The sequence below is a fragment of the Hemicordylus capensis genome, chromosome 1 (assembly GCF_027244095.1).
Source record: "Hemicordylus capensis ecotype Gifberg chromosome 1, rHemCap1.1.pri, whole genome shotgun sequence".
Classification (NCBI taxonomy): Eukaryota; Metazoa; Chordata; class Lepidosauria; order Squamata; family Cordylidae; genus Hemicordylus; species Hemicordylus capensis.
In genome coordinates, this window is record NC_069657.1 from 417,476,484 (window position 1) to 417,723,746 (window position 247,263).

At 43.5% G+C, this 247,263-nt stretch overlaps 1 protein-coding gene across 10 annotated transcripts; it reads right to left on the reverse strand.

Annotated features, from left to right (window-relative positions):
* Positions 1–2,585: 2,585 nt before the first annotated feature.
* Positions 2,586–237,617, reverse strand: KCNK2 (potassium two pore domain channel subfamily K member 2). Of its 10 annotated transcripts, XM_053309224.1 has the most exons (8): positions 150,414–150,435; positions 149,602–149,861; positions 147,628–147,938; positions 126,119–126,236; positions 57,018–57,199; positions 51,512–51,698; positions 38,206–38,345; positions 2,586–4,876 (listed from the first exon to the last, which is right to left on the reverse strand). In XM_053309224.1, exons 2-8 carry the CDS (start codon positions 149,708–149,710, stop codon positions 4,559–4,561), a joined length of 1,365 nt encoding a protein of 454 aa, XP_053165199.1. In that variant the 5' UTR covers positions 149,711–149,861; positions 150,414–150,435; the 3' UTR covers positions 2,586–4,558. The 10 variants fall into 10 exon arrangements, with proteins under 10 accessions (XP_053165199.1, XP_053165239.1, XP_053165250.1 ...); XM_053309264.1 differs by lacking the exons at positions 149,602–149,861; positions 150,414–150,435 and adding an exon at positions 237,543–237,617; XM_053309275.1 differs by lacking the exons at positions 149,602–149,861; positions 150,414–150,435 and adding an exon at positions 151,037–151,534.
* Positions 237,618–247,263: the final 9,646 nt, after the last annotated feature.

Here is a 247,263-nt window from a genome sequence, read left to right on the forward strand (position 1 = left end):
TCATACACCGGAGAACTCCCCATAAACTCTGTGCTTGAGAGTGAAAGTTCTAGTAATATGTGCACAAATCCCCAAACAAGGAGGAGAGAGCCAGGGGGATATTTAAAAGTGGTGACAGAAGATTGGCAACAGAGAACATTTTTTTCGTATCTTATGTGTCTCTCCATCTATTCTTCAGTCAGAAGACAATATAGAAAGAGAACCCTTATCCATCCAAAGTTCTGGTTATCATATTTTGGATGACGCAGGGATTCTCAGCCTTGGGTCCCCAGATGTTGTTGGACTTCAATTCCCATAATCCCCAACCAAAGGGCTCTGGGGCTGGAGATTAGGAGAGTTGAAGTCCAATAACATCTGGGGACCCAACATTGAGAAACCCTGTTCTAAAGGAAAGGTCATGCTCTAATCCATGAAATAAGATCTTGGCCAGGATTCCTTGACTGATGAAGAGCAATAGGTGATGTCCCAGTTTCTGTAGCAACACAGCAGCTGGGAAATCAGAGGGCAGCCAGTTCAGACTGTCTGCTGCAGTGGAAGTGGCCAACTGATATTGCAGACCTTGACTTTTCTTTCAGTGGCAAATGGGAATTGCTTTTCTAATGATGTGACACAGAACAGCAAATCTTCCTCTCCAGAGAAACTCCTGGGATTTAAAATATGCTACCCTCACCAGTATAGCTCAACTGAAGGCAACATAGGATGTATCTGGTGTGTATGTCACTTTGGATAAGTAGTAAATGTGATCAATAGGTCCTACAAATAAATACAACCTGGAAACTAATCAATACTCTCAGAATGCACAGGCCATTTCAATACTATTTTAAATACAAAACTGTTATTTTAGAATACTCACCAGGCTGAATGCAGTCAACCAGCTGTGTGTTGCGGCCTGCCAGGTTTGTGTGTGTGTTTTTAAACAAGTCCACTGTTTCTGGACTTGTAGGCAGCATTCAGAAGCAGGCTTATGGCTCAAAATTAATTTTAAACTTTAATTGTTTTTATCCTGTGAAATTATTTTAATGGTTTCAGTTTGTGAATTATTTTGAATTGTTTTTTATTCTGTGAAAGTGTTTTAATTGTTTGTTTTTGTTTTTATATTGTAATTTGTGTTATATACACCACCTAGAGATGTATATATCAGGCAGTTTATAAATATGATAAACAAATAAAATAACTTTAATTACTATAATATACTAACATAAATAAAATAAAATAAAAATAATTTATATATTGCTGAAAGCACTTCATATACATTATCTTTCTAGAAGTCTTATATGTCAGAATTATTATCCCTATATATCAGGTGGATAATAAGAACCCTTCCAACAGAAAGGATACAACTTCTGTTCTGCATAAATGCTGTCCTAGGTCCTGAAGAATTATCCTGAAGGAGGTCACATTCATATGCTCCTAACATGTAAGGAGACTATGGTCTAGTTCTTACAATGTTACTCCTGTCTCTGGGGTGTACTCTGGACTGCAGCCTCCCCCCACCCACACACACCTGCTCATTTCCCATGGCCATGGAAGCACTATATGGAAGATCATTCAGACATGTAAGCTCCCACTTGTAGTGATACACCCCAGAAACAGGTTTACCTTCTAAGCCTCTATTGCACACTACAATCCAGTTGTCAGTTTTGAGTGCAGATGCTCAAATTTATGCATAAAGCTCCCTTGAGCAGAATAGTTTTCTTTTTCATTAATTTCAGTGACAGGAGCCAATTCAGTGTGCACATTTCTTGCATACGCAGATTTGTTCTCTCACTCGAAATTAATAGGGATTTGTGCACATATGCTATGCACAAAATCCGAGTACACATGGACTTCTGGATTGGACTACAACAAAAATAACAGCCAAATCTCAAATGACTGGGATATATTCTCTTTTACTTCTGTAGAATCTGTGTCCACCACAGTATAACCCCAGTTCAGAAAATGGGAACACATTTAGCTATATGTTTAAAGTGTTTTCCAAAGATCAGCATCCCGCACTGCATTGCAATATGTTATTAAACTCTCTCCAAGTGTAAAAAAAAAAAGCAGCTTGTGATGCCACTGTGGGACTGATGTTCACCAACAGGAAAATAAAGCCCTGTTGTCTGTGCACAAAGGGGTTCCCTGGATCAGGGCCAAATTCCCAAAGGTGCTTTGCATGGAAAGGCCAGTTTTCTCTTCCTGCTGAACCCCCTGTGTACTCAAGGTCCCTTCTCCACCATTCTGAAAGGTCCCCCAAACTTCAAGAGTTGATTTGGAGGGGGGCACAGAGACTACAGTGGGGAAGAGGGGTGAGAAAACCACATTGCATGAAGAGAATTCCACTCACATTATTTTGGAGACAATCCAATGTGATTAAGACAATATGCAAGTAGAGAAGAACAACAACAATAAGTATCCTTGTTTAGTTTGAGAAGAAACAAGCTGATGCTGAAAGGACATATATTACTTAGTGTCTGCCAAAATCACTTTATTTGCTAAAATTATGTAGGCTGCAATTTTGGTACAAAATCATCCTAATTCCAGAACTCCACTGTGCAGGTCTTACAAAAGCATTATAATGGCAACAAGTAGGACACTTGGTAAGGCACGTTTTAATTAAAAACTTTATTAATTTTATTTTCATTACAATTCACAGTTTATACATGGCAAGAGGACCTTTCTTACCATGCCAACATTCGGAACACTGTGCTGGGGGAAATGGTGGGGTGGGGGTCCTTTGAAGAGCTGGCCTGATAATACCGGATGGAGCTTTGTTGTTTTGAGATGTACACTCTCTCGTTAACTCTTCATTGATTGCTATTTACACTGATAACTTAGATTTGTTAAAAAATAAGATGAAGCATCCATAAATTTAACATTCATAGTTTATAATGTTCTTTAATAGTCAGACAATATGGATTTGTTATTTGAATTGTGTCCAATCCAAGTCCTATGTTGCTTTGATATACTCAGAGCCGAGTGTGCGAGCTTCAGCCAGCTCTGCAGGTGCAAAACCCTGACATTTCAATGGCGTCTGCACCATAGTTATGCTTTGAGGATAAAACCACCTATTACTCTCTTAAGGGGTATTATATTATTTGATATACAGTCAAGTTGCAATAGAATAAATTGATAAAAAAATTAAAGACAATCCATTCCATTATTTTTAATCCTGCATTCCTTCTGAACGTTGCACACACTTAGAAACAAAAGACACAAGAGGCTATAAATCAGTCATTATGATTTTTTCTTTAAAACAACCAAAGAAATCCCAAGGATTGGTTTCAGATCTGTATATCATCAGCCTATTCTATCCAAATATTCAATGATATTCAGATTGTGCTATTGGTCAACTGTTTTTCACGTCTGCATTTTTGTTCAGATACCATCTATATTCTCGATGTAGAAGGTCACAGTGATGCCAGTTTCAACTGTATTCCCTGTTTTAATCCCAGCTTCAGAGTGGGCAAAGAACATTTGTGGGGTGTAACATTCAGGAAAACAATCCAGCAGGCAAGATCCCTGTGCTAAATTAGCATATGGCATGACGTGGCTAAAACGAAACAATTTTAGACTCCTTTTCTGCCAGCAGCATTGCATTTACGAAAAAACTGTTCTGCTGCTGATTCAAGATAGATCTGCATTGTTGGTATGTTAATGAGTCTTTCGGATGCACCAAGTTAATATCAGTACCTGTTATCGCCTATCAGATAATTTAGTAACACAAAACTAAGATTTTTGGTATGTGATGCATGGAGCTGAACTACTGACCACAGCTTAAATAATCAGACCTGATATGGATCCATAAATTTTACAGGTCTACAGAGTGTACATGTATCATCTGCACCTGAGTTTAAAAAAAAACTTGTAGGGGGACACCTTTTGCAACCCTTGTAATTGCAGTGCCTTTAAAGCTAGACTTAGGAGTGCTGCCTTGATGTCCTTTGATTTGGCATCTGTTTCTTAACGCTGGTATCCTCAGCTTAAAACATGTTTGTTTTGGGCAAGATGAAAGATCAAATGAGAAATGTTACTCATGCAAGAACCAACCAACAAACAAATAAAAACTCATGTGAGAGTTATAGAGGTTCTGTTTCTTTAAAAGATAAGGCACTGACAAAAATTTCTTAGGTAAAAGGCTGCATAAGATTTTCTTGCCATTTACATATAGTTTGTAGTCCATACATGGTCCATTTCAAGGCTCGTTAAGGTAGACCCTGAAAAGTTTAAGGACTGATCCCTCAAAGCTACATTGTTAACCTCAACCAGCATTATTCATTCTTAACGCCTTATGGCACATTAGGAGAGATGAGAAAAACAGTCTGGGCACAAAAAAGGCACCGGACATTGCTTGTTCCAGCATTTGTCAATGACAGAGGTGCCATTCATTTTGTGTCTTTCAAGAAATACGATGGTGACTCTGAATCCTTATTGTGGGTGGGTTTCTGTTGGAACTCATGCACGTGATAAAAAATGCTATTAGCATCAGTTATGGACAGGAAAAAAAAATCAGGAACTACAAGGTAAGTCTAAACCATAGGCTTCTTCTTATTAAAAGATCAGGATTCAAAAGTCAGTGCTACTTAATGTTTTCAATAACAGCAATTTCTTCCGCTGCACAGTGAGGAGTCAAGCCGTTCATATAAATGCTATCTGTCTTTGTTATGGCGGGCAAGATGTCTTTCTCACTGGTGAGGTGGTTGACGGACAAGGTTCTCTTGCAGGGAGTCAGGTCTTGGCTGTGGTTCACTGCCATTTCTGCAGAGAGCTTCCTTTTGATGGAGGTAGCCCGCTGGAACTTGTCATAAATTTCCACACTGAGGCGCCTACGTGTTTCTTTGAACTCTGCGGTGACGTTGGCTGTCCATTCGGCAGCATGAGCTCTGAACTCTCCCACCTAAGGAACAGAAGAATAGAGGGAAGAAGAGAGAAAGAGGAGGATAACATTGCTATGCACTACAAAAGCAGCTTGTGTGCATAAAGGTGGCTAAGGGACAAAGGTCCCTTCTGCCCAAAGATTGACAAAGAGCAGCTGCCCATTGGCACAGCTCTTTTGTGCCCTAAATATTCCCTTTGATCGCTACTCAGTCTTTAATTATTTTGTTCCAGCGGAAGAATTCAGCTGCCATCTTATGAATATAATAAAAAGAACACACACGGCAACGGCTAAGATCTCTACAGCTAAAACATTTCACAGCTCTTTTTATAATTTTATCTAGGCCAGCAAGGTGAAATTGCCTTTAAAAATTAAGCCCTGACAGCTGAGAGGATCCCAGCTGGAGAGGGAACGCTGAATTCCCAGCATCCAGACTGTGTGTTATGTGTTGTTACCAGGGGAGATGTCGTGGTTATTTATGGACTCTCTGGCTCGATGTGTAACGATCCCTGTGAGACTCGACACAGGCGTTTCTAAATTTAGATGGAAAGGGCTTTTAAAAGAAAAATGTCAGCTGTCGCAGTTCTATTTTTAGTGCACGTTCAAACTGAGGATTAATGCGAGTGACAGTTTTAGTCAAGTCAGCAGAATGATTGCCATTTTTCTCCCTCCACTGCCATTAATAAGATTACAATGCTAAACTTGCAAGGTTGCTAGAATAGGATGGTCTCTGCCGCTAATGTTTGCTAATCTGATATCAGTGTGTGTTCCAGGACACACATATTGTGATAAATGGGGAAAGTCTTTACTCTAATTGAAGCAAGCTAAATAAGATTTCTGTTTTTACAATTTAAGACTGATTTACGTGACCCCTGTGCATGTGGCTGCCTAATTGGTCAAATTGTTTTTATCTGTATTTAACTATTGAATTGTATTCACAAGGTTTACAGCATATTTAAAAACAATACAACCTTACTAAAAGCCAAGGAAAACATCAGAGGTTTTACTTTGCATCCAAAATCCATAAGAATTAGCCTAAGTGTCAAATGATTGGTGATGGGAATGGGTTTCACCAACAAGACCACCACAGAGAAGGCTCTGTACATTGTAGCCACTCATTTCACTAGGATAGCAATAGCAATAGCACTTACATTTATATACCGCTCTATAGCCGGAGCTCTCTAAGCGGTTTACAATGACTTAGCATATTGCCGCCAACATTCTGGGTACTCATTTTACCGACCTCGGAAGGATGGAAGGCTGAGTCAACCTTGAGCCCCTGGTCAGGATTGAACTTGTAACCTTCTGGTTACAGGGCGGCAGTTTTACCACTGTGCCACCAGGGGCTCTTAGCACTTAACAGGATCTTAACAGGATCCCATTGCACTGCTTCTGGCGGGACTCGAGAGGCCCATGTAGTCAGTTGGGAGGAGGGAGGGCAGCTGGAAGGAGCTCACACCCAGCCTCTGAGTCCCATCCTGGTTAAAGGGGAACTCTCTGTTCCTCACCCCCACTCCCTGCATCCTCCGCCACCAGCAATGTCTCCCATTTCACCTTCCCTCCCTGGGAAAAAAGGGAGATAGTTGGTTAAGGGGAGCTCTCACCTCCTTGCCCCCACCTTTCCCACAGCTACTGCCACCACCACTCAGCGGCGTTTAAAAAACATGCCATGGGTGGGCTTTCCCCTTGACCCCCACTGCAGCCGCTGCTGCATCTGGGACAAAGAGGGACTTTCCCCTCAACCTTGATTTAAGAGATCAAGTCATGCAATTAAGAATCATGTGAAATGAATATTATTCATTGCACAAAGGTGGACCCGTGATAATTCAACTCTTGAAGAGGGTCATAAAGAAGGAAAGAGATGTTTCCTAAATTCTTCATTCTCTTGCCCTCCAAGGAGCCTGTTCACATCCTCAGGAGTCACATATTAAAACTGACTCATTCTGATTAAACCAGAGGAGTTACTGGACACCTCTACAACTGACCTCACCATAAATGTGGAGTCCAAATCAGCTTGAATGCAAGAAATTTTATCCACAAAAAAAGTTGTTAAAAGCATCACAGTGGGGTGATGAAAAATCCAAATCTAAATTCAGAGAAGAGGAAATCTGAGTCAATACCCTCACAACTCTGGACAACTCTGCTGGACGCGAACTTGAGGACGCAATACGCGCAGAATAGAATGGCTTCTTTGCTGCACGTATTGCCATGGAATAAGCCTTCAAATTGGCTGTGTGTTGTGTCTTATCGGATTCAAGTCAAGTCTTCCTCCACTTATGCTCTAGTCGTCTCCCTTGACATTTCAGCTCTCATAGCTGTTCAGTATACCATGGGGCCAGTTTCGAAGCAGAACAGAGAGGACGCTTAGGGGCAATAATGCCTACTGCCCTGGTAAGCTCCGTATTTCAGGTCTCCACCAGAGCATCAACAGAATCACCAACAGAACCAACTCTAAAACCTTCCAAGCCCTCTTGGGATCCAATAGGATTCAGTAGCCTTCTTGAGCAGATCACCCTAACAGGTCCTAATAAGGAGGTGGTTTGTGGCTATGAAACCAACCTTAACCAGATGGTGGTCCGTTGATGACAACGGAGACACTCTAGGAGTCTAGGAGTCTTCACCCATGGAACACTACCCTGATCTGAGTAAAAGACCAAATCGAGAGTGTTATCAGCAGTGTGTGTTGGCCCTGTGACCAATTGGGATAGGCCCATAGATGTCATGGCTGCTGTGAACTCCTGAGCTGCACCAGACAAGCCAGCCTTGAAGTGAACATTGAAGTCACCCAACACCAAAATCCTGGGTGACTCCAACACAAGCTCCATGACCAGCTCCTTCAGCTCAGTTAGGAACTTCACTGGGCAACAGGGCACGCTGCACACCAATAGAATCCCCACTCTATCCTGAGTCCCCAGGCCAAGATACACACACTCAATAAGGTCTAATTGTCTCACAGGATTCTGGAAAGGGAGATGTTATCCCTATGGGTCACAGCCACTCCACCCCCACCTCCTTACCCTAACCTGCTCCACCACAGAGTACCCAGGAGGGAGGAGCTGAGCCCATCCAGGGCCACTAGCCTCCCCCAACCAGGTCTTGTTTATACAAGTCAAGTTGGCTTCCTCATCCATGATCAAATCATTGATTTTGGTCTTATTTTGAACTGACCTGTTGTTGCAAAGGAGCAAGGTCAGGTTCTGAGGGTGGTTTGAACTACTCACTAAGGCACGAGAGCTGACAGGATACCCAGAAGGAAACAGCTATTAATTTCTGGTCTCCCTTCCCCTGTAACAGCCTGCTGACCTGCCAATGCTAAATCTTCTATTCCCCACAACTGTAATAGCCACTCCAGAACCCCCAGAAATGCCCCCTACTCCCACACCTATATCAGAGTGCTGACAAACTGCTGTAAATAGCCAGAAAATAACAGAAAACATAGCACTGTAGGGAAGGAGTCCAAAACAATAAATTGGCCCCAGCTCTCAGTCCCACCCCTGAAGGCCACCACCAAAGGCTGGTCCCCTTTGGTGGCTGGCTTTGGTGGCCACCTATAGGCAGCCTACACCAGTGCCTGTGCTACAGCACTCCCTAATAAGGGCCAGGAATTCAAAAGCCCAACTGGTGTGCCTCTCTCACACACCAATCAGGCAGCACAGCCTAGGTGCAGGATACCACAACACAATAAGGGTGGAGCTGAGCCCAAGATAGCAAGCAGCATGAAAACAGAGGGGAGGAGAGCACAAAAGCCACAGCCTGATCTGAAGCTGGCAGCCAAAGTCTCTCTCCCTGTCCAGAAGGAAAGTGGGGGGTTGAAGCCAGACGAAAACAAACTCCTTAACCCACAGTGTCCTCCAGTAGTCTTCTATGTATCTATATTTATATCTAAATTTTATATCTATAGCTATCTGCTGGGCTTCTCCATTGGCCCTGTTGGGGTGAGGCACTTACCTGGCTGGATGGCGGAGGAAGCAACAGCCGGGACAAGCCTGACCCCATGTGGGGCTGGAGGTGGCCGTTTGTGGATGCCGCGGAGGGCAAGGAAACCAGGAGGCCAGCTGCACATGACTGGACTGGTCCACCACGCTATTGCTGGACTGCAGCCAGGAGATGTCAGGCCCTGTCCCTTTGCACAGGCCCTGTATGATGACACGGGGAAAGTTGAAGGGGCCCTGGACAGCAGCCTGTTCAGAGACTGTAAGGGGGGATGACGGAAGGCTACTACGGAGGCAGCAGCTGATTGTGTGAGTTGTGAGGAGCTATATAAAGGGCTTTGGGCCAGTGATGAGGAGGCCAGTGGAGATGGAGGGTGACAGCCTGTATGGACTCCTGGTGAGGAGCAGGGCATTCCCTCTCCCTGGCAGGTGTGGGAGGACCTGGGTGTTTGAAACCCCCTCTCCACCCTTCTGAGACCTGTGAGCCTCTGGTGTAAGCAGCCCACTAGGGGTGTGGACAAAACTTGAAAACCCAGTTCAGTTCAAGTAGAACAGGACTCAAACTGAACTGGGTCTAGTCAAGTTCTGGGCACACTAGCATCCATTATGGGCCTCTCTGCGCTGGCTGTGGCCATTTTGGAGGCCGCCATGCACACAAACTGGCCATCTGCTTGGCTAGGCCTGCAGCCAGGAGATGTCAGACTCTGTCCATTTGCACAGGTCCTGCACGAAGACACATGGAGAGGAGGTGGGGCCTGGAGAGAAGCCTGTTCAGAAGCTGAAAAGGGGAATGATGGAAGGTTACAACAGAGGGTTGGGGAGGGGCCAGGAAGGGCAGCAGCTTAGTGTGTGAGTTGCAAGGACCTATATAAAAGACCAGGGGAGATAAAGGGATCTTCAGCCACACAGATGACCAGTGTGCATGCATGGCAGCCTCCAAAATGGCCACTGCCAGTATAGAGAGGCCCGCAACGGGCCGAAAATGGCCCCAAAGGCCCAAAAACAACTGAGGAGAGGCCGACGGGGGAAGGGGGGACACCAGGAGACCCCTTGCAGCAGCACCCCCCGAGGCCCCGCAGTGGCATTAAGTCCACCATTTTGTTTTTTAAAAAAATCAAAAAATCCCTGAACTGGGCCTGGCCTGGTGGTTTCGGCTCGACATCAAGCTGAGCCAGGCCAACCACCAGTTCAAGTGGAGCCAGCTAGACCTCGAGCCGGCTTGCACATTCCTACGGCCCGCCAAGGAGAAGCGCCACACTATGTATAATCTATATACAGATATAGAAAATCTTTACAGTAGAGGAGATTGCTCATATGATATAGATTTTATGGTTGGTCTGTTAAAGCTGGGAGCAGATAATACTTGAACATTTTTACTTAAAATTCATTTCAAAATATTTTCACGATTCATTAACTTCAAAGAGAAGATGATAGACTGATAATTAAATAATTCCAAAGTAAACTTCTCGACAAGTACTGAAGCATTTAAATAAACTAACCTAATTGTAGAATTTTTAGTCATTGGCAAGGAAGCTGAGATGAAGAAGTGCAGAGCTTCTTCTTTAAAAAAAAAAAAAAAAGCAACCCAAATGAAATGAATTATGAAGCATTTGCTATAAAATGATTGCACCTCTTGAGTTATATTTCTTTTTCAAAACTGAATTAGAATATTAACTGCAATCAATTTATTGCGAAGATGTTCTGCAAAGGATTGTTTTCTGTTCTGGTTTCCTCATAAATATCTCTTCCTAGCAGGAACAGCAACAACCAACTGTCCTGTTCTGTAAGGGGATTCTTTCTGAGCATGTGGTGAGACTGCCCTTCTCGGACAGCTGTTAAGTAGGCACACAACGTCCTGGAAGTGGGGGTTGTTACCCTGCCCAGCACCCACTGGTGCCCCTATTCTAGCAGATCTGCACATAAGAACATGTAACAATGTAAACAGATCCCTATCTCTGTATTTCAGCAATTACACTTAACTGATAAATTTTTTAAAAACCCTAAAATTTTCAAGTTCCAAATACAAAAACATTATGTTTTATCAAAAGTAGTCACATTTCAGCCATTCTCCAAGGAGTTTAGTATTGAAATGTGAACAAGATTACTCCGTTTATCCTCACATCAACTCTTTGAGGTGATAGAGGCTGACATGACCACTGTCACATGACCACTGCCCAGGAAAATGTTGGGGAAATGATAGGAACTCGGAGCATGAACTCCTGGCAGGCATGTCATGCAAATCTGCCCAAGTCTGGTTCTCAAACGATCCCCCAGACATTCTACCAGCTGTCTCTGCACAACATTAAATCTTGGTTCCAAGTGGGTGTAAGATGTTGGGCAAAGGTCAGCAGAACATTGGGTAGATGGCTCAATGGAAACCAGTCTTGGGTGGGTTTACATGACAACCCTCCCAGTTTCCAACATTTCCCTGGGCACTGGACTTGCCAGCAGTTGTGTGACTGGCCCAAGGTCACCCAAGCTGCCATACGACCCAAATGAGACTTTGAACTAGTGCTGTGCCAAACTCTTTCAGACGCAGCACTTGTGTATGTTTTGAAGTGGAAGGGCACTCAGTGGAAAATACAATTTTCATGGGGGTGCCAATGAAAGTTGCAAAATAGTTTCGAGGGCGGGAAGCTTACGAGCAGCTGTACGATGGTGGTTAATGGACAGAACAAAAAACACTCAGAAGACAACCTCCCCCACCACCCAAAGTAGGGACAGGGCCTTGTCAATGACAGCACCATTGTTGTGGAACTCTTTTCCTGTGGATAACCATCAGCTCCTAGCCCTGCTGGGAGTGAACCAGAATGGCTTCCACAAAGGTAAATCTTGCCTCACCAACCTTTTAGAGTTCTTTGAGAGTGTCAACAAGTGTGTGGATCAAGGTGATCCAGTTGACATAGTAGACCTGGACTTCCAAAAAGCTTCTGACAAAGTTCCTCATCAAAGATTCCTGAGGAAACCTAGCAGTCATGAGATAAGGGGACAAGTACATGTGTGGATTTCTAACTGGTTGAAAGACAGGAAACAGAGGGTAGGGATAAATGGAGAGTTTTCACAATGGAGGGAAGTAAGAAGTGGGTTCCCCCAGGAATCTGTACTGGGACCAGTGCATTTTAATTTATTCATAAATGATCTAGAAGTAGGGGTAAGCAGCGAGGTGGCCAAATATGCATTTGATACCAAACTCTTTTGGTTAGTGAAATTCCAAACGGATTGTGAGGAGCTCCAAAAGGATCGTTCCAAACTGGGGGAGTGGGCAACAAAGTGGCAAATGCAGTTCAGTGTTGGCAAGTGAAAGGTGATGCACATTGGGACGAAAAACCCCAACTTCAAGTATACGCTGATGGGATCTGAGCTGTCGGTGACTGACCAGGAGAGGGAACTTGGGGTCGTGGTGGACAGCTCGTTGAACGTGTCGACTCAATGTGCGGCAGCTGTGAAAAAAGGCCATTCCATGCTAGAGATCATTAGGAAGGGGCTTCAAAATAAAACGGCTAATATTATAATGTCCTTATAGAAAACTATGGTGCGGCCACACCTGGAGTACTACATACAATTCTGGTCACCACATCTAAAAAAGGACATTGTGGAACTGGAAAAGGTTCAGAAGAGGGAAACCAAGATGATCAGGGGCCTAGAGCACCTTTCTTATGAGGCAAGGCTACAACACCCAGGGCTTTTTAGTTGAGAAAAAAGACGACTGCGGGGAGACATGATAGAGGTCTATAAAATCATGCATGGTGTGGAGAAAGTGGAGAGAGAAAAATTCTTCTCCCTCTCCCATAACACTAGAACCAGGGGTCATCCCATGAAATTGATTGCCAGGAAATTTAGGACCAACGAACAGAAGTACTTTTTCACACAATGCCTAATCAACTTGTGGAATTCTCTGCCATGAGATGTGACAGCCAACAACCTGGATGGCTTTAAGAGGCGTTTGGATAACTTCATGGAGAGGTCTATCATCTGCTGCTAGTCAGAGGGCTACAGACCACCTCCAGCATCAAAGGCAGGCTGCCTCTGAGTACCAGTTATGGGGGAGTAACAGCAGGAGAGAAGACATGCCCTCAACTCCTGTCTGTGGCTTCCAGTGGCATCTGGTGGGCCACTGTGCAAAACAGGATGCTGGACTAGATGGGCCTTGGGCCTGATCCAGCAGGGCTGTTCTTATGTTCCTCCCCATTTGCCTACTTTCAAGAAATGAGTGAAGACTCTCCTGTTTCACATAACCTTTGATGATGATTATTAATCTCTGCTGGCTTAGTATTTTATGGTAATGTTATGCTCTTTTGTTTCATGTGTGATTGTGTTTTTATTATTGTTGATTTTAATGGTTTTTGTTAGGCTTTGGACCGGGTCTCATGATCCATGAGACCCGGTTTGGGGCGGTGAGCGGGAAGGGAGCCCTGGGCGGCCGGATTGGCCACCCACATGATGGCCAGCTCCGAGCTGGTGGGGGCTGGGGAGCTCAGGGGCTGTGCAGCCCCCGGAAGCCCCAGTATGCCTTGCGTAAGCACGCAGGGCATACTGGGGAGACCCCCGGAGCTGGGAGGTGGCTTTTTGCTTCCCCTCTGGGGGTCTACTCGTGAGTAGACACAGTGCGAAGCTGTGCCTACTCATGATTAAAAAAACCAGGTTTGCAGAGCGCTCGCTCCTCAAACCTGGTTTTGGGGAAGGGGTTCTTGAGCAGGTTACCCGCTCCAGAACCACCGGGCTCGCAGCCGAGCTCAGTGGTTCTGATGATCGGGAGAAATTGCGCTAGGCTTTCCTAGCCCGATTTTTCCCAATCGTGGGAATAGCCCCTTTGTCTAATGCAGGATAGGTATACCTAAGATGCTTCCCCCCACCTCATCATCATCCAGCAGCTGACAGCTGCGTATTTTCAGTATTCCATCAGACCTTAACAGATACTACAATATTTGGGTATAGGTTTTTTTCATCATGAAGAAATAACAGAGCTGTACATCCTTCTGGAGTCCAGAATACTGACTGTGGCCTTTTTGAACATTCAGTTCTTGTTTTTAGTTAAAGATATATATACAGTGAGAATAAACTGAGTAGACTATGGTAAGAGCAACTTAAAATCCGAGGAAGGAGAACACAAAGCTGGAATAGTCAAGACGTAAACATCACCCCCTCCCCCACCCCTATTTTATAGCTTCTGATGGATGTTAATTATAAGCCAATTTGGAAGCCAATCTTAGTATATAAAAAACAGAACAGAATTGAAAAACATATAGAATAGAATAGAATAGAATAGAATAGAATAGAATAGAATAGAATAGAATAGAATAGAATGCTGTCACTGACAATTTGGAATCTGGATGTCCTGTTTCAAGACAAAGTGTAAAACCTCCTGGATTTAAAAAGAGATGTTATTGGACTTGCTTTGCTTTGGTTACCATGCTTCTTCTCTTCCACATTTGAGTCCATGCCAGCTATTCAAAGTGCAAACTTCCTGAACTGACCTATTTGTTTGCTTCTGCCAACCTTCAAGCAAAGAACCAGCTGGCTAGGCACCAGGAGCTGTTCATAATGGGGGCAAACTAGCTAGTCTTTGCTCTTCATGCAAAAGAAAATGGAGGAGAAAAGTCTCCCCACAAATCACTGTATGATGGCGGGGGGAGTAATCTTAATTCATCCTGTAAATCTGAGAGGGTCTTTGGGTGTGAGAATCCTATGAAGACAGCCACATAATAAGCAGTTACTTCCTTATTTGGCTAGAAGCAGAGGATCAAAGTACTTCATGTAAGGGAATGTTCTTTACAACTTCTTTTTCAGATGTGAAAGTCTGGTGCTGCCAACCAGATAGGCATTGAATGTGCATTGGGTTGGCTGTGTGAGATTGTCTTATCTGAAGCTACTTTAAAGTTGTATTATTAGGGACTGGTAAACAGAGTAACTGGCCCGATCCACCCCAGCACAGTACCTCCAGAGACTGTTGCTGGTGTCTATCTTATGGTTTCTTTCCATAGCCCTTTGAGTCCTTAAGGGACAGGGATCTACCTCCCCACCCCCTTTGTAAACTGCTTTGGAAACTTTTGTTGAAAAGTGGTATATAAATTTTATTGTTGTTAACAATCTTGCAGCTCATCTTTTGATAAATAATTATGTTTAGGGATGTGTGAACTGGCTCAGCCAGGGACACACAGATGGCCAGTGCACATGCACAGCGGTCTCCAGATAGCTAGTGCACATGCGCAGCACATGCGCAGCGGTCTCCAAAATGGCTGCCATCAGCACAGAGAGGCCCAAAATGGGCTGAAAACGGCCCAGAATAAGCCAAAAATGGTCCGAACTGGGCCATTTTGAGACCAGGAGAGGGGGGACAGCCAGAGACAGCCTTCGGTGGTAGTGCCACCCCCACTGAGGCAGTGAGTGATTTTTTGGTGTTAAAACCCCTGGAGCAGTTCAGCCAAGCTGGGGAGTTTGTTCAGCAGGGCAAAATCTAACATGCGTGGTTCTGTTCGAGTCTAATTCAGACTCGAACCAAACTGGGCAAAACGGTTTTGTGCACATCCCTAATTACATGCAGAGGGTGGATAATCTCATTTATGGTTCAGTTGCACTGGCTTCCTCTTTCCTACTGACCCCAATTCAAGATTCTATCAATGGCATGGCAAAAGGCCACCTCCAGCCTCAGAGACAAGATGCCTCTTAATACCAGTTGCAGGGGAGCAGCAGCAGGAGAGCAGGCATATCCTCACCTCTTGTCTGTGGGCTTCGCAGAGGCATCTGGTGGGCCACTGTGGGAAACAGGATGCTGGACTAGATCAGCCTTGGGCCTGATCCAGAAGGGCTATTCTTATGCCAAGATCTTTGTACTTACCTTTAGACTTCTGAACAGTTTGGGCACAATGTTCTGGAGAGAATATTTTGCCCCTCATGTCCCCACTCCCGACAATCTGCAGGGGAGGCCCTGACCCATCATTTGCATATTATAAGGCTCTCCAAACAAGCAGTGTGGAGAGCCTATGAGAGTTTTGCGGGAGATTGGCTGCCCACATGATTACTGGATCTGTCATGGAGCCAGTTGGGGCAGCGGGGATCAGGGGCTACCTGGCCCCCAGAAGTCTCAGAATGCCCCGCACTAGTGCATGGGGCGTTCTGGGGAGGCCCCCGATGCCAGGAGGCCTCCCACTTTGAAATTTTGAGAACAGGTGTAGTAGCAGCATGTGCACTTAATTTCAAGAAATTTTGTTATTAAATTGATTTTTAATTATTTTCTCCAACTGTAGTAATTAATTAATTAATTAATTAACATATTTGTATACTGCCCAAAATGCAAGTCTCTGGGCGGTTTACAACAAAACAATAAAAACAACAAATAAAAAGGTTAAGACATTGCAACAATGTACAATTTAAAACGTTAAAACTATTAAAAATCATCAGACAATTAAAACATTATTTAATTAAAAGCCTGGGTGAACAAATATGTCTTGACTGCCTTTTTAAAAGTTATAAGAGATTGGGAGGCTCTATGTCATGATGGGCTCCAGCGAGCATCACCTCTTTGCCATGAGGTCTCAGAGTTTAGGAGGGAAGGGGCTTCACTATCACCTGACTCCTCCTCCTCCTCCTCCTCTTCCTCCAGCCTTTGTGGGGTCACGGTGGCTGACTCTCTCTTCGCCAAAGAATCCCCCACTCTCTCTCCTCGCCCCCCTCATCCCAGGCAGCTCACATCTTAAAGAGCTGTTGGCATGTTGAGCAGCCCCCGCTCTTCCCTTCCAGCCCCCACCTTGCTTTATTAGCGCCTTCTCCTCCTGGTTGCAATCAGCAGTCTCCATCCCTCCCTCCTTCCCTCTTGCTTGGCCCCACCCTTCTCCCTACAGTGCCTCTCTGATGTCATTGAGAAGTGCCTTCTCTGTTCCTTTATCCGGTAGCTGTCTGGCGGAGGCTGCCTGCCTGCCAAGTTCTCTTGCCAGCCGTCCCCCATTGTGGGTTCTCCCCCAGCCACCTCATCTCATCACGGCCTCGTCCCATCACGCCTCAGACCTGGTAAGGCCAGCAATGCCTCCCGCAAGGTTGCCCACGGGACACTCTTATAAAGCCTCCCCAGTAAAGTTGCTAGAGAAAGTTACCTCTAGCCATAAAGTACTTCACACCTAGTGAGAGTGGAACTGGTTATTACATCCAAATAAACAAACAGTAATATTTGCCCCCGCCCAAGTCCTGCTATTCTGCCTCATCATGGCAGGGGGGAGGTGTTCCTGGGAGGGATGAGCGAAGTACACCAGGAGGTATACTCCCAGTAGAGTCACCCAAAGTGCGAAGGTCATCCCAGCAGCCCAGCTAAAGCAAGCAGGCACCTATATTGGGCAGCAACGATATAGGAAGGTGCTGGAGGCAGATGGTCACTTCAGAGAGACGACGACAAAGGCATCATTTCATACTGCGTGGGAGAAGGCAATGGTAAACCACTCTTGTATTTTACCAAGAAAACTACATGGATAGACAAAATAGAATGATTGTCAATATAGTGCCAAATGATGGCCCCCTCAGGTCGGATGGTACTCAACATGCTACTGAGGAAGAGCCGAGGATCTCTCTGAGTACCAATGGCGATTATGACGCGGTTAGATTAAAGCCTTTTGGACATCTAGCGGCTGATGTTGCCATGTAGGAAAAGAAAATCCCTTGCAGGGCAGGGAGGAGTGCCTTTTAAAGAAACAGGTAAATAACTCATTACCTTCTCACCCACTCCCTGCTGCTTTCCCCTCACTGGCGCTCAGTTTAGAAATAGCTGCTTGGGGCTGCAGCATTCCTTCCTGCAACTCTGATTGGCATTGGCATGCACATGGCCGGGGTGTATGCATGCTGGCCATGTGCATGCCTACGCTGATTGGGGCTGTGGGGTTCTAAACTGAGCACCGGCGGGGGGAATGCAGAGGGGGAGCAGGTAAGGAGCTCCTTACCTGTTTTTTTTAAAGGTGCCCCCCGCTGCCTATTGAAGCCACTCAAACACCAGCGTTCAAAACAGGATCAGTGCTCCAGAAAGGGAGCAATGAACCTGTTCGTGTTCATCCCTACAGCACACTATAAAAGATCTTCTTTTATTCTTTTGATGCTAGGATTCAATTCTTGTGTTATATCAAGTTCCTCTTCTTCACTGCAGTTGCTTGAAGTAACAATGGCCCAGACTATTGCTCTGGACTCCCAACTTTTATATGCCCTCAAATGCACTCAAAGAAAATGTTACCTTTTCATAATACAACTCCCTTTGTCATGTATTGCTAAAGACATAAGCTCAAAAGGTTACTGATGGAGGGCTGTGTAATTTTGAGACTGCCAGAGCACATAAGCAACAAGCTTCTGTAATTTAATTCTCCTTTCTCTTTATAACAACATTTTGGTGAGTGTTCAGTTTCCTTCTGTCCCTGAGGTATGACATTTTCTCATGCTACACTCAATTTTAGCTTAATTTGAAGCTTGGTAGTCACTCAATAACTGATGCTAAGTGATTGAAATGCCAGTTGTTTAGGGTACGGAAACCTACAAATATCAGTACGCACATATTACTAGAGTTTCATTTTTAACCTCTTTTTGCTTCTCAAATAATAGATTATATCTAAGAAAGATGTGAAATCATTTGTATCCAGACACCCAAGTTCTAAAAGGGATATTTAAGTAAAGTTTTCTTAGAGTAGCCTTTCTGAAAACTTAGTAGCCAGTTCAAATGCCCATTCAGCCATGATACTTGCCAGTCACTTGTCTCTCAGCCTAACCTACTTCACAGGGTTGTTGTGAAGAGAAACGTAAGTATGTAGTACACCACTCTGGGCTCCTTGGAGGAAGAGCGGGATATAAAATGTAAAAATTAAAATAAAATAATAATAATAATAATAATCAATCAATCATCATCATCTACATCATGGCCAGATGGCTTATGGTGAAATGGATTGCCAAGCTTCTTTTTCTTTTTCAAAAAGCAGTCATGCAGGAGACAATCTGGATCGGGGCCAACTGGAGCACTCAGTCCCTTCCCCCATGCTACAGCCCTGATCCAAATCACCCCTGAAGCTGCTGTTAAAGGGGAAATTTCACACATTTTTTCTCTGCCACAGCCAAAAGCAGCGTTGGGGGGGGTGTTTAAAGTTGGGGAATCAGCATAGAGGTGAAATAATTAGGAAAGGGTTAAACCTCCCCCCACCCATCATGCGGCACTTCCAGTCCAAGCTGGGACCCCCGTGGCTGCGTTTTGAAAGAGAAAAAGATGGCCAACATCCTGACTCACGCAGCGCACATACAACAGTCTAAAGCAGCAGGGGTGCTTGCAGGGGCCAAATTTTGACAGTCTTTGCTTCCCTCTGAAGTGCTCAGTGCCACCTGAAAATATGTCCCTGAGGGCCCTCAGTGCCCTCACTGCTTTAGTTGGGAACACAGCCGCTGCAAGCTTGATGTCTTGCTGCACATGTTGACTGTATTCAGGAGTCCCAGTCACAGAATTCCCACATCATGAATAGTTAGGTCTGGATAGTCATTTTATATAAATGACATGGGCAAATATGGGAAGCACAAATTCCTGCTCCAAGTTTCCAATCATCTGAAATGTAATTTTGATAACATTGGTAGAGCACCTGCTTTCCATGCAGAAGGTCCCAGATTTAATCCTTGGCCTCTTCAGGTAGGACTGGGAAAGATTCCTGTCTAAAATCTTGGAGAGTCATTATGAGTCAGTGCAGACAATGCTGAGTTAGATGGACCAATGGCCTGACTTGGTAAAAGGAAACTTCCTACGTTCCTAACAAAGGGTGGATGATTCTCTATTGTTGCACCTTTGTACTCTGCTTTTTAAGGCCTGTATGGTTCATGGACCATATTCCACATGTGTTTAGGAAGGCTGTAAAGAAAGACTCAACTATTTCAGAAGTCATTTTTATTGGTTGACTGAGATTTTTAGGATTTGGATGACAATTTGTTTTTGTGTTGAATGTAAACATCTTTACTGATTATTTCAATCCGTTCAGTCTTTTGACATTTAATTTATTTTGTTTTGAATATTTTAAACTGCTGTGTGACCCACCTTGGGGTCTTAGCCTAGAAAGGATCGATGCACTCAAATATCACTCTGACATTTAATGCTTTTTTCACAGTTTCACTTTGTTCACTTATATCAATGGAACATTTTAGGCTGCAATCCAAAAGAAAGTAAGAAACTCACTTCCAAGGTTGTTTGCATTAGCATATACTCCCAAGGAAGTCTATTCAGGGTTGTGGTGGGAAAGTTAAAGAATTAAGGGTCAGAAGGCAGAATAGTTTAACATGTGCTTGCCCTCTTGCAATTCAATGAAGAATTCATTCTTTTGGTTTTGTTTTCCTATAAATTTTTCTATTGGCCTCTTTTATACAATTAAACATATTAACCTCATGGCTACCTGATGGGAGTGAAAATATGACTAAGGGCTGAAGTTGCATTGTTATGACAGGAACAGATGTACTGACAGATATGGAATGAGTTATATTGCTCTAATTCAGATGTAATGACAACTCATCATGGCTTGTTACAAAAGCAAGTCTACATATAGAGCCTCGGGCTGACCTTTCCCCTACCTTTTCCTCCATTATTATTATTATTATTATTATTATTAATTTGATTTCTATACCGCCCTTCCAAAAATGGCTCAGAGCAGTTTACACCGAGAAACAACAAACAAATAAATAAGATGGAACCCTGTCTCCAAAGGGCTCACATTCTAAAAAGAAACATAAGATAGACCCCAGCAACAGTCACTGGAAGTACTGTGCTGGGGGTGGATAGGGCCAGTTACTCTCCCCCTGCTAAATAAAGAGAATCACCATGGTAAAAGGTGCCTCTCTGCCCAGTTAGCAGAGAGGTCAAAAATACATACATGCAGAGAGATCAAAAATGTCTGCTTTTGTTTCTGAATTAACCACAATTCCTCATTACATCTGAACTCAGGGATCTGTGTTTGTTGTGGTTTCATATTCTGGTTATACTAACCACAGTTCAAACACACCACTAGGGAGATACAGTCATTCTGGAACAAATGAAAAAGTAAACCATATTGGGCTCATGCAATTCCTTTTCCATGTGTTATTAAATAAACAGTGGTGTAGCTAGGGGAGAGGGGGCCCATGTTCGCCCCTCTCCAAGGCAGCCCCTCGGAATGAGAGAGATAATGAGGAAAATAAGGATGGGTGGACCTGGGGGTCCCTCAGGAGCTGGGGGGCTCCAGGTTCTTTGAACCCATCCACTCAACCCTGTAAATAAATGATAGATAGATCTGAATGCACTGAATTCAAATTTACAATTTGGAGCTCGGGTTCATTTTTGAAACAAAGAGATCATTCACACAATCAAAAACTGTGTTCTACCTGGGTTTGGGAGCTGTGCATGCTCCCAAATTTTGATGGTGTGGGAGAAAGGTAGGAGGAAAACCTGGGTAGAAGTGATTGTGTGGAAGCAAGGTAGGAAGAGAAGCTACCCAGGTTTTCCTCTTACCTTGCTTCCACACAATCACTTCTACCCAGGTTTTTCTCTTACCTTATTTATTTATTATTATTTATTCATTTGATTTATATACTGCCCTTCCAAAATGGCTCAGGGCGGTTTACAACAGAACCTTGCTTCCATACAACTGAAAACTGGGAGCACACAACTCCCAAATGCAGGCAGAACACAGTTTTTTACTGTGTGATGACCTCTGGGTCTTACCTATAGTCTGGCTGCAGCAGCAGGCTTATTTTTTCTTTTTAATCCATATCAAGTTCAAAAAGAGTGAGAAAGCTTCTTTTGAAAATGCTCGTTGGAATCTGCCATTTTGTTTCCCCATAATTCCCATTTCCCATAATGCCCTGAATGTTGCATCTCTCTGGGACATGGGTGGGCGGGGGTGGGGGGTAGAATGGTGGCTTCCAGTGAGGGCCAAATCATTTTGTGTCAGCCACCATTTTCCCCACAATGCCCTAGCAATGCGGTATCTGAGGCTTTGTGAGGGGAAACATGTCTGCTAGCCAGTGAAAAGCATTCTATTTTCATCTGGAATGAGCTTAAAACAAACATTAAAAAAGGCCACTGTGGGTGGCATTTTCCCCATCCCCTATCACATCACAAAAACAAGGTAGTGTAATTGGCTCATATTCAGTATGAACCAAATGTGAGTATAACCAAAACAATGAAACAACCCAGGCTTTAAATCACAAAAAAATGAATAGAAAAATGAAACAAAAATACCTTGTATACCCCTGCAAACCACAGCTCCTTGGATTTGGACATACCAGGAACATGTGGTTTATTCAAAAGCAAAAACTTTTTATTTCCTTTCATGCACCAAAGAGGAGTGGAGCGGGTAGAGTGTGGAAGCCCAAAACATGTGCAGGCTTCTTCTTTTAACAACAAACCATGGTGTCATGACTGATAAAAACATGATAAATCATGGTGTTTTGTTACATCTGAAATGGGCCACTATGTGCCATAGAAGCATTTAGGAAACAAAGATTGTTGGGCGAGGTTTTTTGTAAATATATCCGACCCCTTCTTTTTAAACCAACTTTCTTCACCCTGCAATAGTGTGCACACTCATTCCTCTAAAAACTGTCCTAAGTGAATGATGGAATTAAAATAACAAACAGGTAGGCAGAAGACATCCTTCTTATAAAATGTATTTGATGAACAATGTAGAGCCTGATATGCTTTCAATGTCCCGTGATCCCTCTTCTATAATTTCTAACAATTGTGACTAATGCATTGTCTGAAGCTCTGAAATCATTTTCCCTGATGTAGTTGTCAGTTACTTAAAAATAAAACTTCCCATTAACCTCCTGAGGATACAGCAGTCTAACTAGAAAGAATAAATGTGTCACATTATCCATGCAGAAGACGAGAGGACAGAATGTTTTGTCTTTGCTCTCAAAAAACCACTTGCTTCAGTTTCTCAGGAGCGGCTAAGTTTGCCTCGGTTTCTGAAAGCACATGGGCTCAGATGGAGTCACTAGAAAGCAGGGTGATTGCTGGGCTATTTGTGCCAAGTTGTTGCTTGGCTAGGAAAGCTGTTCTGGTTTTAGTTCATTCTTCTATCTGAAGACTGCCAGTGTCAGGCATTTCTTAACAACCTAAAATAATAGGACTCTCAGGTCTTTTTAAAGGTTTCCAGTTCTTTTGGCTGCAGGCAGAAGCATAGCAGAAGCATAACATTATTATTACAATAAGGCCTAATGGCTCAGAAACCAGATAGTGTGGCCTTCTCTCAAGCAGTTGGCTGGGAGGGTGAGTTTTGCACTGGGATACTAAGACACATAGATGGATGCAGCCGGGTTTCTGCTTGGCTACAGCAATATCTCAGGAGAGAGGGCAAGACGCAATAAACCAGGATCTATATATGAGGGACCATTTTGTGCTTCCTCCTGTTGGAGTTAGGGTGGGGTCTCAAACATGTGTGGAGCTTTGTGTATGGGCCTTGGGCTGCTTTAGGAGCTTGTATGGTGGGCCTTTGTGCAGAGAGTTTGCATGCATTTCAGGCAAATAGACGGTGCAATAGATACCAAACTTAAAGGGTGAGTTGAAGGGCTGTAGAGGTGGAGCAACAGATTCAAGTAATGCTGTCAGCTCTTTGTGAATGGATGTGCCACTATGGTTTGTGAGTGAATGTCCCACACAGTGGTTGGGACAGCTGTCTGAGTGAGATTTTATGCAAAGTGAAAATGTCTTGGCAAAAAGTGATCTCTTTTTCTACTTTTTTGGTGATTTGGAGTTCCACTTTTTTCAACATCTGGACTTGTCCACTCTAATCCTCAGGTAAGTGAGAGTGGTAGAGCCAGCACTTCCCATGCCGACAGTATGCCCAGGGAGGTGTACAGTGGGCAGATGTTAGGCCACATCAAGATTTGGAGCAGCAATAGGGAGCATTTGAAAGGTTGCTTGTGGTGGGCCCACCCAGGGTGACCTTATTGGTCCAACTAAGTGGTGGGCCCATTGGGCCAGAACATGCATGGGCCCAGGGACCTTGGATAAAGTATCCATATAGTACTGGCATCACTGCTAGCAATGGTGGCAGGTGCTATAGTTACTGTCTGGACCAGTTTGTTCTTTCCATCTCTAAGAAGACAGGGTTGTCTTGGCAGGCATCTGATACAACATTGGGAATCTGGGGCCTATTCTCTTTGTTATTTAAGCCCCCTAAACCAAGCAGCTTGGTAATGATGGGATTCTTACTACTCTACTGAGGGAAGCTGAGAAGTATAGATGGCCCAAGGCAGTGAGGAACTGGGAAGAATGGTTGCCAAGGTCCACCATTTACATGTCTGAGCTCAGGAAGGATAGTGAGCTGTGGTGGGAAAATACATCCCAGGAAAGGCAGTGGGCAGAAAATGGGTTAAAAAGGCCACTTACCAGCTGCAAGGGTGCAAAGAAAAAGAGAAACCTTTTAAGGATGGGGCACAGAGAGCCTGCTGGGCAGATTTGCTGGGTATTTAACATAGCAGGAGGCCCAGTGGTTCAGAAACCAAATAAAGGACCCTGCCATTAATTTAAAATCCTCCTGGGTTGCAATGACTTTTCAGTATACAGGGTAACCATCTATTTCTTCAGTGCCGGGGTCATGCCTCTTTCTTCTGCACCACAGATGTGAACAATTAGAATCCCTGGCTACACTCAAGAACACCCCTGTTCCTCTGATGTAGTTAAAATGAAGAGAGGCTGTGGGGCTTTTTTCAATTCTCATATTATAGAAAGGTTCTTTTAAGGCCAGGGATCTTGCTTGCTCAAGCATTTAGTCTCCATTATTCTAACCTGTCTCAGACTTATTTTTGATTTTACTTTCTTTTGTTTCCAGTCTCAGCAATAACTCTTCCTCTGTGAGCCGCTTAGCCTTGCCATCTCATGGTAAGCTTGTCCACACCAAGTGTGGACAATTATCTCAAATGAGGATATTGTTTAGATTTAAATTGCTTACAGTGCATCTGCATTCTCTGCTTCTACTTATGATTCCATCTACATTTTACATTCTCTTTTTTTTCTGGGTCTTTATCCATGGAATAGAAAGGGTATCAGAAAGAAAGAGAACAAGAGCACAATCACCCACATCCACAGGTCACTCCCAACTATGGTATTGGATAAGTGTAAAGTGTGCCATCAAGTCAATTTCAACTCCTGGAGTCCACAGAGCTCTGTGGTTTTCTTTGGTAGAATACAGGAGGAGTTTACATTGCCTCCTCGGTCTCACAGAATGAGATGATCCTTTCAGCATCTTCCTATATCGCTGCTGCCTGATACAGTACCAGCGGAGATTTGAACCGGCAACCTTCTGCTTGCTAGTCAAGCATTTCCCCACTGCGCCACTTAAGGTGGTACATGATATTTGATACATGTATTTAAAATATGGTTATGCTGAAGAAGGGAGAAGCAACCCTCTTCAAACTGGCAAAACTTTAATTCTTCTTCGGCATGCAAAGGAACCCTCACTATGCAGATTATCACACATTTATATTCTGAATAATTCATTGGTAATAACGTTTTAATGTGTAACGTGCTCTGCAGTCTGTTGCAGGATAAGTGTAGCTGAACGTTTGAGGGGAAGGCAGAGCCAAGGGGCATAACCTGGGCATAACCTGAATATAGGAAGAGCCACCACTACCCACCTGGCAGGTGACCATGATCTTTATCTCCGATAAAGTGCAGGCTCTCGTTTATCAGAAGAAAAATAAAGGAGGGGCATGGGTGATTCATCACAAGCAGTGGTCCCAGTGGAGAGATTAAAACAACAACAACAAATATTTATAAAGTTTGGAGTTTAAACACACGTGCATCAAAAGTTTCCCAAGTGGTTTACATAGAGACATAATAAATAAATAAGATGGATCCCTGTCCCCAAAGGGCTCACAATCCAAAAAGAAACATAAAATAGACAGCAGAAGCAACCACTGGAGGGATGCTGTGCTGTGGCTGGATAGGGCCAGTTGCTCTTCCCCTGCTAAATATAAGAGAATCACCACGTCAAAAAGATGCCTCTTTGCCCAGTTAGCAGGGCCAAGATGACCCTAGCTTCTTAAATGGCCTCTTGAACACAGAAACATAGGAAGCTGCCTTATACCCATTCAGACCTTTGGTTCATCTAGTTCAGTATTGTCAGAATTGACTGGCACTGGATCTCCAAGGTTTCAGGCAAGAGTCTCTCCCAGATGCACCTCCCAGATGAAGGACCACCCGAGTGTCCTTCAAGAACACAAACGTGAAATTGCTGACCTCCCTGCAAAATATATAACTTATCCCTACAATCAGGCTCTGTACTGGAGGACTGGAAAATAGCTCATGTAACACAGATTTTCAAAAAGGAATCCAGGGGAGGGATCTGGGAAATTACAGGCCGGTTAGCTTAATGTCTGTTCCAGACAAATTGATGGAATAAACAAACAAAACAAAACAATTAAATTACAGTATCTTACTTAGACAATGAGGCTATTCTCCCGACTCACAGAAACCGGGCTAAGGGAAACCAGCCTGGTTTCTACGGGTCGTGTGCTGCAATGGGAGCTGCGGGGCTCCCAGCAGCAAGACCGCGTAATTGTTCCCACCTAAACAAGGTTAGTGGAGCGCACACTCCACTAACCCCATTTAGAAGTGATTATATGGAAATAAGGTAGGAGGAAAACCTGGTTAGCACAAGGTTAGACATTCCAGCTATAATGAAGCGAGCTGGCCTTGTGGTAGCAAGCATGACTTGTCCCCGTAGCTAAGCAGGGTCTACCCTGGTTGCATCTGAATGGGAGGCTTGATGTGTGAGCACTGCAAGATATTCCCCTCAGGGGATGAAGCTGCTCTGGGAAGAGAAGAAGGTTTCAAGTCCCTCCACGCCCGGCTTCTCCAAGATAGGGCTGAGAGAGATTCCTGCCTGCAACCTTGGAGAAGCCGCTGCCAGTCTGTGAAGACAATACTGAGCTAGATAGACCAATGGTCTGTCTGACTCAGTATATGGCAGTTTCCTGTGTTCCTGTGAAGTATTTTTCTGTTAAAGTACCAAAAGGAAGAGTCTATCAGACCTTCAACAAGCTTCTGTTGCTTTCCATAAACCATAACTTGTCAACATTCAGGAAGTGTATGGATTATTAAACTGACAGGGTTTCCTCCTTTACCTAAAAACATGAACTGTTAAAATTAATTAATCCACACTTAGGTTGTCTGAATCAGATTTGTATGAAATGCAATAAGACCACTGAGGCAAATGGAACGCCTCTCTGGCAACTCTCCACCAGGGAGCCCAAATAAATGTGTGAGCCTTATCTGATATGGCATGGCCTTTCAGAACCTCCTACTTGCCCCTAGCTGGACCTTACAGTTGTATCTCACTATGGAGAAACAATAGTTTGCATTACAGAATCTCTACACTGCCTATTTAAAAGACCTAGCCCAATACCACCCAGGTCAATTAAAAACAACCTACTTGTCTGAACTAAAGCTGCATCTGGTTTTGTGGTTGGTATTTTCAGTGCAGCCCAAAGGTCCAATCTTTGTGCTACTTCACAGTTTTGCAAAATGAGTACATGAGGCCACTGGAGTACATGGACTAAGAACAGTGTATTAAGGAAACGAGGCTCTCAGCTGCCACTGGAACTGAACTCCATTAGAAATCTCATCTTAAATAATTAAGCACCTAGCAATATTTGAAAGACAACTGATGTGGTATGGAACTTGACTGTAAAGCAACAGATGTTATGGGGACACTTCATGCTAAAATTATCCCAAAGGGTTACAATATTGTTATTTATTTATTATTCAGCAACCGATTAGGAAAATAATAAAGAACAAGAAATATCTGAGATCAGAGCTTGTATTGCTGAAAATTAATGGTAGGATCACTTAAAACAGTCCTGAAACATGGACTATATTACAGGCAAACCTTGTTAATCACAGACCCATCATCCGTGATTTCGCATAACCGCTATCGGGTAATTGCCACCCGACCCCGGTATACATGAGAAAAATTGGCAACTAAAAGGATAAGAATCATGTATCTATGAGTTAGGGGTGAGCAGAAATGACCTCCGAGGTCATTTCCACCTGACATTTTAAGTAAGAGAGCCATTTTATGGCTCGTTTTTGTAAAAAAACAAAACAAAAACAAAATAAAAATAAAAACCCCAAACCCATGGGTTTTGTGTGGAAAAATTAAAAAAAAACAGTGTTTGGGGGGCATTTCTGGACAGCTGGGGACACATAGAGCATGGTGGGCCACTTCCCCCCACCCCAATTTCCCCCATGTTCTGGCTCTTTTTGCTTGTCTTCTGCTGGCTAGGGAACCTAATTCCCCAATTCCCATTGGCCTAATGTCCCTTTATCCATGGTTTTGCTATCCCCCTGCCCCGCGGAACAGAAACCGCATGGATAATAGGGTTATCCTGTATACTTTATGAAACATTGTTATTAAAACACCTACACATCAGAAACATCAAGGCTATTCACATAAGCAGCCCAACCAAGACTGGCAGCCCAGGCTGGGTTGGGCTGTTCATGTGGAATGCCAAGATCACTTCTGATCCTGGAGCTTCCATCCCTGCTAGCCGAACTTTTTGACCTGGTTGTTTACCGAGGTTAAACGTACCTGTGGTTCATTTGACCTCAGCAGGCAATTGTGTGAACGATCGCCGCTGGTTCAAAAGGACTCCCCCCCACCCGGCCCACCACCATTTCTGGCAGTGAGCCAGGGGGGATGAGCAGCCACACCGAGTGTGGCGGCTACTCTAATGCAAGCAGTTGCTGTTGAATGTGGGAGGGGTATGTCCTCCTGCTCCCAGCACTGGCTTTCACCATGCCGCCGTGCATGCATGTGTGCGGTGCAGCGGAGACAAAGATGGCTGCCGATCATCTGCTGCGGAAGGCAGGCACGATCCTGCCTTCCCCACAGCCCTCCCGAGCAGCAGCCGGAGGTCATGTGCATGACCTCATCCTCTTTTATATCAAATGGCCGATACCAACACAATGCATTTAAATTGTTAGATCAGCATTTCCCAAAGTTCTCAAACATGAAGCATCTAGTAATCATCACCAAGAGGTTCTCTCTGTCATATTCTCGTCTTCTTCTTTCCCCACACCCATCCAACCACCTTTTGCTTCTAGCCACCTCAAGCTAAAACCCAAAAGAGAAGAATGATGACTGCTAGCTATTTGGGCATTGGATACCCAGCCGTTGGTACCAGGAATGTTTGACTGCACCAGAGGATAATGAGTGGGCTTCCTCAACCTTCCCAACGAGAATCACTATCAGATGTAACTTCCAAATAGGGATGTGCGAAACGTTTCGGATACAAAATGTTTTGTACCCAAAACAGCCTGTTTTGGGTGTTTTGTAGACAAAACAAAACACCCATTTTCCAGATCCAAAAGTTTTGTATACAAAACAAAACATCCCTGTTTCGGCTACAAAACGTTTTGTGGTTTCGGACCTCCATTTTGTGGTGATCTCTGAGTCAGTCTCCATTTTGTGTTTGACAGCTCTTTGAATTTCCCACCCTTCCAGCCTTCTGATCAGTGACCTAAATCATGGGCTGACCTGCTGACAATTCCCTCCTTGTTCCCCATAGGCTCTTTTGCTTCTTCCCACTCTTTACTGACCCCACATTGGCCAGGGGAAGGGTTGCTAACCCATGGGATGCTGGGTTCTGCTGTTTCTGTGGTGTTCTGAGTGTAGATTCTCTGGTAGCATATGAGAGTGGATTCTTGTTTTTCACTGAAAATCTCATATGCTACCAGAGTGAACACCTCAGAAACAACAAAACCCAGCACCCCACAGGCTTGTGGGTATGGGGGTAGTTGGCACCCTATGTGCACTACACAACCCCTCACTCTGGGCAACCCCAGTGCCACCCAAGTGGAATTATGGGGCTGCTGAAACCTCCATTATTCCCTATGGGAGAAATCTTAAAGACACGTAAACTTCAACAAACCACAAAAGATCAGCCCTTTGCCCAATTCCTTTGAAAAAATTCTGGAAGTTTCTTTGCCCCCATTGGGCACTACCACCCACCACACTCTGCTTTGGGTCATCCCTTTCCCCTTGATTTGAAGCGATACATTTGCTGGAATCCCCATTATTCCCTACGTGAAAATTCTTAAAGATGTGTAAACTTTAAAAAAAATCACCAAAAAAAATCAGCCCTTTGCCTAAAAATCAGCCCTTTGAAATGTGGGTGGTAGCTTCCACCCATTGGACACTACCACCACCACCCACTCTTTTTGCCCTGGGACCCTTTTTAAAAATCCAAATCGATTCGGATTTGGAAAATTAGGCTACAAAACAAAACAGGGCTGATTCGGATTCAGAAAATTTGGGTACAAAACAAAACAGGGGTGTTTTGATTTGGATACAAATCGAAACAAGAAAATTCCAAAATGCACACCCCTACTTCCAAATGCAAAATTGTCCACACACACACACACACACACACACACACACACACACGTGCACACACACACACACACACACACACAAATAGTGGCCAGGGCACATGAAAAATGTACTGAGGAGAGCTCGTAATGTGTACTATTTGTGAAAAGAAAACACAAGAAAAGAAAATGCCATTTTTCAACAAAACATTTCCATGTAACTTCCTTCTTTAAAATGTCTTGGAGCATGTGAGTGCAATGCAACAACATTTCTGGTCAACATAAACATTGATATAATTCACTCTGTACCTTCTGCCAAAGATCTAAAATCGATTGTGAGTACAGCTTCTTTTTATTGTGAGTACTTGTACCTTGGATTAAAAGGATGCCATATGGGTATAGCCATATCAATAAGAAACTGATTTAATTAGGAGCAGAAATGTGCAGTGGTTCTTTGGTGACATTTGATCAGAATAAAAATGGGAGGGGAAAGCCCACAATGAAAGTTATGAAGGGTATTCACATGAACACACCAGTGGGAAGGTAGGGAAGGGGAGGCAGTTTGGAACCTTACCTTCCTCTCCAGATGATGGTCTCTGTTATCTTCAGTGTGCCACTGAGCACCCCATGATACGTGTTGCGTCCAGCAGCACGGATCAGTGGAGGCCAGGAAAATGAGTGTCGGCCTCCAGGAATCCCTAAATGCACTGCACAAGCAGCGTGGTGCATTTAGGGATTCCCCCTTGAGTCGGACGCTCTAGGCGCCCAACTCTCTATGCACCCAACTCTGCACCCAGCCCAAGCATACACATGACCCCGGTGCTGGGTTAAAAGTCGGGCTATGAGGGCAGCGCTAGCATAGGGCTCGATCCTGGTGGTGCACACAAGCAGCCAAACCCAGGCTGGGCTGCCCTATGTATGTAAGGGTATCTTACATATCTTATGAAAGGGTATCTTGCTTTCTTTAAAGGAACATCCACAGTTGACCATAAGGCTGTTCTTATGAGGCTAGGCTGCTCGTGTGGAGTACCCAGCCAAACTCAACTTCTAAGCCTGGCCTTTGGCTGAGGTTAAGGGCACAAGCACACCCTTAACCTGGCTGCTGGGATTGTGTACGAGCTCAGGCTGCTTGCAGCCCTAGAGTGCCCATCTCATGAGGGTATCACCTTGTGATTGTTACAAGGTGCATGGTAGGATACCCAGAGGCCGGGACACAGTGTAAAGGAAAAGGAGGCAAGCATTCGGACCCTGCGGGTTGTGTGAATACCCTTAATGTGTTTTTTATTTCTGAAGTAACAATGAATACATCTGTTTAGGCTACAGAATTAAGAAAGATAATGAACAGAACATTCATTTCAGTTGCTTGAGAAAACTAGGTTCAATATTGTTTTGTGCTACAATTCCTGTCAAGTAATAGTGCATTGGGTATGCAGCAGAAGATTAATTGAAACACTTAAGGTGTGCTTCAGTTCTTTTTTAAGAGCCAGAGCACACATAAAACTTGCCAAGGAAACAACACATGGTAAAAGCCAGTGTGGTTTAATGGTTAGAGTGTTGGACTAGGACCGGGGAGACCCGAGTTCAAATCCCTGTTCAGCCATGAAACTCAATGGGTGACTCTGAGTCACTCACTTTTCTCTCAGCCTAACTTACTGGTTGTGAGAAGTGGTGGGATCCTCGTGGATCCCTCTGCTCCCCACCCGACTAACCCTCTAACAAAACCCGGCTGTTAGCTGAGGGTGCACTTGCACCCCTAACATGTCTGACGGGTATTGTGTGTCTTCTCGGGCTCCTCGAGACACAGAGACAGGCGCATAGAGTGCCCATCTGACAGGGGAATCTCCCAATGCAATGCGTATGTTGCACATTGCATTGTGGGATGCCTGGAGGCTGGAACAACAGGTTCCAACCTTGGATCCCTCCACCCTGCTCCATGTTTCACAGAGCTGCACAGAGCAGGGCTGAGCACGTGGGAGCATGGAACACGCTCCCACCCCCTTAAGATCACTCGTCTGTGGGGAAGGGAAGGTTTACACTGCCTTCCCCACCCCCACCCATCTGCACACAATGGCAATAGTGAGAATTGCCTCAGAGAGTATCCATGTCCTTGACAGACGTTGCCAAGTAGGGATGTGCACAAAACCGGCTTGGCTGTTTGGTTTGAATGGGGATTTGAGGATGCCCCATTCCCCACCTTTGGGAGGTTCAAGGGCACTCCAAAGTGGGTCTGGAGGCATGGCAGGTATAGCCTCAACCGCCCCCCCCGCCCCCCGGCAGCCCCGAGTTTGTAGGGTTTATTATTTTTTTAAAAAATATATATTTTTAAAGAATTTATCCTTACAATGCAATGAATAGAAGTCTCTCTTATGAATAGGAGTCTCTCTCCATTGATAAGTAGAGCTGTGTGTGACCTTAATTGCTGTGTACTCTGAGTTCAGAGTTCACAGCAATTAAGGTCACTGTCACTGTGCTACTTATATGAATGCGGAGAGACTCCTATGCATTGCAATGAAAGGAAAAAAATCTTTTAAAAATTATTTTAAAAGAACAATAAACCCTACAAATTTGGGGATGCCTGCGGGGAGTTGCATCAAAACCCACTTTGGGGTGCCCTGGCACCCACCCCCCCAAATGGGGGGAATGCGGTATCCTCAAATCCCCATTATTCCCTATGGGAGAAAAGCAAAAATTGAAAACATCTTAAGAAAATTATTAATAATCACAGGAGTGTCCAATTGCTTTGGGGTTCGGTGAGTGGTAGGCATCCCTGGTAGGCACCCCTAACCATAACCCCTGGGTGCCCACCACCCACCCTTGGTTTGTGGCCCTAGGTACTCTGCATAGGGAATAATGGGCCAGTTTGAGTCCCCATTATACCCTATGAGAAAAATTTAAAAAAAATCATTAAAAATCATAGGAGTGTCTGATTGCCTTGGGGTTTGGGTGGTAGTTGGCACCCATGAGTGCCTACCGCCCAACTCATTTCTGGAGGCTTGAACCAGTTTGAACTGGTTCAAAGCAGTTCAAACAGAACCAGGCTCTGTTGGGTTCAAACTTGGACTGGCATTGCCAATTCGTTTGGTTCGAACTTGCCAAATTGAACCCTGTTTGGTTCGAGTTCAAACTGAACCGGTTCAAATTCAAACTGAATTCGAATTTGAACCTGTTTGCACTACTGCCAGGAAAACAAAGTTGGGACATGGTTACTCGTATATTGACTGGTGCAATTCACATAATATATGGGTTAGGGTTTTTATAGGGTTTTTTCTTTTTACATATTTATACATATATGTATTTTTCTTTTTACAGTTATCTATCTATCTATCTATCTATCTATCTATCTATCTATCTATCTATCTATTATTTGATTTGTATACCACCCTTCCAAAATGGCTCAGGGCGGTTATACATATACTGTATATGTTCGTTATCCTTGATTATGATTAGGGGAGAGGAGAGCTGGTCTTGTGGTAGCAAGCATGAGTTGTCCCCTTAGCTAAGCAGGGTTCACACTGGTGCATATGAATGGGAGACCTGATGTGTGAGCACTGTAGGATGTTCCCCTTGGGGGTGGGGTGGGGGTGGAAACGGTCTGGGAAGAGCAGAAGGTTTCAAAGTTCCCTCCCTGGCTTCTCCAAGATAGGGCTGAGAGAGATTCCTGCCTGCAACCTTGGAGAAGCCTGTGAAGACAATACTGAGCTAGATAGACCAATGGTCTTACTCAGTATATGGCAGCTTCCTATGTTCCTATTACAGGGATGAAGAGCACTCACCATGGGAACCCATTTTCAGCAGCTCTCCATGGCAAGCTTAACTTCTGCTTCAGCCATAATTCATGTCAAATTAATAGTGTCTTATGACTCTGAATCCAGGACCCACATCATGATCCAAGGACACAGCAAGGTGGAGGACAAGGTGGAAAGTTCAAGGGATGAGACATGGTGGGAACAACCTAAAATTCAGACCCCAGAAGACCTGTGCCACTGGGACCTCCTACATGAGCAGAACCAGGAGAATCCAAGCCAGCACCCCCACCATGGACACTTAGTCCTCCTGTCTCTATCCCCTGAGGAACTAGTCTCAGCAAATCCCGCCACCCCACCAGCCTTGCTTAAGAAATCAGGCAAAGCCTCTGATTGAGAAGTAGAGCATTTCCTAGGAAAGGGGCAGGGCTAATTTATCCTACCTAGGCAGCAGCTATAAAAACAACAACAGTGCAAGATATTGCTGGAGCAAGATTCTGCTGTGTTGCTTTGCCAAATACGGCTATGCTATGTATATTCTTTCCTGAAAGAAAATAATATTGGACACAATCACTTGCATTTAAGAAAATGAAAGAGAGATATATTTACCTTTAACAAGTAAAGGTAAAGTGTGCCATCGAGTTGATGTCGACTCCTGGTGACCACAGAGCCCTGTAATTTTCTTTGGTAGAATACAGGAGGAGGGGTTTACCATTGCCATCTCCTGCACAGTTGAGATGATGCCTTTCAGCACCTTCCTATATCACTGCTGCCCGATATAGGTGTCCCCCATAATATGGGAACCATAACAGCGGGGATTCGAACCGGCAACCTCTGGCTTGCTAGTGAAGTCATTTCTCTGCTGCACCATTAGGTGGCTTGCTCACCTCATATTTTCTTCTTTACTGAGAGTTAATACCATCCAAATGGTACAGTCCACTAAGAATGGACTGTACCATTTCCCATGTAGGCCTTTGACTGACAACATCTAACCTCTTAAGCAACTCCCAATCATTTACTGCAGCCCTGTGTATATGAAGAGAACAACGGTACTCTAGAACAGGTGTAGGAAGATTTGTCCCATTATTGCAGCGGGGGGGGGGGGGAGGGGGGCGGTGACTAACAGAATTTAGCAGCCTGGAAGCATATGTCTGATCAGATCCCAGATTAACAGCAATTTTTCCTAAGCTCTTCAGTTATTATAAACTACCTACCAAAAAAAAAATCACCTCAGATCAATCTGCTATTATTAACTGGATGCAGGTTTTACTAGGAATAAATGAATATGAAACACTGAAGTATACTCATACCAGAACGTCTTGACCAGTTAATACTACTGGACATGGAAAGCACGTACACAATAACAGAAGCCAGTGTCTCTTCCAAAACATGATTTCTTGCATTTTGTTTGGAAAATGCAAATAAGTCTAAGTTTAGAGAGAAACTGATCTGAGCTGGGGACATTTAATGAATACATGTTCCCCTGTTTTTAGAGCAAAAGCTGTTCATATAGTCCATAAATCACAAAAGTATTTCCTTGTCCCACTCCCAAGAAAACAAGCTGTTTGTTAAAACCCAATGACATTTTAATTAAAATAATTTATAGCCACTGTCACCAATAGATGCATATTATGTTAAAAACCACATCCGGTGAAACCAATACATCTGTCAGCAAAGGAATATGCATGCATCAGAATGAGACTAGCTGAAGATACTTCTCAAGATATATTAATGGCCTATAAATGTGGGCCATGACATTTTTGTTTTTAGATTGTGAGCCCCTTTGAATAGGGGACCTTGTTGCTTCCTTTTCTCTGCCATACATGTTCTATACAGAGCTATCAATGGCTCTGTAAACCTTTTTGTTGAAAAGCAGGATATATATCTAAATAAATAAATAAACTACAAAAATCACTATTTTTGCTAATCATGACATTGGTCTCACGATCAGTGAGACCCGGTTTTGTCTGGTGAGCGGGAAGAGCGGGCTAAGGCCACTCTCCCCACTCACGAGTGGGCAGGGAGCCCTGGGCGGCTGGATCAGCCATCCACACGATGGCCGGCTCTGAGACGGAGCCGGCGGGGGGTGGGGGGAGCGGGGGACACATGGCCCTCGCAAGCCCCAGTATGCCCTGCGCGAGTGTGCAGGGCATACTGGGGAGACCCCCGAGCCGGGAAGCTGCTTTTAAGCCTCCCGGCCGGGGGTCTACTCATGAGTAGGTGCGCCGTGAAGGCACGCCACGGCTACTCACGATCGCAAAAAGCAGGTTTGCAGGAGCGCTCGCTCCACAAACCTGCTTTTTGCCAGGGGTTCTCGAGAGGGTTAGCCACTCCAGAACCACCGGGCTCGGCTGCGAGCCCGGTGGTTCTGACGACCAACAAAAATCGTGCTAGCCTCTGCTAGCCCGATTTTTGTTGGTCGTGAGAATGGCCCCATGGTCTATAGATATCTTAATGGTTGGTAAAACCTCTCAGTGGTTGACAGGCTACTTCCCTTTTAGATTTACATAGCTCTTTTTCAAACTACAGTTAGATTACTTGTCTCTCTATTAACGGCTTTTGCTAAACTCAATCCGAACTATTTCCAGACCAGAGCACTGAGAAGATTGTGCCACATGCCTATAAATTGTCTCTGTAAAATAGCTCCTTTCTGTAAGTCACATTGAATTTTAAGGCAACACCTCACATACAATGAGAATTGATTCATCGTTAATATTAGTACTGGCAGAATTTAGACATTTATTTTTATTTTATTTTACACATCCTTTCTAACGTTTTAAGGCTAAGATGATATATCTTGATCATCTGTTGATGTTTCTGGATTGTAAGCAACTTCCAAATGCCACATATTCACTGGTGAGATACCACAATAAAGAAGCAAGTTTGAGCCAGGTATAGTTTGAAGGTTGGACAACATTTTTTCTGCTTGTGGTGCAGGGGGATAAATCTCCTTACTCTCAGGGTTGTGAAACTAAAAAACAAAACAAAACTGAGTTTGGTGGGAGTCCCAAGGAACAATTACTACACCCCTTTGCAAAGTACATAGGAGCAGCACATGGGCTTATACCAAGTCAGGCCATTGGTCTACCTAGTTCAGTATTGTCTGCTCTGACTGGCAGTGGCTTTCCAATGTTTTAGGCAGGAGTCTCTCCCAGCCCTACCTGGAGATGTCAGGGATTGAAGCTGGGGCTTTCTGCAGGCGAGCAGATGCTCCACCACTGAAAATATCTTACAGCAGACAGTGCCCCCATGTAGTTGCCCATCCAAATGCCAAGATGAACCTTGCTTAGCAAAGCAGACAGTTCATGCTCATCATTACTGCAATACCAGCTCTCTACCATACTTCAAGGAACCTTATTGTGCTTCTTCCTATTTTTCTTCTGTATTTCTCTAGCTGCTGTTTATGCTATTAATTATCATATAAAAAAATTAAAGTGGCTTCATTCAAAGCTGAGATAACTAAAAGCAGTAATAGTAATTGAAGAGTTATGCCTGTAGCTCCATCTGCTGATATTACTTTATTTAGTTCTGTGGTAAAGAACACCCTGGTTAAAGGAACAGAAAAATTGTGTGTGTGTGTCCATGTTCTGAAATGAGAAAATCTTTTACAAATTTTCACATGTACATCAGATCCTGATTATATTGTTAAGTACTTTTTTTTAAAAGTAGCTATTATTTTCCCAGTGACTGACTCCCCAAAAGGCCAAAATCCCTTGCTGTTTGCATTGCTGCAGAGGAATGTCTGTTTTATGAATAAGAACATAAGAACAGCCTGCTGGATCAGGCCCAAGGCCCATCTAGTCCAATATCCTGTTTCACACAGTGGCTCACCAGATCCCACTGGAAGTCTACAGGCAGGAGTTGAGGGCATGCCCTCTCTCCTGCTGTTACTTTGGAATGAAACTCCAAAGGGAGAATTTAATAAAGGGAGAGCTACTATCACTTTCAATTTTATATGACAGGTGTGATTATGAACTTTGGGTAAGACCAAAAGACACCCCAAGATCAATAACCCTATTAAGTGAAAATCAAAACTCCTCTAGAACTGCTAGAATCCAACATGAATCTGTGTGCAATGTTAACATAATATAAATAGTTATTCTGGTTCATCTAAAGCAACTTGTTACTATACTAACAGTGATAGCATTGTCGTGCATTAAGCAGTTATTTAAAAAGTATGCTTTGCCGTGAAGTATTCTTTTACAGCATTGACTGATAACAAATGTCTTAAAATGAACGTGCTTAAACAACAATTCTGCTTGTGAATGACTTGGACAAATAGTTTTTAGCAAAAGGTGTGAGTGCTAATCCCAACTCTCCTTTCAACTTCCTTACCTCTTCCTTGGTCTTTTTGGATATAACTCTTAGCCAGTCTCCAATCATGCTCAGGACAGCAGCAAAATAAGCAAGGCCCACCAGGATCCAGAACCAAACCACTGGTTTGTAGAAATCAAAATATTCAATATCTGATCCCCCTGAAAAATAAAGGGTTGTTTTTTAAAAAAAATTAAGCCAAGTTGCCAGAAATATAGATTTTTCTTTATCTGTGTCATGCTTCATCATTTACATTTCATTAAAGCTAAAGTGTGCTGTCGAGTCGGTTTCGACTCTTGGTGACCACAGAGCCCTGTGGTTGTCTTTGGCAGAATAGAGGAGGAGTTTACCATTGCCTCCTCCCATGCAGTTTGAGATGATGCCTTTCAGCATCTTCCTATATCACTGCTGCCCGATATAGGTGTTTCAGCAGGGATTCGAACCGGAAACCTCTGGCTTGATAATCAAGTCATTCCCCAATGGCGCCATTTCATTACTGTTCATGAAAAAAAATTGACTGTTCCTTTTCTGCTGAATTGGAATGAAGCTGCAGAACAGCAACTTTTCCCCAAGTCAACGAATGTAAGAAAGAACATCAAAGGTAAACAAGAAAGGGCACAATTCAGGTAAAGCTAAAAAGGTATAAGTCCCATGAATTATGATGAGAACATTAGGCATTATCTTAAATCTTTCTTTCCCATTGAACTCAATGACACCTCAAAGTGCTTAACTTTTCCTAGATTGTGCCCAGAGTTTCTTTCCTCCTTTTGTAAAGCACATCACACAATCATAGGTGAGCTATGCAAACTGGACACCGATTATTTAGGCAGCATTTCTGCATCCTGGGAAGCAGGTGTTTCTCTTTGTGGGTCCAATGGTAGGTACACTTGCAAGTTTAAGTGAACTATGAGGAATTCTTCTAGTAATCATACTCTTCTATATTCAGATTCAGGTTCCTAATAGAGTATCACTTAATCATAATAATTAGCCAATTAATCAAATGAGTTTTAATTGATTTATCAACTAATTGATTTAATCTACTTAAATTTGCAACTGATGAACAAAATAATTCTGAAGAAAATGGCATATTTTATTTGGTGGTATGGCACCATTTTAGAAGAAGCATTCAATCATGTGTGAGACAAGAGAGGGAAGGCCTCTTCTAAGATGGTGGCTGCCATCTACAGTTTTTACAAATACTTATATTAAAATAATTAGCTTTTTGTTTTAAAAATTGCCCAATTGATCAAATTTGCCTTTTCAGTTTATTAAGGGGATTTTAATTGATTTCATGTAAGATGTTGTTCCTACACGTTAATCCACTGCCACATAGCCCTGAAACCAATGGATCATATCATTAATAAATTAACTCCTCTATCTAAAAGGATGCCAGCTTATATGTACTTTCACCTTGATGCAGACATGAGTCTAGCCAGATTACTCAAACATACCCCTCTATCTAAAAGGATGCCAGCTTATATGTACTTTCACCTTGATGTAGACATGAGTCTAGCCAGATTACTCAAACATACCCCACAAATATCTTGATTTAAGTCTGGGCTGCTAAACTTTGGCCCTCCTGCTGTTGCTGGACTACAATCCAATCATCTCTGACTATTGGCCACTGTGGTTGGGGATGGTGGGAATTGTAGGTCAACAACAGCTGGAGGGCCAATGCTGTGCAGACCTGATAGAAGTAATTAGTTTTATCCTTTGTCACAACAATCTTTAGCAATCTGTAGAGAGCAATCTTTAAAATAATTTACCGCACAATCCTAAGCATATTTACCCAGAAATACATCTCACTGAGTTTGACAGGATTTACTTCCGCATAGGTGAATATAGGATTGCAGTCTTAATAGCTTAGAATAAGCTATGTATGTGGCTTAGGTCAAAGCTCTTCCTGTTCTATAGAGCATATTTCAAAAGTATAGTATGCTAGGATAACAGTAATGTTTATTTTGAAACTTAGCACATTATGAGCAGTAGAAATGCCAGCAAAACTCACTATATCCAGGTTCAGACCCGTGCTTCAGGGTTTGTAATGTTCTCCTTAAAGATCAGGAGAGCACTATGAACTCTGGATTCTTCTCCATATTGGATTAAAAACTGAGCCAGAGAAGAATTCCTAGTTTACTCCCTTCGGTGCCCTAATCTTCAAAACAGCCACTTCCCCACTCCCTAAACTCACATGCCTTTAAAACCCATTGACCATCTGGGCCAGCGAAAGCTGCAATATTAGTGATGCCAGGACTCCAGCTGTGGACAGAAAGAAGGAGGGTGGTCTGTTTCATCCTTCTGTCTAGGTTGCCTGGCTAGATTTCCCAAGGATCATTGGGGCCTTTTGTTTTCTCAAGGGCTACAGCAGGAGGAAGTGGGAGGGAGGCGTTGGGGGAATTCAGTTTTCTATTGGAAAGATGTTGAGCTATTTCCCAGTTTGGGGAGAAGTAGCTAGCATGAGCCAGGATGAAGTTGCCCATTTCGAAAAAGCAGACGTCTAATTCTACCTGAAAGTGAAACAGCTGCCACTCTGGGGCCATTTTACTGCACTGTCTTCAAGTTCACTACTCATCTGCTTTTCTCAAGTGGGGTTATATACTGTCTGATGCATTACCGCAATAGCCTGGAACTGAATGTGTTTTACCACTTTGAAACTCTAGGAGGCGGCACTTTTGCTTAATCACAGGTAGAGTGAGTTCCGCAAGGGTAGCAGAAAGGAAAGAGAGGATTCAAGGGCTGACTGAATAAGGTAGGATAGGAATGCAGGGCTAGATAATAGGCTTCAAGCAGTGATGGGAGGTAGTGATGGTGAGCTCAGAAGGATGAAAGTGGAGTATATATGGGTGAGTACCAGCAGGCACTGGATTCTGAGGGCAAGGACTTATTGAAGGGTTGGGAAAGGCAACGCAAGGCCACCAGAAGGGCTGGAGGAGAGGGAGAAAGGAGGCCTCATTCGGATTTCATAAAGGTCCAGTACTGAGAAAATGGTGGACACCAGTTGACTCTGGGTGCTAAAGTACCCAAGGTCAACCTATATATCAAGCCCTGATTATTATAAACACACTAAAAAGATACATCCCATGTTTTGCACTTGTAATTGATGCCTATTTGTGCACACTTCCGCATTCTCTAAGTTAAGCAATGTCACCTAGTGGTAGACCAAGCTGATTGCAATGACTAAAGCACTTCATGTTCCAGGATCTTTGAGGTTATGCAAGGCTAAACCTGCCATGAGTATTTAACACTGCTTTCAATTACAGACTAAGCAATTCCATTGACTCCAGTACATTAGTGAAATTGTTTAAGTCTTCCTCTTAACATTCTTGGGTGACTGCTGTGGTCTGCAGCCAGCTGGCAGAGCTACCATCAACACCAGAACATAAGCAGTGCAAAGGAACTTTAAAGAGGGCAATTTGTAGTAAGTTTGTGAAAGATGAATAAAACACATTCCCATAAAAAATCCTGCCCTCTGTTAAAAGGACTGGTTACTAGTGCTATGGAAACAATCTTAACAATGTCATGACAATGTGATTCCAAAGCTTGGGGTGATTGCCCCACATTACAATCAGTAGCATTCAGCCGTCCTTACTGCTTTGTTCTAAACCAAATCCAGGTCTAAAAACCCTCTGAGATTAAAAAAAAATAGCACCTCTGTCACACTGCTAACTTCCAGGGAACACCCACATGGCCACTTGCAAATACCTTAGGAATGTCGGGACTCTAGGCTCTGTAATTTCACTTATTGTTCTGGAGTCAGAGGGCATGGAATTCCAGGAGCCAAGCCTGAATTAAGGTGTCTGGAGTCATTCTTAGCAAAATCCTAGTCATGTATGTTTCAAGCCAAGTAGGCACACAAGCAATCAAGTAACAAATCTTTGCCTCTGGTTGGCATAACCAGCAATTAATCAGAGACAGAAGTGTTTAAGAAAGGAAGAAATAGCTTCCCACTGATGAAGGAACAAAAGGGGTGGTGTATTTCCAGTGGTCTGGTGAGCTGTGGCTCCACTTTGGGACTGGAGCCAGTATCTTCATATGCCCCCATTAATTTTGATTGACCTGTAGATAAAAACTACATTTTTGACTTCAAGTGATCCTAACCTATTATGACAACATGCATTCTTCTCCACCCTGCTTTAGTCCTTCTTCAATGTCCTCCCATTCATTTCTCATGAGGGCTGCAACCCATCTGTTCATCCCCTTAAGCTCTATAACTTGATCGATAACACTGGTTTTTATTAATCATCAATGTCACTTTTCATAGGATCAAGTGCTTTAACATTTATTCCTTGCAATTGCCCAATGAAGTAGATAATAAGGCTGTTCATGCAGTCTTTCCAGGGTAGGGCTGCTCATGTGAAGCACCAGCATTGCGCCAATCCCGGCACTGCCTTGCAGGAGAGCCTGACTCTCCCCCCGCCCCAGGCTTTTACCCAGCTAGAAGGGCATGAGCGCACCCTTCTCCCTGGGTTCCCAAGTAGTGTGTGTGCTTGGGCTGCAGGCACCCTGCGCAGACACACAGCTGGGCAGCAAGAGTGCCCAGCTGAGGGGGAATCTCTCAAGGCACCCGGCACAGTGCATTGTGGGACACCAGAGGACTTCCCCCCGCAGCTCTTCCTCTCACTGTGGCTTCTGATCATGTGCTGCAAGAAGTGAGTGGCAGAGCCCTGAGAGGTAAGGAGATCGTGTGTGAGGAGGCAGGTAGGACCCTGCCTCCCCACAAGCCCTCCCGGCTCCAAGTATTAAGATTGTGTGAACAATCTTAACAACTTGCGAAAAGCCACCAACTGGGCTTCACAGCTTAGCAAGGATATGAATTTTGGTCTTCTCCATCTCAACCCAGCTGCGCCACATTTTGTCTGCTTGTTGCCATATCAAGATAATAAGCCTCCAAAAGCAATGGGCTATACTATTTTGTCCTTTCTGTGTTTTCCTCTTTCTGCGTGGTTTTTAGTCTGCTCTTAGATTACTCTCATGTTAAAAAAAAAAAGAAGCTTTGTTGCTATATTTAGCAGTGGCCTCAATCTTTGTGCTGAAAATTGAAGAACCTGTATAAAAAGCTCTCTAACTTTTTACCTTCACAGAGCAATCTATTTTTTTGAAAATGTTAAAGGCAATGGCTTCCTTTCAAACCAGTAGAAGAGAATTTACACCTACTGTATCCTAATTCTTCAAGAAAGGCTGCAAGCTGGTTTTCAGGCTGCTGCTTTCATCCCATTTGTCAAGTGATAATTGTGACAGTAAGGTTTTAAACCTTCAAAAAGTAGCTTCTTCCTCAGTGATGTGGCCTATTAATTTGGATGTCTACTACAACTATGGACATTTTAAGTCATCAGAAGGCCACTTATTCATCACTGAAGGTCACTGTGGAAACAGAACAAATGCCAGATGACTGGACTGGGACAATAATTTTCAAAACAGGTAGTAAAAAACATGTTTTGCTGACTGAACTGCAAACTCTGTTTTGTGATGGCTACACAGATGTTCAAATATAACAGTCCTCCAAATATATGTATGGATTGCTTGTTAACTTCTGTGAATGAATTATATTATCTCCCAGCTTCTCTCTCTAGAACTGTCCTAGGCAAAGTACGCACAGATATTCAGGGACGAGAGCTGATCTTGTATGAATTGTTTCCTATGAATTGTCCCCTTTGCTAAGCAAGGTCCACTTTGGTTTGCATTTGGATGGGTGACTACATATTGCACTTAGGGAATGGGGCGATAGCTCAGTGGAAGAACATGCTTGCGTGCAGAAGTTTCAATCCCTGGCAACTCCAGGTAGTGCTGGGAGAGACTCTTGCCTGCCAGTCAGTGTAGACAATACAGTGTAGATGAACCAACTATGTTCCTATTCCATGTATGCAAATAGATCAACACCTTGAACAAGTTTTTCCATTCACTTAAGTGGAGAGAACCAATTTGCACAAACATGTTTTCATTCACATAAAACAGGCTCCCTCTAATGAAATGAATGAGACATTCATCACACACAAGAGACCTATGTGCTCATTGTAGTACATATGGGTTTCTGGACTGAGCATCATCTACAGATAGTCATATACATAACTGCAGATGTGTTTTCTACATATTTGACCTCAAAAAAGTTTTATCATTGGGCTGCAATTCAGCATTGGGTACATGCCATACCAGGGCATGCACTGTAGCTTATCTAACTATTTTTCTTCCAGCATTAATCCTTGTCAACCACACATCCAAAACTATGTTTATATTCTGCAAGATTAAAGGGCAGATTGCCATCTGATGGCAGGAGTTGCTGAAAGAAAATATATACAGCAAATATATACAGCACCTTGCTGAACTGAAGCTGTAGAGCACAAATACTTTAAATAAGTGGGAACATTTTCCATTATAAACTGTATATTGTGTGACATCTGTCAACAATAAAATGAGTAGAGCAGAAATAAAAACATTCCTTTAAAAATCTGTGAATGAAATATATGTATACAAGTGAAAAACCTTTTGTCAAATCCATCCTTATTCCTTCTCTTCCCACTCCACTGTTATTTAAAAAAATATTAGTAGTACTTCTAATATAGGTACAAGCCTCTCTATTACTATTTCATGTCTCTTTCTATGTGTAAATTCTTCTGACACTTTTATCTCAGTAAGGATTCTTCAAGTCTCCTACTCAATTCTTCCAGGCATTTAATTTTTGCAAAGCACATTTTTTAATAGTAGATAAAATGTTTTTAATGTTGGAAGAAATCTGACTGGTGACTTTATTATTATTATTATTATTATTATTATTAATGACTTCATTTTTTTCTGTTTGTGAGCTATCAATTAAAGCCAACACAGAGAATGTAGGAAGGGCATTAGCATCTACAAGAGGAAAGAGAATAATTCATGACCACAATAATGTTGGTCCTGCAATTTTGGCCAGACAAATGCCAGACAGCACCAACTCAATTCTTGAAATGCCAATACTTGAACTGGAGGCAGTCCCATTCAGCCTACTGCATGACTCATCACCATCAGAAATTTTTAGACTTGCTTTCCCTCAAACAGCAGATCCTCATGAAGTCTGGCAAACTGCTAGGTTTTATCAAAAGTGTTTGTATTACAACATGGGACTCAGCTGTTCAAAGAAAAGAATCCAAAATTCCACTGGACTACTGCAGTCTTGTATGAATCAGTGCAGCAATCTGAGTCAGAGCCTATTCCTACACTGAAATAATCCCTGTGTAGGAAACAGGTGCTGGCATCTGGACTAGCATTGCATGGGTGCAGCAGTGCTGAGTTCCAGAATACCGCTATGCTGTCATGTGAGTAGGGGAAGGAATGGTTTCTGAATGTCTCCCCTTTGCTCTGAAGATGACTGCGCATCATGAAAATATGTCCCTGAGGCTTAAATGGCCAGTCTGGATGTCAACAAGTGTATACATTGTCATGTGCAAGAGTTGATTTTGCCATGAAACATTCCATCTACAGCACATTCCCATACAAGAAACAAGACGTGTATGAAATAGCCTTACCAGTTTAGATGCTATCTCCATACTGATGACAAGCTTTATAACACAGCTGAAATTTTCATAGGTTTGCTCTACAAGCAGAAGTGTTTCAGCCTTAAGCTGAAGAATTGTTTGGAAGGTTGTTTTGCTTTCTACTGCAGTGTGTGTGCTTCCTTGAGTTATGGGGCTCTAGTGATGATTTGAAATGGGCTGAACATTAAATAGGTTTAATTAAATTAGAGTGACTTTTAGCTATTCTTCTTTGAAAAGCCATCTGAATCATCTCCCCCACACCCCCTGGGCGGGTTCAGACTACACAGCGGCATGTCTGCTTGCACCAACTGCTGGTTCCCAATGAGCACATGCTTGTAGTGCAAGACACTAGATCACCACCTTCCATATTGATATTGTCCAAACCCAGCAATATTGGGTTGCCAATGAACGCTTCCTTCTGCCACCCAGCTTCAAATCTTGTTCACAGATGTTGGGTGGTGGAGGGAAGTACTGCTTGGCAATCCAACTTTGGTGAGTTTGAATGACACAGAAGGTGAGAACTAGTGGCTTGCACTGGGATTTAGTGCCATGCGCACGTGCTCTCTCTCTCTCTTATAAATCAGGGCTGAGAAATCCCAACCAGCCGAGCATGGGTGTAGCAAGGTTCCTGGTGGCCGGGGGACAAAGTTAGGCAGGGGATCTCCATTGCCCCAGACCATGCCTCCTGCATCTGATGCCACACACAAGAGGGTGGGGCAATCTTATCCCTCCAAATCTTCCCCTCCCCATCTCTTGCACTGTTCGGTGAGTCTTTCGGGAGGGTGGCCACAGCAGCGCTGGCTTGATGGCATGGATTAGGGCTAGGCATGGGGCCGCTGTGGCCACCGCCCTCTGTCCAGGGGCGGTGGTGGATTAGGGCCAGGAAGCCCCTCCTCCGGCGACTCCTGTATGGCAGCCAGGCCAGGGGGTGGAGCAAGGGGTTGGGACAAGGAAGCACGGGGTGAAGCCAGGGGGGAAGAGCCATCTACCCTAGCAGTGCCTGGCGGCAGCCTTGTAAACCCCTTGTGGACACCCTGACACTCTGGGCTGGGGGACATTTGTCCCCCCTTGTCCAATGGATGCCACACCCATGCAACGTAGTATCTTGTGCATAGATACTGATACTGGAATCTATATACTTTTTTCCTTTTTTGCAAAGGATGGAGCCTAAATATTTATTTTTGGTTCCTAAGCATTTTATTCTGGCACCTAGCAATCTGAATTACTGTGTTCTAGTTATTACTTTGAGTCCTCCTCCCCAGCTAGATTGTTTCTTCTCATTAGACACCCACATACATACTGCATATCATGGTACACTTAGTGGCAGCAAAATCTGTCACAGCCACACGTCAGGATATTCTGCAGAATTATAACCCTTCTGCTGATTATAGCAAAAAGTTTAATGAGACTGGGTGCTGTGGTTAGATTGAACAATGTAGTTAGATCTAACAATGGTTAGATCAAGTGGTCCATGAAGAGGAAAGTGTGCAAAAAATTATACCGAGAGGAATTACCAGTATACTCAGTGGCTGACATCCAGACTAACTGGATGCATCAGTGCTACAAGAGAAGCATTGATGTAGCACCACTGCTTCTGAAGAAGACTAATGTTACACTAGTGCTTTCATGGGTGGGGGGATTTCAACAACCTCCCCTTCCCATGGAAGTACTCTGTGCCACCCGAAAATACATCATACAACTCTCATGTTTTTGAGTGGCACAGAGTGCTTCCGGGGGGAGCTGAGGTTGTGGAAATTACACACCATGAGCAGTTTGAAACTCTTCAGATACACGAGTACATCCTTAGTCTGGATGTCAGCCATTGTTTCAATTACATCTATGTGGGCCTTTGCACACAAGGATCCTACTATAAATAAAACGAAGGCATGAATCTGGAATCACTAAACGCATAAAAACAAGATAAAAATACTGATGATCTGTCTTCGAAGCAGCACACTAGTTTTAATCCTCACCAACTACAGGCCCATCAGCTTGCTCAACACAATCAGTAAGCTCTACATGAGAATCTGCATTGGAAACTCAGGGACTGAATCAGAAAAATCTCCTTGCCGAGGTACAGGTTGGCTTCAGAGGAGGTTGATCTATGATCAACCAGTGCTTAGTTCTTCAGCACCTCATTGAAACATGCTCTTCTGCAACACAAGCTCCCTCTATGCAGCCTTTATAGATCTCAAAGCAGCATTCAACTACATCTCCCAAGTCAAACTGTGGGAGAAGCTGGAAGCCTCCTCAATTGACTGGTGCCTGCTATAGTTAATATGCATCCTACATGCAGACACATCACTGACAGTAAGGTGCAAGCCCCAAGGCCATCTGTCAGGTGCCATCCCAACCCAGAAGGGCATCAAGCAAGGTTGCATTCTGACTCCATTTTTATTCAACTTCTACATTAACACCATGGTGTGCCAGGTCAACAACCCAACACCCACACACACACAACCCAACACAGATTTCCAACATGCACTCCGCAAGCTTGCTGGGAGACACATCTCTACCCTGCTATATGCAGATGATGCAGCGATTCTCTCAAGGACCCCCATAGCCTCCGAAGAGCCTCGAGGGCCCTAGCACAGTACTGCAAGGAAGATCTGCTGGAAATCAACTACCATAAAACCAAAACCATGGCCTTTGCTAAAAGGCCCAAGACACACTCTTGGTGTATAGTGTTGGAGCTAGGACCCTGGCAGCATCAGCTCTCAGCTGCAATGTCTCATAGTGACCACTGGGAGGGGGGTTTAGGGGCATGGATAGAAGTGCTGGACTCCTCCTCTCTTTGTTCTTCCAGAGTTAGTCTCCATTTTGTCTCTCCAGAGATGGCTGTTTGTTCTTGTCTCTCTCTTCAGCCATGAGCTACAGCTGAAATTAAACTGTAGGCTTTTCCACATTTGTTTGTAACCTTTTCTTTAAATAAACCCTTATTCAGTACTAAAGAATTGTCTCCAGACCTCTTGCTTTGCAGCTTTCTCACCAAACTGGTTTTGTTTTGCTATTTGGGGACTAAACTGCCATTCTTCCCCTACATATAGAAGGACACAGGATTGAACAGGTTGCATGCTTCAAATACCTGGAATAGTCCTTCACACTGCTGGCACTAGAAAAGCTCATGGGGAATATGTCATCAGTTTTATAATTATTAATTTTTACAGTTTTTACAATTTTATATTTTCATAACTTCCAGAATAGTATAGATCATCAGTTATGCCTGTTATGCCTTTAGTGCCTTTCATGCCTTTTACAGCCTGAAATTCATCTCTTGCCTTGTACTTTATGTTGGTCTATGACTGTAATAAAGATGATTTGATTTGATTTGATTTGAAACTAGCTTTAATAGAGTACCAAGAGGTGCTTTGTGGGAAATAATTTAGGCCTCCTACTTATGATATGTATTGGTATACAATTGTTCACACTTGTGTATCAGGATGAGTGTACTTGGTAACATGGGACCAACAATGCCAAAGTTATTTTTAAAGGAACAAATTAAGGGATCAGCTTCCATATCCATGAGTCAGTCTTAGGAAATGACATTGCTGGGGCCAATTTCATGTGACAACACATAAATCTTTATACTAAAGTGTGGACCTGCATATGAAAACACAAAACTGTAGCTTTCTGCACAGAAAGCACAAAGAAGAATCATCCTCTCCCTTGAACTTTGAAAAGCAGTTAACAGATCTATGATCCCCAGCAAAGTGTGCTGGTAACACAAAAGCAGATCTACAGTAGTGAGGGAATTTGCCACTATGAGAGTGAGGGAATTTGCCACCATCTGGTGAGTATACATCAACATTAGGAGAAGTATGTAAGTAGGAAGGTTGGGCCTAGAATACCTATAGTAGGAACACGACTCTTGTTTGAAGCACCTACACACATTATTTCATCACGTGCAACATGGATGGAAACTGGCTCTTTGCTATGTATAGGTAACTGTTTCAAACACGGTGGTGTACTCATAAAATAGACAATATACTTTAAAGCCATAATGTGTGACATAAATCTGTGCTCCTTATTTATTTATTGTTTGTTTGTTTGTTTGTTTGATATACTCCCCTTCCAAAAATGGCTCAGGGCAGTTTACAACAGAATGAAAACTATTAAAACCAGTTAACAATTAAAATAAAAACTATAAAAACAGAATAAAACCAATTAAACATTCAAACAGTTAAAAACCCTGGAAAACCAGGGCATAATATTTACTTGAATATTAGACAGAGATACATGAACAATTCTACGGTGTCAGAAGTAATGCCCAACATATGAGCATGCAATGTATTGAATGCAGGAAACGTTTTTGCAAAGAAGAAAGGAGCAAATGTTTGGCTGTCCCCTCTGACTCTTTGAGACTGCTTCCCAAAAATATATCTCTGAGAATCCTGCAACCCTCAAGGACATATTTTCAGAAGGCACAGAAAGCTGCAGAGGGAAGGGGGGATTGCTGAAAAGCATCCTTCTTTTCCATGCACACATGGGAATAGTATATCATCTTACTCAGTATGATGGGCATTATATTTTCCCAAAACATAGCAATTTGATTGGGTATTCATTCTTGTTGGGATTTCCTACCCTCCTCCATGAGACAGGGTTGTTTACCCAGTCAAACGGCAGTGTGCTGAGAGAAGCGGAGGGCTCCAGTTAGCAATAGCAATAGCACTTACATTTATATACCGCTCTATAGCCGGAGCTCTCTAAGCGGTTTACAATGATTTTAGCATATTGCCCCCCAACATTCTGGGTACTCATTTTACCGACCTCGGAAGGATGGAAGGCTGAGTCAACCTTGAGCCCCTGGTCAGGATTGAACTTCTAACCTTCTGGTTACAGGGCGGCAGTTTTACCACTGCGCCACCAGGGGCTCTTGCCAGTTGCCAGGACAACCCCAGTAATTACCTTTCAGAAGCCAGGAAGGGCTCAGAGAGGCGGGCAACAGCTGCTGAGCAACAGCCCAAGAGGCAGCAGAATGGTGGAGATGGAATAGCGATGATATCAGCTGCAGCCTTGTGTGAAAATGCTACTGAAGGGGGTGGAGTTGGAGAAAAAGGCCCCTTGAGAGGCCAGGGATTGAGTGGCCAATCCACTTGCCTGGCCAGGGAAGAAAGAGCAGGCTGGAGCGGGGTGTGTGTGTCCTAAATGTAGGGCTTTATTTAAGGCGGGGCTACCAAAGATGAGAGGATCAGCAGGGATGGGGTTTGTTGATCTGGTGGACTCCCGGAGAGGAGCTCAGACCTTTGCTCCCGCTGATAGGCGAAGGAGTGGATTGAATATACTTCCCCTCTCCCCCAACTCTAAAGCAATGCCTGTGCCTGTAATTTAGTGCGAGAGGGTGGGAAGGTTAATTAGAGAATTCCTCCCCTACTAAACACGAACAGAAGTAATAGGAGATTTTGAATACTCATATGGCACGCTGGTGACATTTTCTGGATTTAATCTTAATTAATTTATTACATTTTTAATCCTTCCTTTCTTCCAAGAGATGCAAGGTACATAGTCCCCACATTTCTTCCTCAACCATCATGTAAAGTAAGTAAGGCTGAGAGAAAATGACCAGTCCAAGGTCACCAATTAGAGTTTCATAGTTGAATGCAGAATTGAACCTGGGTGTCCCAAGTCCTAGTCTGATGCCCTAACCACTACATCAATAAATCATTGAGTATGCACAGTAATGATACCCAGAAGTAATCTCACTGAATTCAATTGGACTTACTCCCTGATAAATGTGTTTAGGATTGCATAATAATGTAAAATTATTGTGTATTCACCTCTACTAATAAAACAACCCAATAGCAGACCATGGTTAAAAATCTTACCTGCAACGTAATCACCAAATCCAATCGTTGTTAAGGTGATAACTACAAAATAAATTGCATCTAATGTATCCCAGCCTTCTATGTGCTTAAATATGACTGCAGGGAGAGCAACAAATAGGACGCAGCCAAACAGTATGAATATTATTGTTGATATGATGCGAATCTTTGTTTGACTCACATTCCATTTCTAGAAAGAAAGAACAAAGGCGAAGTTGTAAGAAAAAAAAGAGGAAATTGTATGTATTGAGAATATCTGTAAGTCTCTCTGCCATTTAAAAAGTTCCAAAGTAGTACACATAAACATAAATACATTACAATGTACAAGATAAAACAGCAGCAGGATAAAAGCATTTCATATAGCAAAGGCCAGCAACATCAGTAACAAGTTGTTCTAGTAAGAACTAATCAACCTACTTTCCTTTCACTGGAAAGGAAACTGAGGTCCACGAGTTAGATCTTTTGAGCCTCAAATGTTCATGCATCCACCATCTTGGATTGGGGTGGATGACATCATCACAAACTACACCATTGAGGTGTCCCTATGTGTCCCTACAGCTGCAGCAAATTTGGTTCAAATCGGTTAAGTGGTTCACATGTTAGCCCACTTGCGCCTCCAAAGTTTACATGTCCGCCATCTTGAATCAGGGTGGATGACATCATCACAGGCTGTGCCATTGAGGTGTCCCTGTGTGTCACTCATTGCAATTGCACCTAATTTGGTTTAAATTGGTTAGACAGTCCACAGATTAGCCCGCTTGTGCCTCAGATGTTCACACGGCCACCATCTTGAATTGAATGACATCATCATACACTATGCCATTTGGGCGTCCCTATATGTCCCTATAGCTGTAGCCAATTTGGTTAAGCAGTTCACAAGTTAGCCCACTTGCACCTCAAATGTTTACGCATCTGTCATCTTGGATCGGGGTGGATGACATCATCAAAAACTACACCGTTGAGGTGCCCCTACAACTGTACTCGATTTGGTTCATATTGGTGCAGGTGTTGCAAAGTTGATAGTGGGGGGACACATGGAAACATGCACAGAAAGCTGGGTGATCTCATAAGCCTACTGGAAAGTAGGCTAAAAATGGTCTGTGATGTTAAAAACCAGCTAGATAATACTCTGAAAGGGCTGGACAAATAAAGTCTTCATCAGACACCGAAAAGACATGGACTGACATCCACACCAGTAAAGTACAGATGCAACAGGAGCTGACATCCAGACTACCATGTGAGGGCTGATTTTCATCCATCTCCTCTTCCCTCTGAAGCCCATTGTGCATCACAAAAATATGTTCTGAGGGTTGTGCAACTCTCAGGTAAATATTTTTGTGGTGCACAGTGGGCTTCAGAGGGAAAGGAAGATTGATGAAAATTGCCCTTTTCCTCACTCAGGCAGCAATCTGAGGTAGTCTGGAATAGGGATGTGCAAGCCAGCTCACTTTGAGTTGGGCTCAAGATTGAGCTGGCCTGGTTTGGGCGGTCCGAGTTCAAACCGAACTGCCCCTGGTCCTAAGAACCGGCTTGTGGGCAATGCTTGTAAAGAGCATTGGGGGGGATGTCTAATGGGGGGGGGGCAATCTTTACCATTAGTTTTGTGCCAGCAGGGATGGCAGAGGTGGCTTTGGCTACACTGGAGACTGAAGCGAGTGCTCCTCCAGTCCCCCTCTGCTGGCCTCTCAAGTGACAGGCTGGGCCAGCTGCAGCCTGGTCTGGGCATCCACACGTGCTCAGAGTCCTGAACCAGGCCTCAGCCTGCCTGGCCTGTCATTTGGAAGGCCTGCAGGGGAATTTGAGGAGCCCCCACCACCACCTCCAATGTTGCCACCACTGCCACCACCGGTGGGAAACTAACAGTAAAGATTCCCTTTTCACACACCCTGCCATTAAGCTAGAGAATCCCCCTTTACTTGTCCCTTTACTAGGGAATCCCCCCACTAGCCGGATTCTCTTTTACAAGTATTACCCCTGAGCCGGCGCACGAGCCAGCTCGGCCCGGCTTGATGGCTAAACCAGATCAGACCCTGAGCACACCCCTAGTCTGGAACTTAACACACTGGAGTGCTAATCTGGATGTCAACCATTAAATTTGTTTTTAGGTGGTGCATTTGTGCACCATAGCAGGTGTTATCTTAGAAGAGATATAACTATTTAAATTATACTCTCTTAAAAGAAATATAGCCATTGTAGAAGGGGCAATGCCTCTTTTAAGATGGTACCTAATCTCTGCAGTTTTGATTGTTTAAAAAAGTATCTGCTGGCTGAGTAATCAGGGCACCTTTTTTTGTTAAACCCTTTTTCATTGATTAATCTAACCAATCAATTGATTAAGCACTGCAGCCCAAATGCTGTAGATTACAGCAATAATAGTTAGGGGGGGTGTAAATCAATTTGCTGTCAAATCGATTCGGGTTGAATCAGGGGTGATTCACAGATTTGACCTCGAACTGAATCGTCCTCAAAATAGAGGGCCCAATCAGGGCTGAGGAAAATCACCTCTGATTTTACCCAAATTGATTTGGGCAATTCAAATGCCATTTTGAGGCCTGTTTTGCTGGGGAAACGGGCTTCAATCATGATGGGTGATTCGGGGTTGATTCATCAAGGCAGCTGGCCAAGCTGGCTTTTTTCAATGAATCAATTCAGTGTGTGTGTGTGGCGGGGGGGGGGCGTGTTCCTGCAATTTGATTCAACTTTGAATTGAATCATAGATTTTGAATCGTGAATATCCCTAGTAATCGTTTGTTGGGGCCTTTCAACAGTTTGCTTCCCTTTGCTTCCTTCCTGCACGTCTGCCTAGACAGGTGTTTCATGATAAGCTTGTCCATCTGTGATAACTGAGCAAGAATAGACATCAGCAAGAATTGCAATTGTCATATGATAAACATAGTGGCTGGTGTGATGAGCAATGTTAAAGGTGATGGTAGGAACTGCAGTGACATTCCTGAAGACCTGGAAGCAGTGCCGTCACTGTTGCAGTTGCAGCTGATGACTGCAGCTTCAGAGGAGAGAGCAGTGAGGGCTAGGAAATATCACTTTAACCGGCAGCAAAATTACCTGATGCCGGTATCTGAAATACTGTGCAGGGTGAAGGCTTGTGCCGAGCTAACTAAATACAAATACAATGAATATTTATAAACCACTTCTCAACAAAATTTCCCAAAGATGTTTAGTAGGTAGGTAGGTAGGTAGGTAGACAGATATAAAATGGTTCCCTGTCCCCAAAGGGGTCACAATCTAAAAAAGATACACAAGACAGACACCAGTAACAGCCACTGGAGGGATGCTGTGCTGGAGATGGATAGGGCCAGTTGCTCTCCCCCGCTAAATAAAGAGAATCACAACTTTTTAAAAGGTGCCTCTTTGCTCGGTTAGCAGGGGATAACTCCTCAAATGGCCTCTGCGCATACTCTGCTCTGCGCCTTGAATGTCAAATCAATTTGAATCGAATCTGGGGATATTAAATTCAAATTCTATTTTGGCCTGTGGTACCAGGGCAGATTCGTTTCGAAGTCAAACCACTCGAATCAACCAGATTTGAGTCAAATCGATTTGACCTTGAAACAATTTGCACGTCCCTAGCTGATTCTCTACAGGGGTTCTGCTGTTTCCAGGCCTGCAGCAGTGGCACCACAAGTGTCACCGTCACTGTTAGGACTGTGCATCTTCTCAGCCACTAGTCTGAATCAGCAATGAGTTTGCTTGTAGAACAGACCATTTCCTTAAGAACAAACCATGGTTCAACAACAGAAATTCCACGATTCAAAAAAAGTTTTAAAAATGTAAAATTTGTACTCCTTATTTCATTATATCTCACACTGGTTTGGCTTAGGGAGGTGACAAAACCCTCTGAAAGGTTCCACTGAATTTCATTTTTGTTTCCAACTCTGGAATTCTCTTCAGATTTCCCTTTGTGTGAAATTCTCTTCCAACCTGGTCTGGATATGTGGAGAAAATAGTGGCTTGGTTATGTAAATTTGGTTTACTTAATTGGTTTCCCAGGACAATGCAAAGCATGTGATACCAGTAGTAAAACTCCCACCAAAGTTATTACATGCATCATGTTTTATAGAGTTCTTAATATCATTTTTGGGGAAAAGTCATTGCTTTGAAATGAAATAGAATGCAAAATAATGGCTCTAAATTAGCCCTGGGTTCTCCTTTGCCTTAGAGTTGCTCCATACATTACAACTGCCATGTGGGAAGAATATGAGGCCTCTTATTCTTCACTGTGCATGATCTCTACACTTTAATGTTTTTGCTCCAAGAATTGTTGGTATAATTCTAGTGTGTCCCTCTGCAGTTGTAATCTGCAGAGTTGCCCTCACTTTGGTTTTCCAAATACATTATTCAGAGTCCCACTCCCACCCCAGTGTCTTCTTTTCCTATTTTTTCCTATAGTTATGACATATAAAAACCATAGGGGCAATGTAACTGAACTCTTATATACTTCACTTTAGGCTTGCCCTTATGATTAAAGTGAGTGCAATAATTCTCCTCCATTGCTTCAAGTTGCCCTCTCATTTAGATCCTTTTTCCTCTTGCTTTCTTGTTCAGTATAGCGTCAAAGCTTTTGAAGTAAAAATGGTTTTTAGCAGAGACATCACAGAAGTATCAGTGTATTACAAGTATCTGAGGGCCAATCTATGAGCTACATGTGAATGTGCATACTGCCTCTCTGATGATCTTTTGGTTCTTGAAAATTGGCTTTGAGAGGGTCAGGGACAGTGGGAGGCCAGCAGCGGCCCGGGCCATCCCACTGCCACACACCCCTAGCCCTGCCCCCTGTGTCTGATGTCAGATGCAAGAGGCATAGCTTTGCTTGCAAATGGGGCCACACAGCCCTGTTTGCAAGCAAAATTCCTGGCCAGTGTTGCATTTGCATTGCAGCCCGAGTGGCCATGCAGCAAATGCGGTGCTGTTTTAGATTGCAAACGGGGCTGAGCGGATCCATTTGCACGCAAAGCTACGCCCCCTGCGTCTGATGTCAGATGCAGGGTGTGTGGCTGGAGCGCAAGGCATAGACTCTGAAGGGCGATGGCCCAGGTTCTTTGAACCTGTTCACTCAATGGTGGCTCTGCTCCTGTAGGGTACCCGAAGCAGAGAAGCAGCAGAGGTTCTTTACACTTTCCCCTACCTCTACTCCTCTGCTCCAAAGGAGCCACCCAAGATCCCAAAGGTGTGTTTATGACAAATACGGGTCTGCAGTTCTGTGGAGGGAAAACAGCTTGGAAGATGATTTGTTATCTATGAAGAAGCAAGCAGTGAAAGGGTTAAATACTGCCTCTGTAGTTCTTAAATGGAAGGACAACATATCAGCTCTAACCCATCATTACTGTATGAGCCAAAAAATGAGTGAGCAACATTTTGCCTCACACAATTTACTCTTGACAACTTTTAAAGCACCGCTGGTGGGCTATTAACTGTTGTTTAGTTGTGTTTGCATTTAAAAATGTATTTTCTAAATTATTTCCTTTCAGGATAACATGCTTGGCATACTCACAACAAAGGTGTCTTCTACTTTGGCAATTCCTTTCCCAAATATGGTCCCTAGTTGATCTCCAACTCCAGCCAACAGAAAACCAAAGAGAGGAATTCCCAGTAAGGCATAGATGATGCAGAATATCTTTCCACCTTCTGTACGTGGTGAGATGTTCCCAAATCCTAAATTACAAACAACTTGAGCTGTTGATAAATCAGTTAAAGGCATTAAATTACACACCTAATTAGTAGTACTGCAGATAAGGACACTTTTTAAATGTTCCTTAGGAGTAGTTATCACATCAACAGGGCAAAATTTGTATGCAAGTATCACCCTAATTTGATTGCTAAACTCACCTCAAACGGAACTGCATGTGGGCTGCTATACAATGCATCAATCTGCCTTTCTGACACAGTTATAATTGACATTAAAGGAGCCTCTTATTCCTCACAAAATGATACCACTACAGAGGTTTACTCAGACAGAATTCTAATTTGTTTCAAAGGGAGTCCCCCACCCCAGTATTTTAAGAACAGGATCAAAGACCCTAACAGAGACTCACTACAGAGTTTCTGTTACAAAGACCCTAACGGAGACTCACTCCACAAACTGAAGTACATGACTCATTCTGTTTCACAATATGTAATGTTTACAATCAATCATAATACGACCTGCAACTCCAACACCAACTTGTGCTCAGTATTACTCTGGTATTTGGAGAAAGACAACAAGAACTGGGTTATGCTTGTTACTTAATATAAGTCTAGGGATCCTCCCCAGATCTTCAGAATTACATATCACAACAACAACAAATATTTTATATACCACTTTTCAACCAAAGTTTCTAAAGGAGAAATAATACAACTATAAAATAGTTGTCAGTGCTGGAAAGTAAAACATGACTGAGCATCAGCTCTTGGCTTTTGAAAGATCACCTCAAAAACATGATGGGGTGTGATAGAGCAGTAGTTCAATAGTGGGGCTGTACACACAATCCTGCGTACAGGCAGGGGGGAAGGCAGGGTTCAACTTGCCTTCCCCCTGATGACCACTCACAGACCTGAAGGCACACAAGCCGCATGCCCACATGGCCAACGCTGCTAGGAGCAGCGTGGATGAATCTCCACACTGCTCCTGATAACACGGGTAAACAGAGGCCGGGACTTCTTGTCCCAGCCTCCGGAGATCCAGCAATGCACCACGCAACACGTGGGATGCATTGGAGGATTCCCCACAAGAGACCAGTGTTTTAGGTGCCCGTCTCTATATGCGGCCGGGCTGGAAGGAGCCCAGCTTGCACACAAACAGCAGGTAGGGTTAAGGGAGTTCACATGCCCTTAACCCAAGCTAAAAAGCTGGGCTAGGTGGCACTAGTCAGCCATGATTGGGCCTGATCCCAGCGCTTCTCAAATGCAGCCTAACCCAGGCCCTAAAAGCCATCACCTTTTCCCCTCCTAAGTTTCTAAGCCTAAAATACATTGGGTTTTTTTAAAAAAAATATCCAGGCTTGCTGATTTGACAAATTTCTTAGGCATTCAAAATAGATTATGGCAAAGCGGTAGATAATGTCTGTTCCTTTCTCTTGCCAGGTTCCAAACAGAAATCGTTTTCTCAGTTTCCTCTATATTCTTGCATATTAACTGGTTTAAGTCAATAATTTATATGAATAATTAAATGTTGGGAATCCTTTCTCCACCTTGCCTGCCAATACTGAAGAAAGGCCCAAAAATCCAGATTCCCTGAGGCTGAAGGTTCAGTAGACTCACATTATGTTTGGTACGGTCCCCAATTCCAAAAGGTGATTTGTTTCTTGCTGGTTTGACATTAGTGATTTTAAAAAAAAATTCTATATCTAGATCACAGCTTTCCTCCTTAATGGAATTCAAAGCAGCGCACACACCAATCCAACAGGCAGTCTCCCATCTAGTCACAGACCAGACAAAAACCTGCTCACCTTGAGCAAGATACAAATGAAAAATGGGCCACACATGTAATAAAGAACCAAAAACAACCAACAAACTTTATGAATACAAAAAATATCTGCCTTCAGGCTATCCCCAGAGACTGATAGTTGTATTCCAGTTCTTGCTCTGGCTACATTTGAATTACTGCTGAAAACTAATCTTCGAATCACATCAGTATAGATCAGGCCTGCTCAACTTAGCCCCCCCCCCCCAGCTGTTTTTGGACTACAACTCCAATAATTCCCAGCCACAGTGGCCAATAGCCAGAGATTATGGGAGTTGTAGGCCAACATCTGCAGGAGGGCCGAAGTTGAGCAGGCCTGGTATAGACAGACAGAAAGACAGACAGTTTATACACACACACTTAGCATATTTTGTTCTTTTCTTTTAAAGACTAATATTATGATTTCCTGAATATTCAACAGTAAATATTCCTTCCAAGTTGAGCAATGCTTAATTTCTGCTCTGCTCTGATTCTGCTCTGCTGTGAGGAGAAAGGAAAGAAAGGAGAAAGGTAGCAAGCATGACTTAGCTAAGCAGGGTCCGCCCTAGTTACATATGAATGGGAGACTACATGTGAGCACTGTGAGATATATTCCCCTTAGGGTATGGAGCTGCTCTGGGAAGAGCATCTAGGTTCCAAGTTCCCTCCCTGGCATCTCCAAGATAGGGCTGAGAGAGTTCCCTGCAACCTTGGAGAAGCCACTGCCAGTCTGTGTAGACAATACTGAGCGAGATGGAACCAATGGTCTGACTCAGTATATGGCAGCCTCCTATGTTCCTAAGCAAAAGCTCAATCTCCTCCACATTTGGGCCTCTTCTTTTTTAGTTAGCCTATTGGGAGAAGTGCTATTGTTCACTTAAGATGAGTGGGGATCAACTGAGAAAGACCCAAGATATAACTCAGTAACAAAAATCAACAGTTCCAAGTAGTGTAATTGCTCCCAACCCTAAGCCCCAGTAAGTACTCCTGGTGGGCATTATTAGAGTTCAACCAGTCCAAGATTTTAAAATGTATCAACAGGTCATATCTGCAAAAGCTTGAAGGTGTGTGTCACTCCAGTGATAAAGTTAGCATAATGAATTGTCATTCTACTGCGAAATACCAGGGGTGCCAAAACTGGGGTAAAAATGAGTCAATATTTCTCAGAAACACCCTCACCCCGGCCATGCTCTAATTTAAACTCCTTCTACTGTCTTTCTTTCTTTCATTTAATGTTTTTTGACATTTTGTATTTTTACAAAACCTTTCCCAGTTCTCCGCCACCTACCCCGCCCTTTCTCAACTCATTTTAGATAGGCCAGAGAAGGTTTGACTTCTTGCATTTCTTTGCAGAGCCCATGTGACAGATTAAAATTGAATGCTAATATTTTTTTAAAGCACAACTTAATCCTTATGACTAGAAAGCCTGATTTGGGCCCCTTGGTATTCAGCCCCCACACCTGCCCCACAGAAGGCTCTACAACATATCCAAAGATAGGAGATATACTTTTTAATTAAGTGATTCCTCACAGAAATCTTTGTTTTGCTTGGAATGCCACATTAATTATGATGAATGTGTGGGATCTACAGCGCTATGCACCCATTATGTTCAGCATGTATACAATCTGTGTACAGTGTCTGTATGTACAGATCTGTAGGCATGTAAAGTTATTCACATGTTGTGTTCAGTGCAGGTACAATAGCACAGTTCCTACGAGCCAGCATAGCGTAGTGGTTAGAGTGTTGGACCGGGAAGACCCGAATTCAAATCCCCATTCAACTATGAAACTCACTGGGTGACTCTAGGCCATACATGTCTCTCTCAGCCTAACCTACCTCACAGGGTTGTTGTGAGGATAAAAAATAACCATGTACACCGCTCTGAGCTCCTTTATATAAATGTTAATAAATAAATAAATATCTGTATTCGGCATTTCAAGGGTCCTCTAGCCAAATTCACATTCAAAACCAAACATATGTAGGGTCACACAAAAACGTGTTCATGTGTACATACACCTGTACACAGAGATGCTCTTACCCCTGGACTTCGGGGCCAAAGTCCAGGGCCTCAACATCCCCTGGGGCCCCCAAATCCTCTTCAGTCTGTCCTGGGTTGTGTGGTTTGTGCCCTCAAGAACCTATGTGTTAAAAAAATGGGTGGGTGGGTGGGGGGTCTCCAAAGGCCTTTAGGTCCAGGCTCTAAAATTACCTAGGTGCACGTCTGCCTGTACACACATACAGCATAATGTCTGAATAGGGCTTATGAGTCAGGCATTTTTCCTGTAGGCCACATGATAATGATGATGATGACCATTACCCTGCACAATTGGTCATTTTTTCATTTTCAAAATTTGTATTCTGTCCTTCTTCTAAAGAATTCATGGGAGTATGTGGGTGTCAGGCCTTGGCTCCAAATTTTGTTTATCAAATTAAACATCTACGTATCCCTCTGGAGTATTTTCTCTCCTTGAATCACCTGGCCACAAAACAAAACAAAATTCAAATGTATCCATGCAACTTGATTAATGTGCTGAGTCTTGTAACAAAATTGCTTCTTGGTATGCAAAGATATAAATTTGATTCTGAACATTATTTTAAACTTATCTTAGTCTGACCCTTAGAAATGTGCTGACCAGATTGAATGCAACTGATGCCACCTGCAGTTTTTGATAGAGATTTTAGGAAAGAACCTTATGATTGCTGTTGCTGTCCTTGTGTACATGGCTTTGTGGGGACTGTTCCTCATTATCTGTTTTAATTGTCCCATTTTATTGGCATCTCATTTAAAAAAATTAGATTCTCTTTTGAAGAGGAAAGTCTCCGGTTCAAAGTGAAGAAGATACTTTTTTTTTTTACCAGCTTCTGATAACAAGGTGACTCTTTTGACAGTGGTGGTTTTGCCAAAAGTCCAGGCTACATACATACATACAGGTTTAGGCAAATTTATCCCATTTAGTGTCAGCTGAATGTAATGGCTGAGTGAACCTTTTTTATTAATGTGGAATTTATTTTGTATGTGGAATGTATTTTGTATGTATTGTGAATATTCATTTTAAAGGTGTTTAATGGTTGTTTACTTTTCTGTAGCCTTGCTTGTTATGATTAGTGCTAAGAAAATACACTAGTCTACTTGCCTGTGATGAGTAAAAAATGATGTCTGGTGAGCAAAACACAATCCTGATCAGTACTGTACAAACATAGCTCGACAAATAAAAAGATTTACTGGCTGCTGAACAGAGACAACATTTCTTGATACCTGGTTATGATCTGTGCTTAAAATAATAAACACATCTATCATTTAGCTTAATCTAGTTTTCATTAAACCATGAGACATTTGTATTATATAAAAATAAACACTTGGTCCATATTATTCCATGTTATTTTATTACATTAATGGCTATATATACTTGCAGTTCTTAGTCATTTCCTTTGCGAGCAGATGTATCATCTTTGCAGCTTGAAAGTGCAGGGAAATGCTTCTGTATAAAGCAGTGCATGTTCAAGAGTTTTCAGTTCAGATACTGCATTGTAATGTGTCTTCCATAATCATGGCCTTTGAAATGGGTATGGAGGTCAAGTTGGGGTTTGGACTTGAAATGCTGATGAGTGTTCTAAACATGCATGCCAATTGCCATTCTAGTATCTCAGTATTCGAGAGAAACGTTGCACAGCATTGTGCTTTACATCTTTTCTGGCTGTCTTAAACAGGTGCAGAGAATGAACTGGGGTTCATACTTGAAATGCGTGCTGTTGTCCTGAATATACAAAACAACTTTAAGAACATAAAAACATAAGAAAAGCCCTGCTGGATTGCCAATCTAGTCCAGCATCCTGTTTCACACAATGGCCCACCAGATTTCTCTGGGAAGCCCACAGGCAAGAATTGAGGGCATGCCATCTCTCCTGCTGTTGCTCCCCTGCAACTAGTATGTAGAGGCATCTTGCCTCTGAGGCTGGAGGTGGCCTATAGCTTTCAGACAAATAGCGACTAATTGTCCTCAATACATTTATCTAAACTCCTCTTAAAACCATCTAGGCTGTTGGCTGTCACCACATCTTGTGGCAGAGAATTCCACAAGTTGATTGTGCATTGTGTGGAAAGGTATTTCCTTTTGTCAGTCCCAAATTTATTGGCAATCAGTTTCATGGGATGACCCCTTGATTCTAGTATTAGAAGAGGAGAAAAATTTCTATCAACTTTCTCCACACCATGCTTGATTTTATAGACCTCTATCATGTCTCCCCTCAGTCCTCTTTTTTCTAAACTAAAAAGCCCCAGGGGGTGTAGCTTGCCTCATAAGGAAGGTGCTCTAGGCTAGGGATGCGCATGGAACTGGCGGGGTTTGATTTGAAGGTGGGGGGGACGTTAAGAGTAGGGGAGGGTGCACTTACCCTCACCACCACCACCTCCACCGTGTTTCCCACACTGGCCCTCACTTAAAAACTGGTCCAGCGGGGCGGCAGCATACCTCCCTGCTGCCCTGTGCTCTCCTCAGACTAGGGATGTGCGGAACTGGTCCGGCCATTTTGGCGGCCGCTCACTTTTACGGAGACCCAAAAGGGCCAAAAAGGCTACGGTTACCCAGCCGCGGTGGTGATGAAGAAGGCCAGTGGGGGAAGAGGGAACCCGCACGGACCCTCCCCCCAGCAATTACACCAAGCCCCCCGAAAGGGCTATAAGCACATACTTTTACTTTTTAGAATTTTTTTTTAAAGTTTGCAGACTGGTCTGGGACCAGACCAGACCAGACCAGACCGGGGGGGGGGAGTGTTTGATGGGGGCCGGACTGAACTGGCCTGGTTCCGTTCAAGGCCAATCTGGCCTTGAACCGAACCAGGCCAGACGGTTCCGTGCACACCCCTACCTCAGACCGGAAGTAGCACATTCAGGATTCTGGGATCCCCATAAGTCACAGGATGCCCCACACAAGTGCGCGGGGCATCCTGGGGAGACCTCTGAGGCCGGGAGGCTTGTTATAGCCTCCCGGTCAGGGATCTACTCATGTGTTGCTGCAGCGCAGAGCTGCACTGTGGCAGCACATGATCAGCTAAACAGGATTAGCAGAGCGCTCACTCCACTAACCTAATTTAAGGGGAGGGGTATGTGTGAGGATTTCTGCTGGGAGCTGTGCAGCTCCCCTGGCAGCACACGACCAGGAGGAATTGGACTAGGCTCTCCTTTAGCCTGGTTCCTCCTGGTCATGAGAATAGCCTCCCTGTCTTGACGACTGCCACAAAGAAGCTGTCAAAGCTGTTAAAGCCCCACCCAAGCGGGTGCCCCTTTGTTGGTTTAGCTCAACTCAAGAGGGCACAGTCTGATGGAAGACTGAAGGTTTTGGCAGGCCTAATGTCTTCCACAGTAGACTGCCCTCTCATGAGAGTGGCAAACCACCACAGTGGCAGGAGTGTGGTTTGGTCTCCGTGGATGTCTTTGCCAGAGGATCTTTGCCGGAGGCCTTGCAAGAGCATCTTTGGTCACAGCAGGCCAGACCCCAGAATCCTTTGCCCTCCCTCATATACATATCTCCTCCTAGGAAGTCAACATATTCCCTTAGCTTAGTAACAGAAAAATAGTGTCCCCAAGATCCCCGCTCCTGCCAGAAATTGTGCTTGTGTGAGACAGTTATGTTGCAGGGCTCTTATCTGCCTTTGTTGCAAGGTAGCAGAGCAATCACTGTTAGAAGAAGGGCTTGAGTTGCATGTCAGGCACAACTGCACTTGGCACGCCCCCTTTAATATCTTGGCCAATGACTGCCACCCTGGAGACATGCTAATGCCTTGCCCACAGTTTGGTGAGGTGAGCACTATGGCGCTTGCTGGGATGAGGCCTCAGCAGACCAGGAAGAGAGAAGAGCTCCCCTGCCCTGAAAACAGAGGTTGCCAGAACACAGCTGGATGAACGTCTGCAATGCAATTAACTGTTTAAAAAATTAATCGCGAGTCCAGCCACTCCAGTTCCACATTATGTGTGGATGCGGCCATACTTTTAGGCACTGCCATCAATTGTCTTTGCTTCTGCATTGCTTTGACTTACTGTCTCCCCAAACTTGAGCAGCAGCTGGATGTGGCAGGAAGCATACTTACATATGCACCAGCATTTTCTATTCTGCAGACTGAGATTCTCCTCTCTCATAAAAGGTAATGATATTTATGACTTTCCCCCACACTATGTTAATACGCACATGCTAAACAAAGAAAGGAGAAAATAGGAATTTTTAAAAAATTGCAGAATGAAGTATAAGTTGAAAGAATATGGAAATGAGAATAACGAGAGTTGAGCAGGGCAGGCACTAATTACAAAATAAACACCACACTGGATCCTAAATTCTGCCAGTAGACAAGACTTCCGGGGCTCCCACTTCCCTCTGCAGTCCCTGACACATACCCCAAAATCCATTCCTGAGCATTGAAGGACACTTCAGAGTGGGGTGGCATGCAGAACAGGGAACCAGCAAAGGCCACTCCCTTTTGTACGAACAGAAGTGCCTTCCATTCATACAGGAGCAACTTGGATTCCAACCCATTATTTAGGCACGATGATACATGTAACTGACAAAGGACAAAGCAATCAATGCTAATGTACAATACGTTACATTTTGGATCAGAGTACTGGACAGCTTGAGAACACCTGTCACACATCGTCTAAACATCTCTTCCATATTAGCTGCAGCATTTAGTAGCAAATTCCATGAGGATTTTTAGTTGAGAGAGAACATCATCACATAATTACCTCCTTTTAATTCAGTTCATTGCTCGGCTCTGTTTTGCTTCTATCATGATTTGCACCCTCTTACAGTGCTGACTATATTCCTCATCTCACACGTAACATCTCTCGGGTTAGAACAATTTTAGTATGCTATATTAGGATGCTGCTGTGCTTTGTCATAGGCTTGAAGGATCACTGTATGAAAAATTATCTTGCAGATATAAAAATAAAGGGATATATATATATATATTTGTGTGTGTGTGTGCGCACACACACACACACACACACACTATAAATAGGAAACATGATTTTCACACCTTGGTTATGAGAAACGTTAGGGGTAGTGACCTTGTATGACAAATAGAAGTGGTATGAGTGAATCATGTTTCTTCCCATGTGCTTCCAAGTCTTGTGTGAAGGGGTAAAGCACATGTGTATTTATTGTAGCAAGATGAACATTCTTTTCATACAAGGGAGAACACGCATGTTGCCATGGGTATAGAATGCATCTCCCCTCCACTTGTGCGTGGAATGCATCCCCCTGCACAAGACGCGGAAGTGTGAGTCATTCATAAATCCAATTCTTGCGGTTTCACATGAAGGCACCCTATGTGCCTTCACATGGAACAACAATATTGTCCACATAGAAGCAGAAACATGAGAAAATATTTGTTGATGTACTTATGTTATGTACTTATGTCATATGCACTTATGTTATGTAATTTGTGGTTCGATTCCATGTCTTATGCCCTTGCCCCCAAATGCCTCAATGAGGGTCTGGAGAGGATTTCACATCACCTTTTTCCTTCTCCAGATTTGGTTCATTGGGCTGGATTCCTTTCAATTAGCTACAGCTATCACTACCGGCCTTTCCTGTCACCTCCTCTGCAGAGGTGCACCTAGGTAATTTTGGAGCCTGGACCTAGAGGCCTTTGGCAGCCCCCCTCCCTCTGCTGAAGGTTAAGCATTATCCCCCTACACACACACACCATGACACATGCAATATTTTTAACACATGGCTTCTTGGGGTCACTAACAGCAAGTGAACTCACAAGAATATGACTATAAAACAGGTATATTTATGCAACTATGCATTAGCAGAAACATTTCAACACACAACGTAACATATTTCCATCCCACATAATTCCTTCCCCACTTCCCACTCTGTCTCTAAAGCAGAGGTCACACTCGGTGCCCGGCACAGGTCACAGTCAAGCTTGGCTGCCCAGGACAGTGCAGACTGGTGACACAGGATTTGGGAGCTCCTAGGGGTTGTGGAGACCCTGTCCAGAGGTAACAGTGCCTCTGCTCCTCAGTACTGCCCTGTCTGGCTTGGCACTCTTGCAAGAGTGTCCTGATCTCTTTGTAAGAAGCTGAGACTCACAGGGTTTCCTCAAACCCTTCAATTTGCCCTCACCCCATTGTCCTTTTTGCAGTAGCATTTGTTGCTCCCGGCCAGGTCTCAGTTGCAATCTTGCATGCCCCTTCCTAGTACATGAGCCGGACAGGGTAGTTGGTATCATCTATGAAGACAAATGCTCATTGCAATTTTTGACAAGATCAGAGTCAGGGTCAAAAATTTCCCTAGAGATGGAAAATAGGTGATAGCATTACAATACTTTCAGTTTTCAGTGGGCTATCATGCTTTTATTGCCCTATCTAGGGGCTTATAGACAAATATCAGCAGTAGGTGGTCACTTTCCGGTCTAACCACCACTTCAAAATGCATAAGCAAGGAGATCAAATTATGGGAAATCAGCAAATAGTCAATGGTAGGCAATTTATAGCTGGACCAGAACATAAACTGGCCTGGGTAGTCATTCAATACTGCACCATTCAGGAAAAACAAGTCCTGCGCATTAGCCAGATGGGCTAAACATAAACCAGCCACATTACTTATTACATCCCTGGATGCCCATTCATGGTAGGCTGAGAATAAGGCGGTATTCTTAGTACCCATTCTGGCATTAAAATTTCCCCCTAAAATGATATATGCGGAGGGGTACTTATCTACATATTACTCAAGATACTGTTCCACTTGCTTCCAAAAATGTCTAACCTGAGCATAGCCATTGTGAAGGTATAAACTGATGGATAAATAACATTGGAAAGCTATCAAATTACAAAAGCGCTGTGACCCACTCTGCAAAGAAAAGGTAATTTAGTAATCAGAGTTTGTAGATCTAAAAAAATAACATGTTGTTATAGTAAGAGCTAATCTGCCTACTTTCACTATGCCTACAACTGAACTAAATGTCATCCAAATCATCGGTTAGGCAATTCACAAGTTAGCCCACTTGTGCCTCAAATGTTCATTCGTCCTCCATCTTGAATTGTGGTGGATTAGATGTGTCCCTACAACTGTACCAAATCTGGTCCAAATCAGATCCCACTTGCACCTCAAATGTTCTCATGTCTGCCATCTTGAATCAGGGTGGATGACATCATTACAAACTACACCCTTGAGCTATCCCTATGTATCCCTACACCTGTAGCAAATTTGGTTCAAATTGGTTAGGCAGTTCACAAGTTGGCCGAATTGTGCTTCAAATATTCATGTGCCTGCCATCTTGAATTGGGTGGATTATATAAACACAAACCATTCTGTTGAGATGTCCCTGTGTGTCACTCACTAAAACTATACCAAATTTGATTCAGATTGGTTAGGCGGTTCACAAGTTAGCTCTCCTGAGCCTCAAACATTCATGCGTCCACCATCTTGGATTGGAGTGGATGACATTAATACAAATGACGCCACTGAGGTATCCCTGTGTGTCACTCACTACCACTGTACCAAATTTGGTTTAAACCAGTTAGAAGGTCCACAAGTTAGCCCACTTGTACCTCAGACATTTACATGTTTGCCATCTCGAATTTGGGTGGATGACATCATCACAAACTATGCCACTGAGGCATCCCTATGTGTCCCTACAGCTGTAGCAAATTTGGTTCAAATTGATTAGGTGGTTCACAAGTTAGCCCACTTGCACCTCAAATGTTCACACATCCACCATTATGAACTGGGGTGGATGACATCATCATAAACTATGCTACTGAGGTGTCCTTATGTGTCCTTACTACTGTACCTGATTTGTTCATATTGGTCCAGGCACTGTGAAGTTGATAGGGGAGGGGGAACACATGAACACAGTCACGGAATGCCTACTGGGAAGTAGGCTAAAAAGACCTAGGCCTACCTTTGGCTTGCCACCTTTCTGGCTTGGGCATGCATTATTTAAACAAGGATGATGACTGGTTATGTAAAAATCTTCTAACATCAAAGCTTCCTATATTAAAATGGTATCAAATTGTAAAATAAGCATTAATAAGGACAAATCTGAACTTTTCGAACCCCACCATTCCATATTCCACATATTCTATGAAAGCAAAGACAGGTTATGGTTCAGAGTTAATTGTCAATTCTGAGCAGTAGCTGGCATCTCCCCTGCTAAAACCTCAACGGGAGTACCCCTGGGGACACTTTTTGGATTAACATACAGGTCATTTGGAAGCATTAAAGGCACTGGATATTCATTTAGCCCTAGCAAGGGGTCAGAGGCTTGGGGTCAGAGGCTTGTTGTAGCTAGGGAGGATATTTTTCAAGTTGATACAAGGGCATATGGGTTTCAGCAATTTATCCACAATTATGGAAGAATCTCCCATTCCAGTGACATATCCAAGTGTTGCAAGCATAGGATGAGTCTTATTTGGGATCTCTTTAAGTAGCCAGAATAGATTACTTGTTTGTTTGTGTAATACCAGAATATCTTAACAATAAAATCATTTCAAAGCTGCTTAAAGGTTTAAACCACACAGTAAGAACACAATAAACATCACAAAGCACTAAAATCTTAAAACTATAAAGCGATTAAGTACTATCAATCAGAACATTAAACCCACTTAAACACTAAGAGCAAAAGACAGTTTAAAAACTGTCCCAAATCAAACAGGTAATGCATGCAGTGATGCAGTGGGACTTGTGATAACCTTCTTCAATTCTGAAAGATGATCAACTGTTAATGTTTTCATTTTGGAGCTGCAGTTAAAGATAATATTACCATTCGCAAGTCTGCAGGAGATGGAGAGAAATCTAAAGAAATACAGTCATTTATACATCCCATAGATTTATTTTAAAAGAACATCCAGCAGTCATTAACCACATGATGTCTATCTGTAATGGAAAACAAACTATTAAGGTTTCTCTATTACAAGGATATGGGTTATTAAAAGATTTGTCAAGAAACAAATCACAGCAAGTAAATGAGTGGATAAGGTCACCATAGATCTTGTACCACACAAAAATACATACCTAATAAGTGTAAACAAAAATATGAGTTATATATGATCAGTCATCTGGAATAAGACTACAATTTTATTGGTAAATTGTTAAAGATAGTGGTAGGTTCATTGGACTCATAGGCGTCAAGAGCTGGGAGAAAGAGCGGGCAGTCGCCCCATACCAGACTGAGCCAGTTCCAATTGTACTCAATGGGGCATACTCCCAGGGCGGGGGTATTGGATTGCTGGCTTTGCCTCCTCTCTGGAAAAAATCCTGCAGATGCTCCTGAGTGGACTTGACTCTGATTTGGAAAGATGTTTCATATGTCTTATTATTCATTGCCCTGTTCAAAGACAAAGAGGCTCCTAATACAGGGGAAAGCGCACAACCCCACTGCTCAGCCCCATTGGCTAAGATATGAAATTTCAATATTTGATGTTAGATGGTGAATTAACAGGTTCTTTTTCACAAATAAAGTTATTCTCAGAAAAGATTAACCCATCATATTCTAGAGCAGGAAAGGTCAGGACCCTTAGGAACGAGGCAAAATGCAATGTTTCTTTATGGGCCATTCCTACTCATAGATACAAGATAACAGCCATCCACAAGCTCTAACAAATTAATAAGAGTCTTCATGGATTTAGTACAAGAGCTCGCAGTCATTTAGTCCTTTGAATACTGATTCTCAGGTTGGCAATGTGAAGCAGCTGAGCTGGACACAAGGAAAAGTCAAAGAAGCAAACTATAATAATTTTACAAAGACTCCATGACTTGGGCAGCAGGGGCCTCATTGAGTGGTGAGATGAACACTGGGGTGGCGCGGGGCACACTTTGTGTTTGGATTCCTGGTTGCTACATAAACTCTTATTCCTGGTTGCTACATAAACTCTTATTTATGTATTATTTATTGAGAGAACCATCAAAGAGGCCAAAAACTAACAAATTCCATTTAAAAACACCATACCAGGGTGCCCGGTTTGAATTTGGTTCAAATTTGAAATGAACCACTCAAACCAGTTTTACGCACAACCCAGATCCAGAGAACCTCACATGAAGCAAACAGCAAGAAACTCAGTTGCTTAGTACTGCAAGCAGGCATGGAGAGAGCCAAGCGGCAGCCCGGGTTCTGCAGCCGCCGTGGCCCCCCCAGCCCCACCCCCTGCATCCGACATATGAGACAGGGTGTGTTTGGCCATGCCCCCTGCATCATACATCAGATGCGGTGGGGAGGTGGCTTCGCTCCCAAACGCAGCTGTGCAGCCCTGTTCGGGAGTTAGATCGGCCTGCGCTGCGTTTGCAGCATGTCCAGGAGTGGCTCTCCCTGCCTTTAAAAGGCAGGGAGAGTCGCTCTGGCCTGGCCAATTTCACTTGCAAATGGGGCCATGTGGCCCTGTTTGGGAGCAAAATCACATCCCTGTGTCTCATGTCAGACGGGGTGTGTGTCTGGGGCCACAAGACACGGCCCCTGATTGGCGGCGGCCCGGGTTCTTTGAACCCGTTCACCCACTGGTGGCTCCACCTGCAAGGCTCCTCAGCCCACCTCTTCTTCCTGAGCACAAGATCAGAACCATCAGTTCTAACATGGCTGGTGTCCTATTTGAAGGACTGAGATTCATCTCCCATCCACCAAAGAAAGATGACCAGACCTACCAATCATCTCAGCTGTTAATGGTGCAGGAAATGCAAAACCCACTCAGCTGAGATTACAGAGCTCCCCACAACACATGCCATCCTTGAGACACATGGACAAATTCCATTATTTAAAAAGCTGCTTCCATACAGTTGGTGCAGGAAATAGCTAAACAAGCAAAACTCTGCTAACTGGGCACTTTTTCAACTGTTGATTCTCTTTATATTAAGCAGGCAGAAGGCAATTGGCCCTATCCAACCCCAGCACAGCATCCCTCCAGTAGCTGTTGCTGGTGTCTGCCTTGGGTTTCTTTTTAGATTATCAGCTCTCTGGTAACAGACACCAATTTATAATGATTATTATTTTCTAAATAAATGGCTTTTTGAGCTTTTCTTGAAGAGCGGTGTGTAGAATAGTAGTAGTAGTATTTCGCTGCAGTGCAGGGAGCCTTAAGAAGAAGCAAACTTGAGATTCTGAGCTTTGTAGATTTCCAAACACTGACTGCCCCTGTTGGATTGAGTAACTGCATTACTGTATATACCCAAATAAAAGATGACCCTGAGTTTAAGATGACCCCCTTAAAAACATGGGTGAAATACAGGTTATACTATTTACCAAAAAGGAAGAGGACCCTTAATTTAATATGACCCCCACCGACCCCCAAATTCTAACATCAAAAAACTTGATAAAAACCTAGCCTTGGATTCAAGTAAATAGAGTTTAAAAGTATCCTTTAAACTATAATAATATAAAATGAGCTACTTTATATACTCCCAAGGACTCAGGCATGCTCAGTTGAAGTTTTGATATTCTGCTGAGCTCTCCCTTCCAGTCCATTGTACAACATTAGTTGCTTCTGAAACATTTAATGCCGCCTATTAAGATCATTGGGAGAAGTCGGGTTGTGGTTGTCACCAGCTCGCTTGGTGGTGTACCAAAACCATGCTTTCTCTATTGTTGCCCTGAGGCTCTGTGACACACTCTCTAATGAAGTTAGAATTTCCCCATCTGTTTGTTTTTAAACTTTTTGAAGACACACCAGTTTCATCAGGCTTTTAGCTTATAATGTTTTAGGGTTTTAAAGTTTTATTTATGGTGATTTTAATCGGTTTTATATGACGTTTAGGTTTTAGCTGGTCTTTATTTAAGTTGTAAACTGCCCTGAGATTTTATATGGGGTGGTATATAAATGTGTTAAATAAAATAAATAAAATAGTTCCAAAAGGTATTTGTCATGCAGCATGAGGATCAACTGGTTGAGCAAAGTAAGTCAAAAGTTTGCTAGGCCGCATGGAACAAACAGCAACACGCTTCTTTGAATCCTGGCCATATTGTTATGGTATTGCATATTACCGAATTTATTTTGTAAGATAGTAAGGCATATTACCAAATTTATTAAATGTAATAAATAAAATGAATGAATGGATGAATGAATAAAATTATATCAGTAGATGCATTTAAAAAATATATTTCTATGTGAAATTAAATTAAATTAATTTCCAAGGACTGAATTTAGGGGGGAAACGCATGTTGCCTATAATTACCTTGTTTGAATAGCTCAAAAAAGCTATGGTTACATTGGTTAGGACTGATAGAAACACAGTATACTGCTTCTACTTCATGCAATAGAAGCAATATTCTCTCTTTCTATTATTCTTAATTTTCAAATAGTTTTAAATATCTCATAGTTTTGTATCTAATACTTGGAGAAGTCACTGCCAGTCTGTAAACATTACTGAGCTAGATAGACCAAAGGTGTGATTTGGTAGAAAGCAACTTCTTATTTTGAGGAGAGCTAGTCTTGTGGTAGCAGGCATGAACTGTCCCCTTTGCTAGGCAGGGGCCACCCTGGTTTGCAATTGAATGGGAGACTACATGTGTACACACCGTAAGATATTTCCCTTAGTGGATGGGACCGCTCTGGAAAGAGCAACTGCATGCTTACATGCAGAAGGTTCCAAGTTCCCTCCCAGACAATACTGAGCTAGCTGGACCAATCGTCTGACTCCATATAAGGCAGCTTCCTATGTTCCTAACCTGAAGAGAAACTGCAAGTGACTAATAATGCTGTTTTCTAAACATTTATTTTGTACCTATTTGTTTGAAGTATATTTCCACATTTTAAATACTTTTGGCTACAATGGACTGATATCATAGTTTTAAAGTTATGTTGACAAGACAGTTGGAGCTGCTGCAGCACAATGGCTAAGAGGAAAAGCTACAGTCCAGATAGTATGATTTTACCAGTTTCGAATGAGGTTAGAAATTGCTACATGCAATATCTGGAACACTTTGGTCCAGGCATGGCAAAGCAGGATACTAGTAATCAAAACGTCCAACATGTTACTATCTCTGACTTGTACGTTAGTTTGTTCTCCATATCAAAGGTAATAAAACTAAACAGAATGTAATTGTGTCAGTCTCCCTGGATGTCACAAAAGAAATTAGCTCTATTCACTTGCTATGCTCAACATTCAGCAGAGTGGACACTGAGAGGTACCTTTAAAAAGTGACTACCGGCAGAGGTACCTTTAAAAAGTGACTACCGGCAGAAATCGAATTATGATGATGATGATGATGATGATGATGATGATGATGATGATGATTACTGCTGACACCTGCAAGCCGCTGTGAGCAGCAATGCCCCATCTGGCATCCTGCACAGTGGCTGCTGCGGCTCCAGCGCTCACCTGGGTGCTTTCCAAGCTAGCTGCTCAACAGCAGCAAAATGCCTCCATTCAGGCAAGTCACATTGAAAACATAAACAGCAGGGGGAGCAGTCTCACAGCAACCAACAACCCCCCAAAACAGCAACTTCCTTACGCCGGATATATGACATCCTAGCTCCATATCGCAGCAATTAAATTTGAGACAAGGCACTGGCAATGTGAATGGTACCCCGCTGTCCACATAGGAACTGTGGTGTCACAACACAGGTGTGTTGTGAAAGCACACTTCCGATAGCCGACGTGACCCCAGTGCAGGGTCTAATCTGGAAAGCGCCCTGGCCTCTGCGCATGCGTGGAGGCGATGTGAGACCACAAGCTGCCGTGTGAGATGCTGGGCGGGGTTCAGCTGCTTGCAGCAGCTTGCGGGTGCTGGCAGTAACACCGCTAATCGCTTTTTTAAGGGTACCTCTCGCCACCCACCTCCAGCACTGCCCTCACAGGCCGCCACCAACATAGATCTGTACACAGATACAGTGATCCACATATTATGCTGAGCACAGGTACAGCAGTACACTTCCTATCTGTACCATGCATTTGAGGGGCCTGCACCCAGATTCACTTTTTAAAAATGAACACAGGTACAGTCCTTTACACAAAAACATGCACAAGTGTACAAACATCTGTACACTCATAAAGCATCAATTTTGATTAGGTCTATTGCTATGTAAGAATCCCAGAGGCTGTTCCAACAAACAGCCCTACCCAGGCTTGGGAAGGGCTGCTCGTGTGAAACGTCGAGACCAAGGCCGATCCTGGTGCTGCCTCCCAAGGGTGCGTTCCAGATTACACCCTCGAGCAGCAGTAAAATGCTTTGGATTGGCAGGCTTACCCAGAACGGGGTCATGTGAATGATCAGGCTGCGTTTGGCAGAAATAAACAAGCTGCATTGACTGCACTCTTCAGACAAATTCCAACTACAAGAGGATAAACTTTTGGCTTAACACACACAACAACAGTGTGTTTTCCCCACATGCATTTTGTAGAAAGTGAACTGCTGAAAGAATGGAAGTGTAACTGTTTTATGAGGTTATATTTTACTTGATTATTGTTATCTATTACTGTGATTCTATATGAACTTCTTTTAATTATTATTATTATTTTACATTTTATATCCCGCTCTTCCTCCAAGGAGTCCAGAGCAGTGTACTACATAATTAAGTTTCTCCTCACAAAAACCCTGTGAAGTAGGTTAGGCTGAGAGAGAAGTGACTGGCTCAGCGTCACCTAGCAAGTATCATGGCTGAACGGGGATTTGAACTCAGATCTCCCCAGTCCTAGTCCAGCACTCTAACCACTACACTACGCTGGCTCAGTCCATACAAATGATTGTCATTTGTATAGGGAAAATAAATTCCTGGCTTTCCTACTTATAATAGATTAGTATTCATGAGATAATAGAGAGTGGGTGGGTTGTTTTTTACCCTCCAAAAGATCAGACTGCATGCAGCCTGAACAGACAGCCAGGCGCATAGAGCGCCAACTCATGGGGGAATCCCTCAATGCATCATGCTTGTTGTGCGGTGCATTGTGGGATATCTGGGAGCCAGTACACATTTCCCAAGCCTCCAGAACACCATGCAGCTCACAGCAGCGCCAGTCATGTTAGCACAAGAGCCATGCAGCTGGAAGCACTGCTGGATCATCTTGCGGGGGGGGGGGAGTAGGTCCTCTGCTGCCTTCCCCGCTCCCCAGCCCAGCCAAAGATCATGTGTACAACCTTCTCTTCTCTCTTTATACTTTCAGCTGACAATGCAAGATATCAGTTTCTTTAAGGAGAATAAATTTCTGGCTAAAGGTCAATGACAACTGTTTCATAAATGAAATAGTGTCTTCTTGTTTCCTGTAAAATGTTAAAGCCTCGAAGGATCGGGGACTGAGCAGCAGTAATGGAACCAGCAAAAGTGAATCTTAATGGCTTTTAAATGGCATCATTGTGTGAAAAAGAAGAAGAGGTCAACAGAACAAGCATTATACCCCATGCCAACATTAATCCTTAAAAGCCGGTTTGGAGACCAAGATGACATTGTTATCATTCTCTTAGGGAGTACAACTCTGTTGATATTTGTCACTTTAGAATTGCTTTTATTCTGTAGTGCGAAAGCTAAAAACATTTTGAAATCAAGTCTCATTGCCAATATATCATCATAAAAAGGGTATTCTCACAACCCAGCCTGAGTTAGGCTGCTCATGTGCAGCACCGGCATCCATGAGGACCCTGGAGCTGCTCGCCTGCCTGACCCAGCTTTTTACCCCAGCTTTTACTGAGGTTTAAAGGTGCAAGTGCACCCTTAACCATGGCACTGGGATCATGTGGGTGCTGAGGCTGCTTGCAGCCTGAGCAAGCACAGAGATGGGCGCCCAAGCACCCATCTCATGGGGGTATCCCCCAGGGCACTGTGCCTGTCGCACTGTGCATTGTGGGATACATGGGGGAATTGTCCCAGCCTCCGGAGATCCACACTGTGTGCAGCAGCACAGAGAATCCGGGAGTGCGGTCCACGCTCCTAGCAGTTTTTCCTGGATCATCTGGGGGGCTGGTAAGTTCTGTGCAGGCTTGCCCCCACCCACCCTCTGTGCCTCTCCGTTATGTGAATAGCCTTATTGACTCTCAGCAAATGTGCTCACACCCAGTTTTGTTCTGAAGGTATAATGGAAGCAAAAACATAGTAAATTATATAGCTGAATATCACAATGACAATCTTAGAACATTTCATCCAGGGCTAGCATATACTGCTTCCATTATGTAAAACAATATAATAGAATCATATAATTCTTAAGAAGCTTCTATAAAAACTCAGTTTAACATCTGTAGTGACCACTATTTCAGTAAGCAACTTTTGTAAGACTTCAGAACATTCATGATAGATTTTTTTAAAATCTAGTTAAAACTTAATGATTTACTTATCACATAAAATTACAGAATCATATTGAACCCTTTTGTTGCATATGGAACATTATGCACCTTTCTCTACCTCCACTGTACCTATCTTTGCAGCTGTTCTAACTCCCGGCTGTGATTTTGCAAAGACCTAGGTAAGCTGTTATAATTGTACATAATTAAGTTTTTCCATCCATGCTGCATTCTCACTTGCTAACCAGCTAAAGGAATAAAATGGAAAACTCTTCCCATGTCACATCAAAACCAACCTCTATCAAATAAGTTCAGTTTTTCTGTATACCAGCGACAGTATTAGGAACATATTTTATGTTTTGCTCCTGCTTTGGTGGTCTGTCTTCATGACTTCATTGGTGGTTTTCAAGGCATAGATTTATTTTGTAGTATAGAGTGTTAACAGGTTTTTATAAACCATTTGGGAAGTCTGGGAAGTAGGGTAGAAATAAAATGAATAATAATAAAATAATGTAAGTGGCTAGCTATTGGGAGACACCCACTAATTGCTCGGAGAGGAGGAGACTGATAGTGGTCCTTGGTCCAGGGGAGGTAATAAGCAAGCTCCTCCTCTACTTCACTATCTGCAGGATATATGGATGCGGGTGGAGAGATTGTAGCCTTGTTCACACAATAGTTTAAATAGAAGTTTAATGTAGGTTACCAACATTAGCACAATTGTGTGAAACCATGCCAAGGTGGTTTATGGCCTGAGATTCCCACCTTGGCATGGGTCCACACAATCCTACTAAAGTTGGTAACCCACATTAAACCTAGATTCAAACAATTGTGTGAACAGGCCTTGTGACCAGGAAAGGAAGGATGGAATGCAACTGCTGCCAAGCAGACTGATGCACCAAAATTATTAAAGATAAATGGAAACCAAACAGCTGTTTCCCCTGTTTGTTTGTTTGTTTGTTTGTTTGTTTTTCTTTCTTTCTTTCTAACCTCCAGCCTGCATTATATGGAGTCAGACCATAAGCCCTTGCAAGTTGATATGAGGTCAAATGTTTCTAGTCAAAGCATTCATTGTGACAGATGGGAAGGAATTTAATTCAAGACATCTGCAAACAGAGAAACCATTAATAATGAGAAAGTGTGAGTGTGCAATTAACAAGCATCAGCAGAAGGATGCAGACTACAGTGCTTCAGTTCTGAGGAAGGGGAGAAAACTACCACTTTCATGAAGAACTCCTACGCTTGAAAAGGTGGATCTAAGCTCCAAGGAACTGCACTATAGGCAGACAGTGTGGGAGATCTACAGGTGAAACTCGGAAAATTAGAATATTGTGCAAAAGTCCATTAATTTCAGTAATGCAAATTAAAAGGTGAAACTGATATATGAGACAGACGCATTACATGCAAAGCGAGATAAGTCAAGCCTTAATTTGTTATAATTGTGATGATCATGGCGTACAGCTCATGAAAACCCCAAATCCACAATCCCAGAAAATTAGAATATTACATGGAACCAAGAAGACAAGGATTGAAGAATAGAACAATATCGGACCTCTGAAAAGTATACAGTGTACTGTGCTTGATTGGCCAGCAAACTCGCCTGACCTGACCCCATAGAGAATCTATGGGGCATTGCCAAGAGGAGGATGAGAGACATGAGACCAAACAATGCAGAATTGCTGAAGGCCGCTAATGAAGCATCCTGGTCTTCCATAATACCTCATCAGTGCCACAGGCTGATAGCATCCATGCCACGCCGCATTGAGGCAGTAATTGCTGCAAAAGGGGCCCAAACCAAGTACTGAATACCTATGCATGCTTATACTTTTCAGAGGTCCGATATTGTTCATCAAAATTATAACAAATTAAGGCTTGACTTATCTCGCTTTGCATGTAATGTGTCTGTCTCATATATCAGTTTCACCTTTTAATTTGCATTACTGAAATTAATGGACTTTTGCACGATATTCTAATTTTCCAAGTTTCACCTGTATACCTACCCTCTGTTTCCTGTCCTTCAGCCAGCAATCCACACATTTATTTGTCCCCTTACCCCATGACTGCTCAGTTTCCTCAGGAGTCTTTGATGAGGAACTTTGTCGAAAGTTTTTTGGAAGTCCAGGTATACTATGTCAACTGGATACCCTTAATCTGAACACTTGTTGACACTCTCAAAGAACTCCAAAAGTTTTGTGAAGCAAGATTTACCTTTGCAGAAGCCGTGCTGGTTCTCTCCCAGCAGGTATACAATCCAACTGGGCTTCTAGTATTGTGGTTTTGATCATGCATTCTGGAGCGAAGTGACTCTCCTGACCTTCCTTTTCAGCTTTCTTTTCACCATACTCCACATTTTGGAGAAGTTTCCTCTTTGGAAACTCAAAGTGTCTGTGTTAGACTTCCTTGGTGATTTTCTCCCCACATGTATGCTGAATTTGATTGCACTATGGTCACTGTTCCCTAAAGGGTCAATGACACTGACATCATGCACCAGATCCTGGGTGCCACTCAGGGTTAAGCACAAGGTTGCCAACTCTCTGGTTGGTTCCAAGACCAACTGTTCTAGGGCACAATCATTAAGTGTATCTAGAAATTTGACCTCTTTGTCATTATCTGACTGTGAATTCATGCAGTCTATATGTGGGTAATTGAAGTCACCCATTATTACTGCCCTGCCTCTCCTTGACGCCTCCCTGATTTCCTGCTGCAACTTGCAGTCACTGTCAGCGTTTTGATCCGGAGGGGGATAACACACCCTCAGTAGCACATTTCTTGTCAGGCCTTGTATTGTCACCCACAAGGATTCTTTGTAGGACTCCAGTCCTCCTAGGTTTTCTACCTTGTTAGATTCTATCCCTTCTTTAACATACAGTGCTATTCCACCTCCAAGGGAGGTGCAGTAACTTTTTAATCTCACCAAAATGAGATTAAAAAGAAAACCTCCGACTATGAGGGAGCAGACTGTGAAGCAGGATATATAGTGACAATATAACCAGGAAACACAGTATAAACAATACAGAAAATCGGCATCACTAAACTCTCACCAGCTGTGTCACCACCTGACAGAAGGATTGCAAGCCAAACAGAAACCAGTGCCAAAACCAGTTAGCCAGGGGGTAACAGGCATCCAAAATGGTGCTTGGAATACTCCAGATGTTTGGAACAGATTCTTTCCATTTCAAATGAGTGAAGTGAATTTCCCTAAAGTGGTAGTTCCATAATTTGGTGCCACCATTGAGATGATCCTGACCTGAGAAACTAACTGCAGACCACGTTAACATCAGGCACACTTGGAGCAAGACCTTCAAGGAGAATAGGCTGGCAGTCAAATGTACTTATAGTAAGAAATATTGCCCAAACCAGGAATTTAAAAGGCAGGAGGAAACAAGGGAAACAATGCAGTGTTTGGGGAGTGCTGTTCTCTAGATTCTCCATAAATCTATGGAGTGAATTAATGATCTCAGTTCCACAGCAAACATATAATGTGAATGCAACCCCAGTGCCATTTTCTCCTACCTCCAAGGCCCCAGACACTAGCCTTTCTCCTCCTTGGCTCCCTGCCACAGGCAGTGGATATACTGCAATGACTCAGTTTTCAGGGGCATCCCCTCTGCTCTTGGCTATCTTGTTCTGCTTAGCACCTGTTCGAAAATATGTGTTTGTTAGTGGCTCATCAAGCACCTGTGCTGCCCTACTTGACTGACACTTTTTCCTGGCAATATTTGTTTCCAGAAGAGGAAACACATGGTTTGGGCTATCTAAACTGGGATTACATGACCTGCATGCTCCTATTACAAGATGATTTTGGAACTACCATAACACATCACAGAAAGTGTATTTCAGATCCTACCATCTCCCATGGTAAATACTCCCCAGTAGAATACAGGTGAAACTTGGAAAATTAGAATATTGTGCAAAAGTCCATTAATTTCAGTAATGCAAATTAAAAGGTGAAACTGATATATGAGACAGACGCATTACATGCAAAGCGAGATAAGTCAAGCCTTAATTTGTTATAATTTTGATGATCATGGCGTACAGCTCATGAAAACCCCAAATCCACAATCTCAGAAAATTAGAATATTACATGGAACCAAGAAGACAAGGATTGAAGAATAGAACAATATCGGACCTCTGAAAAGTATAAGCATGCATATGTATTCAGTACTTGGTTTGGGCCCCTTTTGCAGCAATTACTGCCTCAATGCGGCGTGGCATGGATGCTATCAGCCTGTGGCACTGATGAGGTATTATGGAAGACCAGGATGCTTCATTAGCGGCCTTCAGCAATTCTGCATTGTTTGGTCTCATGTCTCTCATCCTCCTCTTGGCAATGCCTCATAGATTCTCTATGGGGTCAGGTCAGGTGAGTTTGCTGGCCAATCAAGCACAGTACACTGTATACTTTTCAGAGGTCCGATATTGTTCTATTCTTCAATCCTTGTCTTCTTGGTTCCATGTAATATTCTAATTTTCTGGGATTGTGGATTTGGGGTTTTCATGAGCTGTACGCCATGATCATCAAAATTATAACAAATTAAGGCTTGACTTATCTCGCTTTGCATGTAATGCGTCTGTCTCATATATCAGTTTCACCTTTTAATTTGCATTACTGAAATTAATGGACTTTTGCACGATATTCTAATTTTCCGAGTTTCACCTGTAAATGGAGAGTTTTCACAATAGAGGGAAGTAAGATGTGGGGTCCCCCAGGGATCTGTACTGGGACCAGTGCTTTTTAATTTATTCATAAATGATCTAGAATTAGGGGTAAGCAGCGAGGTGGCCAGATTTGCAGATAATACCAAATTCTTTCAGGTAGTGAAATCCAAAACAGATTGTGAGGAGCTCCAAAAGGTTCTCTCCAAACTAGGGGAGTGGGCAAGAAAATGGCAAATGCGGTTCAATGTTGGCAAGTGTAAAATGATGCACATTGGGACGAAAAACACCAACTTCAAGTATACGCTGATGGGATGAGAGCTGTCAGTGACTGTCCAGGAGAGGGATCTTGCGCTCGTGGTGGACAGCTCGTTGAAAATGTTGACTTAATATGCAGCAGCTGTGAAAAAGGCCAATTCCATGCTAGGGATCATTAGGAAGGGGATTCAAAATAAAACTGCTAATATTATAATGCCCTTATACAAAACTATGGTGCGGCCATACCTGGAGTACTGCATACAATTCTGGTCACCACATCTAAAAAAGGACATTGTAGAACTGGAAAAGGTGCAGAAGAGAGCAAGCAAGATGATCAGGGGCCTAGATCACCTTTCTTAAGAGGCAAGGCTACAACACTTGGGGCTATTTAGTTTGGAAAAAAGACGAGCACCTTTCTTAAGAGGCAAAGCCAACAACACCTGGGGCTATTTAGTTTAGAAAAAAGACTACTGCGGGGAGAAATGATAGAGGTCTATAAAATCATGCATGGCGTGAAGAAAGTGGATAGAGAGAAATTCTTCTCCATCTCACATAACACTAGAACGATGGGTCATTCCATGAAATTGATTGCCAGTAAAATTTAGGACCAGCAAACAGAGGTACTTTTTCACACAACACATAATCAACTAGGTATGTGCAAACAGGTTCGACCCCAAACTGGTTCGACATCAAATCAGTTTGGTTCGACAGTTCAGGGTCGAACCAAACACACACACACCCATTCGGTCCAACCTTGGACCAAACCTCCCCCGCGTTCAGGGGGTTCAAGTTTTTTTAAAAAAACTTTTCCAAAAAATTTTTTTTTACCTTTCCCCCCTTTGGGGGAGTTCCTTGGGCGGCGGGGGTGGGGTGTCAGCGGAGGTTCCCCCTCCCCCCACTAGCCTCCATTATCACCCCCTCCAGTCCGTTCAGCCATTTTTTCGGCCCATTCTGGCCTCTGTAGTTTGGCGCAGTGCCCAAAATGGCGGCCACCGCATATGTGCAAATGGCCTCTGAGAGGCATGGCATCGCCCAGGGCCTCGCAGTGACCATTTGCACATGCATGGTGACCACCATTTTGGGCACCACGCCAAGGTATGGAGGCCCGAACGGTCCAAAAAACCGGCCGAAAAGGCCAGAGGAGGTGATAATGGAGGCCAGCAGGGGGATCCGGAACCTCTGCAGACTCCCCCACCACCCAAGGAACTCCCCCAAAAGGGGGAAAGGCTTAAAAAAAACCCTGATTTAAGAAAAAAAAACCCAAAAAACCAGACTGAACCGAGCCGGTGGGGGTGGTTTGGTCAGGTTCAAGTCTGGTTCAGACTCGAACCGAACCAGGCCAGCCAGTTCCATGCACATCCTTATAATCAACTTGTTGAATTCTCTGCCACAAGATGTGGTGACAGCCAACAACCTGGATGACTTTAAGAGAGGTTTGAATAACTTCATGGAGAGGTCCATCAATGGCTACTAGTTGGAGGGCTATAGGCCACCTCCAGCCTCAAAGGCAGGATGCCTCTGAGTACCAGCTGCAGGGGAGTAACAGCAGGAGAGAGGGCATGCCCTCAACTCCTGCCTGTAGGCTTCCAGCAGCATCAGGTGGGCCACTGTGTGAAACAGGATGCTGGACTAGATGGGCCTTGGGCCTGACCCAGCAGGGCTGTTCTTATGTTTTTATGGTGTTATGTTAGAGCATATAAGCATTAATATATTTTTATTTTTGTTAAAGTGCAATTGCGCTAATATAAAATAACTTGTGTTTCCTGGTTGCATTGCCATTATTATGTCCTGCTACACAATCTGTTCCCGCATAGTCAGCATTTTGCCTCCACCTCCACTCCTCTTTTAATCTCATTTTGGTGTTGTGATGAAGCATAAGAGCAATATTTTTTAATTTTCTTTTTTGTTGAATTGCTAATACAAAATAAAGTAAAACAAAGCAATATAGAAATGGTCAGATAGCTCTGACTGCAGAGAGGAAATAACTATTTAAAGGACCAATTTCAGTTATACATATACCAGCAGCTACAAGAAGCAGGAGCTTCTTTAAACTATACAAAATGGGGACAGCTTCACTTTTTGAAGACTGCAATTTCTAAGAATACTTCCTAGAACCAAACAGGATTTATTTTGGAATAAATATACTTGTGCTATTGCTCCTTGGGATAGGCCCTGTTGGATTATTATAGGGGAATTCTGTTAGTGCCACATGAACTACAGTTTTAATTCCTCTTCCAGATAATTGTGAATTAGCAATGCCACAGCAGGGATAAAAGGTCCTGCCTGTAGAATCCGAGAGAAAGAGTTGTGGTATGCAAGGACAGAGCAGTGGTGTAGAATCAGGAATATTAATAGTTTAATGAGATAGATATTACTAGCTGATCCGGTGCAGAGCATTTGTGTTCCTACTTCTCGCTGTCTCTCCTCCCCATCTTCATCCCCCTCCCACTTCAGCCCCAGTTTGTTCTCCCCCTCCCAGTCCACTTTCGCTCACCAGCCAGCCTGGCCGGCACTTTCTTTCCCTGCCCAAAACACCACACTGCTGTAGAAAGGACCTGAGAGGCAGTTGCAGATAAGTTGCAATGGCAGAGAATTAACAGCCTTCACAATGCTGCAACATCTTTCCCTTGGAGCATCAGGCCAGCCATGATAAAAAATCTGAGAAACAATACCTATACATACGATTCTGTCAGCTGGAACCAGTCAAATAGAAATGGACTTGGTGCCTGGATCCTCATTGCCAAAGACCTGCAGCAAATTCCCCATCTTGCTTTATTTAAAGGGTGACATTTATAATAGCCTCACAGAAACAGGACTTCTGCTCAAGAAGATTATTTCTGTTGAGACTTCCTGTTACACCACCAGATAACAGTCTGAAGGAGCACACTGCACTTCTGTGGCTGAAGCTAAGCAAGTTTAGCACTGGAAGCTGTCTAGGAGCTGTATGCAAACCATTCTTAGCACCTCGGATGAAGAGCAAGGCAATCAACACAACAAAAACCATCAGCCCCATTCCCAAGAGACAGCAAGGAGGACCCTGATTCACTCCCTAACATAGAAATCCAACCACACTTAATTAGGATCGTATCTCATAATGCCACACTGATCTCTATGGATGAGGGATCCCTGTCCAGCAATGCTTGCCATTCTGATTAGGTAACTTTATATCACTGGCATTTAGCCATTAAAATGGATTTATGTGGATTGTATTCCCAAACACAACTAGGATAGCTCTGACAATTAAGAACTACAAATCACAGGAACTGCCTCAGACACTAGAACAGCATCAAAATATATCAACATCTGTTGGGCAATCTGAAAGACCAATTATTTGACTAAGAGATAAGAGAACTTCTTAGGTTTGATAAAGTATGATAAGAAGCAGGAATAAATGGCTGGAAATGGCTTTGATAGCAAATGTCAACCCCAATGCATGTTAGAAAGATTGCTCTCCAAAACAATCCCATCTCTTAGCTACCACCAGCACAACAGCATATGGCTGAACTACAAATAGCTGTAAAAAATACGAGTGACAAGAATACTGGCCTCAGGAGAGCTTGTTTCCTTTACTGCACATCCTAAGCATAAATCACATGAGGTTAAATGACCTGATGCTACCACATATACTCAAAACGACAAAGAGATTGGGATACTCATATTCAAATGCTAAAACTAGGGGATTTCTGGTAAAGAGAATTGGAATTTGATATCAATACTACAGCAACACACCCTGTTCTTACCAGTAGCTGACACAGATGTTCTTATGTTTAGTTCAATAAAGAACAATGATATAGATCAGGCCTTGACAAATTTTCTTTGGATCTAGGCGCCAACTCAAAAATGTAAGAGCCACTGGACACTTGACAAAATTACAAGGCTTAGTAATGGATACTATGGAGAGGAAGGGTAAATTGACTTCTCTTTATCCTCTTGACAAGTAACATACTTCCAAGAAACAAGGCTGCCTGGGACAAATCAAGTTTTATTAAATAACTCTGCCTCTGGATGTCCTAATCTAGGCACCACAGCTAAATTTCTAGACTAATATTATATTGCCCTTATACAAATCTATGGTGTGGTCACATCTGGAATATTGTATACAGTTTTGGTCACTGTATCTTAAGGAGGATATTGTAGAACTTGAAAAGGTGCAGAAAAAGGCAACCAAGATCAGGAGCCTGGAACACCTTCCTTATGAGGCACCGCTACAACATCTGGGGCTCTTTACTATGGAAAAGAGGCGACTAAGGGGAGACATGATTGAGGTGTATACAATTATGCATGGAGTGGAGAGGGTGGACAGAGAGAAAATTTTCTCCCCCTCTCAAAACACTAGAACCAGGGGTCATCCCATGAAACTGAAGTTCAGGAAATTTAGGACTGAAAAGAGAGAGTATTTTTTCACACAGCGCATAATTAATCTATGGAATTCATTGCCCTGGGATATGGTGATGGCCACTAGTTTGGATGGCTTTAAAAGGGGCTTAGACAATTTCATGGAAGATAGGTCTATCAATGGCTACTAGTCTGGTGGCTATGGGCCAGCTCCAGCCTCAGAGGCATGATGCCTCTCAATACCAATTGCAAGGGAGCAAGAGCAAGAGAGAGGGCATGTCCTCACCTCTTGCCTGTGGCCTCCCCAGAGGCATCTGGTGGGCCACTGTGTGAAATCCCCTCTGTGTGAATCCCCTCTGGGAACTAGATAGCCCTTGGGCCTGATCCAGCAGGGCTGTTCTTATGTTCTTAGGTGGCTACATTCACACATAACATGAAACTGGAGGTTGGCAAAACTGTGGTTGATTTTTCAAATTGTGAATCGCATCACAGACGTTTGCCCTACCCCAGTCCGACAAACTCCATATTCAGGGCAGGGTAGCCCCACAATCTTCTTGGTCCACTGAGGCCACAGCCCAGCAAGCTCCGTCGTGCTCGCATCACCAGACTGTGAGCAAGGTGTCGGAACGTCTCCATGGCCATTGGCCACAATTTTCAAAGGGGCATGCTGAGAGCAATCGTGCCTTTTTGGAATGGCCTGCCCACTCTTGGAAAGAGCATTTAAACCCCTTTAAATGCCATACCATTCCAGCCCCTTTTCTGACAGCAGTTGCACCACTGCCACCGCAACAATATAGTCTCGCACAAGCACAATTTATGGCAGTGGGGATGCTGAGGGGCACTATTTTTCTGTTACTCAGGAAAGCGAAGGGAACATAATGACTTCCTTGGAGGGAATATGTATATGAGGAAGGGCAAAGGATCCTGGGGTCTGGCCCGCTGTGACCAAGGATGCTGACCCCAGCAAAACAGTCTATGGAGACCAAACCACACTCCTGCCCCTGTGGCAGCTTGCTGCCAGGGGACTAGCACTCTCATGAGAGGGTCAGTCTACTGGGGAGAACCAGTGGCTTGCCAGCCTTCAGCCTTCCATTGGATTGCATGATCATGAATTCAGCTATTTAAAGAAAGTCCAAAGGGGATCCAGTCTCGGGAAATCAGGATCTCGCAGCCATGAGTGCCGTGCAGCCCAGGCTAGGAAAAAGGGTCGGTCTGGAGGCAACAAGCAGGACAGGAGTGAAAGTCCAGGCAAGGCAAGATGAAGGTGCCAATGCCAAGACATGACAACAGGCAGCTGGTGAATCTGAGGAAGAGACACACGAATTGATTGCGTCTTGACTACAAATAGCCAGCATCTTGCCCTGTGGTGACATGTTGACCACACCTTTCTGAAAAGGTGGACAAAAGAGATGGAGCAAAGAATATATCTGTATCCTATTCAAATTTGCTGAGTGTACTTCCTTTTAGTACAAAGGGTGAATAGGCCTGAGAGACCTGTGTAGGGTGAAGCATAATGGGTGCATCAGGGCTTATCTTGTAATGGCCGCATCAGGGCTTATCACTTGGAAGTGACTAGGAATGTTAATAAGCTAGCTTCCGGTACCCTGAGCCAACCATTAACACGCTTGTTAACAGAGGAGATTACCTGTTACCTCTTATCGCTCCTTAATGATGAGGTGATATGTTTGGCCTGTTCCAATGTGCCAACATAGGGAGAATATCTGGCTAGATCTTGAAAAGAATAGCACTTGATTAACTCACGTCTACTCTGGCTTCCCCACCTGAAAGCAACCAAGGGGGCGAGTGCAGGGATGGTACTCCTGCGGCCTCAGGTTAAGCTTGACCTGAGAGCCACCTTTTCCCAGGCACGCCAAGTGAAACGCTGGGAGAGTTAGCTCCTGCTAACCGCATGGAGATCTTATGGTCCCATGAGCTCTAAACAGCAAACATGGAAACTACAAGCCTGTAGGTATAGAGTTTATGAAAATCATAAACTCCAAACCAGGTATAGGGGTGCTCCTAGGAACCCCAACACAGGCTCTCTTGGTAACAAAAACTAACTAAAAACCAAAAGTTCCAGTAGATTTTGCTGCGAAACTGCGGTTGCACACATTCGGACACTGACGAATTCAAATCCCTGCCCCATTTAACTGCAGTCTCGCGTTACATGTGAATGCGGCTCGTGCCACAGCTACCTGGCATTTGCGATCTGTCAAGCTCTGATATAGATTACAATTTTGTCACAACTTTCAACCAGAACATCTACACTCAATGTGTGTATAATCCTCTTTACTGCTTGGTAGGAGCACTCAGATGAAAAAGTCAAGTCAGGATGGGAGTCTAGAGCTGACCACAGGATTGCTGGGTTGTCTGTGTAGGCTCAATGTGTAGCCACATTGTATCTGTCAATCATACAGAACAAGCCTCTGCGTATTTTCAGTATGTTTAACTCTCACTATGTTTTATTTATTTATTTATATTTGTGCCTCACCCCAAACATCCATCTCTGGGAGGTTTATAGCAATTATACTTTCTCGCTAGTACATGTGTATAGGACTGCAGCCTTAGTCAGCAACCTCTTAGTGAACATAATACCCACTTTTGGCAGAGCGTTTTTCCTGTTTGAGCATTGCAACAACACTGTTGTATGGAAAATCATAAATAGCAAGAAATCTACAGATGTTAACATCATGCACACAACCTAAACTTAGCTGGCCGGGAGAGGGCTTGGAGAAAGGCAGGAGCCATACTGCCTTTCGCCACATGATTCAAGCTGTTCTCGGGCTTGCCAGTGCTGTGTGCCCACTCAACTGGCATGTGGCAGCTCCGAGAGAGGCTGGGAAGCAGGAGGAAAGGGGGGGGGGAGAGAATCTGCCAAGCAATTTCAGTCAGGCATCAGTCACACTGCCTGACGGCAAAACATCCTGTTCCACAGATAGCTCCCTCACCAGAGTGTCAAGCCACTGGGGAGCTAAATACACCCAGGTTACTGTGTGGAGGGAAGCCGAGGGATACCCCAAAGACTGCTTTCCTAGTTATGGCAGCTGCCACCAAGCTGCTCCAAAAACGTGCCCCCTACCAGCCCACCCACCCATGTGGACATGTGTACCCTTGCCCACGCCCCAGAGGGCTACTCAGATGACCTGGGGCAGCTGGAACCTGGGGCTCCCCTCTCCCACATACAGCACCACACTGGACAGGACCTGGGAAATTTGAATGGGTTTAAAAGTCTGTCCCTGAACCTGGTGTCTTCCCCATCAGTGCAACCACTTTGGGGGATGGGTGCTCATGGCCAGTCAGCCTCAGGAACACTTGATTATCAAAGTTCTATTTTTTCATACTGAAAGGTTGGGGAAGGGGGGCTCAGCCTGTTCCCCTTTGGGAGCTTGCACTCCCTAGGCTTACTCATGAGCAGGGTCGGTTGATGGGGTTAGTAGTGCCCCAGTATGTGGGAAGTGCACTTATGTTGCTCAGTGATGAGAGTGAAAGGCCATGGGGACACCCCCTTTCAGCTCATGTGAAGAACCATCAGAGGGAAGGAGAGAGAATTGCTGAGCAAATTCAGTCATGATACCTGATGGCAAAACATCACAGGAGTGCCAGGCCACTGGGGCTCTATATCAAGCAAGGTTGCTGTGTGGAGGAAAACCATGGGAAGGGGCACCCCCAGAGATTGCTTTTCTTGTCTTGGTGGCTGCCACCAAGTAGCTGTTGGAACATGTCCCCTGCCAGCTTGTCCAGCCTTGTGAACATGTGCACCTGTGCCTTGAAACAACAATCCCACTGTCCCAAGATGTTAGCCCACCACTCTTCCACAATTCCCCACACCAGCAGATCTGCATACGGCATGACATCAGACCAGGATCTTGAATTCTGATTGGGTTTAAAAGTCAGACGTTGGGGGCATTATTTCAGTTCCAAATAGGGCTGTGTGGCCCTGTTTGGAACTGAAATCAGCCTGCACTACCAGCTGGAGTGACTCTCCTGGTCTCGCGGCCAGTGTAGTGGGGCCGATAGATCTCCCTCCCAAATGGAGCTATGTGGCCCCGTTTGGGAGGGAGATCGGCCAACATTGCATTGGCAGCGTGGCCGGAAAGGCTGGCAGGGAGAGTTGCTCTGGCCTGGACTGCCCAACACAGCGCGGGCCGATCTCCCTTCCAAACAGGACCGCGCAGCCCCATTTGGGACTGAAATAACACCCCCACACACATCAGGTGTCAGACGTGTGGGTGTGGCTAGCCGGCCCAAGTCTGATGTCAGATGCGGGGGGCGGGGGCAGGGGACCATGGCGGTGGCTGCACACGGGCCGCCACCAGCCTCCCTACACTTCTGTGCATCCCAGTGTCCCCACCCCCACCCCCACCCCCCAGTGCACATAGCCAGGCATGTGGATGGAGCGTCTAGATGTCATTTGGGTAAAAACAACATCTGGGAAAGTCTCTGCAGGGAATGAGGGTGGGAAGGATCTGTTATATCTTTTACCATTGAGAGTTGGGGGCCCTACACAAGCAGGGCCCCCTTGGTTTTGTGGGTGGGTGGGCTGGCTCAACTCATCCATGGGTTGGGCAACTTGGAACCTTCTACATGAAAGCATGAAGATGCTCTTCCCAGAGCGGCCCCATCATCTATGGCAATATCTAGCAGTGCTCACATGTAGTCTCACATTCAAATGCAAACTAGGGTGGACCCTGCTTAACAAAGGCGACAATTCATGCTTGCAAAATGCTACTAGAAATATTTTCAAAATGTTGAATCCGGGAAGGATTGGGACTCAAAAATTTCTTTCAGAATGGGCCTTGGTATCTTTTAACATGTTGAAAAGCAATTTAGGTAACCATATTATTTCCTCCTTATTGTGCTCTGATTTAGTTATATTAACATCTCTTTGAATAATCAACAGATACCATAGAGAAAATTGAAAAGTGATGAGTCCTACTTTTTTTAGGCCAGGTGAAACCAGTGATGTCAAGTATGTTTTGGTTTCACTCCTTCACCAGATCATTAATTTTTCGCTACATCTTTCAAGGTCCTGACCCTTCAGTCAGGTAATTGAAATGTGCAAATTTAAGAACACATCTAAGTGTTTCAAGGGTCACAAGCTAATGCCTTAATTGAAACCAGATTTAAAAATAGCATGCTTTTGTGCTTTGCATAAATAAAATATTTTGTTCTATGTGAACACAGCACAGTGAGCTAACTCGGCACTTTTGATAAGAGGCCTTCTGCAGAAGGTAGTAGCTCAAAAGAGCTTACCCTTCTCTAGAATATAGGGGGAGGGGCAGATTAGAGCTGACAAGAATGGAATTTGAAGGCTCAAGTACTGCCCGGATTTGATTGGCCGAGTGCTCCTCAGGCTAAGCTAGGGCCAGGAAGAAAAGAACTGCTGCAGCCGAGGTGATTGCTGTGGGCTCAAGCAAGTGGATGTAAAAGTCCCACTTTACTACTGCAGACAAGTCAGACCTTATGTGGAGTACTCTGCCATTTCTGAGGGGGTAAACACAGGAACATAAGAAGCTGTCTTATACCAAGTCAGACCACTGATCCATCTAGCTCAGTATTGTCTACTCTACACAGACTGACAGAAGCTTCTCCAAGGTTGCAGGCAGGAGTCTCTCTCAGCCCTATCTTGGAGAAGCCAGAGAAGGAACTTGAAACCTTCTGCTCTCCCCAGAGCAGCTCCATCCCCTGAGGGGAAATATCTTATAGTGCTCACACATATAGTCTTCCATTATTTCAGTCATTAACCAGACAAATCTGCATCTATTAAAAGAAAGATTTTGCCGCTCTGCATGTATTAGAAGAAACCATTGTTACCATTGCACAGGGTGGAGATTTTGCTCTCCCATTCAAAATAATGATGTGGCATCTGATACTGTGCACATTTATGGTAAATCCTATTATTTTCAATAGAACCTGCTTCCAAGCAAGCAAGTTTATTATAGGGATGTGCAAACAGGTTCGCGGGTTCGTGGTTCGCGGTTTTGGTTCAGGGGTTCGATGGTCAAACCAACTCCCCCCTGCCCCGGTTCGGTCTGGACCCGGACCAAACCTCCCCCAAAGTTCGTGGGTTAGCGGCCCAAATTTTTTTATTTTATTTTTTTAAAAAATTTTACCTTCTACTCCCCTCGGGGGAGTTCCTAGAGGCGGCGGGGTGTGTGGGCTAAACGGAGGTTCCCCCTCCCCTCGCTGGCCTGGGCCATGCAGAGGCCATGTGCACAGCTGCCCAGCCCCCAATATGGCTACCGGGCCACCAGGTGAAGGCCAAAAACCATCCGAAGAGCACCTGAACGGGGTGAGGGAGTGAATAAAGTGCGCCCAAATGGGGTGAGGGGGTGATTTAGAAGGCCTGAGCGGGGGGGACATCCATGGATTCCCCTGCTGCCTCCAGGAACTCCCCCAAGCGGTGTAGAGGGTAAAAAAAATGTTTTTAAAAAATAATTTTCAGTCCACAGCTCCCTGAACCCAAACCAAAACAGGGAAGGGGAGTTTCGAGGGGGTGCCAGACCAAACTGGCCCAGTTGGGTCCTAGGACATTTTGGCCTCGAACCAAACCTGGCCAGCCGGTTTTGTGCATACCCCTAGTTTACTATGCTTACCAAGGTGTGCTTCTAACCAAACTTACTTAGTAGTTCCATTTTAAGCAGACCTGCTTACTGTGAAAACCTAGCACTCTTTTCCTTAACCTGCCTACATGTAGTGTATCCTACTGAAGTAGGTGGACAGCTCATTGAAAGTGTCGACTCATGTGCGGCAGCTGTGAAAAAGGCCAATTCCATGCTAGGGATCATTAGGAAGGGGATTGAAAATAAAACCGCTAATATTATAATGCCCTTATACCAAACAATGGTGTGGCCACACCTGGAGTACTGCCTACAACTCTAGTCACCACATCAAAAAAAGGACATTGTAGAACTGGAAAAGGTGCAGAAGAGGGCAACCAAGATGGTCAGGGGCCTAGAGCACCTTTCTTAAGAGGCAAGGCTAGAACACCTGGGGCTATTTAGTTGGGGGAAAAGACGACCACGGGGAGACATGATAGAGGTCTATAAAATCATACATTGTGTGGAGAAAGTGGACAGAGAGAAATTCTTCTCCATCTCACATAAGACTAGAACCATGAGTCATTCCATGAAATTGATTGCCAGTAAAATTTAGGGCCAGCAAATGGAGGTACCTTTTCACACAACACATAATCAACTAGGTATGAGCAAAGAGGTTTGACCCCGCACTGGTTCAACATTGAATCGGTTTGGTTTGACAGTTCAGGGTCGAACCAACCCCCCGCCCCCATTCGGTCCAACCTTAGACAAACCCCTCCCCCCCGACATTTCAGGGCGTTCATGGGTGTTTTTTTAAAGTCAAAATAATTTTTTAAAACCTTTTTCCCCTTTGCTTTGGGAGTACCTTTGGGCGGTGGGGGGGGGGCAGCAGAGGTTCCCCATCCCCCACCAGCCTCCATTATCACCCCCTCTGGCGCGTTCAGCCAGTTTTTCAGCCCATTTGGGCCTCTGTAGTTTGGCGCAGTGCCCAAAATAGTGGCCACCGCATATGCGCAAATGGCCTCACAGAGGCCTGGCATGGCCCAGAGCCGAGGCCATGCCAGGCCTCTGTGACCATTCGCGCATGCACGGCGGCCACCATTTGGGGCACTGCGCCGAACTATGGAAGCTTTAAGAGGGGTTTGGATAACTTCATGGAGGAGAGGTCTATCAACAGCTACTAGTCGGAGGGCTATAGTCCACCTCCAGCCTCAAAGGCAGGATGCCTCTGAGTACCAGTTGCAGGGGAGTAACAGCAGGAAAGAGGGCATGCCCTCAACTCCTGCCTGCGGCTTCCAGTGGCATCTGGTGGGCCACTGTGTGAAACAGGATGCTGGACTAGATGGGCTTTGGGCCTGATCCAGTGGGGCTGTTCTTATGTTCTTAAGTTTCATGGAAATGAGTGGGTTTTCCTTTCATTTGAATGTGTTCAGAACTGGGATGCTGAAATTAAATTTTAACTCAGACACTGTTTCAATAGGGTACATACAAATGTCATGAAGTAGCTTTTCAGGTCTAATAGCTGTTTAAGATGCAGCATCTACTAACTTGGCTTTGTAACTTGAGATAATTTAGGAATAAGTTAATACAGATCCTTTGGAAACTTCACTGCTTACTTTCCACAGTCTCCATAACAAAAAGCTATCCATTTATTTCTATCCACTGTGCTGTGCTTTTAAAAATAAACACATTCACAGAGCCAAATGGGGGCACTTCTTTCTATCTGTTTTCTTAGAATTAATGACTTTAATAATTTTATAGTTCAATTATATGGCAGCTGCAGGATTATTCCTAGCTCCATATTGACACAGTCAAATAATTCTAAAACACTTTATGGTGAGGTCAGAATTTTCCTTTACAGCCTATTTAAAGCTAACTGTTTTCATTCTCCAGTAGGAGTCCTGAAGGATTTCTGAAAAAAATATTTTATAGTTCCACTATGAAAAATGTAGGGGCAGGGGGTGGAGCAGAATGTTTGTATGAGCCCATTCCAGCATATCCCTTTGTACTTTTATCTTTATGGATAGAGTCAGTGCCTACCATTTTCCAAATGCATGTATATTCTGACATAATAAGACTACTCACATGACCCCATGGGTAGGGGGAAGCCTGTTCCAAACTTAATGTTCCCCCAGATGACTACTGTCCTTCTCTTCGGGCATGCTACCATGTGCCCACATGAACTCCAAAGGCTGGGACACATGGATCCTGGAGACCGGGACAATGAGTGCAGTGCATTGAGGGATTCCCCCATGCAATGGGTGCTGCATGCAACCCGAGAAGACACATGATCCTGGCAGCCAGGTTAAGGGCGTGCTTGCACCCTTAATCTTGGCTAGAAGCCAAGAGCGATCCCAGTGCTCCACACAAGCAGCCTAGCCCAGGTTAGGTTGCCCTAGCCTGGGTTAGGCTGCTAATGAGAACAGCCTTAATTACTGGATTCAGACAAGATACTAAACCATGATTAAACCATGGTGTAGTGTTACTAGCACAGGTCTCTGGCTTGCACGATCCCCCACCCTTTTGTGCATGGGGGCATTTTCAGCTTACATTCATGGTTTCAAATGAAACCAACATTTTATTTTATTTTATTTATTTATCATATTTTTATACCACCTGATATGTTCATCTCTAGATGGTGTACAGAATTTAAAACACAATATAAAACAGAGTAAAAACAGTTAAAATTTCAAAAATACAATAAAATCAAATTTATACAATAAAAACAAATTAAACAATTTAAAATGTATTTCAGTTAAAAGCCTGAGAAAATAGCTCTTGAGGGTCTTCCTGAAAGCAAATAGAGAAGGAGATGCTCTTATTTCAATAGGGAGCATATTCCAAAGCCCAGGGCAGCCACAGACAAAGCCCAGTCCTGACTTGAGTCTCCATCAAACGAACCAGTGGCAATCATAACCAGACTTTTCCAGAAGACCATAGTAGGCCATAGGGTTCATTACAAAGAAGGCGTTCTCTTAAATAATCTGAGCCCAAGCCATTGAGGGCTTTATAGGTAATAACCAGCACTTTGTATTTCGCTCAGAAACATAGCAGCAGCCAGTGCAGTTCTTCTAGAATCAGTGTTATATGGTCCAGGGGCACAGCTAGCCCGCCGGTGGCCCGTGTAAAGCCGCGGCGGGCACCCCAATAGCCCCGCCCCCTGTGTCTGATGTCAGACGCAGGGGATAGCCACCCCCCGCATCTGACGTTAGACGCAGGGAGCGTGGTCTGGCTCCCGAACGGAGCCTTGAGGCTCCGTTCAGGAGAAGCAGCTTAACTGCTGAAGGGGCTGTGCGGCCCCTTCGGCAGTTAGACAAAGGCTGCAGGGAAGAGCCACTTCTGGGCTGCGTTGCGAACACAGCACCAGTCTTAGCTCCTGAAGGGGCCGTGCGGCCCCTTCAGGAGCTAGTTAGGCTGGCGCTGCATTCGCAGTGCCAGCCAGGAGCAACTCTTCCCTGCCTTCCCTGCGAACGCAGCGCCAGCCTTTGTTTAGCTCCCGAAGGGGCCACGTGGCCCCCGCTCGGGAGCTAAACTATGGCCCCCGCATCTGACGTCAGACGCGGGTGGAGTGTCAGGGCCGCGAATGGCGGCTCCTGATTGGTCACAGCTTGGGTTCTTTGAACCTGTTCGCCCAATTATAGCTACACTCCTGATATGGTCCCTTTGGGTTATCTAGAGACCAGTCTGGCTGCTACATTCCTGTACCAATTGTAGTTTCTGGGCTATGTACAAAGGCAGCCCCACATGGAGTAGATTACAGTAGTCAAGCCTGGAGTTACCAGCATATGCTCCACTGTTCTAAGGTCATTTAAGTCCAGAAATGGACATAACTGAACTGATGTATCAGCTGAAGCTTATAAAAAGCACTCCTGGCCACTCCCTCAAGCCAATACACCAGAGAGAGTTTTGGATCCAGGAGAACTCCCAAGCTATGTACCTGATCTTTCAGGGGGAGCCTAGCCCCACGCAGAACAGGCAGATCTAAACCATCTCTCTGGCCTTGACACCCCACAGTCAGTACCTCTGTCTTATTTGTATTCAACTTCAGTTCATCATTCCTCATCCAGCCCATTACCACCTCCAGTCAGGCACTTAGGATAGTTATGCCATTTCCTGATGAGGTAGATATGGAGAAATAGATTTGGGTGTCATCAGGCTATTGAGAACACCCTGCACGAAACCTCCTGATGATCTCTCCCAGCAGTATCATGTAGATATTAAAGAGCATTGGAGACAGTACTGGCTTATAAGCACAGATTGAATCTGTGATTACAACAAATCAGGATTTGCCAGGTTCAGTGACAAATACCAGATGATGATGATGATGATGATGATGATGATGATGATGATGATATAACATCACTCATGGTGAGAGTGACGTTGAAATGAACAGGTGAATGCTGTAACCATGATGGTCAGTGTTTCTGTGATTGGGAGGATAGGGCTCACCAACCCACTTCCAACCCACTTCCGCCACATGTATGGGTGTACCATGCAATTTACACAGATTACTGGTGCTTTCAGTGTCAAACTAATCTGGTCAAATCTGAAGAGGGTTCTGAAGAGAGCCAGCATGTTGTAGTGGTTAGAGTGCTGGAATAGGACCGGGGAGACCCGCGTTCAAATCCCCATTCAGCCATGATACTTGCTGGGTGACTGGGCCAGTCACTTCTCTCTCAGCCTAACCTACTTCACCGTGTTGTTGTGAGGAGAAACTTAAGTATGTAGTACACCACTCTGGGATCCTTGGAGGAAGAGCGGGATATAAAAGTTAATAATAATAATAATAATCAATTAGTATGCACATTACTCTATTTTTTCAACTTTAAATTGGTGAAAGAGGTTGAAAAATGTAACCAACAAATGCAAGACCTAATAATAACACCAGAATTAATCAGTGAAAGAGCAAAGAAAATTAAAAATTGGACTGCACCAGGCGACGATGAATTGCATGGCTTTTGGCTTAAACACCTAACAAGCCTTCATAAACAACTATCAAAACAGTTCAATCACATTTTGCAAGGCGGTGATGTTGAACAATGGCAAACAACTGGGAAAACTCATCTCATCATGAAAGGCCCAGCAAAAGGTGCAGTTCCAAGTAATTATAGACCGATAACCTGCCTGCCAACCATGTTCAAATTATTAACTGGAATAATAGCAGATGAAGTGATGCAACACTTATTAACTAACAAACAGCTTCCAGTTGAACAGAAAGGAAATTGCCCGAACACCAGAGGCACAAAAGACCAGCTGCTGATTGACAAAATGATTTTAGAAAATTGCAAGAGAAGAAAAACAAATCTAAGTGTTGCATGGATGGACTACAAGAAAGCCGTCGACTCATTGCCTCACACATGGATACTAAAATGTTTAGAAACAACTGGTGTCAGCAAAAACATTCAGATATTTATTTAAAAAGCAATGAGCATGTGGAGTACACAGTTAACAATCAACGGCGAGACACTTGGACAGGTTAGCATTAGAAGAGGTATTTTCCAAGGGGACTCACTATCCCCTCTGTTGTTTGTAATCGCCATGACTCCACTTCCACAAATACTAAACAAAACAGGCCTCAGATACCAAACATCTAAAACATCAAGTAAAATCAACCATCTGCTGTACATGGACGATCTGAAGTTGTATGAAAAGTCCCAGTCAGAAACTGAATCACTGCTAAACACTGTCCAAATATTCAGTAGCGTATATTCAGTTAGCATCCCCTGATATCTGGGCAAAGAGGCACCTTTAAACGTGGCGATTCTCTTTATTTAGCAGGGGGAGAGTAACTGGCCCTATCCACCCCCAGCACACTACCTTCAGTGACTGTTGCTGGTGCCTATCTTATGTTTCTTTTTAGAATGTGAGCCCTTTGGGGACAGGGAGCCATCTTATTTGTTTATTGTTTCTCTGTGTAAACTGCCCTGAGCCATTTTTGGAAGGGCGGTATAGAAATCAAATTAATAAATAATAATAATAATAATAATATAGCAATGGAGTTTGGACTAGACAAGTGTGCTGCATTAATAACGAACAGAGGAAAAATAAGAAAAACAGAAGGAATAGAACTGCCCAATGGAAGCAACATCAAGAATCTGGAAGAGAAAGAACATTACAAATACTTGGGCATTCTCCAGGCTGATAACATCACACACACTGAAGTTAAAATAAAAATTGGAAGTGAAAACATCAGGAGAGTTAGAAAAACCCTCAAGTCCAAACTCAATGGCGGGAACACCATACAAGCCACAAACACGTGGGCTATACCTGTTATCAGATACACTGCAGGAATAATAGACTGGACCCAGGCAGAGCTAGAGACACTAGATCATAAGACCAGGAAAATCATGACCATCAATCATGCTCTGCACCCTCGTAGTGATATAGATAGGCTATACCTCCCTCGCAGCTCAGGTGGAAGAGGAATGCTACAAGTCCATCAAACAGTAGAGGAGGAGAAAAGAGGCCTTGAAGAATATATCAAGGACAGTGAAGAAAATGCACTTAAAATGGTCAATAATGAGAAACTATTCAACACCAATGAAACAAAGCAGGCCTACAAGAAAGAACAAGTCAAGAACCGAGCAGAAAAATGGAAAAAGAAGCCACCGCATGGTCAATATTTGCACAATACAAGTGGAAAATCAGACATCACCAAGACCTGGCAATGGCTTAAGAATGGCAACTTGAAGAAAGAAACAGAGGGTTTAATACTGGCTGCGCAAGAACAGGCACTAAAAACAAATGCAATAAGAGCAAAAGTAGAAAAATTAACAACAAACAGCAAGTGCCACCTTTGTAAAGAAGCAGATGAAACTGTGGGCCACCTAATCAGCTGTTGTAAAAAGATCGCACAGACTGACTACAAACAAAGGCATGACAAAGTAGCAGGGATGATACACTGGAACATCTGCAAAACATACAAGCTACCTGTAGCCAAAAATTGGTGGGACCATAAAACTGATAAAGTTGTAGAAAATGAAGATGCAAAAATATTATGGGACTTCCAACTACAAACAGACAAACATCTGCCACACAATACACCAGATATAACTGTAGTCAAGAAGAAAGAAAAACAAGTTAAAATAATCGACACAGCAATACCAGGTGATAGCAGAATAGGAGAAAAAGAAATAGAAAAAATCACAAAATACAGAGATCTGCAAATTAAAATTGAAAGGCTGTGGCAGAAAAAGACCAAAGTAATCCCAGTGGTGATTGGCACCTAGGTGCAATTCCAAAACAACTTGAAGAGCACCTCAACACCATAGGGGCCACAGAAATCACCATCAGCCAATTACAAAAAGCAACTTTACTGGGAACAGCTTATATTCTGCCACGATATCTATAATAACAGCAACAACATTGATAATAAAATTCAGCCATCCCAGGTCCTTGGGAAGGACTTGATGTCTGGATAAAACAAACCAGTCAATAACACCTGTCTGTGTAAACAATAAATAATAATAATAATAATGATCAATTAGTATGGACATTACTCCATATTTTCAACTTTAAATTGGGAGTGTATCTGCTCAGTTGGCATTAACTAACACATAAAAAATGAAATGGACTACAGGTGCATATACATACTCTATATACAGCTAAACTCTCTGTTTTGTTGCCCGATCTTCTAGCACAAGAAGTTAAAACAAATGAACAAAAAGAACCCTCGGCATGCCATGTTTTGTTTCCATCAATTATTTGTGTGACTGACAAATGGCAACATTATCTGCTTCCTTTTCATAAATGTACCACCTTTAAATTGAATTATGGACTATTATGAGCTATAAAATCACACCTTGTCATTATATTTGCTACTCAGGGTTCATGGATCCCACAGCATGCACTAAAAAGGGACAATTTCATTTTTAATTAGTCCGGTGTGCTATTTATAGAAAAGACAGATCACCTTCAAGACAAATATTAAAGAAAAATGGCTGAGTGGGGAGAAATGGATGCATTAAACATACAGCAAATTTGCATAAGGCAGGTGTGCAAACATAACGAATGTTTAAGAAAACAGATTTGTAAATGTGCAAGAGGCAGTAACTATCACATCTGTGCAAGGATTAGTGTTGGCACATCTGTGATTTCACAGAAAGCACAGGGAAAGAAGATACAATAAGCTCTAGTATAATAAATGTTACAGCAATCAAACAGATAATGGACCAATTTCTTACAGTTCTCATCCAAAGGGCATTACTGTTTTTGGGACTCATTCAACTGCGGATTGTTGAAAGATTGACCATTTGTGCAGTGCAATGCTGGCTTGGAGAAAATAGTCACCAAGTTTCCAAAATTAAAGCATTAATAAATGATATTTAACAAACACTACAATTAAGTCCTTTAATAAAATTTAATTTTCATTTATTTACTCAGGAATCTTTACCCTGCCATTTGGCCCTCAAAGGACCTCCAAGGCATCTCCAGTACCATTGCCATTTGAGTATGTAATATCCTGCCTCACTGGAAGGAGCTGGACCACATCACTTTTAGATTCTTTCCAGTGATATAGTTATGTGATCCAATTAATGGCATCATTTTGAATTTTTAAAGGTCAGTTAAAAAATTATGCAGCTTATTTGCATAATATTCAGTTTCCCCTTCAGTTTCACCAGAGGGACCATGTAGCTCAGTATGGTCCATATCTGCCATCTAGCTCTGCCATACTGGTTAGTTCTCATTTTCCAGTGTAGTAGCTTCAAACATTTTTAATAAAAGTTTTTGTTGTTGGTTGCCATTTTGTCTTGCAAATCTGGCCACGTTTATGACCAGATGGGAGTTGTTAGATGCTTATGACTTTTCAGATCTGTTCTATAACATCCATGTGAAGCATTTTAAAAATAATATATTTACTTTATTTTAATTCAGTTGTAACCCTATCATTCTCTGACCTGAAGCCTCAAGACAGATGACAGCTTATTTAGATTAGTAACAAAGTGATCTCTTCAAATACTATATAAAGTCTTATGGGAAAGCATCACAACATCCCAACAACTGGTGTCATCACAACTCTCTCAAGACCTCGTGATTTACAGAAGCTTTCACCCAAAATAGAATAGTGTCATAAAATGTTCTCCAAGTAATGAGAACTAGAGTACCTATGAAATGGTTTGAATATATCATACAATCAGTTTGGGAAAACATCAGCCAATCTCTTCAATAAATTATTATCTTCAGTATTAAAGAAGTATTAGGACATGAGAACTTTCTTGCTGTAGCAGACGGAATCCTGCATTCTGTTTCCAACAGTGACAGTCAGATGTCACAGGAATGAGACAAACAGGACATGATGGTGATGCCCACCACTTGCTAGTTGTCCCTGCTGTCTGGGACTCAGAAGTATAGTGTCTCTTAAAGTGGAGGTTCTGTTAGATCAAGAAAAAAAGCTACTGAGTGGTAATTCCCTTCAGCAAGCATCTTGTGGTACAGTGGTGTAGCCACTATTGGACTGAGTGGAACAAATGTCCCTGGGCTGCGGGGGGGGGGGGGGGCTGTCCAGGATTACCAGGGCACACTTTTCCCCCGAGGGCACCCCCTAATCTTATCCACTGCTGAGGCTGCCACTGCATGCCACTACTGAGTGCACTACCCTGCACTGGCCATGCCCCTTTTGCCTGAGTTAGCAGGCCAATGCAGAGGGTGTTGCCAACCCCAGGCACAGACACATAGCCCGTCGTTGGTGAGAGCAAGCACTTTGTTTGCTGGCTGGGTGCCTCCTTTCCATTGAGTGGGGTGGAAGTGGCAACACGTGTGTCAGAGGGGGGATGCGGCACCCATACTCACATTCTGTCCCGGGGCCACTGCCAGCTTTCCTATGCCCCTCTTGTGGTCATGAATTCCATAGGTCAATTATGCATTGTTCTTACTGAAGTCTTGGCTTTTGGCAGCTATTTCTATGGCTGGGTGTATCAAACAGGCTTGTGATACCACAGGTTTGCTTAAGTGCACAGACAAGTGGTTCTTCTCATAAGGTCTGCCATTCTGAGATGTGACACATTTTCCAGAACACTCCTTACAGGCAGTAATAGTACTTGAGCTTTAACCAACTCTTACATTCTTTTTTCCTCTTGGACACTTGGCTTATTGAGTAGGACTCTTCTAGTACAACCTGGCATACTTTACATATGATTGGAATATTTCAAATCATTCTCTAATGAGGTTGCTAATTTATCTAACAATGATAAGGTTATGTGTACATTCTCTGTTTCAGTACTTTCAGCCCAGATCATCTTGGGCCAGATTAGTTTGACACTGAAAACATCAAACTTTCAGCCCAGGGGTTATCTCAGGACACTGTCATGCCCGACACAAAAAATCTTAATAAAGCCCCACCATAAACTGGTAATAATAAGTTAAATAGCTGAAATTTTGCTACCAACTGACAATGTCACTCTGTCCAATGGTAGGAGCAACACTGGCTATACTGATACCACTTCTCTGGACATGATAATGCACACATTGTAGATTCACACTGACCTATCGCATTCAGAGCAGATATAAACCCAGGGAGCAAGATATAAAGAGCTTTATGCCTTTTTTTTTTTTCTGTCCCCCAACCATAACTAAAGAGAATTTATATCAAAGCAGTCTCAGTTTCTAATGCTACTCATTAAAAAGCAGTGGCAGCCAGTGGCTGCTGGGGCAGAGCAGAAGGCAGAGCATACCTTTAAAAGTTGGTAAAATCCACCCCCTGCGTGCATATGTAACCCAGCATCCGGTGTGGCCATCCCTCCGCACAGCTGTAACACTCCCCACACCCACTGCTCAGCTGACTGATGTGCATGTGCTGCCTCTTCCCCAGTCCCTTGCTCACCCACACACAAAGCCTCAGACCTTGTCTGAGAGCTGACAAGAGCTGAACCTTGTCCACACATGCACATCTACACATGCACATATACATTCATGTTAGTTCTCCAGATGGAGAGCTAATCCTTGTTTGTTTGTTTGTTTGTTTGTTTGATTTATATACCGCCCTTCCAAAATGGCTCAGGGCAGTTTACAATTAAAACAAGCCACTAAAACAATAAAGAGCTAAAAACAATTAAAAACAATATAACAACAATTAACAATTTAAAAACATTTTAAAACAACAATCAAACAATTACAGTGATTAAAAGCCCCAAAATCAGGTTAGAATATTAAAATAGATTTTAAAACCCTGGAAAGCCAGGGCAAACAAATACGTTTTAAGGGCTCTCCTGAAGGCTAATAGAGAATTCAAATTGCAGATTTCCGCAGGGAGCGCATTCCACAGCCTTGGAGCAGCTATAGAGAAGGCCCACCTCCGAGTCGCCACCAGACGAGCTGGTGGTAACTGGAGACAAACCTCCTCAGATGACCTTAATGTGCAGTGGGGATCACGCAGAAGAAGGTGCTCTCTAACGCAACTCAGGTCTAAGCCATTCAGGGCTTTAAAGGTAATAACCAGCACTTTGTATTTTGCCCAGAAACATATCAGCAGTCAGTGCAGTTGTTTCAAAATAGGCGTAATATGGTCTCTCCGGGTTACCTCAGAGACCAATCAGGATTTACACAGGATTAAGTAGGAAGGAGGTGATGAAAGGCTCAGGGGGTAGAATGGACTTTACCACTTCAGATTCCAGGTAGGGGCTTCCAGTTTGAATGCTCCTCCACATGTTTAAAAAATCTTCTAAAAACCCACTTAGGGAATGGCTGGATTGCAGGTGGGAAATGCCACAAGTCACCCCCCACCCCCCCAAAAAACCCCACTTAGGGGAGGGAAAGGAGGAGCAGCTGGATCGTAGGTGGGAAATGCAACAGCAGCAGCAGCAACACACCTTAAAAACCCACCATGTAAAGGAAGAGAAACCAATGATGTGGCTGGACTGGAGGCAGGGAATGCAAAACAAACAAACAAACCCACCAGGCAATGGGGGAAATAAACAGAGTGACTGGAGGGAATGCAAGGTGGAGGGATTCACCAGACAAAGAGAAAGAAGAGCAGCTGCTGGAGTGGAAAGACAGCCAATATCCTGCGATTTGGAGGGAGAAGGGGGCGTCCTTCTTCAATCGCTCCTCCCAGCTGTTTCCTGGCTCTCTCCTGATGGGTCAGCATGACTAGCATTCAAGCTAGTCTGCCTTGTGACTGCTTGGGGGCAGTTGCACTACCGTCACCCAAAAGGAACGAAAAGGGGGTGGGTAGGAAAACATGTGCTGTGGGGACCCTGACTTTCCTTAGTGGTGTGGGGATTGTAGTTTTTCTAGAGACTCTGTGTAGAAAGCAGCATATTCTCCAGGCACTCTCACCATCCATGAATGGGAGCTCTCTGCAATGATGCAGAGACCTCTGGAGGAAGCTCTGGATTTCATCATCTTCTCCCATCACTTCTCCTGCATGTGAATGGGAGCTCCCATCCGCAGGTTGGATGAGAGCGAAGCAAAAATTGAGAACTCTCTCAGCCAAGAGAATTGCACCGCTGCTGCTGCATGAAATCGTGCTCTGAGCAGGGCCTCAGGGCTTGGTAGTGGTGCCTTCCAATGGCCCTGTCCAATCTCTGATGCTGCACACTAGTACTGTCAGAAAACTGTATTACAGAAGTAGGCATTTCATAGAGTTGGATAATAAATTAACGACATTTATGAACAAACGAGTCACATTAAACATGGGTGGCGAGAGGTGTGTGGTTTTTTTTTAAGGTCTTCCGTTCTGTTTTAATTTATTTTAAAAAGACACCAATATTATAAAAAGTAATTACTCAGTTTGTCTAATCTGATGTAAAATATTGCCCTTGATTGATGGATTTACTGTTTCTGTGATCACTAGTCATTTTGAAAGCAGCTACAATGTCATTATTTGAGATATATGAAGTCAGACTGAGAACCAATTAGGGCTAATGGGTTTCTTGAAGAAATAATGATTGGCTACTTTGGTCTAGCAAGAGTAGAGCTTTGCCACCAGCTTGATAGAATAAAGCCAAAGTAAAGTAATATTAATTATGAAGAAACATGAAAACTTCAAATTTCATAAATGCTTGTTTTCATCATAGGTCCACATCTCTTTTTTAAAAGTTTATTTGTATTAGCTGGGAAATGGAGAACAGATACATTACGTTTTGTCCCTAATCATCTATCGTCTCAGAAATTTCACTGGAAAATGTTTTGAGGATGAACAAGAACTAAGTAATCTGTAAGATCAGGCAGGCACCTTGGTCCTGTTGAGACCATATATAGGCCACAACACTTCACAAGCCTCCTCTGTGACTTCCCAGGTCAGTAGCTAGGCTGGCTTGGAACCCACATTTCCTGGGTTCCACTCTAACACACCATACCTGACTATCTCCATTTGTAAATGCCGCATATATAATAGTATAACAGGCTGGAATTAAGTTAACTAGATCAGAGGCAGCTCTTTTGTGGGGCAGGGTGAACCAGTCCCTCAGGCAGCGTGTGGAAAGGTGTAGGGGTGGTAAGCATTGGCCACCCACCATCATCGGCACCCCTCCATGGGCCTCCCTGCTGCCACTGTCCTTCCTCACCCTAACAGAACCTGCTGTTATTTCCCCCCCCCCCCCGCCTCGCTAGCAGGGCCATCCCTATGAGGGTGAGGGGCTGCGGGCAAGTGGCACTCCCCCTCAGCCACACTCCTCCTCCTCTGCCTCTGCTCCTCGCCCCACCCTCCAGCAGAGCAGTACTAAGGAGTTCAGTCACCTCCCTCCTTGTTCCAACATTCTTCATTCAGACATTTTAACTTATGCAAAGTTTCCCCTCCTTTTTTTCTGTATGCTAGGCTGCTGTGAAAGGCACAAGAGCAAGGCAGGAAAAAAAGGTGGCAATCTCAATTCTGCAAGGAAGGAGAAGACTAGATAATCCCTCACAGAGAAGAGAAGGCTCATGACCCCACACCCCACCCCCGCAAGCCATAATTCCCAGGATTCTTTCAGGGAAGATACATTAACGTGATATAAAACTGATAAATATAAGACTCCTGTTGAGTTGCATAACAGACTGTCCTGTTATGCAGGATGAGCATGTTTACTCTTAAGTAAGTCCCACTGTGTTCATTGAGTCTTACTCCCAGGTAAGTATGCATAAGATCGCATCCTCAGTCCGCAATTTTAAATATATTTTAATAAGTAAGGTTGCGATCCTATGCACACATTCCTGGCATTAAACCACACTGAACTGAGCAGAGGTACACTGGATTGCACCGCATGCTCTGTTGCATTTAGTGAGACTCTACTCCCGAGTAAACAAAGTCATTGAACCTGATGGGACTAAGAGTTCACTGGAAACCCTTTTAGACTCCAGGGAAGGAGAACTCCTGATTCTCTGCCAGCAGCATCTCTGCACAGACGCTGGGGCGTCGACAGTAGCAGGAGGAGAGGGAGAGAGGCAGCTGAGGCCCCGACGGGTGGGTGGGGGAAGCACCCACTGAGAATGTAGGGAGGGGGATGCCACCTGCCCTCCTGCTCTTACCAGGTACTTGTTTCCGGCTGGTGATGGGAGGTGCTGACCAGGAGTCAGGCAATCCCGTCACCTCCTCCTCTGCCCCCCAGGTGACTTCTCAAGGGAAAGACGCATGCCCAGGGCTGCACAAAGGGCAGCAACCGGCTCAGCAGCAACACTTTGTATGGAACTGGCAGCCACATCCCAGCTGCGGCAGCAGGGCCCAGCAACAATCGATACTGATTCCCAGACCCCGGACACAGTGGCAGCAGGCAGGTGAAAGCACTTCCCGCCTTGTAATAGGTGCGCAGAGGGCCCAGGCATGGGGCCTGGGAGAAGGTGGGACTAGGGGCCATTGCCCCACTCACCCCACCTAAAGGACAGCCCTGCTTGCTGGGGCATGCCTCTTCTTTCTCCTGTTCCCTACTCCCTGATGTGAGCTAGATATACCCCTGCCACCACTGCTAGGCTTGGTGGCATAGTCTGAGAGTACTCATGTGCCACCGCCACTGCTTCAGCAGGATGACCTGAGACTGCTGAGCACCTGGCCTGCAGATGGGGGTACAACATATTGTTCTTCCCCTCAAGCAGCATCATGCCTCAGACTACCCCTGAACAAGATGCCATAGAAAGGATGATTCTATTAGTAGATGCAATTTAAGAAAGCTTGCAGAAGAGGGAATTTTAGCATTTTTTTATCCCACAACAGATGGAAATTGCAAGCTTCACTTGCTGATATTCCCTCATCAGCAGAACTATCAAATATGCAAGGGTGCTGTGCTCCACTGTATCTAATCACTTTAGCCACAGTTGAAATAATAGGTAGCTGAATGTGACTTTTACTGCAGTGAACTAAGTTCAGATTGGAGCAGTTTTCATTTCACACGTAAATGTAAAATCAGCTCTTGCGCCTTTAACAACAGCCTCATATGCAAATTTAATTAAGCAGGTAAAGGTTTTCCCCATTACAATCTGCTAAACTTCTCAGTGTGTTGCAGTTAAAAGCACAGAGGCACCTATATCTCTCCTTGATCATCATTCCATTTTTAGGTCCCCAGTGCCATATTTGCTGCAAAGTTTGTTTCTGCCATTCCCTTACTTGCTCTGTTTGGTTCTCATTCTTTATTTTTCTATCCTAATATTTTCGAAGGCTTGCAAGATATCTTTCATGTGTTGAATCTTTCATTTCATTGCTTTTGAGAACAACCTGGACCTCTTTTAAAAATAATTTCTGGCACTAAAATATTTCATTGGGAGCCAAACATATTTGTGAAGATGATTTAAGCTACACAGCAGTTTGCATTTTGCCAGTTCTATTTAACATGATAATTTGTAGTTTTTAAAAACCCACTAAAATATGGGAGATTACATGATGAATGCCATAAGCTCTTGGCTTTTGAGATTGTTTGCTCTCCAGTATATTAACAACATACTTAGCATGAAGGTTTGTGTTTTTCCTTTGCCTTTCTTCTTTGACATACAAGAAAAGGAGAGTGAGAGCTTCTGCATTCACTTGAAGAAACACAGTTCTGCATTACATATGAACTTAGACAAGACAAATTCACAGCTCATGGGAGGGGGTCCCAAAGGACCCCAATGGTGGTATTTTTTGCTGATCTGCCACTGATTTATTTAAAAAAGACAGTACACTTCCATGGAATCTAAGTAGTCCAACTAAGTGCAGGATAGCTGCTTTGGGATTTTCGTAAAACCTGGCCCAATAATGAACTGAAGAAGAAAAATATATCGTTCAGCAGATTCTACATATTAATGGACTCAGTCTGATGTTTTACACAGGAATCTGGAGAATGAGAAAGAGAGGACATAAAATTAATTAAAAAGATAACTGAGGAATAGAAGAACAGTGCAAACAGTAGTTCTGCCATTCTAGTGGTAATCCTTTTTAAAAGTAGACATACTATATTAAGAAACAAGAACAAAGGTGACTTTGTGTGGAGTTCTGACTAGGAATATGCCAAAACAACATTTGATATTTCAGGTTGTGTTTTGCTTTAAAAAAAAAAAAAGCAATTAAGTGCACCATGGGTTTATCCTACATCCTCTCCCACTCTCACAATCCTGATCCAGCTGCCATTTACTAGGGATGTGTGAAACATTTCGGGTACAGAACGATCTGTACCCGAAACAGCGAATTTCGGGTGATTCGGATCCGAACTGAATCACCCCCGACGATTTCTGAATAATTTCTGAGTGTGGATTCTATGATAGCAAATTAGAGTGGATTCATGGTGTCTCATTGAAAATCTCATTTGCTATCATAGAATCTATACTCAGAAAACCTCAGAAACAACAGAACCCCGTACACCATGGGTTAGCAACCCATGGGGTGGTTGGCACCCTATGTGCACTACACCACCACTCGCTCTGGGCCACCCAGCACCCCCCAAGTGCACTTATGGGGCTGCTGGAAGCACCATAATACCTTAGGTGGAAAAACCTTAAGACGCGTAAACTTCAACAATTCACCAAAAATCAGCCCTCTGCCCAAATCCTTTGAAAAAATTCAGGTAGCTTCCTTGCCCCTACCCGGCACTAACACCAACCCCACACCGCTCTAGGCCACCCCTTTCCCCCTGACATGAAGCGATACACCCTCCATTATACCTAATGGGGGGAAACCTTAAAAACACGTAAACTTCAGAAATTCACCAAAAATCAGCCCTCTGCCCAATCACTCTGCAATTGGGGTAGTAGCCTCCACCCATAAGGCACTACCACCCCACCCCACTCTTTTGGCCCAGATCCCACTTTATGCCCTCGATCTGCCCCAAAGACACTAAAACTTCAAAAATTCAACAAAAATCAGCCCTTTGCCCAATACCCCTGAAATTTGGGTGATAGCCTCCACCCATTAGGCACTACCACCCCACTATTTTGCCCCGGGACTCGTTTTTTAATCCAAATCCATTCGGATTTGGATTCGGATTAATTCGGATCCGAATCGAATCAGGGGTGATTCGGATGGGCCATATTTGGATACAAAACAGAACAGGGGTGTTTCAGTTCGGATCAAAACACCGAAAATCCAAATTGCACACCCCTACCATTTACCCCTGAAAAAAGCTCCCTGTGGCAACAATGTGAACTTTTCCACAGGTCAAATAGCAAATAGATCAAATAACAGCTGAACTGAGGGGTCCTGCAGATCAGGACCATGGTAGGGGGCAGAATTAAAGCTTCCCTCCTGCAGTCACAGTCCCAATCCATTAAGGGTCCCAATTCAGCACCTACTGACTGAAGAAAAATGAAGCCCATTAGGAATAATATCACTTCAGATACCACATGTATCTCTTGGCCATGACTAATGAAGAAGAGTTTCTAAACCAGGGCTACTCAACTTGGACCCTCCAGCTGTTTCTAGACTACAACTCCCAGCATCCCCAACCACAGTGGCCAATAGACAGGGATGGTGGGAGTTGTGGACCAACATCTGCAGGAGGGTCCAAGTTGAGTAGCTATGTTCTAAATCATACTCTTCCTCTTCTCACTGCCCTTAACAGGAGTCACTTTTTTAAAAAGGTTATTAAAAAGAAGTTTGAATTTAGAAATAGAAAATGCTTTAGTTTAAAATATATATATTTTCAAACCTATTTAGACCTAATTTTTAAGCACTACAGAGTTAAGATGAGCTGTTCTAGGTCAAGCTTCATGGCACAATCGAGGGCTTGACAAATCCCAGGCACCAGGGAGCCATGGCACCTAGAAGTTTAACTGTGATGCTACGACTAGGATATTCAGAGGCAGAGTTATTTAATAAAAAGCCTTCTTTATTTCAGGCAGCCCTGTTTCTGTTCAAAGTATGTTGCTTGTAAAGAAACCCATTTATCCTCCACAATGTCCATCACTAACTCCGGTAATTTTGTCGTCCATTGTCTGGCTCCTAAATTTCAAAACTGACTCCTAGATCCAAAGAAAATTTGTCAAGTCCTGGCATAATCAGCTGCCAGGTCTCTCATCAACTGTCAACTGAAAAAACATGCAGGTAATTATAACCGTCCTCATCTTCATAATTCTTTGCCACCTGCACACTGCAATGCAACCTCAGGCAATACTTTAAGCTCATTTTCTCCAAATGAACATATATTTGTCAGAGTCATTATGACCCCTGCTACACCTTTACATTCCAAGCACACAATGGGAGACTAAGCTGGAGCCTGCTGGCATCATCAACGGAGCTTGGAATATATAAATGCGGAAGGTGTTTGGCTTTTGCAGTGGTGATACCTGCTAAAAGAGTGTGACCTATGATTGCATTAAAAATGTGGTTGCAAGGTCAAAAAGAATCAATACCTAAGAAGAAAAAATAAAGTCTGAGAGTAGCTGAGACCAATAAAAGAATGGCATAAGCATGCCAATGGTGTCAGTGGAGAAGAGTAAACATATGCCAACTGATATGCCAACTGATATGCTAATTGATATGCTAACAGATATGCTAATTTAGCAAAGAGGCACCTTTTTAATGTGGTTATCTTTAGTTAGCAGGGAGAGAGCAACTGGCCCTATCTATCCCCATCACAGCATCCTTCCAGCAGCTGGTGTCTATCTTATGCTCCTTTTTTTAGATGGTGAGCCCTTTGGGGACAGGGAGCCATTTTATTTATATCTATGTAAACTGCTTTGGGAACTTTATGTTGAAAAGCAGTATATAAATATTTGTCTTTGAATATAATACAAAGTTTTGGGGTGCCAATCCTAATTATAACCGCCTAGAGTTTTTTTAGTCAGGTGGTATAAAATAAATAAATAACAATTCCCCTTGGTCAATGACTGGCTCCGTAATCCATTTAAATGATTACACTACCTTAACTTGGTAAGAGTCTTAGAAACTGGATTCCACATTTTCAGTTTAAACACTCGTCATGCTCCTGTGGCACCACCTATGGTGAGGCGGGATGAGCCCCAGCTTTCCTTCCAACTTTGGAGCCAGAGAAGTGGGTGGGGATCATCCCAACAGCTGCAAAGCAATCCCTGTCCTTCCCCAGCTCGTGTTGGGAGGAAGGCTGGGAATTATTTGACCAGTGCCAGTGTACAAGCCTGTACCAAGATTGTACCAGTGTACAATCTTTCTTTCTTTCTTTCTTTCTTTCCTTCCTTCTTTCTCTTGAGCTGGGAAGGAAGACTTGGGCAATGCCTGCTGCAGTACTTGGAGTGCCTTGGCCAAGCAGTGGCCAAGAGGCTGCCTTCTGGCCTTTCTTTCTGGTTCTTGAAGAAAGAGAAGTGTGGAAGCTATGCTTGACCACTACACAGTTGCGGCACCTGGAACACCTTGACCGAGCAACAGCCAAATGGGTAAGCCTCATGCTCCTTTTCTTGCTCTTGAACAGGAAAGAGAAGTGGAGAGGGCTTCCTTGGCTGCCACTGGGCACTAGGAAAAGAGGGGCGTATAATTTCAGCTTGGCAACAAAGGCCAAGCAACAACGTGAATCCCTGATGAGAAATACATGTGAGATGGAAGACTGTATTCTGTTAAGCAAATGAAAAGATTCAATTTCCTTCCTTCCTTCCTTTTACAGGAGGCAATGGAATTCAATAGAAATAGGCACTTGGTGATAGGAGGAAAATGGCCTCTCCTTGGATGAAACAATAGTGTCATGCCACGACTGAACCAGTGAAATAGCCACCTAGTAAAAGGTGGCACACTCATGCAATATATAGTGCATTCTTAATGAAGTCAAAGTTCCCAACACAGCAAAAGGATCTTTAGTCTTTGAGGTTAAAGAGCCTCTGAACTGCCCAAGCACCTTTGAATGCAATCAGGTACAAGTCCCACATCAGTTATTTATTTATTTATTTAACATATTTATTTAACATATTTTTATACCGCCCAAAGCTTATGTCTCTGGGTGGTTTACAACAGAATTTTTTTTAAACAAGTAAAACATTATTTAAAAACAAAACCAAGAAATTTAAAACACAATTTAAAATTTTAAAACAATATTCTAAAAATAACATTAAAACAATCAAAACAATATCATTTAAAAGCCTGGGTGAAAAAAATGTGTCTTTAAAGACTTTTTAAAAGTTGTCAGCGATGGGGAGGCTGTTATTTCACTAGGGAGCGCATCCCAAAGCCTCGGAATTATTCAGATATGATATAACAGGCCCTATTGTTCTGTGCTTCCTCTGAATAGCTGACATCGCACCCATGCCCTCTCCAAGTCTAATACCTGGAAGTTCCCTTTGCCCACCTTGAAACCTAATGTTTTCCCATCTTTGGACTTTGCAAAGGTCAGAACCCTATAAAAGGTCCTGACCTCCAGACATATGTGTGAAGGTTCCTAGGAGATATCTTTGTTTTGCTTCCACAGCAGTCTGGTGACACCAGCTGCCTGCTACTGCCCCAGAGCTCACCGGGCTGCATACCCACTGTAGACTCAAACCTTTCCCTCTTAAGTTGAATCACTAGGCTGCTGAGCCCCATGTTGAAACACTGGAACGCAGGCTCCAGTATTGCTGAGCTGAACTGAAATCACTATCCTTGAGCACTCTTTGCATAGGATTGTTGTGGGGAGACCTGTACTAGACTACCCTGGCACTCCAGGAACTAAAGTCTTTGAGTCACTCTCTGCAGAGGCCTGCCACAGGACCATTCCTGTGCTTGATTGCCTGAGAGCTTCTAGATTCCCAAATGGAAACCTTGGCCCATTCTTATGAAGGTTTGCCATATGCTAACACCTATTCCCCTATGGGAATCCCAGTGCTCCCCTTTCCTAGCTGTGTAGTCCCATCAATTGTAATGCCATGCAGGCATCCCACTACCTATCCTTGCTCTTGGTTTTGCAAAACCTTTGTGGGTACCCCAAATCTTCTCCCGGTGGAAGGTCTTTCCTTTTTGGGAAAACACAAAGCAGCAGATACATGGGCTGCTATTCCCCCTCCATTTCTGACCCCTCTCTCTCTCTCTCTCTCTCTCTCTCTCCTGTTTCCATCTACATTCTAATGCCCACCAGCCATTAGGCTATTAGAGCCTTAACTCCTTTATCCCCCTTCCTTCTTATCTTGTCTCTGGGAGCTGCCTTCACTCCCTGTGCAACATCATCAGTACCAAAAGTTGCCGAACATCACCATTTACATTGTGCTTTATTAATAAACCTTATTTCTTCATTTCAAAAGCCTCATCTCTGAGTCTGTTTCTCCTCCGCAGTATCCTAATACTGGCATTTGCCTATCAGACTGCGGACTCTTTGTTATTCACACTTGTAAACTGGGTTTTGAGCTAAATCCCTCAAGTTTATTCAAAGACATAGATACATGCATGTGTAGTGTATAAACAATCTGTGAAGCAGTTTTCCCCTTGAGAAAGACATCAGAGATTAAAGATACTTTGTTGTCTATGCACCCAATACTGCTGCCAGTTGCTATAGTCTTCCAAACCCATTCCAGCTAGCCAGGTTTCATGCCATACTTAACTTCTAGAAAGAGTTAAATATGAAGAAAAAAGGAGTTAAACATTCCTTTCCAAAAAAAAGTCTGCAGCAAACTCACAAGCTTTGTTCAAAAGAAACAGTTTGGCAAAGTTATGGATATATCAGATCAACAGTAATAAAGCCCATGATGGGCAAACTTTCCTCATCTTGATTTGGAATTGGCACAGTATATACAAGCTTCCTTGGTGAGTATTTGGAAAAAGCTTATCTGCTTTCCAAAACATGTCATGGCTCATAATGCTGATTGTGCTGTACAGATGCATAATTTTATTCTGCAAGTCCTCCACCCGCCGCTGCCACCAGGGCCAGATTTTTGTAGGCCCTAGGCAGTCTCATAAAAGTGGAGCCCCAAGATAGATCTACAGATAAATATTTGCATTGTGTACAATGTATAGGTCCCCTAATATGTCCCATAATATGTCTAATGTGACAGAATGAGCATCCACTGGGCTGCATTATCCATCAGGATAATTTACACTTACAAAAGTGTATTGTGGGATGGGGAGAGTTTGGTGACATGTTTTCCAAGTGTTTACATTGCTTTTATAATTTATCTTGCCATTTTTGGAAACAATTGTAAAGGGGAGCATTCTTTTTCAAAGTTGAAACTCATAAAGAACTGCCCTAGGTCAACCATAAGATAGAAATGACTATCTTCACTTGCACTATTCTCAGTTGAGAATGAGGTTTTGAAAATGGAAGATGTAATCCATGATTTTCCTAACAAAAAGAGACACAAAGTAAATGTTTAATGTGCATGTACTCAAGTCAGAGCTAATATTAACATTAATACAGTTATCCAACACTCTACATTGTACTATTTTGTTATTGTTATACTGGTAAAGTAATTCAACTAAAGCAAACTATTAAGTTTGATTTAGCTCTTTTCTTTTATCATTTTTAAGTCATCTGAGGGTTTTTTGGCCATCTAAAAACACTTTTGTAGGCCCTTGGGAGGTTTGTAGGCCCTAGGCATTGTGCCTATTGTGCTGTGCCTAATGGATAATTCAGCCCTGCCCACCCACCAGCAATCGTAGTTTGGTTTCATCTGTTCTGCAAAAATTGTTTTGTCAGTTTTTGTCACTGATCTAAGCTCAATCACCAGGTCACTGAAGGAATCTTGTTACCACGTAGTTTGTCCCTCATCATCTTTATAATATATAAAGCACTCGATTATATGGGGTCGTACTGAACAAATACTGAGCCATCAGGGGAATTGATTTTAACAGGCTTTTGTCAATGTTGAAAAGCATCCTCCCTTCAGTGATTTTTAGTTATTGCTTTGAAAGATAATGAAATTATTCATCTATATAGGAAACATTGCCTTGACTAAATAGATTGTGTTTTCTACCAGTGCATTAGCAGTCAAATCTACACAACATTTTGGCATCATCCTAATAATAATGAAATGTTCCATTGGCTAGGATCAACCAGGTGATAGTCAAGCAAGCACTGCTCTAACCCTAAATGGGCTTTGTTTTCCCACATTGGTGTCAAGACCACTGTTCCCTCTAAGGCGTGCGCAAGTGCACGCACTCACAAGTTTTTGGATGTCCGCTCAGTTCAATTAGGAAGGCCCCATTCTGAATGCAGGTGCACACACTGCCTTGATACTGCCACCCAGAACAAAACCCATTCCGCACAAAGATGAAAAAAATTAGAGGGACCACGGATCAAGACGCAGCCAAATCTGAGCGGTGACATAGCACTCTGATGTGATTATATTCACTACATGGTCCCTGACTGGCTGGTATTACTCTAGGAATGAGAAAGAAAGACGTAGCTAAAAAAAATGGTGCCAAAGTAGAAGCAGAATGAAGAAAGAAATGGAAACAAACAGGATGGGGGGGGTGCCAGTTCTCCCAAATAATACTTTTTTCAGGAAACATTTCAGCACTACCTTTGACCTGAAAATTCAAATGGGAGAAATGCAGCATAACCCTCAGCTGATCAGATTGCTCCTTCCCACACCAGCTCCACCACTACCAATTTGGCCACCAATGCTAGTGTGGGAAGGAGCTGTGTGTTCAACAAACCCAATGTGGTATAGAGCTTCATATCTTACAAAAGTGATGTGGAGTTAGGGTTGCCAACTAAGGACCTTTATAGAGGACATGCAACTATTTGGGGAACTAAATGAACCTTTTTGCATTAGGAAGAATAGAGACCATTTTGGGGACCTATCAACTTCTTTTGCGTGCATTGTGATGTCTGAAGTTCTGGAGAGCAGCTGGAACACTTTGCTCTCATGTCCGTCTTCTCTTTCTCTGTCTCCTTCCCCTTCCTACTGACCATTCATCCAATGTGGAAGCCAGAGTGGAAGTTCTCCTCCAGTGTCAGGTTGCAGAGCCACGTGATGCAGGAGAGGTTTAGATAAAATCATGGAGGACAGGTCTATCAATAGCTACTAGTCTGAGGTATACAGGCCACTTCCAGTCTCAGAGGCAAGATGCCCCTAAATACCAGTTGCAGGGGAGTAACAGTAGGAGAGAGAGCATGCCCTCAGCTCTTGCCTGCAGGCTTCCCAGAGGCATCTGGTGGGCTACTGTGTGAAATAGGATGCTGGACTAGATAAGCCTTAGGCGTGATCCAGCAGGGCTGTTCTTATGAACACAGTTAGATGGGCCCAGCAGGTGCAGCTTGCTTCATGTGTTGCTGGTGGTGGGCCTTCATCTGGATCTGGCAACCCTATGTGGAACTGAATTATAGGGAAGCAATTTTTCCACAGATATTCTGCCACCTTGATACGGTGAGAAGAATCCATGATTTGAAAACTATGCCCCTGGATTCTTTATCCAGCAGAATTTCTATTCATTTAAAATGGTCAGATAGAATATTTGTCTAACACTGCACAGTTGCAGAACTGTATTTGGACTTCCCCTTGACATAGCAAATAAAGTGGTACTTGATATATGCAAATCTGGAGTGATAGCATTGCTGTGGGTTTTTTAAAGAGAAAACTATTAAAACAAGCTGCAGAGAAACCTCTGCAGGAACTATTTTCTGGCAATAGTGAACTGAAGCATTGCTCCTGAAAGCTGAATTCAGGAACTTCCTGGTATGGGAAGGCAGGAGAGCAAATACACTCTCAAAACTAATTCTCTCTCTCTCTCTCTCTCTCTCCCTCAGCTTCATATACAAGGTTCCTTTCCAGAGTTGCAACATATTGTGCACTCTGGCAAATTCTGTTTCTTGTACAAAAAAGAGGAAACTCCAAAGGAATTTGTACCAGCATAGTTTAGAACATCTACCAAGGACTTTTGTTTAATGAGACAGCCAAATGTTACAAGGTCACAGATTTCTAAGAAAATATAAATGAGCTAAACAAATGTTGTTATAAGAATTGTTACCCATCTTGGCATATTTCACAATGATTCACACATAATTTTGACACAATCCAGCCAAAGTTAATACAATTTAAGTTTCATTTATTTCAATGGGAAAATTATGATTAACAGCCTAAAATTGAAATGAACAGGACTCGGCATGCTTAAATTTGAATGGATTGTGCCCAGTATCATGGAAAAGGTTGGTATACAAGACACAGCTACCTAGAACTGTCTGTGTTCAGGCCTCAAAGCTTCTTTTAGCCATAGAAGAGAATGGGAGGGGTTGTGATTGGCAGACAGTATGATACCTTTGGATTGGCCACGTCTTGTACAGCTATTAGAAACCTGGTCTCCTGCCCTTGCCTAGCACACCATCTGTCTGTTGCATGTCTTCAAGCCCTCGCCCTTCATCTGGCGAGCTTCCCCAACCTGCTGTATGTTCTCAAGTCCTTGTCCATTACCTACAGCTTTGACTCCAGACGAAGACCAAGAACTAGCAATTGCACCAGCTCAATCTCCTGCTGATAGCTCTCATGACAGCAAGTGACCACGAAGGTCCTACATTTGATTAATTAGTTTATTTAATTTATATCCTGGACCTCAACACAGAGTGCTCTCATGGTAGCTCATACTTTCAAATAAGTAAAATGATAAAATCAAATATAACATCTCAAGCAGAGCAAAAGAAATTGACAGCAGCTAAAAGGTCTGGAAAAGAAGCAAGGTCCTCACCTAACGCTGAGGTGCCAGGAAAGCCTCTTTTGAGGGAAATTTCAACAGGTGAGGCAGCACAACAGAAAAGGCCCAGAGGGCCCAGTTACCAACCACCTCACTTCAGAAGGAAGAAGCATCTGGAGGAGAGCTTGTGATGAAGAACATAGTGTATAGTCAGGCTGACATGGAGGTGGTAGTCTAACAAACACCTGGATCTGAGGCTGTGTAGGGTTTTAAAGCAGCATTTTAATTCGGGTTTGGAAATGGAAAGCGAGCCAGTGAATCTGTTCAAATACAGGCAAAAAGTGATCCCAATGCCAGATCCCAGTTAGCAGTCTAACAACTGTGTTTTGAACTACCTGTACTTAAAGTACTCTCACATCAAGACTGGATTTAAGTATGGACACATGTCTCTCTAGCAAGGCCTTGACAGCTGTTTGCATTTGTCTAAAAGAGGGTGTACTCAGTGACTGACATGGGAGCATCTAATGCTAAAGCTGGACAGTAGATGGGAGACTACAGAGAGTCCTATATAAGAGCAAGTATAAGCAACAAGTGCTTCCAAGTACAACGAAGGGAGCCTACTTTCTGCTTCTTTTAACATGGTGTTACAGAAGACCCCTACCATGTGCCATGAATTTGGTTTGTATCTTTCAGCACGTGAGTTACAAAGAGGTGCCATCTGTACTTTCAATGGCCTCCACCTTGAAACAGAATGAAACAGAATAGAATAGTTCATGGGATATAAAATATTTACAGCTTCAGTTGAGCTGGATTATTGGCACATACAATTCTGCCAACGTTTGAATATAAAAAGGGGAAGATTTAATCTCCATCTCCTGCTAATTGAGACTCTGGTTTATTACCACTGCTGCAGTGCCAGAATCCACATTCATCTTGCCATCCCCAGGTCTAACACAGTTTTTGCCAATACATGTACCTCCTGCACTGGATGCAATCTTCCTATGGCATAGCCACTGTCAATTCATAAACAGACACACGTAGAGACTGGGACTGAGAAGTGCTCTTATCCCTGGACTTCTGGGCTGAAGTCCAGGGCCTCCACATCATCTAGGACCCCAAAATCCTCTTTAGTCTGTCCTGGGTGGTGTGTTTTGCGCCCTCAAGAACCTAGGTGTTCAAAAATTATGCTTAACTTGCAGTCGGGGGGGGGGGTGAGCTCCAAAGCCTTAAGGTCCCGGCTCCAAAATTACCTAGCTGCACCTCTGCTGGAACTGGAGGGTTTAGGGCTAAAAACAGCAGTGCCAATTGTAGGTGCTACAGTGATGGCACAGGGGAGGAGATCACTCCTCAGATCAGTTTCTCCTGCATAAAGCAGTAGAATTTCCACAAATTCCAAGACTGTAAATAAAATTGTGCCAGCAAAAACAGAGTTAATAGTACAATCCCCATTGTTCAGCTGAATCAATAAACTACATAACAAGATAGAAAATGTTCTGACCTCAAAAGAAATGCTTGTGCCCACAGGGGACATAGACAGGAGAAACATTCTTTACAATAAAACTTCATTTGAACTCATAGGCCAGGTCTCTAATCACAAATGTGAATCTACAAGGATTTACTTACATTTGTTAAGTGCTAGCTCAGATCTGCCATCAAGCATGGCATACCTTCCAGAATGCCAATAGTTGCTTGCTGTTTTTTTAGTCACAGAAAACAAGGTAGCTTTGCAGGACATTATATTGGAGGACTAGAAGGAAGCTAGAAATAATCACATCTTGCACAGGATTCATGCTGTCCTTGCACATAGCCAGAATCGACATTAAACAAGTATCTCAAATAATGGGGCTATTCTCACATTGGCTAGCCCACTTTCTGGTGATCGTCGGAAGCACCAGACTCGCAGGCAAGCCCGGTGGTTCCAAGGCAGCTAGCTCGCTTAAGTCCCCCTCCCCTTAAATGAGGTTAACACAGAGAGCACTCTATTAATCTCGTTTTCCTGCTCATGTGCCACCACACACAGTTATTCACAAAATTCCATGGCAAATGATGCAGTAAAACAAAATATTATCCAACAAAATGAGAGAGCCAACAAAATCAATAAACCTGTAAGACAATATCAAACAACACCAGAAACAAAACAACCAACATAATAAAGGCTAGCAGCATCAAAAATCAATAGCCTTCTGAAATAGAACAGCCTTCAGCTATCTCTAAAAAGACAATAGGTAAGAAGCTGATTTGTGTAATACATATTTCTCCTTTTGGAGGGAGTTCCAGAGCATCGGGGCTGCCACAGAGAATGTTCTGCTCCTTATGAAGATTAATATATCCTTCTCATCAGATAGAAGCTGGAGTGGAGCCTCCTCAGTAAATCTTAAATACCAGAGGAGCAGGGGCTCACACAGAGAAAGACATTCCCAACACCAAAACATATATTAGTACTAGTTATTCTTCTTTGTACTTTCTTCATTAGAAGGATTGTATTCTTGAGATGGAGTAAAACCGATTTTTAGTGCCAAGGCCATTCTAATGTTAATCTATGGTGCAGAAATACAGGGTTTGACCAATGCTTTGCTAGTTCAAATAATTCAGACACTTTTTTGCGTATGATTTTGGGGGCAACTAAATCTACACCAGCCTACTTAGTCAGAGCTGAGTTAGGGATTGAGACTATTAAAAGTTTAATACTTATCAGAATGTTTAACTATTGGACCAGGGGCGTAGCTAGGGGAGAGGGGGCAACTGGACCACAGCATAGAAAATGGGTCAAGATAGGTTCCCCAAGTTGTAACTTGAAGAACAGAGCTGATCAGTTCTTTAAAATTCATGCCTTAAAAACCTTTTTAAAACAGTATTACACCATGACCGGGTGGGTGGGGCCGGGGAGGCTGCTCCAACTCACCTTCCCCAAAGATGATCACAGAAATATTGCTGGGAGTGTGGATCATGCTCTGAGACAATCTGCACTGCATCATTCAGCGTGGAGCTCTGGAGGTCAGGACGACACATCCTGATCTCCGGATACCCCACAATGCACTGCAGCACTAGCATGGTGCATTGACAGGGTCCCCTGTCAGTCAAGCACTCTAGGTGCCTGTCTCTGTGTCTCCTCAGGCTGAGACACAAGATCCTGGCAGTCAGGCCAAGAGAGCACCTTCTCCCTTAACTTTGGATAAGAGCAAGGCTTAGGAACGGGGTTAGGCAGGGTGGAAGCACCAGGATCCACGTGAATTCCAGATGCCCTAGCCTGGGCTCGGCTGCTCGTGAGAACAGCCTCCATGGCTTTTCAGTCCATGCACTGAGCACCTTGGAAATGCTTCAAGGGTGGTTTTTAAACAAAGAGTTCCAGACATGAGTGCCCAAATAGATATAGCTGCCCTGACAGCCTCAAGCACTGCACGCTGGTTATCAAGTGTGAAACTCCAGTTTCAAATGGAGAATAGCTTGACATTTAAAATGAAAATGGAGCACCAGAAAGCTTTCATTTGATTGCGTTTTGAGCAGATGGACACAAAGGTAAAATTTGGCCAGTTCCGTGGTATAACAGCTTAAGAAACACTCTGGGGCTATTCTTATGATCACAAAAATCGGGCTAGGAAAATCCTAGCCCGATTTTTGTGATCGTAAGAACCACCAGGCTCGCAGCCGAGCCCGGTGGTTCTGGAGCAGCTAACCCGCTCCTGTAGCCTGCCCCTTAGCCCGGGTTTGCAGAGTGAGTGCTCCACAAACCCAGGCTATCTGCTCATGAGTAGCCGCAGCGCGGCTCCGCACCATGGCTACTTGCGAGTAGACCCCTGGCCGGGAGGCTTAAAACAGCCTCCCGGCTCGGGGGTCTCTTCAGTATGCCCTGCACACTCGCGCAGGGCATACTGGGGCTTCCGGGGGCTGCACAGCCCCCGAGCTCCCGAGCCCCCGCCGGCTCCGTCTCAGAGCTGGCCATCATTTGGGCGGCTGATCCGGCCACCCAGGGCTCCCTGCCCGCTCATGAGCGGGGAGAGTGGGCTTAGCCCGCTCTTCCCACTCTACTGTTTCTCACACTCTGCAGGGCACCTGCATTGGACGATCTGGCCCACTATATCCTCAAATGCCAACTTTATATCAGTATTAGAGAGCAGTATCTGGAAACACCCCACACACCATTTTTTTAAAAAAGGAAATGAAATCCTGGAATGTTAAAGCAAAATTGACTTTATTGCAGGGAACAAATCAATATGTAATAGAAAGAGTAGTCTCCTATGCCATTAAGGTCTCATGGCTAAGAGAACAATACTTGAAGTCAACTGGGGTTGATTGTTATGGTGACTCCAAAACTTGAAGGCTTATCTCTGGGGAGGCTGAATGGTCTCTTTTAATGTCACATATTAATTGTTAGTTTTTAAATAGTCTTGTTTTGTCTCAAATATTCTTTTAACTGATAACCTTGTTTTAAACCCATGTTTGTTTCCAGTTTTCAATATTCTTGTTTTATCACCTTGTTTTAAACCCATGATCTTTTGATATGGTCAATTTTAGGTTTAAATTTTCTGCTGTACATCTGCCTTGTTTTTAACTCCTTGTTCTCTTGATATGGTTCATAAAGGTTTAAATCTGCCATATGTCTGCTCTGTTTTAAGATCTTCAGTGGTTTGATGTGGTTCTTTTAAGTTTAACATTGGGGCGCTTCTCACGATCAGCAAAAATCGGGCTAGCAGAGGGTATCCCGATTTTTGGTGACCGTAAGAACCACCGGGCTCGCAGCTGAGCCCGGTGGGTCTTGAGCAGGTAACCCGCTCGAGAACCCCTGCTAAAAAGCAGGTTTGCGGAGCGAGCGCTCCTGCAAACCTGCTTTTTGCAACCATGAGTAGCCATGGCGTGCCTTCACACCACGCCTACTCATGAGGAGACCCCCAGCCGGGAGGCGAAAAGCCGGCTCCCGGCTTGGGGGTCTCCCCAGTATGCCCTGCGCAGTTGCGCAGGGCATACTGGGGCTTGTGGGGGCCGCATGGCCCCTGCTCCACCCCCCCCCCTCCGCCGGCTCCATCACGGAGCCAGCCATCTTGTGGGTGGCTGATCTGGCCGCCCAGGGCTCCCTGCCCGCCCGTGAGCAGAGAGAGTGGGCTTAGCCCACTCTTCCCACTCACCAGGAAAAACCGAGTCTCACTGATCGTGAGACCCAGTCCATTCTTTTATGTTTGCTCTGTTTTTAAATTTGTAATTTGATATGGTCATTTGACTAATCAATAAAAATCCTATCCTATCCTATCCTAGAGTTGGAAGACCAGAACTGTATACTGTATTCCAAATGTGAACTCATCATAAATACTTCTCTTTTGATTGGATTAACCAAGGCTTAATAAACAGCAAGGGTTTCACTCATTAACAACAACAACAAATATTTATATACAGCTTTTCAACAAAACCGTTTCCAAAGTGGTTTACATAGAGAAATCACAAATAAATAAATTAAGGCAATCATCTTCACTATTTTTGAAGCAGGATCCACTTTGGCAAAAAATATTCAGTGCCAGAGCCATTTCCCACTGTGCTAACCTCTGCAGAGTACTGCACTTTTCTCAGTGCTGGGAGGCCCTTTAAGAGACATTGAGCCCTCTTAAGAGCTCTAGGAGGAAAGCATCAGGAAGGGCTATACCTTCCAACACTTGTGAATGCCTTCCAAGATGGTGCAGGGGCTCAAGAGGGCTCTCTTTCCCTTGAAGGAGCTCCTCCCCCAGTACTGGGCAAAGCACAATACTGCATGATGATAATGGGTGATTATGGTTGTCTCTGCATGGTGCCGGGGGACCGTGCTGAGTATTCAGCTTTGGTCAAAGCTTCACATAGATCCAGTGGGGCACACTTAAGCTTGATGAGGGTCACCAATGATCCCTGGGTCTTACAATAAAGAACAATGCATTAAGGAGTCAGCCTAACTAAAACTCAGTGGTGAGGCGAGTCTCACAATCAGTGAGACTTGCTAAGAGCAGGTTAGCGGGGAGAGCGGGCTCAGACTGCTCTATCAGGCAGGGAGCCCTGGGTGGCCAGATCAGCCACCCACATGACTGCCAGCTCCATCACGGAGCTGGCGGGGGCTGCGGGGATTAGGGGCCACACGGCCCCTGAAGTTCCAGGATGCCATGCACGGGTGCCAGCTCTCCTCTCTTTCCTTGGACTGGTATCACAACTTTGTGCAGAAAACATAAGCAACTGAATAAAAAACATTAGCACAAAGCATTAATAGAGAGTGCAAGATGCCATCATGGAACAGAAGGTGCCAAGTAGGGGCCAAGCTAGATTGTCTGTGACTAATCCAGGTGTTTAAATATGGATCTGTCACAATCATGTCTTGTGACAGATCCAAGATCATGAACAGATTTTAAGAGCTCAATCAAGAAAATAGCATGTGGGGAGACAGACTACTAGAAGACAAGCTGCAGGCAGGAGTGGGTTCCGTACTCCTCACCCATGTGCCCCCATGGTCTCTATCATGTCAAAAATGGTCTCTACCAACTCCTTCTATGGGGCAATCCATGCTTAAACACACAGGCTGGCATTCTAACTAAGTTACACAATAGTACTACTCAGGAGTAATTTAAAGGACTACTTAGTTTATATTAATATTTAATTTCAATAAGAGAGTATAACGACGATGATATACACATCTTCCAAACTCCACAAGCTTTCTCAAATACGGCTTTAATGAGTAAATAAAAATTTTAAATAAGACAACTCAGGAGTAATTTAGTTTGGATGTCAACCACAGATCTTCTGTCATCTCACTTAGTCTGGCATAGTGCAACAGTCTATGTAGCATCTGCTGCAAAGGCTGCCCAACATAAAGTTTAAGGGAGAAGCTTGGTCCTGAAGTATTGCAAGAAACCACAACCCTCATAAAATCCCAGGTGGTTAGATCTGTATTTATCTGTGAGGTTTATTGTGAAAACATATTTCTCAAACAGACCCAACCCTCCAACCCCATTTTTAGACCTTGCTTAGAGCATAGAAGGAAAGCTATATAGAATGGAAACTACCATGTCTAGAGACCCAAATCAACAGTATAAAGTACAAACTTTTTTAAACCATGGATACTCCAGTAATCTATTTGTGCAGTATGATTGATTAAATTATAGCTTTCACTTCAAAGTAAATCTACTTTCTATTAATATCATTACTGACTTTCTTATAAATGTAAATATGTATGTACTGAATGAGCCAGTGTCTCCAAACATAATATAAAACAACTATTAAATAGATTAACTATTTATAAACTATAAAAACATAAACATATATTTTAAATTAAATTTGTTTTAGGTAATACAGTGTTTAAAATATAATGATAAATTGTGTCCTACCTATGGTGGTAATAACAGTGCCAGCAAAGAAGAAAGAGCTTCCCAAATCCCAATGACTGACTTGATTAGGCGTGTTTCCTTTAGGATTGACTCCTGCATTTATTGCTGCCACTACTTGCTGCAAGTTTAAAGAGATATCCGTCAATATTTCATGTAATATAAACAAGGATGTTAGAATATATTATTCTGTATGATTGTGAAGAGAAAGTGACTTATCAGATCTCTGCCAATTTTTTTTTAAAAGGACATAAATGTTTCTTGGAGTTCTACAGTTGACTTCAATTCTAGCAGCAACTGACTTATGCCTGGAATATAATTAAACACAAACGACTCTTTTCTGTACTCCTTTGTTACCTTTCGGGTTTTATTTAGGTAAGGACCCAAAAGTTACATGATAAGACATTAGGGGTCCAATACAAAATCTAGTGTAGTTCATAGATCGATAATCTTTGCACAAGACCCTGGTAGACCCTGGTAGAAAATAAAGTTATTCAGTTAAAACAAAAAAGATGTTGGTTCACAAAGATAGTTATGGGTGTGGCAGCTCCAACTGAGCTCCAAAAGGGTGTGGCAGCACCAACTGAGTGAAGAAATTTGATGGCCCATGATGTTCACACCATTGGGGTATGAGACCCGATGTCCAGTCTGAGATATGGTATTGCCCTACAAAATTATAACTATGGAAACAATTAGGCTAGGTCCTCCATGCACCAATGCACCACCTGCGTAGGCTGGTGGCAACAGGAAAAGCTGAGGATTAGTCTTACAGCAATATTGCATACCTCTGTTTTGCTCTGAAGTGAAGGTACAATTATGAATTGTTATTAGTTGTGAATAGTTATTAAATTGCACTATAAACACGCAGGTCTCCATCCCTATGGTAAACATCCCTTGTACCAATGATGTGCCAAGTAAGGATGTGCATGAACTGGTTCATGCACACCTGGGAGGTAGCGGGGGGGGTGTTCTTTAAGGGACAGGGAGAGTGCTCTTACCTCCCCCACTGAATTTCCCCTGCCGGCGCTCTCCCCAAAATCACTGGCATGGGGCTGCAGCATACCTCCTTGCTGTCCGGGGCTGCAAGGAGGTACAGCCCCATTGCAGCCCCACACCAGTAATTTTGGGGAAAGCGCCAGCAGGGGGAATGCAGAGGAGGAGATAAGAGCACCTTCCCTGTCCCTTAAAGAACCCCCCGCCTCCAAACCAGCTCGAACACCAGACATCCGAACCAGTTCATCACATCCTTAATGCCAAGTACTTCTTAAACATTGCTGTAATACTGATCTGCACTGAAGACATCTGAAACAAATGTGCACACATGCAGTGTAATCAGGGCCTGAAAAATCCCAGGCACCAGGGAACCATGGTGCCTAGAAATTTAACCATGGCACTTAGACTTAGATATTCAAAAGTTGAGAATAAAGTTTTATTTTTCCCAAGCTGCCCTGTTTCTGTTCTGTTAGTTGTAAAGGGGATAAAAGGAAGCTCATTTAGCCTCTCCCTCCAAAATATCTGTCACTAACTGTGGTAATTTTGTCAAGTGTACATTGTCTGGTTCCTAAATTTGGGGTCTGGCTGCTAGATACAAAGACAATCTGTCAAGGTCTGATATAATATAATATATTGCATTAGTCAGCTTGAGGGAGAAGAAAAGACACAGATAACTCCTCTAGGGTTGCCCAAGGGCTTACATATGTCCAGTGGGGCAATGGATGTTGCTTTCATGTTCAGCAACATGAAACTTGTTCAAAGATAAACCCAATAGCTGAAACATTTACATCTGGTAGATTCAGACCCTGAAATACCTTTGAGCAAGCCACAAGTTTGACACATTACAACTAAAGTCCTATTCAGACATTGAGGTCGTGCACACTGGCAGACTGGCAGTGGGGAAGGCAGGGATGAACCTACCTTCCACCCCTGATGACTTCCGAATGCCTCTTTGGTGCACCATCTCACACCCACACAATCCACACTACTCTGTGCAGCATGGATCTCTGGAGGCCAAGACTCATTTTCCTGGCATCCAAGAATCTCACAATGTACCTCATGATGAGTGCAGCACATTGGGGGATACCCCCAGGAGTCGGGCACTATAGGCATCCGACTCTGTGTATGCTCAAGCTGCATGCAGCCCGAGCATACTCATGGCCCCAGCCTCGGGGTTAAGGGTGTACCTGTGCCCTTAAACCCTGACTAAAGGCCAGGGTAAAAGGCTGGACTACCTGCAAGGGCAACACCCACGTTGGGCTCAATCCTTGTGATGCACATGGGCAGCCAAACCCAGGCTGGGCTGCCCAAGCCTTGGTTTGGCTGGGCTGCTCGTATGCACAGCCTCATTAGTTTGTACGGGTGTACAGATGTCTGTATACAGGAACATGATTTTGTGTGAATGACTGCACCTGTGTTAATTTTAAAAGTGTGCCTAGGTACAGGTCCCTCAAATGCAGATAGAAAGTGTACTGCTGTACCTTCATTCAGCATAACGTGAATAACTGTGCCTGTGTACACTGTGCACTCATTGTACAAGTGTTGTACAAGTTTTGAACATAACATGTCAACAGGGCTAAAATCAGTTCCATGTATGCCAATGCCACAATGCAAATCATTCTGTGCATGCAAAACGTTAACATCGAAGACGGCCCCAGAACATCAGAAATGGCTGGCATTTCATCCTGCCTTTCCCCTTTTGGGTAATAATGTATAATACAGAAGGTCCTCTGTATTATACATTATTATACGAGCTTCTGTGTAGTTTATGTGTTTAAAGCTGCCGCTGTCCTGTTTCACATTTAATTGACCATGGGTCTGAGAGGACAACTAAAGTGAGGAAAGATCAGGGATGTTTTATTTATTTATTTTTCAAGTTTTCAAGTTTTCAAGTTATCACCCTTGCAGGATCTGCTCATAGCAGGTTAAAACAATGTTGATTTAAAATAATAAAAAGACAATTTAACACTAACAAATCTGTCCCTTTTTACTCACTAATTCAATTCTTCTTTAAAAGAGTCCACATACTCTTGATCTGTTTATTAACAGAAATGTTACCAGAACAGAACTTTTGCCAGCTCCTCCCAGAGTATTTTGGAGAGAATGAGTCCTCTCTCATGATCCTGTGAGCGGGCTTGAGGGCTGGTGGCAGGGAAGGCTGCAGCAGCTTACCTTCCCCGCACACTATCTACTGTAGAAGAGTTGCTGGGTGCATAGATTGCATGCCCAGATGAGCCGCTGCTGCCTCAGGAAGTGTGGAGGTTCGGGGGCTGAGATGTGTTATCCTGGCCCCTGGATATCCCACAATGCACCACGAGTGTGCTGTGGATTATGGGCATCCCCCCGGCGACGGCTGGGAACCCGCTCCTGTGTCAGACACACAAACAGTTAGCCAGGTTAAGGGCATGCTCACATGCTCATACCCTTAACCTCAGCTAACTGGCGGGATCCCTAGGTAAGTTTTGCCACCGAGGAGCTCCTGGCAGTTCTGGACACCTCTCCCAATTGTTCTCTGGGCAACTCACAACACAACATTAAAACATCCAATAAAATCACATAAAACACATCAAATCACAACACACCAAATAATAATAATAATAATAATAATAACAATAACAACAACAACAACCACAACCACAACAACCAATTTTTAAAAGCTGAGTGAACAGAAAGGTTTTCACCTGGTATCTAAAAGAACAAAGTGATGGTGCCAGGCGAACCTCACACAGGAGGCTGTTCCATAAATGGGGTGAGACCACCAAAAAGGCCCTCTCCCTAGTAGCCACCTGCCTCACCTTGTTTGGCAGGGGCACTCGGAGCAAGGCCTCCAAAGAAGATCTTAAGGTCCAAGTTGGGACATATGGGCCAAGGCACTCTCTCAGGTGACCTGGTCCCAAGCCATTTATGGTTTTAAAGGTTAAAAACAGCACTTTGAATTGGGCCCGGAAACAGACTGGGAGCCAGTGCAGCTGACAAATCACCAGCATAATATGATCAAAACGTCCAGTCCCAATTAATGAACTTGCAGCCCTGTTTTGTACCAACTTCAGTTTCCGGGCCGTTTTCAAAGGCAGCTCCACGTAAAACGCATTGCAGTAAACTAAGCAAGAGGTTACCAGAGCATGAGTAAGTGTGGTCAAGCTATCTCTATCCAGGTACAATCTCAGTTGGCATATCAGCCGAAGCTGATAAAAGGTGCTCCAAGCCACAGAGGCCACTTGAGCCTCTAGCGACAATGCTGAATCGATGAGAACCCCCAGACTGCGAACCTGGCCCTTCAGGGAGAGTGCAACCTCATCTAGAACAGGCTGAACATCATTCACCCGGGCAAAGAGGAACGATCGACCAACAGTACTTCTGTCTTGTCTGGAATGAGTCTCAACTTGTTCACCCTCATCCAGTCCATTACTGCATCCAGGCACTGATTCAGGACAGTCACCGCCTCACCTGCGTCTGATGAAAAAGAGAGATACAACTGAGTGTCATCCACATACTGATGACACCTCAGGCCAAATCTCTGGATGACCTCTCCCAGCGGTTTCATGTAGATGTTAAACAGCATAGGGGAAAGAATAGAACCCTGCAGAACCCCAAAGCACAACTTCCAAGGGGTTAAGCAGTAATCCCCCAGCACCACCTTTTGGAAATGAGCCTCAAAGCAGGAACGGAACCACCTCCAAGCAGTGCCTCCCACACTCAACTTGGCCAGCCTTTCCAAAAAGATACAATGGTCAATAGTATCGAAAGCCACTGAGAGGTCCAAAAGGAATTAACAGGGTTGCACTCCCCCTGTCTCTTTCTCTACACGGGTCATCCCACAGGGTGACCAAAGCAGTTTCTGTTCCAAAGCCAGGTCTGAAGCCTGAATGAAATGGATCTAGATAATCTGTTTCCTCCAAGTGTATTTGGAGTTGGTCAGCCACTACATACTCAAGCACCTTGCCCAGGAAAGGAATATTGGCCACAGACTACAGTAGTGCACATCCTCTGGGTCCAGACTAGGTTTCTTTAGGAGTGGTCGAATAACAGCTTTCTTCAACAAAGCTGCGATCACTCCCTCTTTCAATGAGGCATTTAGAACCTGCTGGACCCAGATAAAAATTCCCTCCCTACTAGATTTAATAAGCCATGAAGGGCAGGGATCAAACATTTACGTGGCTGGCTAGACTAAACTGAACACCTTGTCCACATCCTCAGGCACCAATAATTGAAACTCTTCCCGCAAAACTGGACCAGGTGGTACGCTGGACACCTCTCCCAATGACACTGTATCATCTGTACAGTCTAACTCCAGGAGAATACTAGGGACAGATCAACAGATCAATAGATAGATTTATGAATAGACAAATCGATCGATTGATCGAGCGAATATACAGACTGAAACAAAGTACAGCGGTATGGCACACAAAGGTAAAGCATTTACTCCCCTGCAAAACTACTACTACTACTACTACTACTAATTATTATTATTATTATTATTAATTATTAATATTACTATTACATTTTATATCCCACTCTTCCTCCAAGGAGCCCAGAGCAGTGTACTACATACTTAAGTTTCTCCTCACAACAACCCTGTGAAGTAGGTTAGGCTGAGAGAGAAGTGACTGACTGGCCAAGAGTCACCCAGCAAGTATCATGGCTGAATGGGGATTTGAACTTGGGTCTCCCCGGTCCTAGTCCAGCACTCTAACCTCTATACCACACCACCTATGCATGTTTACTTGAACATGCCACTGCATTTAGAGGGACTTCCTCCCAAGTCAAAATGTTTAGTATTTGTTAACATGGACACAACTTAATACCTCACCTATTTGGGTTGAGGTCTTAGGTAGGATTGGTTTGGATTTAGGCCACATTTTATGCTATGGTGAAACTATAGTAATTGAAGGCTTCTTCCTGATATCTAGCTTTCTATGCGAAGTGGGGGGCGGGCTGTATGGAGGAGCATTCTTCATGCAAGGCAGCCCCTACAGTCTGATATGATACAGCTCAGACAAAAGTTTACCACTTCAGTGAAACCTAGGCTACCATGGTAAGTGAGATTTTAATGTCTTCATGGATCTCATGAGCACTACGACCTTGTATAGCACAGCTCATCAGAAACAAATGAAACTGAATAGTATTTGATATCTGTTTTGGCATCATTTCAGACAGGAACATACTAGTCTAAACTGCGTATGTCAAAATGTTTTGGGGGCTATTCACACAACCACGCACACATATTTGGGCAGGCAGTGGGGAGGCAGGGCTCAACTTACCTACCGCTCCAGCCCCTATGGTACACAAGCCATGCGCCCACACAACCAGTGCTGCCAGGAGCACTGACTATTAGTGCTGCTTCTGGCAATGCAGGTAAATGGAGGCCAGGACTCATTGTCCAGACCTCCGAGAATCCCACTGTGAACTACGTGTCACATGCAGTGCACTAGGGGATTCCTGCAGGGGACAGGCAGACACATGATCCCGCCTGTCATGTTTGCACCCTTAACCTTGGCTAACAGCTGAGCTTTGACACTAGGTTTTGCCGAAGCACTGCCAGGATCCATGCAGATCTCGGCGGTTCTCATGGGCAGCCAAGCCCAGGCTTGGCTACTCATAAGAACAGGTTCTTGGTGTGCTAAATTCATTGTGCAACAGGATGACACACACACACATTCCCACACATTCCTTTGCTGGTCAGAAACCAAGTTGCTTAGTTTGGCAAACCTTTAGCCCATACTTAAAGATGCATTATAGATATATTTCAATGTGGTGAAAGTTCTGGTCATAAATTCCTCCACCTGGAAATGGTAACATACTCCCTACTGCAAATGTTAAGACGGTAAAACAATAGATCAATACCACTTTATAAGGTATCATGTTTTATTATAGCACTCCAGTATTTCACTACCAAGCAATCCACATGTTTTTAATCAATGTTTTGGCCTTTCCAAAACAACAGACGAAAGTGCTCACAGCCCCTATTGTTACTTTCTCAACACTTCATCATATTCCTTTTTGATTCTATGTTTTTATAAATGTGCTATCATTGTAGCCTGTAACATTTGAAAATCTATTAAACTATTTAATTTCAGACCTACATGACACTGTGATGGATCACCACATTAAAATAAGTCTCCCTGGGGAAATGCTCCAATGTTAAAATCTATGTAGTCATAAAGAATCAAAGTCTCATGTTTTACATATTTCAGTTTGATACCAGAAGTGATCATTTGGTTGAAGCTTATGTACAAAATATCCCACTTTCTAATTACATACCGAAGCTATTCACACATGCAGGCAAAACTGGGGCTAAGGAAGCCCAGCCCAGTTTTGCCTGTGCATGTGTACCACCCAATCCTGGCGACACCTCAGCAGCAAACCCGCCTCCATAGCCAACCTTTAAAATGAGGTTAGGAGACTGAACGCTCTCCTAACCCTGTTTTTGTGATTGTCTGCCAGCTGTGGCTGCTTCCAGCTAGCTTTGGGGAGGGGGGGGAGGATTGCGCGGTGCATTATGGGAGCTCCGGCGGGGCAGGGCGACACATCCCAGCACCCTGACCTTCTGAGCTACCAGTAGCAGCTGGTAATCGTCTGGGCGGGCGATCTGCCATTTTCCTCAACATCCCAGAAAGCAACTCCCCTGCCCCACAAATTAAAAAAGCCCTGTGCCAGTGGGATTAGAAACACCAACGTAAGGGGAAGCATTAAAGGCAAATTCTTATGGCCAACATTCATCCACTGCAGGTACACTGATGATCTAGTTTTATGTGAACTGCACATTATTTAATTTAATTTAATTTAATTATTCCTTTATTTATTTTTACACTTATAAACCGCTCTTCCTCCAAGGAGCTCGGAGCAGTGTACATGGTTATTTTTATCCTCACAACAACCCTGTGAGGTAGGTTGGGCTAAGAGATACGTGACTGGCCCAGAGACACCCAGTGAGTTTCATGGTTGAATGGGGATTTGAACTTGGGTCCTCCCAGTTCTAGTCCAACACTCTAACTCTATGTTGTGTCTGATATGTTGGACACTCTAATCCAACGTATCAGACAAATGATGTGCACATTTCATCAAAGAAAAAAAATGTAAGTACTCTAGAGGTTGAAAATAAGCCCATAATCTGTGGTCATTTTAATCAGACCATAGAGGTGTTACTGCTACTGTTGGTGTAACATCTGTGCAGATCTCTGTGCACACTGGACAATTTAACTCTAATTACAAGAGGCCTGGATGGATCTGATAACTACTGTAAATGCCACAGGTGAATTTAATAGTGAGGCTATTCTCACGGGCAGCCGATCCTGGGCCTGGCTGCCTGTGAGAATCGCCAGGATCCACATGGATGCCGGTGGTGCCGTGGCGCCAAACACAGCACCGAAGCCTGGCTCTTAGCCTGGATTAACAAGGCGAGTGCACCATTAACCCAGGCTCCCGGATCGTGTGTCAGCGCAGGTTGCTTGCAACTTGCACTGACACAGAGACTAGCGCCTAGACTGCTGGTCTCCTGGGGGAACCCCTCAACGCAGCGCACCCGTCGGATTCTGCGCTTGTCGCATTGTGGGATTCCCCTGGCCTCAAGCACACCATGCTGGTTGTGGGTGTGGCAGTGTGGTACAGCTGGGGCCAGTCTGGATTGCATGCGAGGAAGGTTGGTTTAACCCTGCCTTCCTCCTGCCCGCCTGCCTGCTCAATTGTGTGAAAGGCCCCAGTGTGTCAGGCTGTATGTATCTTGAGAAATACTTCGTTTGAACACTGCAAAAGTATGATAGTAATTCAGCTGTCTCTCATGGTGGATAAAATCCCAGACTTCAAGGTATTGAAAGGTTGAAGAGTTTGGAAGGCAGAAGTACAGAGAACTTTGCAATTATGATAAAGAAGTGGAACAGCTTTTTACAAAATGAATATAAATCTAAGATGTCCTTCCAACAGGTAATTTGAGAAGTACAATTTCACTCACAGGGAGGTCATTCACACAATCAAAAACTGTGTTCTACCCAGGTTTAGGAGATGTGTGTACTCCCAATTTTTGATTGTGTGGAAGCAAGGTTAGAGGAAAACCTGGGTAGAAGTGATTGTGTGGAAGAAAGGTAGGAAAAAAAGCTACCCAGCTTTTCCTCTAACCTTGCTTCCACACAATCAGAAATTGGGAGTACACACAGCCCCCAAACCTAGGTAGAACACAGTTTTTGATTGTGTGAATGACCTCATAGTGAAATCCAAAGAGATTCCACTAGTGAATGTATGGTATTTGCAGAGAAGTGCCAAAGAAAAGCTGTACCATCATTCTTCCTGTGTTTTGCCCAATTTAGTCCAAACACTTCTTGGATTACATTCTCTAATAGCCAATGTAGGGATTCTATAAAGTTGCAGGTAACATCCCTATCTTTACCTCTAGAGCAGGGCTGCACAATGTTGGCCTTCCAGCTGTTGTTGTACTACAACTACCATCATCTCCAGCCATTGTGGTACATAGGCAGGGGTGGGTGGGTTGGTTACTTACTTATTTTAGTTCTATCTGACTCCAAATGTCAGTTCTGGGTGGTTCACAACAAGCAAAAAAGACAAAGAGGCTATTCTCACAATGAGGGAAAACCAGGCTAAAGAAGCCCAGACCGATTTTTCCCCATAATGAGAACCAGTAGGCTCGCGCGCGAGCTCGGTGGTTCTCTGGTGGCTAGCCCACCGAAGTAGCCCTCCCTTTAGCCCCGGTTAGCAGAGCGAGCACTTCACTAACCTGGGTTTTCTCATGTGTCGCCATGGGTTTCCGCGCCATGGCAACACATGAGAAAAACCCCGCCAGGAGGCTGCAAGCAGCCTCCCAGGTTTGGAAGTCTCTCCAGGATGCCCTGCACACTCATGCAGGGCCTCCTGGAACTTCCAGGGGGCACGGAGCCCCTGATACCCACTGCCCCTGTTGGCTCCATCATGGAGCCGGCAGTCATGCAGGCGACCAATCCAGGCAGCCTCCCAGCTACAAGCAGCGGCTCAAGTGCGGAGAAAGCGGGCTAAGCCCACTCTCCCCACAGAACCTCCTCAGGCACTTCACACCGATCGTGTAAAGCACCTCCAAATCAATTAAAACCAACAAAACAATCAGTCCTAAATTTTACCCCAGCAGCGTAGAGGGGGAAAAGAGAATGTTACACTTGCATGAAGGGTCTGTAGATACTGTGACACACTTTAGTTTTTATTATAACTGGTGCCACACCACTCTTACATCTGAGCACTTGTACATTATATACATTTGCAACTATCAAATACATCTAGCAGAAAAGCTTACCTAAAAAAGTAAAGAGAGCTAATAACAATATGTAATTTGACAACTGATTTTCAAGCTGTACTCCGTGTGTGTAGCTTTATGGCCCTCCAAGTCCCTCTACCATCTGAGGCTAAATGGGTGGCAACAAGGAAAAAAGGCTTTTTCGGTGGTAACACCCAATTATAGAATACTCCCAGGCATTAATATAATCAACTCTTTTTATTTCATCAGGCTTTTAAAAATGTTTTTGTTTTAGGGGGCAGCATCCAGATGAAGTCATTACTACTGCCAGTCCTACTGAAACCAATGCAACAAGTTAGTTATGACTAATTCATCTCATTTATTTCGATGGCGCGTAGTCATGACTAACTACTTTGGATATTCTCCAAGGTTTTTATAAGTGTTTTAGATACAACAAATATCATTAATAAACTAAACAACAATCAGAGTAATGAATAAAACAGTAATCAACATATATGGTGTTTAAACTGTGGTTTTAATCTCTGCTGGAGCTGGTTATCCTCTTTTTATTTGTTGTTTAAACTGTTTTGTCCCATTGCTATTTATTTATATTCTTCCTTTATCAATTTATTGTATCTTTTAACTAGCTGCATGTCTGCTACCCTGGAAAACGTTTCTTTTGAAGGCCAGGTTATAATTTTTCATAAATGGATCCATGGATGGATATTGAGACAGATATTTCATTTTCCACAGAGGTAGTTCCGAACAAGTCATCCTGTAGCACACTAATGTGCTGTGAGTGTGATGATAGTGGAAGTGTGCCATAGGCTATTGGGGGGGGGGAATCCAGATGTTGTGCTGGCCCACTGCTGGGAAAATATATCTCAGCAACAGAAATGCTACTTTGAGGGAAAGACATCTAGTTCCCCACAACAATAAAGTCCTAAATGTTGGTTATAACCTATAAAGCCAACCTATAGGTTATAACCTATATAAGTCCTAAACAGCTCAGGCCCGGGGTATTTAAGAAAATGAGCATGAGGGCTAGCAGGCAGGAAGCCTTAAAAAGCTTACCTCCCCGCAGATGATCCAGTCCTTTCCTTTGGGCGGGCAGCTTCCCCCCCAGACGATTACTGGCTGCTGCCAGTAGTTCTGAGGGTCAGAGTGCCAGATGCATCACCCCACATTGCCCCCCCAGTTCCCATAATGCACCATGTGACTGCGCAGTGCATTATGGTGACCCCCCCCTCCCCAAAGTCAACCAGGAGCCCTGCAGTCTGACAGCCCCAGCTGGGGCTGGCAGACAATCGGTAAAATGGGGTTAGGAAAGTGCTTGCTTTCCTAATCTCGTTTTGGAGGACGACTTGTAGGAGGGTTTGCTGCTGCAGCGGCGGCAGGGTTGGGCCCAATCCCGGTGGTACACACACACATGCAAAACTGGGCTGGGCTTTCTTATTCACACATGTGTGAATAGCTTCAACATCTTCTTCACTGAGTCCCATCACCCATTGAGATCATCCACAGAGGTGCACCTGCATTTGCCACACAGAAATGGGCCTTCTCTGTTTCTGCCCCAAGACTCTGGAATGTGCTCCCTGCTGAAAAAAGAGCCTCTCCATCTGGGACAACTTTTAAAAAGTCTCTAAAGACACATTTTTTTCACCCAAGCGTGTTAACTAGACTTGTGGTTTTAAATTGTTTTAAGGTTTTATTTTCTGTTTTAGTTTATTTTGCTGTAAACCATCCAGCAACAGAAGTACAAATATAATACACAAATATAATATAATAAAACAAATAAAATAGATGCACATTTTTTGTTTTATAACATGATTGTCAGGAAAGGCTTAATTCCTAACCAATTATGAGAATTACAATGAATGAAACTATTCTAACAATTCTAATATTTATGTACCATCTGATCTATTATTATTAATCTGAATGTAGCATTCAAAGTCACATGTTTAAAGTCTTTTATTGCAGTGCACACAATAAAAAGCTAAAGATCTGCACTGATTGTGTGAATCACTGTAGTTAGAAATAAAAGAGTTATATTAGATCATATTACATCACTGAGTTCATCACTAACAGAGAAGAGGTGATAATGATAGCAAGACTGGAAGGAGCCCACCACTGCTACTCTTCAGCTGTTGCATTTGACCAAAAGTGTCTAACTTGCAAATTTATCTCTACAGTTGTTCAGATTAAATGACATGAAATACTACAGATATGTAGAAACGTAGGATAGGTGTTTAGGATTCTTAAGCCATTAGTGCCTAACAGTTAAGCAATCATCAAAGGCAATTCCCAGGCACATAAACAAGGAGCTCTAGGCAATCCTAATCTCTAATATATATGTCTGTATCAAGATGTATGCTTTTAGGTATACATCTAAAAACAATGTAATGTATGAAAGGGCCTTAGAAGCAGCGAAGTGTGAGTTACCCCTGTTTCTTGGACCACAAGCTGGTCTTGTGGTAGCAAGCGTGAAATGTCCCCTTTGCTAAGCAAGGTCCACCCTGGTTGCATATGAATGGGAGACTTGATGTGTGAGCACTGTAAAATATTCCTCTTAGGGGATGGAGCCGCTCCGGGAAGAGCAGAAGGTTTCTAAATTCACTTCCTGGCATCTCCAAGATAGGGCTGAGAGAGATTCCTGAGAGAGATTCTTGGGGAAGCCACTGCCAGTCTGTGCAGACAAGACTGAGCTAGATGGACCAATGGTCTGACTCTGTATATGGCAGCTTCCTATGTTTCTTTCTTCTTCCTTACCCTACTTATCTATCATGCAATATGGGATGTAAGGATCTTAAGCACTGTGAGATCAGTAAGTTCCAACTCACAAATTACATCAAACACAGGGAAAGAAGAAGCATGTATCAGTGAGTTTCTTTCCCTCGCTTATAACTAATGTATGAACCACCTTTCAGGTCCGCAAGATAATTATTAAATCATTGTAGATAAAAAAAGTTAAACTCTTTCATTGGAAACCTTACCCCATGTTCTTTAAATATTCCCTGAAACCATTACTAGAATGTAGGACTTCTGAATATTCATATTCTTCAATATTCCCTAAAACATTTAGCTAGTAAAGCACTATTTTTAACTGAATATTCATGAAAGTCAAGAAACTTTTGTAATTAGAGCTATCTCTTGTAAAGAGGGATATCTTTTAAAAACAAAACAAAAAATGTTGTCAGTATTCACTTTTTCCACTAGTAAACAATAATTAAACTCTAGTACCTTGGTCTGAATAGATGTTGGTTTTAGACTAGTTTTCACTTGCTCACATCTTTATTGAGGCATATAATTAAGCATAAGTCATTCAAGTTTATTGTGTCTGGCAATTCAATACACCCTGGTATGAAAGAAGAAGAAAAGATTGAGTACAATGTGCTATTAATTTTATTAATAATTTATTATTATTATTATTTCTTGTTTACACAGTCAGACAGGTGTTATTGACTGGTTTGTTTTATCCAGACATCGAGTCCTTCCCAAGGACCTGGGGTGGCTGAATTTTATCATCAATACTGTTGGTTATTATAGATATCGTCGCAAAATATAGGCTGTTCCCAGTAAAGCTGCTTTTTGTAATTGGCTGATGGTGATATCTGTGGCCCCTATGGTGTTGAGGTGCTCTTCAAGGTCTTTTGGGACTGCACCCAGGGCACCAATTACCACTGGGATTATTTTGGTCTTTTTATTTTTTATTATTTTTATTAATTATTATTATTATTATTATTTATTATTATGCTATTTACACACAATCTACCAGATGTCATTGCTGGATTTGGTACTTTAATTAACGGGTCCTTTCCAAGGGTCTAGGATAACTAAAGAAGAATTAAAGATATCTTTATTTATTTTACATTTTATATTCCGTTCTTCCTCCAAGGAGCCCAGAATGGTGTACTTATGTTTTTCCTCACAACAACCCTGTGAAGTAGGTTAGGCTGAGAGAGAAGTGACTGGCCCAGAGTCACCCAGCAAGTATCATGGCTGAACTGGGATTTGAACTCAGGTCTCCCTGGTCCTAGTCCAGCACTCTAACCACTATACCACACTGGCTCGTCACCACGTCACAGTATTTGTACTGACCTGAGTAGTGTGGCCTTCTGTTTATTATTAAACTTATTATTATTATCTGACTCCAAAGGCTCTAGGCAGTTCACAAAACAAATGCAAGAAAAACAAAATAAAACAAACTACTAAAAACAGCAATTTAAAAATTTAAAACATTCAGAGATTACTAAAAGCCTGGGTGAAAAAATGTGTCTTAAGGGCTCTTTTGAAGACTGGCAAAGATGTTAAACCACGAATATCTACTATATCTGAGTATAGTGGTGCCAAATTATTCATGCTTGATAATAGTTTGACAGATATTTTAAATTTGGTATCAGTTTTGTAGCCATAAGTCACTGCTCTTCTTTTATAAAAAGCCAAATTTTCAGAAGTTGAGTTTCCCAAACTTTAGTAACAAAATTGCCTGATTCTTCTTTCTTTGCGTTTGATGTAATTTATGAATCGGAATTCATGGATCTCACAGTGGATAAGATCCTTACATAGTAACTAACCATTTTCACATGGTTGGGCTCCATGTTGCAGCAGTAACATATGCCAGTCACATTACCTATCTAGACCTAGTGGTACTTCATCACACACACTGTTAGGCCACATGAAATTAAACATATATCTATCATGATATATGATATAACATAACACAATAAATGTGCATATTTATTTGTTTGTTTGTGTAAAATAAATACAATGGATCCCAATTATGCACAAATGGTTTTCCAGTGGCTACCACACCACTTAGTTAACAGATGATGAATTGTATCACTTGACTGCTGGATTTCCCCAGCCAGGAGTGTTTCTCATTGCGTTATCTCATTGTCTTATGTAAATGTTAGCATCTTCTTTTCTGTTGCAGTGTTATCTCACAGAATGTTCTGTATGACCCTATGAGTTTCAGGATAGTTTTCTGAGCGGCTGGAGGGCTGCTGGGATTAGATGGCATGCAGTCCATTCCCAGTGACTATCTGGCTGCTCAGAAGAGGAAAGGCCCCATTCCTGGAGCGGGGCCTTTTCCACTTCTGAGAGGCCCAGAGAGCTGCTGGCATGTGACAGCAAGGGCAGCAGGAGCACTGAGGATGGTAGGAGTGGTGGCAAGGGCAGCAAGAGCTGCCAGTGGTGAGCGAACGGCCATGCCACCCAAGTGGCAGAGGAAAGGAGCTAAAGAGGTATCTGATATCTGTAAGTACTGAACCATTTCTGCTGGTTTCTGCTGCGAACCCCTACATAGAGAATATTCTATGAGATAAAATTCCAACAGAAAAGAAGTTAGAGGCGAACAGGTAGTCAATATAGGAGAACTATGCCACCAACTTCCACTGAAGATAGTGCAGCACATAGCTCACATATATCAATGCTATTTCGGAAAATTCTACACTAAATCTGCTATTAAGACTTGTTCTGGTTAGAATCCAGCTCATGACCACAGAAAAATTATATGGAGAATTAGTTCCGATATCAAATTTCAACATGTATGCACTCATAGGCCACTTCAAAAAGTCCTGTCAGGGATTCATGTTACACTAGAACAGGACTATTCAGTGCAATGAATGTCTACTCAGTAGATCCTTCTTGAGTTTAATGAAGCTTCCTCCCAAATAAGTGTTTATAGCACTGAAGCCTTAGTCTCAGAACACTAAAAAGAAAGGTACATTCTCTCTCTCACACACACAGCCCTGAATTTAATTTTAGACTGGAACGAGGTAATAAGTAACTACTGTCTGAAAACAGAACATTATCGTGAATGAATATATTTCTGTAATTTTCTTTGCATGTACTGTATCATTAGAGCTATCTAAAATCCTACTGTTGCATTATGTTTATCTTTTTATCTTTCAGAAAATTCAGTTCTGAAACAGTGTTTATGTTTTCAGTTGCACAGCAGAACAAAGCCCCACTGAAGCAAAACTGTTATAATTCTACTATGAATGAGCAACGAAAGTTCCCTTTTCAACACCACATACAATAATAGTACACATTTGTGTGACACTTTCTGAGCAGGCAAAGCACTTCTATCGTTGCTGTAAGGTAAGTAAGTATTATGATACCCATATTGAAGTTGAGTCACTGAGGCAAAGTGGCTTGTCTAAGGCTACCAAGTGAGTTTATGGAAGAGACAGATGGGGACAGAGCAGAACCTCATAAAGAGCAGACGGGAGCCTGTGCCAGCAGGTCAAAGAGTCAAAAGAATGATAGCATACATCAGGTGAGAGATTCAGTGTATAGGTGCTTATATGCCAATGCCAGAAGCCTCCGAGCAAAGATGGGTGAGCTGGAGTGCTTGGCTATTAACACTGAAATAGATATAGTGGGCATAACACAAACATGGTGGAACAGTGAGAACCAGTGGGCCACTGTTATTCCTGGATATAAACTCTATAGAAAGGACAGGCAGGGGCGCCTTGGAGGTGAGGTAGCACTGTATGTTAAAAAAGCGATAGAATCCAACAAGCTAGAAAACCTAAGTGGACTGGAGTCCTCTACAGAAACCCTGTGGGTGACAATGCAAGCCCTGAAAGGGAACATGCTACTGGGGACGTGCTATCACCCTATGGATCAAAACGCTGACAGTGACTGGGAGTTGCAGGAGGAAATCAGGGAGGCGTCAAGGAGAGGCACAGCTGTAATCATGGGTGACTTCAATTACCCACACATAGACTGGTCAAATTCACAGTCAGGTAATGACAACAAGGTCAGATTTCTAGATACGCTAAATGACTCTGCCCTAGAACAGTTGGTCTTGGAACCAACCAGAGAGAAGGCAACCTTGGACTGAATCCTGAGTGGCACCCAGGACCTGGTGCGTGATGTCAAGTGTCATCGACCCTTTAGGGAACAGTGACCATAGTGCCATCAAATTCAGCATACATGCGGGGAGAGAATCACCAAGGACATCTAACACAGACATTTTGAATTTCCAAAGAGGAAACTTCTCCAAAATGAGGAGTATGGTGAAAAGAAAGCAGAAAGGGAAAATCAGGAGAGTCATTTCACTCCAGAGTGCATGGAGTTTACTCAAAACCACAATATTGGAAGCCCGGTTAGACTGTATACCCAAAAGGAGGAAAGGTACCACTAAGTCCAGCATGGCTAACAGGTACGATGCCAGCATGGCTAACAGGTACCATAAAAGAAGCCATAAAAAGGAAGAAGACTTTCTTCCAAAACTGGAAGGCCAAATGAAGAAAACAGAAAGGAACACAAACTCTGTCAAAAGAACTGCAAGGTGACAATAAGGGAGGCAAAAACAGAGTTTGAGGAACATTTAGCTAAAACTATCAAGGGGAATAACAAAAATTTCTTTAAATACATTAGAAGCAGGAAAGCTGCCAGAGATGCAGTTGGACCATTATACAATGATGGACTGAAAGGGATTATTAAGGAGGATATGGAGGTTGCAGAGAAGCTAAATGAGTTCTTTGCGTCCATCTTCACAGCAGAGGATACTAAACCGCCCTGAGCCTTTTGGAAGGGCGGTATAAAAGTTTTAATAATAAATAAATAAATATACCTGTTCCCAAACCAGGCTTTTTAGAAATGGAGGCTAAAGAACTGAGTCAGACAGAAGTGACAAGAGATGATGTTCTAAACTGTCTGAAAATACTGAAAACTAACAAATCACCAGGGCCGGATGGCATCCATCCAACAGTCCTCAAAGAACTCAAATGTGAAATTGCCAACCTCCTTGCTAAAATATATCTAACTTATCCCTGAAATCGGGCTCTGTACCAGAGGACTGGAGAGTAGCAAATGTAACACCGATTTTCAAAAAGGGATCCGGGGCAATCCAGGAAATTACAGGCCGGTTAGCCTAACATCTATTCCAGGCAAAATGATGGAAAGCATCCTCAAGGATAAAGTTGCAAAGCACATAGAAGAACAGGCCCTGCTGGGAGTGAACCAGCGTGTCTTCTGCAAAGGTAAATTTTGCCTCACCAACCTTATGGAGTTCTTTGAGAGTGTCAACAAGTGTGTTGATCAAGGTGATCCAGTTGACATAGTAGACCTGGACTTCCAAAAAGCTTTTGACAAAGTTCCCGATTAAAGACTCCTGAGGAAACTTAGCAGTCATGGGATAAGTGGACAAGTACAAGTGTGGATTGCTAACTGGTTGAAAGACAGGAAATAGACGCTAGGTATAAATGGAGAGTTTTCACCATGGAGGGAAGTAAGAAGTGCGGTCCCCCAGGGATCTGTACTGGTACCGGTTCTATTCTCATTTATTCATAAATGATCTAGAAGCAGGGGTAAGCAGCGAGGTGGCCAGATTTGCAGATGATGCCAAACTCTTCCGAGTAGCAAAATCCAAAACAGATTGTGAGGAACTCCAAAAGGATCTCTCCAAACTGGGGGAGTGGGCGACACAGTGGCAAATGCAGTTCAATGTTAGCAAGTGTAAGTTGATGCACGTTGGGACAAAAAACCCCAACTTCAAGTATACACTGATTGGATCTGAGCTGTGACTGACCAGGAGAGGGATCTTGGGGTTGTGTGGACAGCTCGTTGAAAGTGTCGACTCAATGTGCGGCAGCTGTGAAAAAAGGCCAGTTCCATGCTAGGGATCATTAGGAAGGGGACTGAAAATAAAACTGCTAATATTATAATGCCCTTATACAAAATTATGGTGCAACGACACCTGGATGTACTGCGTACAATTCTGGTCACCACATCTAAAAAAAGTCATTGTAGAACTGAAAAAGGTGCAGAAGAGGGCAACCAAGATGATCAAGGGCCTAGAGCACCTTTCTTATGAGGCAAGACTACAGCACCTGGGGCTTTTTAGTTGAGAAAAAAGACAACTGCGGGGAGACATGATAGAGGTCTATAAAATCATGCATGGTGTGGAGAAAGTGGAGAAAGAGAAATTCTTTTCCCTCTCACACAACACTAGAACCAGGGGTCATCCCATTAAGTTGATTGCCAGGAAATCTAGGACCAACAAACAGAAGTACTTTTTCACACAACGAATAATCCACTTGTGGAATTCTCTGCCACGAGATGTGGTGACAGCCAACAACCTGGATGGCTTTAAGAGGGGTTTGGATAACTTCATGGAGAGGTCTGTCAATGACTACTAGTCGGAGGGCTGTGGGCCACCTCCAGCCTCAAAGGCAGGATGCCTCTGAGTAACAGTTGCAGGGGAGTAACAGCAGGAGAGAGGGCTCGCCCTCAACTCCTGCCTGTGGCTTCCAGCGGAATCTGATGGGCCACTGTGCGATGTTGGACTAGATGGGCCTTGGGCCTGATCCAGTAGGGCTGTTCTTATGTTCTTAGACAAGACTCAAATCAACAAAGCCCTGATTCACAGCTCATTTCAAATACTACCCTACACCAGCTTTCAAATACTGAACCTGCACATTCAAATGTTAAACTAGCCTTGATGTCTATAGGCTACCTCCAGGTTTAGAGGCAGGATGCCTCTGAATACCAGTTGCAGAGGAGCAACAAGACTACTTGGGGGCTTCCTAGATGTGACTTGTGGGCCACTGTGAGAAACAGGATGCTGGACTAGATAGACCTTGGGCCTAGTCCAGCAAGGCTCTTCTAATGTAGAAGATATGATGTAATACAGAACATAGTGAGTTGGCAAAAATGGTCAAACAGTTAAAAAGGAGAAGAGTGAAAACTTCTTCTGATTCTACTTGCAATAGAAGTGAAATCAACACGCAGTCTGCAATTCACTCTTTGAGGAGAAGTAGTACTTTACTATTCCACAAGGATGCATCAGAGAGCCAGTCCAGTAGGATGGCAACATGGTGACCACCTGTATATTTAGATAGACTAAAGCTATTCCCTTTAAAAAAAATAATCATCCAATCAACTGGTGACTGGATAAACTTTCCCTATGTGCTGGAATATATAGGTGCAAAAGTTTGGATATCAACTATTTCATTCAGTTCCATAATCAGCACGGGACAATACAAGAGATCTGAGCCTGCTCCAGTATTAAGTAGCTTTTGGTGATTTGTACCTCCTTGACCTTCAAAAGCTGAAACAGGCTTTTCACAGAAACAGCTGACTACTCTTCTTTTTAATAAAAAATGTACTTCAAAGGACAAAGACAGAAGAAAATTTGTTTATTAAAAAAAATCAGTTGATCAACATAAATAAATATTCTTCTTGCCCTACCCTTTATATATTTTCTTAAACATATGTCCCACTGGGACCAAGGCAGCTTAATCTCAAGTTAGTACACACAGGTCTGAAGTCTTAGTGTAATGATGTTTCCTTAGTGCTGAGAACTCTTTTCTAGATAGTACTAATTAAAAATGACTACGCTTTGTCAATACAAATTGAGACATTATGGGGCTGTTCTCACGCACAGGCAAAACTGGGCTAAGGAAGCTCAGCCCAGTTTTGCCGGCACGTGAGAACCACAGGGAGCCCTGTGGCTCCTGTTGGTGGCATGGCAGCAAACCCGCCTCTGAAGCCTGCCTGCAAAATGAAGTTAAGGGAGCAAGCGCTTCCTTAACCTCATTCCCCCCCCCCAACCAATTGTCTGCCAGCCCCAGCTGCTTGCAGCCGGAGCTGGGAGACTGCAGGGCTCCCTGCCAGCATAGGGCGATCCCCATAATGCATCATGCACATTATGGGAGTTCTGAGGAGCTCCCGGCCCCCAAACCTCCCTGCTGCTGGCAGCGGCAGAGGATTGTCTGGGTGCACGATCTGCACACCCAGCAAAGCGGAATGGATCATCTGTGGGGGAGGAAAGCTTTTGAAGGCTTCCTCCCCATGCCCTTTGGGGCCTTTTCTCACGAACGTGAGAAAGGGCTCTATATCTAGTCTTGCATATGCTTTCTGTAGAAAGCGGTTTTGTTTATGTCCAGAAATAATCTTTCAGTGAGGAAGGCTCTTACTTATCCTCTCTACATGTTTTGTCAGACAACATGACTATATGACAACTCATCCATTATAAGAGGAAAACACATGTTGCTTCTGCAGATGAACAACCATTTAAGAAGCACAACAGAAGCATTCAATGAAAAGATTAGCTTTAATGCAAGCCATTAAAACAGTTTAAAACAGAGTTAGCAATGATTTTTGCATATGAAGAGTTGAGTCAAATTACCTGTGCCAATCATTATTTAATACAAATATCAGCTGTGGTGCACTGTACTGATACTGGCATGGTGGTTTACAATGGACTTGCATCCTTGACTTTAAAATGAACCATGTACTTAAATAACATTCCCTATGAAACAAGGCAAGAACATACTTCTTTACAGGGAATTACCTGAATCAGTTCTTCAAGTTCTGTGTCATTCACACAGGAATGGTGAGATACAAAGAGTTGCTTCTGGATCACAATGGTTGTTCTCTGGTTAGTTTCATGTGGCTGCTCCAGGGCTTTGAATACAGTAGCTCCAATAATTAAATACAAAACTACCACCAGAAAAATGGTTGAAACCGTCTTCCATTTCATAACATTAATAGTTGTATCACTCTCCTCTCGTGAAGCAAGCACAGTGGGTTTGGTAGAAAATGACAGCCGGGGCTTGGAGTTCTGAGTAGCAGATTTGGGATCCAGTAAGTCAGGTGCCGCCACTAATAAAAGAAAAACAGAATGTTAATTTTCACAATGCTTGTTGTAGATTTATGTAGTAGTATTTCTTCTTGCTAGACGGTTAGAGAGAAGATATTAATTCATGTGACAATTTAACTTCAGAGATGCTTAGCCACTTGCAAAGCAAATGAACTTCTCTTGTCCATCCTTTAGAGTTCACTATAGTGGCTGTAGTGACACTATTACTCAGTTCATCATTTCATGTCTTTAAATAACCGTACTGTGATATTTGCAATACAACAATTGCAACCACATATATATGTAAATCACAAACTGTAATATGAAAGTAATAACAATAATAATAATAATTAATAATGAAGAATGCTATTTCTGTATATTGCATGCTGATGAAGTTCTTACAACCCTTCTTCAGTTTAACTCTTGCTACTTTATTTTAGGTAACTCCAAAGCTATACTGCTAATTTAGTTAACGTAAGTAAAGCTTTTTAAAAACCTTATAGACATGCACACATAGGCTGACATCATGGAAATGCCTTATTACAGTATTTACATCTCTGTTTCTTCCCATGTATGACTTTCAACAGTATCTCATTATGAGTATCATTGATCCCTAATATTTGTTACGCGGATTTGTTCTGAGACATGTATGCTGATACTTGAAAAATTCATGCACATGACTGGACATGTAAACTTAGATGCCTGCATGAGATTTTTACGTAGCTTCCCCAAAATTATGTCATATAAACATGAAAATATTTGCTCTCAATGCAGCAACACATAAATGCCAGTGAGATATCAGTGATGTACTATTCCCATAATCAGTGAGGTACTATTCCCATAATAACGTCTATATTTATAACCAATTGGATATGTATTGGAGAAATGTGAATTCTCCCTATGAGGTCATTGAGATACTGCCAACATTGAATATCCTAGGATTTCTCACCAGTTATGAATGAAGTAACCCCCTTTCAGCAAAAATAGGGAAACACCACACCGAAAATCAGAAATAAATATTTCTCCCTCTTTCATTTTTAGAGTCAACTCTCTGAGAGGTGCCTATGTCTTAAAGAACCAGGCTGTAGATATAATTGAGCATATGGGTTAAAAGAACCCAGGTCTCAAGCTCCTGAGGGCCCCCCAGCTCCACCTCTCCCTATCAATTATATCCCTCACTCAAGGGGCCTCCAGAGAGAGGGGTAAACACGGGCCCCTCTCCCCTAGCTACTCCCCTGTAAAGGGAGAAAGAGCAGAGTGTCTCGTTATCTACATGAACTGTGTGTGCTTCCAAAAGTTAATCTATAGCATTATAGCACCTTCAAAACGAGAAAGAGGAAGAGAGTTGAACGTTTGAAGACAGGCTTCCAAGAAGGTAATCATCCATGGTAAATTGAATTAATATAGTGGACCTGAGTTCCAAAAAGAAAAAGAAGGGGGGGGGGAAGGCAAATGTAGCAGCAGCCACAGATGAGAAACCTCAGAGGATTATTCCCCATGACTCATTGCACAGTGTCATCTAACTACTCCTTCTCAACTCCTAGAAAGCTAGGACTTGAAGCAACACCTTTACATGCCTAATTCCTTCAGCTGTGGTAGTTGTCTTGCAACTTTTACACCGACGAGGTCCCTCATCCAATCAGATACTTCTGCTCGCCCAAAGATGCAGACTTAGAACCACCTCACCCTGCCTGCAGTAGATGTGATCAAACTGATCCCGTTGATTTCTGGGGGAGTATTCCGAAGTCACGGGTTTGAAGGTTGCAGCTGAATGGTGTTGCCTAGATGATTTCATGTAAACTCCCTTTTGACTGCTGATGGCTTGATGCTCGGCAGGGCAATCGACAAACCAATTGAGCTCCAGAACCAGCACTGAAGCCCATGGACTTCAGCAGGATGGAACTGATAAAAAAATATCCTTTGCCTTCAAGGGCTGGTGGATCAGGCTGAGAAATGGATGATGGGCAGGAACGGGTGGAAACGGAGGAATCGCAGTCTTAATTACTGCTCAGTGCAGTCACTATCACTTTGATTTCTTTCCCCCTTCAGCCAATTGTCACCCTGTTCATCTTTTCCCCCACCCCAAAATGGTGGCAATCCAGGTTTCTTGCAACAGCCCTCCTGCATTTCACCAGGGCATTCTGCTCTTTTTTAAAAATAGCACCCCCCTCCTGCCCCAGGCAATTGCAAGCCCATCCTCCAAAGGAAATCCTGGCACCCTGGGGAAGTGCAGTCCCCAAGTTCCCTTGCTCCACTCCCCTTTAGGAAGCTATATGCAGCTCGGCTAACAATGGGGGAGAGGCTGGCAGAGGAAAGCGCCTTCTTACACTGATCGCCTCTATGCATTGCTGCTCTGAAGTACCAGCCTTCCCCATCCTTCAATGACCCTCCATCCCCATCCACCTCCTTAACCCTTTAGAAGCCATCCATCGAGCCAAGATGCGAGCTCCCCTCCCTCCCCAGAGAAATAAGAAGCCTTCACCCTGACAGGGACAAACCCCCTTTGACGTTTGAAAGGCATCACCAGCAGCCAAGAAACACATCCCCATGCCTCCCTTCTTCCCATTTCCTTTCCCTTTTTTTTAAAAAAAGAAGTAACCAGTCCCCCCACCCCCACCCGAAATAAAAATGCTCTTCAAACCGTTTGCAAGCGGCACCTCTCGCCCAATGCCCATTGGGCTGACAAGGACTTTGGGAAAGCCCCGGGCTCTCTATGGATCTTTCGGACCTCTGACTGGAGCTGGGTCCTCTTGTGCTTGACCCCCACCCCACGCCGTTATCCCCAGCCAAAGCTGCTACATACACACCCCTTGAACAAAGATGAAGTGTAACGAAGCACCGATGATGAGCCAAGGTGTTGCATGCAGCAGGAAGAGCCCGTGCAGTAGCGCGGCGGAGGGAGGGGGGGCCTCAAGCAGAGAAAGGCATCCGGGTGGTGGGAAGGGGCAAACCGGGCTCTCCTACAAAGGGGTAGGTCGGGGTGGGGTCGGGGTGCTCCTCTGCCTTAGGGCGAGGATGCATCGGCAAAGCAAAGGGAGCATGCAGCAATCTGTTCTCGCTCTCGCTCTTTTTCCAGGCAGCCTGACGAGCCAGCAAGACGCGCCATTGTACGAGTACTCACTTCTTATTTACAGACCCGGTGCCCTCTCCTCGCTTCACGGGCAGGCATTTTTTCAGGGCTTGGGGAGGCAGAGTTTGAGAGCAAAGGGGGGGTAAAAACTGGGGTGGGGTGGGGGTGGGAGAGGAAAGGGGAGGGGGGGAAGAAAAGAAAGAGAACGAGCAGCGCGTGGGTCTAAAGAGTCGCCACAGAGATAGGAGAGAGGGAAAGACACACGCGCGCACACACACACACACCGAGGCACCACCGGTGGGGGTGGCGGGGAAGAGAGGCTTGGCTGCCGAGCCCGGCTTCCACGCGCACCCTCTCGCCGGGGTGTGAGCTGCCTGCGCGCGCCTATGTGTGCGCGAGTGTGTCTGTTTGTGTGTGCGTGTGGAGCGCCTGGCGCCTCGTGCGTGCGTCTCGTGTGATGTCTGGGTGTCTGTGCGAAAGCGACTGGCACCCGTCCTCCTTGAGTCAAGGTGTGTGTTGTGTGTGTAACTCCCTCAAGCTCTCCTCCACCCTCCCCAGCTTCCCAGAGCGCGGCTCGCTCGCTTTGGATGTGTGTGTGTGTTGTGTGTGTGTGACTCGCACTCCAAAAGAGAACCGGGTCTGCTGCTGGCGAGGCTGTCCCCAGAGCGCGGAGGCTTTTCCAGTCACGGTGTTCTGTGTCTCCCCCGCCCTCTTTTTTTTAAGGGACACGGGGGCGGAGGGGCATCATGTTGAATAGCCGAGTAATAAGTAATACTAGGCTGGCTTTCCCCCGGCGTTTCCACACACGCACCACGTATACATGTATGGCACACAGAACCATCCCCACCCGCCTCTATCCTCAAGTATTAAAGGCGCTTTCTGGCGCGCGCCCTAAAGGTCTCTCTCTCGGGATGTTCCTTTGAGTCAAGGTGGACACCTCAAGGGGAATCTCTTCTCTAACGCATATGATTGAGCGTCCTCATTCCTCTCCCCTGTCTGGGCGCGTGGGCTCAAAAGCCTGACCGGTCCCGACCATTCTGCTCTTTCCCCGCCAAAATGAACAGTGTGTGGGGGCAGAGCGGTGGAGAAGGTTTGGTTTGGAAGATAGAGCCTTTCAGCCTCCACGTGGCCAGTAGCTCAGGATGGACCAGTCTGGGCAGTGCTGAATTCAGTGCTGCAGAGAGGTAGCTTAGAAGGAGACACCTAGTGTGAAAGAATTGTGGATACCATTGCCAAATGGGAGGTGAGGTGAAAGGGACATGGAGGAGATAGAAAATAACAGCCCTTGCCCATTGGAAGGTGGAGGGCGGAGAAAGAACAGCCCTTGTCACGGAAGGAAAGGATGGAGCACCCCCCCACACCACTGGAATCCTTTGAACATAAGAACAGCCCTGCTGGATCAGGCCCAAGGCCCATCCAAGGCCCAAGGATCAGGCCCAGCATCCTGTTTCACACAGTGGCCCATGCCCACCAGATGCCACTGGAAGCCACTGGCGGATTAAAGGAGAAGCAGTAGAGGCAACTGCCTATGGCAGCAAAATTCCCCTAGCAGCAAATTTTAGTGTTGGGGGTGGGGGGGAACTAAACTTTTAAAAGGATGGGGGGGAGTTCAAATCTATTTTTTAACTTTAAAACCGCTGCCACACTGCAGCGCGGTGGCGGAGAGGGTGGCAATACCCCTCCTAACCCAAGCCCACCTACCTCCCAAATGGCAGCTATCACCCGATTTCAGGCTTTTCTGTGTGTGCATGCACGCACAGCCGAGGTTTTAAAGATAAAAAATAGATTTGAACTCCCTCCCCCCTTCCTCCCTTGCCACTGGGGCAGCAAACTTTTGGCCGCATATGGGCAACAAAGAGCTTAATCCACCCCTGCTGGAAGCCTACAAGCAGTAGTTGAGGGCATTCCTGACTCAATGCAACCCCTTCCTTTTACTGAACTTTTTAGCTGGGCTAAGGTCAGTGCAAAAGAAAGAAAAAGAAAAGTGAAATGGGGAGCATTTTCAGTGACATTAAAACAACAACTCACGTGCACATGTGAGTCAGTGCAGGACAGAAAGCAAAAGAGACAGTTTTAGATCTAATAGTTCCTGTCACTGTCAGATGTGGGAAATGCAAAAACCGATTTAGACATTGCATGTGAAATTGACCTAATGAAGGGTTAAAGGAATCAGATGTGTTGTTTCAGAGCACCCAAATCCTTGGCTATACACAGCTTTGGAAACTTGCTTCTAGCTTTCCTTATTCCCCTGATAGTGCAGGTACGGTATATAGAGCAAAAAGCTAGACTACATAAATAGTAGAATCATTTAGTGCAAATCTTACAGGACCATACCATTGCAGAGTGTAGGCTGGCATGTTAAAGTATATCTTCAAAAAAACAACAGCCTTCTCTTCACATAGAAAAGTGGCATGTCAGAGAGCAAACTAGGATTAGAGCTCTTCTCCTTGACATGCTAGTTTGTTTGCCTGCTTTGTTTACATGCTTGTTTATGTACAGGATTGGGGCAGTGTTCAAACAGGTGATTTCTCCCACCTGAAATCTGGAGTCACACAGTGCAACAGGAGTTGAACTCTCCTGGTAGCATACCCTGGTTCTAGAAAGGACCATTGTGGGGCAAACAGTTATTAAATTATCTCAGGGGGCTTCCCATTTTAGTGTTCCATAGGAAGACACTGTGGTCATTCACACAATCAAAAACTGTGTTCTACCCGGGTTTGGGAGCTGTGTGTGTTCCTAATTTTCATTTGTGTGGAAGCAAGGTAGGAGGATAACCTGGGTAGCTTTTCCTCCTACCTTGCTTCCACACAATCACTTCTACCTAGGTTTTCCTCCTACCTTGCTTCCACAGAACCTAAAACTGGGAGCACATTCAGCTCCCAAATCCAGGTAGAACACAGTTTTTGATGTGAATTAGCTCACTAGATGGGTGCATGCTTGCTTTATGTGTATGAAAGAACACAAGTTACGGGGGAACCTTGCCTTAATAAATCCTGAGGCGCTTCACACGAGCAGTGTGAAGCACCAGGAAGAGGTTTGCGGGAAGAGTGGCTTTGACCCGCTCTTCCCTCAGATGATCACATACCTGTTGCTGGGCAGGCAGATAGATCACCTGGCCAGACGAGCGGCAGCTGAACGCTGGATTCTGGCACTGCTGCACCTTGCTGCATCTCACTCAGCAGCTCCAGGGGTTGGGTGAAAGAAAGCACCTCTGTGCAGCGCCCCACCCCCTGGAGCCCCAGTAATGCACCTCCCTCCCCCCTTGTGCCCACCATGGCCTCGAGCAGCTGCAGCTGGCACACAATCAATTGAACGAGGTTAACGGAGCACTTGCTCCATTACCCTCATTTAAAGGGGTGGCTCCGTAAGTGGGCTAGCCACCGCACCGGGAGCCATGCAGTTCTCATGAGCTGCAGGAACTGGGCTGGGCTCCCTTAGCCCGGTTCCTGCTGCCTGTGAGAATAGCTTCCCTGTCAATCTGTGAGATGGCCTTAACTTCCTGGAAGAACTGGTTAAAGCAAGGGGTTCCCAAACCTAGGTTCCCAGATATTGTTTGACTGCAACTCCCATCCCACCCACCAGCCCAGGGGTGGTTTTTTCAGGAGGCAAGCTGAGGTGGTCACCCCTGGCAGCAGTTTAGTGGGGTACCAGATGCCTACCATTGGAGGAACAGCTCTTTGGGACCAGTGCAAACTTTGCAAGGAGCACTGGGAGAAGGCTGCCCTTCTCTCCAAACACTCCAAGCAAAGCTTTCAGGATGCATTTTGAGAGAAAAGGAGGCTGCTGGCAACTTTCCCCACACCATTTCCAAAGCTTGCAATCAGTTTTGAAGGAGGCTGGGACCCACCAGGGGCATGGGACAAGGCAGCATTTGGTGCCTCACTGCAGATGTGCAATACCTTGTGCCACACCTGCCCCAAGCCAAAATGGCCCAAACTGGGCATGACGGGAGTTGGTCCAACCACAACTGGGGTCCCAAGGTTGAGAGGCCCTGATTTAAAGTCATTTGCTTTCCTCTTTTTGGAATATGCACTACTAAATATACTGCCAGGGCTGCATATACCACCCCTAGCATATACCATTTAGTCATTCTTTCCTATGACTACCTATTGAGGCCATAGCCCTCAAATCTGGTTAAATCAATGGGATTAACTCTAAAGGACCTGCTTCACACCTTGTTTTTCTGATGGAGAAAGCCTGTATAAATAAAATAAGAACATTTCGGCATCAGTCTTCCAGTACACACTCTAGAATGTTTTTATTAGTGTAACTACTCTAGAGTAAGTTGTTTTAGGAGTGTAGCCATAATTTGACTGTAGGCTTTGGCTCAGATACTACTTACTGTTGAAAGGATCTGCAGAGCTCCACAATTTGTAGTAAAGCCTGTAGATAGAAAGGGCATCACTACATATTTACACGACCTAATTTTTTTCCGCTACAGCCTGGAAAATGTCATACATAAAACACCGCTCTCCTTTCCCCCCTGAAAAGTTTGATACCAGTGACCCTGTATAAACACTGCCTGTTCCTCCCATGGGGACAAAAGTTTCTTTTCCTCCAGTTCCTTCTACAGTTATATGAAAAAAGTGGTATGAAGCATTCTTCTATTTAAGTGATGACTGTAAGATACATTAAATATAAAATATTCACTTTTTAATAGCATACATAAGTAATATAGGTGGAGGGGTGTTTTTCAGAGTGAAAGGGCGACATAAACTGTCACTTGTACTCAAGGAAACACATGAAAAATGTGGGCTGAGGGATCACATCTTCAGTCAATCCATATGGTTAAGGAAACATTTGGGATCCAAGAGATATCATCCCTAGAGAACTAGACTGACAACTCAGAACTATAAAACTGAGAAAATGAGATAAATGTTGCATCTATCAACACTGGAGAAAGTTTTCTTTATTCCATGTGTGGCAACTAAAGATTAATGCTAGATTAAATGTCTTTGCTTTTTCACATTAGCATCTTCCTGGTAGAAGCAATTAACCCTTTTTCTCACTTGAAACATTTTTCCATGTTACAAAAGTGGAATGGAAACTAAAATATGGTGGCTTGTCTACAATAAGCCCTTGGCTCCACAGAGTCTTGAAGGCCAGCTGCCACACTTCTCAGCTACAGGGGCCAGGAAGCAGTCGGTGTGTGTGTGTGTGTGTGTGTGTGTGTGTGTTTTAAGCCTGTTATTTTCTCTGCTATGTCCTGACTATAAAGTGAGTGGATGCAGCAATATTAGCTGCAATCCAAGTGTCCATGACTGATCTTAGTCTTGCTCTTTTGCTTTAGGTTAAAAGATAGTATAGAACTGGAAACGTCTCTAAGAGGTAACTTCAGAAATGCAGTGAGTGAGAGAAAGAACCTATGTTTGTTTAATTTCATCAGTTTACTGGCTAACTGAATCCTGAACAGAGGTGATGAGGAAGATTGCCAGCCATAAATTTAGGGTGGAAGTATAGAATGAAGGAGGATCAAGGTCTTTGCTCCATGCTCCTTTGCCAGAAGATCACTGCTTGTCATTGTACAGGTCATTCAAGAGATAAGAGATAACTTGATCTAACACCCATTCTTAAAATTTATGTTGATTTGTCTGATGACGGTATCAGCAAAATAATGTGGCAACACCAGTGAAGTCATGTTTTGTGGAGTTTAACCAGCTTTAGTAGTTGTTCCTTTCCATCATAATCCTTTTTGAGCTGTTGAGTCAATTTTGTTCAGGATTTAACAAGTCATTTACCTTCTTTCTATCCATAAACTTCTGCAGTTTACACATGCATTTAACAAGTTGCTGTTCAGTATAGTTAAGGGCAAATGGGGATGCAATCAAATGGCAATAGTAGTGCACAAATGCATTTGATGATAGGTAACAAGATCTAGTTAGAAAATTTGAGCTGAAGTCAGTGTGGCAAAATGTTGAAGGACTCATCTACTTTGATGTATGATGTCAACAAAATTGCTTGCCATTGAAATATGTTCTACACAAAAAGGTCATTTTTGGTTTATTTCTAAGTTTAATCCTAGTTGCAATGCTGTACACCCTTGCTGTGTTCTCAGCTGAAATCTTACTCAACATGATGGTATTAATAAGAGACATCTTGATTTCCAGAAGGAGCAAATCTCTTGTTGATGTCCAACAAAAAGGTCGGTGTTGCATGTCATATTTTCTTTGGAGCCTTCTGTTGTTCCAGTGTCTATTCCACAAAGTCAAACCCTCCTATATTTTTGTTGTAATACTCACCAGAATGTTGTATGTGACCATTTTGCCCTCCAGTTTGGAGGTGGCCTTTGAACAGTTTGAAGCATGAACACTAAATTGGTTCTGAACCTTATTAAGCAAACAATCTCAAAGACTGACAAAACATACCACAGACAAACATAGACAGGATCAAGTAAGGGCCGTGGTTACAATATAACTTGCCAGTTTTTCAAGCAAATTCTTAAAGTACTGACGTTACCAGTTCACAACATGGGGGAAACCAAAAAAAGTTATGAAAAGATAGCATGTCACAGGTATTTACAAACATAAAATAAATATAACTGTATGACATGCTACCAAGGGCCACCTTAGAAAGGCGCTCAGCAACCAGGTCCACTCTGGAAATATCAGAATACGGAAGGCTGAAGCTATTTTTAGAATATTTTGTTTGAGATTAATAACAGTGTTCAAACCCTATTTGCAGAAACATGGCTGGTGTAAAACTGGTTAAGTATGAATATTGCTTACATTTTGTGAGTTTTATTTTGTAATTGTTAACTCCAGGTATGAACAATCCGAAATGAGTTCTGCAAAAATAATGTCTGAATTCATGAGATTTGAAAAACATTAATAACCTAGACTTTATTCTCTTTGCTTTTGCCCCACAGCCATCAGAACATGGAAGCTCTGTCATATTGCTACTTCTAAAATCCTAAAACTTTATTCTCAAAGGGCCTGTTCAGATGGGATTGCCAGGGATGGGGTGGCTTTGTGCTTCTTTTACAGCATTCTCCTTGACACATGGCAAACCACTTTGGAAATGAGGAGACTTTCCCGAGTGGCATGCTATTTGAAATTAGTGTTTACTTTTCAAAGCAGCAACAATCGTCCCGCTGATTGTGCTTAACATAGCTGTTTGGAGCTTAGTCTTTTGTACCCTCACCTCTGTGACGCATAACTCTTATTTCTAATCTGAGAATTGCTATTCCTGCTAGGAGCTAGTAAACCCAATTCACATACATAGTGGCTGAAGCTGGCATCTATTCATGATCCTAATCCTTCAGACTGCTGAGAAGTTAGGGCAGTTCACATGACCATACACTGGGTAGGAGGCAAGTCCTACCCAGTCTTGGGAGCTGGGTGCACTCCCATTTTGCAGTCAAGTGCCTGTAGTAGTAGTAGTAGTAGTAGTAGTAGTAGTACGAGTTTTCCTCCTACCTCATTCAGAAGCTGGAGAAGTTCCTACCTCAGTCGATGGTGACAACGGTAACAACAATTAGGAAACAGTGTCCATTTAGAAGACAGGAGGACTAAATGTACAAACAGCCCAACCCAGGCTAGGGCAGACCATTCTGGGTTGGGCTGCTCATGTGCAGCGCCAGGATCAAGCCCAATCCCTCATCTGCAAGCCCCAGTTTGAAGTCCGGCCCTTTACCGGGGCTAGAGGGTGCGAGCCCACTCTCCACCTTAGGGTTGGGATCGTGTGTGTGCTCGGGCTGCACGCAGTCCAAGTGCACATAGAGTGGGGTGCCTAGAGTGCCCGACTCACAGGGGAATTCCCCAATGCACCACACTTGTCATGTGGTGCATTATGGGATTCCTGGAGGCCAGGAGCAGCACACATTGTGTGAGCGCACAGCAGCACATCAAAGAAAACAGTGGCCATTGTCTGGGGAAAAGTAGATCCAACCAGTGTTGCCTCTAACAGGGATTTCCAGAATCCCTGGATTGTTGACTACAACTCCCAGAATCCCCAGCTGCAATGGCTTTTGCTTGGAGATTATGGGAGTTGTAGTCAGCAACATCTGGGAATCCCTGTTAGAGGGAACACTGAATCCAATCCTGCCTCCTACCACCACCACCGCCCTCCCTAGCTACCCAGGATTTTGATAATGAGAATAGCCTAAGTGTGGATAGTACAGCCATTGTGAAAGTCCTAGGCATATGATGCAGAAGTCTTGCTGAAATTAAACAGATCTGGGTCTGATCAGTGCCTTGGTGGGAGACTACCTGGGAACCCCTCATATGCTGCCGTAAGTTCCATGATGGGGGAAAGGCAGAATATACATGTAATATATAAATTAAAAGGAGTAGATGAGAGAGAAAATAAGTGCAGCTGTAATGGGTCACAATGTATGCCACAAATCCAGAGTTGTCAGGGGTGTCATGAATCAAGTGGCAACAATTTCTGGACCCAAATTTCTGTCACTTACATATGTAGGGTCAGCCCTAAAACTAAAATACAGCCTGTTCTCTCTGTTCTGTTTCTAGGGGATAAATGTTGCTGAGATATCAGCTTCCCTAACCTTCTCTGAGATCATATTCTTCTGTTCTGAGAAACTCCCTTAAATTTCACCGTTCACAATAGCTACTTGTGCTACAAAGTGTAGGAAATCCCTTTGTACTCTTTCATTAACAAATGTCAAAAATGTTTACACTCGTGCTTATTCATGAAATTTTCCTGTAAAGCAAGATTGCATGATGAGTTGCAAGCGAGAGAGAGAGAGAGAGAGAGAGAGAGAGAGAGAGAGAGAGAGAGAGAGAGAGAGAGAGAGAGAGAGAGGATTGTAGGTATCATGAACTAAAATCTCAGTCAAGGTAATTATCACATCCATTTCTTTATCATTAACACAGCATGGTAAATAATTTGCTAAGCAACTGCATGTTGGTCCTCTCTCACACACAGCACCAATTTATAGGGGAAACCTTTATGCATGTGCCCATCTATTTTCATACTGCTCTCAGTTGTCACTCTTAATTGGGCTGTAATTTTTTCCAGCTCTCGTAACTGTCTTATTTATTCATGTCCAGTGAGTGGGAAGTTGTTTAGAAAATCACAAAGTATTTGTTGTCGTCATTAATATTGTCAAAGCATTTTTTTCCCTTGCTTGCAAGACTTCTTGGGGGTTCTTGCTTTACTAGTGTCATGTTACCAGCCATATGAACATTCAGCTGGATAAAATACTTAAAAGTGTTCATGGACTGATAAGATTAATTGGCTTGATTTAGCAAATTGGCTGGATTGGTTTTGGATTATCTGGAAATGAAAAATCATAATCATTTATAAAAGTCTTATCCATTTGAAACACTGATATTGTTGGATGTGAGAAAAACTAAACTATTTGATGTATGATTCAATATGATTATTGATCATTCTGTAGCTATTAGTCCAAGGAATTAATTGATCAATCATTAGTATTCACTGAGATGTAGAAAAGGTAAAATATTATTTAATAAATAATAATTGTCATCCTAACATTTCTTTCCTTCAGGAGCATAGCAACGTTGGTGTGGGCCCAGAGACAAGATTTTAACATGCCCCCCCTCACTGAAACTCAGCTCATGAAGTAAAGAAATCTTAAATGAGGCAGAATAGTGGTAACAAAAAGCATAGATAGACAGACAGATAGATAGATAGATAGATAGATAGATAGATAGATAGATAGATAGATAGATAGATAACCTATGTGCCACAATAGAACATCATCCTAAATTATTATTTTTTAAGTTTTGTAAATTGTGGACGATGCAAGTCATTTAATGGTACTAGAGAAAGACATGCTGTTCTGGTAGCTCTAGGTCTTAACACCCACATCAATTTCGGAAGATGAATACAACTGAAGGAAGCCCGGACGGGTGCACAGCTGGTGGAATCAGTCATGTGACTTGCCTCTGGGGGCAGCCCAAGGCAGTGGGCCCCCAGACAACTGTCTCCCCTTGCCCTGTTATAGTTACGCCCCTGCTCCCCTTGTCTCCCTTTATTTCTTTATGAAAATAACAATTAGGAAAATTATATTTCTAAGTGCATTTTATCTCAGATGGAAACTAGGATTGCTTATGATGACTTCACGAGAATCGGATAATATTATTAAACCCAAGGTCATTACTATTGATCAAATTATATCAGAGCTGGACACATTTGAGGGTCATATAAATACTAAGATTGATGTGGGGGGGGAAGGAATGAGAGGATCTGTAAACTAGGGGGGGGGAATAGAAAGATTATAAAACAAATTGAGTAAATTCAAGCAGTAACAGTTGAAGATGAAACAACAGAATTCAGGTCTGAAAAGGGCCATGGGCAGCATCCAGACTAGCACTGCACTAGGGCAACATTGGTGAATTCCATGCTAAAGCGGTGCCATTGCACAAGGAGGGGGGAAGGTGGATATTTGCTATTTTCCTTTGTCTCTGAAACCCGCGGTAAGCAATCCACTGTAAGGCTAGGCAGGGCTGCTCATATGAATGCTGGGATTGCTGCCCCACTAGGTAGCCCAAGGTTCTGCCTCGGGCTGTTAACTAGGTAGAAGGGCTGAGTGTGTCCTTCTACCAATCTACCCAGTTAGCTGGTTGTGTGTGTGCTCGGGCTGCAGGTAGCCCACGCACACTCAGAGCCGGTCAGCAAGAGTGCCCAGTTAATTCAGGGATGCCGGAGTGCTTGCTTCTCTGGCTGCCTGCTCTGCCGCTTGCTGCAGCACAACTCCTGTGCCACACAAGAAGCAGAGCCTTCAAATTAATTTTGATTGTGTGCAGGGAGGTGCCTGCCTCTCCAGCAGCCCACCTTACCCCCGGCACCAGTGTTTTCGGTCGTGTGAACGACCTGTGTGTGTCACAAAAATATGCCCCTGAGAGTCATGGGGAGATCACTGAAAATTACCCCTCCCCCACTGTCATAAGTATGCAGCCTTACTCTGGAAATATACATTGTTTCAGGAGCAAAGTGCTAATCTGTATGTCAGCCCATGATTCCAAAATCATCACATGCAATATGGATCTCCTATTGAACAGATAGCATTAGTGTTGACAGCATAGCCAGGGATGGGGAACCTTGGCACTCCTGCAGATGTTGGCCTACAGTTCCCATAATCCCTAGCTATTGGCCTCTGTGGCTGGGGATTATGGGAGTTGTAGTCCAAAAACAGCTGGAGTGCCAAGGTTCCCCATCCCTGGCATAGACCAACAACTGGGGAAAATAGTGACCAGGAAGTCATTGCTCTTAGAGCCCTGAGAGTATGTTTCATAGGTATGCACACAGCTTGAGTTCGGCAAAGGACATCATGCACAAGCTCTGTGGTGGATGTGGGTATCTCTTTATATACATGGCTTAGTTAAGAAGGGAATCAATGCAGGAAAGCTTATCTATAACCTTTGTTGCATCGAGTGTAGTACAGAGTGGGTATCAACCTTGCTGGAATCTGGAGCAGAAACATAATTTAGTTCAAGAAGAATTGTAATTAGAGATCCATTTAAATCTTCAGATGTACTTTTATAAGTGAAATGTTTTCTCTTTGGCCACATACTCAGAGTTCAGGCATTGCTCAGACCGACACAACAGAGGCATTGCTATAATTGAATGGGGAGGAGGACAAATGTCCTTTGGCCCCTGAGGGAGGGGACCCACGATGGGAGCTCACTCTCCACTGTTAATGTTGTATGAATATATGAGGTGTAAGCATATAGGTATTTTTAAAAATTAAGCCAGGGGAATGCATGCACACAAGTGTGAAAGTATCTGCATGCATGGGCAGTTTGTGATATTATAGGTTTGTGCACAGGAGCTAAAGAAAGGGCATGCCAAGAATGTGGTGTTTTTAATCATGTCCTTAGAGTTCTTTTGCAGCAAAGGCATGGGTGTGGGTGGGATGAGAAGGAGGCAGAGGGCCCAGGGGCTTCTTGTCCTAGATCCCTCTCCAACCTTGGACTGCAATAAACTGACTCGATTGGCAACAGAAAAGCAGACAAATTGAGGCATTTTGCAGACAGTAGAAAGAAAAAAGGGCCAACCGTGCCCCCCAGTCTAGAAACACATTTAACTTAGTAGTAAGCATAATTGATTGTGTCTGCTGCACAATGGCTACATTACACATTATTCCTTCAGTATAATGGCTACAATCCTGCCTACAGGTTACTTAAAGCTCAGCACAGCAACCCTCCAGTGGCTGTTGCTAGTGTCTATCTTATGTTTCTTTTTAGACTGTGAGACCTTTGGGGACAGGGGACCATCTTGTTTATTTTTCTATGTAAACTGCTTTGGGAATTTTTTTTTAAGAGTGGCATATAAATATTTGTTATATATATATATGTGTGTGTGTGTGTGTGTGTGTGTGTGTGTGTGTGTATACACACACACACACATGCACAACATGAGTGCCCAACATGTGTGTGTGCGTATAGCACAAATGGTACACAAATGTGTGTGTGTGTGTGTGTGTGTGTGTGTGTGTGTGTGTGTAGTTGCCTCCAAGTCCTACTATGCTACTTCATCGTGATGGTGGTGGTGGTGTGTGAAGTATGCCGGGATGAGTGAAGTATGCCGGGAGGTATGCTCCCAGTAGGGTCACCCAAAGCGCAAAGGTCATCCCAGCTGCCAAGCTAAAACAAGCAGGCACCTATATTGGGCAACAGTGATATAGGAAGGGGCTGGAGACAGATGATTATTTCAGTGACAACAACAAGGCATCATTTCATACTGTGTGGGAGAAGGCAATGGTAAACCACACCTAGAAAACCACATGGATAGGCAAAATAGAATGATTGTTGATGTAGTGCCAGAGGATGGGTCCCTCAGGGTGGATGGTTCTCAACATGCTACTGAGGAAGGGCTGAAGATCTTACAGAGTATTGATGGTATTTATGACGTGGTTATACTAAAGCCTTTTGAACGTCTAGCAGCTGGGGTTGCCATGCGGGAAAAGAAAATCTGAAGCTGCAAAGACAGAATTACAATGGGAACATGGAACATAAGACACATGAATATGGGAAAGCTCAACATAGTGAAAGATTAAATGAATTGACTACAGATTGACACCTTGGGCATCAATGAATTAAAATGGACTGGAATGGGACACTTTCAGTCCGAAAACCATACCGTTTATTACTCAGGACACAAAAACCAAAGAAGGAATGGTATTCCTTTCATAGTCAGGAAGGATATAGCAATGACAGTACTTGGGTACAATGCAGTCAGTGACTGACTAATATTAATTAGATTTCATGGACAACCCTTTAACATGACAGTTCTTCAAGTCTATGCCCCAACGACTGTTGCAGAAGAAGAGTTCAGTCTGAAATTGACAAAACATGCAAGCATGATGTGATGCTGGTGGTTGGAGACTGGAATACCAAAGTTGGAAAAGGTAAGGAGGAAAACACAGTCAGCCTATATGGCCTATGAAACAGAAACTAAGCAGGAGAACAACTTATTAGTTTCTGCCAAGCCAATGATCTCTTTATTGCTAACACATTCTTCAAGGGGCACCTATACACATGGACGTCACCAGATGGAGTACACAGAAATCAAATTGATTACATTATTGGTGCAAGGAGGTGGAAGAGCTCAGTAATAACAGCAAAGATGTGGCCAGGGGCCGACTGTGGAACAGATCATGAACTGCTCATGTGCAAGCTCCAAGTCAAGCTAAAGTAGAAAAACAAAGCTATCCAGCTTCCATGATATGATCTTGAGAATATACTGACCATTTTCAAGGAGAACAACAAGAACCACTTTGAAGTTCTGAACCTCATTGATAGGGAATCTGAGGAACTGTGGAATGGAATCAAAGAAGTTGTTTAAGACGAATGTGAAAAGAGACTGCCAAAGACCAAGAAACAGAAGAAAGCAAAATGGAACAGATGGTGGAAAATTGCCCAGAAGAGGAGAGAAGCCAAAGTCAAGAAAGATAAAGACCTCAGGAAGGAACTTAATTGGGAATTTCAGAAAGCTGTTAGAAGAGACAAGGAGCAATACTACAATAACATCTGTAAAGACCCTGAGGATGGAAATAGACATGGCAAAACAAGGAAAGTTTTCCAAAAGATCTCTGTACTTAGAGGGAGGTTCCAGCCTTGAATTGGTATGTTAAGGGATACCAAAGGACAGATAAGAACTGACTCAGAGAAGATCAAACAGAGATGGAAGGAGTATATTGAAAATCTGTACAGCAGGGATGTCAGCATCCAAGATACTCTAGAAGATATTCCCTACTTGCAAGAACCTCTAGTATGGAAAGATGAAGTTAGAACAGCACTCTGGTCATTACCAAGTTGGAAGGCTACAGGAATTGATGGAATAGCTACAGGAATATGGCAGGCAACAGAAGAATCAGTCAAGGCTCTAACCAAATTATGCCGGCAAATTTGGAGAACAACACAGTGGCCAACAAATTGGAAGAGGTCAGTCTACATACCCATACCAAAGAAAGGAGATGTAACAGATTGCGCAAACCATCGCACAATATCCTTAATTTCACAAGCTAGCAAAATAATGCTCAGGATCATCCAAAGCAAATTAGAGCCCTACGTCGAAAGGGAAATGCCGGATGTTCAAGCTGGTTTCAGAAAAGTCTAAGGAACAAGAGACATCATTGCCAATGCAAACTGGATAACTGAGAAAGCCAAAGAATACCAAAAAGTAGTCAATATGTGCTTTATATTATATACTACAGAAAAGCCTTTGATTGCATCGACCATATCAAGATGTGGGATATCCTTAGGAAAATGGGCATCGCAGAACACCTCATTGTTCTCATGAGAAACCTATACACAGGACAGGAAGCCACATGGTGAAACAGACTGGTTCCAGATCGGCAAAGGAGTAAGATTAGGCTGTTTACTTTCTCCTTATTCAATGTATATGCTGAACATACAGTGAGAGAAGCTGGATTGGAAGAAGGTGAGCTGGGTTTTAAAGTTGGAGGAAGAAACATCAATAACCTTTGCTACGCTGATGACACCACTCTGATAGCTGAGAATGCGGATGATCTGCAAGCTCTAGTAATGAAAGTCAAGGAGCACAGTGAGAAAATGGGACTACGACTAAATGTGAAGAAGACTAAATGAATGACAATGGGAACCAGCCTCAGAATTGATAATGAAGACATTGAAGTGGTGGATAGCTTCTGCCTTCTAGGATCGACCATCAACAGTAAAAGATCCAGCACTCTAGCTTAGATACCATGGACAGCCAGGAAAACAAACAATTGGATCATGGAACAAATCAATCCAGAATTTTCACTCAAGGCACAAATGGCCAGGCTCAAACTATCCTGCTTTGGACACATTATGTGAAGACCCAGCTCCCTTGAGAAGTCCATAATGCTGGGAAAAACTGAAGGAAAGAGAAGAAGAGGACAACCAGCAGCAAGGTGGATGAACTCGATTACAACAGCAATGAATGCACCACAGAGAGACCTTAAAGGCCAAGTTGAAGACAGATCATCCTGGAGAGAATCTATCTATGTGGTCACTAAGAGTCGACACCGACTTGACAGCACTTAATCAATCATATATATAGTGCAAATGGTATAGCACAAAGTGTACAAAACACAAATGGTGGGGTTGCTAAGGCTTTAAAAATGGAAAAGTCTGATTAAAAGGAAAGCTCATAATGCCAGTGATGAAAGGATAGGAAATGACTAATTTTCTGGTAAATGACTGAAGACTTAAGAGGCAGTAAGTGATTCCCATTGAATCAAATGCATTTAAATGCATCAAATGCATCAAATGAGTTAGATGCATTTAAGAAAATAAGAATGGCCCTGATGGATCAGGCCCAAGGCCTATCTAGTCTATCATCCTGTTACACACAGTGATGCCTCTGAGATGCCCAAAGGCAAGAGCTGAGGGCATAGTATATCACTTGCTTTTGCTCTATATTTAGAGGCTTCTTACTAGGGGTGTGCAATTTGGGATTTCGGGTGATTCGGCTCAGACCCGAACCGAATCACCCCTGTTCTGTTTTGTGCCCGAATCTGGGTCACCCGAATCACCCTTGATTCGGTTCGGATTCGGATTTAATCCGAATCTGAATCCGAATCGATTCGGGGGGTAAAAAGGGGCCCAGGGGCAAAATTTTGGGGTGGGGTGGTAGGGCCCAATGGGTAGAGTCTACCACCCCAATTTCAGGGGGATTGGGCAAAATCCTGATTTCTGGTGAATTTTTAAAGTTTTAGTGACTTTGGGGCAGTTTGGGGGCATAGCATGGGATCTGGGCAAAAGTAGTGGGGTGGGGTGGTAGTGCCTAATGGGTGCAGGCTACCACCCCAATTTCAGGGGGATTGGGCAAAGGGCTGATTTTTGGTAAATTTCTGAAAATTTCATGTCTTTGGGGCAGATTGGGGCATATTGGGGCAGAAAGTGGGGCCTGGGGCAGAATAGTGGGGTGGGGTGGTAGTGCCTCATGGGTTCAGGCTACCACCCCAATTTCAGGGGGTTTGGACAAAGGGCTGATTTTTTGAGAATTTTTGAAGTTTTTGTGACTTTGGGGCAGTTTGGGGGCAGAAAGTGGATCTGCCCCAAAATAGTGGGGTGGGGTGGTAGTGCCTAATGGGTGGAGGCTACCACACCAATTTCAGGGGGATTGGGCAGAGGGCTGATTTTTTGAGAATTTTTGAAGTTTGGGTGTCTTTGGGGCAGATTGGGGGCAGAAAGTGGATCTGCCCCAAAGGAGTGGGGTGGGCTGGTAGATAGTGCCTAATGGGTGGAGGCTACCACCCATCCCCAATTTAAGAGTGATTGGGCAGAGGGGTGAATTATGGTGAATTTATTTGTATGAGGTTTGTCTTCATAAGGTGAAGTGTGCTAAATTGATTACTTCCTCATATTCATAGTAAGTGTGAAAAAGTGAAAGTGGGGTCATGAGAGTTGTTTAATTGAAAAATATCTCATTTGCTATGATAGAATGAGAATTCACACCTCAGAAGTTTGTTCTGAGGTGTGAATTCTCATTCTATCATAGCAAATGAGATATTTTTCAATTAAACAACTCTCATGACCCCACTTTCACTTTTTCACACTTTCCTTTACTATGAATAATATGAGGAAGTAATCAGTTTAGCCCACTTCACCTTATGAAGACAAACCTCATACAAATAAATTCACCATAATTCACCCCTCTGCCCAATCACTCTTAAATTGGGGATGGGTGGTAGCCTCCACCCATTAGGCACTATCTACCAGCCCACCCCACTCCTTTGGGGCAGATCCACTTTCTGCCCCCAATCTGCCCCAAAGACACCCAAACTTCAAAAATTCTCAAAAAATCAGCCCTCTGCCCAATCCCCCTGAAATTGTGGTGGTAGCCTCCACCCATTAGGCACTACCACCCCACCCCACTATTTTGGGGCAGATCCACTTTCTGCCCCCAAACTGCCCCAAAGTCACCAAAACTTCAAAAATTCTCAAAAAATCACCCCTTTGTCCAAACCCCCTGAAATTGGGGTGGTAGCCTCCACCCATTAGGCACTACCACCCCACCCCACTATTCTGCCCCAGGCCCCACTTTCTGCCCCAATATGCCCCAATCTGCCCCAAAGACATGAAATTTTCAGAAATTTACCAAAAATCAGCCCTTTGCCCAATCCCCCTGAAATTGGGGTGGTAGCCTGCACCCATTAGGCACTACCACCCCACCCCACTACTTTTGCCCAGATCCCATGCTATGCCCCCAAACTGCCCCAAAGTCACTAAAACTTTAAAAATTCACCAAAAATCAACCGTGAACCGAATCACCCAAATTTTTCGTGCCCGAAATTCGGGTGATTCGGCTTGTGCCCAAAAAATATCGGGGGACATCGGGGGTGATTCGGTACGGCCCCGAATCACCCGAAATTGTTCGTTTCGGGCACAGATCGTTCTGTGCCCGAAATTTTTTGCACATCCCTACTTCTTACCTCTGAGGCTGGAGGTGGTCTATAGCCACCAGACTAGTAGTCATGAATTTGTTAAAGTCCCTCTTAAAGTCATCCAAGCTAGTGGCCATTATCACATCCCATGGCGGAGAATTACATAGATTAATTATGCATGGTGTGAAAAAGTAGTTCCTTTTGTTGGTCCTAAATTTCCTGACCTTCAGTTTCATGGGATGGCCTCTGGTTCTAGTGTTGTGGAAAAGGGAGAAAAGATTGTCCATTCTTTCTACACCATGCATAATTTTATACATGTCCATCATGTTTCCCCATAGTCACTTTTTTTCCAAACTAAAAAGCCCCAGATGCTGTAGCCTTGCCTCATAAGGAAGGTGTTCCAAGCACCTGATCATCTTGGTTGCCCTCTTCTGCACATTTTATAGTGGTACAATATCCTTCTTAAGATAGGATGACCAAAGCAGTATGCAATACTCCAGATGTGGCTGCAGCACAGATTTGTATAAGGGCATTATAATATTGGCATTTCCCCCCCAATCCCCTTCCTTTTCAATGATCCCTAGCATGGAATTTGCCTTTTTCACAGCTGCCACACATTGAGTCAATGCTTTCAATGAGCCCTCCACCATGACCCCAAGATCCTAGTCAGTTACTGACAGTCAGACCTCATCATTGTATATATGAAGTTGGGGTTTTTTTGCCCCAATATTCATCACTTTTCAATTATTTATATTAAACCACAATTGTCATTTTGTCACTCACTCACCCAGTTTGGAGATATCCTTTTGGAGCACCTCACAATCTGTTTTGAATTTCACTACACTTAATAGTGTAGTGTCCTCTGCAAATTTGGCCACTTCGCTGCTTGCTCCAACTTCTAGATCATTTATGAACAAGTTAAACAACACTGCTTCTAGTACAGATCCTTGGGGGACCCCACTTCTTACTTCCCTCCATTGTGAAAACTCTCCATTTATTCCTACCCTTTGTTTCCTGTCCTTCATCCAGTTACTGATCCACACATGAACCTGTCCCCTTATCCCATGACTGCCACATTCAATCAAGAGCCTTTGGTGAGGAACTATGTTGAAAGCTTTTTGGAAGTCCAAATAGACTATGTCAACCGGATCACCTTTATCCACATGCCTGTTGACACTCTCAAAGAACTCCAAAATGTTAATGAGGCAAGATTTTCCCTTACAGAAGCCATGCGGGTTCTCCTTCAGTAAGGTCTATTCTTCTATATGTTTAACAATTTTGTCTTTAAGTATGTTTTCCATCAATTTACCTCACACCAAAGTTTAGCTAAGCGACCTGTAATTTCCAGGATCCCCCCCCCCCACATCCCTTTTTGAAAACTGGAGTTGCACTAGCTACTTTCCAGTCCTCTGCTACAGAGCCTGATCATAGGGACAACTTAAATATTTTTGCTAGGAGATCAGTAATTACACATTCTGAATTCCTTCAGAACTCTTGGGTGGATGCCATCTGTCCCTGGCAGGTTGTTAATTTTATTTTTTCAAAACAGTTTAGAACATCCTCTCTCATCACCTCAAATTGGCCCAGTTCTTCAGCCCCCAAGCCTGGGAAACTCAGTTCCAGAGAGGGTATATGGTTAGTGTCCTCTGCCATGAAGACAAATGCAGATAACTCATTCAGCTTCTGTGCAATCTCCTTATCCTCCATAATAATCACTTGCACACCTTTGTCATCTACTGTAAGGATCCAAATTCTGCTTCAGATATATTTGAAGAAGTTTTTGTTATTCCCCTTGACACTTCTAGCTATATAGCAATAGCAATAGCAATAGCACTTACATTTATATACCGCTCTATAGCTGGAAGCTCTCTAAGCGGTTTACAATGATTTAGCATATTCTCCTCAAACGCTCTTTTTGCATCCCTTATTGTCTCCTTGCATTTCTTATGCCAGAGTTTATGTTCCTTTCTGTTCTCTTCCTTTGGGAAGAGAACCTTCTTCCTTTTTATAACCTCCCTGACTCTGCTCGTTAACCATGCATCCACCTGAACTTGGTTGTACCTTTCCTCCTTCTTGGTATACATTCCAACTGAGCTTCTATTATTGTTGTTTTAAATAAGTTCCATGCATTCGGGACTGATTTGACCCTCCTGACTTTTCCTTTCAGCTTCCTTTTTACCAGTCCCATCATTTTTGAGAAGTTTTCTCTTCTGAAGTCCAATGCATCTCTGTTGGACTACCTTGGCAATGCTCCACTTACATATAAGCTGAATTGGATCACACTATAGTCACTGTTCCCCAATGATTCTACCATGCTGACATCTTGCACTAGGTCCTGGCACCACTCAGGATTAAGTCCAAGTTCGCCTTCTCTCTGGTTCGTTCTATGACCAATTGTTCTAAGGCATAGTCATTTAGCATGTCTAGAAATTTAGGCTCTCGGCAGCTATGAAAAGGTCCAATTCCATGCTAGGGATCATTAGGAAGGGGATTGGAAATAAAATTGCTTATATTATAATGCCCTTATACAAAACCATGGTGTGGCCACACCTGTAGTACTGCGTACAATTCTGGTTACCACATCTTAAAAAGGACATTGTAGAACTGGGAAAGGTGCAGAAGAGGGCAACCAAGATGATCAAGGGCCTAGAGCACCTTTCTTTTGAGGCAAGGCCACAGCACCTGGGGCTATTTAGTTGAGCAAAAAGACAACTGCGGAGAGATATGATAGAGGTCTAGAAAATCACGCATGGTGTGGAGAAAGTGGATAGAGAGAAATTCTTCTCCCTTTCACATAACACTAGAACCAGGGGTCATCCCATGAAATTGATTGCTGAGAAATTTAGGACCAACAAACATAAGTACTTTTTCACACAATGCCTAATCAACTTGTGGAATTCTCTGCCACAAGATATGGTGACAGCCAACAACCTGGATGGCTTTAAGAGGGGTTTGGATAACTTCATGGAGGAGAGGTCTCTCAATGGCTACTAGTCGGAGGGCTATAGGCCACCTCCAGCCTCAAAGGCAAGATGCCTCTACCAGTGGCAGGGGAGTAATAGCAGGAGAGAGAGCATGTCCTCAACTTCTGCCTGTAGACTTCCAGCGGCATCTGGTGGGCCACTGTATGAAACAGGATGCTGGACTAGATAGACCTTGGGCCTGATCCAACAGGGCTGTTCTTATATTTTTAATACCCACATGTGAATTTGCCCTGTCTATATGAGGCGATAGCACATCCCAAGTAACACATTTCATTTCAATCCTTGTATTGTCACCCATAATGATTTGGTGGAGGACTCCAGTCCTGCTAGGTTTTCTAGTTTGTTGGATTCTATCTCTTCTTTAATATACATTGCTTTAATATGCATTGCTACTCTACCCCCAATCCACCCCAATCTTTTCTGTAGAGTTTGCATCCAGGAATAACTGTGTCCCACTGGTTCTCACTGTTCCACCAGGTTTCCATTATGCCCTCTATATCTATGTTTTCATTAGCAACCAAGCACTCCAGCTTACTTATCTTGGCTTGGAGGCCTCTGGAAGAGGGTTTGTCTTTGAGGTTAATAATTCAAAATGAATATGGATTCTTATTGAATAGTTAACCCTGAGTTCCTGTTTTTTATGTTCTTCCCAAGATTCATAAAAATATACAAGATCCCCCAGGTAGACTGATCATCTCTGGTTGTAATTCTATTTTGGAACTGTTATCTAAGTATGTGGATTACTTTCTTAAGTCTTTTGTTACACAATTGCCATTTTATATTCATGACTCTACGATATTTTATGAATAAACTTTGACAGATAGACATAACATTCCCAATGAAAACTATTATGGCCACTATGGATGTTTCCTCTTTATACACCAGCTTTCTGTTGGATGAGGCCATGCAAGTTGGATGAGGCCATGCAAGAAGAGAGCCAGCGTGGTGTAGTGGCTAGAGTGCTGGACTAGGACTTGGGAGACCCAAGTTCAAATCCCCATTCAGCCATGATACTTGCTGGGTGACTCTGGGCTAGTCACTTCTCTCTCAGCCCAACCCTCCTTCACAGGGTTGTTGTGAGGAGAAACTTACGTATGTAGTACTTAAGTACTCTGGGCTCTTTGGAGGAAGAGTGGGATATAAAATGTAAAAACATTTTTAAAAACCAAGTTATAAAGAATACCCTAGATCGTAGAAATGAATGTAGGCCACCTACTCATTTCATTCTGGAAATGGTTGAAATTGTCTTAAGAACTATTTTTCTTTCAACTACAAAAGGTTTTGGGCAGGTTAAAGGCATTGAAATTTCAGCCCTCTGTGAGCACATTTTTGAGGCTGGCAAGTATGTGTCTGGGCCATTTTCATGGCCAGTTCACAACCTGGACATGCAAATGGCCCACACACATGCGTGGAGGCCTCAAAAGGTTGCTGCATGCCCACAGAGGGCCAAAATGGCCCCAAAATGGTGGGAGACTGGGGAGAGGTCAGCAGGGGAGGGTGGAGCTGCCAGAGACCCCAACCCATGGCTGCAGAAGAACCCCTCGTCCCGAGGCTGCCAAAGCCCTCGGCGGTGGTAAATCCACCTTTTTTAAAAACTAAAATTTAAAAATTTTCCCCCTGAAAAAGTGGGAAGTGATTGTGAGTCCAACCTTAACCACACATAAAAGTATGATGAATATTTGCATACCGCTTTTCAATAGATGTTCCCAAAGTGATTTACATGGATATAAATAAATAAAATGGCTCCCTGTCCCCAAAGGGCTCACAATCTAAAAAAGAAACATAAGGTAGACACCAGCAACAGCCACTGGAAGAATGCTGTGCTGGGGATGGATAGGGCCAGTTGCTCTCTCCCTTATAAATAAAGAGAAGCACCACTTTATAAAGGCACCTCTTTGCTCATTTAACAGGGGTAGTCCATCCATGACAATGGGAAAATCACAGGAGTCCCCACCCAAAGAAAACCACCCTGATCAGAGTGAAAGACCAAATCAAGTATGTGACCAGCAACGTGTGTCAGTCCGGAAACCACTTGGGCTATAGGCCCCTAGTTGTCATGGCCTCTATGAACTCCTGAGCCTCCCCGGACAGATTGGTCCCAAAGTGAACACTGAAGTCTCCCACCACCACAAGCCTGGGGGACTCCAATGCAAGTCCATCAGCTTAGTTAGGCTTTGTTGGGCAGTGGGGTGATCAATACGCCAACAGAAGTCCCATTCTGTCCCTGGTCCCCAAACATAAGTACACACGTTCAATATGGTCATTTTAACAAGGATCCTGGTAAGGGAGATGATATCCTTATACACCACAGTCACTTCACTTCCCCACCCACAGGCCCTCACCTGCCCCTCAACAGAGTGCCCTGGAGGGAGAAGCTGGGACCAGACTGGGCCACCAGCCTCCCGCAACCAGGTCTCTGTGATACATACCAGATTGGTTCCTTCATCCAGAATCAAATCATAGATGGTTTCTGATTTGTTTTGCACTGAGTTGGCATTACAGAGGAGCAAGTTGAGGTTCCCTGGGTGGTTGGCACTGCTACCCAAGGTCAACGAGTTGGCAGGACAGCTGGAAGGGGAAAGAGCTAAGAGATTTCTGATTTGCCTTCCCCTTTAATGGCCTGCTGACCTGCCAGTGTTATATCTTTGGAACACAATCCCTGCTGAAATAAGAGCATTTCCTTCTCTTTTTGCTTTTAGGAAAACCCTGAAGACATACCTTGTTTTCCCAGGCATTTAGCTGAAATTTAAATTTTAAATTTTTAAGTGTGTTTTTAATCTACTGTAATTTTTATCTTTTTAAATGAATTTTAAATGTTTGTATATTATGTTTTAATTTGTACACCGCCTAGAGATTTCTATAATAGGCAATATAGAAATGCAATCAATCAATCAATCAATAACTTCTGTTCCCCACCACCATCTTCAAATGCATTCATTTGCTATACAGTTAAAACAGCATAGCAAAGAAATTTAAACTAATTAAACTACAGATTATGAATAGTTTCTCACATACAGAGTGGCAGATTTAAACAATGAAACAAAGATCCTCAAACTAACTAAACCAAGATAAACACAACACATGGGGTAACTGGCCCACATACAAATAATAACAACAACAACAACAAACCCCTTTACTCAGTTTAATATAGAAAAATAAAAACTAAGGTATAAGAACTATAAAAGAGTAAAACATGAGAAACATAGGAACATAGGAAGCTGCCATATACTGAGTCATACCATTGGTCTATCTAGCTCAGTATTGTCTTCACAGACTGGCAGCAGCTTCTCCAAGGCTGCAGGCAGGAATCTCTCTCAGCCCTATCTTGGAGATGCTGCCAGGGAGGGAACTTGAAACCTTCTGCTCTTCCCAGAGCGGCTCTATCCCCTGAGGGGAATATCTTACAGTGCTCACACTTCTAGTCTCCCTTTCATATGCAACCAGGGCAGACCCTGCTTAGCTAAGGGGACAAGTCATGCTTGCTAGCATCAGACTAGCTCTCCTAAGTAACACACAGTGGTTTACAAGGCACAATACACAGTTTCTTAACAGCTTAGCTATTCAGTGAAGAAGTCCTCATATTATATAAGTTAAGGAGAGCACAGGTGCATGGACTAAGTAATAAAAAATCTAACCATGAGTGAAATACAGTGAAGCTAACATAACTGTTACAAGGCAGGTTTGCAAGGTACAAACACATTATTACTAAGCTAGAATGAACTATCAATGGAAAAGCCAAGTAAAAATGTGAATACAACAACAATAGCATGCTGACCATACAGAAATTATATTAATGCTGTAAAATCAAGATCCTCATGGAGGCCCCTAGGAGCTAAGCAGTTTAATCTAAGAAGCCATCTAGCAGGCATGTGCGAGCCGGTTCGCTTTGAATTGGGCTCATCATCAAGCCGGTTAGGGTGATCCCAGTTAGAACCAGACTGACCCCACAAAAGGGGATGCCAATCTGAGTTTGAACTGGACCAAACCCCGGTTGGAAGAACCAGCTTGCGGGTCGGCTCGGGAGTATTGCTTAAAGATGGGGGGATTCCCTAGAGGGGCTCCCTAGAGTAAAGGGGGATTCCCTAGGAAAAAGGAATCCCTAAAGTAAAGTGGGATTCCATAAAGGCAGGGAGGCGAGAGAAAATATAGTGTTACCTTTTTTAAAAAAGTGCTGGGAGTGGTGCGGACAGCCGAGGCAGCAGTGACATCGGAGGTAGCAGCTGGGGCTCTTCCAAACCCCTTCCCCTGCCAGCCTCCCAAATGACAGCCCAGGCAGGCTGCAGCCTGGTTTGGGCCTCTGCGCATGCATGGAGGACATTTTTGTGACCTCTGCGCATACGCACAGGCCATTTGTTTCACCACGCAAAGCCTGTGCGCATGTGTGGAGGTAACGGAAATGGCCTCGTGTGCACAGAGGACCGAACTGGGCTGCAGACAGAGGCCTGAACTGGGCTGCAGCTGGCCCAGACTATCATTTGGGAAGCTGGGGGGGGGGGAGTTAGAGGAGCCCCCGTCACCGCCTCTGATGTCTCCACTGTTGCCGCTTCTACTATTTCCGCCACCCCAGGGCCTTATTTTTAAATGTAAAAACTGCCTTTTCTCTCCCCCCGACTCTACTCTAGAGAACCCCCCGTTATTTGTAAGGGGGAATCTTCGCCAGATTCCCCTTTACACGTGTACTCCCTGAGCCAGCCTGCAAGCCGGTTTGGCCTGTTTCAATGGTTGAACCTGCAAGCTGGTTTGGCCCGGTTCGGTCCTACTAGACCAAACCTGGTTTGGCTGAGCCTGGACCAAGCCGGGTTAGTTTGAATCTAGTCTGGACTAGAACCAAACCGGTCTTACAGCCAGCACTACCATCTAGCCTCTTTTAACAACAAGATTTTATCAGGGCATGAAGGCATAAGTTGTAAAGCCCAGAATGAAAAATCTGATAAAAGCATGTTTCTGTTATAACCAATGTTTTCCTAATGGTGCTTTGGTATTTTTTATGTTTGATGTTACATAAATGTCCACCAGTCCTCTTTTTAGAGTTCAAGTAGTTTTGCCCACTTACAATAAATGACAGGAACATTAAACAACAAAAGCTACAGAAGCAGAATTACATGTGGTAAAATGATATAAAGTGTATGTCCTTTTGTCAACAGGATTGGTAAATTCATCATGTTTAGAAGTGTAGTGGCAGTATGAACAAATTCCACAAGGGAAATGTCCTTGGCGGAGACTAGATCCAAATATGGGAAAGGACTGTTTTATGGAAAGGGAGATATTTGTTTGTTTGTTTGTTTGATTGATTATTAATCAAATTTTACACCACCCCAAACTTTCATCTCTGGACAGTAAACAATAGCATAAAAGAAGTTAAAATATATACAAAAACTTAAAACAATTTAACAATTTAAAAATCACCTACAAATTAAAACCTTAAAATTTTAAAGAAATGAAAAAGCTTCGGTGAAGAGGTGGGTTTTCAAATGCTTTCTAAAAATTGTCAGAGATGGGTAGGATCATATCTCAGTAGGGAGCGCATTCCACAGTCTTGGGGCAGCAACCAAGAAAGCCCGTCCCTGTGTAGCCACCAGCTGAGCTGGCAGCAACTGGAGACGGATCTCTCTGGATGGCCTCAATGGGCGGTGGGGCTCATAATGAAGAAGACGTTCTCTTAGATACCCAGGGCCTAAGCCATTTAGGGCTTTGTAAGTTATAACTAGCACTTTGTATTTTGCCCGGAAACCTATTGGCAGCCAGTGTAACTCTATCAACAAAGGAGTGATGTGGTCTCTCTGAGATGACCCAGAGACCAATCTGGCCACCGCATTCTGTACCAACTGAAGCTTCCGGACTACATACAAAGGCAGCCACACATAGAGTGCATTGCAGAAGTCAAGTCTGGAGGTTACCAACATATCTACCACTGCTATCACTTTGGACAAGCCAATTAGAAATGTTTCTAGAAATATTCCTAGCTGTCAATAAACCTATCATTTCCTTTAGTTGTACAAGAAATACTTCTCATATGGCTAAAGGAAGTGATAGGTTTAGACTGACAGACAGGAATATCTGAGACCAAAACCCAATATTTGAAAATTGCCTTTGTAAGCCTGGTGGCTATAGAGTTAAATGGGAGAGTATATACTACATTATTGCAATTATTATATATATTTTATTTTATTTTATTTATTCAGTTTATATAAAGCCCTTCCTAGAGTGGCTCACGGTGGTTTACATTAAATTTCTGATGCATAAGTGTTTCTCATTGTTGATGAGCACTATAACCTCTGCACATAATGTCTCTCTGTAACTTGTCCAATTATGTTTAAAAAAAAAAAGCATTCTAACACCGCCCATTGAGATCATCAGGAGAGGTTCATCTGCAGTTGCCACCAGCTCGTCTAGTGGCTGCTCAGGGATGGGCCTTCTCCATTGCTGCCCCGAGGCTATAGAACACGCTTCCTGCTCCCCATCTCTTGCAACTTGAAAAAAGTCAGTCAAGAAACATTTGTTCACCCAGGCTTTTAATTAGATACTCTTTTAATTGTCTGGTTTTTAATAGTATTAACCTTTTACATTTTAAATGGTTGTAATGTTCTAACCTTTTTATTTGTTGTTTTTATTGTTTTGTTGTAAACTGCCCAGAGACTTGCATTTTGGGTGGTAAACGAATATGATAGATAGATAGATAGATAGATAGATAGATAGATAGATAGATAGATAGATAGACCATTTAACTCTTAAAAATAAACCATATGGCAAATTATGTCTTATGTGTATAGGGTGACAACTATCAAATCTGAGCACAATGTTGCAACCCCTGGGCTGTATTAGGGATGCACACAGAACAGTCCAGAAGGCATTCCAGAAGTGGTGGGCTTGGCACTTTAAGGGTGGGGGAGGGTGCACTTACCCCTCCCGCCGCATTTCCCCTGCCAGTGTCATTTATTTCCAAAGACCTTTGGGGTGGCAGCGTACCTCCCTGCCACCACGTTGCCCTCATTGGCCAGAAGTGGCCAGAAGTAACAGGCGCATATGCAACCATTGCATGCGTGTGCATGCACACCTGGTATTTCCGGCCACTTCTGGCCAATGAGGGCAAAGGGGCAGCAGGGAGGTACACTGCCACCCCAAAGGTTTTTGGAAATAAATGACGCTGGCGGGGGAAATGCAGCAGGAGGGGTAAGTGCACTCTTCCCTCCCCCTTAAAGTGCCAAGCCCAGGGCCTTTGAACTTCAAACCAGCCCTGGCATTTGAACCGGTTTGGAGGCCTCTGAAATGGCCTCCAAACTGGTTCGTGTGCACCCCTAGGCTTTATCTGTGAACCTGACCTTTTGACTAGGAGTGTGCAAACTGGCTCAACCTTGAGCTAGTTCAGGCTCCAGCTGGTTCAGTTCAAGGGCTTGACCTCAAACTGGACTGGGCATGGTTCAGCTCAAGCTTGAGCTGACCCCCGCCCCCCCCCCCGGGCCCAGTTCAAGGCTGGTTCAGCCCCTCCGGGCTCCATATTGTCTCAGATGTTGTTTAATATCTACATGAAACCGCTGGGAGATATCATCAGGAGATTTGGTGCAGGGTGCTATCAGTATGCTGATCACACCCAAATCTTTTTCTCCATGTCAACACCATTGCGAGAAGGCATGGCCTCCCTAAATGCATGCCTGGAAGCAGTGATGGGCTGGATGAGGGATACAAACTGAGACTGAATCCAGATAAGATGGAGGTATTTATTGTGTGGGGTCAGAACTCAGGAGATTAAAGATGCTTTAAGACGTCCTTAAAGATGCATCTGTTCACTCAGGCTTTTATTTAAATACTGTTTTCATAGTTTTTAATGTTAAAAACTTAAATTTAAATTGTAGCATTTTAACTTTTTCTGTTGTAATTTGTGGTGTTATTGTAAACCGCCCAGAGACACAGGCTTTGGGCAGTATAAAAAAATGTTGGATAAATAAATAAATAATATAAATGATACGATACAACAAATCTTTATTGTCATTGTCCTGTACAGAACAACGAGATTGAAAGAATCTACAGCAACCTCTACAGGACCTAACAAGAAATAACTAAATATATCCCAATATACCCCCCCCCATATACCCATTGCTCTAAAAAACTCTAAAAAACTAAAAACAAAAACCCCATCAGAAACTGTATTTTGCTGCATTCAGAGCTTTTGGATAGAAACTATTTCTCAAGCGGCTGGTCCTGGCTTTTATGACCCTGTACCTCCTTCTCGAAGGCAGAAGCTGAAAGAGATCGTTTCCAGGGTGCGTGGGATCCTGCACTATCTCTACCACTTTGTCAAAACTCCTGGTGGCATAAATTTGGTCTAAAGTGGGAAGAGTACACCCAATTATTCTCTCCGCAGTCTTAACAACCTTGGATAGCAATGCTCTTTCCCTGACTGTGCAACTCCCAAACCACACACAGATTCCATAGGTTAACACACTCTCTATGGTACTGCGGTAGAACATCAGCAGTAGATTATTTGAAAGACTATTCTTCCTGAGAGCCCTCAAGAAGTATAATCTCCGCTGTGCTCTCTTCACCAGATCTTTGGTGTTTGCTCCCCATGTCAGATCATCTCTCAACTCTATTCCCAGAAATCTAAACACCGAAACCCGTTCCACACAAATCCCTTCAATAATGAGTGGCTGAATGTTCGAATTGCATTTCCTAAAATCCACAATGATCTCCTTTGTTTTTTTTAATTGAGGAATAAGTTATTCTCAAGTTAACAAGTTATTATACTTGTTAGTTTCTTCATAATAAATTGTTTATTACAATCTCTTGTCTTTGCACTAGAGACTCCCTTTTTATAAGATCTTAATTATGGCTTGTTTTAATACATTTAACAGTTCTTTTTATAATAATTCCTTCATTGTTCTATTTTACATGCAGTAGTTCCCTGAAGAAGCATTCTACTCAAAATGTGCTGGGAACTACTCTTTAATAAACTACTATTGTATTGTTCCTGTTTCCTTCCTACCTACCTATTGGTATATAAACACCTATATCTAAATCTCTTACCTGGCGTTGGTGTGTGCTGCCTCACACAGCACACTGTCATTTGACCTTTTTGACCTACTTTGCAGAACATATTAAGATCTTGACCATGGGGAGAGACACTGGGATTTTTATGGGAAATATAGCTATATGAAGTGCTGTATGGAACCACACCCGTGAGTCATCTTTCAGCGAATTGCAGAGAAGTGGTGCCTCTACAGGGCCCTAGTACCCAGAATGTTGGGGGCAATATGCTAAAATCATTGTAAACCGCTTAGAGAGCTCCGGCTATAGAGCGGTATATAAATGTAAGTGCTATTGCTATTGCTAATCTGGAAAGGACCAATATTATTATTGTTGTTGTTATTATTATTAATTTATTATATTAAAATTTTTCATACATTAATAATACAACAGCAATACAATACAATGTGCCCTTAACCAACCCCTTCCACCCACCTAACCTTCTCAACGCTTAAGGAAGAGAGTGAAGAAAAGAGGAAAGAAAGAAAAATAGAAAATTGTTGTGCAGACGCAGGAGAGTGGAAAAATGGTTTTTCTTTTCCTCCAAGTCCTTTTGCCTTTAGAAATATGGCCTTGAGGGCTATGTGGCCCTCGGGGATGTATTTCTGCAAGCAAAAGGGACTTTTGGAGGAGGAGAGAAAGAAAATCAATCTACCCATGCACGTCTGCGAAACATGTTTGCTACAGCCTCTTTGTGAGAGTGCAGCCATTTTCCTGCTCTCCTATGGCTCTCCAGTCATCAATAGTGAGTACAGACAGTGCCTTCAATTGCTGAAGAACAAGCCTTTGGGGCATCACCCTCGTCTATTAATGAAGCCAGAGGTATGAGTCCAAGCAACAGTGAATCATGAGAAGTGGAAAAGACTAGGTTGATTTGTACTATAATCTCCTAGAAAGGATGGACAATTTTATAGTACTAGAAGAGATGGGACAAGTCTGCCCCATACTTCTCCACTTCTCCAGCATCTATCATCTCCCCTAACAAACAGCGGTCCAATGGGGCTGTAACACAATCTTTTGCTGTATCTGACTGATGCAGCAAAAGTCCCAGATCTAATATGGACTTTGATACTGATGACAAAATCATCATCCACTGATGGTATGACAGTGATTAAACAGGTCCTATAGTTCATTTCTTCCATTTCCTATGATGACAACTCACTCAAGTTATGAGAAGCATAGGGCACTCCAAACAGCTATCAGCAATAAAAATACATATAATCATTGCTAAAATAATGTGTTAAAATTACAAATTAGAACAATAAAATTGAAGCCACCAATCTAAAATCCATTTTAATATAGCAGCAAAATTACACATTAAAAGTCTGTTGAAATTAAAAATGTTTTTGTTTTTTGTCTAAAGGACTATAATGAGAGAACCAGACAAATCTCCACTGTGAGGGTATTACAAATGTAATTTCAACAGATCTAATTGAGTTTCACCTAACTTGGCATGAAATCATCCCACTTCCTTTTTCCCCCTTCACTTGAAGCATTATGTGTGGTCAATTACAGCTCTTCCTCATCTGTTTTTAATACTGATAACATTATACTGGTAATATCTTTCACCTCTCCCAGTGCAGGGAGTACCTGTCGGCACTGGAAGAGGCGGCAACTGCAACACAGTGAAGCTCTTTTCACGATCCATGAGAAGAGCTTCTATCGGGAAAGGACCAGTCTCCCCTCAGACGATCAGCGGTGGAACCACACAACCTCCGGCTCAGTCATGGAGCCGGCAGGGGCTGAGGAGATCAGGGGCTACAAGGCCCCCGGAAGTCCCAGGATGCCCCACACGAGTGCGTGGGACATCCTGGAGAGACCCCTGAGCCCGGGAGGCTGCTTGCAGCCTCCTGGCCGGGGGTCAACTCATGTGTTGCCATGCACCACGGCGATACACTAGCAATAAAATGAGGTTAATGTGGCACCCGCTCCGTTATCCTCATTTAAGGGCAGGGTGTTTTAGGCAGGCTAGCCACCTTGGGAGCACTGGGTTTGCCCGCAAGCCCAGTAGTTCCCACAAGCACTGGAAAGCGGGCTAAGCTTCCTTAGCCCGCTTTCCAGTGATCATGGGAATAGCCTCAGTATCTGCTGAAAAGAAGTGGGGTGATTTTAGGTCCTCTGAAAAGAAATGGAATGCCCTCCCCTCCCACCCCACCCCCAGTGAGCACTGCCCATATGAACACAGTTTGTAATGATAACTAATTTGTTAAGCTAGCTTAAGATATGGAGAAGCCACCTAATGGTGCAGCGGGGAAGTAACTTGCCTAGGGAGCAAGAGGTTGCCGGTTCAAATCCTCGCTCGTATGTTTCCCAGACTATGGGACACACCTATATTGGGCAGCAGTTATATAGGAAGGTGCTAAAAGGCATCATCTGATACTGCACGGGAGATAGCAATGGTAAACTCCTCCTGTATTCTACCAAAGAAAACCATAGGGCTCTGTGGGCACCAGGAGTCAACACCGACTCAATGGCATATCTTTACCTTTACCTTTACAAAGATATGGGCATCAGTGTAACTATCTGGTGACCCAGATACCTCCCATGCTATCCAAGCAAAGGGGAGAACTGTGGGGTATTCTTGATTGATGGGGTCCTCAAATAATGGTGTGATTCAAGTTCCATTAGTCCAAGGTTGGCCAACCTGAGGCTTTCCAGCTGTTGTTGGACTACAACTCCCGTCATTCCCAGCCACAATTTGTTATTGCTGGGAATGGTGGGAGGTATAATCCAAGTACAGCTGGAGATTGTCAGGTTGGCCATGTAAGAAGAAGGTGGTGGTGGTGGGGAGAAATGACACAGCACCAAAATGTCAAGATGAAAGAAAGGGGGAATCCCCCCAGCCAAAGGTACTAATGAATTTTCATTAATTAATTTATTCAGTATTGTCTGACGTGTTTCATGCGTGAGATGCTCTTCTTCAGATACTTTGATAAAGTAGCTGAAGTATCACCCAGACCCTGGCTCAGCCTGTTCTCCACCCTTCCAGGTGATTGCTGCTACATAAGCACAGGCTGCACCAGGGCCTGGGTGAAGGGAAGGGAGTTATCAGCCTGACTCTGTGCTTGCCTCTGCTCCACCCTCCAGGTGATTGCTGCTACATAAGAACAGGCTGCACCTGGGGCACAAGCCTCTTGGCATGAGCCAAAGGGCAAGAGCACAGGACTCTCGTCCTTGTGGCTCTCCGCCTTGATGGGAGCAGACTGGGCCCCCAGAAGACAAATGGAACATCCCTTGCTTTCATCAAGGAGTCAGCAAGATAGAGTTGAATGATAGGAAGTTGTGGGCCTGTTTTAGAGTTTCCAGTGTCCAGAGCTGGCAACTCTGTCGAGGCCCTGGTGATTGAATCTCTGAATGTGGAGACACTCCGGGCTATTGACACGGTCACTCCTAAATGCACTGCTCCTAAATTGGTGGAGCCTATTCTGCTCCTTGGTCTTCCTCAGAGCTTAGGGCAATGAAACAACTTGGACAATGGCTGGAACAATGCTGGAGGAAGCACTGGGATTAATCTGACCAAGCATAGGCTAGAGACTATTTTAGGGATTACTCCATGGAGGTTTGGGCGGTGAAGAAATGCTTTTTCTCTGCATCCATTGCATCTGCTCAGTGCAGAGCAGAACTGTTCCATGTAGCAAAGGCATTGCTCTGCATATCCCGCCAGGTAATGTGGGTGGAATCATCTACAGCCTGTTGTGATCAGTTTGCATGTCACTTTTAGAAGTGTGCACAAAACCAGCTGGCCCAGTTTGGTTTGAGTCCAAAATTGACCTAAATCGGACCGGGCTAGTTCGCTACACCCTTGAATCCCGCCCCCAGTTCTGTTCTGTTTGGGGGGGTTCGTGATTTCAAAAAACTATCATTATTATTATTTATTTTACTCCTTCCCTCTGGGTGGCTTCTCTGAAGCCATGGTGGGGTGTGTCTCCGGAGTTCCCGCTTCCCCCCACCAGCCTCCATTATGGTAGAAATACCCATAATACACTCAGTCTGGGCCTGCCCTGCATGATGGTGGCCATTTTGGAGGCCGCTGCTCATGCCCAATGGGCCTCTGTGTGGCTGGGTCATGACCAGGCCATGCAGAGGCTCATTGGGCATGCACAGCAGCCTCCAAAATGGCCGCAACCATGCAGGGCAGGCCCAGAATGGACCAAAGACTGCCCGGACCGAGCGAACCAGAAGGCGGGGTTCGGTTCGATATTGGACTGTCAAACCAAACAGGTTCTATATTGAACCTATTCAACATCAAACCTGTTTGTACAACCCTAGTCACTTTGCAGATAAAGTTGCTCGCATCCACGGTGATTTGAACTCATGGGTTTGGGCCATTCTGGCAGACGTAGCTCGGGTACCATCTGGTCCTAATGTGTTGGATTATTTTTGGTTAGTGAAGCCTGAGGATGTGGACAAGGTCCTGGGCAGTGTGTGGGCGACACTGTGTGCTCTTGCCCCTTGTCCCTCATGGCCAATAAAATCTTCCAGGGAGGGTACAGGCAGATAGTTGCAGGCTATAATCAATGCTTCATTAGGGGAGGGCAAGATACCACCTTGCCTCAAGGAGGAGATGGTAAAACCATTACTGAAATAGTCCTCCCTCAATCCCTCCAACCTGGATAACTATAGACCTGTTTCTAACCTTCCCTTTTTGGGCAAGGTGATAGAGAATGTGGTAGTTATGGGTGTGTGAACAGGTTTGACAGTTCGGGATCCAACCAAACCACCCCCTGTTCGGCCCGATCCCGGACCGAAAACCCCTGAATGTTCGGGGGGTTCACGGACCATTTTAGTTTAATAAAATTACCTTTACTCCCCTCAAGGGAGTTCCAGGAGGCAGGGGGGTCCACGGAGGTTCCTCCTCCCCCTGCTGGCCTTCCTCATGCCCCCTTCGGCCGGTTCGGACACTCTTTGGCCAGTTTTCAGTCTTCACCCAGTGGCCCGGTGGCCATTATGGAGCCCACACACCTATACAATTGGCCTCTGCGTGGCCCAGGCCACACAGAGGCCAATTGCGCAGGCACGTGGGCTCTATAAGGGCCATCAAATGAAGGCCGAAAACCAGCCAAAGAGTGGCCGAACCGGCCAAGGGGGGCATGAGGAAGGCCAGCAGGGGGAGGGGGAACCTCTGCGGACCCCCCCCCGCTGCCTCCAGGAACTCCCCCGAGGGGAGTAAAGAGGGAAAAAATGCTTAATTTTTTTAAAAAAGTAAAATGGTCCGTGAACCCCCCCAGACTGAACCAACTCGGGGGGGGGTTTCAAGGGGGGTTTGCCAGACCGAACTGAACTGGGCCAGCTGGTTCATGTACATCCCTAGTGGTAGTGTCTCAGCTGCAGAAAGGTTTGGATGATACAGATTATCTAGACCAGTGATTCTCAAACTTGGGTCCTCAGTTGTTATTGGACTTCAACTTCCATAATCCCCAACCAAAGGTCACTGAGGCTGGGGATTATGGGAGTTGAAGTCCAATAACACCTGAGGACCCAAGTTTGAGAATCACTGATCTAGACCCTTTTCAGTCTGGCTTCCATCCTGGATATGGGACTGAAACTGCCTTGGCTGCTCTAGTGGATAATGTCAAGATAAGGAACCACACAGGGCAAGAAGCCACAAACAATAACAGACAAAAAAGTATGTGTCTGAAGAATACTACCAGAATCTGTGCATCTATAGGGTACAAAGTTGTGCACATATACCCAATATTGGGAAATTGGTTGCTCCTGAAAATACCATACACCATATAGTATGAACAAAGACATTTACTGCATAAACCAAAACCAAAATAGAAAATGGTTACAACACTGTAAAGGATAATAATAATATATATAGACTCCAAATGAAAATCCTAATAATAACCAATAAGAAAAAATGAAACAATGAATGAATAAATGAATGAACAAAAACCATATGTACACATATATCAGAATAAATATGTTTTTGAATTCTGATGAAATGATACCCAAGGCTAATGTCCATAAATGTCCATACTAACTAGTATAAATCATCAAAGATGAACGCATGCTGAATTAATGGCATCTTCAAACAAATCACGCTGTACTGTGTCCAGATGTTATAGTGCAGACTATATAGTGTATGGTATTTTCAGGGGCAACCAATTTCCCAATATTGGGTACATGTGCACAGCTTTGTACCCTATAGATGCACAGATTCTGGTAGTATTCTTCAGACACATACTCTTTTGTCTGACACAGGGGATTTTTGTTATTGTGTGTGCTCTAGTGGATAACCTATACCAGGAGCTAGACAGGGGGAGTGCATCTTTGTTTGTTCTCCTGACCACTCAGCAGCGTTCAATACCATTGGCCATGGTATCCTTCTGGACTGCCTCTAGAGTATAGGGATTGGAGGTACTGCTTTGGAGTGGCTTTGGTCCTTTCTTGGAGGAGGGTACAGAAAGTGGTTCTGGGGAACTACTGCTCGGCTCCTTGGGCATTGGCTTGTGGGGCCCCGCAGGTCCGGTTTTGTCCATGCTGTTTAACATCTACATAAAACTGCAGAGAGAAGTCATCCAGGGATTTGGACTGCATTGCCAGAAATATGCAGTTGAGACTCAGCTGTATTTCTCCTTGTCACCTGATCCTAGAGAGGCAGTGGGTGTCCTGAAACAGGGGCTGGAGGCCTGGGTTGGATGTGGTCTAATAACCTGAGATTGAATCCAGGCAAGATGGAGGTGCTCTTGGTCAGTAGGAGAGCCAATTGGGATGAGGAGATTCGACTGATTCTGGGTGGAGTTGCACTCCCCTTGAAAGAGCAGGTGTGCAGCTTGAGGTTATTGCTGGATTAGGCTCTGCTTTTGAAAGCTCCGGTGGAGGCAGTAGCCAGGTTGCCTTTGCACAGCTTCAGCTAGTGCAACAGCTGCATCCCTTTGCCAAGAAGGCAGATCTGGACACAGTTACCCTCGCCTTTAGACACGTCATGGCTGGATTACTGTAACATTCTCAATGTGGGGCTGCCCTTGAAGAATATTCGGGAACTGCAGCTAGTGCAAAATGCAGCAGCTAAGATTTTATCTAGAGCTGCCCTCTGGGATCATATTATACCCATTTTGAAAGAGCTACATTGGCTGCCAATTTGTTTCAGAGTCCAATTCAAAGTGCTGGTTTTGACCATTAAAGCCCTTAACAGTTTGGACCTTGGATACCTGAGCAACCACCTGCTCCCAAGAGTTACTGCCCAATCAATGAGATCATCAGAGGGGGGCTCTGCTCCATGTGCCGACAATGAGAATGTCATGCACATGAGACAGGGCCTTCTCAGTTATTGCCCCCAGACTTTGGAATGCTCTGCTCATGGGAATCTGCTCCTCAGTCTCCATCACAGTTTTTAGAAAGCAAGTAAAATCTTGGCTTTTACCCAGGCTTTTCGATGAATGTTTTTTTTTTTGTTGCTGCTGCTTTGTATTTTATGGTTATGTTGTGTATGTTTTTAAAACTTTAATTGGATTTGTATTTTTATTGTGTAATTTTTATAGTTTTATATTGTTTTAAATGTTTTGTAAACCACCTTGAGATTGTTTTGACAGGTGGTATAAAAATTTAACAATAAATAAAATTAATGTCATTAATGTTATTTATTTAAGTTGCCTCTGAAGAAGAGCATCTGACACTTGAAACATGTCAGGCAATATTGAATAAATTAATTAATGAAAATTCAGCAGCACCTTTAGGGGGGAAATCCCCCTTTCTTTGGTGTTAGATTGGTCACCCCTGCACTAATCTAACATCCTATATTAATATCCATTTGAATTGAAAAGAAGACCACTACTGCTTGCAACAGTGGTGGTGGTGGTGGTGATGACGACCAATCAGATTTGGGGGAAATGGCTCCATGCCTTTTGCATTTTTTAGTGAAGGGGTCGTTTTTCAAATAAGAGACTGAGCATTCCTAGAAGAAGCAGGAGCTAGCTTCTCTTTGTACCATGACCCTTGGTACATTAGTTGGGGTCGTTCTGCTGTAACTTACCTTTCCTAGACAGTCATTTTTTCATGCAGTTTGTTGCGATGCCTGGTAAAAGCTGTCCCATATTAGCAGAAAAAAATATTTTCTTTGATGTAATGGCTCTTTTTCTATTAAAAATGGCTGAAAGCAGCTAGCAAATCCCCAGCCATACATGGAGGTTTCTAAATGAACAAGAACACATAGTATTCCTTTATACTCCCTTAGTTTATGATACTGTAATGGCAGGTATGTGGTTTGCTGTCAAACTGCACCCATGTTAAATGTATTGTTTGGCCCTGACATGCTTGGTTTTGTTTTGTTATATAGAGCAGTCATGGGCCCAGTCCAGATTTAAACAGTGGTTTAGAGGGAGAGAGGCTATAAGCTTTTGCTCCTCACCCCCAGGCCTGATTCAGATAGGAGCTCTTATGACTGCAGTTTGCCCAGAGGGGAAGCTCCCACTAATGCCTGTAATATTCTTGTATTAATAATTTTCAAGAGCCAAAATGTACTAAATAAACAGCAACACTTTACTAATTATTTGCATAGTCAGGTAGTTATTGCAATGGAAGAGCACATCATAGGACTGCTATGTTTGCCTGCTCAACTCCTACTGAGAGGCTGCTCTGATTCACTTAGGGCCCATTCAGCCCAGCAGTGCACATTAACAGAAAGGGGCGTGGAGAAAACATGCCAGTGAGGACATCCTGCATGGACATTCCGACGCCCTTCTGGTGTGTCCCTTCCTGTACCCGTGTGCTGCTAGGCTGTATCATTTGAACCAGCCCTGAATCAGAGCAGCCTCTCAGTAGAAGCTATTCCGATGAACAACCCCAAAACATGCACTCCAAATACTTGTTCAAGCAAGTGTTTGGAGAATGTGTTTAGGGGGCATCTGAGTGAACAGCTTCCACATGTGATTAAGGAACATGCCGGCAGGGAGTAGGGAAGTTTATGGTGACCATCTCAACAGGCATGCTTTTGGTACACTCTTTCCTGTTCCCATGTGATGCTGCTGGGATTTATCCTTTGAACTGGCCCTTAGTTATATAATAAGGTCCAACCTTCTTAAAGTGATAGTGTCCTCACAGCACCAATATCAGGCAAATATCAGCAATGGGCTGATCTGCTTAAAGCCCCCCTCCACTCATGCCACAGTCCCCAGAGCCACCATTCCACACAGCTGTTTAGATAAAACCAAGCACTCCAGGCTCAAGCTATGCCGAACATTCATTATGTTTGTTCTATTAGCTTGGCTTTTTACATACAGGCACAAAATTAAATCTCACAACAGTCAGCTCTGCCAACCTTTTTATATGCTTCAAGTTTTGGTACTGGCATGAGGAGAGGATCCTTTTCACTTGTGTAGATTATGAACTGTTGACATACGAAGATGTAATAGATAAGCATAACAATCCAAATACTTCAGTACTTAGAATATGATGACAAAAAGAGGGGAGGTAACAAAAAAAAGAGTAACAAAAAGGTACGTTTGTCACCATTAGGATTTGTTAGGATAGAGCCTCAGCTCAGAGGCAGATCATCTGCTTTGTATACAGAAGGTCCCAGGTTCAGTCCCTGGCATCTCCAGGGAGGGGTGGGAAAGACTCCTGCCTGATATCTTGGAGAACCACTGCCAGACAGTGTAGACCTGGGGTTCCCATGAAGGGTTAATATTACCTCTAGGGAAACTTGATGGACTCCCAGGGAATACTCAAAGCCCTCCTACCTCCCCCACGCTACAGCCACATTGATTTGTTCTTCATCTGAGGATTGCTGGCTTGATGCTGATGTATCCTCAGCTTTGTGACCATTGCAGAGTAGGGAGGAGGCTGAAGACACTTTTCCACTGTTCCTGGTTGGCTGGCTATGTGCTGAAGCTCAGCATACCCCTCCCCTCAGCCTGATTGAAAGGCTTCAGAAAATTAGCACTGAGTACTCCCACTGAAATTAGTAGTAGCTTCAATTTCGAAAGTCTCGGCTTATGTACATGGCATGTCTACTGAATCATTCATGTCTGTCTGGGAACCTTTTATAAATTACAATATCCGTTATGGTCAAACTTTGTTCCCATTTTCTGGATTTGACTTATAGTGTTTTTGATATGTAACTTACAAGAAGCTGATCAGATTAGATTTTACAGTTCTAAGAGTCTGAATTTCTTTTGCTTTATCTTATTCTAGATACTTTTTCTCTCCAGGCGCTCCAGGCCCCTGATCATTTTGGTTGCCCTCTTCTGCAGCTTTTCCAGGTCTACAATATCCTTCTTAAGATACAGTGACAAAAGCTGTACGTAGTACTCCAGATGTGGCCACACCATAGATTTGTATAAGAGCATAATAATACTAGCATTTTTATTTTCAGTCCCCCTCCTAATGATTCCTAGTATGGAATTAGCCTTTTTCACAGCTCCTGCACACTGAGATGACACTTTCAATGAGCTGTCCACCACGGCCCCAAGATCTCACCTGGTGAGTGATTCCATCAGCGTATATATGAAGTTGGTGTTTTTTGCCCTAATGTGCATCACTTTATAGGGGTGTGCAATTCGGGTTTTTGGTGATTCAGTTCAGGACCCGAACTGAATCACCCCCGATCTGTTCTGTGCCCGAATCTGGGCCACCCGAATCACCCCTGATTCGGTTTGGATTCAGATTAAATCTGAATCCGAATCGATTCGGGAAGGAAAAATGGGTCCCAGGGGCAAAATAGTGGGTTGGGGTGGTAGTGCCCAATGGTTGGAGGCTACCACCCAAATTTCAGGGGAATTGGGCAAAGGGCTTATTTTTGGGGAATTGTTGAAGTTTTAGTGTCTTTGGGGCAGTTCGGGGGCATAGAGTGGGATCTGGGCCAAAAGAGTGGGGTGCCTAATGGGTGAAGGCTACCACCCCAATTTCAGAGTGATTGGGCAGAGGGCTGATTTTTGGGGAATTGTTGAAGTTTACGCATCTTTAAGGTTTTCCCCCATAGAGAAGCATTGAGGTGTCAGCAAATGGATAGCCTCACGCGGGGAGCAAAGGGGTGGCCTAGAGCAGTGTGGATCATTAGCTATCATAGAATCCACACACACAATACCTCTGAAACAACAGAACCGTGTACCCCATGGGTTAGAAACCCATGGGGGTGGTTGGCACCCTATGTGCACTACACTACCACTCGCTCTGGGCCACTCCAGCACCCCCCAAGTGCACTTATGGGGCTGCTGACACCTCAATGCTTCTCTATGGGGAAAAACCCGAAAGACGCGTAAACTTTAACAATTCCACAAAAATCAGCCCTCTGCCCAAATCCTTTGGAAAAAATCAGGTAGCTTCCTTGACCCTACCTGGCACTACCACCAACCCCACACTGCTCTAGGCCACCCCTTTGCCCCCCGTGTGAAACTATCCATTTGCTGACACCTCAATGCTTCTCTGTGGGGGGAAACCTTACAGACGCGTAAACTTCAACAATTCCCCAAAAATCAGTCCTCTGCCCCATCACTCTGAAATTGGGGTGGTAGCCTCCACCCATTAGGCACTACCACCCCACCCCACTCTTTTCCCCCAGATCCCACTCTATGCCCCCAAACTGCCCCAAAGACACTAAAACTTCAAAAATTCCCCAAAAATAAGCCCTTTGCCCAATTCCCCTGAAATTTGGGTGGTAGCCTCCAACCATTAGGCACTACCACCGCACCCCACTATTTTGCCCCTGGGACCCAAAATTCAGGCTGACATCACTTCAGACCTTTTTGCATTCAAATCAATGGATGCAAAAAGGCGGGAAATTCAAAGAGATGTCATCCTGAATCACCCAAATTTTTTGGGCCCGAAATTCAGGTGATTCGGCTCGGCCCTGAAAAATATCGGGGGACATCGGAGGTGATTCAGTTCGGACCCGAATCACCCGAAATTGCTCGTTTCGGGCACAGATCGTTCTGTGCCTGAAATTTTTTGCACATCCCTATCACTTTATGCTTGCTTACATTGAACCGCATTTGACATTTTGTCGGCCACTCAATGAATTTGGAGAGATCTTTTTGGAGCTCCTCACAATCTGTTGTGGATTCACTACCCTAAATAGTTTAGTGTCATATGCAAATTTGACCACTTCGCTGGTCACCCTAACTTCTAGATCATTTATGAACAAGTAAAAGAGCACTGGTCCCAGTACTAATCCCTGGGGACCCCACTTCCTACATACCTCCATTGTGAAAACTGTCCCATATATTCCTGCTCTCTGTTTCCTGTCCTTCAACCAGTTACTGATCCACACATGAACCTGTCCCCTTATCCCATGACTGCCACATTTAATTATTTTATTATTATTATTATTATTATTATTATTATTATTATTATTATTATTATACATTTATATCCCGCTCTTCCTCCGAGGAGCCCAGAGCGGTGTACTACATACTGAAGTTTCTCTTTCACAACAACCCTGTGAAGTAGGTTAGGCTGAGAGAGAAGTGACTGGCCCAGAGTCACCCAGCTAGTTTCATGGCTGAATGGGGATTTGAACTCGGGTCTCCCTGGTCCTAGTCCAGCACTCTAACTACTACACCACACTGGCTCCACTTAATCAAGAGCCTTTGGTGAGGAACTATGTTGAAAGCTTTTTGGAAGTCCAAGTATAGTATGTCAACTGGATCATCTTTATCCACATGCCTGTTGACGCTCTCAAAGAACTCCAAAAGGTTCGTGAGGCAAGACTTTCCCTTGTAGAAGCCATGCTGGTTCTCCTTCAACAAGGCCTTTTCTTCTATATTCTTAACAATGTTGTCCTTAAGTTTGCTTTCTATCAATTTACTTGGCACCGAAGTTAAGCTGACCAGCTTGTAATTTCCCAGATCCCCCCTGGATCCCTTTTTGAAAATTGGAGTTACATTGGCTATTTTCCAGTCCTCTGGTACAGAGCCTGATTGTAGAGACAGGTTTTATATTTTTGCTAGGAGATCTGCGATTTCACATTTGAGTTCCTTCAGAACTCTTGGTGGATGCCTTCTGGCCCTGGCAATTTGTTAATTTTTCATTTTTCAAGACAGTTTAGAACATCTTCCTTTGTCACCTCAAATAGGCCCAGTTCCTCAGCTGCTAAACGTGAAAAGCTCAATTCTAGAGAGGGTATATGGTCAGTATCTTCGGCTGTGAATACAGATGCATAGAACTCATTCAGCTTCTCTGCAATCTCCTTATCCTTATTAATAATTTCTTTCATACCCTCATCATCTAAGAGTCCAACCGCCTTCCTGGCAGGTATATTTAAAGAAGATTTTGTTATTACCCCCTGACAATTCTAGCTATATGCTCCTCAAACTCTCTCTTTGCATCCATTTCTTTTGCCAGAGTTTATCTTCCTTCCTGTTCTCTTCATTCGGGCAGGACTTCCATTTTAAACCCCCAGGCCTCAATGAAGAGAGGACATGCATAGTTGGAGTAAATAAGAGCCACTTTATTAATGTACAGCAGATAAACTAGCAATGAGGTCCCTAACTAATCAGAGTGTGGGTACATCTCCCGTGTGGTTGCCATGCTGGCGTCCTCCTGGACTTGGTGGTACCTTTCCTCCTCCTTGGTATACATTCCAACTGTGCTTCTAGTACTGTGGTTTTAAATAAGTTCCATGCAAATCTGTTGATAATGGGGTTTTCCTGTATAGTTATTTACATGTTTTGTTGAATGCAAGCATAGCATTACCCCAGCTGTATTTGAGGGACCTCAAATACAGACTCACTTTTTAAATGTACCCAAATTCACTTTTAAATGAATGCAAGAATAGATACTCACACAAAAACATGTATGCCTGTACATGTATGTGTATGTGTCTGTATATGTGTACAGACTTAGTGAGGCTACTCATACGATTGTAGAAAATCGGGCTAGCCTCCACTAGCCAGATTTTCTACAACCGTGTGAACCACTGAGCTCGGCTGCAAGCCCCGTGGTTCCTGAGCGGGTAACCTGCTCAAGTAACCCTCCCCTTAAACCGGGTTTCCAGAGCGAGTGCTCCACAAACCCGTTTTTGGGGTTTTTTTTGCTTTTGAGTTGCTGCAGGGCAGCTCCGCACCACTGCTACTCATGAGTAGACCCTCGGCCGGGAGGCTTAAAAGCATCTGGGGTCTCTCCAGTATGCCCTGATCACTTGCGCAGGGCATACTGGAGCTTCCGGAGGTGCATGGTCCCCAAACTCCCCAGCCCCGGCCAGCTCCGTCATGGAGCCGGCAGTCATGTGGGCAACCGCTGCAACTGCCCAGAGCAGACTGGCTGATTGCCTGCTTGGAGAGTGGGCTAAGCCCGCTCTCCCCGCTCACCCTCCCCAGGCGGGTCTCTTTGATCATGAGACCCACCTCAGTATGTCCAACATAATAAGGTCATTCACATGACCTCATTTGCTGGGGCCCGGGTGCGCCAGGAGAAGGCAAGATTGGTCCTATTTTCCCCCACATGACCACTGCTGTCACCCTGCTAACTGCAGCACACTCCCTGATGATTGCCACTGCAGTGAGCAGCACAGCAACAGAGAGACGGAGGGGAAGGATGCCCGGCCTCCAGGAATCCCACAATGCACTGTGCTGCTCATGTGGGAATCCCTGAGGCCAGGGCACTCCTTCTCCCAGCCTCTATGGACAAAATTGCTGCTGGTATTCTAGGAGGAGCAGCCAGCAGCCTGGTCACCCACACGACCGGGCAGTGGGGGTAGGAGGGCACGTGCATGCCCCCCCCCACATTTAGCCCAGGTACTAAACCTGGGCTACCCAGTCAAAGAGTGCCGAGATTGGGACCAATCCCGACAGTTTTCACGACTGTCTCTACCTGGGTTAGTACACCCCTACCTGTAGAACTGGTCTTGAGAATGACATTTATGTCTAAAAGGGGCTTATCTTTTGATGATAGCGCCCACTACATTTGAGTGACTTCCTTGTTTCCTGATTGTATTAAAAGAAAAAAGAGATTAATTAAAGAAACACATTTTGCCAAATATTTGGCCACTGTTTATTCGTTTTCACAAGTCTGTTATCTTTGGACAGTTTCAGAAGACCTAGCTTTGGCTGACTTATTTATTTATTGCTATGTTCATTAAGAGAGAAGTGTGAATTAATGGATCTTATGGATTAGTTGTGTGGCAGAAAAACCTCATTACTATTTTGAATTAATATTATCTCCTTGAAGGAAAGCTAATGGCGCTCTGGCCTGATTCCAAAAAGCAGTGCTAATGTTCTTTTGTAATTAACTTTTGTGTTTCCTTTTTCGGTGTTTCCTTAATGTGGTCTGAGTTTAGAGCAAAAGGCAGACAGCCAGGATACTCAAAGTTCTATATCAGTCTGCTTTTAGTTTTACAACTCATGTTAAAAGTCTGGTGGAAGTATTGTATATTTTCACAAAAATGCTGCACGTATATATTATGTTGCAGTAACTTTAGAAATATATCTGCAGGTACTCACTTTTGTCCTCAGCATGACAAGCGAAAGGAAGGTGTGGCTGAAATCTAAATGAACGAAGCATCAGTATGATAGGAGAAATACTAGTGCTTCTGAAAAGCTTAACTAACTCAACTCCACCACTGGCTCAACAGTGGGGACAAAATCTGGTGACTATCCCTACCCCAGGAAGCACTTTGTGCCACCCAAAAAAATGTCCCTGAGGATCACGCCGCCCCTAGGGACATATCTGCAGGTGTTACAGAGGGGGGCTTCCAGGGGAAGGGGAGGTCCTTGAAATCCCACCCACCCAACACACACACACACACACACACACACACGGATCAGTGCTGCATTCATCAGAAACTCTTCACAAGCACCAGTGCTTCTTCCATTGCAGCAGTCCTTCATTAGTCAAAATGTCAGCCACTGGCTGTAATTTTTAAAAGAGCTGAAGGTAGGCAACATGTCCCACAGTGTACTTAGATATAATTTTGTTCCACTGTTGATTCTGGTCAGATAGGTTTTGCAGGTTTTACCTTTAAAACCTTTAAAACCGTGATAATTGTAGGATGCATATGCCTACCATGGGCAACAATGTTTTCTTCACACTACTACAGTCAATAGGCACTCTGGGAAGAGAGATGTTTTTCTGTCACCCATGCCATTATACTGGGTAGGTAGCAATATCTGATTTCCAAACACTTCACAAATATAAGGCAAAATGGTATTTTTCAAGGTTGGAATTGATTACTTTAAAGGTTAGGAGAATTACTCAATAAAATCTTTTTATAAATGCATGTAAATATGGATTTATTTATTTGCTTGTGATGGATATTTTGCTTCCCACTCTAAAAATCTTTGTTTCTTACACAAGATATTCTTTTTTTTAATTAACCACATGGTTACAAAAACAAAAATGACAAAGAATAATTTTCTACCATTCTTGCTATTTATGTTCTCCTTTACAGTTTAAAGGGATTATTTACTTGAGTAAATAATGTAAGGCTTTCCTGATTAGTGGAGGGATACAATACCTCTTTCTTTCTTTGTTAAGGAAGCCTCAGGCTAAGCATTTGTACCCATGCATAAGAAGGCACTTCTCATAGCCACTATGTTTGGAGGAAGCCATTGATAAAAGAGGGTTTTTAAAAAACAAAAAAACCCTGCACTTTAGAACATAACACTGTTTATAAGCTACATAATTCCACCTGATTTTGTACAGTAATTTTAAGTACTATTTTATTTAGTACTAATAAAATAGATCTGTATACATGAAGTGAAGCACCAGATGCTCCATTCAGTGGCAGTGCCATTTTCCATGTTCCACCGCTCGGAGGTACCATGGGAGGAGGGGGCCCAAGTGCAGGCCTTTTCCCTAAGGCTCCTAGGACATGGCACCACCACCACCGCCACCAAACCATGGTGTTTTTCACACAGAGCTTTTAACTCACATGTCCTCCGGAATGGATAGTGTGCACGTTCACATACCGGCCAGATTCATCTCAAAGTCTCTGTGAGATATTGGGGAGCACTTCACACACAATTCAGATTTTTCATTGCACATTAGAGTGTGGTCTGATTTATATATCGGGTTAAAAAAAATCCACTTTTTGTTTCTTTTGTTTCTTTTTTTTTTAAACAACTTGAACTCTCAATAAAGCCTTGAGGTAAACTTGTGGTAAAGCTTGCTGTATGAAAAATGCCAATAAGGATATCAGTGGGATTAAACTGATTTACATTCAAAATTCTGTTTTACTTTGGCTGTAAGTTCCAATGTTCCTCTGTTTCTTCCCTTGCACTTGATTGGTACACTTTTTAGCAGAGTTAACTTTTGCATTTGGTGTATTTTCATAAAATACTAGTTTTGCATCAACACAGTTGAAGCCCAAGGCTTGAAATACAAACAGAAGGTTTTAAATCACTCCCTTTTTATTAATTTTGTAATATCATGGATGAAAAGATAGCATCTATCTATCTATCTATCTATCTATCTATCTATCTATCTATCATATTTTTATGCCCCCCAAATCTTGCGTCTCTGGGTGGTTTACAATTAAAATCATTTAAAACATTAAATCAATTAAACAATTAAAATAGTTTAAACATTAAAATCATCAACACTAAAATCATTTAAAACTAACATTAAAAATTAAAACCATAAATCTAATTAAAAGCCTGGGTGAATAAATGTGTCTTCAGTGCCTTTTTAAAAGTTGCTAGAAATGGGGAGGCTCTTATTTCAACAGGGAGAGCATTCTGAAGTTCAGGGAACAGCAACAGAGAAGGCCCGTCCCTGAATAGCTGCCAAACGAGTTAGTGGCAACTTCAGACAAACCTCTCCAGATGATCTTAACAGGTGGTAGGGCTCATGGTGAAGAAGACATTCTCTTAAATACCCAGGGCCTAAGCTGTTTAGGGCTTTATAGGTATTATTATAGTTGTTGTTGTTGTTGTTGTTGTTGTTATTAATTCAATTTCTATACCGCCCTTCCAAAAACGGATCAGGGTGTTTTACACAGAGAAATAATAAATAAATAATAGCCAGCACCTTGCATTTTGTCCGGAAACATATCCGCTGCTAGTTTAGTTCTTTCAATAAAGGAGTAATATGGTGTCTCCTAGATGACCCAGAGACCAACCTGGCTGCTGCCTTCTGTACCAACTACAGTTTCTGGACTACATACAAAGGCAGCCCCACACAGCGCGCATTGCGGCAATCTAGCCTAGAGGTTACCAGCATATATACCACTGTTTTGAGGTCATTCAGCCCAAGAAACAGACACTGCTGGCGTATCAGCTGAAGCCACTGTCTCACCACCGCCTCAACCTGGGACACTAGAGAGAGGTTCGAATCCAGAAGCACCCTAGACTGCCTACCTGTTCCTTCTGGGAGTTTGACCCCCCATCCAGAACCGGCAGATCAAAATAGTCTTCTGAGTTCTGACACCACACAATAAGTATCTCCGTCTTATCTGGATTCAGCCTCAGTTTGTTATCCCACATCCAGCCCATTGCTGCCTCCAGGCAGGCATTTAGGGAGGTTATTATGCTTTCTCCTGATGATGCTGACATGGAGAAATAGATTTGGGTGTCATCAGCATATTGATAACATTCTGCACCAAATCCCCTGATGATCTCTCTTAGCAGTTTCATGTAGATGTTAAACAACATTGGAGACAATATGGAGCCCTGAGGTATACCATACGGAAGTTCAGATTTTGAAGAACAGTCTCCAAGAGACACCATCTGGAATCTGCCCATGATGTAGGAGCAGAACCACTGCAAAGTGGTGCCTCCCACCCCCAATCCCTTCAGACGTTCCAGAAGGATACTATGGTTGATAGTATCGAAAGCCGCTGAGAGATCCAAAAGGACCAACAGAGTCACACTCCCTCTGTCAATTCCCAATTGGAGATCACCCATCAGGCCAACCAAGGTGGTCTCCACCCCAAAGCCAGTTTGAAATGGGTCTAGATAATCAGTTTCCTCCAAGACCACCTGGAGCTGGGAGGTCACCACCTTCTGAATCACCTTGCCCAGCCATGGAAGGTTGGAGACAGCCCTGTAGTTGCTTAACTCTGAGGGATCCAAAGCAGGCTTCTTCAGAAGCAGCCTAATGATTGCCTCCTTAAGACAAGGAGGCATCCTGCCTTCCCTCAGAGGAGCATTTATAATTTCTACCAGGCCTTCTACAACTGCCTTCCTGACAGATAGTATAAGCCATGTCTGGCAAAGAGCAAGAGGACAGGTGGTAGGCTGCACCATTCCGAGCAACTTGTCCACATCCTCAGGAGTCACCAACTGAAAATGATCCTTGGTAACCACATAAGAGGAGTTGTTGGACACCTTGGTATCAAACTCTGTAACAATTGTGGAGTTTGAATCTAAATCGGCCCAAATACGAGAGATTTTGTCTACACACAAAAACTAATTAAAAAGGTCACAGTGAGTAATTGTTGGTTCCAAGTACTGATTCAAGGGGGAAGGGGCGCACATTAGCTCCTTCACAACCCTGAACAACTCCGCCGGACGTGAACTTGCAGATGTGATACAGGAGGAAAAGAATCGCTTCTTTGCCCCATGTATTGCCTGAGCAAAGATCTTCCAATGTTCTCTATGTAGTAATCTGTCAAGTCTTTCTTCACTTACGCTCTAGTCATCTCCCTGTTCAGAGTGAAAGACCAGAACAAGCGTGTGACCAACAATATACATCAGTCCCAAGACCACTTGGGATAGGCCAATAGTTGTCATGGCTGCTATGAACTCCTGAGCTGCCCCAGACAAATTGATCCCAAAGTGAACATTGACATCCCTCAGCACTCTAACGTCAAGCCCAAGACCAAGTCCATCAGCTCAGTTAGGGACTCTGTTGGCAGTGGGGCGATCGGCACAGCATCAGAAGTCTCAGTCTATCTCTGGTCCCCAAACTTATGTACACACATTCAATATGGTCAGACACTTCAACAGGGATCCTAGCAAGGGAGATACTGTTCTTATAGACCACAGCCACTCCACATCCCTGCCCACTTCCCCTCCCCTGCTCTACAGAGTACCCTGGAGGGAGAAGCTGGGACCAGACTGGGCCACCAACCTCCCCCAACCAAGTCTCTGTAATACATACCAGATTGGCCCCTTCATCCAGAATCAAATCATGGATGATTTCAGGTTTATTCTGGACTGACCTGGCATTACAAAGGAGCAAGACGAGTCTCTGTTGGTGGGTGGCATTGCTTTCCAAGGTCAAAGAGCTGGCAGGACAGCCAGAAGGGGAAACAGCAATTAAGGCTGTGGAATGCACTCCCGGCAGAAATTCATAATTTGAGATCATTGCTGTCCTTCAAGAGAGCCCTTAAAACCTACCTATTTGGCCTGGCCTTCCAGAGTTTAAATGATTAACTGTTTTAAACTATTTTAAACTGTTGCCCTGATTTTCAGGGCTTTTAGCTGTTTTATTGGTTTTATTGTGTTTTAATAGTTTGGTTTTAATTGTTTTTATCATGTTGTAAACCACCCTGAGCCATTTTGGAAGGGCGGTATATAAATCAAATAAATCAAATAAAATAAATAAATAAATAAATAAATAAATAAATTTATTTCTGATTTCCCTTCCCCTGCAATGACCTGCAGACCTGTCAATGTTAATTCTTCTATTCCCCACCACCACTGGAATAGCTGCCCCATAACCAGTGGATACACCCCTTGTCTGCCCATCTCCAGGCAGACCCATACACATTAAAACTCAAGTCACCCAGGATTTACAGCCTTGCCCTCATCCTTGTTGAACCATGCTGTGGAGAACTGTGGTAGGCAATGTCTTATGTTTACTTCTAGGTGAATGTGCTTCAGGCTGACTTGCCTATAGAGAATTCTGCTTGTGCAACTGATGTTTGAGATTGAAAGTTTGTTTATTGTGGTTATCTGGTTATCTGACAGTCTGGATAGTGGAACAGTACCAGAGTTCCTTGTTGGACATCCAAGAGGTATTGTGTGGGTGTGGTGTCTCCCCAACCTCTGATTTGGACTAAGTTTCTCACATGGCCTCATCTCCATTCAGACAGCTAGATTGGGAGTTAGGAATTCTACCTGTTCTATCTGTCCCCCAGTTTGAATGCTGGCTCAGTTTTGGAAGCTGTTATATGCGGTGACCAGTGTTAAAACATGCAGGTTGTATTTTTCTCACTTTAGAGAAAGAATGAGCCAGTAGGAGTGAGATTGTTTCCTCTTCTGCTTGGACTATTATTACTCCCCTGGAAATACCAATGAGTTTATACAGATTTAATTTATTCTGCTGAGTTTCTCTACAATGGATTACCAAAGTTCCCTTTCTCACTTCTAAAGAGACAAATTGACAAGGATGCTGCAACTTGCAGAAAATTCCTGCTAACCCAGTTCAAACATAGCAATTAACAGCATGAATCAATTTCACCTGCACGAGATCAAAGAAACCTCCCATCAGCTGAGTGGTGAAAATGATTCTAGAAAGAAGCCACTTAATCTGCAGTGATAAGCAGTCTCTTGATTCCACCAGTGTTCGCTGCATTTTTAACTTGCTTGCCAAAAAATCTCTGTTGTCGCTATTGAAATATTTGATTTCTAAGGTATGCATTACATCTTCTTTTAGATAAGAACCTGTCAATGATGACTCAAGTGATTCCTTGATGTGATCAGTACCTGAACAGAACATCTAAAATTGATAGCCCTAAAATAAAATACTGATTACAGTACTAGCCATGTCATGAGTGCATACACTTTGGTATGTTGATTTGTTATCTATTTTACTGCTTTGAAAACTTTATTGCTTTCAACTGATATGTATACCTAATGCTAAATAACAAAATAATAAGTTAATTATATTGTATCGGCATACACCGTCGTGACTTTAAACACATATCTAATGATGGACCACTAGAAAAGTCTCTTACTTTATCATAGTGTCACAGGCATACCCATTCCAATTTGGCAAAGGTACAAAGTTGAAGGTCTGGGCAGGAGACCCCACATATCAGTTAAGAAAAGGCCTCAGTTTGAGGCCTTCAGAAGTATTAGAAGTGAAGGGCTCTGCACTGTCTCATGTCTCAATGACAGAGGGGGGCAGACTAGTGAGTCAGAGGGCTAGAGGGGTCAAGACATTGGTCATCCCTTCTCTACTGCTCTGACACTATCTCTTTGATATGTAGATTGCTACTTTCAGGGACTGCCTGCCTGCCTGCCTTGCCACTTCCTCTTCTTTCTTCCCTTTCTTTCCCCTTGCAACACACATGCTCCTCTCTCCCTGCACCATATATGCAGAGATGCAGAATCCATCCCTCTGCATCCAGCTAGCTAGATTAGAGATCCTATCTCTCCACTTTACTATCAAGAATGGAGTTCACTAAAAAAGACTCCTTCTATTGATTTGAAACTATGAACTGACTCCAAGTTTCTTTTAGTCTCTGCATACACGCATGCCTAGGCAGACTCTGCTGTGTTGTGCCTCAGTGCACTCTGCTGTAATAGAAGGATATCTCTTACCAGAGAGACTTCCCAACAAGAAGCACCCACTGCAGATCCCTGAGGCTACCTCTGTGCTCATATCCTTTGTGTGGTAGTGGCAGAGTAGTATCCTGTTGGGGGGGGGCATGCAGATATGAGATGCCCATAGAAAGCAGTTTGCTAAGGGCACCTTGAAACCTGGAGCTGGCCCTAATAGGAAATTAAAAGGAACATGAGAACAAAAAACCAGTTTGCATTGATCATGAACATCTAAGAAAATAAGAATAGCCCAGCTGGATCAAGCCCAAGGCCCATCTAGCCCAGCATCCTGTTTCCCACAGTGGCCCACCAGATGCCTCTGGGAAGTCCACAGTCAAGAAATGAGGGGCATGCCCTCTCTCATGCTGTTGTTCTCCTGCAACTGATATTTAGAAGCATCTTGCCTCTTTGACTAGAGGTGGCCTCTAGCCCTCATACCATTAATAGTCCATGAATTTATCTAAGCCCTTCTTAAAGCCATCCAGGCTGGTGGCTTTCACCACATCGTGTGGCAGAGAATTTCATAGGTTAATTATGCATTGTGTGAAAAAGTACTTCCTTTTGTCAGTCCTAAATTTCTTGGCAATCAGTTTCATGGGATGACCCCTGGTTCTAGTATTATGCAATAGGGAGTAAAAATGTCTCTATCCACTATCTCCACACCATGGATAACTTTGAAGACCTCGATCATGTTGCCCCCTCAGTTCTCTTTTTTCTAAACTAAAAAGCCCCAGGTGCTACATCCTTATCTTATAAGGAATGGACGGACAACAAATATTTATATATCAGAAGACAAATATTTATTTGTTTGGTGCATCTAGGCCCCTGAGCATCTTGGTTGCCCTCTTCTGTACCTTTTCCAGTTCTATAATGTCCTTCTTAAGATATGGTGACAAGAACTGTACACATACTCCAAATGTGGCTGCTCCATAGATTTGTATTAGGGCATTGTGATATTAGCAGTTTTATTTCCAACCTGCTTCCTAATGATTCCAAGCATGGAATTGGCCTTTTTCACAGCTGCCACACATTGTGTTGACACTTTCAGTGAGCTGTCCATGACTCCAAGATCTCTCTCCTTGTCAGTCATTAACAGCTCAGACCCCATCAGCGTATATGTGAAGTTGAGTTTTGTTTTTGTTTTTTTGCCCCAGTATGCTCCTTTTGGGGATCCTTGCAATCTGTTTTGGACTTTACTACCCTGGATAGTTGATGCCACCTGCAAATCTGGCCATCTAACTGCTTACCCCAACTTCTAGATCATTTATGAATAAAATAAAAAGGGGGGGGACCCTACTTCTTACTTCCCTCCATTTAGAGAACTGCCCATTTATACATACCCTCTGTTTCCTTTCCTTCAGCTAGTTACCAATCCATTAATGAACCTGTCCCCTTATCCCATGACTGCTAAGTTTTCTCAAGAGTTTCATGCAGAACACTTTTTACACACCCACAAGATGATCTTGCCTCTTCTGAAACCTCCCAGCATGAGAGGAATGTGTTATTGAGGCCTGGGAACCAGGGCCAAGTCCAATCTGGTTCTAGGTTGAGCTGAGGTCTCCACTTAGAATCCAAGAGGTAGATGGAACTCAGTTCCAAAGGGAACAACAACAAATATTTATATACCACTTTTCTACAAAATTTTCCAAAGCTGTTTACACAGAGATGATAGATAGATAGATAGATAGATAGATAGATAGATAGATAGATAGATAGATAGATAGATAGATAGATACAGTGGTCCCTCGACTTACGTAAATAATCCATTCCGAACGCACGTTCGGAGGTCGAAATTTTCGTAAGTCGAGGAGCGCACCACGGAAGTCTTAAAGCACTCATAATTCGAGGAAGCTGCATCTAAACATTCGTAGGTCGAGTAAGCAACTACTTCCGGTAAGCAACTACTTCCGGTCTTTTTGTCGCTCGTAGCTCGAAAACAACGTAAGTTGAGTAGTTCGTAGGTCGAGGGATTACTGTAGATAGATAGATAGATAGATAGATAGATAGATAGATAGATAGATAGATAGATCCCTGTTCCCATAGGACTCAGAGTCTAATAAGAAAGCATAAGCTAGACACCAGTAACAGTCACTGGAGGTACTCTCCTAGTTATGACCCTCCTGCTAAATAAAGAGAATCACCACATTAAAAGGTGCCTCTCTGCCCAGTTTTCAGGGGACAGAGAAAGAGATCAGATCCTTGGCTAGCTCCAAGCCGAAATTCACATGTTGATTTAGCAACATAGAAGTTGCCTTGTTGCAGTGGTCATTTTAATAATTCAGCATTGTCACAGGGCAGTGTGGTTTAAAAAAATGACCACCAACATGAAAAAATGGGTTTTGCAGGGCGTGTCGAATAAAGCCACCTTCAGGGGCAGAGCGAGGCTGGCGGCTGCCTGTGTTCAGCCGTGGCTCCTGGCCCCGCCCCTGTGTCTGACGTCAGATGCGGGGCCGTGGTCTCCCTCCCAAACGGGGCCGCGTGACCTCATTTTGAAGGCAGATTGGCCCCCACTGCATTGGGCACATGGGCCGGAGCGACTCTACCTGCCTTTAAAGGCAGGAAGAGCCATTCTGGCTGCACTACCAATGCAGTGCAAGCTGATCTCCCTCCCAAAAGGGCCCGCACAGCTCCATTTGAGAAGTAGATCGGCCCCACTGCATTGGCAACGAGGCCAGGTGTGGCTCTCCCTGCCTTTAAAGGCAGGGAGAGTCACTCCAGCCCACGCTGCCAATGCAGTATGGACCGATTTCATTCCCAAATGGGGCCATGAGGGGCCATTTGGGAGCAAAATAATGCCCCCGCATCTGATGTCAGCCACGGGAGTATGTCGGGGCCAAAAGGTGTGGCCCCTGATTGGTGGCGGCCTGGGTTCTTTGAACCTGTTTGCCCAATGGTGGTTCTGCTCCTGGCCACCTTGCTGAAGCTAAGCTGGTCTAGGTCTAGTCACTATCTGGATGGTTGACTGCCTTGGAAATTTCATGTACACTATCTTGTGTTCCAGGATGGAAGAAAGGTGAGATGATGATGATTGATGATGATAGTAATAACAGTGATGAAGAAGAAGAAAATGAGTGGCAGTGGTGTTGGGATTCAAAAAATGAAGCTGCCATTCATTCATTTTGCTTTAGAACTAATGGAACCAGACACATATGGGCCCATTTGTATATGGTTTTATTCATCCAAGAAAATCTATTAATGCCCATTAAAAATCAGCCATACTATTTAGCTGGAGTTCTTAGCTTGGTCTCTGTAATTTTCACTTTTGTTATACTCAGTTCTGTTAATTTGTTGTTTTATTGTTCGTTTTACTGGTTTTATGATGTTTTAATGGCATAAAAGTGTTGTCAGCCACTGAGACTGAAACAAAAAGTGGGAAATAAATTCAAAAATAAATAAAAAATCTGAACCCTGTCCTGTGGCATAAGGTATTGTGCGGAGGGTGGAGAGGCGGGGGACCACTCTACAAACGTAAGGTATGTTGTACTAGTCCATGAAAGGGTATGGTATTATATAATACGTGTGTTTTGTCTTTAAGGTGCCATATGACTCTTGTTTTTGCTACTATGGAGTAATACTTTTACATCTCTGGAAGCAGTATTTATCTAACTAATCATTATTCAAATTATGAAACATTTTGATCTTTAACGATCTATAAAACATTCTATGGATCAAGTAGAAAGGAAAGAATAGTGGAGTTTTGACAAAGAGAAGACTAAGTTTTGGTTAAAATTGTGAAAAAGATGGATGACAAGGGCTGCGATGATTTTTAAAAGTCTGGTGTACTTTATAGATAGCAACTGTAAAGCTCTTCATGTTTTCTCAACCCATGTCACAAGATAGATTATGTGTTGTGTGATGGCCATCTATGGTCAGGTTTTTAGCTTAACAAGTCTTTTGAATGTAATTCTGGATTCGAGAAGGCTTGACAAAAATGACTAGCAGTTCATTAGTTGTGCATACTGATGACCCTGATGATGGGTCATCAGGAATGGTCTTGTCCCTAGGCATAATGAACCCTGCTGCTTGATTGTACATATGAATTTCTCTGCTGAGTTGAAGAGGTGAAGGTGAAAAGGTTTTGAAGTGCGCTTGTAATATTCATAAGAACCTTCCTAATTGTGATATTGACGTGCTGCCCAGGAGGTGTGATACTTTGAATAAATCAATCATTTTTATCCTCACATTTGCTTGATGTTTCAGAAATGTGCAGAATAAAGGGAAGCAGAAGCCATAGAGCAGCAGTGGCAGTGGCAAGAAGTACCCTGTAAATTCTCTTCTCAGCTGTCATCTGTTGCTGCAGTTGCCATGTATGTAAATGGCATGGCCACAGTGCACTGTGTTTGCTCCATTAACTTCTGTGATTTAACCTTCACTATTCTGTTTTGGTCTAGTAGCCAATAGCACGAGGCAAAATTCAGTAGTAAGGTAAGAACAGCTAGGAAACCCAGGCTGATGCAGTAATTACATGAAATGTTCTTGCCCAGCAAACACATACATTAATACTTTTATTTATAGATTGGCCACTTTCCATCACATGAATAAAACATTCTAAGAATAGCATACTCAAGAGTGTTGAATTATGAAACAATTCATAAAGACAATTAATTGACTGAAGATTCGGCTTCCTAAACCTAAACTTCCTAAACTTCCTAAGGAGAGCCAGCGTGGTGTAGTGGTTAGAGTGCTGGACTAGGACCAGGGAGACCCGAGTTCAAATCCCCATTCAGCCATGAAGCTAGCTGGGTTACTCTGGGCCAGTCTCTTCTCTCTCAGCCTAACCTACTTCACAGGGTTGTTGTGAAAGAGAAACTCAAGTATGTAGTGCACCGCTCTCGGCTCCTTGGAGGAAGAGCGGGATATAAATGTAATAATAATATAAACCATCCATGTACGATCACCTGTCCTATAATATATTGACTGATATTTCTATAATTTATATCTCTCTATAGTTTAGAGACATTACACTTAATGTCACAAGTTTGATGAACATCAGCTTTCACATGTGATTGCTGAAAATCACAGACAGGTTTATTGATGTCTAAAAAAACTCAGAGATAGATCAGTAAATTCTTGTGATTATCAGCATTCATTGGTATATGTCTAGAAAGTGGAAATATATATGTTTTCAAATATTCACGAAACACATTTAGGATTGTCAAGATTTACATGTCCATCAAATTTCAGGTGTTCACTTTAACATATTCTTTGTTTCATGTGACAGATCTATGAACTCTGTAGCTGATCCTACCTAAGAACATTGTTAGGGGACATATTAGATTCTCAGTTTACCAACTTGGTGGCAATCATAGGAGTCCGGTCCGGACTTGAATCAAACCAGGCCAGCTGGTTCCTTGCACATCCCTAAAAGACATGTCCATGGCCGCCTTCATAATATACCTACATTTCCTTGTGAAACAATACATTTTATAATTGTTCCAATATTTAATTGATCTTGGAGATTATACAAAGCCTTATATAATCCCAGAATTCCTGGAAAGTGAGTTTCTGGTAGGGGTATGTTGGAAGGGCTTAGCAGAAACTTTTTCTTTGGCATTAAACAAATGAGAGAATGTAATCAATGAGTTGGGGCAGGGATGAGAATCCTTTCATTTCAAAACCCTTACCAACCATGAATCATCATGAGCAGCTTTCAGGAAATTTAAAAAAAAAATGCAGAGACACATGCACAGCTTCTTGATACAGAGATTTCACCACTCTCTCTGAGGGAGAAGTAATGCCATGTCAGGAGAACCCTTAAAAACCTGTTTGGCCTGGTCTTCCAGGGGTTTTTAAACTGCTGTAAACTGTTTTAAATTATTTTAAATGTTTACCCTGGTTTTCCAGGATTTTTAGCTGTTTGAATGTTTAATTGGTTTTATTCTGTTTTTATAGTTTTGATTTTAATTGTTAACTGGTTTTAATTGGTTTTATTCTGTTGTAAACCGCCCTGAGCCATTTTGGAAGGATGATATATAAATTAAATAATTAAACGAATAATGTGTTTCAGCATGAAAATCTGCCCTTTCAGATATTGAAAGCTTATATGTGATAGAGGCTAGGGCTTGTATTAGTATTAGTATTATTGTTGTTGTTGTTGTTGTTGTTGAATTATGGCTTAAGCTGATTTTCCATCCCGTTGGCTTAGCGCCATTGGTGCTAAAGGGCATCTGTCACTCAAAGTGGGGAAAAGGGGTGGAGGAAAGGCTATATTATTACGGATTTATTTATTTATTTATTTATTTATGACATTTTTATACCACCTTTCTGCCTTGACAAAGGCACCCAAAGCAGTTTACAATATTAAGATAAATAAATTACAGAAATGTTGTTTCAGGCTGTTGGTCTTTTCAGGAGCTGAGGACAAGAGCTCCCTGGCCGGGGTGCCTCCTTCCTTGCCTTCCTCGCAGGGCACATTGGTCTTTCAGTAATCCTGGGAAGGTGTGGGGGGCTCCCCCAACAGTCCTCACAGGCCAGAGCTGGTCTCTATGGGGGCCAAGTTATGCTCTCCCCTGGGCTGGGTGCCTCCTTTCTTGCTTTCCTCTCAGGGCACACTGGTCTTTCCATATTCCTGGGAAAGTGTGTTTTTATTTATTATTATTTATTATTAAAAATTTTATACCACCCTTCCAAAAGGCTCAGGGCGGTTTACATTAAAATACCATTAAAATCAATTAACAATTAAAACAAAATTATAAATGCATAAAATAATAATTAACAATTAAAACACCACAAAACACCAATTAAATAGCCAAAACAATTTAAAAACAAGTTTTAAAAAGCTGAGAAAGCTTGGTTGAAGAGAAGTGTTTTCAGAAGTTTCTTAAAAATTGCCAGAGATGGGGAGGTTCGTATATTAGGAGGGAGTGCATTCCACAATCTTGGGGCAGCAGCTGAGAAAGCCTGTCTCTGTGTAGCCACCAAATGAGTTGGCGGCAACTGGAGACGGACCTCCTCAAGTGACCTCAATGGGCAGTGGGGCACATAGCGAAGAAGACGTTCTCTTAAATACGCAGGGCCTAAGCCGTTTAGGACTTTGTAAGTTATAACTAGCACTTTGTATTTTGCCCAGAAACCTATTGGCAGCCAGTGTACCTCCATCAACGGAGGAGTAATGTGGTCTCTCCGAAATGACCAAGAGACCAACCTGGCTGCCGCATTCTGAACCAACTGAAGTTTCCGGACTATGTACAAAGGCAGTCCCATGTAGAGCACATTACAAAAGTCCAGTCTGGAGGTTACCAACAAATATACCACTGTTCTGAGGTCATTGATCTTGAGAAACGGGCACAGCTGGCGTATCAGCCAAAGCTGATAGAAAGCACCCCTGGCCACCGTCTCAACCTGAGAAACCAGGGAAAGGTGTGAATCCAGAAGTATTCCCAGACTGCGAACCTGTTCCTTTTGGGGAAGTGTGACCCCATCTAGAACAGGTAGATCAAAATTGTGTCTGGAGTTCTGACTGTGCACAATAAGTAACTCCATCTTATCTGGATTCAGCTTCAGTTTATTCTCCCTCATCCAGCCCATTACTGCTTCCAGGCAGGCATTTAGGGAGGATATGCCAGCTCCTGAAGAGGTTGACATGGAAAGTAGATCTGGGTGTCATCTGCGTGCTGGTAACACCCAGCTCCAAATCCCCTGATGATCTCTCCCAGCGGTTTCATGTAGATGTTAAAAAGCATTGGCGAAAGTATGGAGCCTTGAGGGACACCATACTTAAGCTCAGATTTTGAAGAGCAACCATCTCCAATCAACACCATCTGAAATCTGTCCGAGAGGTAGGAGCGGAACCACTGTAAAACAGTGCCTCCCACCCTCAAAAGCCTCAGATGTTCCAGAAAGATACTATGGTCAATAGTATCAAAAACCACCAAGAGATCCAAAAGGACCAACAGGATCACACTTCCTCTGTCCATTGCCAATTGGAGATCATCCATCAGGCTGACCAAGGCAGTCTCCACCCCATAGCCCACCCATAAACCAGTTTGAAATGGGTCTAGGTAATCAGTTTTCTCCAAGACCGACTGGAGCTGAGAGGCCACCACCCTCTCAATTACCTTGCCCAACCATGGGAGGTTGGAAACAGGCCTATAATTGCTCAACTCTGAGGGGTCTAATGCATGCTTCTTTAGAGGAGGTCTAATGATTGACTCCTTAAGACAAGGAGGCATCCTGCCCTCCCTCCGAGAAGCATTTATGATTTCCACCAGGCTGCCTACAACAGCCTCCCTGCTAGATTGAACAAGCCATGTTGGACAAGGATCAATATAACAAGTGGTAGGCCTCATCACCCCAAGCAGCTTGTCCACATCCTCAGGAGTCACAAACTGAAACTGATCCAGTCAAATCACATAAGAGGAATAGTTGGACACCTCCAGTTCAGACATCAAATTAACTGTGGAGTGTCCATCTAAGTTGGCCCGAATCTAAGAGATTTTATCTGCAAAAAATTATTTAAACACATTGCAGCGGGTAACTGATGATTCCAAATTCTGATTCGGGGGGGGGGGGCAGATACTAGTCCCCTCACAACCCTGAACAACTCAGCTGGATGTGAACTCTCAGAGGCAATACGGGCAGAAAAAAACCGCTTCTTTACTGCACATATTGCCTGAGCATAGATCTTTAGATGTGCTCCATGTAGTAATCTGTTAGATTCGAGTCGAGTCTTTCTCCACTTGCGCTCCAGTCACCTACCTTGCCGCTTCAGCCCCCGTAGATCTTCCAGATACCAAGGGGCCAATTTTGAAGCGGATCAGAGGGGACGCTTAGGAGCAATCGTGTCTACTGCCCTGGTGAGCAAGTTGTTCCAATTCTCAACCAGGACATCGACAGGATCACCAGCAGAGCCAATATTGAGTCCTTCCAAGGCTTCTTGGAATCCTACCGGATCCAATAACCTCTTCGGGAGGACCATTCTAGTAGGCCCCTTGCCCCTGCAGAGGTTGTAAGTGGTTGTAAGTCCAACCTTAACCAGATGGTGGTCCGTCCATGACAATGGGGATATCACAGGAGTCCCCACCCATGGAACACCATCCTGTTCAGAGTAAAAGACCAAATCAAGTGTGTGACCTGCAATATGTGTCAATCCAGAGACCGCTTGGAATAGGCCCATAGTTGTCATGGCCGCTATGAACTCCTGAGCTGCCCCGGACAAGTTGGTCCCGAAATGAACATTGAAGTCCCTCAGTACCAGAAGTCTGTGAGACTCGAATGCAAGTTCTGCAACCAAGTCAGTGAGCTCAGTAAGTCTTTCTCCCACCACACTGCTAACCCTGGGTTATGAACATGCCAGACTCAAAATAAGGAAAAGAATTTATGATATGGAGTGGCAAATTGTTCAGGGTTCCATTCTGGTTGGTGTCTTTGGGGGCAATCAAATTCTGAGCTTTACCCCTGCCAACTATTTAAACCAGCCAACAGTCCCAAAGTGCCGTAGAGCCCTGACATTGGCCTGAGCGATGGTTATGCTCCTCAGGAGTGAGAGTAGCCTTGTCATTTCCAGCTCAGATACTTTCCAAATCAGATCCAGTCAACTCTGAGCATAAGGGTGCTTTATTTTATGAAGGTCAGGCAGTTGCAGGAGATAGGTACACCAGCACTAATACAATGGGGGAAGCACCAGTGTAGCACCAGTGTGTCTGAAGAGTCCCCATCTAACACTGCACCAGTGCTAGTATATGTGTGTGATTTTGGGAGGGCATCTCCCCTTTCTCCAGAAGACCTCTGTGTCACCCAAACGTATGTCCCTGAGGGATGCCTGATCCTTAGGGACATGTTTTCAGATGTCACAGAGCACTTCTTGGATAAGAGAAAGTTACCAAAAATTGCCTCCACCATGAGCTAGCAGTGGAGCTGAGTTAATCAAACTGTTCAGACACACTAGTGTATTCTGTTTAAAAGTAGATAATTTAAAATGCCATTCATATCTAGCCTATTCTGTCAGCAGCACATTGTTGTGTGGCTTTGAACACTACTGCCACAATTAGGTCATTCACACAATCAAGAACTATGTTCTACCCGGGTTTGGGAGCTGTGTGTGCTCCCAATTTTCAGTTGCGTGGAAGCAAGGTAGGAGTAAAAGCTACCCAGGTTTTCTTCCTACCTTGCATCCACACAATCACTTCTGCCCAGGTTTTCCTCCTACCTTGCATCCACACAACTGAAAATTGTACACCTGCTTTCCCCAGCTTGTCTGGGCGACGGGCTCTTTGCCCTGGCCTCTGAATGAGGCATATGGAGGCCAGCCATTGGCTGGTCGGCCTGTTGAGAGCGGGGCTTGTTGGCCATTTGCCAGTCCTGCATTGCTTCCCATTCAGTCCAGTTTTAGGTAGCGACCCCTCCCCCCCATCCCTGTTCATAGTGTGGGCTTTGGCTGGTTGCCTTCTTTAGGAGCTGGGTACGAATTTTTTGACCCTTGGAAGATTGGCTTTGGTCTGGGGCCTTTTTTTGCCTACCTTGCACTATGTGCTTTAGTTAGGTAGCTTTTGGCAGGTGCATTGTGGTTTATTTTGGGTCATTTAGGTTCAATGAACACCTTGTAGGCATGTGTTTGGGGTAGGTAGGAGTCCTTGCCAGCCCCTTGAGGCTTGACAGTTTGGGGAGCACTGGTTAATGGATTACTCCGACCTGCTATTGGAATCACCACCCTCTAAGACTTGGCGGCTTGGGGATGGGAAATCCTACGGCAAGTGCCTGCACTTTAGGTGGGCTAAGATGGGCAGCAAATGGCCATAGGCTTGATGCTGCTGGAACCAAGGTGTTTCACCCTAGGTGTTTAGGTTAGAGTGACTTGTGCAGCAGCACCACGTCTGTAATCTACGCACTGCTGGGGGTGGAGCACCAATCCTCTTGCATTATTGTTCATTAAGTTGTGGCCCAATTTTTTCCATAAACTCTTGTCTCATGTCTTCATTTGGTCCAGGTGCAAGGAGCATAGACAGCTTCCCAATCTTTTTTTGATTGTGTGAATGACCTCACTCTCTCTGCTGCCTCCTTATGGGAGCAAAAGGAAAAAATAAAGTCTTAGCAAAATTATGTTCCAAGGATTTGTGTAGAATTCCATTTTACTAGAACTTCGAGGCACTGCTAGTTAACAAACACCATTTCTGGTATTCAGAGCTCCTGTGCAGCTTAAACAGCTTATCAAGCCCCTTTCAAGGAGAAATTTGAGCATTTCTCCCCCTCCCCCCCTTTCATTCTGCAGCAGTAGATGTTCACAGGTGAAAATAGACAACAAAGACCTGATTCCCCAAGCAAGCCGATGAGAATTAATGGCTCAGCTGTTTATCCAGTTATCAAGGTGCATCACCCTATCCACTCTGAAAGGACTTATGCCACTGAAAAGCATTTAAATATCAGGCTGTAAGTGACCTTTTTGCCTTGGGAAATATCCCCAATTGTGTTTGAAAACAGCACTAGGACTGAACAGCTGGGGTTCTCCCAAAAGAAACAAATGATGGCAACAGAGATATAGGACAGTGTTTCTGGAGATTTGAACCTGGCTGTAGGAAATGAAGGATAGGTTTATAGAGTGCAAGAAAAAATGCCAGTAGTTTATCCTTATCTCTCTCTAAAAACCATGAACACAATGTATTATGGGCTGACTGGTTTGCTTAAATGTTTTCAATTCAGCAGTTTCACTGCCCTGTTTTTGTTGTTGTCCACAATCATTATTTCTCCCTCTTCTGTAAAATGTGCATAATTTCTGTTTCATCTTTGCAGGGGGATGGGCAGAGGAGGGAGATTCAAGAGCTGACATGGCATCTTTGCAGCTTAAAATGAGTGCAGGGGGGGAAATTATATTATCCAACGGAGGAGCCAAAGATAGGAACATTAAAGAGTCGTACTTCAAAATGTTGAGTATGTGTTTCCATAGGTAACATAAAAAGTTGAAAATCCCCTTTCCTTTTCTATTCCTTTTCTAGCCTCCTACTGTTTCTTGATGCAGATGAGAATACATATCAGCAATTTTATTCAGATTTCCTGTGTTTGCAACTATATGTGGGTCTGGAACTTTGTGAATACTATTTAGAATTATACAGTATCTTAATGATTAATAATGCCAAGAGCTAGACGTATTAATTTGTGAGCTATAAAATACACACCTAGAAATACATTAAATAATAGTACATGAGAATCAAATCACTTGATAACCTTTTATTTGCAAAGATAGGATCTTGGGAAGGAAGCATACATTTAGCAATAATAAATTACTAGCTTAACCTGCACAGAACATCTGTGTGCTAGCACTTGATTGCTCCCCTCACCCTCTGCCACAGCCCCCCTCACCTCGGAGATCTCTCCACCCTCACCTGAGCCGCACTCCCACTCCTCCTCCTCCATCTGGTTGCTTCTATCCCCCTCACCCCTCTTGGTCACTCTTCCACACACCTCCTTCTAGGCCATGGCTGCAGCGTTGCTGGCACCTATGGGCCAAGCTGCAGCCCCCTATCCCCAGAGACTTCCCTCGCCGGAGCCCCACTCCTGCTCCTCCCCACAGGAGCAGCAGCAGTTGACCAGTCCTTCCTCGCTGCCGCCGCCACCATAGACGCTCATTCCCCTTAGGCTGCTGACAGGTCCAGGTCCGTCCCTTGCCTGCCTGCCTGCCACCACCAATGCCCTCGGTAGCCCCAAACAGCAGCAGTGGTTGACTGAGCCCCTCCTTGCTGCCAATAGGCGCTGCCATGGCCGCTCATTCTCCTCAGGCCGCTGACAGGCTCGGGCCCATCCCTCGCCCCTCTTTCTTTCTCTCTTCCCCTCCCTTCTTCTTTTTTCTCTCTCTCCTGCAATCACTCTTCCCCTGTCTTCCCCTCCCCGCTCTCTCTCTCCCTTCCTGAGTTAACAGATCTTGTTCATCTTGTTTCCTCATCTAATTCAAACAATGGCAGCCTCCTTCTCCTCAAGGGGCTCATACCTTCCTCACAACCCCTCTCTTCACAGAACCCTGCCCACTACCCTTTTATACATATAGATTCCTCTCCTCTACAATCAAGAACACCTTCCGACCTGTAAGAGTTTCATTCCAACTGACCTTAACCATTGCAGATGCCTCCCCTATCTGCATATGGAATCTCCACTGCCTAATCACCACATTATTTCTGCTCGTGGACTCTCGTGAGAACTACCACACAGAGGATTAGCCACGGGTATGCCTTAGAGAATTACATATATAGATTTCACAAAACAGGAAATGTATGTGTCTTGTCTTTTATATGTCTTTTCTTTCAAATTAGCCATTTTCATCAAACAAACATGTATTTATTTATTATTATTTATTATTTATTTACATATATATCCCGCTCTTCCTCCAAGGAGCCCAGAGCGGTGTACTGCATACTTAAGGTTCTCCTCACAACAACCCTGTGAAGTAGGTTAGGCTGAGAGAAAAGTGACTGGCCCAAAGTCACCCAGCAAGTATCATATATGCACACAGTTCGGGGCAGGGGGAGGAAATTATAGAAAATCATAATTTTCTGTGCACTTCCTAGGCCCCACCAGGGCTCCCCCACATCAGTGCAGGCTGGAGAGGTCTGGATTGTGGAGGCCTGAACCAGGCTTCTGCCAGCCTGCACTGATGGGGCAGGGGGGTCCCAGTGAGGCCCAGGGGAGCTGCTGCCACACCGCTGCGCATAAGGTGACCTGCTGCTCACCCCCCCTTTCAACCCCATTTTAGTTGCTAGGGATCCCCGAATCTTGTAAAGGGGAATCCTTACTGGATTCCCCTTTACAAGCATACCAAACTGTGTCAAACTGGGATAAACCAGTTTGACCCAGTTCGAGTGCACAAACTGAACTGCCAGCCAGTTCTGATGAACCAGTTCGCGGACCAGCAGTTCAGTCTGAATTCAATTCAAATTCAAACTGAACTGTCCAGAGTGGTTCTGTGCACACCCCTACTGTTTATGATTTGGTAGCACCTACATAAGGACAGCCCTGCTCGATCAGGCCCAAGGCCCATCTAGGCCAGCATCCTGTTTACAGGAAACACCCTAATGGCACCTAATGTACCTAATGGTGCAGCGGGGAAATGACTTAATTAGCAATCCAGAGGTCGCCGGTTCGAATCCCCGTTGGTATGTTTCCCAGTCTATGGGAAACACCTATATTGGGAAGCAGCAATATAGGAAGATGCTGAAAGGCACCATCTCATACTGCGTGAGAGGAGGCAATGGTAAACCCTTCCTGTATTCTACCAAAGACAACTACAGGGCTCTGTGGTTGCCAGGAGTCGACATCAACTCGATGGCACACTTTATGTTTACTAGTTGAATAATAAACCTTAGTAACTTTGTTCAATAAACTTAACAAGCCTCAGTTACTTTCTGCTCTGTTACACTCCAGTACACAAGGTTACGGGGCCAGAGTGCTGGAAATAATAAAATAGGCAACAAGATGTTTATGAACAAGAAATGGCTACTTTCGGGGCTACACAAATGCATCTGGCTGTAGAGATGCTGAGTGATACAAACTAGAGAAGTTGGTCATTTAAAATAAAGATGTGGCTAAATACTCTTGGACTGTATTTTACTGGAAGAACAAAGACCATTAGAGAGTGGAAGAGAGCAGCTGGCATGGAATGCTGCAAACATGCAGGCCATGGGATATATCTCCTTAACTGTAAGTAATAAATTGATGCATCATATAGAATACAGGAAAAGCGCAAGAGAAATGTGGAAGAGACTGAAGGAGATTTTTCAACAGAATGTGATGACCAGTCAAGTCTCTCTCATGCTAAAGTTGTGCAACAAAAGATTCAAAGGAGGAGAAAAGTATTATTAACTTCATGCAGATAAAGGAGAATGTGACTTTAAGTTCTGTACAAGAACATTTGTTGGAGTTTGATCTGAGAGAACAAACAGAAAGGGAAGAAATGGTCCAAAATTATGCTCATAAACATACTAATGGCAGGCAGTGTTTTGTGTGTGGAAGTACTTCACATTTAAAGAGTACATGTCCTAACAGAAAACAGAAAAACAATTTTCAAGAGAGGAAGAAAGATTAGGATAAATCTCAGAAAGGTGGATTTTTTCATAAACAGAGTTCTGCATGTAAAAATGAAAATAAAGGAAAGAAAGTTGTGAATAACATAAAGGTGTGTACAGCAAGAGAAAATATTTGCAGAATTAATACAAACCAGAGTAAAACAAAATCTCTGTAGACAGTGGAACAACTTTATATTCCTTTAACAATCTACAGGATTTCTCAGACAATGATATGAACTATAAAGCTGAAATATTCTTGGCAAATAGTCAGTCAGTTTCTGCAGAAGTAAAAGGCACAGTTCTTATAAAATGTAATTTGGTGCAGGTGAAGTAAATGAAGTAAGCATTCCAGATGCCTTTATGTAAGCATTCCAGATGCAGAACAGTTTACTGAGTGTGAAAACATACAAAAAGGGGCTGCAGAATTTAGAAGAAATTGTTTTGTGTTTAAAGAAGGAAAGCTATTACTTAGAGCTATGTTAAAAGATGACAAGCTTTTATGAAGTTGATTGTATAAGAGAGTTGGCAAATGTAGCAAGTGACTGTGTACACAAGGACTGCATAACCTTATGGCATTGTAGGATTGTTCATCAAAGTAAAGATAGCATTTTCAAGCTGGAAAAGGAGCAGTTGATGAGAGATATAAAAATAAAGCCATGCAAGTTTGAAAACAGATGCATTGAGTGTGTTTTAACAAAATGCAAATGCTATCAGAAATACATTCTCTTCAAACATGGAAATTCAGTCTAGTGAGGTCTTGGACTTAATCCATAGTGATTAAGGTCCTTTCCTGGTGAAAAGACCAAGAAGAAAATTGTATTTTCTGACTTTTATTGATTACTTTTCTTGCTCTCTCTGTGTGTGTGTGTGTGTGTGTGTGTGTATGTATTGAAAGAGAAAAGTGAAGTATTGATGAAACTCAGAGATTATGTAAGCAGAGTGTCACTAACAGATCTGGGAGGAAACCTAAGGCTTTGAGTATCAACAATGGCGGTGAATATTGCATTGAGCAATATTTAAACATTGAGCAGTATTTTAAAAAACAGGGAATTAAGCATGAAAGAACCATTTCCTATACTCCAGAACAAAATAAGTAGCTGAGAGGAAAATTAGGACTTTACTAGAAATGTGCAGAAGCATGCTACTTGACACAGAACTGGAGAATAAGTACTGGGAAGGAGCTATTAAGACAGCCACTTACCTACAAAATAGATTACTTACTAAAACCAAAGATTTAACTTCTTTTGAACTGTGAAATGGAAGAAAAGCCAGTTTAAAGCACATCAGAGTGTTCAGAAGTAAAGTGCATGTGTACATCCCCAAAGAGCAGAGGGGGAAATTGGACTGTAGACATGAGAAAGGACTGTTTGTGGATTGGGTAGTAAAAATGATAGAATATTTGAGAGAAAATACCTGAATCTATGGATAGGCATAAAATAAAAGGAATACTTGATTTGGATACACATAAGTGGATGCAGGCTGCTAAGGAAGAGATTGATTCACTTCATAGGAATAAGACATGGACACTTGCAAAGTTACCAGAAAATATAGGATGCAAATGAGTGTTTAGCATTAAGAGTGATTTTTAAAAAAGGAAACATTCGAAGATATAAAGTCAGGTTGGTTGCTAAGATGTATGCACAGAAATATGGTGAAGACTATGGAGAGACCTTTGCACCAGTAGTTAAGTACACATTTATTAGACTGTTACTTGCAATTGCTGCATCTAAGGGAATAGATGTGCGTCAGCTAGATATAAAGACTGCATTTTTATATGATGATATCAAGGAGTTTTGAGGAGGAAGGTAAATAAACTCTTGTGTATAAACTACAGAAAAGTATATATAGACTTAAACAAGCTGCCAGAGCTTGGAATGGTAAATTAAGTCAATTGCTTCTGGAAGAAGGCTTTAGACAGGGAAAAGCTGATCCTTTTCAGTACACTAGAAATAGAGATGGAAGATGGATATACATTCTTATATATGTAGGTGATCTGATTGTTTGTCATCAGAATAAGAAAGATTATGATGAGATAGTGAAGAATTTAAATAAAGAAGTGGAAATAAAAGATTTGGGTGAAATAGTGAAGAATTTTAAAAAAGAAGTAGAAACAAAAGATTTGGGTGAAATATCTTATCTCGGGATACAAATAAAAAGGGGAGATGATGGAAGTTTTACACTCAGTCAGAGGCAAAAGACTTAAAAAACTTAATTGAGTGTCTTGGTTTAACAGAGGCAAATGAGAGGAGTACTCCAATGGAAGTAGGTTTCTTAAAGGAGAAGGAATCCAATGAGTCTCTGGAAAGCAATGAAATAAACTGTTACAACTGTATCACGTCCTGATATTGCAGCAGCAGTTGGAATATTGTGTAGGAAAATGAATTCAATTACAAAGAAGGACTGGATTACACTTAAAAGAATTGCACTATTTATTATTATTATTATTGTTGTTGTTATTGTTGTTATTATTATTATTATTGATGTGAAATATTTTTAAGAGAATTACAAGAGAAAAATGTTATTGATATAAAATATTGTGGTTCAGAAGAAATGGCTGCAGACATACTGACAAAATCATTAACCAGAGAACATTTTCAAAATCTGCATATGGCAATTGGGCTTATAAATTAAGGAACAAGACAATAAGAAGGGGAATGTTGGGATTTATGTGTATATATATTGTCTTTGTTCTGGCCCCCGATGTATTGTATGTATATCTGTGTATAGGCTTGTGGTAGAATTTAGAATGTCCATGCCAGTCATCAGTTCTGTAGTCTAATTAGTCAGTTTGCATTTCTTACTGGACACATGAGACTGTTATTTTTCTGTTAGAATAATCTTTTGGTCAGAGTAGGACTGTTGTTTATGATTTGGTAATAGTTAAGTAATAAACCTTAGTAACTTTGTTCAATAAACTTAAGAAGCCATAGTTTCAGTTCCACTATCATCTCCATCTCCACAACTCCCAACTAGCCTCCCCTCTGGGGTGCAGCAGAATCAATATGCTGATGACACCTAACTCAATTTTTCATTTTCATCTCATCTAGGACTAGTACTAAGTTCCTTAAGATAGTCCCTTGACTCTTTTATGGGCGGGATGAAAACAATTAAATTGAAACTGAATCTAGATAAAGGCAGAGAGAGCTGGTGTGGTGTAGTGGCTAATAGACTGAACTATGAGCCAGAAGCTTCCCTGTTCAAATATTGCCTCTGCTAGGAGTTCACCAAATGGGCGAAGTCACTTCTTCTTCTAACAGGTGCTTGGGTAACAGAAGTGTTCAGGAGTGTCTTTTATTAACTCCTCCTGTTAGTTGGCTATGACAACTTCTTAGTCACTGAGAGCTGATTACTACCATCCATACTGCCATACATGGCAACCTCCCATTTGGACTATTGCAATGAGCTTTCTGTGCAGCCACCTAGAATTGCCTACAGGGTTCAAGGGGGATTTGGTAAACTGCCCTTCATGGGCTCCCTCCTACTTTCACCCCTCTAAAGTTTGTGATCTTAGCAAAGGGGATGGTGAAGAGGAGGCAGCAATGAAATGACTTTCTTGGCTCAGAGAGGTGTTCCACCTCCTCCCCACAAAACCTACAGGCATAGAGATGGGGCAGTGGACCTTCTGAGGGACCTCAACCTTTGGCCGTTGCTCAGCAGTGTCAACACCTGACACCAGTGCTGCACTATCCTTAAAGAAGGTTTGGAAGCTGCAGCAGGAGCAAAAATTGACCAGCCTATTAATTGGGGCAAATAACAGAACCTCTTATACTACCTACTAGCCTGATCGTGCTGGTTAGCAATATACTTCTGGGCTCAATTCAAGCTGTAGGTCATTATTATTTAAAAATCTGAATAGCTTGAGCCCTGAATGCTAAAGGAATTGACTTACTGCATGCAACTCCACACTCATTAAGATAAGTAGGATAGCCCTGCCCCATGACCTGCCATTGTTAAATATAGCAACTTCCAGAGCATGAGGTAGGGCACTTGTACTGTGGATTTTCTTTGCCAAGGATATTTTCCAGACTACATTTTTGCTAAGCTTAAATTAAGTTTATTTATTCCATCATATATATATGTATATAATATACCATTCAATCCAGACAGCTCAGGGCAGTTCACAACATAACTAAGAGGTCTAATTTTTAATTGCTATATATTATACATATGCATGTTTAATCCATAAAGAGTACAGCACACGGCACCCTTGATAATATATTTTATTTTTAAAATGTTATACAGCAAACCAAGTCACTTTTCTATGATCAAATTTCATGGTTTCACTTTTTACTTTAGTTATGTGGTTTTTGCAGTTTGCAAAAGATGTGAGCTTTCTGGTTGCTCCTTTCAATTATCTAACTACATTTTTAGACAATGATACATTTCTGGTTTGGAATACAATGAAATTGAAAATAGAGTAACAAGACATCAAATATTTCTCAACTGTATAAAGGGCAAGGAAGCTAGAGACTTTGTATCAAAGTTATCACTGTGCTACATTCCTGGATGAACAGTTCACTAAATATCTGGGGCGGGTCAATGTTTGTTGGATAAAATTATATTAATGAACAGGCTTTCAACCACTGCAAAAACAAAAAACAAAAAAACCCCAAACAGGCTGAATAAAATAATAGCACAGAAACTTAAGTTTAAACAATGAAACTGCAAGTTTGGGGAAATATAAAGATATAATCTTCACATAGCCTTGAACAAGGAAATTTTAGATAATGGTTATATTACTTATTTGTAAATTGCTAACCCATCCCTTCTTCTAAGCTTAGGATGAATAAAACAGTTTAAAAATAGTCCATAATACACTTATGTAAGAACTTACAAGAGCCTTGATGGATCGGATCAAAAATCAGTTTAGTCCAACATCTTGTTTCCTACAGCTGCCAACCAGATATCTTTGGGAAGCTCGTGGGACGTGGGACGCCCATTTTTGTTTCACAGTAGCTGGTATTCAGAGATATGAATGCTTCTTAACTTGGAGACAGCATATAGCCATCAGGACTTGATAGATGTCTGGTATGAAATTAATTTATCAAATCCCCTTTTAAAGTCATTTAGATTAGTTACCATCACCACTTCTTGTGGCAGGGAATTCAATAAGTTAATTATGCATTGTTAAGAAGTACTTCCTTTTGTCTGTCCTGAATCTCCTACATTCTGAATCCGCTACATTCTGTTTCATTGGATGACCCTGGGGTTGTAGTTGTAGTGTTACTGGAGAGGAAGAAAAATTTTGCTCTATCCAATTTTTCTATACCATGCATCATTTTATAAGCCTCTATCATGTCCCACATTAATCATTATTTTCTAAACTGAAAAAACCCAAGCATTGCATCTTTTCCTCATTAAAAATATACTTAATTCCACTTAACATGCAAATACAGGAGGAAAACCACTAAAAATATTCATATTTGTAACCCCTCCCCAGCCATGAAAAGACTGTACAGTATTATGTGCTGACACCACCCAAACCTGGACTTCAGCAAATCTCCAGAATGAGAAGTTCTAAAGAAGATAATCGGGCACTCATGATACTCAAGTTTTATTTCTCTCTATCCCTCTATCTATCTATCTATCTCTATATGTCTGTCTGCCCATCTGATTTTCTGTCTGTCTGTCTGTCTGTCTGTCTCTCTCTCTCATTACATAACTGAAAATTTGATTAAAATAATGATGTTAAGACTTATAAAACTCTAGAGAGATACATCACATCTGACCTTAATTGTCAGATCAGAAAAGCCATAGAAGTTTTCAAAAAATACCAAAGTGCTGAACAGTAACATTGCTGATCTTATGACACAGACTAAGCGAGACCAGTCCTAAAAGCACCAATCAACAATCCTGGGTTGCACCACTGTCAACCCAGCTGTTCAATTACTTGCTCCTTCCTAAGAGATACCATTACCAAGAGAATCTATTGTATCAGACAAAACGCTCACCTGTACTTCCACCAATGTGGTTTATATTATAGAATGCAAATGTCCAGATTGCAACATGCAATATGTGAGCAAAGCATCTGCAGAGTTGAGGACATGTTTCACAGTGGTATAATAACAAAATAGGAACAACCTGTTGCCAGACATTTCAACTAAGCAACCATAGTCTCACAAATATGGAAAGATCTCCTATTGAGCAACATACACCTCATGAGATGCTGGACAGATGAGACATTTTTTGCATCTATAGACTCAAGACCTTCATGCCTCATGGATTTAATATGGAGGATAATACATAAAACCACCTTACATCCATCTGCAACATCTGTCAATCATTCTCTTCTTGTCACCGGTTCTGGAACTCTGCTAGCACACCATTCTTAACTGTCACCTTGTGAGCTGTATGTGCTCACACAACTTTAAAAAACCAAAAATTTAAAAAACCCATCTGTTGCTGATGAAGGCGTAAGCCAAAATGTTCAACTGAAATTTGTTTCTTCTAATTATCTCTGTTGTCAGTCATCTTTTTGTACTATAAAAATATATAGAGATATAGAGTTTGTGCACCAACTAATTAATGGAAAAGCAGTCTATCATATGAAGAAGCCAAAGAAAATTGTTTCATAATGAGCTATCATTAGATGATGACGGCTAATATGCCTCAAATGGGAAGTCACTGGGCATTCTTGTGGGCATCATGAAGCTATCAGAAAGACTGGTGTAAAATATATGATGTAATGATTTTAAAAAGAGTCTACCTCTGAATATTCACAGGGTGTCTTTCTCTTATAACCAAATAGCCCGATCCCCTCTGTATATTAAGGATTAAGGCAGTTTACTATTTATTTATTATTTATTCAACAAATTTCTATACCACCCCAAACGCACATCTCTGGGTGCAGGGGTGGGCCATGAACGCGCCTCCGGGGGGCTTCTTTAAGTGTAAACGGAGCCGGTGCTCAGTGCCACCCAGGCAGGGAATCACTTCCGCCACTTACCTGGCTCCCATGGAGGTGAGCCCCCACCAGCGGCCAGGTGAGTGGTGGAGGCGATTCCCCTGGAGCACCGGCTCCATTTATAGTTAAAGAAGCCGCCTGCCACCACCACCACCCACGGAGGCGTGTTCACGGCCCGCACCTGTCTGGGTGGTTTACAATAAAAATACCATTAAAACAAAATTAAAACATTAAAACTATTTAAAATTTAAAACACGTTAAAATGTTAAATATTAAAATTGTAAATCTAATTAAAAGCCTGTCTTGACTAATCTTTTAAAAGTTGTCAGAGATGGGAAGGTTCTTATTTCAACAGGAAGCACATTCCAAAGCCTCAGGGCAGCAACAGAGAAAGTTGTCCCTGAGTAGCGACCAGACAGGCAACTGTAGACGAACCTCTCCAGATGATCTTAATGGGTGGTGAGGAGCATGGCGAAGAAGACGTTCTCTTAAAGACCATTTTTAAAATTTATTTATTTATTTATTTATTTATTTATTTATTTATATTTGTTACATTTCTATACCACCTTTCATTAAAACAATCTCAATCTCACCCAAAAGTTAAAACAAGACTACAGGAATTACACAATTAAAGTATCAGCTAGAATATAAAAATACTAGCTGAACCTGCACAGAGCACCTGTGCACAAGTACTTGTTTGCTCCCCTTGCCCCCTGCCATAGCCCCTCACCCCAGAGAGCTCCCCACCCTCACTCACTCAGCATCCTGCCTCCCCTTGGCTCACTTGGCCGCCCCCTCTTCATTCACTCAGTCTCTCCCCTCCACTTTGCTCACTCAGCCTCCCCGCACTTGCTCACAGCCTCCCCTTGGCTCTCTTGGCCTCCCCTCTCCCCTCATTCAGCCTCCCTGCTCCCCTTTGCTCACTTGGCCTCCCCCCTCCCCTTGGTCAGTGAGCCTCCCCCCTACCCTTCACTCACTCAGCCTTCCCCCTTCGCGGTCTCCCCCCTCCCCTGTCCTCACTCAACCTCCCCCCTCTCCTTTGCTCATTTGGCCTCCCCCCCACCGCTCCTTCACTCACTGAGCCTCACCCCTCCCCTTCGCTCATTTGGCCTTCCCCCCACTCACCAGGGTCCGGGGGCAACAGCAGTTTCTCACATTTAGAAATTAAGTACTGGTTCCAATTAAACTCTTATCAAATATGGCCCATGATCATTAGACAAGTATTCATCTGTGCCATCTAATATCAATGAGAGTTAAGCAGGTGTCTAAACCTCTCCCCTTGCACTTAAAGGGATTTAGAAGTGCTTATGTTTGACTGGAGCATGCTTCGTGAATTTCCCAAAGGAAATTTTGGTCCATGTGTGGTTGTAAACCATTTTTGTGAGATCAGTTTTTGGTGACATTTATATCAAATCAAAGTTCTTCAAACAGAGCCATAACAAAATAAATACAAATACATGTACTTTTCAAATCTAAATCAATACATTACATGGCACATCTAGAAGAACCCACACACTATTGACAAGACCTCTCTGCATACAGCCTCAGATAGAAATGTGTTGTTCCGAAGCTGTAAGCACTTCAATCGTCGTTTTTGGTTGAAATAAGTCAAATGAATTATCTTACTCTTTATCATTGTCATTGCCAATTTGGATATTACCAAGTTGTCCAGTAAGAATGTCTGTAGATCTATTGAGATATGATTCCTTGCATAATTCTTTTTATCTTATCCCAAATTTTAAAAAAACAATTTTTCACCAAACAGTTCCACCAAATGTGGAGAAAATTTGCATATGAGTTCTATCATTTCCAACTTATATTGGATGCAGAAGAGATACAGTATATTTTAATGAGTGTGGAGCAATACCTGGTGAAAATTCAGAAGATGCTAAACAGGATTTTCAGTGGCCAGGGTATGGGATATTAGCAACACACATTGCTCTGTGTTCTTGGTGATTCACAGAAACCAAATAAATCTGTATCAGCTTTGGCTGATATGCCAGCTGTGTCTGTTTCTTGAGATGAACTACCTCAGAACAGTGATACATATGCTGGTAACCTCCAGACCTGACTTCTGCAATGTGCTCTATGCAGGGGCACACCTAGATAATTTTGGCGCCCGGACTGCCCCGGCGTGAGCCCCCCCCCAGTGTGAAGCCACCCCAAACCTACTTTTGGGGGCCCCTTCCATGCTGAACCTCTGTAGTTTTTTTTTAAATTTCAGCCACCACACGGCCAAGGGGTGGCTGTCAGAGGAAGAGCCGAGCAGTAATTCTCTCCTTCCCACGCCTGGCAGCGGTGGCTGGAGTGATGCTGGGCCTGTCCATTTGGCCCAGAGTCCTTTGCTAACTGTGAGGCGCACTTGTGCAGTTGAGAGAGATCGCCACAAGCCTGTCACAGCTTCAACAATCACCTCGCACGTTAGCAAAGCACACCTTGCTGGGTAGTGATGTGCACGGTCCGGAGAAGTCCGGACCGGCACCGAAGGGGGGCCTTGTTTCTAGGGCGGGGAGGGCTTGCTTAGCCCTCCCGCCTCCTTGCCCCCGCCAGCGCCCGAATTGAACAGTATAGGGGCGCTGGAAACCAGCCGCCCCCCCCCCCGCTGCCGCCGCCGCCGCGGCGAAATAACCCCCAAGGTCAGCCAGCCAGCCAGCCCTCCCTCCCTCCCAGCTAGCTGCCCTCCCACCCACCCACCCACCCACTCGCTCACCCGCTCGAATACTGGATAAAAAACGAGAGGAGCTCCGGCACAGAGCTCCTCTCGTTCGGAAGGCCTCCTGAAGAACGGCGGCTTGCGCGCGCGCGCATGCGCGCACCGCAAAGCACGCCGTTCTCCGGAGGCCCGGTCTACCCGGCGGGAAAGGGCCGGGTAGACCGGGCCTCCGATCGCTGAGTAGACCGGGCCTCCGATCGCCGGAGGCCCGGTCTACCCAGCGATCGGAGGCCCGGTCTACCCGGCCCTTTCCCGCCGGGTAGACCGGGCCTCCGATCACTGAGTAGACCGGGCCTCCGATCGCCGGAGGCCCGGTCTACCCAGCGATCGGAGGCCCGGTCTACCCGGCCCTTTCCTGCCGGGTAGACCGGGCCTCCGATCGCTGGGTAGACCGGGCCTCCGGCGATCGGAGGCCCGGTCTACTCAGCGATCGGAGGCCCGGTCTACCCGGCCCTTTCCCGCCGGGTAGACTGGGCCTCCGGAGAACGGCGTGCTTTGCGGCGCGCGCATGCGCGCGCGCGCAAGCCGCCATTCTTCAGGAGGCCTTCCGAACGAGAGGAGCTCTGTGCCGGAGCTCCTCTCGTCTTTTATCCAGTGTTCAAGCGGGTGAGTGGGTGGGTGGGAGGGCAGCTAGCTGGGAGGGAGGGAGGGCTGGCTGGCTGGCTGACTTTGGGGGTTATTTCGCCGCCGCCGCGGCGGGGGGGGGGGGGGCGGCTGGTTTCCAGCGCCCCTATACTGTTCAATACGGGCGCTGGCGGGGGCAAGGAGGCGGGAGGGCTAAGCAAGCCCTCCCGCCCTTAAAGGCATACCCCCCACCTGGACCCGAACCAGGCAGGGCCAGACCGGTCCGGCAGTTCGGCCATTCTTTGGAATGGCCGCCGGACCGGTTCGGGCACACTGCTATCGCTGGGCCAAACAGACATGCCCAGCGTCACTCCGGCCACCTCTGCCAGGGTGGGTGGGAGAAGGACTGCTCAGCTCAACCCCCCCCCCCGGCAGACACCCTTTGTCCATGCGGCGGCTGAAATTAAAAAAAAACCATGGAGGTTCAGTAGGGTGGGGCAGGTATTGGGTGGCTGCAGGAGGACACCCCCCCAGACCTTGGAGGCCACGGACTGGGGTCCCAAGGTCCGGAGGTCAGAGTGCCTCTGGCTCTATGGGGGGCTGCCTTTGTATATAGCCTGGAAACTGCAGTTGGTACAGAATGCGGCAGCCAGGTTGGTCTCTGGGTCATCTCAGAGAGACCACATTACTCCTGCATTGAAAGAGCTGCATGGGCTGCCAGTAAGTTTCTGGGCAAAATACAAGGTGCTGGTTATAACCTATAAAGCCCTAATTGGCTTAGGCCCTGGGTATTTAAGAGAATGTCTTCTCCGCCATGACCCCACCACCTGTAAAGATACTCTGGAGAGGTTCGTCTGCGGTTGCCGCCAACTCGTCTGGTGGCTACTCAGGAACAGGCCTTCTCCACTGCTGCCCCTGAACTTTGGAATGTGCTCCCTGTTGAAATAAGAGCCACTCCATCTCTGGCAACTTTCTAAAGGGCACTGAAGACGTTTATCTCTTCGTCCAAGCTTTTAAATCTGACTGTGGTTTTAAATTGTTTTAAGGTTTTTATTTTTCTGTGTTTTAACCTGTTTTATGTCACTGTAAACCACCCAGAGATGAAAGTTTGGGGCGGCAATAAAAAGGAAGCAATAAAGTGTCAATAAATCAATTGGCAATAAAAAGGAAGACAACTATGTTTATTTTTTTTTAACTCAGGCCTGGTGGATCTGATATTTTTTAAAAGCTCGGAACTAAAGACAGTTCACACAGCTGACAGCTGAAAATTCTGCATGTTCATAGTGAGCAAAAGAAAGATTCAAACTATGTTCATGTGTGTATTCCTTCCTGATGCTTTATCACACATACCAAATTGTCAAATTGCTATTGTTTGAACTGGTTCTATAGTTTAAGAAGACACACATTTCTCATTAAAACACCAAGATAGAGTTTGGAACTCCTAATGAATAGCTGCTGCTTCCTCCTCAGGCACCACAGAATACATGTAATGATTTAAATTGTCCATTATAAGACTTCCTCCAGGGAATTCTGCTTTTCTTTCACACATTTTCAGAATCTTATGGTCACTTTATTGGTGGAAATCAGTGCAAAGATAAGAATAGAATAACATTAGTTTTCAATAAGCTTACTTAAATTATAATTTAACTTACCTTACTTAATACTTAAGTATAGTTAAGTAAACTTAGTACTTAAGTACTAAATAGTATAGTTACTATGTGGTAGTTACTACTTCATACTTAATTAAAGTGTGCCAACGAGTCGAGGAGGAGTGTGTGCCAACGAGCCAACGAGGAGAGGAGAGCTGGTCTTGTGGTAGCAAGCATGACTTGTCCCCATAGCTAAGCAGGGTCTGCCCTGGTTGCATATGAATGGGAGACTTGATGTGTGAGCACTGCAAGATATTTCCCTCAGGGGATGAAGCTGCTCTGGGAAGAGCAGAAGGTTTCAAGTTCCCTCCCTGGCTTCTCCAAGATAGGGCTGAGAGAGATTCCTGCCTGCAACCTTGGAGAAGCTGCTGCCAGTCTGTGAAGACAATGCTGAGCTAGATAGACCAATGGTCTGACTCAGTATATGGCAGTTTCCTATGTTCCTATGTTTCTATGTCGATGTTGACTCCTGGCGACCACAGAGCCCTGTGGTTGTCTTTGGTAGAATACAGGAGGGATTTACCATTGCCATCTCCCCCGCAGTATGAGATGGTGACTTTCAGCATCTTCCTATATTGCTGATGCCAATATAGGTGTTTCCCATAGTCTGGAAACATACCAACGGGGATTCGAACCGGCGACCTCTGGCTTGCTTTCCCCACTGCACCATTAGGTTTACTAAGTAATTAATTCATACATAACTATCCTATTTAGTACTTAAAAGTCTGTTTGGCCTATGGCTGCAATAAAAGAACTACCACTAACAATAATACTTAAAAGTATAGTTCAACTTATCAATACTTAATGTATAGTTTCCAAAGATATGTACCTTAGATAAGAAGAACTGACATGCACTCATTTCAGACTGTAGATTCTGCAGATGTACTCAGGAAGATGGGACTTATAATGTAGAAAGAGGTAATGTCAAGTAGAATAAGCTGGAGTGAAAAACAAAAAAGGTGGACTACTATATTTTTGAGGGAAATGTGCTTATTCTTGTATACTCTCTACTCTTTGGAGGGATATGAGGGTATGATACAGCCTTTCATCATTCTCTCCAAAGGGTGGTCATTATTGACCATATTCAGTAATCCAAAAATCTTCAGTTGAAGATGAGAGTTAAGATGCTTTATATTTTCACTTGTGCTCTAAAAATATGGAAATTGCAAGTTAAGGTGCCCACCATATAAGCTGTAAAGACTTTGTACAATCTGGTATATGATGATGACTTTAGAAATGAAGCTGCATGCACCCACACTTTGCCTTTGTTTTTCCATTGGACATTGGGTGGAGGAGAGATACATCTAGGCAGACATTTAATGGGTACAGCTTCCCTAATCACATCCTAAAGATACCCCTGATGAATTTCTGCATGATGCATCTCTGATCAAGGCAAAATGTGGGTGCATTGAGCCTCGTTTCTAAAGCTATCATCATATACCAGGCTGTACAAAGCCTTTACAATTTATATGGCGCAGAAGTTAAGATGGACACCTTAACTTGCAATTTCCATATTTTTTAGAGCCTGAGTGAAAATGTAAAGCATCTTAACTCTCATCTTAAACTGAAAGTGTTTGAATTACTGAATTCCCAGGTGTTTTTAGAAGGGAAATCTGACTAGATACTATGGGGAAGAGCTTATCCATGTTAGTTAAGTGGAGTCTTCCCATTCTTAGCAGTATACCTCTGGGCCAGCCACTTCTCTCTCAGCCTAACCTTCTTCACAGGGTTGTTGTGAGGAGAAACGTAAGTATGTAGTACACCCCTCTCGGCTCCTTGGAGGAAGAGCGGGATATAAAATGTAAAAAAGAAAGAAAGAAAGAAAGAAAGAAAGAAAAAGAATTCTTAGCACCCTCACCAAATTACAATACCCAGGACTCTTTGAGGGAAGCCATGGCAGTTGAATTGCTATAAAACTATATGAGGTCATTCACACAATCAAAAACTGTATTCTACCTGGGTTTGGGAGCTGTGTGTGCTCCCAATTTTTGGTTATGTAGAAGCAAGGTAGGAGGAAAACCTGAGTAGTTTTTCCTCCTACATCTCTTCCACACAATCACTTCTACCCAGGTTTTCCTCCTACCTTGCTTCCACACAACCAAAAATTGGGAGCACACACAGCTCTCATACCCGGGTAGACAGGGGCATAGCTAGGGGAGAGGGGGTCCATGTTCACGCCTCTCCCCAGCAGCTCCTCAGAGTGAGGGAGATAATGAAGAAAATAGGGAGGAGGGGAGCTGGGGGGTACTCAGGAGCTGGGAGCCCAGGTTCTTTTAACCCATCCATTCAATTATAGCTACACCCCTGCAGGTAGAACACAGTTTTTGATTGTGTGAATGGCCTTACTGTATTTTAATTAGATATGCCTGGAAACTCCTCACTCACTTCTCAGTGGAAATTAGAATTGGATTAAAGGGGACACACAGAAAACCTACTTCTTGAAGAACCCTCATGGTTCCAATACTTACAAATTAGCTCTATAGTGCAGAAAGAAATACAAAGACAAGGTGGTAAACTTAAGAGATTTAACGGAATTTGAAATACTAATAACTAAAAGTGCTCATCATTTATTGGGATTGATATACAAGTTGCTGTTGAAATATTACTCAGCAACAGAACAGATAAAAGACAGCATGATTAAGTGGATGCAAAATTTAAACAGGACAATTGATATCCAACAATGGGAACATCAGTGGAAAGAAATCTTAAATATAAACTTTCCTTACTCACCCGATCTTTTTTTTTGTTAAATATGACTAAATTATATACCTATTAAATACACGGAGTTGTCTTTACACATGATTACTGCAGCCAGGATTCTCTATGCAGCCAACTGAAGATTACAGGTAACCCCGATCTTGGATGAATGGCTATTAAAGCTAAGGGAATATGCCTCAATGGCTAAGGTCACTGCTTATTTAAGGAATACCTCAGATGAAACATTTGCTCTAATCTGGGAACCTTTTATAAATTACAATTTAACACAAGGTCAACATCCACACCCAAGATTTTGGGTGGTTTTTTTTTAGTGCAGATGGTTGGTTAATACATTACTTTTATCTTTTTGTAATACCTGATGTGAGGGGGAGGGTCAGCAAAGGATGGTAGCGGAATTATGGACTGTTGTATATAACTATCAGAAGTTCAAGAGATGATGAGGTAAACATGTTATTTTTAATTTTTTTGTTCTTCTTAATAAATACAATATACCTGTATATAAAAAAAGAAAACCTACTTCAATTTGTGACCAACCTCAACACATCAACATGTTGTGATTGCTTTTAAATTTATTTTCCTCCCTCCCCCAAAGTGTGTGATCAGTTCAATGTGGTGGGTAGGATGGTGAACTTCGCTTCTTTTAAGCACGTGGCTGCTTTTCTCATATTGTTTTATGTTGAATTAACAGTTTTCAGTTCAGTTTACAACTAACAGAATAAAGCAATATTTGTACAAAATTAATATTTAAACAAAAACAAATCAAATTACTCAGAAGTATGAACCAAGTATATCCAAAACTCAAACAAAAGAGGGAGGTTTTCAACCCCTCCTAAATGAAAAGCAAGGAGGAGCAATTCCTTAACTCTCAAGCAAAACTTATTTTATTTCACTTATTAAAACTTCTATAACTTGCCTTTCAGCCATATGTTGCTAACCCCAGGCAGTTAGCAACAATACATTCAATATACACCATAAAAACAATAAGAACCACTGAGAAATCATTCTACAGCCTCAGAGCTACGGTTGTAATGGCCCTGCTTCTAGCAGCAGACAATCAAATGGCATCTATTGATTGCATTGATGCAGGGAAGTCCGTGGCCTATCATGTTGAGCCGTGATGCAGTCATTCCTTTGCTTCTCAGCTCAGAGCAGAAGACCAGGTATGAACAGAGACAAACTGTCTACAACAACATCATGGCCAGCACCAGGTTTCAGGAGGCCCTTAGCAAAGCATGGGTTCCCTCCTACCTGGTGGACCCCCATGAGAGCTTTTGTGGGGCTTATCTTTGCAGGATAGGAGATATGATGGACAAGGTTGCTCTGCCCTCACTGCATGATGGGCTTAAAGATGGACTCAGGAATCAGCAATGGACCCATATGAGAGCCCAGAACCCAGGGGTGCCCATAGTCCCTGATATCGGCACTGACCACCCTGCAGGGGCGTAGCAAGGTTGGAGTGGGCCGAGAGACAGGATTTTAAAATGCACCCCCATCACTGAAGCTCAGCTCATGAAATAAAGAAATCTTAAATGAGGCTGAATAGTGGTAACAAAACACACACACACATATTACACTCAGAGGGTGAGAGACCTGACAGAGAGGAGAGACCTGAGTTCAAATCCCTGTTCAGACATGAACACACACACAACCTTAAAAAAAAATTTAGGATGATGTTCTATTGTGGCATGCATATATATATATACGATGCAAGTCATTTAATGGTACTAGAGAGAGACATGCTGTTCTGGTAGCTCCAGGTCTTAACACTCACATCAATTTTGGAGGATGAACACAACTGAAGGAAGCCTGGGTGGGTGCACAGCTTGCGGAGTCAGTTATGTGACTTGCATCTGGGGGCCCCTTTCAAGGCATTGGGCCCCCAGACAACTGTCTCCCCTTGCCCTATTGTAGTTACGCCCCTGCCACCCTGCATATGGGTGACTACCCACATTCCTGCCACATGGCCCTTCACCAAAGCTGTTATTACCATCTGTCAGACATGTTGCTGGGATGCAGACAGTACTCATTGGGTCTCCCCTTGCCCCCATCTAGTCCTTAGTGGGCCTCCTAGAATCAGTTTTATTTATGGCTGAAAAGCAGCAACATTTGCAGTAGTGCAGTGGTGTAGTCACAAATTCAGAAGTGCAGGCACGACCATGATAGCTCCCACAGCCACACCCACCCCAACAGCCATAATCCCTAGCCACTCCCCCAATAAAACAAACAAACAATATTATTCATATTTTTAAATGTAGTGTTATTGTTTTGAGTGCAAACATGCAGGCTGTTAAAAACAACAACACCTTTTTTTTAGAAGAAACCTGTCCAAAATACTGGACTATAGTAGCAACACCAATCAGTGATATTTTGAGCAAAAGATACGGTGATAAAAATGCAGCACTGTATAATTGGGCAGATACCCATAATGATAAGTTTTAGTTGTTTTACTCTATGGCCTCCCAAACGTGATTGATTCCAACATTCTGGTTAGCAGTCACTCTGGTTCTGGTGTCCTCAGCAGCACACTGAGTTAGCCACAGATCAACACGTCTCTCTGGTTGCCACCTCCCCAAAAGTGGCCCATTAATTGTTTTTATAAACAGCAGCACATCTCTAAGGTTTCAGGCAAGGGTCTTTCCCAGCTCTGCCTGGAAATGCCAGGCCTGAACCTGGGATCTTCTGAGTGTAAGGATGCAGGTGCTCTTCCACTGAGCTACTGTATGTCCCCCATCCCCTAAGGGGAATATCTTATAGCACTTGCATGTGGTCTCCCATCTAAATGTAAACCAAGGCAGCCTCTGCATAGCAAAAGGGACAATCGGTGCTTGCTACCATAAGACCAGCTCACCTCCCCCAGACCTGTTCTCTTCTGAATTCAGGTTCATCTAACTGAGAGGCAGCATAGTATAGTGGTTAGAGTGTTGAACAGAGAGGAGAGACCTGAGTTCAAATCCCTGTTCAGCCATGAAATCACTGGGTGACCCTGGCTAGTCATTTCTCTCTCAACCTAACCTACCTCATAGGGTTGTTGTGAGGAGAAATATTATGGGGCAGATTGGCAGGGCAGGGGTAGCAGGTGCAGCCAGCTACCCAGGAGAGGAGGTGTGGCACAGATGTCATGTTGGGGGTAGATCAGTGGGGGGGGGGACGGAGGAGGCAGATCAGGATGTGTGGGTGGGTGGGGGCGGGGGAGAGGTGCAGCCAGGCAGCCAGTCATCCAGGAGAGGAACTGTGGAGCCAGGCAGGCAGTAGGACCCCGGGGAAGCCTCCAGATAGATAGTTGGAGCCAGAACAGAGAGAATTTCTACTGCAGCTCCTGGAAGGGCTGCTACCTTTCCCCCCTGTGATCTGCCTGGATCCTGGGGTCATAGGGACATAGGAAGCTGCCATATACTAAGTCAGACCATTAGTCCATCTCGCTCAGTATTGTCTACACAGACTGGCAGCGGCTTCTCCAAGGTTGCAGGCAGGAGTCTCTCTCAGCCTTATCTTGGAGATGCCAGGGAAGGAACTTGGAACCTAGATCCTCCTCCCACAGCAGCTCCATCCCCTAAGGGGGATCTCTTACAGTGCTCACATTTCTAGTCTCACTTTCATATACAACCAGGGTGGACCCTGCTTAGCTAAGGGGACAAGTCATGCTTGCTACCACAAAACCAGCTCTCTTAAGTCTGGAAAAGTACCGGAACTGTATTCTGGTGTGTTCTACCAGCCCCCACTACACTACTACAGTAGTAGTATGGTTGTTGAGTGGAGGGCCTTGTTCCCTCTCCTTCGCATCTTATCCAAGCCACTGCATCTGCCACTGCATTAGCAAGATCCCAGAGTCAGCCCCCTACCATATGCATATATGACACAGATAAGATAAATTCACCTTGCACTTCTGGTGAAAAACGCTGACTCATAATTTGTCCCAGAACAATGAGAATATTTTATACGTAATTTGCAGTTCAAACATTTTGTCATATTCCATAACAATGCTAAGCTTCAAATACTAGGTCAGGATTACTTTGATAGTGTTCACTCTACAGAATTTGCCAAATAATCAAGGAAGAGATCAATCAAGCAGTGGGGAAATGCCAGAAGGGGACATTGTCTTCCTTATGTTTTGTAGTTCCCCACATTCAGCCACAGTGTGTGTGTGTGGGGTGTGTGTTTAATTAAGATACATGTAGCTGGCTGTTAGGATAGTTGAGTTTTCATTTCTTAAATGGGCATTTATACCAAACAATGCATTTACAGTTGTAACTAATCCACCCCACTAAAGGGACATAGAATGCCATGTAGAAAAGAAGTTCTGATAGTGGGGTGGAAATGCTTGTATCACGCAGCCCTCAATCATTGATATAATTGCTATAAAAACTTTGATGTAATGTATCTGACTGATAGATTGAAGAAAGACCAAGGCTGCAATCCACCACATGCTTAAGCAGGGTGCAGAGCAAGCCAATGCAGGTTTACTCATGAGTGAATTCCATTGAGTTCAGTGGTGCTTACTCTCGAGTAAGTATCAAAGGGTAGTAGTCTTTATTAAAATATTGAATTCTACACATTATGACATCTAGAGACACAGAAAATTAGACATATGTTTTGCACATATAATAACTGTGAGGTTAAAGCATAACTTTAAGATAGCATATTTGTCTATTCAGAATCAGAATATATTAAACAGCTAGTTAAGGACTGGCAAGAAAGCAGGAGCTATCAAAGTGCTGTAGCTCCAGAGTAAATTTATTTGTTCCATTCCCATTTCAACCCTGAAGTCCAAGCAATCACTAGCATGTCACAATCGTTGTGATAATTACACTTTGACTAGTAATAAAGGTACTTACAATGGAAGTGATACCGTGCCTGTAGGTTCATCATTTGGTGATGTAATTAGAAATCAGCATGCTTTTTTTCTTCCTTGAATATACTGTAGTGTTTCTTTTCCATTCCTCCAAAGAATGATTCACTTTGAGCCATTTCCTCCGAATAGCATGTTTCATTCTTAAGTGCTTGCAAATTTTTGTGCTTGTATTTCCTGCTCCGAACAATCAAGCGATCATACACAAGTCAATAAGTCATCAGAGGCATTATATCTATCACATTTGCATGATGATTTACGTCTTCAAGACCATTTTACAAACGATAGCTGATTTCATTGCAAAATATTCTTCATTGAGGTACCTGTGATAAGTGTCCTTTATGAGACCAAAAGTCTATGTAAGAATAGTCCAGAGTGAACAAAAGACGATAACTTGAATGAATAACTCAGAATAAATAAACTTATTTATTTCATCTTCCTACCCAGCCGTTATTCACGCATAAAATGTGTCTGCCCTGGATGCAATGCCATTGCTACTGTAACAGTATCCAAAGAATTTTCAGAGACTCAGCAGGGCCTGAAGTACATAATATTTTCCATTCTTTAAGGGACAAAGAGCTCTACATAGCCAAAGTTTATTTTTAAGGCCCTGGGTCACTAAATGCAATCACAATATGCTGTGTTTGTGTGTGTGTGTGTGTGTGTGTGTGTGTGTGTGTGTGTGTCTAAGGAATTTCTCATGTATTCTGTTATTTCAGGGAAATAAAGGTTTGTACACCTAAATCAGTGTTTGGAATCCCCACAATAGAACCTCAGAATTATTGGGGAGAACGGATTCCCCTTAAGTGAGGAATCGCATGGGGCTAATCAATTAGGCTAAACTAATTGATTGGAAAGTCTTCTTCCCTATCTCTGCTATTACTGTTAGAGGCAATACAAGATTTGGGGATAAACAACCATGGAGATAACAACCATGGGATGGGGATAAACAAGACTTAAACAACAAAGTCTGCCTGTAGACTTTACTAGATGGCCATGTTGGAAACAGAATGCTTGACTAGACTAGATGGATCTTTAGTCTGAACCAACAGATCTACGTAAGTTGTGTGCACAGAGATTTGGGTGTTTTTTTTTAAAGCTTTCACTGACCTTTTGCAAAACAGTTTTCATATATATGCCTAACAAAATGGAAGTTGGGAGATAAATGCTTTCCTTTTGATGATGTATAGGTATTTCCAACATGTAACACTGACATTGTTTGATACCTTCATATTTTCTATTGATTAAAATTCTACAAGGAATTCATATTTAAATATAATCTCTTGACACATTGCAAACCTTTATTTCCCTGAAATAACAGAAAACATGAGCAGTTCCTTAGACTTACACACACACACACACACAGAAATCCTAATTAAGAGAGGTTGAAAAATAGAAATGAAATTCTAATTCCTCTAAAGCCCATAAGGAAATCAGGTCCACGAGAGTTCACTGGAGTTAATGCTGTACCACAGGGGAAGAGAGACAGGGACACGGGCTTGACCCTTTTTTTCAACAGCCTGTGAAGTTTTTTGGCCTTTGCTGTGGGGAAAGTGATTTGCTCATTGTTGATTAAGTAACACCAGAAAAAGCAATAGTTCACTTTACAGTAATATCATATTTATTTTAGGTCATATTATGTACTTTTTATGACTCATTCAAAATGTTTTAAAGGTGAAACATTAGGCACTGACATATAATGAGTGAGAAAAGAACCAGAATAAGTTTCCCATGTTGCTGATGAAATTGCTTTCTCCTTTTGACAAATGTATGTTAAAAGATGTTAAGAATATCTTTTTATTGCAAAGATCGTAACTGAGAATCAATAAGGATGCAAGTGCTAAAATAATCAGTTCTTGGGGGCTAAGTTAGAACCCTAGTGCTACTTTTTCTGCAGGTAGGCAAGTCCTTACATCTGGAAGTATTAAAAATAAGAGCATCCCCCACCCCACCTTTAACCTGAGGTAGTACAATCCAGGAAGGACTGCATCACATGGTTTTACTGAACACATACCTCCGTTCATGAGGTGTTCATATCTTCTAATCTTGCCCCAATCATTTTGTGTTTTGGTCTTCTTTATTTTCTGCTGATAATGTGTGACTGCATTCATGCTGAGGAAGTACTGAAAGATTGATGTATTGCTTGGAACTCTAGCAAGTGGAAAATCAAACAAATGAACTTCTCTCCTGGCAAAGATCATAATGCACTGGTCATGAGCAATAAAAGCCAGTGTAGGTCATTACCAATAGAGTTGAGAATATTATCGCTGTTTGTAGCCTGGGGCTTCAGGCTTTTCAAGTTAAAACTTGAAGCATTCTGACTCCATTGCTAGCTGCATTTCTTAGGCTTGAACTACCTCCTGACTTGATATGTAAAGAAACTGATATTGGTACCATAGCTCAGTTCTGTATGCTTTCAGTCAGACCAAAGCTTTTTGCCATATGAAGGAGGCAAATAGGTGGTTCCAGAGTCAGTGACTATGTACACAATATTGGCTGGCATATGTGCTTGTGTCAGAGATGGCCGCTTATACATGGTCCACTGGAACTTCAGCTGATTTAGGGATGGCTCAGCCCTGAACATTGTAACGCAGGAACATAGAAAGCTGTCTTATACTGAGTCAGACAATTGGTCCATTAAGCTCAATGTTTATTATTATTATTATTATTATTATTATTATTATTATTATTATTCATTCGATTTCTATACCATCCTTCCAAAATTGGCTCAGGGCAGTTTAAACAGAGAAATAAATAAATAAGATGGATCCCTGTCCCCGAAGGGCTCACAATCTAAAAAGAAACACAAGATAGACACCAGCAACAGTCACTGGAGGTACTGTGCTGAGGGTGGAAAGGGCCAGTTACTCTCCCCCTGCTCAATAAAGAGAATCACCACATTAAAAAGGTGCCTTCTTGCCAAGTTATCAGGGGTTAGGGTTATATTTGTGGTTTTAAACTGTTCTAATGTTTTAATTTTTGTTTTATTTTTAAACTGCCCAGAGACATACATTTGGGGCAGTATACAAATATGATAGATAAATAAATATTGTCTACATAGACTGGCAGAGACTTCTCCAAGATTGCAGGCAGGGGTCTCTGTCAGCCTCATCTTGGAGATGCCAGAGAGGGAACTTTTAGCCTTCTGCATGTAAGCATGCAGATGCTTTTCTCAGAGCAGCCCCATCCCCTAAGGGGAATATCTTACACTATCTTAGAATGTTGTCTCCCATTCAGATGCAAACCTGGGTAGGCCCTGTTTAGCAAATGAAACTATTGATGCTTCCACAAGACCAGCTCTCCTGCTGGTCTTCAGCTGAAGTGTACCTAACTTTACAGGATCAGGCTAAGAGTAGTGTGTGTGTGTGTGTGTGTGTGTGTGTGTGTGTGTGTGTGTGTGTGATTTAATGTGCTTTATTTGTTTTTATTGGCTGTTCTAATGTTTATTTATTCATTTTATTTATTTATAAAATTTCTACACTGCCCCAGACTTTCATCTCTGGGTGGTTTACAGTGACAACACAGGCTTAAACACAGAAAATAAAAACCTTAAAACAATTTAAAACCAGAGTCAGATTAAAAAGCTTGGGTTAAAAGATGAGTCTTCAAGTGCTTTTTAGAGGTTGTCACAGATGGGGAGGCTCATATTTCAGTAGGGAGTGCATTCCACAATCTCAGGGCAGCAATAGAGAAGGCCTGTCCCTGTGTGGCCACCAGACGAGCTGGTGGCAACCAGAGATGAACCTTTCCAGATGATCTCAATGGGAGATGGGGGTCATAAAGAAGAAGATGTTCACTTAAATGTTGTGTTGTGAGTTGCCCAGAGAACAATTCGTTATGGGGTGGCTAACAAAGTTTTGTTGTTGTTGTTGTTGTTTGTTAGTTACAGACCTGAGTTGGATTTACCCATACTGTGGGACAAACCATGATTGGCTCTCTCAACTTGGAACCCGCCCCCCTAAAAAATCAGCCACAATGACCCCAAACTGGATTAAATACCCCCTACCCATTGCCCCAATCCAATTTATTTAAAATCCTCAACATGGTAATGATTATGAATTATTTAGAGGATGGAACTCCCCATTTCCCATTTAGAGATGAAATTACCCATTCACATACTGGATAGCATCCACAGTGGCACTGGTGTAATTGTGCTAGCACAAGTCATTTTCCCCATCCCCTTTTCCCCTATTCCCCCTCAGGAACCTCCCAAAAAGCCATTCTTAAGTGTCAAGGGACCCTTGGCAATGGCTTGGACTTGGAGGTTTTCAGGGAGGGCAGGGAATCCCTAGAAACCAGGGAAAAGGTACCTTCCACAAGTGGTTTAGCTTCAGGGACTAGCAGAAACATAAATACATGAAAATATTCAAATTTACCAAATGTAAACCAAGAAGACAAACTGTATTCCATAAAACAGCATAAAGCAATGGAGAGGGGAAAGCTCTCAAGTCTGCATCTCATAACAGTCTAATAATTTTTTCATACTCCTTCTGGAAGTATGAAAGTGCTGATCATTGATATGCCTCAAAAATATACCTTCTCCAAGTAAGCCCTGCCAATACTCATAGCAATGTCACTTGTTGAACAGATGGAATCCAGAGCATTGCCTACCTAGGGCTGCCAGTTTCAGACAGTGAAAAAAGTCAAAATCCATCCCCCCAAAAGTTGAAACAGTTGGCACTATTCGCCCCAAAAGTATCCACTTTGCATAAAATTTGCATAATATTTGCATGTATTGATTGGTATAATATATGCACATTTTGTTAAAAATAGGATAATATGAGAATAAATACAATCCACCACTGTGAAGAAGCTGATGATCAGGGGAGCAGTATGTCTGCTCACTCTGTAGACTAAGTACTAAGTTCTCAATGCCCCTACTTCCTAACTTTAAATTCACCTCCTGGTTAGATTTGCCACCAGCCCTTCATCCAACAGCAAGTAGCAGGGTCATCACCACATGCCACCACACACCCCTTTCTCCATAGTCAGCAGCCTTCTCTGGATCACAGACAGAATCCACTGGGACTGAGCATCCTGCTTCAGCACGCCCCTCCCATCGGCTGAACAGCTGAAGGAGTCACACACCTTCATGATCATTCACCACAAACCCACAGGTCTGACAGAGTGTATTTGGAAATAGAAAAGACTCTGCAACCCGCAAAGAATCCACGTACCTTTCTGAACTTCACAAACCAACTGGGAAACAACACATGTCCCTTGCTCTACAGTTCAAGCACACACCTGGATCACAAACCAGCTTGGACATACAGTGCACTTGTGGAGGTGGGAGGATAAAACAACAACACATGCCCCTTGCTTCACTGTTCTCACACAGACCTTCTGGATCACAAACCACTTTGAGCACAGTGCTTTTTTAAAAAAATATGTGTTTATTTATTGGAATGGAATTGTTCCACATTCATTAAGTGTGAAGTACTCTATGGGACTCTTGGTGACTCTTTCTGGCAGCTTTACCCCAGTAGGGAAATATTATTGAAGATCAATCCATTGGCCAATAAATTTCAAATTCAATACACAGAGACCTCCCACCCTGTCTTACCTGTGCCCAATATGAAAGTCTTATGCCAAGCCACTGCAGGAGATCTAAAGGGTTGGGCAGAAAAAGGGAGTCTGGGGTAAGAGCGCCCCTACACACACCTTCCGTGCCTCTGCGTGAGGACAGGCAGGCACACAGCGCACAGGAGGCAACAGCAACAGCAGGATGGCAGCAGAGGGCATGAGAGGAGCCTCATTTAGGAGCACAGAGCTCACTTTGCGCACAGAGCTCACACTGCAGCACAGAGCTTATGCTGCACAGAGGAGTTCCCCGACAGTGGCAGGCTCTGTTAAGCACTGCTGCTGTGGCTCTCCAGGAGAGCAGGGTGGCCCAGCAGCAGCAATGTGCTGCTGCTACTTCCCTGCCTGCCTGCCCCATGCAGAACACATTTGATTAGCAGGCAGAGCAAGCAGGAAGGCAGGCTGCTGGAGGCAGCATGCAGTGTGTGCAAGCCGCCCACCCCTGCTGAACAGCTGATGATCGGGGGGGGGCTCTCCCTGTGCAGCATGGAGTCCTCTAATTGGCTGCTGCCACTGCTGCCACAGCAAGGAGCATTTTGAAACTGGTGTGGCAGGCAGTAGGAGGCAGGAAAATGATGGTATGGCCTGGACTCTGGACACCCCCTCCAACATGAAAATAGTTGGAGGGGGTTAAAAGTAGTCCTGAATCCAGGACCAAAGTCACCAGATGGCAACACTAAGCCACCCCCCATCTATATATTTAATCCTCCTGGGTGCGCCTTTAGAATGTGCATCCTGGCGCCCAGCTGATTGGCTGGGTGGCGGAGGCGCCTGATAGGCTGAGGTGCACCCAGGAGGATTGGTCATGGTGGTGGCCAGACCGTCCCAGGTAAGGAGGAAGAGGCGGCGGCAAAGCCTGGCCTGGCCGCTGTAGGCGGGAGGCGGTGGAGGGAAAGGGGGTGAGTGGGAAACGGGTGGCGGGGCACAGCCTCAGCGCCCATTGGAGGCCGGGGCGGGAAGGAAACGGGCAGCAGGACTTCCCTGTCCACCACCCCGGAGGAGGAACAGTGGCAGCGGGGCCCTTTTCAGTTGCCTGGTAAGGAGGGCCTGTGGCGGTGGTGAGGTCCAGCCGAAAATGGCCATCTGCCACCTGGTGAGGTAAAATGCTAAGTGTGGGTGGGGGGAGGGAGAGGAGGAACGGAAGGGGAGGGAAGGCAGGCGGGCAGGAGGGAGGGGGAGGGAGGGCAAGAGAGAGTGGGGCAGGAGAGAGGGGGAGGGGGCAATAGAGTGGGGCAGGAAGGAGGGAGAGTGGCAGGAGGGAGGGGGAACAGCCAGCCCCAAAGAGCACACAGATGCTCTGTGCAGGTCGGCTAGTATATTTTAATGTGCTTGGGACTCAGGGCTCCATCACAGTGGGTGGAAGGGATCCATCCAAAGCATAAAGGATAAGGTAGGAATAAGAATAAGGTAAAATAAGAACAAGGGCTTTAAAGAGAATCACCAACACCTTGAATTATATCTGGGAGCTTAGAGGCAAGCTAACAGAATGAAAACAGCTCTGTCTGGGCTTGCAGTTACTGAACTGCTCTTTCCCCCCCCCCCACTGCACGACTTAGCATGTAAGTTCTGCCTATTTCTTTACTCCGTCCCCTTGATATGCAAGTGACCTTTTCAATGCAGTATGTGGAAATTCTATCTAATTATGACTTCAGAATTTGGCCCATATGGTAGAATGCTTAACACACTTAAAACTCCTATAATAAAATCACACAGTAGGTAAATGCAATCTTCTTTCGAGGAGAACAATAACATTTAGTGCTATTTCCTGAAAGCACCATTTTTTTTAAGTGTTTTTCTCAAAGCAGCTGGGAATATTTCCCAAGACATTTTTCACAGGTTCACTAGAAAGGTGCCATATGAAGCAGCCTCTTAGGATTTCCCCCCCTGCTGAATGAAAATGCCCTGCTCATTAATCTTGTAGTTGAAATGATCATACACACACACACACACACCCCCCTCTAAGCAGTAAGAAGCAGAAGCTGTCCACACATGCAGCTTAGAACAGGCTAAGGCAGCCAAGCATGTGTGCACTGCCAGGAGGCGAGTAGCCCTCAGCAGGGGTGTGGCGGCAAACCCACTTAGGGAGGGACAAGGGTGCGAAGGCTAAGTGCTCATGTGTCAGCAGCCTGTGGGGCACAGGAGCAGGCTCCCGGCCAGCACGGTGGGGGGGGGGTGTCCCACAATGCACCGCGCACTCGCATGGTGCCTTATGGGAGTTCCTTCGGCCTGCATGACACGTCCCAGCCCCCAAACCTCCACACTGCCTGGGGAAGCCGGTGTAAGTGTGGGCGCGCAATCTGCATGTCCAGCACAGACAGGGCAATCGTCTACAAGGGAGGTGAATTCCAGCAGCTGTCCTCCCCAAGTTGCCCCGGAGCCCTTCTCACTGATCATGAGAAAGGGCTCGTATTCTTTTAGCGTAAAATTAAAGTTGTGTTCACTAATTGTAGGGAATGTTGTGCCTGAGGCTGATGCTCAGGTGCAGCTCGTCCACAAGGCAAAGGAAGGCAACAGCCACAGGCAGGAGCGCGCCCAAGAGCAGTGAGTGAGGGGCCCCCCAGCATCACCCCACTTGCCTGCTGCTGCTGTCCTGCCTCACCTTTATTGCCACAGCGACCGCCTCTGCTACTTTCCCCCCTTCAAAGCCCTGCCCACACCTGACTCCGCTCCCCTGGGCTGGAAGGCCAGCACTGAGTCGCTGCCCTTTTCCCTCTCGCTCAGTTCTCAATGAAACACTTACCCCACCTTACATAGCAGGGAATACCACTGAATACAGTACCCACTAAAACATTAGCTCAAAGAAGAATCATCAGAAGAATTACTGCCCACCTCATTCAAAACCTCAGCCTATTTTTCCCCCACTGCCATCACAAAAAGGACCACGCTAATATACTCCAATTGTTTCTAGGTAATAGGGACAGTCACCCATTTCCTGATCATTGTCCCTGGCAAATCACTGTCCCCATTTTTGCCTTTTGGTAGTGCCTTGCTAAATTTTTGTTAGTGTGAGTTGCCAGAGTTGCCATTCTTCAGAGTTTGGCTCCTTCTCCCAGGGTTCTTAGGCTGAATCTTAAGTGGAGAAGGAAAGTAGATGCATCACTTCTCTAATGGGCATGCATGGACATGCACATACATGTAATTATGGTGTCATGTAGTGCATAGGCTGTCATTTAACATTCTGGCAAGGCTCATATCAAGTGGCTGGTAATAAGAGATTGTGGGACAAGGATATTTTTCTAGCATATCTTTAACCTAAAGAACAAACCCCATCTTAGCTTTTTTGCAGGACTAGCCACTATAGAGTGAAGGCATCCAGCATACAGCAGGTAGAGAAGAGTCTTCAACAATCTGTAATGGCAGGTTCAGGCTGTAAGCCTTGACACAAGAATAAGAATGTTATAAGAATGTCCTTGTTTTTATCTCTGAAATATTGGAAGGTATGCGATTTGCAACTTGCTTATTTACCCTCAGGGTTTTTAAAAAAGCAAAAGACACATCTTTTTAGAGAGGCTTTTTAATGTTTTATCTGCTGCTTATATATCAGCTTTTTAGCATTTAATGTGTAACTTTTAATTTGTAACTTTTAAATGTGATTTTAACTTGGTCTTTTAACTTGTACTAATTTTATTATTTTTCATTGCTTTATATTGTATCTATTTTGTTAATTTTGTGAGTCACCCCAAGCAGTAGTGTACTGGAGAGGCAGGGTATAAATTTATAAAATAAGATAAATCTTCCATCAAATCTGAGGGAAACTAAAAGAAAGGTTACTTCAGAATGGTTTTTGCTTGTCTGTGTATCTTTTGCAAATCTTCAAAGTAATATGGGAGAATTAACTGTAGTCCCAGTGCACTAAATGTTCTTCTAAGTTAAACCTTCTCTGTGGCTTCAAGAAAAACCTCAGTGATATCTATAATAAAGGAGATTGATGTTGAACTTAGATCCACCTTTGATAAGACGTTCTTAAAATGGCTGCTTGGGATGAATTTGCTGAGAGGGTAATTTGACAGAGGGCAGGTGTAAAATGACCTTTCAATTTGCACTTCATCATACTGTAGCTCTGAAACTGCAGAGTACTCAGACAAAAATGACATCTAGGCTACTGAGACTAAGATGGGAAAACATAC

What these genes read in the sequence shown, in the direction of transcription:
- KCNK2 (XM_053309224.1), bottom strand. Translation starts at nt 149,710, where the DNA reads ATGAAATCATCTAGGCAACACCATTCAGCTGCAACCTTCAAACCCGTG. An exon ending in TCACATCTACTGCAGGCAGG is followed by an intron (nt 147,939 to 149,601) that starts GTGAGGTGGTTC and finishes TTCTTTTATTAG; the next exon opens with TGGCGGCACCTGACTTACTG. An exon ending in AAGTAGAAGACACCTTTGTT is followed by an intron (nt 51,699 to 57,017) that starts GTGAGTATGCCA and finishes CTTTCTTTCTAG; the next exon opens with AAATGGAATGTGAGTCAAAC.